The sequence below is a fragment of the Barbus barbus genome, assembly GCF_936440315.1.
Source record: "Barbus barbus genome assembly, chromosome: 8".
In the NCBI taxonomy this organism is placed as follows: Eukaryota; Metazoa; Chordata; class Actinopteri; order Cypriniformes; family Cyprinidae; genus Barbus; species Barbus barbus.
The window spans coordinates 16,530,781-16,810,350 of NC_136736.1; the positions used below are offsets into that span (position 1 = coordinate 16,530,781).

Below are 279,570 nucleotides of genomic sequence, written 5' to 3' on the forward strand. Positions count from 1 at the left end.
GCTTGTGTTGCTTTATGTGTTTTAATTAGCAAGACATCTCTGTGTGACTTTAGAGATTCTGCGATTTTTAGTTTCCTGTTTTGTGAAGTGTACTCTATTATTGTGTATTGATATTTCTCAAATTAGCTTTTACACTAAAAAAGAAAACATTTAAAATTAACTAGTGTAATTATTTTTATTACAGTCTATGAAAAACATATAGACAATAATCTATGAATAGTATTCCAAAAGGGGCACTTACTAGTAGTTTCCCCTAAGAATTGCACACCTGGGCCATTGTTACCAGTCACTCTGTGCATCTCGGCTCTTAAGTAATTTGAATTTAACTTTACAAGAATTAATTTAGCGGTAGTGAATTTACTCTATAAACACACAAGAAAATAATGACCAAAGGAAAGTGTTGAATGCAAAGGTGTATACAAGGATAGTCAGAAAATAAGGTCCTGACAAAGGCGAAACAGCACATAATCCCTATTAGCCATTACACTCAAACACTGAAGACAACAACCACACAGAAGGAGAAATGTAGAGTAAGCCCTTAACTCCTTCTCCACACACTACTATTTGCTAAGCCCTTTACACAATAGATAGTTATTTTTGACAGGGAAATGATGGTAAAATTACAGTGTAATTGTGTGTGAGTATGATGGAACAGCACATTCTGTTCAGCTATTTCCATTCGCATATGAACTATTGTAGTTAACCTTAGTTAAACCAGCTTCACATACAAGCGTGTTAAATGAATGCATTCAAATTGTCATGCAATGAGCAAAGATACAAACATTGTTGATGCTAAGAATTACATGAGGACCACATGCTAAAAAAAAAAATGTTTTCACAGAACATCTAAGATGCAATTAACGCAGAAAGGCTGAAGGGTTTAGCACGTTATTAAATGAATAAAGTGCATAATAAAGTAGTGTCATATATGAAAATACTTAGCATCCTCCTCCTTTCCAGTTGTGTGCCAACGCCCTGTTCATTTGATTATTTTGACCTGTTGTAGACAATATTTGTATGTAAATGAGTACCGACACAATCGAGTCTTAACACTCTGGAATCTATTCACTCTCAGAAAAGAAAAAAAGGTTCCAAAAGCTTCCAAAGACTGAACCCCTTCAAAAGGTACACCTTTGTACCTTAATTATCCCTAATAGGTTCATATCAGTATCTTAAAGGTACATATTAGCATTTAGTACCTTTTGAAAGGGTACAGTGACAGCTTATGTTATTATCTACTTACAGTATGTTTTTTTTTTTCCTGTGAGTGCACATCAGTAGTAAGTCGTGTACATGATATGGAGATGAAGATCTTGGAATAAACAGAACTATCTCATGGTAGTTAACACAAACTGTATACAGTTCATACAGTTAGGGGAATAATCATAATTTTCTAATATAATACAAGGTGGGTGTTTCTGTTTCTTAGAAGGCAGAGAAGAAAAACAACATTTACTAATTAGATGGGATGCCAATTGCTGCTTTGATTTTGAGGCTTTGAGTACATTTAATTTAAAAACATTTTATTTAGGATGAAAATGTATGCATTTGAAAAAGAGATGTGAATCTGTAGCCTGTATCCTGTTTGAATGGTGCTGATGACTTGTGTGGTGTGACACTCATTTTCAAAATACACAAAATACTGGCACGCAACATATAAAGAGAGAAACTGACAGGACCATGGACACTCAATTCACTTTCCAGGTTGCTCTGAAACCACTGAACAGAAGTCAAAACCATCTTGAAGTGAAAATAACAGCTGAAACTAAAAGGGAAAAGTTAGATAATCTCCTAGTGCAAAGTGAAATGACATTTTGTGTGTGTGTGTGTGTGTGTGTGTGTGTGTCACAATGTGTGTTCCAGAAGAGAGTGAGAAGTCTCTGTGGGGGCATGTTCTGACTCTTCATATTATGCTTATCTTTTGTCCTGTGTCCTGTTCGCTGTTTTCCCCAAACCCCACAAGGTGCTGATGACAAGTGTGGTTAAGTGTTCTCTGGTTGAGACTGTTAGCCTCACTTAGAGCCGATACACTCAACTTCTCTCTAAGTGCCGGGCTTCTTTACTGACAAGCCCGAAGCAAGATGTGTTGGAGCATGCGGATATGCTAGAGTTGTCCAGCCCAGCATCGTCCAATCACTCTTCTCTCGGGGCGTTGTCGTCCAGTGAAAAGATAGCAGTCAGGCAGGTTGAGTTCTGATTGGCTGTCATGGTAGCCACAGTGTGGAGAAGAACTAGGACCAGCAAGCAAAGTTTCAGCCGGCCCGGACCGAGCCGTGGAGCCCCCGTGGAGGTCACGGATGTGTGCTGGCAGGAAGGGTGAGTTCTTTTTAAAGTGCCGCGGGAGCGGTTGTTGGATTTCTTGTCCCACCGCACATCACAGCACTCTGGCTCCTGTTTGATGTCTGGTTTGAACCCTGGGGTGTATGCAAAAACACACATCAGTGTTAAAATTTTGTTTCAAAATATAAAATAAATTGGACATACATATTTTTGTTAGCTGGGGTTGCCCTAAAATTATTACTTTAAACACTAAGGTATTTGTATAAACTGAATATTCATAAAATCTTATGATTAACAATTCTATCTTGCATTAAAAAGTCTTTGGATTAAAAGGTCTGTCCATTAAAATGCATGTTAAAGGCATTTTGTTGTTTCATCTTGTTTTAAAAGGTTTGTGAAAGGTTTTAAAGGTGCTAACTACTTCATCATACGCTAAAAAATTAAAGTAGGTTTTTAAAGCAGTTTGAAGACTTGTAACGTGTTTGTGCGTGCTTTGAAAAGAATTTGGCTGTTTCATCATGAATTAAAGAAAAGTATAAGGCTGCAGTGTTAAATACAAAGATGCTTCTGTGTGTTAATATTGTTGGCTCCTATATGATGAATAGCTTTTCCTCATTTAAAACAATCTGCTAAATTATGTAAATAATGTTGATTATTAATATTATTATTATAACTAAACTATTCATTGATTACAGAATTATATTATCATTGAATTATATTATTATTGATGAGTATAAGAGATTAGTGTGATGTACGTGAAGATTGTTATGCGGCATACAGAAATGAGATATATGCAATATTGCGTGAGAATTTAGTGATATTGTGTGTATGTTGCTTATAAGGCCATATATAATTTTTACATACATGCATTCTCTAGTTGAAGATATAGCATACTGTATGTTAATAATATATTTAATTAATGTTTATATGTAGCAACCATATATGTCAACAATATCAATGTGTATTGATGGGTTTTAGGATGGTTATATATCTACATGACATATATGTCCATAAATGTAGTACACATACCGTACATCGACATATATATTTGATTTGGCAAGATATATATGTTACTATATAAATTTGTCCCATTTTTTTAATGCCTTGCATATCTGTTTTTATGTTTTATATAGAACAATTTCATACATGGAAATTGAATGTATATAATGTAGCTCATTTCAAAGGGAAGAAAGCAGTGGATGTGTTGCTCAGTTTCTCATGTTACATTAAATGACTACTAAATTATTGTTTAAAGAGTTTTGTTTTGTTTTGAGCAGAGGTCTGACAGTTTCAGTAATTGTCCAACAGATGACACTAAAAATCTGTATGATAATCCAAATAGTTTCATTTCAGTATTTCCAATGTATTTACATGAGAAATGAACGAGCTCTGCTCTATGAAACAATAACATGATTTTTAAATGATTATCATTATTTAAATCAAACTTGGTTTCCTGCTGATCTTGCTGCTTTGGATCTTTTTGATGTGCTTAATGTGTTACTTTTTTGCTGTATTGATGCTATTAATTAAGACTTGTCTCCTACTACTGAACATAAGATTTGATAAAAAGCTACCTATGAGTAGACTGTACTTTGTTTTTACTTTAAAGACTTTATTGTAATGATTAAATGCAGATACAAGATTTTGATAATTTTAATGGTTACATTTTGACTGTTCATTGCTTTATTACTAGCATTAGAATTCTGCTTGACACAAAACATGATATTATCAGCACTTCAGTGATGATTAACATATATTTATGGTGCATAATGCACAATAGATCTCACAAAGTACAATTCGGTTCTGACTATACGGAGTTCGCAAATATTTGTATACCAACCTGCACATATAAAACTGGGAGTTCCACCATGTATAAGGTCATCATTGTCAGGCAATATGAATGGACACCTCTGCTGGACCTCAAGACAGTACTGTTCACAGGGAATCTTATGACTGCAGCCTGACTGAGGACTCTGGAAATACTGAGCGCAGAGCCAGGGCTTGTAGACAGTCTGCAGAGAGAGCAAGAAAGAAAGAAACACATAAACAGAATGAATGAACGCAAACCATTAAACTTTCAAACACCTGTTGGTCGGATTTCACACATTTTTAAGTTGGAAATGCTTTTCACCATACTCTTATGAATCTCTCATGAAGTCATTAGGGAAAATTAGGGCAAACGTTAAGATTTTCAGTGAATAACAACCTAAATTTTGGTCTTCTCCTCATACAAAGCTATCATGTTCCTTCAAAAGACTTAAAATAGATGTAAAATAGAGTTTTACGATACTGCCATGGTTCTTTTTGAAGCTTGAAAACCTCAGTCCCCACTGAAAGGGCATTGAAAAGAGCACTAAACTCTTGAGTTACTGACTTCACCGTCACTACAATGCCATAGCAAGCATCACTTTTTTTCATATACCATTCAGTGACAAGTTGTAGCAAAGGATTTAAACCAATATCACCATCAATCAATTGTGCAGTACTCAAAGTGACCAGCAGATGAGAGAGTTGCACAGCTCTCCACTTCGGACCAGTTTGCTAGATTCGTTTATTTGTCTCACAACAGCTCAGTTGCCTGCGCCGCCTCAGTGACATACACAGAGGCCCAACCAGGTCACGCAGACCTCATAAAAACACTGCTGCTTTATGATGTACCTTTGATCGTCTAACCAAATACGCCTACTGCAACATCACTGTGACAAAATGATAGTTTCACGCTATATAATGAAGTGAGTTAGTAGCAGAGAAGCGCAGTGGGCAGTGCAAGGGGTGGGCAGAGGACTCCACGGTGCTATAAGAATAGACTTTGCTCATTTATTTTGCCCTACATAGCACACAGCACAGCCTGCTGTTGAGGAAAGGGAAGATGCCAGAGCATCCACGTGTGTGTGTGTGTGTGTGTGTGTGTGTTTGTGTGTGTGTGTGTGTGTGTGTGTGTGTGTGTGTGTGTGACTGTGTGTGTGTGTGTGTGACTGTGTGTGTGTGTGTGTGTGTGTGTGTGTGTGTGTGTGTGTGTGTGTGTGTGTGTGTGTGTGTGTGTGTGTTGAAAAAGAGAACAGGAGGCATAGAAAACCAGGTCGTCATTAGAACTGTCTGGCTGTCAGAGAATCCAGTACTGCAGTCTGATTTGTGAAGGCTGGTTTCTAAGAGGATTCTATCTTCTTCTCTCTCTCTTCTTAAAACGTCTTTAAAAACAAGACATCTTTAACAGAATAACAGGAAATGACACGCAATTGGGGGCTGCTGACCCCCATCTCACCCATCGCATACCAGATGGAAGCGAAACATTTTTTTTTTGGTTTACTGTAAATCTAGAGCTGTCACATCATAAATTTGCACTTATTGTACGTGTTTAGGAAGAAAGCTTCCTGTGACATGGGTGTAACTCAACGTATGAACCAAAGATAAAAAATACATTAAAAAGGTCAAATAAATTCAGGAAAAATAGACTTTCACATCTTCTGAAGCCATATGATAGCTTTTTGTAAGGACCATACAAACTTTAAGTCATTATTCACTGAAGGTCATGCAGTCCAGTGAGCTACAGAACAACCAGATCATTGATGCAATGCTATGGTTGCAAGTTACGTCATTACCAGCATAGTTCAACGATTCAGTGCTTCCTGAAACCATAGTTCAAACGAACGTTCGCAATCAGCGTCACAAACTTACGTGGTTTGAACTACAGCTCTCGACCTGTGGTTAGAAGCATAGTTTCTTGTTAGTAAGATATATGGGTTTAAAGGGGTCATCGGATGCAAAATTCCCTTTTCAAGTTGTTTGAACATAAATGTGTGTTGGAAGTGTGTGTACACAACCATCCTATAATGATAAAAATCCACCCAGTGTTTTTTTTTTTTAAATCCTTGTTTTAAAATCCCCTTTCTAAAATCAGGCTGTTCTGAGATTCCTGTCAGAATGACGTAGTTCTGTACAGACCACTCCCATGATAGTTGATTGACAAGGTCGTCTTATCTTAGACCCGCCCTGAGTGAGCTGAGAGCTGTCCGCCATTGTGTCGACTCCGGTGCAGGGGAAGACAAGAATGTCTCCGATTAAGCGATTGAAGTGTTTAGTTGTTGGATATAAGAATGAATATAAGAATGAATAATGTAATAATGAATGTAAGAATGAAACCTGAGATTTCTTTCTCTCCATTGAAAGTCCATTCCACCAAAATCTTCAAGTTTCAAAACATTCATAAGAGCATCCAAACAAATCAAGCTGCTTAATAAGTCTTCTGAAAAGATACTGAATATTTTGCCCTGAATAATGACACTGTTGGCTTCTGCTTACAGCCGAACTGAACTCTTTTCATAATTTATGAACATTGGAACATTGACCGAGTTATTATTTATCAGTTATAATAATTGAATTGAAAAAATGTAACTAAAATGACACTATCATCTTCTAAAGACATGAATTATAGTTGAATTGAGTTTCATGACTGATAAACTTTGACAATGACTGAGCTAAAGTGAATCAACATTGAAATGTATTGATTTGAATGACACTACTGTCTTCTGTAGAGATGATTATAGCTGAACTAAACTCATTTCATATTAGATTAAATTGACAAAGTTATTGAACTGATCTGAGTCAACGCCGATCTGAATTGAGCTGAATAATGACACTACTGCTTTACATATGAAACTGAATCGATGAATTCTGCAACATTGACACTGTTATTAAGAAGTTGTTGTATAAAGTGATATATAAATGTGATTTTACTTGACTTGATGTAATCGCTTTATATGATGAACAGATTTAATTAAGACTTTTATTCACATATTAACACTGATCAACACACATACAGTTCATCAAATGTGTAAAAAGAAGTTAAAACCTAATGGAAGCTGAATTAAAATTTTTGCATATAGAATCAGAAAATAACTATTTGCTATGTAAAGATACAGTGTAGTAATGGAATCCTTAGCATCTGAGATTTTATGTTCTGTTTTTTTTTTTTTTTTTTTTTGTCAGTCAGGCCTGCTGGGGCGTCTTTGGTATTTTCCGTGAGACTGCAAGAGTGACAAGTCACATCTACCGCTCTGTAAAAACAAGATGGTGGAGTTTTCTGCTGAAGGCCAACTTCTACATGCCATGTTTCTTTATTAGACTAATTTTAATTTATATATTTAATTTATAATACTCGCCTCATCTCTTGTCATTAGTTACAAAAGACAAATATATCTAGTTTCATCAGAATCTTGTTTTCTTGATGTTTTGAACAAGGGAATGCGTGGACGTATGGAGGGTGGAGGAACTGCAGTCACTCACAGCCTTGTTTTTATTGCTGACAGAAATTAAATATGCCACTTTCCCCTGACTAGGGTCTACTGCATGGTCAAGAGCAACAATTAAATTATTTAAATTAAAAACCATCAACACAACATTTTTACAACCGTGAAAGTTCTAAGGCTATGAAAACAAAAATGTGAATCCTCCCACATCACATTCAATGGTAACAGGAGGTCAAAAATCGTGCAATACCTTCAGGCACTTAGATGGTAAAATATGAGTATCCACCGCAATGCCTCAAGGGATTTCTTATGACCATATGGCCATGAGCCAAGGTTAAGGGTTATGCAGTCGTTATCAGTGAAGTCATGGTCATGCAAATGAACAGCATCAGTGAAGGATTAGAAGAGAAAAATTAACGCCATGAAAAAGGAAGTTGTTGGTTTTTTTCATCAAGGAATTGTGGCTCTGTGAAGCTTAACAAGCATGACTGAATTGCACATTTGACCCCTATAAAAGAAACAGAAAAAGGTACTATTATGTATGAATAAGCAGCACACTACCTGTAAAATACTTGGTGTACTGTATATGACATTGACCTTGTAGACATTGCAAGTATTGACTAACAGAAAGAAATTAATTCTAATATGCAAACAAAATTTGATGTGCAGTGCATTTAGAACTGAGCATTAGCTGTCAAAACTGTATTTTCAATATTTTAATTAAATTATCCAGTTTTCAAGTAATCTCCAAAAATTCTAGTACAGTGGAAAAAAAATCCTCATCAATTTCCTTCAAAAAATGAAGAGGTAAAAAAAGAGCATATGTTGTTTACAAAGCGTGAACACTAAAAATGCAATCAGATGTCAGTCGATAGGAAGACAGTATCCAAAATAAGCTCTTGTTCTTTGTTACTGCAAACACAAACAGAGAACTTTCTTTAAATGTGTTATTTTTATGCTTTTTACAAATAAGGATCTCCCCAAAAGGAGGTTTTGGGAGAATAAGTTTTGGGAGTACAAATTTGTCCTCAAAATATAGGCACGCGCACACACACACACACACACACACATACACACATACACATATGCACAAACACTCTTTACTCTCGGAAATAACACTTTACAAAAATGTTTAATTTATCTAAATCCCTTCATTTAGTAACGTGATGTGTGTGTGTGTTGTGCAAGCGTACATGTGGGTCTGTCTCTGCACACTCACATGTCCAATCAAACTTCATTAACCATGAGTTTCTCATTAATGATTCAAATCTAATTAAAGTGCTTCCGAGGATCATTATAATGCATCAATGTTAACTAATTACATGAAAAAAAGACTTGCCACATTATTACAGAACACGATTAGATTAAGAAACCTGGAGTTTGTGCAATACTGGGTGTGATTCTGAGCCAATGAGTGTGTAAGTTAACATCCAGAGATAGTCATGTGTGTCAAATCAGCAGCAGTTGGACTTAAAGGTCACGTTAAAGTAGTTTTTCCTATTCCGATTATGTAAATGTAACATGTAAAATTCAGAGTAGGGCAACAAAAATAACAAAGTCAGTTAATTATTACTTTGGCTAATCAGATTTTCCACATCCTGTCCAGTGCTGTCCTTTAATTTGAGTGATGGCAGCTACTGTGCTTGATATGGTGCAAGAGATACAGGGAACTTTGTAAAAAGTACCATCTGCCCTGTCATTGAAATTGAATATTCATATTGTTTTGATATTGATATTGTAAAGATACTCTACTTGTCTAAAACTCTTACTGATGATGTGATTTTGTTGCTGTCATACTGTCAGCCAGTCACTGCTTTGCTGACCATGGTTGTAAGTATCGATACATCTGCCTTTTCCAATGAGAATTCACAGTAATCTCAGACAACATCATTTTGATGCTTTAATCAAATTCGCAAATGCATTTGAAGAGCCAAATTTGCCAGAGTTGAATTATGATTAGAAGATCTAAGGTTTGTCACATCATATCAGATGTATTATTGTGGACAAAGAATGGGGCCCTGGAGGACCCCCAGCTCTGCATATTTTGTATGACTTCCTTATTTAATACACCTGATTCAAATCATAGCAGAGAGTGGTACTGAACTGAGTCTGTCAGATAAGACAGACAAAATGTGCTGTGCTGTGGGTCCCCAGGTGATATGCAATACACAGTGAGCAAAAATATAAAGTGTACATGCTTTGTCACGGTTTATATTTTTGTTTGTTTGTTTTAACTTAGAAAGCATTGACTTTGTATTAAGATTGCGTCATATAATATTTCTATTCATTTTTGCAATAATATATAAACTTAACTATACAACAATGGAATTACATAAAAAATACATGATTGTTAGGGCGCGATATCCTCGTAGGCAGCGTGCCAACATGCTGCGCTCTTGGCGTCCCGAGTTCGAGTCCCGGCTCGCAAACCTTTCCCGATCCTGTTCCCCCTCTCTCTCCCACTACAATAAATCAAACCAAAAATACCAAAAATAAATAAATCTTTTAAAAAACTCATGATTGTAAATTAAATATCATTTACAGAGAATGTTGACTTACTACGGAGCACTTTAAGGGACATGGCGGTGGGAAAAATTCGGGGTGAGTGGAAAAACATTTGGGGTGGGAGAAAAAAATATTTTTTAAATGTTTTGCGTTCTCGCACAAAACTTTTGCGTTCCCTTGCAAAATGTTTGCATTCTCTCACAAAGATATTTACGTTCAACCAACCAGTTGAGTTCGGACAACCGCTTCCTGTTTACTTCACAGCTTGCAGTGGTTACAGCTCGTATGTTCACAATGGAGCGATTCATAATAAAGTTTTTATTTTGAACTTGGACTCAAGTATAAATAAATACAGTCAGTGGTTAGTTCAAGGCACGGTTTTGGGACACTCTAAAATGCTTAATATGGCTTAATGTATTAAAACAGTGACATAAATGGTAATAAAATTATTAGGCTAATATTAATAACCTTATTAATAATATTAAAATAAAGTAGAATAGTCCAGAGTATGAATGCAACGGATTTGGTATTTTTAAATCACCGTTTTCATTCATTAGCCTACCTTCAGCTTTTTATGGAGGAGAAAAAGCTTACGTGCAGGGTGTTGCGTTCATATTCTGGGCTATTCTGCTTAGTAATATTATTAATAAGGTTATTAATATTAGCCCAACAATTTTATCAGCTTTTATTATTATCGAATTTGGTCCTCCAATGTCACTGTTTTAAAACATTAAGCCACTTTAAGTATTTTAGAATGTCCCAAAACCGTGCCTTCAACTAAGCACTGATGTATTTCTTTATTTGAGTCCAAGTTCAAAATAATACTTTATGAACCACTCCATTGTGAATATACGGAGCTGTGTGAACCACTGCAAGCTGTAAAGTAAACAGGAAGAGTTTGTCCAAACTCAACTGGTTTTGCAAGAGTACGCAAAAGTTTTGCGAAAGGAACTCAAATATCTTTGCGACGGAACGCAAAGTTTCTCGAGAGAACGCACCCCGAATTTTTTCCACCCACCACAAATTTTTCCCACCACCATGTCTCTTAAAGGGCTCCGTAGACTTACAGCCCCCAGTAAGCAATATAAAGGTTACAATGAGGAACAATATAAAGGTTACAAAGGTTTCTTTCAAATTTTTACATCATGGCCCTATGTAGGTCCTCATACCCAGGTCAAAAGCCCCTGCTTGCTCTATAAAATATTTGAAATTGATGACAGCATTATTTAATCACTTGCTTGCCGTTAAAGGCTCTGTTGTCAGTGCTATGCTGTTTTACGCAATACACATCCCTGCAAGACAACATTAAAACCAAAGTAGTTGTACTGCTGAAAAACCTCTTGAACAACACCAGCACTGTCAAATCACCTGACATAGCAAACTGACCACATGAAACTACAGACAGGTGACAAAATAAGAGAAACACATATATCTTAGGGCGGGTACCTTTATGCCACAAGAACAGCTTCACTGTGCCTTGGCATTGATCTACAGGACTCTGGAATTCTGGTGGAGTTGGAACACCAATCTTCTAAAAGATAGACCTATATATTCCCTTATTTGGTGTTTTATGTTTTATGTCACCATGCACAACACAAAGACCTGACTAATCACTAATTCATTGGCAAAGTCTGTATTAATTATTATCAATATGCTATCAAAATATTGCTGTGTGTTTTGGCAATCCTGATTATTCCAACATGGCAACATAGGCTCACCCTGATGTAAATTTGCCATTATCTGTTTACTGGCTAAGAACTGCACTTAATAGTACTGAATGTCCACTTGTAGTATACTTAAATATATTTATATATATATATATATATATATATATATATATATATATATATATATATATATATATATATATATATATATATACTGTACTTGTGTAAGTTGCAGATAATGTAATATTAATAAAATATAAGGCTACTTAAGTGTACTTAAGGTTTGAAAAATGTCAAATTAAAAGGTACATCTAAGGTACATTTTAAATCTTTGTTTTACAATCTTTTTCATGCTTTTAAGTACACTTATTTGTGTTGTGTGGACTAAGACACTAAAGCACATGTAAAGTACTTGATTATTATTTTAAATGTAGTGTGTTATTCAATGTTATATTTAAAGTTAATGTTTTAAATATACTAAACTGCAAGTTTGTCATTACAAATTTGTAATTATAAATATATTTAAACACATGACGTAAAATAAATTACATTAAAATATATTTTAGTTTACCATAAATGATTGTCAGTAATTTTGGAAGAACACTTTAACCATATTTCAAAGACAACAGAAATAATTATAAAATAACCTATAAAGATGTACTAATTACAAGCATAAAAAAAGCACTCTTAAGTTTAACTTATTGCATTAAAATACTAATTGAAACTTAAAACATTTTCTTTTAATTGTAATTAAAAAGCAATTCATGGTTACACTTTATTTTGACAGTCCACTTTAGACATTCTACTAACTATAAGTAACTTTGTAACTTCATGTCAATTAACTCTCAGAGTAGACTGTTTTTTTAGGTTTAAGGGTAGTAGAATAAGTTGACATATAATTGCAAAGTTTCTATACTCAGTATGTTGTATGTTGTGGACCCATCAAAATAAAGTGTTAGAATTTATTAAGCAGACAGTCTACTAATACTCTAATGACTGCTAGTTGACATGTAGTTGCAAAGTTACTTACTGTTAGTAGAATGTCCAAAATGGACTATCGAAATAAAGTATTACCCAATGAATTGTCCAAAAACCTTACATTCAAATTGCAGTTAGGTAGACTTTTTAAAAATATATTTCTGTAATAAATAGTCTTAAGAAAGGGAAGAGCAGACAAGTGTATAGTGTGTATAATGTAACCTGTTTGAACACAGTCATTATATTATATTGTAATTCTGTTTGGTGCAGAAATTAAATGCTTCACCTTTAACATAATTATCGAACAGCATGCATGAATGCATAATATAATTCAGAGCTACATTATAAACTGTAAAATGAAATTAGATGCCCCTCGCCATGAGCTAATGTTTACAGCTGTATGAGCCATTAAGACTTAGTTGTTTTTACTGTCAAAGGAACATAATAGCACTGTTGTTCACCTTGTTTGTGCCTTTTATATAGCTAATTGTATTTATAGTTTTTGGTCGCTGGCATGACATGACTAACAACCCCTGACATGGCCCTGCTGGTTTAGATCCACTAATCAGGATGATGTTTTTTTTCTGCCCCCTTGAAGCCAGATGAAACAACATGTTGATGACATTTGTTGTGTGTCCTTGGCTCTCCAGATGTGAGCAGTGCTAGCAGCAGACATCTGCACTGCTGACTCACGCTGCAGCCCCGGGTGCTGTCAAAAAATTGGCTGGCAATAACACACACCTTCCTCTCTCTGAATATTTAGAGCTCCGAGTCTAAGCTTCTTTCTGTTTTCTCAAAATAGTGACTTTGAGTTCATTTGTGTCCTACACTTGCATACTGTAGGCTCAAGGGTTGCCAAAATGTCACCAGCATCACTTTTCTCTGAAGGCCCGATAAACACTGCCACCCTCCCACAGTTTCGACAGAGACTGTTTGCAAATCAAACAAACAAGCAAGTTGTGAAATTTCCCTCCTCTCAACCTGTCAGTCTTGGAATTGCGCATTTATTTTCAACCCAAAAATGTGAAGATAAAGGTTAAAGACTAGATTCAAAGAACTGTTAAATGGTAGCGAGCTTCAAAGAGCGTCTGCGTTGTTTAAGAGAGAATTCCTTCAATTAGCCCTTAATAAATACCAAAGATCAAAGCCCTATATTTTCCCCTTGTTTCAACTTTGAAGCGTTAGCAATGAAGAATGTATCTTTCTCTAAACGTTTTCAGAATATTGAACAGTTTGCTAATGCCTCAGTTATGTGAATTGTAATTACATTTTGACACTTTACATAAAGCTGACAAATATTGTTCAAGGGCACAACAGCAGTGTAGGTAGAACTTTAAAATGGATTTGTGAATTTCAAAAGCATCCACTTCCATGATCGCAGCTGCTTCTCTGAGCTTTGATCATGGAGCTTCTTTCAATTTAGGCTGTTCAGACTAGTGCTGCATCAAGTCAACACACCTCAAATAAGCAAAGTATAGTGTTTCAGTATTTATCAGAGATGTATTTTGTCTCAAGCACTGTAAATGTGTTCCCACAGATCCCAGCTGAGTTGCTTCTCGAGGAAAACAAAATGTTCGAGAGGTGGCATTCACATGGTGTTTTCCTCATGAATTTCAATTAGGCAGTAGTGTACAGGACAGCAGGCATTACCCAAATACTGCCTTAATGCTCTGTCTTATGTCTCTCAGTCTACCACATGGATGACCCTGCTGGCTGTAATTGGTTTGGATAACAATGCTGCTTGAAATTTTTCCATTTCACTGTTTGACTTACACCCACAAAACCCTCAAGGATGAAAATGAACAAAAGCCCAAAGCTGAGCGACTAACAGTTAAAGTCAAGCTGAAATCATCACAGGACCTTCTGGAGACTTTCACACTTTTGAAATGTAATTGGTAAGACATCTACTAATCCAACAATATATTACTGATTGATTTACATGTTGCTTGCAAAAAGTAGTTTTTTTGGAACCAGATGGTGCAGAATCTAACTTGACAGAGATAACCAGCCAAATCTTGACACAATAGCTATAATACAATATGGCTATGGCAGCTGATGATGCAATTTTTTTAGGTTTAATATACCACAGATTTTTGGTTTATTCAAATAATACAGATACTATGACATATGACCAATATTGCCCAATATATCAAGAGTGATATTGTCATTTTATGTTACCAAAAAACGATATATATAATTTTCACATATGTTACATTCTCTGGGCAGATATACATTTATAATCTATATAAAATCCTCATAGTAAAACTAATATATAAACATATATTAATAAAATTGTTGTGATTTTTTCATATATGGTATTGTATGTCACAACCGTATAATATCATACAACATATATACAAAAATCTGTATGTTTATACATTTTTTTAAATGTATGTCTATCTTTTATACTTATATAATATCCACATGTATTGCATGTTTATGATTTATGTGTCAGCAGATAGACACAGGAGGTGTCTCTCTGACAGTATGTATGTACAGTACATGAAATATATCCAAAAGTATCACATACATAAACATATTTGTATGGTCTAGATATTTATGTTAATATATGAAATTGTTCTAGTTTCTAAAAGGGTTCGTATATGTTTTTACCTCTTGACCATATATTTCATATATGGAAATTTAATATATGTATCACATTTGCGTATGGCCACGAGACATATGTTCTTTGTCATAAAAGTAACACATTATATGACACATAATGCCATGATTCACAGTCAGACTGAAGTGGCTGTAAGAAGATAATCACATGAAAAGACATAGTAGAAGATTGATGCTTGCCAAATGAATCTGTAAAATGAGATAACATGCTGTCTTATAGTGGAGCTTAATGTCCCAATTTGTAGCTCCAGTCATTTTTCTGTAAACAACCGCTCCATTTCGATATTTAATTGGTGCCAATTATTTGCCTGCTTATTTATTAATCTGGAAGCTGCTTATGTGTTTCGGCTGTGGGCCGAGATTCACAACTGGAGTGGAGAAATATGAGCCATCTGCCAAAGAGCATCTCTTTTTCCAGCACACACATACATACACACAAAGACATTCATAAACCCAAAAATAAATGATGGATTACATTATGCATTGGCCACTTTGATTCATCAAATGTGTGTTGGAAAAAAGCAATAAGCGTTTATGAGAGAAGGAACAGGACATATATAGACAAACCAAAAGATTATTAACTTCCTTTTGAAGTTTTCTTTTAAAAGTACATTGCCATCTCTTGAGTGTAAGGTCTTTAATGTATTCTATTTTATGTAATGCTTTTACCACACTACATTCAGTTAATAAATTCAGTACTTGAGTAATCCTGAAATATTCATTTTATTAGAGGAGCTCAAGGTGTATTACAAGGAAATGTTTCAGAACCAGTGAACAGTTTTTAAAAAGCCATTTCTGAGGGCATCATATACAACCTAATTATACGCCCACAATAAAGGGTAAACAAATATTTACAAACCCGATTCCAAAAAAGTTGGGACACTGTACAAATTACGAATAAAAAAGGAATGCAATAATTTGCAATAAATGCAAAAACTTATATTTTATTCACAATAGAATATAGATAACATATCAAATGTTGAAAGTGAGACATTTTGAAATGTCATGGCAAATATTGGCTCATTTTGGATTTCATGAGAGCTACACATTCCAAAAAAGGCTCAGGAATACTTCCAGAAAACATTGTCGGTGAACACAATTCACCGTGCCATTCGCCGTTGCCGGCTAAAACTCTATAGGTGAAAAAAGAAGCCATATCTAAACATGATCCAGAAGCGCAGGCGTTTTCTCTGGGCCAAGGCTTATTTAAAATGAACTGTGGCAAAGTGGAAAACTGTTCTGTGGTCAGACGAATCGAAATTTCTTTTTGGAAAATTGGGACGCCATGTCATCTGGACTAAAGAGGACAAGGACAACACAAGTTGTTATCAGCGCTCAGTTCAGAAGCCTGCATCTCTGATGGTATGGGGTTGCATGAGTGCGTGTGGCATGGGCAGCTTACACATCTGGAAAGGCACCATCAATGCTGAAAGGTATATCCAAGTTCTAGAACAACATATGCTCCCATCCAGACGTTGTCTCTTTCAGGGAAGACCTTGCATTTTCCAACATGACAATGCCAGACCACATACTGCATCAATTACAGCATCATGGCTGCGTAGAAGGAGGATCCGGGTACTGAAATGGCCAGCCTGCAGTCCAGATCTTTCACCCATAGAAAACATTTGGCGCATCATAAAGAGGAAGATGCGACAAAGAAGACCTAAGACAGTTGAGCAACTAGAAGCCTGTATTAGACAAGAATGGGACAACATTCCTATTCCTAAACTTGAGCAACTTGTCTCCTCAGTCCCCAGATGTTTGCAGACTGTTATAAAAAGAAGAGGGGATGCAACACAGTGGTAAACATGGCCTTGTCCCAACTTTTTTGAGATGTGTTGATGCCATGAAATTTAAAATAAACTTATTTTTCCCTTAAAATGATAAATTTTCTCAGTTTAAACATTTGATATGTCATATATGTTGTATTCTGAATAAAATAGTGAAATTTTAAACTTCCATTGCATTCTGTTTTTATTCACAATTTGTACAGTGTCCCAACTTTTTTGGAATCGGGTTTGTATGTGGCTTTGTAACTGTCACTTAGGGTTTATTTGTAAATATGGTGCAGGGTCAGATTCTTATGCACTGTCTTCATCATAATTGGTTCTTTTCTGCTGGTTTGCCACATCAGTTTAATGAATGAACCTTTTTTTTTTTTACTGGGATGAATTTGGTCAGTTATTCATTAAAACACAAAGAGAACAAAAACTACCTTTAAACCTTTATAAGACACCCACATTTGACTAGCTTACAAATGTATTAAAAAAAAAAAAAAAAAACTAAACTGCAACATTCGAAACCATCCCCTGACCGATCGGCCACAGATGACTCCTGTTCTGACAGAACTGCATCTTCATTTCACAGCCTGGCGTGACGGCTGTGTGCGTGTGGATTGCCTCATCACTATGGTTTCAGCCAATTGAGGACGCAGTGATGCACACACCTCACACTAATGACATCAGCAGCTCATTAAAGAAGAATTAGCCACATTCCACGAGCGGACAGGCACACATCCATGGAAAAACAAAGTATTCTATTGAGCACAACATAAACTCATAGGAACTATGCACACTCACATACTCTAAAACATACATGATGGCACACAAGTGTTTCTTAATCTTGTGCTTTTTCTCTTTTGTTTTATCTTCTGTCCTGTTGCTTTTGAGTTCCTGTTCTTCACATTTGCATTTAGATTGAAAAGCAGAGCCGATGACTCCCCCACTCTCTCGTGAGTATGTAAGTGTGTGAGTGTTACACTCCTTGGGTCACATGTGTTGTTTTCTTGAAAGCAGTCTTCTAGGAATAAGGAGTTGGGTGTGCATCTTGAAACTTGCTGCCACCCTCCCACCGCTGTCTCATTCTTTTTCACCCATCCAGGGGGACCAGAAGTGTGCATGCTGTTTGCCAAGAGGGAAGAAAGAAGATTGTTGTGCATAGACTTTTCTGCTTTTCCTGACAAGCTTCGACATGTGTATTAGTGTTGTGTTAATTGACCAACAGTACTGAATAATGAAAGAATGACAGAATTTCGCCGAAAATGCCTGTATGAAAGTTACTGTGTACCTCCCTGCAATTAAGCAATACCATTCTTGTTGTTCCACACACACAAATTAAATATATATAGCTAACATACATAACACTAAACATCAAAATTAATCATATTAACATATGTATTATCTACTGTATGCTTTTATCAATATTTAAATATTTATCAATATTATCGACTTACAGGTAATATCGCTTTTATATATAGGCCAATATATGTCATGTACTACATTTATATTACATGTGTCATTTAACATTTCCGCATGGGAAATGGTCACTAGTGGCTTTCCTACTGAAATTCAAAGGCTTTTAATGATATAATTTAAGAGATGTGGTTCAGTGGGGGATTTATGAATAGGCTGACTCATGTTGCTAAACGTGGCTGTAATGATGGCAAATCTGGAGTGGAGCATACCATACTCATTTAGTTTTAATTTTATTATGTTCTTCATCGCTGCAGTCTACTAAATACTGAAGTGGTCTTAGAGAAAGTGCTCACAAATCATATTTCTCAACGTCAGTCATTACATCATTAAAAGTGCACAGGATGGAAAGTTGCTACTAGTTACAAGAGTTAAGAGAGTAACTATGCCATTAGTTTGAGTGAAAATTGCTAAAATTATCCATAATGATTTTTTTTCACTTAAAAACAGAGGTGCATACAATCAATGAGGCCTACAATAAATCAGTTCCAAAAAGAAATACTAAAGCTGTTGTGATTGAAAGAAAACATAGTATGAAAAAAATTCTATGGAAATCAGAGGTACAGTCTGATTCTGCTTTAGCCTAGATTTAAACTGCTGATTTTGTCTGGCCAGAGGAGAATGACACTATTTCGACAAACTATTTCCCTGTCTAAATACTGTAAAGCTGATATAAAGCCACCCAGCTTTATATCAAGCCGATATAAAGCTGCTTTGACAATTTTCATTGTTAAAAGCGCTATACAAATAATATTGACTTGACCATCATTCTTTAAAATGTCGTCTTTTGTGTTCAACAGAAGGAAGAAATTAGTTTTTTTTAAAAAGTTGTTTTTTTAACTACTATTACTTCATAAAATAAATAAAAACACACAGGGTCTTTTACAGCTTTATAAATGCAATTACATTTAGATTTGCAAAGTTCATAAATATCTTGAGGCCCTTAAATGTAAATTGTAAAAACTGAGGCAGTTGAGTGCAGTTGTAACGGGGTGAACAAGATGTGCGGATCCATTTGCAAGCTTTTATTATTATTCATAGTTAAAGTTCATAGTCAAATAACAGACAGGGTCAAAACACCAGCAAACGGGTATGGCACGGACAAGAGTAATCCTAGGGCACGCGTGGGTCCTCGAACGGTGAACAATATCCAGAGGGCTTAAGAAGAGGAGTAGTCCGATAACCTGAGCAATAATCCAAATGAGGTAAACGCAGAGTACGAACTGGTGAGACAAGGGTAAATCCACAATACAAGGGCGGGAAACAGGAAACGAGACTATAAAGAAAATAAACTAAACTTAGACTTAGAACACAGAACGGCCCGGTAAGGCAGCTAACACTTGGGGAGTGCTATACGCAGAACAATACATGGCGATCTGAGAAAAGAAGTCCATGGTGTATAAAGGGTGTGTGATTGTGAGATGGTTCTCAGGTATGAGCGTGTGATTGAGATAGCTGTGTGTACTTGTGTGCAATGAATGCTGGGAAATGCAGTCCAGGATAATATATGAAGGTCTGTGTGGTGTGAGAGCCAATATGATGGAGAGGCGACCTCTTGTGGCAGTTGGACAAAAGACCACGAACCGGATTCGTGACAGAGCAGGCAGGGCAGAAGACCACCACGGCGGAGAAGACCACCAGACCTGAGCAGACGAAGCAGAAGACCACCACGGCGGAGCAGAAGACCATCAGACTGGAGCAGAGGGAACTGTAAACCAAGGCCAGGACTGGGACCTAGGAAACACTGAGACACAGGAAACAGACAGAGAATTTTGGGCCCCAAGAGCCAAGGCAGGAAACACAAAAAGTTCATCAATAGTTTGATGACAGTTCACAATCAGGGTCATTGACAGAAACTGAACTTGATGACAGTTCATAAATAGTCTCTGGGCTCATGACAGGCGGGTTTAAGGGTTCAAAGTTGGGTTTCTGGTTTGTGACAGACAGGGCAACAAACTCGGTATTGGCCTCCTTGAGAGTAGTTGGACAGACAAACAGTTCAATATTAGACTCATGGACTGGAACAGGACATACAGATAATTCAGGATTAAACACACTTGGGGGTGGTGGTCTGCAGACAGGTCAAAACCGGGTGCATGGACTGAAACTGGACTGGTAGACAAGTGACATTAAACAGGTAGACAATTTACACTCAGACTCATAAATTCAAATTGGACAGACAGAGAGCTCAGAATCAAACTCATTGACAGAAACTGCATAGACAGACTGTTCACTAGGGGTATCTTTGGCAATGACAGAGTTAACAGGGCATACAGAAAGTTTATTTAAAGTTTCCATGGACGTGACAGGCAAGACAGACAGCTCGAACTCAGACACATTAGATGAGACTAAATGGATGGACAGTTCAAAATCAGCGACCATGGCTGATTCAGCACAGGAAGGGAGTTCAGAGATGGACTCCTCGGCCGGTTCAGAACAGGGCAAAAGTTCATATGTGGCCTCTGTAGCCACGACAGGACAGGACAAGGATTCACAGATGGCCTCCTTAGCCATGACAGAACAGGACGAGAGTTCAGGGACAGCCCTTTTGGCTGCGACAGGACAGGCAAAGAGTTCACAGACGGCCTCCATAGCCGCGACAGGACAGAACAAGGATTCGCAGACGGCCTCCATAGCCGTGACAGGACGAGGATTCGCAGATGGCATCCATAGCCGTGACAGGGCAAGACGAGGAATCACAGACGGCCTCCATAGCCGTGACAGGGCAGGACAAGTATTCACAGATGGCCTCCATAGCAGTGACAGGGCAGGACGAAAGTTCAGGGACAGCCCTTCTGGCTGCGACAGGACAGACAAAGAGTTCGTGAATGGATACCACCGACACCTCCGAAGGTTCTGCAGCGGTTGCCGCCACCTCTGGAGGTTCTACAGTGGTAACAGTCTCTTTGACCGCGACATGACAGGCTGAGAGTACATTGCTGGGCGCCACCACCATAAAAGGAGCTTAAGCGAGCACTGCCGCTTCGGGAGGTTCTGCAGCATGTGCCGCCACCTCTGGAGAAGCTGCAGCGGGTGCCATCGCCTGGGGCAGTTCTGAAGTGGTGTACGCAGCCCAAACGCAACAAAGCGATCCCCATCATGGGAAGCGCTTCGGACAGGGGAATTAGTGCAGGAACAGGAGGGTTAAAGTGAGCTTGTTTGGGTATACCAGCTGCACGTGCAGACACCAATGGTGCAGCCCTCACACTGGATACTAGACTAGGATACTGAAGATCTGACCTTGAATATCTAGGTGTGGCAGGACTCTGGTTGATCAGCTGTGATGTGACCTGGTTCTGGATGATCACCGGTGACGTGAAGAGACTCTGGATGGTCAGCGGTGACGTGACTACACTCACAACGATCAATGGTGACTTGACTTGGCTCATGACTGGCAGCAATGGCATGACGGGGTGTTGTTGTGTCCGCCATTTTGCGATCAGGTTCCGCTCTTGCCGCCATTTTGTGAACGCACTCTGGTGCAGCCACCATTTCAGTCAAAGAAGCGGTGTCGCGTTCCTCCTCCACGACACCCACAGTGAATGGAGAGCCAACACACAACAAAGCATAGTCCATAAACTGACAGAGTAATGAACGCGGACCCTCGCGTCTAAGCTTAGACCGAAGGGGTTAATTTACGCCATCACAGATTTACGCCATCACAGAAAATCTCTATCAAAATAATGTCTGGTAAATCTGAATAGTGAGCAATGGCTAAAAATTCTCGAATATGGCTTTCGAACGATCGTGTGCCTTGCTTAATAGCAAATAATATACGTGTTGTGTCCATACCTGGCCAATGTTCCTCTGAACAGCTGCTGGATCCTTGTGTGGCCGTGTATTCTGTAACGGGGGGAACGAGACGTGAGACGTGCGGATCCATTTGCAAGCTTTTATTAATAAACAGTCAAATAACAGACAGGGTCAAAACACCAGCAAACGGGTATGGCACGGGCAAGACACAAGAGTAATCCTAGGGCATTAATCGTGGGTCCTCAATCGGTGAACAATATCCAGAGGGCTTGAGAAGAGGGGTAGTCCGATAACCTGAGCAATAATCCAAATGAGGTAAACACAGAGTCTGAAACGGTGAGACAAGGGTAAATCCACGATACAAGGGCCGGAAACAGGAAACGAGACTATAAACAAAATAAACTAAACCTAGACTTATAACGGCTCGGTAAGGCAGCTAACACTTGGAGAGTGCTAAACGCAGAATCAGACTCAGAGCTACACATAAACACAGAATGGCCCAGTAAGGCAGCTAACACTTAGGGAGTGCTATACGCAGAACAATACATGGCAATCTGTGAAAAGAAGTCCATGGTGTATAAAGGGTGTGTGATTGTGAGATGGTTCTCAGGTGTGAGCGTGTGTTTGAGACAGCTGTGTGTACTTGTGTGCAATGAATGCTGGGAAATGCAGTCCAGGGTAATATATAACAGTCTGTGTGGTGTGAGAGCCAATATGATGGAGAGGCGACCTCTTGTGGCAGTTGGACAAAAAACCACGAACCGGATTCATGACAGCAGTGTAGATCCAGTCTAAATCTAAATCAAATTTTTTTGTTTGCTTGTTTGTTTGTTTGTCCAACATATGACCAACTAATGAACAACATGTCATTTCAAAGGATAATACAACAGAGAATTTGTCAACTTAAAATTTCAGTGGTAGCAAATGAGATCACAAAATAAATCATTATCCCTCACAGCTCCTGCCAGCAAGATGACCAGATTTCTGAAATGGAAACTGGGGAAATGTCCTAGTTCAGTCGTCAAAATACCAGTGAAATGTCACTTAATCTTCAAATGAAAAAACACAGACAATACATTTTTCTTACAATTATTATTACCCTATTATATATTAAAGTTAATAACATATTATGATGCATTTCAAAAAAATTAAACCAAAAAACTATGAAAAAAGGTAAATACTAACTACAAACAGCAAACAGATAAAAGCATTTTTAAAAGCATGGAATTTTCAAATGGTATTTTACATTTGTGCTTTTATGAATAAATCTTTACCATCCTTAATTAGACTAATTATTTAGAATTTTAGGTCAATTTTGAGCACAAAGTATGTGCTTACTCCAAATATAATTGTGTATATACAGTATAAGTGTAATTGTTTAGTTGATTACTTTTTATTATGCATAGATAACGGGGTGTAATTTCACCCAGGTTATATACAGTCATGGCCAAAAATATGTAAATATCATCAAAGAAGGCTGTGAAAATTAATCTGCATTGTTAATCCTTTTGATCTTTTATTAAAAAAATTCACAAAAATCTAACCTTTCATTGGATAATAAGAATTTAAAATGGGGGAAATATCATTATGAAGTAAATGTTCCCTTCCAGGAACTTCGAGCTACGTCCGAAGACGCTATGGGAACGCCATCAGCGTAACCGGCGCTCTGAATATTGTATACAACCAGTCTAATGAATGGGCGAGGCGTCACGGGCGGGGTGACGTCACGACCAGGTATATAAGCACGTGCGGCGGAGCCGGCTTCAGCTTTTTGTCATTCAGCAAGCGCTCTGTGTGTTGTCAGTCTGATTCTTTGTCTTATGAGTCTTATTTGGTGTTGTCTGTCTCAGAAACATGCCTAAGCTAAGGCAAAGACTAGGGTCAATCCTAGATCGCGTTTCAGGTTGTGTGTTAGTCCCTGCCCTCGTTACATCACGAGTGGGGACACACACAACCTGTGCGTGGTCTGTTTGGGTGCGGAGCATGCGGCATCAGCTCTCGAGGGAGCTGCTGCCGAGGCAGAGCGGCGGCTGCACGCGTGGGGCTCGCGGGCTGATCTGGCTGGCGAGAGTCAGACGGGCATGTCCCTATCTCCTCCCGTATCCGCCAGATCTGGTGCCCCGTCTCTCGGTGCGGAAGCGGTTCTCTTTCCCCAGAGACGAGGGCTCGACGCTTCATCTCTCTTCCTCCGAGGAGGTTGATGAGACGAGCGTTGACGAGGTTTCGCCACCTCCGTCGCTCCAATGTAATAGCGAACTCTCCAAGCGCGCTGTCGGTCCCGCTTTGCAAATCAGAGCGGTGGCTGGGCTCGCACGGCTCGCATATGGATCATCAGATCCAGCGCGCGCTCTCTGTGCTTGGAAGCGGTTCTCTTCCCCCAGAGAGAGGGCGCAACGCCCCGCCTATCTTCCTCCGAGGAGGTGGATGAGGAAGGCATCGATGAGCTTTGTAAGCTCCAGTGTTTTGTACAGACACAAATAAAGCCGGTCCCGCTCTGCTGAGGCAGAGCGGCAGCTGCGCTCATGGGGCTCGTAGAAGAAAAGGCTGATCTGGCTGGCGGGCATATAGAAGAGAAGAGAAAAGAAACTATCTTCTCCCGTATCCACCAGATCTGGCGCCCCGTCTCGCGGTTCGGAAGCGGTACTCTTCCCCCCGAGACGAGGGCTTGACGCTGCGTCCTCCGAGGAAGTTGATGTGACGAGCGTTGACGAGGTTTCGCCGCCTCTCTCGCCCCAGTGTGAGGAGCCACAAGAGCCTTCAGTTTCCCCCGATCTCCACCGAGGTGTTGAGATCGCGGGTGGAATCTTTGAGGGCAGATGGTATGCGCGAAATTCAGGTGGCTGCTGGGCGGGCGCAGCCTCCTCCGCATACCAGCTCTTCGCGCAACAGGTCCTGACGGGCGAGCCCCAGGACCGCGGAGGGCGACCCCTACTGGGGTGAAGCGGCTTACACCGCGGCACACGTGACCGTTTCCCCTCAGGTGCTCTCCAGGGATTTGTCTGTCAACCCTGCAGTTCCAGGGCACAGCAGGTCCCAGCGAGTGTTGCTCTCAGGTTCTTCCGCCTGTGATTTCAGCGGGCCTGAGAAACTCGCCTCAGCCGCCAGATTACGCGTCTCCTGTCGGTGCGCCGCAGCGAGACAGCGGTCTGGCCGCTTCTCTGACACCAGAGGTCAGTCTCGAGAGACTGATTCCCTTAGTAGCTCGTTGGACAGCGAGCTGCCGAATGTGTCTCTCTGGTTCGTTCAGATGTCCTGACGGGCGAGCCCCAGGACTACGGAGGGTGACCCCTACTGGGGTGGAGCGGCTTACACCGCGGCTCACGGTGACCGTCTCCCCTCGGTGCCCTCCGGGGATTTGTCTGCCAACCCTGCAGTTCCAGGGCACAGCAGGTCCCAGCGAGCGTTATTCTCAGGTTCTACCGCATGTGACTTCAGCGGGCCTGAGAGACTCGCCTCAGCCGCCAGATTACGCGTCTCCTGTCGGTGCGCCGCAGCAAGACAGCGGTCTGGCCGCTTCTCTAACACCAGAGGTCAGTCTCGAGAGACTGATTCCCTTAGTAGATCGGTTGGCAGCCTGGCAACGGCTGCCGAACGTGTCTCTCTGGGTCCTGCGGACGGTAGAGGCTGGCTATTCCATCCAGTTCGATGGGCCACCCCCATGGTTTAACGGGGTCTGTGTGACTACGGTCCGCCCCGAGCAGGCTCTGGTCCTGGAACAGGAAGTCAACACTTTGCTGAAAAAGGAAGCCATAGAGTTGGTTCCACCTCACGAAGTGTACACCGGCTTCTACAGCCGATACTTCATTGTTCCGAAGAGGGACGGAGGGCTGAGGCCCATACTGGACTTGCGTCTCTTGAACCTCTCAGTCAGATCGCTGAAGTTCAAGATGCTGACGGTCAAGCAGATCGTATCTCAAATCAGGTCCGAGGACTGGTTTGTCACGATAGACCTCAAAGACGCCTATTTCCATGTGTCCATCCTTCCCTCTCACAGGAAGTTCCTGAGGTTCGCTTTCGGGGGCAAAGCGTACCAATATCGGGTTCTTCCCTTCGGCCTAGCACTCTCACCCCACACTTTCACCAAGTGTGTAGATGCGGTCCTGGTCCCGTTGCGACTGCAAGGCATCCGCATACTAAATTATATCGACGATTGGTTGATCCTTGCTCAATCAGAGCAGTTGGCAGCTCGGCATCGAGATGTCGTTCTTGCCCACATGAAAGATTTGGGGTTAAGACTAAACGCCAAAAAGAGTGTGCTTTCTCCAGATCAGAGAACCACTTATGTAGGCGTGGTGTGGGATTCGACCACGATGCAGGCTCGTTTGACCCCTGCTCGGATCGAGTCGATCCTCACGGCAGTCAGGAGAGTGCGAGAAGGCCAGCCATTCACTGTCAAGCAGTTTCAGAGGCTGCTTGGGCTCATGGCAGCTGCGTCCAGCATGATTCCTTCTGGCCTGCCGTACATGAGGCCCTTACAGTGGTGGCTCAAGACCAGGGGGGGTCTCCCTGAGGGGAAACTCGCTCCGCGCTGTCAAGGTGTCACGGCGCTGCATCCGTGCCTTAGACATGTGGACGAAACCCTGGTTCTTGTCCCAGGGCCCGGTGCTGGGAGCTCCTTGTCGCCGCGTCTCGCTAGCGACGGATGCTTCCCTCACCGGTTGGGGTGTGGTCATGAGTGGCCACCCTGCCCGCGGTCTGTGGAGTGGTCGCCACCTGACGTGGCATATCAACCGGCTAGAGATCCTAGCTGTGTTCCGTGCTCTCAAGCACTTCCTCCCAGACCTGAGAGATCGCCACGTGCTGGTCCGCACCGACAGCACGGAAGTGGTCTCTTACATCAACCACCAAGGAGGTCTGCGGTCGCGCCCCTTGTACAAGCTGGCACACCAGATCCTTGTGTGGTCCCAGGGCAAGCTCCTATCATTGAGAGCTCTGCACATTCCTGGGTATCTCAACGTCGGAGCAGACGTCCTGTCGAGACAGGGGCCGAGGCCCGGGGAATGGATGCTTCACCCCCCAGGTGGTGAAGCAGATTTGGAAGGTTTTTGGCCAAGCACAGGTGGACCTCTGTGCGACTCGAGAGTCGGCGCAATGTCCCCTTTGGTTCTCTAGCTCCTCCAGCGCCTCTGGGACTGGATGCTATGGTACAGACCTGGCCGAGGCTTCGTGTGTACGCCTTCCCCCCGATCGCTCTGCTCCCGGGAGTTTTGGCGAGAGTGCGCTGGGACGCGGTAAGCCTACTGTTAATAGCGCCGTTCTGGCCGGGCCGAGTATGGTTCTCGGATCTGATTTCCCTCCTCGACGGCACCCCGTGGCCGGTACCGATCAGGAGCGATCTCCTCTCACAGGCCGGGGGCACCCTTGTGCACCCCCGCCCGGAGTGCTGGAGGCTGTGGGTGTGGCCCCTGAGGGGGCACAACTCATAGCTTCCGGTCTGTCAACCGGGGTTGTCGAGACCATCCTCCAATCCAGAGCTCCCTCTACGAGGAAACTGTACGCCTTGAAGTGGAAACTCTTCACTTCATGGTGCGGGGACCGCCAGCTCGACCCAGTCAACTGCCCGATCCGCGCAGTTCTGGAGTTCCTGCAGGCCCGCTTCTCCGCAGGGTTAACCCACTCCACTATTAAGGTCTACGTGGCAGCTATCTCGTCGTACCACGCCCTTATCGGTGGCCAGTGGTTACACGTTTCCTCCGCGGTGCGCTGAGGCTGAGGCCGCCTGTACGACCCCATGTCCCCACGTGGGACCTAGCTGTGGTACTAGAGGCTCTGGGCAGAGCACCCTTCGAGCCTCTCGGGGAGATAACTGATAGACTCCTCACGATCAAGACCGTCTTTCTGCTGGCTATCACCTCTCTGAGGAGGGTGAGTGACCTCCAGGCCCTATCTGTGGCCCCTTCGCATATCGACTTTGCGCCCGGTTCGGCGAAAGTCTTCCTCTACCCCCGTGTGGGGTACATACCGAAGGTTCTGACGGTCGTACCACAGCCGGTCGTACTCCAGGCCTTCTGTCCTCCTCCCTTCAGGGAGCCCGACCAGGAAAGGCACAACTGTGTGTGTCCAGTGCGAGCACTGGACGCATACATCCACAGAGCTGCCCTGTGGAGAAAGAAGGACCAATTGCTCGTGTGCTTTGGTCCGCCTAAGAGGGGTCTTCCAGCTTCGAAGCCCACTCTTAGCAGGTGGATAGTGGATGCCATCAATCTGGCGTACGAGACCTCTGACCTTCCCCCGCCGTTGGGAGTCAGAGCACACTCGACCCGAGGTGTGGAGGCCTCTTCCCATAGCGTCTTCGGACGTAGCTCTCGTTCCCTTCAGGGAACCTGGGTTACATACGTAACCTGGTACGTTTTTCTCTAATACACATTGGCCACAATTAACGGCACCCTTTTATTCAATACTTTTTGAAACCTCCATTTGCCAGTTTAACAGCTCTAAATGTTCTCCTATAATGCCTGATGAGGTTAGAGAACACCTGACAAGAGATCAGAGACCATTCCTTCATCCAGAATCACTCCAGACCCTTTAGATTCCCAGCTCCATGTTTGTTGTTGTTTTCAGGTTTGTGTTTGGATTATTGTACGGTTGGAAGATCCAAACATGACCCATTATAAGATTTCTAATAGAATCAGTCACTTATTGATTTTTTATCTGTTGGTATTTGATAGAATGATGCCATGTGTCTGAACAAGATGTCCAGGACCTCCAGCAGAAATATAGGCCCACAACATCACAAATACAGCAGTATATTTCATTATACACATGGGGTACTTTTTATCCCTGTGTTCACCAAACCCATCTTGAGTGTTTGCTGCTAAAAAGCTAATTTTTTTAGTTTCATCTGACCATAGAAGCCAGTCCCATTTGAAGTTCCAGTCGTGTCTGATAACTGAATATGCTGGAGTTTGTTTTTGGATGAGCTAGGAGAATTTTTCTTGAAATCCTCCCGAACAACATGTAGGTGCTGTTTGACAAATTTTTTTTAAGGTTTTCTGACCCCGAGACTCAACTATTTTCTGCAATTCTCCAGCTGTGTATGGAATTATTTTTGTGTTAATAAAAATGAACATAACTTTATAAAAATGAACATAACTTTATAAAAACAAACGTAACTTTTCCAGAAACTATCAAAAATATGCCATTACAAAAGAAGAAAAACACAATGAAAATGAAAACAATTAACTTAGCACAAATGTAACATGCTCTTCAAATAGGCTTAATTCTTTGTTAATGATTTTCATAGATTTGTTTTCGCAAATCGTGGATTCTGAATGCGTTGCTACAGATTTTCGTTTGCTGTTTTGGCACAAACCTCTCGTGGGGGCGGGCTTAACAGCGATCCACTCTGATTGGCTAGTGAGCTTTTGATGGACAGCTGCTCTCTGACCTGGAAACACGGAGCGGCATCATCGTCCTCCTCAGCTTCTTAAGTGGGACAAGCTGAGGAGGACGATGATGCCGCTCCGTGTCTCTCCTGAGAGCTCATCTTAATAATAATATAAACCAAGCACGACCAAAGTCTCTTTAAGACAAGTCCTGTCACTCGGCGGCCATCTTTGAAACGCCTCTCAGGCATCCAAGTGCAGCTCCTATCTCTTTGTATGGGGAACCATCAAAACGGTTCACTAAGCTTACGATTAAATTTAATATCTGAAATCACCAATGAAATCGGACAACAACTGTGTCATAAATGTTGTTTCTTTTGCTCAAATAGCGTTATAAAAAGCTTATTTCTCAGGCTAGATCAGCCAGTGCGCATGCGCGGTCCTGAGCGCACGTCTCAGAGCGCTGACTGTTTCTATAGCAACCGGGACTTCTAACGGCAGCTGCAGTGACGCGCTAACTTTACTGATTAACGATTGGTTCTTTCATTCAGAAGGCGGGGCGTTGCATTTTTCCCCATTCAAAACAATACGAGTGACATGTCTTAGGTATTCTATAGGCTGTGTCCAAATTCAGGGTCTGCATCCTTCGGAGTACTCATTTGAAGGATGTTACGTCACAGCGCCGCGACGAAGGCTGTCCAAATTCGTAGGATCCTTCAAATGCGGCCCACAAATACGTCCTCCTTTTCCCCGAATTGGAAGGATGGGTGTGGTGGATCCTTTCCCGTCCTACCTATCCCATAATTCTTTTCGGCAGAGCGTAATGGCGGACGAAGCGAGCGGTAGCGGAGTGGGAGAGGAGTTTCTCTGACAAAACAAGCTAAAGTTTATGCTTCGGCTCAATGAATTTGTAGGAGAAATTAGTAGAATACTTAAAAACAAATAAAAATAGGCTATAATGGCTTACCTGGATGTGACTGTCTTGTAGTCTGATATAAAAAACTCTCCGACAACGAGCAAAGAAAGTATTTAATTTATTTAATTGCTTTATTTCTTCCAAAAGAATTAAAATGAGGAGAATAACTCTTTGTTTGTCCATTTTCCCGCTTCTTGCTTGGCGCTGTCACGGTTGCTAGGCGACAGGATAAGGGAGGGAACTGAAAGAAGGGTAGGCTGTCCAAATTCACAAACACCGACTTCCGGGTTTTGCGGACGTCGGAGGATCCCTCCTCCTTCAACCGGGTAGGAAGGATCCTAAGGAGGATGCAGACCCTGAATTTGGACACAGTCATAGTCTTTGGCACAACGTATTGCACACAAATCACCGCGGCAGCTTTCCAATATGCGCGCCACTGACGTCTGTACTTCCAGGTCAGAGAGCAGCTGTCCATCAAAAGCTCACTAGCCAATCAGAGTGGATCGCTGTTAAGCCCGCCCCCACGAGAGGTTTGTGCCAAAACAGCAAACGAAAATTTGCGAAGCGTAAGCGAAATCTGTAGCAACTTATTCAGAATCCACGATTTGAGAAAACGAATCTATGAAAATCATTAACAAAGAATTAAGCCTATTTGAAGAGCATGTTACATTTGTGCGAGTTAATTGTTTTCATTTTCATTGTGTTTTTCTTCTTTTGTAATGGCATATTTTTGATCGTTTCTGGAAAAGTTACGTTTGTTTTTATAAAGTTATGTTCATTTTTATAAAGTTATGTTCATTTTTATTGACACAAAAATAATTCCATAGCTGTGGTCCTTGGAGAGTCTTTAGATACTCAAACTCTCCTTTTCACTGTGTATTAGGACAATATAGACACATGTCCTCTTCCAGGCAGTTTCCTATTATACAATGAAAGGTTAGATTTTTGCTATTTTTTTTAAATAAAGGATCAAAAGGATTGACAATGCAGATTAATTTTCACAGCCTTCTTTGATCATATTTACCAAGGGTGCCGATATTTTTGGCCATGACTGTAGATAGGATGTATGTGTGAAGTACTCCGTTGTGACGACAGAACTTTTGAAAACATCTAAAGTCCTATGTATGTGACTAACGATACTGGTATTTCGTTTTATAATTGATTATAATAGTACCATTCACTGTCTTTAGCACGCAAGGGAAAGAAAGATATACAGTGCCAGAATCACTGAATCTTTTTTCTATTTTTACAGTTTATACTTTAAGTGTAAATACACTGCTAACCATTTTAGTGTACATCCATTTTAAAAGAGCTATATGCAGAATTCAGAAACTCTTGTTATCAGCAACACCAGCAATTTTTTTGTTTATGCTTGCACACACGTAACGTACAAGAGACTGATTCAGTGCCCCGATTTACTCACAGTGAAGTTCTTTTTTGTTCTTTGCTTAGAAGAAAAAAGAAGTTGAAAATGTCATTGCAGTAATATACTGTTAAATAACATCCAAACATCACCCATGCTGCTAAGAGTGGCATTTAGATGAATATGTAAATATGTGCTGCATACTTTCCTCTCAATAACAAAATAAACATACATGAAAAATAACAGTGGTGTGAAAACAACAGTTAAGAAAGCATCTGATCATAGTGATGGGGATATGTTTGCACCAGGCCTGCAATCTACCGCCATCATGTCGACAGATGAGGTAATAAAAAAAATTATAATTTGACTATAAAGAATATCTGAGACTACAGACTATGTAGATCTGGCTATTGCATGAACCATGACATTACAGTACAGAATAGCTTTTTGGTCTTAACCCAAACATTGTATAAGAATTTGTTTCGTGTGTCAGAAAGAAAGAGAGGCTCTTTGGAGTGTGCATAAATGACACATCCTTTTGATTTCCCCCAGTAAAACCGTCCCAAGTCCTTCATATAAAAATCAATACATGACATTTTTTCCATATACTGTAGCCCCTTTAACTGGCATTAATGCTAATTTATTGTTTTCCTGAGGTTAGAGCACAATACTGTGTGTACAGTGTGTCTTCGCTGGTGTTAGCTATAGTGTCAGTGTGAATTTTCTTCCTCAGCACCTGATAGCTGCAGCTTGGGCATCTCCTCCAGTCTTGGCTGATTTCAAGGACCCGTTAATTAAATCTCCGTCCTGCAGGAGTGTATCCTCAGTGATGGCAGGTTTATACCCCAATGTGGAACAGACAGGGAGGAATACAGAGAAATGCTAGAAAATGGAGAACCTGGGAGACAGCCAAACAAGGCCGACTCCTGCTGCTGGATCTATAACGGTAATTTAGAAAGAACAATCCTGTCTCCTTGAGCCACCCTAGGCACACATACCCTTAGTGACAGATCTGAATGTAAGCAAACACACATACACATGTTGTGAGGAAAGAAATATTAGACCACATACAAATACTCTGAAGATTTCAGAGGACACTTAGAGAGGGACTATGCCAAAAGACAGAGGGATTTATTGTTGTGAGTGAGTGATCTCTTAACACACTAATATACCCAAGCACCATTAAAGTGAAAATTCTGTCACCACTTTTATGTTGCAAAACTCAAAAGAAGATATTCTGAGGAATCTTCACGCTGATTATTTCCACACAACAAAAAATCGTAGATGTTGCAAAAATGGCAACAATGACTGTATGATTTTGAGATCCATCTTTTCACATTGAGGACAACTGAGGGACTCATATGCAACTAATACTGAAGGTTCAAATGCTCACTGATGCTCCAGAAGGGGGAAAAAACATGCATTAAGAGTCGGGGGGTGAAAACTTTTGAACAGAATGAAGATGTGTACATTTTTCTTACTTTGCCTAAATATCATATTTTTTCATTTAAAAAATACAATACAAACAAGGGACTCATGAACAACTTTCACTAAACAAAAAAACAGCTGTGGATCATTCAGGTAAGAACGTCTCGGTTATGTACGTAACCCTCGTTCCCTGATGGAGGGAACGGAGACGTTATGTCGTGAGGGACATTAGGGGATTTACTTGGAAGCCCCAATCATCTCTGACTTAAGAGAAAACGCCAATGAATATTGGCTAGTGGATTTTGCATACCTGAGCCACTCCCCGTGCATACGGGTATAAAAGGGCGACAGGTGCATCCACTCATCAGGTTTTCCGCTGAGGAGCCGAGAACTTGTCCCTGGCAACCAGCGATGGTTCAAGATTGTGGCATGGGGACATAACGTCTCCGTTCCCTCCATCAGGGAACGAGGGTTACGTACGTAACCGAGACGTTCCCTATCTGTCGGTCACTACGAGTTATGTCGTAACGACATTAGGGGTCTATGGAAAGCGCCACAACCTGAACCCCGTCACGACCTTGTGGCATGCAGATGTTGACAAGCTAGCGCGTGACAGACAAATACCATGCGAAGGTCTCAACCTTCCCACCGCCCCAGCGCAAATTCGCTAACCTTGGCGCCCGCAGGGACCACTGAGTACATTGCTGCTGGAGATAGCCGAGCCGCTGTTCCTTTCCCCAAGAAATTGGAAGGGATTTCGACCTTCTATGAAAGACCGCTTCAAGTCTTTCCTATTTGTTGTTACAGCTTGGCAGTAATGACAGGGAAGCGAGCCTTCCGGAGAAGGGCGCTATGGAGGCCACATCCTGCCCGAAGGGAGGTAACATGTGGAGACACTGGTATGGACTGGCCCAGGCCTGGGGCTGTACTACATACGCCTGGACCCTGGGGCAGATCCTACCTGGGAGTAGGGAGGAGGGCTGCCAGCAGGGTCTGACAGAGCTCTGTCAAAGGGAAGACACGGGTTTACCGTGAGGGAAACCGTACCGTGGATGAATACACGTGTGGGATCACCCGAAGGGAATCAGGGCACACGGGCACCTAGCCGAGTACAGGGGCTGACCGGAGACCCGGGCAAGCTAACACCGGTACTGGGCCTGGCGTCAGACTGCTCCGCCCGGTCTGACTGCCAGGGGTGCTGGAGGACTCCCCCGGGGTTCGCCGTCCGGGGAACTAAACTGGAGGAGAGAAACAGGTGCTCATATCCCCGGGTAAGGGGGAATGGCGCAGCAAGCGTGACACCGGCCAACTCTTCCCGCCACTTACCTGTTACCCAACACACGGGAAGAGACTGGCTCAATGCGGAGACTGTAAAATCTCGCGAAGGTGTTCGGTGTCGCCCAGCCCGCAGCTCTACAGATGTCTGCCAAAGAGGCGCCGTGCGCCAACACATAGGAGGAGGCAACACTCCGTGTGGAGTGAGCCCTCACCCCAAGGGGGCACGGCTCGCCTTGGGATTGGTACGCCAAGGCGATGGCATCCACTATCCAGTGGGCCAACCTCTGCTTGGAGACAGCCTTCCCTTTCTGCTGACCTCCGTGGCAGACAAAGAGCTGCTCAGAGCTTCTGAAGCTCCGGGTGCGGTCCACGTATATGCGCAGCGCTCTTACGGGACACAGCAACACCAAGGCTGGGTCTGCCTCCTCCGAGGGCAGTGCTTGCAGGTTCACCACCTGATCGCGGAAGGGCGTGGTGGGAACCTTAGGCACGTATCCAGGCCGGGGTCTCAGGACAACGTGAGAGTAGGCCGGCCCAAACACAAGGCACTCTTCGCTTACCGAAAATGTTTGGAGGTCCCCGACCCTCTTGATGGAAGTGAGCGCAGTCAGGAGCGCTGTCTCCGACAGGAATTTCAGCTCGACTGAGTCCAGTGGCTCAAAGGGACCCCTCTGAAGTCCAGCCAGGACGATAGAGAGGTCCCAGGAGGGCATCAGGGGTGACCTAGGGGGATTCAACCTCCTGGCACCCCTCAGGAACCTCACGATGAGATCATGCTTTCCTAGGGACTGGCCGCCCACTGCATCGTGATGGGCTGCGATAGCAGCCACACACACTTTCAAGGTGGAGGGTGACAGCCTACGCTCCCACCTTTCTTGCAGGAAAGAAAGCACTACTCCAATCGTGCATCTTCGGGGGTCTTCCCGGCGAGAAGAACACCAGTTCGCGAACAGACTCCACTTCAGTGCATAGGCTTGCCTTGTTGAAGGAGCTCTAGCCTGAGTGATGGTGTCTACCATGCCTGTGGTAGACCACTTAAGTTTGCCGCGTCCCGTCTAGGAGCCACACATGGAGGTTCCACAGATCTGGACGCGGGTGCCATATGGTGCCGAGCCCCTGAGAGAGGAGTTCCTTCCTCAGAGGGATACGCCAGGGAGGGGCTGTCACGAGGAGAATGAGTTCGGGAAACCAGGTCCGGGTGGGCCAATATGGCGCAACCAGCAGGACCTGCTCCTCGTCCTCCCTGACCTTGCACAGTGTCTGTGCGAGCAGGCTCACTGGGGGAAATGCATACTTGCGCAGAGCCCGAGGCCAGCCGTGTGCCAGTGCGTCCGTGCCGAGGGGGCCTCGGCCAGGGAGAAGTACAGCTGGCAGTGGGAGGACTCACGGGAAGCAAACAGGTCTACCTGGGCTTCCCTGAATCGACTCCAAATCAGCCGGATCGTCTCGGGATGGAGTCGCCATTCTCCAGGGAACGTGAGCTGTCGTGAGAGCGCGTCGGCTGCACGATTGAGCTCCCCCGGGATGTGAACGACACGCAGCGATTTGAGCTGTGACTGACTCCAGAGGAGGAGATGGCAGGCGAGCTGTGACATGCAGCGTGATCGTAGACCTCCCTGACGGTTGATGTACGAAACAGCCGCAGTGTTGTCCGTACGGACCAACACGTGCTGGCCCAACAGCAGTGGCCGGAACTGCTTTAGGGCCAGATGCACTGCCAGCAGCTCTAGGCAGTTGATGTGCCAAAGCAGTCGAGGCCCTGTCCAGAGCCCCGAAGCTGCCTGCCCGTTGCATGTAGCGCCCCAGCCCGTGCTGGAGGCATCTGTTGTGACGACAACATGCCGGGACACTTGTCCTAAGGGCACCCCGGCCCGTAGAAATGCAAGTTCCGACCAGGGGCTGAAAGAGCGGCGACACGATTGCGTGATGGTCACACGACGTGTCCCGCGGCGCCATGCCCATCTCGGGACTCGTGAGTGTAGCCAGTGCTGAAGTGGTCTCATATGAAGCAACCCGAGCGGCGTGACTGCGGCTACGGATGCCATATGCCCCAGGAGCTGCTGAAACTGTTTCAGCGGAACCACTGTCCTGCCTCTGAAGGAACTCAGGCAGTTCAGCACTGATTGGGCGCGCTCGTCCGTGAGACGTGCCGTCATACTCACGGAGTCTAACTCCACACCGAGAAAAGAGATTCTCTGCACAGGGGAGAGCTTGCTCTTTTCCCAGTTGACCCGAAGCCCCAACAGGTCCCTGTGACCACACAACTGTTCTCGCGACCGGGCCAGGATGAGCCAATCGTCGAGATCGGATCCTGACGCCCACTTCCCGTAACGGGGCAAGGGCGCCCTCCGCCACCTTCGTGAAGGCACGGGGGGACAGGGAGAGCCCGAAGGGGAGGACCCTGTACTGCCATGCCCGCCCCTCGAACGCAAACCGTAGGAACGGCCTGTGTCGAGGGAGAATCGAGCCATGAAAGTAAGCGTCCTTCAGGTCGATCGCTGCAAACCAATCCTCGGACAGCACGCTTTTGACGATGCGCTTCTGCGTCAACATCTTGAACGGGAGCTTGTGTAGGGCCCGATTCAAGACTCGCAGATCCAGGATTGGCCGAAGGCCACCGCCTTTCTTGGGCACGATGAAGTAGGGGCTGTAAACCCCTGCCTCATCTCGGCTGGAGGGACCGGCTCGATTGCGCCCCTTGCCAGAAGGGCAGCAATCTCCTCGCGCAAGACAGGTGCATCTCGGACTGCCACCGAAGTCTCGAAGATGCCACTGAACCTGGGAGGCCGCCTGGCGAACTGAATCGCATAGCCGAGTCGAACAGTGCGAATGAGCCAGCGAGACGGGCTGGGAAGCGCAAGCCACGCCCCCAGATACCGTGCAAGTGGCACCAAAGGCACAATCGACGTGCCCGCAGTGGTGCAGCGAGGGGGAGTAAGGCTGGATGGAACAGAAGGCGGTGCGTTCTGACTCATCCCCACAAAACTCCCTAAGTCCCCGGGGGGACTGGCTAGAGGTGCACGGGGAGGCACCGCGTCCCCAGACCGCACTCTCTTGGCCACTGGCAAGATTGGTCGCGGGCGAGAGTGAGGAGGCAGCGCGTTGCACACTGTCAGCCCGCAGACCTGAGAACCCGGAGGGAAGGGAAATTGCTCTTTTATTGAAAATGTGGGTACCAGAATGAAATGATTCTCCCCCAGCCCTCCTTCGGGGGAAGGAGCGCCATCTCCTGAGATAGAGCAGCTTTCCACATCTCCGGGTTGCCCGTGTCAGGGCCGTTTTATCGCCTCCTTGGACAATATCGGGCCAGCTGGAACACGGGGGGGCGCCCCGTTCCTGCAAGAGGCTCGACGCCCCAGCACAAGGCGGAGCAGCTCAGGGGAACACAGGAGGGCGCCCACGGCGGCCAGCAGACTGGGGCTGCCCTGCGGCGGAGCGATGCATCATGCCAGGGCAAGATGTGCTGGACGCCTCAGTCTGCTGCAGTACTGCCGAGAACTGCTGGCACAGCTCCTGACAGTGTCGCCGAACAGTCCGGCCTGTGAGACGAGAGCATCGAGAAAGTGCACTTTGTCGATTTTGTTCCTCTCACCAGGCTGAACCCTGCGGCACTCTTGGACCACCTTGGACCTTCCCGAGGGACTGCGCCGTGACTTCCGTTGCCCATAGGGCAAGGCCAGTCGCTGAGCGCAGCTCCTGCGTCAACCTCGGGTTGGTACTACCCTCGTGCATTTAATGCCTTGGCTTGTGTACTCGCAGGATAGCCGTGGCATGCAGGGCAGAGGCTGCCTGGCCCGCAGCACTGTAAGCCTTGGCAGCAAGCCAAGGCTTACAGTGAACTTACAGGCTTTGGCCGGGAGACACGGACGATTCCTCCAAGTGGTGGCGTTTCGCGGGCACCAGTGCACTGCGAGCGCTCTCTCCACCTGGGGAATGTCAGTGTCACCCTTAGCCGCCCCGCCATCGAGGGTAGCGAGGACGGAGGAGGCAGACGCGTCGCTTCTGGCCGTAAAAAGGGCCGTCCACGACTTCATCAGCTCCTCGTGCACTTCCGGGAAGAAAGGAGCCAAGGCAGGGTGTGGTCGCGAGCCACAGCCCATGCCGAAGAGGCAATCACCTCACCGCGAGGGACTGGGAGGTGTGCACGCCTCCAGCCTGATCTTGCGGCGGCCCGGGAAAGCACGGCCGTCAACTCTGGGTCCGATTCGGCGGTGGCCGCGAACCCCGAGGGGGCAGCTGCGACGAACCTTCATCCTCAGAGGACGATTGCCCATCCCCCGATGCCGCGATCAACATCTAATCCTCTATCGGCGCACCGAGTGAAAATGCTGGGTACGCCGTAAGACGGCACAGCAGATTCATCGGGGAGCCGTACAGAGCAGCTGCTTCAGGAGGAGTGAAAGGTCCGTGGGGACTGGCCCGGCGGAAGGCTCTCACTGTAATCCTCAGATCGCCTAGAGCACTAGCCGATGGTTCTCTGCTCGGCAGAGAAGCCAGCGCGGGTAGTGACAGAGGGAGCCCCTCCCATCCCCGTGAGGAGAGAGAGGCGCGATCGCAGCGCTGCTATGGTTACACACTCAGTGAACGCGTAAACCATCCACGAACGCAGCTTCAGCGTGCTAGAGCCCCAGACACTGAAGACAACGATCGTGGCTGTTGACGGAGGACAGGAAATGACGGCAACCAAGAGGACACGGCCGGAACAGCGTCTTTAAAAAGACGTGAACCGACCATGATTTAGGAAATCTGCTCTTTTAGTTGAAGTGCCCAGGGGAATCGCTGCAGACAGGACACCGCTGGTCGCACCGTGACGCCAACCAGAACAGCTTCCAGACAGATGATGATTGGCTTTGTGGAGATCAGCACGTTCATCCACTCGGCTCCGAAGCAAAAATCTGATGAGTGGATGCACCTGTCGCCCTTTTATACCCGTATGTACGGGGAGTGGCTCAGGTATGCAAAATCCACTAGCCAATATTCATTGGCGTTTTCTCTTAAGTCAGAGATGATTGGGGCTTCCAAGTAAATCCCCTAATGTCGTCACGACATAACTCGTAGTGACCGACAGATGGGGAACACAGTATTATGAATCAACTTTTGAACAGGGTCATTTTTATAAATTCAATTATTATTTTCTCTTGTGGACTATATGTAATCATCATCTATATATTAGTGGTGTAACAGTACACATATACATTTTCAGAAATTAAAATATCGTTATTATAATATTGGTATGGTGCAGCCAATTCTGGTCAATACTGTATGAGGCTCTACCTTGCTTTTCCGTTCTTCTAAAAATGGTCTGTTGACTTCTTGGTTCCTCTCTCAGAAATTTGCAATGGGGTCAGATTGATTAGCTGGCCCAGTGTGTTGTGATTCGCTAACCATCTAGTGCACGTTGTCCGGAAACGTCATGCCTCTTACCATAACGGGTAGTTGCATGTGCTCCCAGTGTATTGTAAACAATGGCGTCTATATTGCCTTATCAATTTGAGCCTGAGTCAGACCCAGAGAAAATTACTGAAGTGGATCGAGCAGAAAATATGCAAGTACAAGTTTGATGGATAAGTATGAATTAGCATTTTGCTAATGGCTCGTTTGCACCAAGCGGTACGGTTCAGCACAGTACAGTACAGTACGCAATTATAACCGTTTCCATTGTCAGAAGTTGTGAATGGTACCAAAATAGCGAACTGTACCACTTTTTGGGGTAGTCGTGGCCTAATGGATAGAGAGTTGGACTTGTAATCTGAAGGTCATGGGTTCGAGTCTCAGGTCCGGCAGGAATTGTAGGTGGGGGAGTGAATAACCAGCACTCTCTTCCACCCTCAATACCACGACTGAGGTGAGACTAGAGGTGGGTAGAGTACCCAAAAAATGTACTCAAGTAAAAGTAAAAGTACTTGTAGAAATATTTACTCAAGTAAAAGTAAAAGTAATAGTCTGAATAGTTACTTGAGTAAGAGTAAAAAGGTATTGGATAAAAAAACTACTCAAGTAGTTAGTTACTCGCTACCTTGCATCATATACTGAATATAGTCTATTTTTTTTTTCCACAATATTTTTATTTTATTTTCATTTTTTAAACACTTTGAAACACAGCTTTTTACAATCGTACACATTTTTCCAAGTTCCATACATCCGTAAGATTGCTGCATTTACTTTACAAAGGTAAATCAACATAACAAACAAAAACAAAAAGAAAAAACACAACACTGAACAAGAATGCGCCTCTTGTTTTAGCCCATGGTAATCTACTCAAAATTGACTTTTATAATCATACTGAATACAAAATGAAGCAAATATTTGTTGAACAATTTATCTATCTACAAGGTCGGAACTGCAAAGATTAGTCATCCACTTCTTCCTCTGTCAAATCCAAATCTTTAATATAAGTAATGAAAGGACTCCATATGTTTTCAAATACATACTGTTTAGCCTTTAATATGTAGGTTATCTTTATATAGTCTATTTTTATTTAGATGTATAGATATTTAGATAAAATGTATATATACACACACACACACACACACAACTGCCATTCAAAAGATGTATTTTTAATGTGATTTATTTCAGTGATGCAAATTAATTTTTATCAGCCTTTAAGCCAGTCTTTAGTGTGACATAATCCTTCAGAAATCATTCCAATATCTTGATTTATTATCAATGCTGTTCTTTTCAGCTTTCTATTCATAAAAGAATTGTGAACAAAATGTCACAGGTTCCAAAAAAGCAGCAAAACCCTGTTGAAAAAACCAGCATATGCTGGTATAGGTATGTTTTGAAGCATGGGATGCTGGTTTGGGCTGGTTTAAGCTGGTCCTAAAATGGTCTGACCAGCTTAAGACCAGCACATGACCAGCTAAGGACCAGCAAAGACCAGCATAAACCAGCATCACAGCTTCAAAACATACCAAACTAGCATGCTGTTTTTTTTCAACAACACTGATAATAAATCAATATATTAGAATGATTGCTGAAGGATCATATGACTCTGAAAACTGGAGTAACAGCTGATTCAGATTTGCATCACTGAATTAAATTATATTTTAAAGTATATTAATTAATTATTAATTATGTATTTTGTATGTATATAACCTCTGACGTGGAGAAGAGAGAAATCTCCTCACATGACCGCTACAGAACATCTGAACATAACGAAATAAATGCATATGACGGATCTTCTTCCGTCTGTTCCGCAAAATGTAAACAAATGTAGCTTAAATTATTTCTGCAAGCGTAAATATTGTGAAAATATCAACATTAATTGTGTCTAAGCAAAGGCATTCCTCCTGGAACTAACGCGGGTTTGGCGGGTGTTCATTTCATACTCTGTGACAGCTTATTTAATGAATTAATTCTAGATTGTATTTAATGTATAAGGTACATTTACAAAAAACTGGTAATGTCATAGTGGTTCGTGTACTGTAAACGAATCTATACCTGTGGAACCGACAGCACACGCGGTGTTCATCTAATGAAGATCTTCATAGATAGCAAACCATAGCCTTTGCAGATTTGCTTTCAACTGACTGTAGATCCAAAGCCACGTCTTCAACGCTCTTAATGTTCATAAACTTTCTGTTATCTGAGTGAGAACCGCTTCAGCGTGCGGCAGGGAACAAATTGATTCATGAACCGATTCACAGGTTTGCCAACTGGTTTGATCGAGCCTTCGAACAGAATTGACTCAAAAGAATGAATCATTCGCGAACGGACATCGCTCGTTGCCCAGAGAAAGGTACACGGCGCGTTTGGAATAAATTGAAGCATTTTTATCTTTATTATTTCGTATTGCATTAAGATAAAGTAACGAGAGGAGCGTCGCCCACAGTAACTAAGTAAAAGTACCGTTTTTTCACAAAAAATGTACTTGAGTAAGAGTAAAAGTACCCAATTTTAAATATACTCTAAAAGTATTAGTTACTCAAAAAATTTACTCAAGTAAATGTAACGAAGTAAATGTAACTCGTTACTACCCACCTCTGGGTGAGACCCTTGAGCAAGGCACCGAACCCCCAACTGCTCCCCGGGCGCCGCAGCAATGGCTGCCCACTGCTCCGGGTGTATGTTCACTACTGTGTGTACACTTGTATGGGTTAAATGCAGAGCACAAATTCCGAGTATGGGTCACCCTTCAAATTGTCCCAAAAACCTTCAAATTGGTTGTTATTAAGCCTCTCATTTAAAAAACACAACTTGACCCCAAAGAATTAATTAATTACAGACCAATCTCGAATCTCCCTTTTCTGTCAAAGATATTAGAAAAGGTAGTATCATCACAACTATGTTCCTTCTTAGAGAAAAATTATATGTGAGGATTTCCAGTCAGGTTTTAGACCATATCATAGTACTGAGACTGCTCTCATTAGAGTTACAAACGACCTGCTTTTATCATCTGATGGTGGTTGTATCTCTCTATTGGATCTGGACACTAGCACCGTGTTTGACACTATCGACCACAAGATTCTTTTAAATAGACTAGACTAATGTTGGCATTAGAGGAAGTGCACTGGCATGGTTCTAATCATACTTATCTGACTGCCATCAATTCGTGGCAGTAAATGAAGAGGTATCATACCAATCAGTATGGTGCAGTATGGAGTACCTCAAGGCTCAGTATTTGGCCCCTTACTTTTCATGCTTTACATGTTAGCCTTGGGAGATATCATTAGGAAACTTGGTGTTAGCTTTCACTGTTATTCTGATGATACCCAGCTCTATATTTCTTCGCGACCTGATGAAACGTACCAATTTGCAAAACTAACGGACTCTATAGTTGATATCAAAAACTGGATGACTAGCAATTTCTTACTGCTAAATTCTGAAAAAACATAGGTGTTAATTATTGGACCAAAAAGTTTTGCATGTAATAATCTAGATCACTGTTTTATACTTGATGGCTGCTCTGTAAATTCTTTGACGTCAACTAGGAACCTAGGCGTACTTTTTGATAGCAATCTTTCCTTCGAAAAACATGTTTCTAACATTTGTAAAACTGCATTTTTTCATCTTAGAAATATGTCTAAATTACGACCTTTGCTCTCAATGTCAAATGCAGAAACATTAATTCATGCATTCATGACCTCGAGGCTAGATTATTGTAATGCTTTATTGGTTACTCTGCACGTTTAATAAACAAACTCCAGCTGGTTCAAAATGCAGCAGGAACAATCTACCTAACACTGTTCGGGAAGCAGACACACTCTGTCAGTTTAAATCTAGATTAAAAACCCATCTTTTTAACCTGGCTTGAGCCCCAGAGACTGATCCCCTGTCTAAAGCCACCCAGCTTTATATCAAGCCGATGTAAAGCTGCTTTGACACAATTTGCATTGTTAAAAGCGCTATAAAAATAATATTGACTTGACATCTAACAAAAAGAGGCAGAGGTGTGCTTATTGTCACGCTTTATAGTCGATCACTACTTTCCAGCATACACCACGCCTATCAAGTAAGGGTACTGTTGGCAGTGGAAACACAAGCTGGATCAGGGTGTTCCGTCCCGAATTGTACCATACTGTACCGTACCGACCCGTACCGCTCGGTCGAAATGAGCCATAAATGGCTAGTGGAGCCAAACAGTGTTGCCCTTTGTTTACATCCTTGCAACAACATAAAATGGCCCCACCCCCTCTATTGTGGGCTCTCGGGGGCAGGGTTTATGTAAATTTCAATGTTTGTGATGTCACTAACCCAGGAAGTAGTTTATTATCTTTATCAGCCATTTGTTGTAGTCCTTACAAAGTGAATTCTGTAAAAGACAGTTGCTCCCTTTGCATTGAACTTTGAGCGTCGTAAATTTGCAGATGTTGTTTATGTACAAACAGCCACATTACAGACTAAGTAAAGTTAAAAAAGTTCAATTGTAATCTATGACCCCTTTAAAGTGACTTTCAAACTATACATTTTACCATTGTATGTATTGTTTGTGTGTTCCATGGAAACCACTGCAAGTTGAGCAACAGGAACATACTGTAACAACACGGAACATACAGATGTGCTCTAAGATGTGTCTTTAAAGTTTGACACAAGCCATTTGTCATAAGCTGCCCTCTCAAATCTCTATTATCAATACTATAAATCTCAAATACTTTCACAAATCCGTCAACCTTTTCGTAGAAGCACACATTGTAACCATTTGCTAACTTCTAACAAAACTTAAAAACATTAAACTGTCTACATGGTGATTCAGACTACAGAATACCAAGGGGTCCAAATTTGTCAGTTTATTTTTAAACTGTTTTCGATTCTTCTCATTATATTCCAATATTTCACAAAGGATGTCCTCATACACAATCCAGAAAATGCACTGACCACAGAAACACCCCTGAGTCATCATCATTACTTAAAGACAAACTAAAGAAGTCTAAATAATTACACTCTAAAAAAACAATAAAAATAAATGGTTGAGAATGAAAATCTAGGGATGCATTCAGATTAAGTTCTCTTAACTATTATCCTAATAATTGTATGAAATAACACTACTTTATCAATTTGAATTGCTTTATCACTAAATGCAAAATGCCTTCATTCATTTGATAAAATCAAGACAACAAATTTCTTGTTCAGCAAATTTTCATTTTGTGACACAATAAACAAATTTATTGTTAGTTTTTTTAGCTGTATATATAGTCACAGATAAGACACAGATTATATAAAATTAACTGTTTTTATCATTACTTAATTTTTATAAACCTATAAGAGCTGTGTTTATGATGTTTGAGTTTGGGGACACATGAAGTGCGAAATGGGTGTTTGCAAAGATTGTTTTATTTTTGTAGTTCCATTAGGTGACACTAACAGAAACTGCACACTCCATATTTAATTAATTCTGCATTGCATGCTGGGAACTCACAAATGCTTAACATGTCAGCAGTATTAAATTCTTTGCTCAGACAACTTTAATTATACTGGGACAAAATTTAGGGGAACTGGTCTGTTAAGGCTTTTTATGTAGGAAAAAATCTTAGCATTTGCCTAGGAAAGAGTCAAACGATTTTGTAAAGCGGAACATATGTAGTGGATTTTTTACAGTGTAATGTTAAAAGTTCTGAATATATTACTAAGGAAATATTCACAGGTTATTAGCATTTACATGCAGCTTCTATTTTGAGAGGGAGAGACGTTCTTTCTGTGAAGTGCTCCAGACCCAGCTGTGTGTGTGGGTGTGTGTGTGTGAGAGCACTGGAGAGAGAGAGGAGATGATGTGTTAGAGCTGGATTGAGTTATGGGATGGGGTGGCAGGAAACAGGCCGTCGTGTTAGATTAGATAAGTCTCTTTTTACACACACAGAGCCTGCTCTGTCTCTGGCTACTATAGCAAGCGAATTATTAGAGCTATAAAGAAGGAACTTCTGGAGTCCAGGACCAAAGAATGGCCTCGTATGAAGAGCTACAGTATTCCGTGCCAGAAGGTCTGGTTGGAGAGATACTGTACATTAACTGAAAAGATACAGTGATGTATATTACAGAAAGATATCACAGTGTGTTTTAACAGGAATCATATATTGTGGGAAACACTGAATCAGTTCAATGTATCTGCCACTGCCATTTTATTCTCATGCAAATTAATACTTACATAACAATGCAAGCCTAATGTGACAACTTTAAAATGTTCATCCAATCACCAGGTTTAATAATGCCACTGCCTGTCAGAGTGACTGTAAACATGCACTTCAAAAGAAACACTAACTTGGCCCTATAGTAACTTGATTTTCTAAGGATTTATTTTAATTGTGCACTAAAAACTGATGTAATAAATTTTAAGGGAACTGAATTATTAATTGATTCTATAAGGACAAATCAGTCTGACTAATCAGACTATTTCAACTATTTAGCATTTATTATTTAATACTTTTAAATTTATTAAATAATAGTTCATAAATTGATCAAGGACATGACTTTAGTTTACACCATAATATTTTTTACTTCAAGTACATTTTTGCACTCCAAGCTTTTTGTGTGAGCAGAACTCTGTGAGTGGGCAGTGACTTTGCACTGACAGACAAACAGTCATGTGAATGGCCATAGAGGAGCCCAATCTGATGTGATAATTTTACATTTTATTTTGCTTTTATTTGACTGGACAGTATAGTGACAGGAAGCGAAGTGGGGGAGGGGGTGGTCAGGAAAGGTCTGCGAAACGGGATTCGAACACGGGACACCCTAGGCGTAATAAAGCTATTTGACGCACTGTCCCCGAGGCTAACAGCGCTGCCTAAGTTTTTATGAGTTAAATACCGCCCGCCCCCCCATACCACCACCACCACCACCACCACGACCACGAAAATTCAAAACATTAAACATGATATATCAAAATTTTCAGCTATAGCAAAACATAACTTATTTTGCTCTGTTGCATACAAAAAAACTTTGATCTGTTATTAAAATACAGTTTAATTTTATATCTGACTTTGTGTTTGTTTTTAGATGGCTTATCAAAGCTACTTGAGTTATCCAGCCAAAGGCAGTAAGTGTTTTTTCAATAAACACAATAAATTGACAATAAATTGAATCCAATCCAATCCAATGTACTGTATATATAATAGTAAAAGGCCTGTGGTGAATGGATTTTGCAAATCCCTTTTGTTTTATCTTCATATTGGTTATTAAAACAGCATACATTTGATTTTGGACTTTATTTGCTCCAGAATACTGTGTATGGCGAATGGGAGAATAATTATTTAGTTTTTAAAAAGTGGTATATTTTCATAGAATATACAGTACCAGTTTATGGCAAACAGGCCAATTTAACAGAGCTAAGATACATGTTCAGTGTATATTTTAAGTGGGATAACTATTTAATTTAAAAATACTAAAAACACATTAAATTAAATTTATATTTGTTTTACATATTAAAAAATTAGAAATAAATAATTTTATGAATTATATTTTATGAATTATATATAAAAAACTATTTTAACTTTAAAAATAATCTAAAATAAACAGATTTATACTTTAGATGGCAACTTGTGTAATCCTATATTTCATTTCCTGTTCTATTACTAATAACAGAAAAGCAAATGCTATAATTCTTTCTTCTACTTTCTATGTTTAGTAGTTTTGTCCAATAAACTGTTAATCAGAGAAAGTCAACTAATGAAGACAGAAGATGGGATCTTTGGCAATATATTGTATAGGTCGACCACTACTGCCAACTTGAAAATGTACAATGAAATGCACATTACTTTTTTTAAATTCATAGTCACAACATCAGCTCCCGAAGCAGTTTAAGTTATTTTGAGATCTTTGATTGTTTAGACCTTTGCTAGGAAGGAAATTTGGAGACAGGACTTCTTGGAACCTTAATTAAATAACCTGAGGCTAAAACAAAAACTACTTCCAAATCCTCCGCAACTTCACTGTTTATCGCCATGTGAGCACATGTAGATATACCTCAATAAACAATAAGAAAATGAGATCACAGAGAGGGGGTCGGTCCCAAACATCCCCAATACCTTTTCACATATGCCACCTCATTTTCTGATTCAGTGATCTCTAAAGTCAACACTGATTATGCCTTTTGGAGGGCAACAACCCCAGATAAATCAAAGAATACACAAAGACAGAGTCAGGCACACACACAAACGCGTTCACTAATTACAAAGAAGAGGAGAGCAGGGGTGCTGCAAATCGTTTCTTCACCCCCTGAGTCACTGCTACCCCTAATAAAGTGACACACACACACACAGCACTGTAGCATGTCTGGGCCAAGTCAGACAAAATACTACTTGAGAAATGTGTGACAAACTTTCCTGCAAACAACGATTCACCTCTAACAGGATGTGACATTCTACAGAGTGGTTTCTTCTCAGCGCCTGAGCACAGGCTGATGTGGGCTGCAAAGGTCATTTTATCAAGTTGTTATTCATCTTGTAATATTTAATAAAAGTTTTAGTAAAAATACTGCATTTAGACATAGAGGTCACTTAATTGTTGATATGTGGTCTTGCATGCATTGGTGCATGAAAGGAATGATTCCTAGAGAGAAGAACAAACAACTGGCTTTGAGAAATTCCCAGAGGCTTCATTTTAGGAATCAAAAATTCAAAATGGAAAAATTGGTTTCCTTTCAATTCATGAGCTGAATTGAATTAGACAACCCAGAAGGATGAATCCAAAATTGAACTGACAGGCAGATAAATTTACTAAACTGTAATGTGAAGATTTGAACCCAATGGACAAATGAAAATACATAGCAAATTAAACATGGTCATTTTAATATTCACTTTAATGTTTATGAGCAAGAATGTATTTATTTTTTCTTCTGTAACAGTTATGTCATAATTATTCAACCCCATTCAACGCTGCTGCTTTTAAGTAACTTACTTGTATGGTATGGTATGGTATGGTATGGTATGGTATGGTATGGTATGGTATGGTGTGGTATGGTATGGTATGGTACAAAATTGTGTTAAAACACAATTAGGCCTTTGGAAACTCTATAACAAAACTAAAGATGAGTAGCAAATATGGACAAGTCAAAAGAGCTCTCACAAAGGCTTTATAAAACAAATTGTTGTATTATATTAGAAAGTCTATGGCTACAAGGAGATGGAGTGATGTGACCGACCTGGAACTTTTTTGACCCATGGATCAGTGATATGTCTGGTGCAAAAAAAGGTTATGAGCAGAATAACACCATCTCTACAGTCAAACATGGAGGTAGACTTGGAGTTGGAACAAGAATTGGAAATCTTGACTGTATGATGGACATTATGGTTTCTTTGAAGTATCAGGCAATTTTGGCAAAGATTATGATGCCTTCGCTTCAGAGACTAAAGCTGGATGATCAATGGAATTTCCTGAAGGACAGCCAACCCAAAGTATACATTCAAATCTACTTAACCCTTTGATGCAAACGCTATGAAAACCCCTTCTAATGCACAACATGGGTCTAAAATGACCCATATTCAGTTCCTATGTTATTCCGTGCTTCGCTGGACATTTTGTGTTTTATCTTTTGAAAACAGTTTATTTCAGCATTTGAGTTCAGTTTATTTGACACAAAAAAAGTAGTAATTCACTGTTACAACCTTCATTGTCAAGGATAACACAATAAAGTTACAGTAACTTATTTCCATTGTGGTCCTTGCTTTAAAAAAAGAGAAGAAAATCCTAGTCAAAAAACCCGCTCACTCCCATAACATAACAAACAGATCAACAATTCCTTGAAAAAATTTAAGACATCCTATCTCTTCCTATACCCTTATTCTGAAACCCTCACAATTTGTTAATACCTTAATATCTAACGGCAGCATATTCCATTCCGCTGCCCCTGAATATTTAAATGATCTTTGACCATACAGTGTCAATTTAATATTCCCTGATCTATAAATTCCATGATCCCTGAATATTCAAAATATCTTTTTACAATAACCACAAATTAATATTAAGTTTTTTAATATTTTGGTTTTGTGTTACTGCATCAAGTTTACTCGGTAGTCAGGGAGAGGAAGTCCAAGGCTTATAAAGAGTGTGAGATAGTGTGTGATAATTTTCAGGTGTGAGCGTGATTAGTGGAATCAGCTGTGTGTGTCGTCAGTGCAATGGATGATGGGAAATGCAGTCCAGTGTGATGTGTGGTGTGAGAGTCAATATGATGGCAGAAGAGAAGGGAAGAGGCGACCTCTTTTGGCAGTCGGACGGAAGGCCACGAACCGGATTCGTGACAGAGCCAAACTCAGAACAAACCAGGACGGTAGTGGAGCGGAGGCGGAACAGGGGGAGGGAAGGAGGGCCAAGTCCGTGAGGAAGTGAAGAGACCCAGAACTGAGGCAAAGCCGGCAGAGCAGGGCACCAAGGCGGAGCCGACAGGACTAGAGCCCACCAGGGTGGAGCAGACGGAGCAGAAGGCCTCAGTAGCTGAGTAGACGGAGCAGGCGCCCACTAGGGCGGAGCAGAAAACCGCCACGGTGGAGAAGAGACCCATAGCAGAGACTGGGACCTAGGGGACACTGAGACACAAGAGACAGGCAGAGCATATATGGCCTCAAGGACCGAGGTAGGGAACACAATGAGTTCTTTGATGGTTTCCCTGGTGATCACAGAGCAGGCAAACAGTTCATAAATGGCCTCTGTAGCCACAACAAGACAGGACGAGAATTCAGGGACAGCCTTTTTGGCTGCAACAGGACAGGCAAAGAGTTCACAGACGGCCTCCATAGCCGTGACAGGGCAGGACAAGGATTCACAGACGGCCTCCGTAGCCGTGACAGGGCAGGACAAGGATTCGCAGACGGCCTCCATAGCCGTGACAGGGCAGGACGAGGATTCGCAGACGGCCTCCATAGCCGTGACAGGGCAGGACGAGGATTCGCAGACGGCCTCCATAGCCGTGACAGGGCAGGACGAGGATTCGCAGACGGCCTCCATAGCCGTGACAGGGCAGGACGAGGATTCATAGAAGGGTACCACTGACACCTCTGGAGGTTCTGCAGCAGACGCCGCCACCTCTGGAGGTTCTACAGTGGTAACATCCGGAAACAGGTAGAGTTCAGTAACAGGACAGGTACAGTGCTCATCAACGGCTCCTTTGACCGTGACATGACAGGCTGAGAGCAGTGGTGTAGTGGAGGGTATACGCAGGTATACGGCGTATACCCACTTCTTAATCAGTTGGCTTTGCGTATACCCACTTCTAAATCCCTTCTGATGCGCAACATTCAGTATAGTGTCCTGACTCCTGCATTAACCAAAATCATGACAGTCCACCACATGAATAGCTAATCCAGTCGCATGTGAATAAATGCTAATATTCTCTAAAAACGCCTAGTAAAGACGGTCAGGACCGTGGCACCGCGGTTTGCTTTGAAATATGGTTGCGCCCGCCCCCCGCACACGCTCCCGAGAGAATGCCGACAGAGACAGAAATGCTGCCTGTTCATGCGCGAGAGGTCCGCAGAGTGGTAAAATAATAATTAATTATTGACTAATTTGAATCAGTATATTATAACGAAAACAATATCTTAAAATGAAAAGAAGGTTTTAACGATCAGAAATTTCTTAAACTGATGATCTCCTGTTAACGTTTCAGTCAAGGATCCAGTATACGAATGCATTCAAACAGTAAGTTCAAAACAGCTCTAATACAGAGAAATCTACTGAAAGCCTAAAACAACGCGCCAGGTGAGGCTCGCGCAGCCGGTAGGAGAGAATATTGTTGAGAAATCAAAACAAATTAATATAACTGCACAAAGATGAAACATACTGCGGTAAAAAGACAGGTTTTTTTTTTATGTATAACATATGATGCCTAGTTAAGCAACACGAGAGTTAATTTTTCCCCCTGAAAACCAATACAATTGCAAATTTGGCATTGATTTTATGCAAGAGTTCAAATGAGTAGTTAACGTTAAGTGCTGTATAATTTAGACCAGGGTTCCTCAAGTCTTACCCTGGAGGTCCAATCTGCTGCAGAGTTTAGCTCCAACCCTGATCAAACTCACCTACCTGCAGGGCCTGTTCTAGACATTAGGAGGCCCTAGGCAAAATTCATGTTGGAGGCCCCCCACCCCCAATAAAAAGCACTTGAAACAAATGTGATTCCTAACCTTTTTATTTATACTACATTTCATTTTAAATTTGTATATTTTTACTTAGTAACAAAGTTTGAACACATTACTATTTTTAATGTTTTTGAAAGTCACTTATGATCATCAAGTCTTCATTTATTTGATCAGAAATACAGAAAGAACGATAATATTGTGAAACTTTAAATAATGGTGTTCTATTTTTGCCATTCTTTCAAATATTTATTTCTATGAGTCATAGCTGAATTTTCAGCATCATTTGTGGCCTAATGTTTAGAGAGCCTGACTCGTAACCAAAAGCTTGCGAGTTTGAGTCTTAGGTCCGGCAGGGATTGTAGGTGGGGGGAGTGAATGACCAGTGCTCTCTCCACCGTCAATACCACGACTGAGGTGCCCTTGAGCAAGTCACCGAACCCCCAACTGCTCCCCGGGCACCACAGCATAAATGGCTGCCCACTGCTCCGGGTGTGTGTTCACGGTGTGTGTGTGTTCACTGCTGTGTGTGTGTGCACTTAGGATGGGTTAAATGCAGTGCACAAATTCCGAGTATGGGTAACCGTACTTGACCACACATCACTTTCACTTTTTCACTTTCATTTTAACACATCCTTATGAATTTCTTTGAAAAAAAAAAAAAGAAGAAAATACTGACCCATTGAATTCCAAACTTTTGAATGGTATTGTTACAACAGATTTCTATTTTAAATAAATGCTCTTATTTGTTTTTACTTTTCTATTGCACAATATTTTATTTCTTTTTGTGCTGTATTTTTTTATCAAATAGGCTTGATGAGCATAAGCTTATTTCAAAATCATGATAAACTGTAATGTGTCCAAACTTTTGACCAGTAGCCTACTGTATGTACATATTAATCAAACTTTATCTAAGGTAATCTTTTTTTGTTTGTTTGTTGAGGATGTTATTATAGCCATGATAAAATTATGATTATTTTGCAGTAAGTTTTTCTGTAATTTATTCACAGTTCCTGAATACCACTTCAGTAAATGAACATCAGTGCTTTTTTTTTTTTTTTTACTTGCTGGGTATGGACAGGGTTTCTCCCTCCCATAATATTTAACCAATATTAACTATGATATTGTCATATTATTAATATTAATATGATTTTAGCCTATCTATTGCATTGCCACCTTAAATAGCCTATACATCAGCACAATTTAGAAGTTTCACACATCTGAGGTACTTTTTTGAAACATTAAAAAATGGTCTAGTGTGTTTGCTTTTTGAATTTGAATTAGTGCTGTCAAATAATTAATCGAGATTAATCGCATTCAAAATAAAAGTTTTTGTTTACATAATATATGTGTGTGTACTGTGTATATTTATAGTGTATATATAAATGCAAGCAATTATGCGATTAATCGTTTAACAGCACTAATTTGAATACAAAGTTCTTTGTTTTAACTTTTGTAGCTATTTTGCTAGTCAGTCACTCCCAACACGATGTCATTTACTTGCACAAATTCAAAGCTTTGTGTTTGGTAGCATCAGTGCAGCGGTGCTCACGCTCTTTTAAACTCGAAATAAATTGGTGAATGATCGGTCCAGAAAGACTGAGGCCCTAGGCAATCGCCTGCTCTGCCTATAGCTAGCACCGGCCCTGACTACCTGTGATTTTCTAATGATCTTGAAGACTCTGATTCGCATGCTCAGGTGTGTTTGATAAGGGTTAGAGCTAAACTCTGCAGGAATGGTCCAGATTTGAGGATCCCTGATTTAGACAGTCAATGTTGACCATTTCTACTCGATTTGGTTAGCCTAACAAAAAAAAAAAAATAGTTCCAAACAAAGATCACAGCAGAACAGTCGCGCACCTCAGAGCAACACACTTGACTGAATTAATAATTTGAGTAATTGATTCAATAAACCATTCATAGAGGCGCTTGCTTCATTCTTGAATGAATTAGTCATCTGATCAAATCATTTGAATAAATAACTCAATGGCTCACTTGCTGCCACCTACTGGCGGTTTACTTTCATATTTAAAAGTAGCTTACTGTATTTTCCCCAACATATTTGTATATTAAAAATAATAATTTTAAAACACAGTATTATTTATGCAGTTGTAATTTTGGAAAAAGAATTCATGTTACATTTCAGTATCATTAAACTGTGTAAATGCAAATAAATGCTATTGACTTCTGCTTCTTCCATTTTATTCATGTCGTATTATATTAACTGGATTTTTTTATGAAACAAAGGTTGATAACACATTTAATAAGGTTAAGAAAAAAAAAACTGCCCTTTATATAAAACCTTTATATATGTTGCTGATGTTGCACAGAAGTTGTTAATGGCCGGTAACTTAAAAATGTATTTGCAAAATTGTATGGTGAGTGAAAAAGTTAATTTCAAACCCTGTTGCAGACCCCTGGTATAGTAGCATGTACAGGCAAGTCAAGGCAACAGGTTTAGTTGGCGTTTTCTTGGGGGATGGGAGAGTATACCCACTTCTTCAGGCACCACTACACCACTGGCTGAGAATACATTGCTGGGCGCCAACCACCATAATAGAAGCTGAAGCGAGCACCTAGGGCTAGCGAGAGTCGACGATCGGCAAACAATATCCAACAGGGTGAGGCAGAGAGATAATCCAGGTATACCAGCAGTAGTCCAAGAGAGGTGCAAACAGAGTCCAAATGGAAGGCCATGAACCGGATTCGTGACACAAAGTAACCTTAGCCTAACATTCAAATATTATATCCAGTTATCTTCCACAGTATATCAAATATTTTCTGTGGTAATAAATTATAAAATAAGATTAAATGCATCAATTATACAAAAGCAACCATGTTGAGTTGTGAAATGTGGGGCAGGTGAATTGTTTTCTGCAATAAATATGTTCCTACTTGCAAAAAAAAAATAGCAAATAATCAAAGGTTTCTATATGGGTCATTTTTGACCCATGTGTGTAAAATTGATGTAGAAATACAAAGAAGGTGTTTTTTAATAAAGTGAAGAAAGGAAAAATAAACATAATGATTTGTGGAAATAAAAAAACAAGATATTTAATGAATACCTGGAATAATAAATGATAAAATGCATTTCTTTTAAAGATTCGGCAAAGAAACACTCAGCCATGACTGAAATAAAATAGGAAATGAATACGGGTCATTTTAGACCCATGTTCTGCATTAGAAGGGTAGTAAAAAAAAAAAAATTATTCAAAAAGTAAGAAAAATAACAATATGTGATGATCAAAAACAAGTTAATTGAGGAATTCCTGGAATTCTGAATGATGAAATTAATTTCTTGCAAATATATAGAAAAGATAAACTCAGTCGGGTCACTTTAGAGTCAAGTTGTGCATCGTGCAAGGATTGGTCATATAATGATCTTGAGTGGCCTGTTCAATCTTCAGATTAAAATCTCATTGAAAATATTTGGTGGAATTTGAAGAAAGCAGTGACAATGTGAAAACCAAAAATTATCAATGATCTGGAAGCTTTTCCAAGTGAGGAATTTTTGTAACCTTTTTGGAACCTTTGGAACCCAAAGGTTGTGGTTGTGTGTATGGTCACTACTCACTGTGGTGTGTACTCACTAATTAAAAGTATGGTTCCCCACTTGGCCACACGTCACATTATTCAGTCACTAAAAAAATTGCACATAATTTTACTTGTGGGTGTAGAATAATTTTGTACATGAATGTTTAAAGCCAATTAGATTTTTTTAATCAACTTTACACTCTCAGAATCACTCAAATGTGTCTTAATAATCTTTCTAAATAGTTTACTTATGATATCCACATTATCATCTCATAGTAATTGAACTAATTATTAAATTAACTGTTAATAAATTAGTAATAAATTAACAATTCAACACAATTTTTACTAATATAACATTCCATTAAGGAACTTTAAATTTATTTTTAATATTGAAATAATACTGAATAATATAATTTACAAATCAGACATTTATTCTGTATTTCTTAATCACATCACTTTTAAACAGTTTCTTAAATTGACTAATTCTTATGCACTTTTTTTTTATCTCCTTCAAATTCTATATTTTTGCCCCATTTAAATGTTTGTTCTGAACTTTGCTTTGCTAGTTAAAAATAGAAAGATATACATTTCTTTTCATTTTTTATTGATTTTAATTTGACTAAAATTCAAATTGCATCCTGTTTGCTAAATTCAATTCAAATTCTGGAACTGAATTGGAAATTAAAACACATTCTCGATTCAATATTGAATGACACATAAGCCTGGAGTCATCCTGCATGTGTGCATTACACATGCAGGATGGTACTGAATAGCACATACTGTTCTAGAATCATCCAGTAAGCAGGTGTGACACTCCTGCACAAAGACATACAGTCAGACAGACAAACAGAGAGGATATCTCCATCTGAACAAACACATCAGCGACTCTTTCTCGTTGCCACATCAAAGGGGGCTCATTGCCGTACACTGACAACCCTGAGATCTAAGCCTATTTCCACAGATCCACTTCTTCAAAAGCAGCTCCTTCTCAATTCTGTTTTACACGTTTATTTGACTGACTTTTTCTCCCCTCCCGTCATTTTTCAGCCTGTCAAGCAAAAGCAGAGACAAAATCAGACCACAGTCCCTGAGGAAACTAGCATAAAAGGTGGAAAAAAGCAAAAGAAGAGAATAATTTCAGATATAGTGGCAGACAGAGAAAGAATGCATAATATATGTGTAATTAAAATAAAGAATTGAGGAGTATATCTACAGTCTGGTTTTCTCTGCAGCAGTGGTTTCTTAAGCAAAGGGCTGTGTAATAAATGTGCCATTTAATAATTCATTAAAGCTGCAGCATAACAAATGGTTGAAAGGAACTGCTGGGCTCCTGTGTTTAGGAGTGTTGCTTAATAAAAGATGGCAAAAACATATGTTGAACACTTTATGTGTCGATGAACCATGAATACTCTGAGGGAAGTGACATGAGATTCATTTAACCGACAGAGCAAGGCTCTATTGTGCCAACACATCAGAGTTCTCTTGTAAAAGATTGGGCCTGAAATGCACCTCCCTCTTCATTTAATGCCCTTGTGTTTTGGTTGTGAGGGTTCAAAAAAAGAACTCTGCCACTATTAAAAGATGGTGAGTCATGATAGTGAGATATCAGCTGTATTCAATTATGGATCGTTTCACACACATGCACACAGCACAAAGACAGATAGGAGAGTGCCTCATCCGCTTCACATCATATTCCCAGTGTAAGCTTCTGGACTACTGAATTCCACATCTTATAATGCACATTATTTATTTAAGTCATATCACACAAGAGAAGCTGTTCAAATCTCTAATCGAAAGCTGTGATGATATTCAGACAGTCAGCATGATTTTAAATGTGACATTGCTTTTAAACTGTACAATAGTTCAAAAAAGTTTACTGAGAAGCTTACATTTCAGAAACAATATTGCAACTATTTTTGTCCCCAAAGCAAAAATACAAATAAATTCAAAGTAGGATCAACCCTCACGAACCTCAGTGCAACACACAACAGTGGTATTTCTGAATGAATGAGGCTGAATCTAAAACTGCATCAACTCGCATACTACTTTACTATTTCTGCCCTGGCATTATTATTAATTACTATTTCTGCCCTGCAAGTAGTATTATAAATTCCAAAAGTGTCATTAAAATATTAAGATATAAACTCAAGTAAATGTTTTATGTCCAAGGGGTTCAGCAAACAAAAAGGTTTGGGAACCTCTGGCCTAGACAATCAAATTTGAAACTAACTGTTGTACAAAATGTAATATGTAAATGTAAATGCATGGATTGGAATTTTTCTGGAAAAGAGCCAAACACCTAAACAAACAAATAGCTTGTCGTGTGGCTAATTTTGACTGTCTGCACTTTACATACTGAAATGTAAGTGTGATATCCCCATATATGTTACCTATAAAGGCCCGTTCACACCAAGGACAATGACAATAAAGATAACAATAAGATATAGTTCTAAAAATCTTTCTCACTCAGTATAAAAGAATAGCAGAGTCCACACCACAGCTATAACGATAAAGGCACAGAGAAACGATATCGTTGGAATCACTTCCAGAATGATTTTTTTCCAGCTGATGAAAGATAAAATCATTGACACAAAATAAGAATCAATCCTACTATCATAAGCTCGAGAATTTAAAGCAGCAGACAAGCGTGCGCTTAGAATAAACAGACAATATCGTTCACTGGAGTGGATGCTAATTTCGTTATCTTTATAGTTATCATTCTTGGTGTGAACGGGGCTTGAGACCATATGTAATTTTCATATACCTACATTGTCTGGGTAAATGAAGACATGAGTTTATAACATATAAAATCCTCATAGTAAAATCTGTATATGCGACCATATATGTCAGAATATATATTATTTATATATGCAACTTTATTAAAACAGAATACAGAATATCTGTATGTTTTTATATTTTATATGTTGTACATTACATATATGTACGAAAATGTATCACACATACATAAATATACATTTTGTATGGACTAGATATATATCTTAATATATAAAATTTTTCCAGTTTCATATATGCTTTTATGTCAAATGACCATGTTATATTTAATATATGTACATATATTGCATTTGCGTATGGGCTATGCTACAACAATTTTACTGCACACATAAGATAGCTCAACCAATAATGAATTAACAATGTTTATAGAAATGGGGGGAACACATGCTCACCTTAGGTGGCCAAAAAAGCTGTAAGAATGTTGGAGAGTGCTGCTTAGGTGAGTGGAGATAGACATATATTCTGTGCAGGAGGACTTTAATTTCACAAGTCAGTTGTTGACATATCATATTGTTATTAATACCAGCCGAGCATGGGGATGCACTGGCTTTTGTGCACTGTTCAAACCTCTGTACTTCATATGTAAATATGCCAGAGAGGATTGTGGGGGATTATGAAAATAGGAATCCTGAAACCCCTCATTGTCACAACCACATAATAACACTGGAGTATCAAAACATGGATACTCTTATGATACATTAGAGCAGTGTTTCACAACCACTGTGCCGTGGCACACTAGTGTTAAATCAGTGCTATTGGTCATTGTTATGTCGGTTTGTGGGTTTTACAAATATTTAACCAATGAAAAGCATTCAAAAGAGCTTGTGACTAAACCTCGTAGTGCCATTGGATCCTCAAATTGTCAGTCAAACCTCATAACTCCAACCCACCACCATTCAGAATGAAATGCTGCAAAGCACAGTTTGAAGACAGATGTCTACTTCTTTGCATAAAGAAAGAATTGATGTTTGAATAAGTATAGCGGTTTCTTTACTCAAGAAAGGCTGTTTATAAAGGCTAATGTTTTTGTGTGTTTAAAGAGCAGAGAAGAGTCTTAGCATTTGCTGTCTAGTTGTAGCCAATACATTTTCATACGTTTTAAATATCATAGCTGTTCGTCTTTTATATCGTCTTTTATATTTTATACTTTATAACCTGCAAACTGATTAAAGCGTGGTGCTATTCATTTACTGCCTCAGAAGCAGCCGTTCTAATGATGGACAAAACACAGATCTCTTGTCACTCGCTCGTCAACCTCATTAACTCCATTTGAGTATGATTTGCAGAAATTAAGTGCAATTGTCTGATCATATATAAAGCCAAAATACAAACTCTGATGACGCAATGTTGGGGGAAAAAATAAAAAATAAGTTTCCCCTTTCTATCTTTTTTGTGTGTGTGTGTGTGAAATACTTAGTGGTGTGCCGTGGGACTTTTTACATATCAAAACTATGACGTGGCAGAAAAAAGGTTGGGAAACACTGCATTAGAATGCCTTATACAAATACAAGGGCTGCAGTTACTGTGGTGTAGCACTGGCTTCCAGCTACAGCTTGTCTGGCCATGCAAAAAAAATCCTCTATTCAGATACGAAGGAATAATCAGCTTCATGCATATTAATTAGGTGATGTAACATTCACCCAGTAGTTCTTGCTGAAAGGCATGTAAGTGGGTACTATCCATTGTTGATTATTGCTTATGAGTGATCAAGCCTGGACAAAATTGTCTCCTGAAAATTCTCTCAAAAAAAACTATTCTTATAATTAGGACTGGGCTATAAACAATACAATATTGAGATTGCAATATAATTAATGTAAATAATGATGACAAGCTCTTGACATTTTTTCTCTACATGGATTAATCTATAACAGCCCATCACACGGCAGAAATAAACACCACAACAGCCAGTCAGTGCATGTCACTAACAGGTCTGCATGTTCTGCGTGTCTCAGTGTGAAAGAGTTGCATACAGTAGTTTTGTCTACTACACAACTCAAACACACGTGACATTCATTGTATTTTCAGTGTCTACCGTCTCACACTATGGAGGACATGAACACATGAACTTCATCTCCAGAGCTGTTCTGAGAGTCACTATATATTAAAAATATTTATTTTTTCATCCATGTTTTAATTTACACAGTTGTTTTGCAGCATTATTGTTGTAAATGAAATGTTAGGTTTTCAGTTATTTGCTTTTTAAAATATTGGGTTAACTGTTAAAGTTATTTAAATTTATTTAATTAGACAGAATTTGATGATAAATCTGTATTAAACCATAAAGCAAGAAATCCAGAATTTAGGATAAAATAAAATGTAATTTATGCATTTTAATTATTATCTTTAATTAAAAGATAGCTACTCTGTAGAGCTTAATTGGGAGCAAACAAGTTAATTATTCTCATGGTCTAGCAAACTTGTTAAGCATTTTCTTCTCCATTAAATTAATACTGTGATATGGTATGATATGGAAAAAAATATTGTGATAATATTTTTGGCCATATTACCCAACCCTACTTGTAATTCTTTTTATCTGAAGTGTATGTGTATGTTAAGTGTATAATGACATGTAGTTTTTAGTGTAGGTTGATAATTTGATGAATATGGTCAATAAGGTCCAGGTACACTTTAGTTAAAAAAACGAAATGCTCTTTTGCTGTTAAATAATGACAATAAAGAACATGTAAGCCCTATTAAGACATCACGTAGTTATGAAATAGGTCACAATGTACAATAAGGTTCACAAATGTGCATAATACATACTTGTTTAAAGATAAATTATGTTAAGAAAGAGTCCACAAACATTAGTAACACACTGGTTAATGTTCAGATGTTCCCACTTTACATTGAGCTTAACAAAAACTTATAAAAATGCTGTATTACTATTATGTAATATAAATAACATCTATACATGAATTTGTACATCAATTAAAACTTTACCTTTTATCGCTGTTTTCATACAGCCTCGTCTCAGGTGGAAAACAACATCCTGAATATACTGCATTCATCATAATATTATTTAAAACAGCATCTCTGCCAAGTTCAACAATATTCAATCTAATTCTAGCTCTAAAATGCACTCAAAGACAGGTTTATATACCACAAGATATCACAATATTACTTTAAAACACCATACTACAAGGTGATTTACAGTGTTGGGGAAAGTTTTTTTGTTTTAAGTAACTATAGTTAGCAATTTCTAGCAATTAATGTTATTATAATTACATTACTTAGTTACTTTTTATGGAAAGTAATGCATTACGCTACTTTTGGGTTACTTTTTAAATATGGGCAGGGCTTGATTGTTTGTTTTTAATATAAAAAAAGTTCTTCATTTACAAATGTAAAAGCCCTTTCACAACAAAAGTGAAATGAATACGCCTCAGGCTGAAGGAAATGTAAATGTATGTCTTTACAGTAGAGGGCGCAGCTTAAACAAATTGCATGAAGAATATGACGCAGGAGAAGAAAGTTCAACATTATACAGCAATTAAACATAAATGTGTCATTTTTGCTTAGTATGGTTGAATTGAATCATAAAAGTCAGTAGCAAAGACACTGGTTAATAAAATGGGATTTAAGACATAAATGGTATTTGTCTTATTTAACAGATTTAATTATTGCAGGTTTGTATAATATTCTGAGTTTGCATTTGACTTTTTATTCATTTTGAAGAAAACTGAATCTCTTTTTGTGCAGGTGAGATGAGTAAATGCAGGTTTACCTTCAATCTAGAACAACAGTATAACATTATATTCACAGCGCACACAACGCCTCTGCACTTACTCCCAATTTCTCTCAACATACAGACAGGAGAGCTCTCAGTCAGTACACGGGGAACAAAGTAACTGGCGTTACTTATTTGAAAAAAGTAAAAACAAATAAAAAAACAATGCGTTAGTTATTTACTAGTTGCTTAAAAGTATCTGATTACATAACTCATGTTACTTGTAATGCGTTACCCCCAACACTGGTGATTTTGTCTTCAAAGATAATTTTATAAACCTAAAATATGAAGTCATGAGGAAGCCAACAGCTTTGAAGGACAAATTATTTTTAAAAAAATGTACAGAGAGAGCATGGGACAGGAGGCACAACAAATATTACTCTGATAAGTCTTCTGATAAGATCGCTTCTTAACATAGATTAAAGCTTTACAGAAAAGAGAAAAAACAAAAGGGGTCATATTCACATATTTTGGAAGTGTAGGAGCCTGCCAGCATCAAAGGGCATTACCACCCCAATGCCAGGTGCTTGTGTTTCCATCATTGTCCAAAACACTCTGTTACAATTGTGTTACCTGGGCATTGAACAATACTTCGTTTAAAGCAAACGTAACACTTTGCTTTTAATGAGCTCAAAATCAGGATCAGACAACAACATTCTTTTTTCTTCTTCTTCCAAATGGCTTCTAGCAAGCTCAAGTGTCTTCATTCTGGCTACTCTCTATCTGAGAAGTGAAGAGATTTCTGATCAGCTTCTGCCATTTCAGAAAATAATTTCTGCAAATGGATTCTCTCTCTCCTCTCTCTCTCTTGTCCCTCTTCTCAATTGCCCTCTTAGTTTTGATAGGACAGCATTATAGTTGCCCAGGTTTTGCAATGTTTTTCTAATTGTATTTCAATGGATTCATTGTGTTGAAAGATTTTATGAAATCCACAGGTTCATCTCCTTGAAAGTCTACAAAAGTAGGACTTATATGAGCTATTCTAAGTCTATGATATTTATCGTGTAATTAAGCAACCTCACTGATGGATTTCAGATAAACACAGGTGTATTATTTTAACACACTTAATTAGATTTTATAGTATAATTCAATATATCGCATGCAAATAAGTTAAAACTGTTTTAGTTATTTTTTTCTGACAATATTTTCTTACATAAAACAACATCAAATAAAGATAATTAATTCTGACTTTGACTGGTTTACTGCAGGGCTTTTCACACTGTGCTTAACCCCGTCATCATTGTTCTAAACCCTGCTTTTAACATTTACATTTATTCATTTAGCTGACGCTTTTATCCAAAGCGACTTACAATTGCTATATATGTCAGAGGTCGCACGCCTCTGGAGCAACTAGGGGTTAAGTGTCTTGCTCAGGGACACATTGGTGTCTCACAGTGGATTCGAACCCAGGTCTCTCACACCAAAGGCATGTGTCTTATCCACTGCGCCATCACCACCCCTAGTAGTTTTAACCCAGTAGTAATGTAGAAGCAGGGTTAGCACCACTTTTTCCCTCTAGTTTGAAATAGTGTTCCAGAACAGGGTTAGCACCGCTTTTGCATTATTAACCCTGTATTAAAATGCCAAACTTGTACAGTGTGAAATGATGCAGTGCTAGAATGTTACAGTTAGATGCTTAGTAACCAGCAACCAGTTGTGTGCCTCACATTCACTTGCTTTGGACAGTTATAGAAACACTGTGTATTGTATAAACAGTCTTTTCACCATTTGAGGGGAAAACTGTCAAATGGTGAGAAAATGGTTAGTATACTGAAGTGGAAGAATGTAAACACATTGCATGCTGCGTTCATCCAATCAATTACACTAACACTACAAATATGCAAATAAGAAAGTTAACTTGGAGGTTAGGAATGTACATTGTGAAACATCAGTTTATGAATACCCAGGATATATTGCTAACCCAGGCTGTCTAAAAGGCTATCAGGGCTCAGTAAGCATAAAGACCACCATTCTAGATAAAACATGATATATAAAATAAATTACTCCAGAGCACACCACAGACACCAGCAGATGGGAGAACGGATGAGAAGGAAGTAGAACATGAGGTGATGTGATACAACAAGCTCCACCATGGGTTATCATGATAGCAGAGGTTGCTGACATTGGGAAATTCTATACTACCCAGTGGTTGTAGATGGCAGGACTGAGTGAAACCACAGAAGCACTAATCTGGCAGCAGGGACGTAACAATTGCAGGCTACCACTTTTTGCATTGTGCTTCAAATGGAAAACTCAGAAACTTTTTGACATGGTAGAATGTATTGTTAGTAACTTTAAACACTGCAACAATCACAGTGATGTTACACCCAAACTATAAGAATATATTTATCAGATAACAGAAAAAACAACACAGACCTACAGTATATCCAGTGCAGTCATGGGAATTGCTCAAATATTGTGCTTAATCCTAAAAATCCCAGGTTCACTTTCTTGTCTTTGTTTACCATTCTCACTGACTGAACACAGACCTCTGTTGTTCCAGAGAGGCTGTTAGTGATTTGCTCTCAGGAGTAGTGACAATAGATATCTGATTTAACATGGTGTAGAGGCCCATTTACTTTGTCCAGGAGGCTTCATTAAGGCATTGACGCAAATGTCCAGGAAATTAAGCAATAGGGCAATAAGTGTGTGCGTGTGTACAGATGTGTGGCTACAGTAATTGTAGTCCAGTGCCAGAAAGTAACTTGACAATGAGAGCTGAAATGTGTAATTATTTTTCTCAGCCTGATGCTTCCTCAGTTAATAACAAATTTGGCAGCATCATGACACCAGAAATATCCCCCATTTTGTGAGATACTTGTAAGATAATGCAAATTACAGACCAATGCAGCCCCAAGAGACTGAGTAGACTGAGAGAGGCTGTGTGCAATGTGCAAACATCAATTCTTGTACTGCATTTAATCTGCATCACATCATCATTCACCTGATTCAGTTTCACCCAAACCACAAACATTAGCTCAAATCAATTAAAAAGCAGCTTCTCGCAGCCTCTTTATGGGTGCATGGAGCCAAACAGAAAATGTTACACTTTGTTTCTCTCTGCCTAAAAGGAACACTTCACCCCAAAATATATTTTTTTAAAATAATTTGCTCACCCTCCTGTCGTTGCAAACCTGAATAAGTTGCTTTCTTCTGTTGAACACAAAAGATATTTTGAAGAATGCTAGTAACTAAGCAGTTGCTGCTAGTCATAGACTTCCACAGTATGGAAAAAACACTACAGAAAAAAAAAATCTTCATTTCATTTTTTGGTAAACTATTCCTTTAAGATGAGTTAGACTTCATGTGGTGCTGCACAGACCAATGTGACTTGAAGCAATGCATGCCTGTTAGAAACTTTGTTGACTTGATATACCACCAACACTATGTCACTGTGATGATGCAACATGACCAGCATCAAGTTTCAAGATGGAATTCTTCCCGTTTGAAACTGCAGAAGTATAAATAAAATATGATAGATAGTCAGGGAAGTTGATTAAGAATGACAATATCATATGAAATCAAAGCATATTAATTATTTTAGGTTTTTTTTTTTCCCTATACACCTCCATTCCATTTTTATTATATGGAAATGAAGGAACGATACATTCTTGATGTCACAGAACTTTTTAAGGACCAGTTCTCATTATTAACTAGTTGCTTGCATGCATATTACTAGCATATTGGCTGTTTATTAATACTCATAAAGGACATATTAATGCCCATACCTAAACTTAACTACCTTACTAACTATTAATAAGCAGCAAATTAGGAGTTTGTTCAGGGGAAAGTCTAGTTAATAGTAAATATGTGTTCCCTAATCTAAAGTGTTAACAACTTTTTTATTAATAATGTTTCTTTTTATGCAGACTGCCACACAAAGTGTGAAGGAAAAAGATGGTAACACTTTATTTGAAGGTTGTTACAAGTTACATGTACTTACTATTATAATAACAATAAATTATGCATAATTACATGCAAGTAACCCTATACCAAACCCTAATCCTATAGTAAGTACATGTAGTTAATTAATATACTCAATACTTAAATGTATAATTACACTGTAACAAGGACACCTTAAAATAAAGTTTAACCAAAAAGACATACAGTATAGTTCATGAAGAGATCTTGTGAACCTGACATTTACACAAAGAGAGCTTTTCTTTTTTAATTCTCCAAATCAATATCTGGCACTCTGTGAACAGCAATGCAACTGATAACCTCTTTTCACTCAATATCTACTGGCATACAAGGAAAAAGAGTGGATACTTTATCTGTATGTATGTACTAGTATTTTCATTAACGTTTTGTTGTGGAATGTTTTATGTACATATCCTGGGAAAATATTTGCTTAACTAACATGCTTAAGATCAATTTAATTCTGAAGATCTTTAAACTAACGAGTGTTCAGAACAGCTACATATATACAACTAAACCACTAAATCAGTGAACTTTAGGTCATTATACAAATAGAACAAATGAATGCATGTTGGAATATAAGTTTTAAAATGAAATGCTGAGATTGTGAAATCTTCCAGAAGTTTTCCAAACTCTGAACGATAAACTAATAACTTTGGACAAATAAATAAACAAATAAAGCAAGCTCACTTCACTTGAACGTTGTGCTGTGCTCAGCTATTTTCTCTCTGTGTTTTTTCTTTCATGGAAGAAAAAAACAAGAGGTAATTTAGAACTTGCTGTTTCAAGAATGGTTGATGATTCGACTTGTAAGATCATAAGGCAGAGCTCACATTTAACTTGACCACAACAGAGAGTAGCATTGATGCCCTCAGGCTAGCTGGTGGCTGTACTTATTGAATGCTTTGGGAAGCAGCCAGTCATGGATTAGCTGATCGACCATGCCAGGTTTCAGCAACCAATAATTCACAGTAGGAAGAAAAGGGCTAAGCACTAGAATATGCCCATATGCCAGTGTTTCCCATTGACCCAGAGGGGGGTACGCAGCACTGTTTTGCTGTGGCATACGCTCCACTGAGGGGGTGCCAGGCACTGATGGTAGGCTGCCAGCATATTATAAGCTCCACTCATATGGACCTGCAGAGCTGGACTGTTATAGAGGGGAAGGCTTCTGTGCCAGCTGTCAATGGCTGCTACTGTTGATTTACTACTGTAGGTTTTTCATGAGTAAGAATTATCTGGGGCTCATTAAACACACACACAGGAAATGATAACTCCTACGTAAAGCTAGATGCTCAGGCAACTATAAGTTTAATTTCTTCCAGCCTCACTAAAGCAGCTCATTGTTTTTAATAAGTTTTATTATCTTTCTTAATCATATAGTTACAGTATACAGTCTGGTTAGAGACACAATAGTTACAAGGATGATTAAATACTGTACAAAGCAGCTGTTCCTTTTCTGCTCTCATGCTATTGAGACCACAGACAAACACTGACATCTGTTAAATATAACAGCAGACTGATTAAATTAAATCTGTGGGTTTTGTATGACAGATTTCAATCCTTTAGGTATATGATGACATTGACATTTTCATTCTAAGAAAGAGGGCATTGTGTGAATCACCGACTTGTTAATGGCTTTCTAACATGATCTAAACGCACACTTCTAGCTATATAAATAACACACTTTTCCAAAGCCTCCTAGTGTGTGTCACCCTGGCACCAGCTACATGCAAACTAAAATTACAGTACATTAGTAATAAAATTACTGATGTACTGTATGTAGAGCAGTGCCAGAGATTTCAATGTCTCATTAACTACTTGTACTGTACATGCCAGGTTTCAACCAGAAGGTATCAGAAACTGAAGCAAGTGCCTTGCTTGTTCCTATTAAGATGTTAAAGGTACCCCAGGCATCGCTATTGAAACAAACTTGGAACTAGGAACTAGGAACTCTTTTGTAATTACATGCAGGTATTTTTTTTTTAATGTTCATTTTAAAAACATGTATCTACACAATAATTGCATTGTACCAAATGTTTAATTTAAATGTAAGTACATAGTAGTTAAGGCCACCTAATATAAAGTGGGACGCAATTTGTTTTTAGTATAGAAAACAATTTTAAACACAGAATTTAACAAGCAGATACAAGTAAAGATGCAATAATTTAGTCAAAAATTGCAAATATGTTGAGGCCAAATGGCTGCTATGTGTGAGGAATAGACCCAGGAGGAATAGACCCAGAAATTTATAATTTACTCATCCTCAAGTTGTATGAATTGATTCTTCTTCACAGTTCCAGTTGCTGGTCCTCACTAACTTCCATAATATGGAGAGAAAAAACTTAGCAAGTAAAATTCTGAAGACAAGAGAAAAAGACAAGCAATTGAAAGAAACAGAGTTACTACTTTGTCAATATAGTCATGCCAAAAAGTAACATTTGCATCTTAATTCAACGAACAAGGCATTTGACCACGCTTCAGTTTTTGATGCCTTTGGAGTAAGAATGGGTTGCACATTTTAAAACACACATTTTTTAATTAAATATATAGGAATGCAAAGTCGGCATCACCAAAGCTCCTAAAAATATCAAAAGATGTTTATTATTAAAAAAACTACCACATAGCGTGTGACGTTTCGAGCACACAGGCTCTTCATCAGACAAATGAACAACACTGATATGCACATATGTTTGCTCTTTATTAAATATATATACATATATACATATATATATATATATATATATATCTACAAAGGATGGGCCGGTGCATCCTAACACAGGTACACATACTCATGCAGCCTCTTTACTCCCACTCTGTCTGAATGTATATATGATTAGTCTGTTTGAAGCAGTGGATAGGCTAATCACAACTGTAATCATTCAGATGTACTTATGAGAGTGTAATAACCCATAACAACTGCCCTCAACATCACCAGCAATATCCTGTAAACCTATTTAAGAGTCTGTACTGGGTATTACTCTGCTGTGCTGAGAGCAGAGCTTCTGTGAGCAAGAGTAATCAATTAATAAACAGAATATGAACCTTTTCTCATATGTCTATGTTGTATATTTTCTCATTGATCTCCGCAATACCAACCAGTATAGGCTCTAAACCGTCTATAGTATAATGAAATGAAAGAACAGAAGAATAGCAGAAAATATTATTTCTTAAGATTAGCTTTGTTATGAGATCCTGGTAGCTATTGCTATAAAAATCTGAATAATATTGGTGATCTTGATGAGACACATTGATCAATGGGAGTTTATACCAAGGAGGCCTGTAATATCTGATGGGTACTCAGTTCAAGATATCAGCTTAGCCATAATAGTAAAGTCACTAATCACTCTAGAGCCTCAGGAAAATAACATCCCAACAAGCTGACGGTGCTCATTGTTTGACGACACGGTTAGTACTGGCTAGTATTGGTATTATATAAATATAATACCATTTCATGCTCTCAAGAGTCATCCAAATGTCAAATAATGGCATAGAAGTTTATGAAGATAATTCCTTATCAGAACACACTTTTTGAATAAACATTTTTTATTAAATTTTAAATGACAATTAGTGGTGTACAGTCACAAGTGTAGAGAAGATGTAGTGAAGTTAAAGTATGGTTACATTAAGCCAGTGGTTGAAGTGTAAAAAAGAATCGACGGTACTCACCCCCCCCCCCCCCCCCTTCTTATTTATTTATATATTTATTTAATTTTATTTAATTTTATATATAATACCATCTCATAATCTAAAACACATTCAGCCAGTGTCCATTATAAAACACTCTTGCTTTAAAGCCAAATACACACTGAAAGAATAATTTACTGACATCACTGTTCTCTGCATTATTAGTGCTTACTGGATCCTTGGACTTTCCAGGAGTTTACAAGTGATGTGATCGCAAAAGCTGCTTTTTTCATTTTTAAGGAATTGTTTCAGTTATAATGTACTGATTCATATTAGTAATCAATAATTAATTATTATTCTACCTCCCATGACATGCTCTCGCACCGCACACATTGACAACCCCTGCGGTAGACTGACTCCTCTTGCATTCATTCACGTGATTTGTCGAGATGAGAGGTGACCCCTCATGGTAGTGTGATTTATATTGTGTCATTTCTAATCACCCAGACACTGACGCTTTGACTCTGAGTCCCAGCAACAGAAGTGCCGGTATAAACACGATAAAGTGCCGGTACACTAAAGACTAAAATATAGAAGTGCCGCTACTGCATAGCGCTGCATTAAGGGATCTTTCACAAAAATAAATATAAATAAATAAATAAAAATCAATGAATATAAAGTAAATAAAAATGAATATCAACTGTCCACGTTAATTTATACTGAAGTTGTAAGTACTGAGTTCTATGTTTTTCCATCTTTTGAATTTTACTGATTGCAAACAAAACATTTTCACATTAAGGCACCTGAAAATGCTGAAAAACACTTTCTGTACACACACTTCAAAAATCTACTACTGTATAATTCCACCTTTGTCATTGTCATGAATCTGGTCTATGAACTACCGTTAACTCACCACCAGAGGTCACTCGCTCACCACATGGACTCTTGCACCACACTAACTGTTGCACGCCATCTCAGACTACAAATCCCATCATCCATTGCACTGATGACACACAGCTGATTGCACTGATCACACAGCTGATTGCACTGATCACACACCCTACATAAACCATGGACTTCCTCTTCCTCTCGGCCAAGTATTGTATAGCGTATATCACTCTCCTAGCGATAGCTACTCTACGGAGCCCACTCAGTTATCATGGCCTTGCCTTGCCTTGCCTTGCCTTGCCTGGCCTTGACTTGCGCGTTTGATTCTTGCCTGTGTTTCCTGGATTTACCCTTTGCCTTGCCATTCGGACTCTGTTTTGCACCTCTCTTGGATTATTGCTCGTGTACCTGGATTATCTCTCTGCCTTGCCCTGTTGGATATTGTTCGACGATCGTCGACCCACGCTTGTCCTAGGATTACTCTTTGTCTTGCCTGTGATTTTCCTGTTTGCCATTACATGAACCTTGCTTGTTTTGTGACCTCACCTTTGAATAAAGCTTTGCAAATGGATCCGCATGTCTCACGTCTTGTTCGCCCCATTACAGACATACTGTTTTTAATGTACACTGAAATGGTAACATTTAAATTAACTGGTTTAAGTCAGAAATATTATTTAATATTGCAGAATCAACTTAAATACATAAATTTTAACACCAGAACTATACGAATTAGAGGGATAGTTCAAAATAAAAATTTGTCGTCATTTACTAATTTTCATGTTGTTCCAAACCTGTAGAAGAATGTTGGTATCCAAAACGTTTCTAGTCTCCATTAACTTTCCTAGTATTTTTTCACCTACGATGGAAGTCAATGGCTACCAGAAACCCACATTCTTCAAAATATCCTATTTTTTTTTTTTTTTTTGTTCAACAGAAGAAAGAAAGTCATGCAGGTTTGGAACAAATTGAGGGTGAATAAATGATGATGAGCAAATGACAGAATATTCATACTATGAAGCATTCATTTATTAGTCATTTAGTCATTTAGCAGGCACTTTTATCCAAAGCAATCAATTGTAGTATTAAAACAACTAAAACAGATCCAAAACTAGAAGCTAAAACTTTTTAAATGCTATATATATATATACATACACATTTAACAAAAGAAAAAAAGAAAAAAAGAAAAATGACAAATTCATACAACAAAATTTCAAAACTTAACATTTAAATGAAAACAAAACATAAAGCTAAAAACAATTCAAAATATTAAAGAACAAAAGGAATAAGAGTATAATAATGACCACCAAACAACAACTACATACTGTATGTGTATGTACAACCACACACACACATATATATATATATATATATATATATATATATATACACACACACATTTATATATACACATTTATCAATTCAATATATATGTATATACATATATTAATTCATTTCCATGTGTTGAAGTACTAAAATAACTCAAATAAAACTAAAACTTCAAAAAAACCTATATAGACATAATAAAAAAAAACTAATAAAAAGACACCAACTTTAACTAAAATTAAAATAGATAACAAATGTAAATCAAACTATATTAGTTTATCAGTAATCCTAAAAAAATAACACTGAGCCAAACACATGCTAAAAAACAACAACTTACACATAGTAAGAAATGGTTATAAAAACTGAAACAGAAGTGAAACAAGTTGTAGGAAAGAGGAGAAATAAAAAGTGATACTTAGATTATTGTACAGTAAATATGGACAGTAAACGAAAGAAGATGCATCCAATGTTCAACTATGCTAAAAATAAATCTATGATTGCAGGAAGTGACATGGAAGGGGTAGAATGAGCTATTCATAAAGCACTGTTGACTTGCAAAACACTCTACATATAGTAATTACATGAATTCCACTGAAAAGTAGCCTCAGAAAGACTAGAAATAAAGTAAAAATGTATTGAAAATGCTTCACCAAAAATATATAAGCTTCACATTTAAACATTCTGGCTATCTTGTCTGTTAGGATTCCATTGTAAGTACATTAATGCATTTTCTTTCCCTTTTGTTAACTGTAGCTTCCCTCATGTGAAGCAGAGAACCTCAGTCCCTGACATTTCACTTCCTAAAACTCCATCGTATTATTCTTAACTCTTAAAACATTTCACACATGATACACTGGAAACATAAGGTTGACTATTGATTAACTACTTGTTTAGCACAAGGTCAACAGATTCCCAGACTGCTTGATATCATCTTTATTACGGGTGTCTGTCAGTGAGGAGATCAATGGAGGGAGGAGCGTGAATCATGTTCTCTTCACCCAGTAGGCGCCATATATGCTGTTTTGTTCAAAGCATGTCTGCACCAAATAAAACACTTTCTAGGGAGCCAAGAGAGTGAAATACAGTTGGCTTTCACAACTCTAATGCTGTGACCACTGCCTCGTTCAACTAAAACAAGCAACTGTACTTGTAAGGGAATACCTATTCCTACCCTATAATACTGGTAAATTAGTGCTAGCTCAGACTCAGGCACCCCCATGCCACTTTCTGGTCAGATCATTAGGTCTGTGGTCCCCATCTAGCTGCTTGTAACACGTGTACTCGTTATTTTCTCTCTCATCTCTCCTTTGCACTCTTTAATCTGTCCATACAATAATAAGTTTTCCATTAACGCCCTTAAATAACCTCAAAGACATTGCATTGATCCGGGAACAAATTATCATACTGTATGTGTAGCATATGTAAAAAAAAAAAAAAAAAAAGGGATAAAAAAGGAAAAGATCTACACCTTTGTCTTCCACACCTTAGCCTCTAGACAGAACACGTGGTCTGGAAACCTATATTGAGCTCTCAATTAAATTGCAGTCACTGTAATAGTTAAGTAGACTTAAATATATCTCACCCCGTTTGTTTTAGCCCCAGATGAATGATCATGCGGTGAGGTTCTATGAGTCACCTCTTTAAACACTGTGTAGTGGATGGAAAGTGTAAAATCGATCATTATCCAAGAAACGGAAGCCCTGTTGGAGGTTGTCAAGCCCCCAAAGATTTGCAATACATAAAGGCTGCTGTTACAGCTAGTGGTAAAGTCTATGATATTCTACAAAACAGCATGACAATGTCATCTATTCAGGAAATTTACAGCACACTTGTTGATCATAGTTTTCACAACATTATAAACTATGGTTCTTATTCACTAAGACTGCATATGCACAAATTTGTGCATTAAATCTGTGTATAAAAGTTTTCATGAAAAAAAAACATTACTCACCAAAACTGTACTAAAATAGATTTTAAACTACAAATGAATGAATGAATGAACTGGTTTTGAGAACAACACACTTGGCATTGCTCGAGGATCTTGCTGTGTCTTTTAGGCAAGAGCATCATATGTTTTCTGAGAATGATGAAAGACTGCCAAGGAAAGGTTGTGTGCAAAGGCCCTTATATGGAGATGGTTTGGGCGTGGTTTATGCAAATGAATAACCTTGGGCACTCATCCACTCATTTAGAATACTCCACAATTATTACCATTAGAACAAGGTTAAGAAAAAATTAATTGGTGTATGCATGTGCTATGAGTTAGGCTGAATTTTTTTTGTGAGAATTTCTCCTGTGTGTGCAGTATGAATACAAAATAATCCATACGATTTTCATAAAAATCAAAAAAAGCATCATAAAAATCTAATAACCACCCCCCCCCCCCCCCCCCCCCTAATTTTCAATTAAAATAAAATCAATTTTATTGAAACATTACACAAAAAACTAAATCTAATCTGTTTTGGTTGAATATGATATTTTTGGTTAAAATTCTAATAGCTTGTAACATATAGAAGACTACTTAGGCTACATATCACTTTATCTCCCGATAAAGTCTTGGAATGATATTTCAATGCTTAGTTTTATGATCAAAACATAATACAATATACAATGCAGTACAATGATGAATGAGAGGTAAACAAATAAAAAAAAGCCTGCCTTCCTCAAAAAAATAAAGCATTCCTCAAAAGCCTGATATATTTGATACTCACATTTGAGTATCAAATGTGAGTATCAAATATATATATATATATAGGCCTATATATGTATGTATGTATGTATGTATGTATGTATGATAATCAAGTATAGGCCTAAATTACTCAATTCGGTCCAGTAAGCAAGAAACAGTCCAGTGAGCAATAAACATTCCTCAAATGCCTGATATATTTGATATCACATTTGAACATTAATTTAGTAAAACTTAAAAACTTAAAAAAATTACTTCAGTCCAGTAAGTGTGCATCTTGAAAAAATACTAATAACATCAAAGTTATTCTTATATTCAGCCAGTGTTGTTTTAGAAACCACTGACTTTAACTGTATGGACAAAACAGCTGAAACATTCTTCAAACCATCTTGTTTTGTGTTCTGCAGAAGACAAAAAGTCATACAGGTAAATAATGAAAGAATTTGTAGTCTATATATTTTCATTTCTTCTAAAGCAGATGGACGGCTGGAGGTCTGGGCTCTCTTAGGTACTTTACATTCTTTCCTTGGGAATTAAAGAAGGTGAATCTGTATGAAGTCTCCAAGACTCTTATTGCTGACTGACGTCAAACTCACGTTGACATTAATTAAGCTGCTGTACGATCTCCTTGGCAACCTATCCTCAAAGGGATTCTGACCCATACAGAGGTGTTATGACCTTCATCACCAAACCCAAGATATAAGTATGGGCTATAGTCAGTGTCACTTTATCAACAGAACATGGATTACTAGATTGGATATCTAAATGTCTATTAAAGAATTATACAAATGTAAAAAAAATCAAATAAAAATTCTCTATTGGTGGACATTTATAAAAGCATATGTGTGTTGGCGCATTATTTCAGAGCACCTTTTGCAGAGGCAGTGATGTAATGGAGATCTGGGACACTGACCTTGGTTGTGGTTGTGTCCCTCACTGGAAGCCTGCTGCAGCAGCCCACGGCAGGCTTTTATGAATAAGCAAACACACTCAGCATTCTAATGCTGCCATGGAGACCTGATCCTAGCCAGAGCTTCAACCTCTTGGCTCCACCCATCACTCTAATCCCATCCAATCCACTGCTTCATTTCAATGAACAAGAGTGGCAGGGGGTCTGAGCTCCAGCCTACCTCCAGCCTGAGTTGATCTGAATGACATCTCTATGAAATGCAAAGAGCTCAAATACTGTGTGTGACTGCTGCTTTTTACACAAAATAATAATAATAATAAAATGCCTTGATGGGGTAAATATAATTCATATAACTACATAACATATATCACTATTTTTGCTTAATTAAAAAAGGTTACCCAACCATCTGCAAACACCATGGTGAGGTGTATCTTTAGAATGGAGGATGACTCTCCAACCTGATAAGATAAATGCCAGCCATTAGAATGATTAAAAAAGAGCCCGATTATGCAAAGCTGGAAATTAATGGGCAGTTGCCGAATCCTGTGTCTCTGGCTATTTGTGTGGTTAGTTCAAAGATTGAAAACACATAATCACAATCTCTCTCTTCCTTTATTCTTTCTTTATCAAATGTGCAAGAAGATGTAGTAACATTTCTGTTTCTATTTATGACTGTGTTGTTTTACTCCCATCAATTCTGTTCATTCATAATCTGGTCCTAAAAACAAGAATCAAACTATTTTAAACACCAAACCATTTTTGCGGAGCACTGTCTTCTTTTTCTAGAATAAAAAGAGCAGGAAAGCGAACAAAAAACGTCCCTTCATGAACATGATAACAACGTAGGGGCTTCTGTTTTGTATAATTTGTATTTCAGATTTTCCAAACCCACTCCATGTGAAGCTCACAAGCAAATCCTGGATCCACTACAGTTTGTTGAGTCAAATGAGCAAAGCACCTCATTAAAGGAAAAGTTCAGCCTAAAAAAAAAATTGTCATCATTTCATTCTGTCAACATTCTTCAGCCTATCTTCCATGTTCCACAAAAGAAAGAAAACAAGATGAGAACTATAAGAGGGTGAGGAAATCATGACAGAATTCACATTTTGGGGGGAACTATTCCTTTAATTTAGGAGTACTGGATAGAGGATACAAAATGTAAAAATTTGTAAATCTATATGGGGAGATTATTCAATTATCAATAATTCAGATGTATTGCAATGCCGAGATAAAACAGAAGGAAAATCTGTGCAACAGACAGAATGGTGATGTTCCAAAAATGAGACAACTTTGAAAGAGATGAACAAGCAATTGTGTTAAACCCTTGCGGGGATCATACCCTGCAAAGAGTACGAACACTATCTATGCTCTTAGAGGAATGTAGGACTTGTCCTTATCTATTCTCAGTAAATAGGGTTTCATCCCAATAGCTATCAATTCCATACCACAAGCCTTTCTATATTGCCCATAAGAGTCACTCAGTGGAAGTCACAAAGGTCTACGCCAAGCATTCAGAACCTATATTAGAAGGTTTTCATCCACATTTCCAATTTAAATGTAATGAGGCTACAGCAAGAAACAGGAGGTTTCACTAATAGAATCTAATTATTTCGAATCACAGTGAGTGGAAAAGTCAGGGCAAGTAACAAAATGGACTTCGCGAAGTTATTCTGTAGCATTTTTAATGATTAATTAAATACTTGACATAAGAGAACACACTGTAGTGTAAAAAAGAACATCAAAGGCATTCCACCTTTGAAGAAAAGTACTGTCCACTTTTGGTCTCTGAGACACTAAATGTGGTCCATGTTATCATTGATGTGATTGTTTTGTCACAGAACAGCCAAGCTTTAACACCAGTTCAGCAGTGCAGAGCTCAATACAGTAGCTAAGAATAGCACACTATTGAGTAAAACCTTTTTAGTCTATTCCTCTAATCTCTACCCACTCCTTTCATTCATTTGTTTGTTACCTATTATAATGACTGGTTTATTCATAACAATTGAACTGAACCTTTAGCACATTTACACACAATACAAAACCATGCATGCAGACAAAAGTAACAGTGTCTTCCACACTCCGATGCAGTGCAAGGAAGGTGCCGAATTAAATCAACCTGAAGGCTGATCCGGCTGTCAGAGACGGCGTGTCACAGTGATTACCCATCCTCTCAGTCTCTCTCTGTCTTTCTTTCTGTCTCTATCTCTCGCTGCTTAATCACAGCTGGGACTGGTTATCCCTTGCAGCTGCTTGCCAGAGGCTCTGACTGACTCCTGCCACCTCCCTCTGCATTACGGCCTTCATTCACACTCACTGGTAGTTTATCAGGCTATAACGTGGTTCGACAGTTACGGTAACGCTTGAAAATGTCTGAGAGACAGAACAGTCCAAATATTCTACTACATGCATCCTTTCAATTTGAAAGCCATAAAAAGCACTGAATATAAAAGCACTGTAATGACACAATATCTTCAGCCGTATTGTGCCAGCAATGATGAGCACTTATGTTTTCCTGCACAGAAGAACTATGCTGCAAAACAGTATAGACTTATCCACAATAACACAAAAGACTAATTTGTGGTTACTGGACAGAATTTCCATCCTCAAACAATACTTTGCAAGCATTTAATAGAAATAATTGTTCTGTAGAGGCTGTTGCAGAGAGATTATTCATATGGGAGGTTTCTGAATAGTAATTCTGTGGCTGTCACAAAGGCACAGAAAACACCTCACACAGGTGGCAGTATGAATTGTCCTGAAAAGAAATGTAACTCATCAACAGGTTGAAATAAGCATACAGCCTCACTGTCAGCCTCTATGAAATTGTGTTGATACTAACTACATTATTACTATTATTTTAGACTACCAAAACAGCTTTTTTTCATGAAAGGCAACTTTAGAAAGGCAGACGTGGATTTTGGGAGTGCAGGTGTATCACAGATGCAAAGGCCCAATGTCGTAACTGTCACTGGAAATGATGCTGTAGAAAAATACAAATTTCTCATGGAATAATTGTGACCCTGGAGCACAAAACCAGTCAAAAGTAGCACGGGTATATTTGTAGCAATAGCCAACAATACACTGTATGGATCAAAATTATCAGTTTTTCTTTTATGCCAAAAATCATTAGGATATTAAGCAAAGATCATGTTTCATGAAGATATTTAGTAAATTTCCTTCCATAAATATATCAAAACATCATTTTTGATTAGTAATATGCATTGCTCAGAACTTCCTTTGGACAACTTTAAAGGCGATTTTCGCAGTATTTAGAATTTTTTGCACCCTCAGATTCAAGATATTCAAATAGTGCATCTCGACCCAATATTGTCCTATCCTAACAAATCATACATCAATGGTCATCTAAGTTTATTTATTCAGCTTTCAGATGATGTAAAAATATCAGTTTAAAAAAACTGACCCTTATGACTGGTTTTGTGGTCCAGGGTCACAATTAAACATGTCCCCTGCATCAAAAGGCCTGTCCCTTCGTTGTTGAATTAAGCATGTTTCAGCACCACGGACAGCGAGCAGCGATCGAGTCCTGTGCCAAATCAACCAGTGAATAAGCAAAACACGCCACCCACTTATTCACCAGCTTATCTGTGCCTCCTTCATTTAAACGACACCTTACAAGCTCTCGGTAAATGTTTGACCATTAATTACGCAAAGCAACACACACGCGTAAAGAACACGGTAAACTCGCTTCCTTATCAGCACACAGCAACTATACACAGTGTGCCATTGTCTTCGTCGCCCGGGAGCAATCCATTTAAGATGACAGCGGGAGCTCGAAAATTAACCTTAATGTCAAGTTTATGGCGATTAAGAGGGCACCCTGTTGAAGCGCGCGCAGAGTGCTGTGCAAACAAGACCAATGAGCGAGGGAAAATACTCTTGTGAGAGATTAGCTGAGAAAGCACCGCTGCCCTATTAGAGTTACTGAAATGTACTCAGTGTGGTGGACGTGAATGAACACCTGGCGGAGCAGCTCTACATTCAGTTCAGAGAGACGCACCTGCGCGCTATAGAGTGACGCACGCACGTTTTGTGCATTGACACAGTAACCTTGGATCAGCAGCAACATTTAATTTCCTCCGTAAGATCAGACCAGAACAACGGACTTTGCGTTGATCGGGCTAGGAATAATTTGAGACAGCAGGAAAGGAAAAGTTTACAAGCCTGTCTTATTTTTCACCCTCCAGCTGCCTCGGAAATGAGATGACTGCAAAGTTGGCACCACCAACAGATGCGAAATGCGGAAAAAACCGAATACAATATGAAATGCACTAAAACATCATCACCGCGTTACTGACCCCAGTTACCATGACGACTGAGTAAGAAGAGCCAACTCTATTCAGCGAAAACGAGAGATCCAGATCATAAAGCCCTACCTTGCATTCTTCCATGCACGTCCTTACTGAGTACACATCCCTCTCGTATTTGTCTGCCATCATCTCAAATTCCTCATATTTCTCCTGCGCGTGCAGGTCATAACGCTGGTACGCCTGAACGCACAGACTGCACCTGTTTAGGTCGCCGTCCACGATCACGTCAAGGCTGCAGTTCAAATTGTCCGGACTTAACGATCCGTCAAGCAAATCCATAAGAGAGTACGAGTTACAAAAGGAAAGGTACAAATCGCTTATGTTCCTCCACCGCGTCCCCTCCGTTTGCGAAAGGCCCCTGCACAAGTGGTCAGCGTCGACAAAAGTGAAGCAGTTTTCAGACAAACCATCCGGGTGGCAAGTTCCTAGTTGCCACAAAGGTTTGGTAGAATTGACTACAAAAATATCATCTTCATTTCTTGTGAGGCTGCTGTGTGTTGAAGGGAGGTCGGGTCTGTGGTTTGCGCTCATGTCCACTGAAGCTAACTTGTCTCGGGTCCTTGTCAGTTTGGCCTCGGCGCAGAACCACAGATGATCCGAGAGCAGCACGGTTAGAAATAAGAGGGACGCTAAGGACAATCGCCATCGCTGGGCCCTCTCGGAGTCGGTGAATGGCTTCTCGTTCTCGCGGGGAGCACACCAAATTTTTAAACCGTCATCTCGCTGCCGACACTTCCAAGCACCGCTGGTCATATTTTGGGAAAGCGCAGCTCTGGCTGACTCCACCGTGGGGGCTTTTCTGCCACAATAGTCATTGACGGGAGGTCTGCCTTGAGTTTTGCCCACTAAACGATGGCTGACGAGCGGTCGTGGCTCACCTCCGCGATTAACGATCAGTTGCTGTGTTCAGGGGGATTACTGCTTTCATTGTCGAGTCCCCTCTCCCCGCGCTTCTCCGGAGAAAAACCCAGCTATCTGTAGCAACATGTCTCTCCCTGCTCGTCTGTCATGGGTTCCGCTCTCCCCTTTTGTGCAGAGCCGCTACAGCGCGGAAAAGCCCGTGTCTGGCCGCTCGCTCTGGTGAAAAGCGCAAGGGCTCCTCGTTTCGAAACGCCGAATCTCGCCTCCTCGGTCCGACAAGGTGGGATCTTTTCTCGCGAAACGATCCACACTCATTTTGGCCAAACGTTAAGTTGCCGCCATGTTCGTTTTGAAAGAGTTCAGAGGAGGGTCATTTGCGTCAGCTCATGCAATGTGATTGATCCATCACAGCGACCCGGCCGATTTGCAAACTGTTCAGGCTGAGCTGATACACCGTAGCGAGAGATAACATGGTTACTGGTCAAGAAAATAAGCCCTCATAATCATCACGTTAGAATCTAAAATGCGTTTACATCAACAGGTTGAACAGCTGCACAAGAGCTTGTACACTGTCAATCTATTAATTATAGCTTGAAACCAAAATTAGAGGTCAGATAGCCTATATTTAATGCACTCTGTAAAGTGAGAATGTCAAGATGTTATAAAGCTTACCTTATAAAAATGACATTGGCATATAGCAGTCGGGTAAATTCAATCACTTTTTTGACTTCAACAGGCTAAAACCAGATGTTACCACATATAGTACATTTTAGGTTAACTGACAACACACTGCAAAAAGTGGTAACCTGCAATTATTATTTTAAATAGATATTTCTACATGATTTAACCCATATAAAGTAGTTTTGGTATAAATTGACATATTTAAGTTGATTCACTGATATTTATCACTGATAAATATTGTTTTAATTTAAATAAAACCTGTTAATTTATATTTTGTAATTAGTCAACTCTTGTAATGCATATTGAAACAATTTTTTTTTTAACTAATTGTTCAACACAATATGATCAATAATATTTTCTTAAAGGGTTAGTTCACCCAAAAATGAAAATGTTGACCCAAATGTTGATCCAAACCTGCATGACTTTTTTTATTTATGTGAAACACAAAAGATATCTGAAAAACGCATCAGTGCTACACTGTAAAAAAAAATCTGTCAAATTTATGGTAAAAAACTGGCAGCTGTGGTTGCCAGAATTCTACCGTAAAAAATATGGTAGCAACGTTTTAGGTTTTACGGTTTTAACTTAAATTTACAGTTAAATACCGTAATTTCTTTAACTGATATAATCTTAATATACCAACCTATTAAAGTACTGAAATCTGTTTTGTTCCTTTGAAATACACTGATAACCACCAAATGCAGGTGATGATGAGAAAGTCACATGATGAGCCAAAGCCCATCACAAGCAACTTTTAAACAATAGAATATATAGAAGGTGCACAGTGTCATTCACACAAGCACTAAACACCATCATGGTGAGACTGAAATATGCTATAAACATTAATTTAACAACATTAGATGTAACACACAACCCTAATAAACATAACTGATAAGAAAAAACTAAGAAGAAACATAGTTATTTCAAAGAAAAAACGTCAAATTCAAACAGAATTTGAAATGGAACGCAGGGAATTCTGGGAACGTCAGTTTACGGGTTTTCCCTGTAAATTTTACAGGAACTTTCCGTTAACCATGTAACAGGTTTTTACCGTAGCATTTTCACAGTTTTTTACCGTTAAAATCACGATAATTTTTTACAGTGTATATTTTTATGTATTTATTTTTGGTCCATACAATAAAAGTCCAAATGGTCTAATGTTGTTTGGACACAGTGACTGTTTTGTGTTCCACAGAAAGAAGAAAGCCATACAGGTTTTTAATGATGACACTTTGATGTGAACTATACCGTACCTTTAAATTCAGTTCAATTTGCAGCGTGCAAATAAATTTAAAAAGGAAAAAGGGAAAATACTTCTTGAAATCAAATTATGTGTTTGTTACAGTAACAGCCCCACAATGAACCTCTTGCAAGTGGAGTGTAAGTGCCTCCAAACAAATCAAAGTAATCATGCAATCCAAATTATAGGTTTACAAACCTTTAAAGCAAAAACAATGTAAGCAGTTTATGAAACAGTAAGATGATGTAACACACCATAGGTTTGTCAAACAAACACATTTTCCTATACCCCTTTTTCTTTTTATTTGAAGGTTAGTCTTTGTTTTTTATTTTTTGTCTCTCAGTGGACAGCCATATGGTAGTGTATGAGCCTGTCACATTTGCATAAACTGACAAACAAATACTCGCAGAGCATGTAATGACTTAAAGCTTGACACATTAGAGATGTCTAATCAACGGCATATGTGTTCATGCTTGCAAAATGCATTTTTCCCTTCATCTCCTGTATTCTCTCTAATCAGCAGCATGAGGTTTGATGCTGTGATGAGAAAGCTAATAGAAAATGGGTCACAAATGTGAAATGCATAGTATTAATAAATAAGAATATAGTGAACAATTTATTACATTCATACAAAAGATGTAAACAGGATGAAGCATATACAGTATGCTTAAAGTGAAGGGAAATAAACATGTGCCTAATGTGTTCTGACTTAACACAAATCTAAAAACAGCACGTGGCAATAATAATAATGATTTAAAAAATAGTAGGAATCTCTGTCCTTTCTATTTGCCTTACAATATTATTTTCAACAGTGGTTTGAATGTTTTCCAGAAGAATTTGATAACGGTTCCATGAAGAACCTTTAACATCCATGGAAACTTTCCATTGCACAGAAGGTTCTTTATAGTGGAAAAATGTTCTCCACACTAAGAAAAAAAATGAAAAGAACTGTTCACTGAAAGGTTATTTGAACCCAAAATGGTTCTTCTATAGCAAAATTTCAGAACCTTTGTTTTTAAGAGTGCAAAGAGGATGCACAGAGAAAACACTCCACCTTCTCCAAATGATTTTTGTGAACATAGTGGTTTTGTTTATTTGGCTCCACTATTATTTGTTATTTCTGGTCATTAACTATTATTAGTCAAGCTACAATTAAGACCTGAATTCCACTTTGAAGTAGCAATTAAGAGCATGTTCCTTTTCCTCATCAAGCTGTATTTATATGGCCACACGTCGGCAAATGCCTTAAACATGCATTAGCATGCGTCAAGTTTTGCCCTATTTACAACACCTATTGCAACATGCTACCGATTGCTAGGTTGCTGAATTTATATCACCTTTCAATTTTTCAACATCTTTCAATTAGGAATTATCCTTAAAGCCTGTATATTGCAATTAAGAAGACATTGGCATAAGCCTTTATAACTGCAACATGTTGTGTACTTGGAAAATTCATGCATAATTGGTGTAAGGATACAGTCAGGAGTGTGGGAAGCAAAGGTGCCATCTTTAAGCACACCTGAGGATGTTATCCGGGCACTAAATCCATAGACAGGGTCAGAGGCATTTCTTCTGTATCAACTGCAGGAAACCACAGATTCAAATTGAATTACTAGGTTTTCTGTCTTAAAGAAACCAAGCTGACTGATGGGGGATGCATCCCCATTCTCTATTCAAAGTTAGCATTACATTTGATCAAATGTTATTACTGGAAACCCCTCTGAGCATATTCAGTAATCAAAATCAATAGGATTGTGAAAAGTTGTGTTTTTCCACCATGATGTACTCTGAGGCTTTATTTACTGCAATCAGATACAGTAAACAAACCAGAAATGAGAGACTAAAGGAACGTCTCACCAAAAGAAGCTTTTAGATGAGATCTAAAAAAGTGGACTGAGCGGAACTGGTTGCATATATAAGGTGAGGGGGGAAAAACATGCGCCTATGTGTTTGACTTGGCACAATTTACTAAAATATGATGCATTAAACTGTAGTCAGATACATTAAAAAGACAATAAATAAGAGATTGAAGGAATGTCTCTCCAAAAGGAGCCTTTAGATGGCATCTATTTCATATACATTTTACATATGTACATGCATCTCTCTACATTACTTCGACATAGATCTTTAGGATAATGTGGGAAGAAAAAGGACACCACTGTGCCTCTAAGCGATACAGAACATACTGAACAAGGATTTCATATGAAGCCATTTAGATCAAAACATGTCCTTACAGAGGTGCAAGGTAAATCCTCTCTCCTCTCCACAGCCTTTTTCAAAATGTTTCATCACTTCAAAGCGAACATTCAGAAGCAGGTCAAAGACGACATATAATCCCTCAGTATGTGGATTTATCCTACCTTCTCCTGAGACAGGAAACAGACAGAGAAAAATATCTCTGATTGAATGCCTCTGAATATGAGTACTATAACACTGATTTAAAGGATGTTAGGCTGAGACCGGCAAACTCCATTCATACCACAGCGGGTGCCCATATGTAAGCTGAGATCATGGCATTAAAACGACAATAGTATTCAAGCTGAGCAAACACACAAAGCAAGGCTATAATTCACCAGGCTCTCAAATTATACAGTATGATCCATGTATAAGAATGCAATGTTATGCTGAATTTCCACCAGTCCTTTCTCGCCATTTAATACTTGTTTCCTGTTCTGTTTCCTTATTCATTATGAAGTCATCAGTATTAGACCAACAACAATAATTTATCATCATCATCATCATCGTTTCTTTCAATAATAACTGTCTTCATCTCAATAATAACCAATCATTACAGAGTTTTTTTCTGAAAAGACAAATGACTATACAGACATCAGGATAAAATGAAATTTATCAAGACAACTCTTGGCAGGAAGCTGAGGTGAATTAAGCCAGTTGGATATATACACGTTATGCAGTGGTCAAGCACATCAGATAATTCAGGAGAAATTAGAATGATGGATAATGAAGGTTGGCTAAAAAACAAAACAAAAAAAATAACGTTTTGTCACTCCATATATGATAAGCAGCGCTGACTCATGCCAATAACACTGTCCACCTTACATAACTGAAGACAAATTGCTTTTGACAGGATCTTCCTTAAACATCCTGGACCAGTGGCTCTAAACTAACATGTCACCAGAGGGAAGGCTCACTCATTTGCAAGGCAAATTCCCCATTTTTGAGTCAAGTTTTCTGGCTCTCAGTGGGGTGGGGTCGGGGGTATGTGTTTCTTTCAAATACATGCAGCCGTTTCCCACTGATTTATTTCCAGGAAGCCCCAGGGTAATGGATCCTCTCTTCTCTACCTATAGCGTAAACATCCAATTACTGCTGCTAACTGACTAAGACTTAACTGCTCAACGAAAGACTGGCCATCAGTAAGAAAATATGCTTCTCTGGAAGAACAGGATATGGATATGGATTGCTAATTAATCTTACCAAATAAATAATTTTCAATAAAATAATACTGCAAAGCCTGTATCCTAAACAATATCATGACCAACTTCAAAAAGCAGTCAAAGCTACTGCAGGCTAATATAAACTCATGATAATTCTCTGACCTTTTCCATACAGGAAGCTTTCAACAGTGGGTGCACCATCTAGCAGGCACTCTGGGACACATCTTCCGTCAGATTGAGATTCATATTACCTTCCAATGTTCTTGCTTTTCTTGTCCAAAACCTGTAACAAGTTTTTGTTTTTCTTCTTTTGTAGTGTGCTTCACTCTCCCTAGATCTGCATGGCAGGGTGATTTCCCACTCAGAGCTTATAATGTAGGTATGTGAAAGACAAAACACAAAGAGACAATGAAGAATTTGCACAAAAACTTTTCTTCCCTGGGTTTTCTTTTCAGGCTTTGTCTTTATTTGAAATCCCACACTCAGCCAGTGCGATTATTTATAATAGCAGTCAGTAACTTTTTAATCGATGAGGTAATTTCTCTTCTTGCCTTTTAGACTGTATATTCCAGTTCTTATTAAGCCATACAATAGCTTTGTGTGAAGAAGAGACTGATACTTCAGTCATTATTTTCTAAAAATATTGTTATGAGCTTGAGAAAACCAGTAAACTACTCACAAACTATTGAAAAGAGAAACTAGACATTATACTATGACAATTGTCTGATGATAATTTTCACTTAAAGGTCTGGTTCACTTAAAAGATGTTGTCTTAGGCTAAACAGACCAGGGATTTCCAGACAGACAGACTAATATATATATATATATATATATATATATATATATATATATATATATATATATATAAAACAAAGTTACAAAAGTTTTACCCGTCTGTGGAACAGTAAACAATTCCCCTCCCTAAAACACATTACACGCTATTGTCTATAGGACTATTTCTGTCATGGCTCTGCAGCATAAATTTCCAAACCAAAGCACCTTCCCACACTAAATGTGGATTTCATAACTCAATGCAATTACATTATGCTCTCATTTTCAATGAGGGATGGATTTGTCACTCACACACCTTCACAAACTCACACCAGTTACCTAGTGTAATATCCATTTTACCCAAATGCAAATCTATCTTTACAATACAGATGAATATGTTTGTGTGTGAAGCCTCAATCATTCTATTAGTGCTCTGGAAATTAGATCTCTGGAAGCATTACAGTAACTCCCATTCCAAACAATTAGAAAGCTACAGCTCTCACACAATAAATTCAGTGTGCTTGACAAGCTGTTCAAATGGAACTTCAAGCTAGTCAGACGCTCAATTCGTCTGACTGTAATGAGTCAGGTTAATGTACAAGAAAAACACTCTTGACAGCTTCAATTAAAATTCTTAATGCTTCTTTAAGAATCAAATTTAATTACACGTTATTTTGCATAAAATTTCCATCTTAAGTAACTAATAGTACAGTAACATCAACGTAATTAATAGGGCGACATTTAAAAGCTAAGATTCTTAACCATTAGGTTATAACCACCCCATTTAATACAGTACATCCTAAAATTTTCACATTTTCATTTAGAACAAAACACAGCGCAAGAAAACTATTTTTTTTTCTCCAAAAAGGTCAATTACAATTTTAAAAGTAAATTACACTCTTTTGCTGATAGCAAAGTTCTCCTTTCCAGTCCCATCATTTTATAGATTTTTTTTTAAATGGTTACCTTTAATGCAACAGTAAGGGTTATCCAGTGTAGTCTATTACAGCTAGTATAAAAACAACACAATCTTCCAATGTTATAGTTTGTGTAGTAGCCTTCATTGTTATATTAGGTACTCAGTCTCATCCTCTACATAGCCTGCTTTGATAGAATCGGTCACCCAAGATTCTCGAACAATTTTGAACTTCTTAGCATAAAGTCGTCTCAGCATCTTGAAGTCCAGAGTTCTTCTCTCACTTTCTACTATGACATGCGAGATTCCTTCCTTCAGTTTCTCCACTACTGTACCACCATGGAATCGGAATTCTAAGGCACGCGTGTCCAAACTTGTACCCCGTATTATGGTTTTTGGATCTCCCAAGTTAGCACACCGGTCAAAGTATGCAGTGCAAGGCCTAAAAATGCTAGTCGGCAAGTCATCCCAGGCATTCTCTGCTTCTATCTGTGGCACAGACGAACGTTCAACTTCTATGGGGCCAATCCTTTCAAAGACTTCCCTCAGCTGTTGTTCATCAGTGTCAACATAATAACTGTCTCCATACCGATCATACTCTTTAGCAAACTGGTCCCTAGTTGAAGGTGACATGTGGATCATGTGACGTGGTTGCCATGGTATAACCTGCTTATTTTCCAGACACTCCAGCAGCCAAGCAGCCCACACCACATCATGCTGGTCTGAGGAGATGAGGTTCTTTACTCTCATGTTCTGCACAGCTGCAATCACACAGTACGTGTCTTTCCCAGGGTTCTGCACAACAATGCCTCCACAGCGGGCCACAACTTTCTCAAGCTCTGCCTTGGAATGTTCATCATTGCCATTTATCACACAAAACTCCACATCTTCAAACATATCAGTCTCTTTGGTGACCGCTGATAAATCCTGAGATTTAAAGTGGTCAATGACTCCAATTGTCTTCTTGGGCTTGGATACGAACTTGTGCTTCTTCTTTTCAGGCTGGTCCTCTTGGATATGTAGATGTCTGGATGCCAGCTTTCCAGAAGCTCTGGAGCGGAACTGGCTCAGTTCAGCCAAGGTCATGCACTGATACCACTCTTTGTCTTCTCTGATTCTTTCTATTCTGGGGAAACGTAAAGTGCAGTTGGTCTTATACATTTCACTAGAGACGATCTCTACCGCTTTGACTTGTATGATCACAGAGTTGCGTGGTTCTATGTAAACCTCTGGTTTTTCTGTTCCACATAAGATGGCAGCTGGAGGATTATTTCTGTTGTAAACTTTCCAATGTTTGGCCAACTTCAGACCAAGATCGTACAGTTCTTTCATAGTGTAGCCTGAACCAATGCGGCAGAGTGTGTGGAAAACCGTGGGCTTCTGGACTCGGAACCTCTGCTACCGCACACAGAAAATGAGAGAGCATCCCGCTTCTCCTGCCTTTACCCCAGTAGCCTCCCACTATCAGCAGATCAAGCTCATCCATCAGACCATCCACATATTCAGGCTTAATTTTCACCCATCCTTCACCCCGTTTATCAGGTTTGTAGATGGACAAGGGATCCTTAACCATAATCCCCTCTTCCAGATTGTCAATGGCCTCATTGAGAAAATTCACCACTTCTTGCATGGTTTTGCCTTCAGATTTTGTGACCAACTGGATACGACCTTTGACTGGCGTAAAGATAGTCTCAATAATTTCGTAGCGCTTCTTGAGAGGTTCATTTGCAAACTTCTGACTGTTTACTAACAAGACATCAAATACGCAAAAGCAGGTTTGCAAATCAGAGTCATCCATCAGCCTTTTAATATCGAACTTACTGCCCTTCTGCATGAAGGTCTCAGTTGTTGGGTTATAAGCCATCATCTCTCCATCCAGTATGCAGTTTACCACATGAGGTTTGAAGACGTTGTGAATGTATGGTGTGAGGGAGCCCTCTAGTGGAGAGGCCCCAAACTGTTGCGTGTACTCATAAGAGTTCCTAGTATAGTATTTGTAAACATCTCCAGCTTTGTGCAGCTGAATGCGTTCACCATCAAGCTTTGTCTCAATATAGAATGTCCGGTTGCCCATTTGCTTTTCTATCTGTCTGATGTTGGCAACAGCAGCCAGCATTGGTTTAAAAGCTGAAAACAGTTCAATAGAGACCTCACTGAGGGACACAGATGGATCATGAAGTTGTCGGCAGACTTTATTCAGATCTGTGGTGACATTGTAAAGTTCTGGTGCATCTGGATGGAAAACCTGAAGTACTGTCTCCTTGCTAATGCCAAGTTTCATGTCCTTGAGGATCATTCTAATGAGCCACTTCTGTTCCACTGCTGAACTCTGGGTTATCAGATGCAAAAGGCTTTTCTTCACTTGATCCTTCTGTTTGCTGGCATTGTTGATAGCTACGGAATCCAAGAAGTCATTGACTTCTTTAATGCTTAAATTCCCCTGACTTGTACACCTTTTTTCAGGACAAAGTAGGCCGTAAGGGCAAAGTCGCCTGCTTCTCCTTGACTTGTGGTTGGAGCTCTGTAATTTAGAAGTTTGTTTGCGTCAGGTCCATTTTTAGGTAGTCCTAAAACTTCAATATATAGTTTGGCAAGCATGTTTTCTTTTATACCGTAAGCCATTCGTTCTCGCTCAAATTGAGGCACGATAAGACGCATGGCTGCATAAAATGAATCTGTGGTATTAGAACTGTCATTGTGAAGCGCTGCATGGAAGTTCCTCCAAGAATCAATAAAATCTTTTAGAAATTTGCCTTTGTCTGGTCGGAGTTTGGTCTTTTGGATGTTCTCCAGAACTGTGCAGAGGTCGATGAACGGAACTTGTGCAGCAACAGCCGTCTGTGGTGTGGCATCACTTTTTGAGGCACCTTCCATCATTGCAGAGGACACCTGAGGAAAAAAACATTGCAGAGTTTATCTAAAGAGTTTTGATTCATGTGCTTTTTACTAGAGCTAATAAATAATTCCTTATACAGTTGGGCAAAAAAGTATTTAGTCAGCCCCCAATTGTGCAAGTTCTCCCACTTAAAAAGATGAGAGAGGCCTGTAATTTTTATCATAGGTACACTTCAACTATGAGAGACAGAATGGGGGGAAAGAATCCAGGAAATCACACTGTCTGATTTTTAAAGAATTTATTTGCAAATTATGGTGGAAAATAAGTATTTGGTCAATAACAAAAGTTCATCTCAATACTTTGTTATATACCCTTTGTTGGCAATGACAGAGGTCAAACTGTTAAACAGAGCTTGACTAGATACCGGCTAAGACAGAGAATAAACATGCTTCACACAGGTTGCAGTGAGAACACGCAGTCAATTGTTTATTGGTACAGGTGTAGCTTAAATAGAACATCACATGGCATGGACACATGACAAACACACCTGAGAGGAATCCATAATAATTGGGAGCATACTCATTAACCAATCAATCAATTAACACCCCCACTTGCTCACACATTATCCACAATCATTCATATTCAGTCACAAAGAAAAACAAAACATCATGGAAACCAACTGAAGCTTGGCTATAACCCAAACAAGAACGTGGAAAAGGTAAGTAGCTTCACTTTTGTAGCTGGTTTAGTCATTAGGTCAGCAACCATCTGATCTGTTGGGCAATACTCCAAAAACACTTCACCATTGTTTACAGTTGATCTCACAAAATGGTATTTAATATCAATATGCTTACATCGCTGTCTGCTAACAGGATTCTTTGCCAATGCAATTGTACCTTGGTTGTCTTCATAAATCATAGGTACACCATACTGATAATCATCAAGATGTTCAAGCAATTGTCTCAAGTACAAACACTCTTGTATAGTGGCAGCTAATGCCATGTACTCAGCCTCACATGTTGATAATGCTACAGTTGGCTGCTTTTTGGTCTTCCAAGAAATCAGAGGACCATTCTTACATAGGCTAACACAATAACCAGATGTACTACGTCGGTCATTTGCATCACCTGCCCAATCTGCATCACTGTAAATCACCAACCTTAACCCTTCATCACATTTCCTGTAACAGAGCATCTTGTCATTTGTACCTTTCAGATATTTCAGTACATGCTTTACAGTTGTCCACTGCTCTTCTGTTGGCTCACTGAAATACTGGGACAGTTTGCTAACAACATAACTCAGATCAGGTCTAGTGCATGAGGTTAGGTAGATTAGGCTACCCACTGCCTCTCTGTATTTCCTGGGGTCACTCAGCTTTTCATCACCATCGATGTAATTCAACTTTGGTTCACAAGGTGTCGACCTGGGTTTACAATCTTGCATGTCAAACCTGTCCAGCAGTTTGCCAACATAACTCTGCTGTGACATAGTCACACCCCCATCATACTGGTCAAAAGTGATACCTAGAAAATTCTTCAGTCTTCCCAAATCTTTCATCTGGAATTTCCCAGTAAGCATCTCTTTGACCGTTTTTAAAACGCTCTCATCACTGGCAGCAATAACCAAGTCATCAACCCATATCAATATTATCACTTTCTCATGTTCTGTTTCTCTCTTGTAAACACAATGATCAGCTGGGTTTTGTACAAAGATGTTTTCACACAAATAGTCATGTAACATTTTGTTCCAGTTTCGACCTGATTCTTTTAGCCCATACAATGATTTCTCCAGTTTACATACCATTTTCTTATTTGTCTGAGATTTTACATCATACCCCTCTGGCTGTTCCATGTAAATTTCATAATCAATCGGTGCATGTAGGTAGGCAGTTTTAACATCCATCTGATGGAGGATCAGATTCTCCTGAGCAGCTTTCTGCATTAACACTCTCACACTGGTAAGGTCAGCAGTAGGAGAAAAAGTTTCTCCATAATCTACACCCATCTCCTGACTATACCCCCTAGCGACATAGCGGGCCTTATACTTGTCAGATCCATCAGTATTGATTTTGATAGCATACACCCATCTACCCCCCACTGCTTTCTTGCCTTCAGGTAGGGTGGTCAAAGTAAATGTGGTGTTATCCCTCAGTGATTTCATCTCCTCATCCATTGCATCTACCCACTCTTTTGAGTTGGATGAAGTCACAGCTTCTCTGAAAGTCTGAGGTACATTTGAAACCATCTTATAGCAATAATCAATGCTGATCTGCACCTGATCACTCTCTACACCATAGAAATCTGGCCTCCTTCTTTCTCTACCAGGGTATCTCCTCTCTCTACTCCGGGTATCTGGAGAATACGATTCTGGCTTGACCTCAGTTGACTGTAGACTTATCTGGCTTGGGCCTAGCCTAATCTCTGGAATGTCACACTGCTTGGGTTTGTCAGGGTCAGGTCTGGTTGTGCTAAACCGCACACCAACGTCATCGTCAGACAATTCATCAGTCTCCTGTCCCTCAATATCGGACATAAATCTCACCAGTCTGTGTTTCATCACCTTTCTACTGTCAGGATAGTAGACCATATAGGCTGGACTGTTCTTATCATACCCAACGAAGATGCCTTTGTCAGACCTTGAGTCTAGCTTCTTCCTGTTCTGTCTATAGGTATAACACACAGTACCAAACTTCTGCATCCTGGACATATTGGGTTTCCTTCCTGTTAGCATAAAGTAAGGTGTCTGTTTGGTGCGGTTGTTAAAACATCTATTCCTCACCACTGCTGCTGTCTGGACTGCATACGGCCATAGCTCCTGGGGTAACTGACTTTCTAAGAGCATACATCTAGCCATATCAAAAAGGGTTCTCCAGTTACGCTCAGCAGTGCCATTCTGGTGTGGTGAGTATGGTGCGGAGGTCTCATGTCTGATTTTGTTCCTGCGAAGTAATACTTGATAACCCTGTCCAGTAAACTCAGCACCATTATCAGACCTGATACATGTAACATTCCCATATGGAGCTGTGTCAGCTAGGAACCTCTCTGTGGCGTCCACTGTGTCACTTTTATGCTTCAAAAAGTACACAAACACTGCACTTGAGTGATCATCAGTAAAGGAAAGTGCGTACCTATACCCTTCTCTGGACTTTGGGTCAATGGGGCCTGCCAAGTCAGTGTGTATCAACTCTAGAGCCAACTTGGCTCTCACATCAGGCTTTCTATTCCTACTCTGAGTGAATTTACCTTGGACACACACATCACATTGCATAGACTTGGGTACTTTACCCTTGATCGACATACCATCCACAACATTCTCTAACTTCTGAACATCATTAAAATTGCAGTGTCCCAAAATCTCATGCCACTTCTGAATATCATGGCAACTCATACATTGATCATCACAGTCATTGTTCACTGGCACAGTAGGCAAATAGAACAGCCTGTTATGTTCATGAATAAGAAAACGTGTACCGTCTTTATACTGCAGGACGTCTTCACCCTCCTTGAAGATCACTGTTGCCCCGCTGGAAGTTGCAGCTCTCACGGAGAAGATGTCTTGGGGATAGGAGGGAATGTACAGCGCCTGCTTCAGTGTGGCACTGAGATGCCTCCCCCTGCTGTCGACCAGACACACCTCTGCTTCTCCTCTGCGCTCCGCGACCCCCTTGCACCTTGTGCCATCGGCCAGCTCCACGCAGTGCGTCTCGGCCTGGAATCGGTCGTCGAAGCTCTTGAACCTGGCCAGCTCGGTGATGATATGAGATGTCGCACCAGTGTCCACCATCAACCCCTTTCTGGTGACATCGCTCCCTGGTTGACGATCACTGGCCACCAACTTGAAAGCAAAAGTGTTGTCTGTCTCCTCGTACACCCCATGTGCGTCGTCCTGCTGTTGCGGTTTCCGTTCTCCTCGCCATGAGATACGCTTACCATGGCTGTACCACTGTTGATCACGCTGACACTGTCTTGCCTTGTGTCCTCTCTGGCCACAACGGAAACACTCCATGTCCCTGCTCTCAGTGCTCCGCACCCTTACGCCTGTCGGGGCACTGGCCTTCCTTGAATGTGCCCGGGCCCCCATGACATTGTCTTCGGCCACAGCTGTGCGCATACCTTCAGTGCTCTCGTAACTCCGCAATTTTGTCTTAAAATCCGCAAAAGAGAGAGTCTCATCCCTTTGAGTGACAAAAATGGAAACAGGCTTGAATGATTCTGGCAGCCCCTTCAGAACCATTGCAACTAATAATCCATCACTCAATACTTCTCCAGCATTCCTCAGCGCTGTGATTGAGGTCTCGGCACGTATGACATAGTCAGTCACACTCTCACCACTCAGCTTTTGCAGGGAAGTCAATTCTGTATAGAGACTCACAATGCGGGGCTTACCCTTTCCAGCATAATAGTCCCGCAAGATCTTGAGTGCTCCACGCCCATCATCCGCAGCCTCTCGCATGATCAGGGACAAACTTTTATCATCAAGGAATTGGATCAGTTCTGCATATGCTTCAGCATTCTTTGCTGTATCCTCAGCCAGTGCGTCTGCATCCGCACCCACAGCGGGCCCATTCAAAATTGTGTCCTTCAATTTCTGCAACCGCAGATGGCCCAAAAACTTTGTCTCCCACAGTTCATAATACTTTTCGTCTCCGTCGAACACAAGACGAGACCAACGTGAACTTATCCTTTCGCTCATAGTGCTGGCACTCCAAACCTTGAGACACGAATTCCAAACGTGCAAACAAACTGTCTTACTACTCACGCCGTATCTGCACAAACGTCAGCGCATCTGAATCAACACCTGGCAGACGTGAATCAACACCTGGCAGACGACTTAAACGAGTTCTTTTGTCGTTTTGAACGATCACCCCACACCCGCCCAGAACACCCCTCCACACAACCATTCACACCTCCAGCAACCCCTCTCTCCCCCACACCTACAATTCAAATCAGCGAAGACGATGTGTGCCAGGTCTTCAGGAAAAACAAAAGAAGGAAAGCACCTGGTCCAGATGGTGTGTCACCAGCCTGCCTAAAAATCTGTGCTGAGCAGCTGGCCCCCATCTTCACACAGATCTTCAATAGATCACTGGAGCTGTGTGAAGTCCCCTCATGCTTCAAACGCTCCACCATCATCCCCGTCCCAAAGAAACACAAAATTACTGGACTAAATGACTACAGACCTGTGGCACTAACGTCTGTAGCCATGAAATCATTCGAAAGACTGGTTCTGGCTCATCTGAAGGACATCACTGGACCCTTACTGGACCCCCTGCAGTTTGCCTACAGAGCAAACAGGTCTGTGGATGATGCAGTCAACATGGGACTGCACTTCATCCTGCAGCATCTGGACAGACCAGGGACTTATGTGAGGATCCTGTTTGTGGACTTCAGCTCTGCTTTTAACACCATTATCCCGGAAACCCTTCAAAATAAACTAACTCAGCTCTCCGTCCCCACCTCCGTCTGCCAGTGGATCAACAGCTTCCTGACAGACAGACAGCAGTTAGTAAAGCTTGGCAAATTCTCATCCAGCACTCGAACCATCAGCACTGGAGCTCCTCAGGGCTGCGTACTCTCCCCACTGCTCTTCTCCCTCTACACCAACGACTGCACATCTAAAGACCCCTCTGTCAAGCTCCTGAAGTTTGCAGACGACACCACACTGATCGGCCTCATCCAGGACGGTGACGAGTCTGCTTACAGACAGGAGGTTAAGGAGCTGGCTGTCTGGTGCAGTCTCAACAACCTGGAGCTTAACACGCTCAAAACTGTGGAGATGATCGTGGACTTCAGGAGAAACCCCCCTGCTCTCCCCCCACTTACCATCATGAACAGCACCGTGACTGCAGTGGAGTCATTCAGATTCTTGGGCACCACCATCTCTGAGGACCTAAAGTGGGATATTCACATTGACTCCATTGTCAGGAAGGCCCAGCAGAGGCTGTACTTTCTTCGCCAGCTGAGGAAGTTCAACCTGCCACAGGACTTACTGAAACAGTTCTACTCTGCCATCATTGAATCCATCCTCTGCACCTCAATAACTGTCTGGTTCAGCTCAGCTACCAAATCTGACCTCAGAAGACTACGGAGGGTAGTCCGGACTGCTGAGCGAATCATTGGTACAACCCTCCCCACTCTCCAAGAACTGTACTTATCCAGAGTGAGCAAAAGGGCTGGTAAAATCACTCTGGACCCCTCACATCCAGCACACAACCTCTTTGAACTGTTACCATCTGGTCGACGCTACAGAGCTCTGAGCACCAGAACGACCAGACACAGGAACAGTTTCTTCCCTCAGTCAATACATCTCATGAACACTCAATAAATAAACGTAGAACACACAACTAATACATTATCCATTCACCACACTCACTTATTTTATTTTCTCATTTCTAATTTGCACATACTTCACCTGTACATACATAGTCGCCTATATTATATATTATATATTGTGTATTTTTTATTTTTTTTGCTGCTTTGTACATTGGTTATTGGCTATTTCCTGTTATTTTGTTTCATTACCTGTGTCCTGTCCTGTTACTGTCTTTCTGTTGCACTGTGGAGCTTCTGTCACTACAACAAATTCCTTGTATGTGTAAACATACTTGGCCAATAAAGCTCATTCTGATTCTGATTCTCATTCTGATTCTGATTCTGATCTGGGCCCATAACCTGTTAAACAGAGCTTGACTAGATACCGGCTAAAACAGAGAATAAACATGCTTCACACAGGTTGCAGTGAGAACACGCAGTCAATTGTTTATTGGTACAGGTGTAGCTTAAATAGAACATCACATGGCATGGACACATGACAAACACACCTGAGAGGAATCCATAATAATTGGGAGCATACTCATTAACCAATCAATCAATATCCAGGAAATCACACTGTCTGATTTTTAAAGAATTTATTTGCAAATTATGGTGGAAAATAAGTATTTGGTCAATAACAAAAGTTCATCTCAATACTTTGTTATATACCCTTTGTTGGCAATGACAGAGGTCAAACGTTTTCTGTAAGTCTTCACAAGGTTTTCACACACTGTTGCTGGTATTTTGGCCCATTCCTCCATGCAGATCTCCTCTAGAGCAGTGATGTTTTGGGGCTGTCACTGGGCAACACGGACTTTCAACTCCCTCCAAAGATTTTCTATGGGGTTGAGATCTGGAGACTGGCTAGGCCACTCCAGGACCTTGAAATGCTTCTTACGAAGCCACTCCTTCGTTGCCCGGGCGGTGTGTTTGGGATCATTGTCATGCTGAAAGACCCAGCCAAATTTCATCTTCAATGCCCTTGCTGATGGAAGGAGGTTTTCACTCAAAATCTCACGATACATGGCCCCATTCATTCTTTTCTTAACACGAATCAGTCGTCCTGGTCCCTTTGCAGAAAAACAGCCCCAAAGCATGATGTTTCCACCCCCATGCTTCACAGTAGGTATGGTGTTCTTTGGATGCAACTCAGCATTCTTTCTCCTCCAAACACGACGAGTTGAGTTTTTACCAAAAAGTTATATTTTGGTTTCATCGGACCATATGACATTCTCCCAATCCTCTTCTGGATCATCCAAATGCTCTCTAGCAAACTTCAGACGGGCCCGGACATGTACTGGCTTAAGCAGGGGGACACGTCTGACACAGTGTGTTACTGATGGTAGCCTTTGTTACTTTGGTCCCAGCTCTCTGCAGGTCATTCACTAGGTCCCCCCGTGTGGTTCTGGGATTTTTGCTCACCGTTCTTGTGATCATTTTGACCCCACGGGGTGAGATCTTGCGTGGAGCCCCAGATCGAGAGAGATTATCAGTGGTCTTGTATGCTCCCACAGTTGATTTCTTCACACCAAGCTGCTTGCCTATTGCAGATTCAGTCTTCCCAGCCTGGTGCAGGTCTACAATTTTGTTTCTGGTGTCCTTCGCCAGCTCTTTGGTCTTGGCCATAGTGGCGTTTGGAGTGTGACTGTTTGAGGTTGTGGACAGGTGTCTTTTATACTGATAACGAGTTCAAACAGGTGTCATTAATACAGGTAACGAGTGGAGGACAGAGGAGCCTCTTAAAGAAGAAGTTACAGGTCTGTGAGAGCCAGAAATCTTGCTTGTTTGTAGGTGACAAATACTTATTTTACAGAGGAATTTACCAATTAATTCATTAAAAATCCTACAATATGATTTCCTGGATTCTTTCCCCCCATTCTGTCTCTCATAGTTGAAGTGTACCTATGATGAAAATTACAGGCCTCTCTCATCTTTTTAAGTGGGAGAACTTGCATAATTGGTGGCTGACTAAATACATTTTTGCCCGACTGTATATGGAAATGTAATATTTAACACATATGTTACCTACATGGAAATACATAATTTTCACAAAAGTACATTCTCCTTGATTTGATTATGTACATATGCTAATAATATCTATATGATGATTTTTATATGGTAATAGCAAGCCTATGTCAACAATATATAGTTATATACGCAACTTTATCAAAAGAATATATACACACAAAAATCAGTATGTTTATATGCTTTTGTAATGTTTTAAATACATTTCTAATTTTTATATTGACTTTAGGATGGATATACATGTACATGACAAATATGTCCAAAAATCTATTACACACACATAAACACATATATTGTATGAGCTAGTTATATATGCTAATATAAGAAACTGTCCCAATTTCTAATCAGAAATATATTGTGTCACTCTAACCTAAAAGCATAAGCAGACATTACACTCATACTGAGCATTTTGGTTTTTACACAAAGTATAACGAATCATTTTCTTTCTTAAATGGAATACTTTCACAACGAAAATAACAGCCTATTTTAAAACAAACGACAATAGATTTTAATAAATCATTAAAATAAACTCTATAAGTAAAAGTTGTGTAACTATCGCATTTGAATGTTTGATAAACATTCAAACGCGTCATTTTGGCAAATAAAAAATATTTCGATAGTAGACAACATAACAAAAATATTTACCTTTGAACGAGGACTGGAGTCAGTTCAAGTCAACTTCCGTGTTATTTACAGGAAGTTTATCAATATATATTATAAACAATTTCCGGATTCATCCGCAAATAATGTGACTTATTTAGCTTATTGTTCATGCTATGTTAATGCTTATAAATCTTATAAATTCCAGCTCCAACGACTGTCAGGAAGTCTTTTAGTGTAACTCAAGGCAGTTACTTCTTCTCCTGGTTTAATGGACGCAAAGAACTTTGCCGCCACCTACAGTACATTAACTAAACTGAACAAAAACAAAATGTTGTCTTTAACATCACACTGTTTTTCCTCACGGTAGGGTAGAGTGGGGGGAAACGCCCCTCTACTGTTTTCCCAAAATAACCACAAGATAAAGTCAAGATTAATTTTTATTGTAACTATGGACTGTTGACGAGTGATGTTTTCATCATGAAGCTTACACTGGTGATTTATCACCATCGGAGAGGAAACAGATTTCACAGTAAATTATCTAATTTTCAGCAGTAAGAAAAAAAGTGTTTTAAAGCTTGTTTTGTAGAACATCACAGTTATTTATGATATGAGAACAGTAGGGCATGTAGATAGAGAGTACTTGTTATTTAATAAAAATATAATTATATTTTCAGAATGACATAATTTAATTGGTTGAATAAAAATAAAACTAGATTATTAAATAAAACAGAGTTCCAGAGTACCCTGGTTCTGTACCCTGGCATCCACTTCCCACTGGTCCCCTACTCTCCTTTGTGCCATTAAACCACCGTTGTGCCTGGAGGAGATCTGGCTAAGGTGTGGAAGGCCATCTGTATCCTGAGCAACAATACTGCCATTGCAGAAGTGTGGGGCCGCCTGGATGTCCACTATGTAAAAGTAACCATGTATCACACTGTTGTTTCTCCCTGCTTCATACAACCTCTTTGTAAAACTTTTCTGAACCAATTCTGAAAACATGCTGCAATGTTGACTAATCAAGGTTTCTGCTTAACTTTTGTGTTAACTCCCATGTCCCGTAAGACCCTTGTAATGGACATTCTTGGATTCAGTCCGAGATATAGCCACAGAGTTTAAAGGGAAATCTTATCTTTAACCAAGCACATCTTTTAACTTGCATGCATGTAAACTCAAACTCTGGAAATTATACAACTACTTTGAATGCCTTTTGAATAAAAGATAAAAAATTGATTACCAAGTCTTGCACAGTAGTGCAAACTCTCAACTAAGCATGTACTAAAAAAAAAGACTTTCACAGACTCATGCCCTTCCCTTCCCCCACTCTGCATGTTTCTGATAAGAATAAACAATGGATTTCAACCTAAGAGACATAAGATAGCAAGATAAGAGATATAAGAACAAACAATCAGTTGACACAAATATATTTAGTAAACTGGCAATTATATTCAGTAGCTTGTTTTATGCAGACCTAAGAAACTAATACCATATTGCAACATTTTCACATTGCATTGAATTACGATTCTATGTTTAATGTCATATACTTTTGAAACAATAAATTAGATTTGTTTGTTTTTTTCAAGGAATTATGTTCTAATATGCGGCGAGTGTGTGTGTGTATGTGTGTGTGTGTGTGTGTTTTACAAATTTAATTCAGGCCAAATGTTAAACTGATTAATCTGAGCAGGAACAGAAGACAAACCCGAGAGTAAAACATCATCACAATTCTCTTGGAAATGTTAGGGTAAATATATGATAGTTGCAGATATAATGCAGCTGTTAAGATATTTATGGAATTACATATACTGTAAATATGACACAACACTGCTCATTAATCTTTTGTTATTCTCTCATATAAGCCAAAAGGAAATGCTGACAGTGTAAACAGCCTGTTCACGAATTAGGGTTGTTTTCTACAATTGTGTCTTCTGTATGTATAAATGATATTCATAAACCTTTATTAAATAAGTCACGAGTCATTAAAGATCATATATAAACTAATTTTTATAATGTAATCACAGTAAATTCATTCAAAATAAATTATTTTAAAAAATGCAAAAAAAAAAAATGCTTGGTACTCTAAACAATGTATATTTCTTATCTTTGATGCACATTTGTAAAAAAAAAAAAAAAAAAATCAATAGTCAACTATTTATAGAGTTCAGAAGCAAGTGATCAACATGCGGGCCAAAACACTGAATAACTTAAGTTCAAATACTTTGTGCTCTATTTGTGAAAACAAGATGATCTCAAACATAGGCAATAAACAGACACACTGACATATGAGTCAGAACAGAGATAACAATGTGCACTTGTTCACTGACAATGTACAATATTTACTGTGACAGTAAAGCGTTCTGAAACAGATCAAATAACAGTGTCCATAAATAAATGGATATTCATGCAAGATTCCAGATGCTCTTCAGCAAATATTTTCATGTGCAACAATGCCTTTTGCTCTTCATCCCCTCTTCATTATAGTCCTCCAAATATAATATCGGCGACTCACTTTGGGAGCGTTTTTGAATGATGGATGGCAACACCAGATCAAAGAGTGTCTCAAACATAACATCTACATTAAATCCAGTCTTAGCACTTGTCTCGAAGCACATCTTGTCCGCTGGTGGGCTGGCACCCTCTATTGCCTTATAGCGAATTACACGGTTGTACAGTGCTATGGCATCATCCTGACTCACCTGTTTGTGCAAGGGAAAGTCTGGAGGTTTGAGAAAGGATGGAAGGGGAAGCACACTACCCTCTTCTGCCCTGACTTCCTCCAGGGTCATAACATGGGCTTGAGGGTCAGTGAGGTCTGCTTTGTTGCCCACAATGGCAAATATACTGTCACTATTGGCTGAGTCAGTGAGAGAGAGGAAGCGATCTTCAAGCTCTACGAAGCTCTGCCAGTTTGTGACATCATACGTGAGAATGATGGCTGCAGCGCCGCGACAATACATGGAGCCCAGACCGTGGAACTGTTCACGACCTGATGAAATAAGAAATACAGATATTAAAAACTGGCAGCATTTCAAAAGTTTCAACTTTATGCTTTCGATAGAAGTCTCTTCTGCTCACCAAGGCTGAAATGATTTGATCAAAAATAGAATAAAAACATAATACTGCAAAATATTATTATATTCGATTTTATGTAATTTGTTCATGTGATGCAAAGCTGAATTTTCAGCAGCCACTGATTTAGTCTTCAGTGTCCTCCAGAAATTATTCTAATTTGCTGCTCAAGAAACATTTCTTATTATTTATGAATGCTGCAAGCAGTTGTGCTGCTTCATATTTTTGTGGAAAAGGTTTTTTTTCAGGATTGTATGATAAATAGCAAGTTTAAACATACAGCATTTGAAAAAGAAATCTTATAAATGTCTTTGCTGTCACTTTTGATTCATTCAATCCTTGCTGATAAACGTTTATAATTCGTTTACTTTTAAAACACAAAACCTTTGAATTTTATAGTGCATTATGGTTTCCACAAAAATTTGAAGCAACACAACTGTTTTCAACACTGATTATAATAAGAAATGTTTCCTAAGCAGCAAATCAGCATATTAGAATGATCTCTGAAGGATCATGCGAAACTGAAGCCTGGAATAATGCCTGCTGAAATTCAGCTTTGCATCACTGGAATAAATAACATTTTGCAATATATTCACATAAAAATATTTTTTTTTTTTTAGAATATTCCTGTTAGGTTTTTTCTATTTTATTTTAATTTTATATGTATTATTTATTTATTATTAATATTATCTTTTATTTTTGGAGAATAATAATTGTGTAGAGTGACTGTTCATAGTATGCTGCAAAGCTCTGGAAGAAAAAAACGCTGTAAAAGCAGAAAACAATGAAATTGAAGTTATTGAGTAATCCTGCCCTCCAATGACCTGTCAACTAGAGAACTGTTGTGTCAGGATCACTGAGTCAGGAAATTAAAATCAAGAACCTGATCAGTCCAATTTTTGACTCTTTAAAATTCTTATTTGTGTGACATGGAAAAAAATTACAGCATATGTGTGCCTCATAACACGAGAGTAGGTAAATAATGGCAACATTTTAATGTGTAACCTACTTCTTTAATGAAGTTAAACATCGAGGCCAATCTTTTAACAGTTAAATCAAATAATGTTCCCTTTTTTTAATGTTCCTTTGAACCCCATCTCAAGGTCATGATTTTTCTGAACATGTTTATGGGGTCACTGGAATTTTTTTGATGGCGTGGCAGTGCACATTCAGCTGGGAAATTTCTGTTCCTCATAGCTACATCTATGGCTTCAGAAAACCAATCACTTTCATTTTATGGAAAAGAGCAATGTGAAAATGTATCACAATTGTAATATTAACTCTTAATTATTGTGCTTCACAGAACAAAGAAAATCATTTGTGCTTGTTCATAAGGTTGAGTAAACGCTGACAGAACTTTCTGCCTTTAAATACTCTGGAATACTTTAGTTGCATTGTACCGTAAGTCCAGTACTGATGTCATTTTTGTTTCCACAAAGCATATGTGAATAATAATGGGTTGGCATATAAAATACATTTTACAGAATCTTATTTGACAATATAATTATTTATGTTACTTTATTTTATTGTTGTTATTAATAATAAGAATAAAGAAACAAATTACAAACAATATGACAAATTAAACAAAGACAAATAAAAAAAATAAAAATAAATACTGAATGACAATTTTTTTTTTTTTTTAGTGTTAAATAAATAAAAATAAAATAATAACATTGCCCACACAAATATAGTTAATTTTGGCAGATCATGCTCAATTAGATTTATTTAGATTAGTGATTTTCCGTGTCATTGGATCAGGGACATTCAGGAATTTACAAGACTAGGCTTGTCACTTGATTTCAACATGATTACATGTGGAAGAACTCTTGTCCCAGGCAAAATATCACAAACTAGTTCTGGGAAAAAAGAAAATTTATATATATATATATATATATATATATATATATATATATATATATATATATATATATATATATATATATATATATATATATATATATACACACACACACACACAGTATATATATACAGTATATATATATATATATATATATATATATATATATATATGCATCTGATTATATCCGTTGTATTGGTCAAAACTGCGAAATTTGGACGGACTTCCATCAATCTTACCCGCTGTATCCCAGATAGAGATGTTGTACGGACCCCACTGCTTCAAGAAGAACGCTCCGCCGATTGTGCTTAAAGTTTCCTTAAAGCTTCTCTCTGTGTATCTGTGGAGCAGGGACGTTTTCCCTACATTCATATCTCCCAGGATTACCATTTTAATATCAGGCTTTCTCATTTTCCCAGGAGCAGGCATGGGTTTAAGGTTGAAAACTCAGTTTTGTAGAAACACTTTAAGTAGCAGATCTCAGCAGGTCTTCTGGGCTGTGGCGAGTTGAAACGGACTTGTTCGAGCCCAAACATGAACATAAACGGTCCTTTTAAAAGAGCATCAGTGCTCTGCTCCCACTTAAATTTCACTTCTAGCAATGACGAAACAGGAAACTCAATGGCACAATACAAAAAAGTCCCGGTTTAAACTCCAAATGTCGTCACACAGAAGACCAAAGCAAGATTAGAATATTTTTTTTTTTAAATCACTTGTTTCTTATAAATTAATCTTTATTGTTCCCATCCTATTTATGTCTGTTTTATTTAGGAATGTTACATTACAACGTCTACTTACCAGACCTTTAATTTGCACCAATTCATAATGAATATTATGAAAGTTTTTGTTTTTATTTTTTATACGGACATATTTTATCTTTATTCTTCCCCATTTAAAGAGAAAAGTTATGACAGAGGTCTTCAGGGAGCCTCTTCATAATGTCTTCAGATATCAAAGGACAAATCTTCCCAGAAAAACCATAAAGCATGTTGTGAACAGAAACAAGTTTTCAACCAAATAAACATATAATATGTATAACTTTGCTCTAACTTGTAACATTGCTATGGTTAGCATACCATATTCCATTATGATCATCAGACAGTGGAGGTCAATCACGATCCTTGACTTGTGTAATTTCTCTAGTAGAATGGTTGAGAAATGTCCTTTAGTTTGTCCTAATGTCCTTTACTGAGACAAATATACAAAAGGTCATTAAACTAAGCGTTAAACTAAGAACAGAGTTGTTTTATTAACAATTACGAACATTATCATCAGACACAAGATGTGGTTATGATTACTAGAGGAGTTACAGCTTCAGTTGCATTATAGAACTAATCTTTAAACTGTCATTTCTTTGACGATAGGAAAAACTTTACCACTGAGATACAAACAGCTTGTGTTCTAATAGATCAAGTTTGGTCCCAATTCAGTAAGTGGTTAATTCTTCCTTGTCTCTCCTCTTGTTATTTCCCATGTGGAGTTTGTGCCTCTATCCTGAAACCAAAATCAAAATTTAGCAATGTAAACCACAGTGAGTCTTGCAGTGTGCTTTTTCAGAAGGCACTGGATGGTCCTACAAGAGTTCAAGGGATCAATGAAGAATATGCAAAGGAAAATGTGCATTATAAGGGTAGATAAATGTTTGGTGACTTAAGAAATTTCAGGAAGTCTAATTACTTTGTAATTATGCCTTTGGGTTTTTGAAAATCAAAAAGGTATTTGTACAGTGTACCATGCTTAAATAATAACCATGCATTTTCCTTTGAACACTCTTCTGCACTTAGTCTAAATAGGATGAAATCTTACCTTAATGTGGACTCCAAGGGGTGCTAGATTATTCCTTAAGGCATCACAGGCCTTCAGCAAGGGCACTCTGTCTGGCTGTGGATGCCTTTTCTGAATTTCAGAGCCAGTGTGGGGATCTTGATCTTCCACAGAAAGAGCAAATTCACGAACCTTAATCCGAAAATGCACCAATTCCTCTACCACATTATTTAAAACTCCAGAGGAATCATGGACTTCCTAAGGGACACAGAGTACAAAGGATTTAAAGTGTTGCAGTGATTTAATTTTATGAAGAAACAGGATGTCAATGCCTACAAGGAAGAACATTTTTTGGTCATTTTGTTCTTGATATTTACACATATACCAGGTTACTCAATACTCAATAAAAACATACTGCAAGTTTCAAAACTAAAACTAACTCCCAAGTTTAAAATATGAATTATTTTTATACCCCTTATATCAATGAGTCTCATATTTACATCATGTTTTTACTGTAAATTATGATGGAAAGTATTTATGAGATTACATAAATCGTGTTGAAATTAGGAGATCACTGCATCGTTTGCCCAGTAGACATGACTGTGTTGGGCCAAAAGAAGCGCATGCTTGACTTGTGACAAACAATGAGGTCTGTGATCACGCAATGGTTGAGCTTCGTTTACCATATTTGATGTGCTCTACTATTTCCTGTAGCTCAAATAGTAGAGCATGGCGCTAGCAACGCCAAGGTCATGGGTTCAATTCCCAGGAAAAGCAAGAGCTGATTAAATGTAAAAACTGTAACTTGAATGCAATGTAAGTCACTTTGGATAAAAGCGTCTGCTAAATGCATAAATGTAATGCTCTATGTATGTGCATTGATCAATGGTTATGTGTGAATAAAAGCCTGTATTTAAATCTGTTCATATAAATTATATAAAGCGATTGTGTCACTCCATAAGCCTTGATCCAATTCCATTCCTTTTATGATTTCTTTATGTAATTTTTGAAGTTTAAAATTTTTGTTGCACAGACTTTCAATATATGTGCAAAATAATAAGAGAATATTAAATGATAACTTTAAATCTTGGTGCCATTTTTGCACCAAGTGCCCATTAATTTCTGACACTGATGTATTTCCTATATCTGAACATTACAGAAATTATTATTGGCTTTGTAAGGCTGGTGCCAATATGTCTGATCGACCCCTCGATGAAACAAAAGGCCCTCCTGAAAATTAACACTTGAACTATCTCCTGCATATGTAAAAGGAACTTCAGAGACGCAGCACACAGTGCAGCTCACACTTCACACACACTATCTCCCCTTCACCCCCCTCCTCCTCCTCACCTAAAATACACTGAAAACCTATGCAATGTTATGTATGTACAAGAAGTAACTATGCATGTTTGATATAATTTAAAGTGTCTCCGTGCGCCTGGTAAAATGGTCTCATTCTCCCAACCATAATGAAAAGCTAAAAGAAGTTACAAAATATGAGAAAAGTGATGGGTCTCTTAAAAGGTGTTTCCCTCCCCCAGATCCTCCATTCAGACTATACCTCCTGTATGTAAAACAAGAACCCATTCAAGTACAAATTCTGATCTCACAGTGTGAATCCCTCAACAGGGAACCAAAATGTAATTATAATGACAGACGCCACCATTTGGTAAGAATATTGAGTTCAGAAAAGTGGAGAAAAGTTTGGGGAGTCTGTAGGTTGACTTCCCACACAAACGCTGTGTGTAGTTTTGTTGAAAGGTAATAATTTCTACAAATTCCTCTATTTCTGAATTGTTGTTATGACATGTTCAACTGATGATTTTATTCTTATGAATTGGATTTTGAATTATTGCTTCATTACCTGGTCAATAAATTGTAAACGTTTGATTGTATTCTGACCGACTCTGAGATTTGTTTTCCGAAGTAGATTATCGGATTCGTATATTTCCACAAGTTTGTGTCAGAGATTAGTGACGACTAATACCCGATATCTAAATTCAAGCGTGCTTAGATGAGGAGACGAGTAAGTTTCGGTCTAAAATCAGCAGATGCTGTTTGATCAGCCTAGATCTGAATGCATCGATGACCTCTGTTCTAATTTAATGTTACTTTAGATAAGTTTACGTGGAACAAGCCACGAGCTTGGCCAAAACAAAGCCATTTTGAAGAAAGGTAAAGTTGATCGACTAACGTCTTTAAATGGTGATCAAAAAGAAGACTCTACTAAAGTAAACGATTGAATTAAGTTCCTGAGGGGCATCCAAGGGGGCTATATATTACATATCTTTGATTGGGCATGTGGGAATACAGCAAATCTCAGATATTTAGCCAAATACCTCTGTTTTGGGTCATCGGAACTGACGAAATTGTGCCGGAGACCTGGTGAGGAACTCGAAGCGATATAGTTTCCTGATCTAAGCGGGTAAAATATAATCAGAGTTTAACAGAATAATCAAATATTCGTTCACTTTAATGATGCACAAATATCATTAAAATCTTTTTCATTAATGGAGTCAGATGTAACGACGAGTTATTACATGTGAGAAAATATTGCATTTAATCTTGTGTTGCGAAAAGGAAAGACAAGCAATACGCAGAGAAACCTTCCTCGTATTATTGGGAACCCCCATTGTACCAATAGACAAGCTTTACAGCTTGACACCGATAGCCTTGTGGGCAGCGCGCAGACATACAGCGTTGTTACACTACGGGTGTCTCGAGTTCGAATCCCGGCTCGAGGACCTTTCCCGATCCTGGCCCTCTATTTCTCTCCCACTTCGCTTCCTGTCAGCTCTGATCTCTCCAAAATTTGGCAAAAATGCCCAAAAATGTATCTTTAAAAATAAAAAAGAAGTTATAATTGAAAGCCAAAATATCCTATTGAATATAAATGGTTTAATTTATATCCTTCCTTCCATCTATTCATCAATCCTTAAAGCTGCTTTGTGAAATTCCTGTGCCACAGAGTGGAATTGCTAATAAATGACCATTTTAAAATGAGTTGAGAATATTTTCCTCATGCACCACTGTTTGGTCAAGCAGGCAGTCCTGCTTCTACATCATTGAACATAAAGTTACATTAGGATTAGGTGAAGTATTTTAACATAAAAAAATACATACATTAGTTTTAATGTTTGATCTTTTACCTTTCTGTCCAATAGATCAATTCCAAAAACACCCATGATTTCCCTGACATAGGACAGCATGGCTCCAAATACAGCAGGACTCCTCGGCCCATCAACCTTCAAACACATTTTTTTTTCATCTCTGACTAATAAATCTTAATATAAAACATCTAATTAAAGATGTACAATTTAAAATTTACAATTTTGTATAATGACAAAGAATTTGAGGCCTCAGTGACCTACCCTATGATGTTACCTTAGTAGCAGGCTGAAGCTGACAGTTGCCATGGTGAATGAGGCTCATAATGGCATCCACAGCTTTTGGGGTGTCAAAATCATCAGTGAGTGCTTTCCGAACGCTGGACTGTGTAGCTGACAACCTTGACCAAACAAAGACAGAGGAGACAAAATTAGACATTTTCATCATCAGCTCGTCTAGGCTATATTCACAGTCAAATGTTTGGGAATTATAAACTTATTTATTATGAGGTGTGATTCTATAATTGTTCTGTTCATCTGTTCTATTCTCACTATAGCTGTGAATAACACCCGAACCATATTAACAGTGTATGAAGAAACTATAAAAGATGGCGTCATCCATAACAGTGGAAAGTTTTATCCCATCTGGCACAAGGTTTCCAGGTCAAAGTGAGGGATGTATTTATCTGTAAAACCAGTTTTGACTGCTTTTTTATTTTTCAGTAAGTGTAAGGCACATGCAGACCACAAAAATTTAAATCCTTTGCATGACACACAGCTCATATATCAGTCTCTGCACGCTATCTTATTCATGTCATTCTGCTGTTCAAAATGTATATTAGACCATGAATGTGATCTGTCTTTACCTCTCCCAGAGAATTCCCTCCTCTATAGGCTGGCACTGTAAGTGGCCCTGCATGTAGGCCTGTGCATTGTGGCAGAAGGCAGAGACGGTGGACAAGGTACAGCGGGCTTCATTCATGCTTGCATCACTATAGTCGATTGCTGGAAGGTTTAAAAGACCCACAGTAAATGTAAGATATCTTCCCGTTTTTGCTGTAAAACTACAGGATGATTACTTTCAGAAGTCCCTTTCAGCACGTAACACATACCTGATCTGTATCTGGTCAGAAGGCAAAAAAGTCTAAACTCATTTGCAGTGTAAGATTTCAGAAAATCCTAGATTATGAAGAGAGTTAGATTTAAAATACACTGTAATATATTAATAATATAAGACATAATTTTACACATATATATATATATATATCAGTATAACTTGTTACCTTTATAGTTATATAATTCTTCAATGATTTTGACATCTTCTCTACGCTTCCTTTCAAATGAAGGTGCCCTTAACAACAAAGTTTTTATAAAAATTTTCAGCAGCAAAGTCAGCAACAATAAAACTAAATTTTCACAGAATCTATGTTACAGTATGCAACCTATAATTGTACAACTAATACTACTTAAACCAGAAGACTAAGGGCATTACCAGAGTGCAGGAAGTAGTTTCCCCATTGCTCACACTGATGATACGCCTCAGACTGGGCAATCTCATTCTCATGATGTGGGAAGGCAAGGTCGATTCCTCCAGAGTGGATGTCCAACTGACTTCCAAACACTGAACTGCAGATAAGAGCAAACGAGTGTTTATGGATGTTACCATTTCATTATATGATTCTGTTTCATATTTTATTTGATGGGGTAAGATTTTATAATACATTCCAATGTGGTATGATAAATGTACATTCCTGTTGCCTTTAATAAATGGGAAATACTGCTACATCTGCCATCCATCCCTAGACATCCATTCCTCACCCATAAATGGGCTTGTCACTTATTTTTCTTTTATACCTACATTTGTAAAACATTTGCATGGCTCCTCCGCAATAAAACTCAAGCGCTCAGATAACCATTTATTCATAGTGGAGGAGTTCTGTGATCCTACGAAACCTGGAAACGCATGTCTCATGTGGTCATTCACACTTTCAACACGATGACAAATTTAATTATAGGAAAATAATATAATATTTATTATGTATTCATTTTAATATCCAATTTAAAAAAGGAAAACTGATTGTTTAAATGGTTCTCTTACGTTTTAACTATCAAAATTATGCATGTTATTAAAAAGAGGTGACAATTTGCAAAAATAACCTATTATTTACATAAGGCAAACATTTAACTATTTAACCAACTAGTAAACCGATTAGTCCTAATTTATATAAATAATATAAAACATGTCTGCTGCCACAAAGGCCGATTTCAAAGGTTCACATGAATATACATGGATATGTGAATACATAAATCACTCTTCTTGTAAACAACTTTCAGCATTTCAGTAATAAAAGTCTCCAATACTGACAATGCATGCACCACAAAGCGCAACAATTATTGGCATGGCAGTGATCAAAAAGGTTTCACAAAACCACTTTTGGACTGAGCCAGAGGTGTATAGACCCTTTTAGGGCCGACGTCACAGTTACGTCACAGCGCTAGCTGGAGGCAAAACAAAGGGAGAAATGAAGGCAATGGTTCAAACCAGCGCAGATTCGACTACACAAGGGGAATCTTTCTGCCTCCAGCTAAGCTCCGCCCACAGAAAAACATCACAATGTTTACTAACAGAAAAAGGGTCTATAAAGCAATTAAACTACAATAAATTACCTCACCATCTTTGGTGTCAAAAAACAGTAAGTCTTGCGGGGAAAAATAAATACCCAGACATTCTGGATTTGGACAGCAATAAAATCAACTAGCCCCTCTAAATGTTGAAATTACATAGACATACACATAAATAATTACCATCCAAACAGGGCTTAAAGACCTACAGTGGTGTGAAATGTAATTAATTCCTGTGAAGCAAAGCAGTATTTTCAGAGTCACATGATCCTTTAGAAATCATTATAATATGCTGATTTTTAATCAATGTTGGAAACAGTTGTACTGCTTTATTTTATTTTATTTTTTATACTGTATTTTTTGGGACCTGTGATATTTTTAAAAAATAAAAAGTTAAAAAAAGAATTTAGTCAAAATAGAGATTTTGTGTTACAATATAAACTATTCAAAAGTTTGGGGTCAGAAATTTTTTTCTTTCTTTTTTTTTAAAGATACTTTAAAAAACGTTTAGAGAAAGTTAAATAAACTTTATTCAGCAAGGATGTGTTAAATGGATAAAATTGATGGTAAAGACTTCTATTGTTAGAAAATATTTCTATTTTGAATAAATGCTGTTCTTTTAAACTTTTTATTAATCAAAGAATCAAAGAAAAAAGTATCAGGTTCCAAATAAATATGAAGCAGCACAACAGTTTCAACACTGATAATAAATCAGCATATTAGAATGATTTCTGAAGGATCATGGGACACTGAAGACTGGAGTAATGATGCTGAAAATTCAACTTTGATCACAGGAATAAATGCTATTTTAAAGTATAGGTATTAAAATAGGAATAATATAATAATACAATAATATTTCACTATATCAGTGTTTTTTCTGTATTTTTTAAATGAATACAGCCTTGATGAGCAAGAGACTCAAAGTCAAAGACTCAAAAACAAGGTCAATTATTTATCAGGTTTATAATATAGCCCTAACATAATATATTATCAAAACAAACTATTTAAACCAGAGGTCTTCAACCCTGTTCCTGGGGACCCACTATCCTGAAGATTTTAGCTACAACCCTAATCAAACACACCTGAAGCAGCCAATCAAGCTCCTCAAGACTGCTTGAAAATTGCAGGCAGGTGTGCTGAAGCCGGTTGGAAATAAACTTTCCAGGAGAATGGGTCCCCAGGAGCAGGGTTGAAGACCTCTGATTTAAACTGATAGAATAGAATAGAATAGAATAGAAACTGAAGCAAAACCTAAGCTGAGATCTGTAAGTTAAATATAAAAAAGCGTGAACATATGAATTCTTCTATAGCTGTCTAAACATCGATATGAAGTACAGTTTGTACAATACTCTTGTGTGTGACCGTACAATGTTTCAGAGTTTTGTTACCGTTCTTTGCCCATCCTCTGCTATTTCCAGCACTTAATCAAGCCACTCTTCTTTAATACATGAGGATGCTTTATTTCACATGTCATTGCGTTTGCGTTGTCTCTCGTGTTGAGCGCACCGCAACCATTGAAGTGTTCCGTTTCTACAGCGACTCATTTGGTGCATATCGTTCTCTTTCTATGAAACCGGTAAACCGCATTCACTGGCTCTAACTCTGTCGTGACATCAGCTCTATAGCGTTGCTATTCTTTCCCTTTTACTGGCGGCATTCAATCAAATGGCTTCCCAACTCATTTTTGTGTGCGCGAGGCACATTATTTCTATGGTTTCAATAATAATAAACATACATTTGCATAAAGCATCCATATTTGTCCATGCCCATGTTGATTAGAGTAATAAAAACTTGAAAAGTATTCATTTAAGGTACATTTAGAACAGATAAAAATGTGTGATTAAGTTGCGATTAATCACGATTTAAAAAAATCGATTGACAGCCCTAGTTTCTGTATGAACAGAGGATACATTTCTTGAAGCTACTGCCTTAAACTATGCATATAGAGTAAATGTACCATTGACATCCATTCAAAATCAGACACAACATCAAAGCAATGCAAAACAAATGCCAACATACAGTGATATTTGGTTTGACAGAGCAAATACCTAGCAATCGTAGAACATTCAATGTGCCACCCAGGTCTTCCTTGTCCCCAAGGTGATTCCCAATGAGGTTCATGTGGTTTGGATGCTTTCCACAGAGCAAAATCCCTTGGATCTCTTTTATCCTGAGCCCCTAAAATACAAGAAACTGTTTATTACTCAACATTATTTAGGTTAGCTTCTAATACATTTTAATTATGAAAAATGGACTTCTCTTAACTACAGACATGGCATATACAGTATGAAGAGTAATATGATTTTAGTTCATTATTCAAGTTAGCCCAATAACAATTTTGCAGTGGAAAAATTTGTGATTAAAGACTACAGGTCCTTTTCAAAAAATTAGCATATTGTGATAAAGTTCATTATTTTCTGTAATGTACTGATAAACATTAGACTTTCATATATTTTAGATTCATTACACACAACTGAAGTAGTTCAAGCCTTTTATTGTTTTAATATTGATGATTTTGGCATACAGCTCATGAAAACCCAAAATTCCTATCTCAAAAAATTTGCATATTTCATCCGACCAATAAAAGAAAAGTGTTTTTAATACAAAAAAAGTAAACCTTCAAATAATTATGTTCAGTTATGCACTCAATACTTGGTCGGGAATCCTTTTGCAGAAATGACTGCTTCAATGCGGCGTGGCATGGAGGCAATCAGCCTGTGGCACTGCTGAGGTGTTATGGAGGCCCAGGATGCTTCGATAGCGGCCTTAAGCTCATCCAGAGTGTTGGGTCTTGCGTCTCTCAACTTTCTCTTCACAATATCCCACAGATTCTCTATGGGGTTCAGGTCAGGAGAGTTGGCAGGCCAATTGAGCACAGTAATACCATGGTCAGTAAACCATTTACCAGTGCTTTTGGCACTGTGAGCAGGTGCCAGGTCGTGCTGAAAAATGAAATCATCTCCATAAAGCTTTTCAGCAGATGGAAGCATGAAGTGCTCCAAAATCTCCTGATAGCTAGCTGCATTGACCCTGCCCTTGATAAAACACAGTGGACCAACACCACCATCACTGACTGTGGGTACTTGACACTGGACTTCAGGCATTTTGGTATTTCCCTCCCCAGTCTTCCTCCAGACTCTGGCACCTTGATTTCCGAATGACATGCAAAATTTGCTTTCATCCGCTGAGCAACAGTCCAGTGCTGCTTCTCTGTAGCCCAGGTCAGGCGCTTCTGCCGCTGTTTCTGGTTCAAAAGTGGCTTGACCTGGGGAATGCGGCACCTGTAGCCCATTTCCTGCACACGCCTGTACACGGTGGCTCTGGATGTTTCTACTCCAGACTCAGTCCACTGCTTCCACAGGTCCCCCAAGGTCTGGAATCGGTCCTTCTCCACAATCTTCCTCAGGGTCCGGTCACCTCTACTCGTTGTGCTGCGTTTTCTGCCACACTTTTTCCTTCCCACAGACTTCCCACTGAGGTGCCTTGATACAGCACTCTGGGAACAGCCTATTCGTTCAGAAATTTCTTTCTGTGTTTTACCCTCTTGCTTGAGGGTGTCAATGATGGCCTTCTGGACAGCAGTCAGGTCGGCAGTCTTACCCATGATTGCGGTTTTGAGTAATGAACCAGGCTGGGAGTTTTTAAAAGCCTCAGGAATCTTTTGCAGGTGTTTAGAGTTAATTAGTTGATTCAGATGATTAGGTTAATAGCTCGTTTAGAGAACCTTTTCATGATATGCTAATTTTTTGAGATAGGAATTTTGGGTTTTCATGAGCTGTATGCCAAAATCATCAATATTAAAACAATAAAAGGCTTGAACTACTTCAGTTGTGTTGTAATGAATCTAAAATATATGAAAGTCTAATGTTTATCAGTACATTACAGAAAATAATGAACTTTATCACAATATGCTAATTTTTTGAAAAGGACCTGTATTTACATTTACAATAATTTTGTTATTGATGATGAAGACCTCCAAAAAAAAAAGAAATATCATAAACATACCCAGCTCCCCAACAATCCCTCCAAGTTTCACAAGCTTGCCATAGCGGTTACCAATTGACTGGGTGTCGAAGTAGACGTTCCCTGGATCAACAAATAATACTGGATATTCAGTTTCATCTTCTATTCACTGTTGGGGGGGGGGGGGGGGGGATTAAACAAGAAAGCCTTGACCTGTAAGTGGCAACAAAATAGAGAGTGGCACCTTGACTTGTGACATAGGCATGTCCGTTTCCAATAATACGCTCTATAAAAGCTACAATCTGGGGTATGTTGTCTGTCACTCTCACGTATACAGCTGGAGGAAGAACCTGGACAAATGAACAATGATCATTCAAATAAATTATTTAGACAAGATAATCCCCAATCAACCAAAAGTGGTGATTTACCCGCAGTGCTTCCATGTCCCTCTTAAACTCTTCCTCATGCATTCTTGCTAGGACAGTGGGCGAGATGTTCTGCTGCAAAATACATCAAATACAACTTTTTACATGTCTTAAAATTGCTAAATATTTACAGCCTTCCACATAAATGACTAATCTTGTGTATACTGAAACAGAAGTTAAACAATATATTATCAGTTAACACTTACCTCAAGGCTTCTTTGTATTATTTTATCATCAATGTCAGTGATGACCATGACATGGATGACATTAATTTCAAAAATTCTGGATAAGATCCTTTGCAGAATGTCAAATCTGACATATGAGCTGCATGCAAGGAAGAAAAACAGATGGAATGAATGAAGTAAAAACGTAATATAATCTAATTTCAGGTACTTATTTGCAGGTACTATTTTTGGAATCCGATTGCATGATTAAGATTACATGTAATCAGTTACTAGAACAAAAAAAATTACTAAACCACCTAAAATTAAAAAGGAAAATTATACTAAAATAACACTACAACAAACTGTGCTTTTTTCAATGTTCCGCATCTAGTTATCAAGCAGAAAAACTTACCACGCATGACCGAGATGGGCATGGTCATAAACAGTAGGTCCACAGCTATACCTGCAAGTGACAGAAGAACGTGTAATGTGCATGTAAGAAAATCTCAGTTTCACCTTATGGTCCACTTTGTGCCTTACCAGGTAGCAATTCTTTCTTGTGCCAAAACCAGAGGTTCTTTCTGCTTGGTGAGACTGTTGTAAGTCTTCAGACCGGTGTCAAACCCCGCAGGTTTGATCCACTTTCTCTCCGCTCGGCTGCATATATTATGACTGGACAACAATGCCGTTTTTGTAACACCATTATGAACCGAATGCCTGATTCTAAAGCCAGAATTAAGCAGTCTTACATTTGCAATCAATGCTAAAGGAAGCCTCATTTTCATCGTACTGTATTTGGTGGTTATAATAGTAATAAAGATGTTGCATAACCTTGACGATCAATATCTACACATTTTAGCGTGTTTTCCGATTTGGATTGATGACATGTGTAGATTTAGCCATCTGTTCATAGTCTAAACGTCCTCGATGTGTCTACACGATCTGTTTCTTTTCAGTGTCATCACATGGAAAGTTCAGCTACTGGTAAGAGTCCATAACTCTCAACACACCACCAAACTGACACAGATCTTTCTCTGCTGTTTTGCAGTGGGTTCTTCTTCTACTATTACTTGTTTAATGGCAGCCTACTCTTTAGTAGCACTGTCGCCACCTATCGTACTGTTCGCCGCTCAGTAAGGTGAATGAGATACATGTATTCATAGAAGATATACATGTGCTCAAAAGTTTATTTGCACAATTTTTAGTCTTGTCAGATTTCCTTTCTAACTCTGCTGTGCCATTCGCTACTGCATAGATACATTTGCCTGTTTGTTCTACACTTGCTTCTATGTTTCACTCAACAAGATGCTTCGGAAAATGTTTTGGGAAAAGTTTGGTGCGAATTCTACCTTTTAGATTTCATGAGCCTGCTGTTATATAGGAAAAATCCTCCATACGCCGTGCTTTGCTCTCCTTCGCAACCACAACACTTCAGCTCAGTTCCTTCTTGACATTTCCCATACTCATGCTCTCCTCCACATCTTGAACATCACCTTCTCCCTCACAAACAGCAACAGTGTGTCCTATGTGCTGACAATAACAACACAAGGGTGGGGGTGCATATTCTCATACCAAGAAATTTATGAAATATAACCTCACCTTTAAAGGTAGATTACTGTCTTCAAAATGTATCTACACAAAAAACATTATGACTATCCTGTCTTCGGTTTTTAGCTGGAGCATCTTCCAACCTCCAAACAAGTTTCCTTTTATTTCCTCCATAGATAGGCTTACGTTTAAGATACCTTATTTCACACTTTTTCAGACTTAATAAATGGCTCTTAGAACCTTTGCTTTTTGTTCTCATCATAACCCTTAAAACTCTTCCATTACCTAGATAGGCTGCCCCTGTTGTGCCAAATTCTGACCCCCGCCAGATTACTGCCTAGTATTGGTAGGTTTAGGGTTAGGTGTTGGGGAGGGGTTAGGATCAGGTAGCGATTTCAACGAGGGAGGGGGGGTAATAATTTGTCAGGTGTCGAAAATGGGCACAACAGCGGCCCTTTGCGTAAATATAAATATAAATAAAAAATAAATTGTAGTAAATGTAAGTCCATCGGCACAGACGAATGTCTCTATATGTAACGTCACAGAAAATTCCCATGATGCAAAGGGTATTACAGTTATTTACTGTAAAGGGAATTTTCAGTATTACACTGGGTGATATACAGTACATAACTGTAGAAATTACAGAAATGTCTAACAGTGTAGGAGTGCAACAATAGAAAATGTTTGCTAAATAATAGATTGCACTTGATTGCACGCAGCCCACTTGATTAAAAAATTCTAATAATGCGTGCTCCGGCTCAGTGGTGCAGCGGCTCAAAAGTGCTGGTCAATATCAAAATGTTTGAATTAGCCAATCAAAGTGTAGAAGAAAGCGGGATTTACTGTTCAGACGCTGAGCTGCACGCAACTTGAATGCAAGCTGAAGTAAGATGTAAGCAGCTAAACTTGACGAGACAATTCAGCAATATTTGCCAACTGTTTACGATTAAAAAAAATAATAATGTTAAGCGACAGACATTAATTTTCAGGAATGCAAACTACTACTGGCCTTTTCAAATTTCTCAAATTTTAAGGACATTACGGTATTCGTCACAATGTAGCCTACATTTTTTTTTCTTCAATGTAGCCTACATAACAATAGCAGTTTTCAGAAGACATGAGATAAGAGTTAATGTCTTATATAGGCTTTCTTTCATGATTTCACGTGACTAAGAAAATGTTAAAAAATCTATAGAAATCATTCTCAATCTTACTCTAGATTCGAACATTGTAAATCTGAAGACTTTTGCTTTCGAGTGCTGTGCATAGGAAAGTGATTTATATTATAGGCCTTATAAAAAACATAATTTGCTTATTAATTCACATGTATTCTTTTATATACATACTGGTGGTTAAAAGTTTTAAATAATTAAGGCTTTTATTTATTTATTTGAAAGAAGATTTAATTTATTTGATCAAAAATACAGTAAAAACAATAAAATTATGAAATATTACACTTAAAATGGTTTTCTATTTAGGATCTTTTAAAATGTAATTTATTTCTGTAATCAAAGCTGAATTTTCAACATCATTACTCCAGTCTTCAGTGTCCCTTCTGAAATCAGTTTAATGCTGCTTAATTATCAGTTATTATTTGTGATCAATTATTAATAATGGTTTTTATTATTGGTATAATGGTTCTCAGTTAAAGAACATAATTTATTTGAAATATAAGTACTTCGTAATAAGTGTAAATATCTTTACTGTCACTTAAATCAATTTAATGCAACCTTGTTGAAGAAAAATATAAATTTATATTTTTTAATCTTTCCCAAGACTGAATGGTATCACATTTTCCAAAAAATATAATAATCAGAAATGTTTCTTGAGCAGCAAATCAGTATATTAAAATGATTTCTGAAGTATCATGAGACACTGAAGACTGGAGTAATGATCCTGAAAATTCAGCTTTGATCTCAGGAATAAAATACATTTTACTATTTGCATAGAAGATGGCTATTTTTAAATTGTAACATTATACATTTCACAATAATGTTTACTGTATTTTTCATCATCAAAATAATTATACTCTTTTCCACATTTGGAGCTTTATGATAGATGTCAAGCTCCTGCAAAAGGACAAATAGGCCTGTATATGACCAATAGAAAGGCACCATAAAAAGTCCACATTCTGCACTATTCAGTGCCCCCCTGTCAACAAGCTTGGCCCTCCCTTTGGCCGCCCTAAATTTGGAATCATATCACAGCAAACAATTTTGGGTGAAATGCGCTGTTTGTCCTGTAAACTATAAATATATAAAAAGTAAAACATCACCAACTGCTAAATTCAAATCTGCGTCGCTGGCTGGCACAGAGCCAGAGACATACACATTTTTAAAGCACTGTGCATTATAACCAATCACATACGATTCTGTTGAGCATATAATTGCAAGGACCAGTCAAAAGCGTTCAGATGAGTCATTGCTGAAACAGGCTTGCTGCGTCCCAATTCGCATACTATCCATCCTAAATAGTATTCAAAAATAGAATTAGTATGTCCCAAATCATAGTAGGCTATGTTTAAAAAAGTATGCCAAAGATTTCCGGATGGTCTACTACTTCCGGTTAGTATTCGAAGTGCAGATCGATTTTTTTTTTTTTTATTGCTTAAACATACAAACACACCAATTAACAACAGTCAGAAAATTCTTAATACAATTCAAAAAAGTCCAAATAGCAGCGTAACAAAAAATACAGATAAACAAAATAAACATAACAGGAAAAACTAAAAATAAATAAATAAATACAGAAAAATAAATAATACAGTAATACAATGCAAGGGGCTTAATCATCAAAAAACACCTTCAAAAGGCCACATAGTTTAAGGGCTTTTTCAGAACGCATGATCTTCAAGGATTTGAAGAAGATTATTAAATCTTGCTGGAAAAGTAATAAAGTGGGAGGGTTATTAAAGAATCTACATTTATGAATGAAATAATTGGCCAAAATCAAAATATTATTAACCAAAAATTCAACATCACAATTTCGACAAAAGGACAAATATTTCACAGTTTTAAAATCAAAGTCAGGTATTACATACTTCAAGCTTAACCAAGCATAGAGATCGTCCCATAATTTTTTTGAAAATTTGCATAAATAAAACAAATGTTCCAATGACTCTATGTCTGCTTCACAAAAAGTGCATTCATTACAATCCAAATTAAATCTGTGTCTGAGGAACTCATTACAAGGCTAGATATCGTTAATAATTTTAAACTGAACTTCTTTTGCCTTTGGTAGAAGTGGAAAAGAGAGAAATCTTGTTCTAATTCGAACTACTTTATCTTCAGGATAATCAAAAACAAGAGGTCTCTTCTTTACTTTTGAAGGGAAAATCTGTGTATTTACTAATGTTCTTAAAACCTTATTATTACATCTCTGATCAGTAAAATTAAAACCAGAAATGAATAGATTACCTAATCTTGGTATCACAGATGAATAACACAATGCGCCTTTAATCAGATCGATGCACACTCTAATACGGAAAATATATACCACAACACATTGTGGACGAGGATTATATTAGAACTACAAACACGCATAAAAAGTGTTAAAAACTACAAACATGGCGGATATGCGCGACCGACGGACAGGTAGAGAAGGGGATTTGAATGATAAATAATGTCTAACCTGATTCAAAATATTAATTTAATGTTATCCAAGTTATATTTCATCTGCAGCAACACTATGAACTTTTATAATGATACGTTTGGTCATTAACTTTTAAATGCATCATTATGCAAACACATGAGAAGAGTTCTCGGCATGAAAGACCCCCGATGTGCCTCTTAATTTCTCTCCAGTACGGTAGGAAATCAAATTAAACGAAAAATGGATGATGTTAACTGTGACAAGATGATTGACAGGGCAGTTTAAACAGTTACAGGATGCACGTAACTAAAACAGAGAGTCCGTTAAAGAAGCAGCTACGATGAAGCTGTATGTCCCAAAGCGTGCCTACTATTCTGCTACATACTCAAAAGTATCTACTTTTTATTCACAAAAAGAGTACATACTTTTAGGGCATAGTATAAGTAGGCGAATTGGGGCTAGTTTTATCACCGCGCGCTGACTGACTAACGTTAATTCTTTCATCAGAAAAATCAAAGTGAAGATGTACGAATGTAAGTAAGATATTAATTTCACAGTGTAAACATCTTTAGAGATTATTATGACAGTTTTGAAAGTGCTTGAACTCGCTGGACTGAAGTGAAAATGTTCTTTGCTCTTTTTTCTACAGTTAACTTAGTGTTTTTATTAAGTTCACATTAAATACAAAGTCAGTCGTATTAAAAATATTTTATGGCATGACACCCATGTCTGGTACTTAAGAAAAAAAGACGGGCTTTTATGCGTAGTTAATTACAGTATTGGGCTACTTTCCCTGTCGCCCATTATAGACCAAATAACATAATCTATAAAGGTGCTAAATGCATTTACTTGCACATATTTGAGAATCGAGATATTTCATAATATATTTTAGGGATATATCGAATAAAAATAGATTAATTAATTAAAATAAAACCAAAAAAAAAAAAAAAAAAGACACCATTACAAAATTAGTAATGGTTGTACTGTTATAATGGGACTTGTATTGGTTTTAATGGAAACTGCAATGGACCCTGTTTGTCTCTACTGGTAATTGGTTGCCTTCTATTGGTGGCTTGATAAAACCAATAAATCCTAATGTAATATGTCCCAAAACACACTACAGAAAAAAAAATTTTAATGGTTAAAAGTTTATGGTTTGTAATGGTATTTGTAGTGGGAACCATTACATTTTTCTGTGATGGTTTTTTTTTTTTTTTTTTTTCAGTAGGACACACCAGTTATACAGTGGTATTGTGGCTGCTGTGTGTCACATGACAAGCATGAGAGCCCCCCCCCCACTCGTGCCCCTTCAAAAATAATGAGTGCATGATGTCCCTGACACTACAATACAAAATTATTTGTCAAAAACATGATGAAATATTTAATTTAGTTGAAATTGTTATAGATTACTTTTACAGATTGCAGTGATACATGACATGATGAAAAATGACTGAATGAATAATACTTAAGGTTAAGATGAATTTAACCTTAAGGTTACTGTGGTCTAGAACCGCCCCTGCCTGGAGGGCCGGAGCCCTGCAGAGTTTTGTTCCAACCCTGCTCCAACACGCAAACCATGTAGTTTTCAAATAAGCCTGAAGGACTTGATTAGCTGGATCATGTGTGTTTTATTAGGGTTGGAGCTAAACACTGCAGGGCTCCAGCCCTCCAGGAACCCCCCTTCAAAGCTTGCCCTTGAGGACCACTGTCCTGTGGAATTTAGCCCCAATCAGCTAATCAAGGTCAAGCTTACTAAAAACTTCCAGGCAGGTGTTTTGGAGCTGGTTGGAGCTCTCCAGGACCGGAGTTTGAAACATGACAGGGATGCTCACTTTTCTTTTGGAATTCACCCATAACATGACACCACCCTGAAAAACTATAACAGTTACTGCAGTGTATCAGCCACCGATCCAAATAACAAATTCGGTAATACAAATTTAGTAACTTTATTATTGTAGCCTAAATGCTTTTTAGTGATGAGACTGTATTTTTAAGTGGGAGGAGTTTATATAATAAATACGCTCCACCCCGCAAACATGTCATCGGCAAGATAGGCTGCTACACAACATGCCACTCGCTGTTCACAATTTACCGCATAATGTAACAAAATCAGTTTCGTAAAAGGGCACAGACAATATCTTTGATAGGTGCTCTCATGTTCGTTTCTCTCTTCCTTGGAGCTGCTTACAACCAGAATGTTTTGCCCTTTCGGCCGTTTCCAGTGGATCCAGAAATCCACTCTGTATACAGGTTGACACTATAAACCTGAGTGGAACAACTGTGAAAAGCACAGTATGAATAGAAAAAACAAAAAACAAGTCCCACCAACCCATACACAGTAGGCTATGTGTACATCGGAGTCCTTTTGCTATGTTGACGCATGCGCATCTGATTTACTCTCCAAAGTGTTTGAAACACGGATCCCCGCTGGACTCAAGTATTGCGACACTGGAATATTGTCATAAAATGGACAACACTATAAATCTTATGGATATAGTAATTTTCATTTATTGTGCACGTTGATTTGAACTATGTTTGTTTATGGCCTACAGTTTCCCAAAGATTATTCTGACAGTAGATGCATCTTCTTCCTACAAATCTAACAGCAACTAAAATGCTGAATACTACCAGCTGGGACCCACTACACATCGCTAACTATGTTGGAGAATACTTGGACTTGATTGAGTCTTTACCATTTGACCTGCAAAGAAATGTGTCTCTTATGAGAGAAATTGACTCCAAATACCAAGGTAACGTTTCCCTTTTTCTCAATCGCCTGTTTGTGTTCATATTCCACATGAAATTAAGTTATCGCTTTAGATAGGTCTAAACAATAGCTTTGATTAGTAGACATCTTAGTCAGTGATTCGTTTTCATACTGTGCTTTTTTGCCATTATGATTTTAGAAGTAGCCTACTATATATTTGATATATCCTAACAAAAGACTCGTTCGTGGTAAATCGCAACAATTTCGGAAATGGCTTCATTTGTGTCTACTTTGCGTCTCTCGGGTTGGTCAGATCTTGAATTACAGAAATATGTCAGATTCGCAGCTAATTCTAGCTGGTGTCATCAAATAACAGCAAATAGCCTAAATGTAAATCCCGACAGTTAAACCCACTCTGCGATTAAAAATAAATTAAAGGCAAAATCATTTAACAGAAAATCAGTTTTTGATTCCAGTTGTTGTTCACTTATTTCCTACTTGCTGTCTACTATTAAGTCAAGTGGTCTTGTTTGAAAAAATTATCTTGGGTAAAAATATTGGCATTCATCATATGCGGGTTCATTCTTCTTTCTTACTTGCTGGATATATTTGGTGCATGTCCGTTTATTTATTTTGTTGTTGTAGTCAGTCAGATGAAGTAGGCCATGCAAGCTTATTGGATTTAGTAGGATAGAAATGAGCGTGCAATGTAGGCTACACAACTGCTTTGTTATATAACGGTAGCACATATGCTCCACCTTAGTTGGTTTTGTGTGGGAAACATTTCTGGCTTGAAAGCGCTGCAGTTGGTGGGAAGAAGCTGTCAATTCATATTAATTCCGCCCATTTAGGTCGAATTCGGGCGAGTTTTTTAGTGTGATTTGGGTTTTGAATATTACATGGGCAGATCTTGACTTGCTATTTTTAAATATGGATTGGTGTTTACCAGCTCTTGGAGCCAAATTTCATATCCTACTCAAAGTTAAACTTCAAGGTTAAGTACATTTAAATATACTTTGTCAAGTACATTTGAAGCTGTGCAGTAGGCCTATTGCATTAATAGTTCTCCCAAAAATGTAAATTCTGTACTTACCCATGTTGATTCAAACCCATAATAGCCTACTTTGGTTAATTTTCAAAACACATACGATATTTTAATGAAACCTGGGAGATTTCTGACCATCCATTAAAAGTACAGGTAATCACAACCTATAAGATCCAAAAAGGACATTAAGGCACTGTAAAATAAATCCTTATGAATCAGGCAGTTTAATCCAAATCTTTTGAATAGATATCATTGCTTTATATGATGAACAGATTTAAATTAGGCTTTTATTCACATGGATTAATTTTATGGGACCTTTAATGACGTTTTGGAGGGACGGAAACCTCTCAGGTTTCATTAAATGTATCTTAATTTGTGTTTGATAAATTTTTGTCATTTCAGTTGGAATCTAATCTAATTCACTGCTTTGACCAACAGAAAGCTTGCTTGAATATAAAGTAGCTTATATGCATTGCTTCATAGTACATATCTACTCTGTTGTCAATGGAGGTTTTTTCTTTGCCTGTGTGTAACCGGTTCTACTTCGCCTCGATCCGAGCGGGATTCGAACCGCGGTCTCCGGCGCTCTAACAAGGAGGCTAAAGGCCACGGCCTCTAGTGTCAGTCGCCAGAGCGCCTCTTTTTGAGATCAGGGGAGTGAGGTTTACATACGTCCTACGTCTGTTACATGTGCAATTTTGTTAATGTGACCACACGTATCAGAAGTCAGAATATTAAATTATATTCACAATAAATATAATTTTTTTTGTGTAATTTCAGAACTCCTCAAAGAGTTAGACGAGGCATATGAGAAATACTGCCATGAAGAGGACCCCATCCAGCAAAGGCGCTTGCTACACTGTATCCAAAGAGTCCTTATCCGAAGTCAGGAACTGGGTGATGAGAAGATCCAACTTGCTAGTCAGATGGTGGAGATGGTGGAGAATCGTAGCCGGCAAGTGGACAGTCTTGCTGAGCTTCTAGAAACCCGACATGAACCCCAAGAAAGCATGACAGCTACTACCATATCTACTGTTATTCCCAGCAAGAGAAGAGAGGAGGAGAAACGAAAAGAGGAATCCCTTGGTTCAATAGAAGGACTTTCTGGAGCAAACAAGCGCTCCAGACGTCAGAAAAACAGTAATATTGACACTCAGGAGAACATCTCTACAGTTCACCATGATGAAGGGACCAGCAGCATTGTCAGGGAGAAGCGGAATAAAACCTCAAAGAAAAAGAAGAGGTCTAAAGCCAAAGCTGACAGAGAGCCTTCACCTACAGATCTACCTATTGATCCGAATGAGCCTACTTACTGCCTGTGTGAGCAGGTGTCATTTGGGGAGATGATTGGGTGTGATAATGATGAATGTCCAATTGAATGGTTTCATTTCTCATGTGTTGGGCTTAATCACAAACCCAAAGGGAAGTGGTATTGTCCAAAATGTAGGGGAGGCACAGAGAAAACCATGGACAAAGCCTTGGAAAAAGCAAAAAAGGAGAGGGCATATAACAGGTAGCCCATATTGGCTGACCTCAAACAACTGATCATATGGATTTATGCTTTGTTTCATGTCTCATCTGGGGCCTGTACCATGATGGTAGATGAACAAATTCAGAGTTATAGGATAAGTTTTGAGTTGACAAATCCAAACCACTCCAATCTGGCTTTGTCGGTACCATGAAGCTGATCATCAACTTTCTCTGTCAACTCAGGCTTAATCCTGAGTTAATGGAGCGCATGCACATGAATGTGTGACATCAGCGGCGAACAGCCAATCACACCACAGCGCAAGTGTGATTTACTTCTCGCGAGAGCCAGCGAGATTCAGAACTATTTTGTTAAACTTTAAGAGATTAAAGAATATGAGGAATTTAAACGCATTTCCACTGAAGTACTTGTCCATGAAAGAGGACAAATAAAGGAAATTATCTTGCTCTATAAGTGCAGTCACAAGTTAAACTTGTGAAGTTAGTTTATATAGTTGATAATATATAGTGATAGAGACTCAAACATGTAAGGTCACATTTTAAAGCATTATCTATTGATTCTACCACTTATTTATATTACATATGATCTGTATATATTAATATTTATTTAAAATGAATGCTTTATAATAATTGTTAAACTAAAGGTGCTTGTGTGTAATGGAGTAATAATAATATAAATCTTATAATAATTATATAAATCATACGTAAATTGTAATTATCAGTGAAGCCAGACAATTTTGTTGTATCTTTTTTACGGTACTTCATAGTGACCTTTAATTTGTAGAAAGAGAAACTGGGGGAGTGACTTTTTTTGTGTCATACATGTGTCACTTTGCTCACATCTGATTGGTCCAATTTCAGTTTGCAATCTCTAACTCAGAACATAACCTGCCCCAGAGCAGGTTAGCTGTTCAGTGTAAGTTACTATGGCAATGAACGCAGCTAAAAGCCAAGCCACTTTCATGGTATCTAAAACCCAGGATTGGTGCAAACTAAACTGAAACTTACCTGGCTAGCCAGCTAATCCGGCTTCATGGTACAGGCCCCTGGAGACTCCTTTCAGATAATCACTTATGAAGAACCATCTAAAGGCTTGAACTCAGCTGCTCTCTGAGAGGCAGATTTTTTTTATTGTTTTGTTTAAATGGATATTTCATATGAAACATAACTGAATCTTTAGTTGTGTGATATGTTGTATTGTTTATGTGAATGAGCTTTCATTGTCAATCATGCATGTAGCTGGTGTATGAGTGTATCTTATAAAAACCTTAATATAAATGTTTGAAAAATGTACTGCTCTTCAGACATTTAACAAAATGTTTTTTCTTCTGTGGTTAAAATTACCATTCTTGTTTTGATAAAAAAATTAAATAATTATTGACTACATTAAAACAAATAAAGACGACAGACTAATCATACTCAGATCCTGTACACGAAATTCAAAGTGTATTATTATAATATAGTCCACGAGGCAATCAATAACACATGGAATAGGAGAAAAAAAAAAAAAAAAAAAAAAAACACTTTCAGGCATGTAACAGAACACACACAAAAAAACAGCGTAACAGGATCATCAGTTGCAATTGGGACATGGATAGTTCAAGGCTGGCAGGCTGGCACCTTGTCCATTCAGTTTGTTTTTTGTTGAAAAAAAAAAAATGGCCTTTGGATATATCATCATATAGTCCAGGTTTTTGGGCTGACACCATGTCTGTCACTTTTTGAACAGAAAATAACCAGGTGATATTGGCTGAGCACGAGTTTTCCCAGGGAAAAAGGATGGATTTTGATTAAAGTGCATTAAAACGGTGTGAGAGTGGTGTGTGAGACAGAAGGGGGGGGGAAAAAAGAGAAAAAACTTCCTCACAATTCACTCAACTACACTATAAATCACACAAAGTTCTGTGGTCTACAGTGTATGGTCAGCTGTCCCTCCAGCTCTGCTCGACAATAGCGGACACACGCTTCTCATACTCCCGTTTGTTCTCCTGGTAAAGTTGAGCTGCTTGGCTGTTAGCTGGACTGTTAGGGTTCGGTTCATCAAGCAAAGACTGGGGGGAAACCAACAGGAAAACAAGCTGGTCAAGCTGTGTTCTGATTTACTTTTATACTTATAATGGTAAAAGGCAATATTTTACCTGGATTGAGGTAAGAATTGATGACACATCATAAGTTGGACTCCAACGATTTTGTAGGATGTCAAGACATATGCTTCCATCTGCATATACTATAATATCATTGGAAGAGAAAGGTGTTGTTAATGGAATAGTTCACCCAAAAATGAACATTTGCTTAATATACTTTGTTTCTTAATAGGAACACATTTGGAGAAATTTAGTTTGACATCACTTGGATCCTCTGCAGTGAATGGATGCCATCAGAATGAGAGTCAAAACAGTTCATAGAAATATAATCCACATGACGCCAGTCTATCAGTTAATGGCTTATGAAGCGAACAGCTGCATGCAAGTGTTAACTTCAAACCACTACCTCCGACTAAAATACAAGTCCATCATTCATATTAATGTTTCCTCTAGTGAAAAATTCCATCCCCTGTTGTCCTTTCATGTCAAAATCCATCAACATGTTTATATAGAACTTATTTTGTCTTGTAAACTGTACTTGATCTGTGCATATTTCTGTCCTGATTCAGAGAAGGTAACTTTTTCACTGGAGGAAGCCATATAACAATAAAGGACTTATATTTTGGCCAGAAGCAAAGGTTTGAAGGTAAACCAACTTTATGATGGATTTGTTTCTTACAAACTCAAACTATTCACGTCAAAAGAAAAGACATTAATTTATGGACTGCACACGTGGATTATTTTTGGTTTTTATCAGCTTGTCTGAACTGTCATTCTGACTGCATCCATTCACTGCAGGGGATCCACTGGTTAGCAAGTGATGCACAATTTCTCCATATCTGTTCCTAGAAGAGACAATTTCATCTAAATCTTGGATGGTTCGAGGGTGAGTACATTTTCAGCAAATATGAATTTTGGAGAGAACTATTCCCTTAAGTCATGTCAAGAATGCCATATGCAATAAAATGCCATATTAATGACTGTGAATGACAAATAATGACAAACAAAAAACTAAATCTTACCATTAGGATGAAACATTTTTGAGATGAATCTGACTGTGGGTGGTTTATTTGGGTATTCTTCTGTGAATTCTACAGTCAGTTTGAATGTACCTATAACAAAAACAGGCTTAAAGCATGAATACAAAATACATGTCTTAAATTACTAGAACTTATGGACCTCAAGAAGTAATGTTTATATTTACCATCTTCAAAGGGAGTTCCTTCTGGCCTGTGAAAACAAGAATGAAAAGTGGTCAGATTTGGATAACCACAATGATGCCACCACGTCACCTTTTGCTTTTAGTTTCAGTGCTTGAAAACACAGGTAGACTAGTCAAGACAAGAACCAAAGGACGGTTTTATGCCATATGAAGTGTTGACAAAATGCTCGGGTTTCAGAATAAAGAAACATGAACCTGGAAAGATGCTAAACTTGGTTTAGTCCACAGCACAAGAAGTACTTACCCAAATATCACTGCATTCCATACCATGATATTGTTTTCTGACGGAGCTCCGCTAACACCAGCTGGAGGATCCTCTTGAAGCCTGTGTTTGTTTCACAGCAAATAAGGGAGGCAGATTAGATTTAGAAAGGTCCAAATAAACGAAACAAATAACTTTCCTTTTAAAATACATTTAACAGACCAGCAGTTTTACTAAAATGAAAACTAGCCGATACGACAAAGCTTTTTTTTACATTTCCTGTAATCAAAATAGTTCCCTTCTAAATGTTTCTTCACATTCAGGTCTTTTTAAGGTACATCCGGGCTCAGTAAACAACAGCTCCTCGTATATATTTTTTCATGATTCACCTTTTAAAATCCCTCATGAGTCGCCTTCGTGCTGGAGTAGACATAGCTAAAACTGTACAAGTGTTAGATATAAATTTCTGTAATATAATTTACAATAATATGTGCCTTTTCCCTTCGCTCGAAATGTCCTCGACTCGAAACTTGCTTTTCGGCTCTGCTTGGAGGATTTCAACACGGAATACAGACGATACCACTGTCATACGCGCGGGGGTGGAATATTATTAAGCATATTTGGAACTAAGTTAATAATGTAGATTGCCATTAAAAATGACTTGTACCATTTAAATGATCTACAAATGTAACATTTGTGATTTTATTCAATATATGTATGCTGTTGTATTTAGTATATCATAGAAGTTAAATGGGTTAAAAATGCTGTACCCACCCCCTTTTCGAGGCATTAAATCGAAGATCCGTGTGTTACAGACGGAGCGCTAATGACGTTTTAGGCCTCGCAGTAAAGGTCGACGCAAAAGACAGGTGACACCCGTGTGTCCAAACACGTGAGACAGGAAACCGAGGTGGGCGTATCAGCCTCCTATGGGAACAGTTTGCTTATCAAATTTCATCTTTTGTTGTGCACCACGACCTGTCTTTATTTCAGACATGGCATGATGGATTTTAAAACAAAGTAACTTTTAAAATTCATGTATGTACCATGCACATATAGGCTATGTAGCCTATATATATAATTGAGTAACATGTATAGTAATTGAGGAATAAGGTTCTAATTTTGATAATGTCAGTGATGAAAAGTGCACTGAGGACGATGTAAGAAAAAAAGAGAAATTTACACTTTTACTTTCAAAATGAACAGACATTAATACTTAAAAATTCAGCTACACTGTATAGGAGAACTGTCTTCAGGTGGCAATGAAAGGAGCTTCTTTTGAGTTTGATTTTTTTTATTAGAACACAGGGTACAAAGATGAAGGAATGTTACACATCTTAAGCTTTCTTTTTCAAAAAACAAAACAAGCAAAAAAACTTTTACAGTCAGCATGTCAGCTTTGCTTCTCAGGAAAAACTCACAAGAATACAACAAAATCATACAGACTCCTTTTTCAAAGAGCTAGTATTCATTGGCACAAAACTACAAACTCACAAATAATTTACATAAAAATCAACTCCTCATACAACTTAACGTTCTAACATTGCATTAAAGACGAAAAAGAAATGCCTCAGATAACTAGGCTGAGTTCAAACATGTACGTATAATAAAATAAAGTCATTAACTCAGATACAAAATGCAATAATTTTTCCCCTTTGGTAGAAAGATTGTCCCCTTTTATCAAAAACATATTTCCAAAATCCAAACACAAAACAGCCTGCATTAAGGTGCAAGATAACCCCTCAGTTTAAGGCGGATAGTGCTGCTATCAATGTGACCACTTGTAATCAAATGGACGAAGCTCATTTTAACTTTATGATCCATGGAATAGCTGCACAGCACTGAGAACCTCTTGGTCGTAGTGCTGCTCTACCTTCACGATCATGCTGTGCTCCTGACAGCTGCTAGCATCTTCCAGGTCCTCTGCCGTATCTCCGAAGCCATGGTAGTGTCCATAGCGCAGATGCTCACCGGAGTCAGGCAGGAACGCACCCCATGCAGGCCGGTGAGATACACAGCTGCTTGGGCTGCCACTGAGGTGCAGTGAGCCGCACATGTCCATTCGGGACTCAGCTGGAATGGTCTCAACCCCATTGAATTGGGACTGATAGCACTGCCCATTTGTGGTGAAGCTGCTGACAGTGAAACTGTTCTGCTGCCCATGACCATTCCTCAAACCTGTGGCTATGGCTTCATCTGTCATTTAAAACAAGACATGCGTCAGAAAGTAATGAGCAAAGGATCTTGATTACACAAGAATTTGGGCAAGACCAGAGAAACAAAACATTTGTACCCAGTACATTCTTGCCGATTGATAAACTGCATTTCATTTTCAGTATGAGAACTTTTTTGCTCATACGTCAAGTGTACAGTATATCATCTTATTTTTAATGAACTATTACTGCATTTCAACACACAGAGTGTACTCTTCCAAATGATCATAAGGGAGAGAGTTTAAACACCTAACTGCAAAAGTCAGCAATAAGTTTTTTTTTTTTTAGAAGCCATAACTACCATCAAATAAAAGTCAAATAGCCTAAAAGATGCTTCAGTGTTTCAAATAAACAAGATTACACATGAAATCTTTAAATATCTTTAAAATAGTTTATATTAAAAGTATAGAAGCACAATTACTTCGTAAAATGTTAACCAATGCATTCATTAATTTGTAAATAGGACATCTTCATGAAATGTCCTAAAATCAGTTAATGCTTTCATTGTGAAATATATTGCTGGAGGATTCAAAAAATATAACTATTACATACAAGCCAACTGTATATTAAGCTAACAGTAAGCTACTTTTACAAAACTGATTCAGAATAACCATACACAGATTATATGGCAAAAACAAACAAACAAACAAACAACCTAGCAAATCCTGTACATGTATTTCTGTATCATTTTAGCTGGTGTGTCTTTGCAAGGAGTGGAAAAGTCTGTTATTAAGTCAAATATGAGCATACTTTGAAAATAAATGTCAGCTTCTGAAAAAATGGACATCTCACCCCAAATATTATTAGATTGCAGAAATTTCAACAGCCTGAAAAAATCCAATAAAAATATACTAGCCAAATAATTTGCATTGACAGCTTGTTGATAAACCTGGGGAAACTTGTGGATAATGTGGTCTCATAAATAAGCGTAAGAATTTGTCCATAGCCAGGGGCCAGGAACAGAAGTCATAGATGTGGGCTCCAACATGTTTTGGGTGGGAGAGGGGTTCCTCAAAGAAACACTGTCCTCATGATGTTCAAGGTCAATAGACATTGGTGGAGAAGGTCCAGTCCCACCTGATTGGTTTTCAGCAGTTGATTCCACATTCATACTCTCAAGCTCCTCTCCAATTCCATTGTTTGCCTTCACTGAAAAATTCATGCCTGAATGGAAAACAAGCAATATAGTCAGAAAAAAAAAAAAAATTCCCCTTGATTTAGTGTTGGTTTTGTGCACAAACACATGTGATTAAATGCACTACAAAAAAGACTTACTCTCAGTTCTTGCTTTTTTCATTTGGTTTGGCTCTGTGCAATCAAGTAATCTTTTTCTATTGGCTATCCCATTCAGAAGACTGCGGCCCTGGATGTGCGAGTGGTCAGTCCCATTATGGGCAAATCCATTTATGTGATTTAGCTGGTTGTGTGCATTAGAGAGGAGCTGAGCACAATCATGGAAGCCTTGAGCATGAGCCAGATCTGCTGCAGTCAACCCATTTGCATTCCTCAAGCTGCACATTGGGTAAAAAACAAACAAAAGATTAGTAGGGTCTGGAACGATCTAATTATCGGTTATACTAATGTTACCTATGTTTTTAAATTTCAAAGACTTTCCCTTTTATTCTACAAGCTAGTTTTACGAAAGGCCCCCCCAAAAAATATTTTTTGGACACACTGCAACAGGAAATAGTAAAGTTCTGAAACTTTTTTTTTCTTACAGATCATTTTTGTGAAAAAAAATTAAACTATACAAGTTTAACACTATTTATCCAATATGATGCTTTTTTGAAGAACTGTCATGTTAAAGGACTGAAGGCAAGGCAGTTGATCTTTATTTCATGTAGAAGATAAAACCAGAAAAGCATAGTTCATTAGGGAAAAAAAGTTCAGCGCATATTTATTTCCAAATGCAGTGTGTGCACTTAAATCAGAATTCAGACATGAACCAACATGCTAAATGGATAAAAGATATTTGGACTAGATCATATTACATTCTACATATAGTTTTAATGTCAAATGTTTGCCATTTTGTCAGATGGACATAAGATTACATTTTGTCTGCATGACACTGATATTCAAATATATAGATTCAAAGATTCTAGCCTTTGAATAGTGCCTTAAGAATTATGATCCTATGGATTCCTTTTTGGTCCTGAACATGTTTTAATTAGCATATGAAAAACCACCCCCAAATCTAACAAACTTCTGACCATTTCTGTTTTTTTGCAATGTCTGCACAATATAATGAGAAGGAATAACATTTGGGTCAGTGGTTGGTTCATTTATGAATTCGGTTTTATCTATCTCTCCCTTTGCATTTATAAAATAGTTTTACATGGAAAACAAGGAAAACATGAAAAGTAAATAAACAATAAAAAATATAAAAGACAAATTCAGCTTTTCAAAAAAACAAAAATTAAATATGATTGGCCTGCATTAACGCCATTCCTTCCTAAACATCCCTTTTCTAGCTGATAAAATATTAAATGCTTCCAAGAATTTTTACTGAATATTTTAATCTTCTGGAAACATGCAATGAAAACATCAGACAATGCCAGACAATTCTTAAGGCAAGGAATTCACTGCACTGTAGTTAAGGAGTTAAGAATAACCATTTCTATGCCCTAAGTAGATATGTCAAAAGTACTGGTACTTCAGTACCAAACTTGCTACACTAGACCGACAGAAAGCCTTTTTCAAATGTTTCCATGCGGATATTTGTGCATGTTCACTCTAAAAAGCATTCATGTCTGATCTTCATTGTGTTACTTGTTTTAAAGCCATGTTTACTTAATAAAATGAATGCTCAAAGGCCACATGGATGTATTATACATGTAGTATAATTGTAAATAATGGATTACAGTTACGTCTGGTCCTTGAATCTGATTGGCTGAGAGGTCTTTCCATCTACTAGTATCAGCATGGGAACAGTTTCACCATTCGTTGTTGCTTTAGGGCTGCACGAAATATTGCATGTGATTGTCATGCGCATCTCGTCAGTAAAGCCGGTTCCGTGATTAGTAATAAATCTCCGTCACTTGTTTTCAAATGGAGCGGCATTTAATACACAGAGCCTTAGTTCACTGACAAGCTACGTAATTCACGCTCAGAATCACAGATAAATCGCCTGCAATATTGAACGTGATGTTGCTGTAGTTCACTGACAAGCTACGCAATGTGTATTTAATGCCGCTCCATTTGAAAACAGGTGACGGAGATTTATTAATAATCACGGAACCGGCTTTACTGACGAGATGCGCATGACAATTGCATGCAATATTTCGTGCAGCCCTACTATGCTTACACCATTTTTCCCAACGAGTGTCATGGGAGGAGCAAATCCACTATAATTTTACAAACAATACTGTTGTTGTGTGACAGAATGTAGTTTAAGAGCAGGCAAGAGTGTAGGTGTGTGTGAATGTAGGTTTTTTCGATAATGATAATGAAACAATATTTAGCTTAGTGTTTTTGTGCTTGTACTGTCTTGGCTGGTTTAAACCTGTCATGGACAAATAAATGACACTTCAGCCGCCAGTAGATGCAGCAAGGCTGTGCCTTAATGAGTGATTCATTGAATAATTCGCTCAAACCATTCATTCAAAATGGCTGATTAATTTAGAAACAAAGCTAGTGATTGGCTTTACAAATGAGTCACAAAATCAGTGACTCAAACGATTACCTCAAAAACAGGTTTATTCAGGAACGAATTCTTATTTCTTAACTATATCATATCTTGTAAATATAACAAAGCAAAAATACATATTTTTTCTTTCATATAGTCGCATTCTAACTGCAATTTAATAGGCTTCATCATGCAGTGAATGCTTCTGGACTCTCAACTGGTATTACAGCACGAAAAGACACATTGCTACAATTAATTGTCTGGCATTGAAAATAAAGAGGTCCTACACCGTTTTCTTTAGGAAGCATTTAACTTTTTAATACATGAATTTCTTTATAATCCTAACACAGTTTACTACTTTTGCAAGTGTACTCTTATTGAAGTTGATTATTGTAGGATCAGCGTTTATTATTGAGCCTCCCCTTATTCTTGAGTTAGTTGAGGACAAATAAGTAAACAAATCTTGCAGGATAAGTAACAAGACAGTGCTGACTAGACAAAGCATGCAGGTCTAAATGCTATCATGACTGTTCTCCTAGAATCAAAACCAATCACCACAAGAAATACCTCGACAGATTGCCAGTGTGTAGATACTGAAGGAAGCGATAGTGTGAACACTCAATGTAAAGGTGTTCGCTGAAGAACGTGTGGCAGCAGTTTTTGGAATGCTTCCCCCCCTTTTCTGGGCTTTACTTGAGAAAATCAAGTCATGTTCAAATTCAACCGCTGCAAAACATTGAGATGTGTAGGGATTTTCCTTCTCTGTAATGGTTCACAATGGATCTTCAATATTATTTTTTATAAACATGCTATTTTAATCAGAAAGGTCACAGATGATTTCAAACAAATGATCAAGTACACATCTAAGATGTATAAAAACAAGCAGACATTCATGAATCTTATCTATAGAAAAGTTGACACATCCTTGCTTTTAAGTATCCTTGTGTTCTGGGGACCTATTCCCTGACCAGCTTTCTTAAAAACAGATTATGTGCAGATCTGACTAAAAATAAATTCCACTTCCTAATAACGCTTGCATTTTCTGACAGTTAAGAGCTCATTAAAAAGATGGGCACATACAATTTAAAGGCTAAGGCTGTCAAAGATGGAAATAATCAGTTTTTAAAATAAGTTAAGGAATTCACTTCATCTTTCTGGCTTACTGAACTTTGTGTTCGGAAGGTTTATTATAAACCATATGCTAAAAATCATTTCATACTAAAACTGTTTTAGTAATGACTGCAACAGCATTCCTGAAAAAATTTCAGCCTATTGCAACCAATCTTTTTAAGTCAAGCAGAACAGAATGAAAGAATTTTAATGTCAACTTGGAAAAATGTAGTTATTCTTGGCTAATTACAGTATAATGGTGTTTAACAAATTTGATCTCTAGAGACTTGTTTAATACATTGACAGCCCTAGCGTAGCGAGAACACATTTTGATTTAACAGCTTGAAAGTTTTTGTTTGGTGAAACGTGTCTGTGACTTGCTAGCTGATGTTTCAACAAAATGAAGCACTGCTGTAATGCTACATATTGAGAGTATGGACATGACTACGGAAAAAAAATTAGTCTTACAAGCTTTATTGATGTTATTATTACAATTTACACAATATAGGTCTCATTTAGTGTTTCTATTGAGAGTCTAGTAAGTTTTGAGGAACTGGGTCTTTAAAGTATATAACCAAACAAAGAAATCCATGTCAGTCTGAATGTTGTATTTGACAGACAAAAATCGGCAGATAAATCATTAACTTTTGTATTACTAATAAATGTGTCTACAAACTGACAGATATTTTAAGAATGTTTGATTTTATGTTTTTCAGATGTTTTGGAGAAAACACTTAAGATGAATAATCTGTAACTCAGCTTTACAATTTCATGACGTAAATTTAAATGATTATGTGCACTTATAAAAAGCAGTGCTTCAATTTTGCCACAAACTACATTTTAATGGTTTAATTTTATGGTTGGCCTTTATGAGAAAACTTTCCAATGTGTGCCAAACCATTTTCACACCAACTTGCCATGTATATCTAACCCCGATCCACCTAAATTTGGGAAAAGAGAAATCACCATAACACTCTGGTCTGGTCTAGAAATACTTCAAATACTGCAAACATGTTTGTACTCTATGTTTGAGAAAATGATTTCAATATAAACGAGATGCAAATTAAAGAACTTTTCACAACAGAGATATTTTCCTAGATATTTTATGTTTTCCAGATTGTTAATGCAAGTTGGTGATCTTTGCTGTGGCATGTGCTAGTTTATACTGACTGATACGGCTATGAACAGTATAACAGTTTGGGTGTGGCATTACCGGATTAAAAAAATAAAAATAAAAAATTGTAGGACTTATTTAGCTGGTGCTAGTTGATGATACAAAAACACAATTAAGTTTCAGTTTTCAGCTAATTTGGAAACAGAATGGTCATTCCATGTCAAATCAACTAAATTTCACCAAGTTCCCCGGCTCAAATTGTTTTATTTTGGTAATATTTTTTATGAATAAAGACAAACAAATAGTGATGAAAGCCAAAATATTAAATGTTGTGGATGTACATTTACTTGGCAATCCACAATTTTGTAGAGGGGGGCCAAAATGACAATTTTGAAGCCAAATTACAGTGGGTAAAAATGACAACATTGTTGGTACTGGTAAACTGGTAGGTGTTAATTGCTGTTGATCTGCACGCCTATAACTTAGTAAAAGTATTAAAAGGTATTTTAATATCCTTTTAGATTTTGGTTCTAAAACAATTGTTTTGGTACGCTACTTTTTAAGGGCCTAAAATTCTTTCTCCAAAGTTAGCATGCATGTAACTCAAGAAGTATTAAAAACATCTCAAATTCTGATTCTTACATTTATTTTGGAATCTTCATTTTCAAGGCCCTATATGGCTCAATCCCATGGATATGGGAATACTAATGTGGCTCCATGTCCAAATTGTTGAATTTGATCCATTTTCAATTGTCGAAATCCAATTGTGGGTCACTTTGCATACTGTTACTTATTGCATTTAAAGAGGAATGTCTGAAGAATAAATACATGTATATAAAATGTATCTGGTTTAAAATCTAGTTGTAGCTTGAATAGGGATGCTCATCCACAGATTTGTATCCACAGCGTGTTTTTGCAGCACTTAACAATATAGCCAATCACAGACATATCTGTTGATTTCAGTAAAACAGTGGCTAATCAAAGGCAGTGTTCCGTTCAGTTCTGCTGAGTTTTACACTTTTGCGAACTCTCATTAAAACAAGTGTAGACATGATTCAAGTAAGAGATTAATTTCGCAGTGTAAAGGTTATTTTATTACTTCTAATTAAATTTGTGAGATCTCGATGAACTACAGTAAGATGAGTGACAGCTTTCCAGTGATTGTAAGGGCAGCGCCCATTGCGCACTTTCTAGGCTATAATCCATTCAGAATTTTAACACATTCACTCATTCTGATAACCATTTATCCAATATTGCCACTTGCCATTGTGTTGCGTATTCTACATCAGCTATCTTAGTGAAGGTGAAGCAGGTGCTTGCTCAGTGAAATATGTCTGTATAGCCACGCTGCACGTCGACACGCGCCTGTGAGTAAACAAATAACTTATGTATAACATTATTATTTCTTTCACCATGCAGCAAACGTTAAAAAAAACTATTAAACCATTTAACTGTTAGTATTAATCGGTTAAAATTCTTACTGTTGTTTAACGGTTAAATGGTCAATATGAGCATCCCTAAGTTTGAATAAAATATATTTTTACCCACTGTTAAATTGGCCCTAATCTCAGTTGAAAACTGTCATTTTGTCCCCTCTCTACCAAACTCAAATACACAACCTTGACATTTAATATTTTAGATTTCTTCTTCATTTATGCATTTCTTTCACCAGTAAAAAAAATCAATCATATTTTTTCTAAGACAGGATGTTGAGTTGACACAGAATGACCAAAAAGGCATTTATTCAAGACAAACGAATAAACAATATGTCATTAAACACACAAAAACACAAGGCAACATGCTTTTAAGGTTACATACAAACTACTTAAAACAAATGCACAATTACTCAACCATCCACCCATCTTGGTACTCACATGAGTACCAGCATTCTCTAAAATAAGATTTTTTAATAGAAAAGATTTTAAATAGAAAAGACTTTTACTTCAAGAAACGTCTCGTACTCGATTTTACGTCTCATTTACTTGATTTAAAGCAAAATGTAATTTAATTTCTAAGAGGTCTTTAGTAATCCAGCACAGAAAATTGGAGGATCTGCATCTTGCATCTCAACATACTGGCTAGTCAAGACGAGTGATTTCATTTGACAGAAAAAAAAAAAAAAAAAACATTACTGGATGCAGGGCCCTGGGCCAGCACGAAAGACACTCAGGACAGGTGACTGATAAAATTTTGTGACGATCCATGAGTTGCATATCATTTGCATTTGTTTTTAAGCCTTGCCAATTTTTTACATTCAAGCGATTTTAAACCATTTTAGCACAAGATTACACTGAATGATGTACTCGTGCACAGTTTTCTGCACACACCCGGGGCACAGAGACAGAGAGCTGCAATCGTGTAAAAACCTATTTGTGTTAGGGCTGTCAAAATGGCTGAAAAACTAAATTCGAATTTTGTTCTTAAATATTATAAATATTCAAATTATATTCATATTTAAAAGGCATAATTTCAGTTAGGGGAAAAAAGCTTTTGGCTTCTCTCCTAAAGCCACAAGAGGGCGCATCGAGCAAAATATTACTAATGCATGTTTCTTCAAAGCAATAAAATAACTAGGGCTACATATAAATCGCATGTGGTGATCATACACATCATGTCAGTAAAGCCGGTTCTGTGATTAGTAGTAAATCTCCATCATGTGCTTTCAGATGGAGCGGCATTTAATACACAGAGCCATAGTTCACAGACAAGCTAAGTAATATCGCATTCATAATCGAATGTGATTTATCTGCGATTATGAATGCGATATTACTTAGCTTGTCTGTGAACTATGGCTCTGTGTATTAAATGCCGCTCCATCTGAAAGCACATGATGGAGATTTACTACTAATCACAGAACCGGCTTCACTAACATGTGTATGATCACCACATGCGATTTATCATGTAGCCCTAAAAATAACACGACTATCTATGAAAAAAAGTGCATTGTGTTTAAATTAATGTTTAGAAACCATATATAATTAATTAATTGGCTTAAACAATTAGAAACAAAACAGCATCACATATGTATGTGTAGTTTAATACAAAGGACCGAAAACCAATCAAAAAGAGTTCTTTTTCATTTAAAAACATGAGATGTAGTGGGATGGGGGAAAAATGGCCATAAAGTCTCGAGACATGTTTTTTAAAAGTTGAACTGACATTAAATTTACATGACTTTCTAAACAAACACGCCCCCCCTCCCACCCCTATTACTCTAGTCACACCGAATTTCTTTAAAGTGCCCCTATTATGACATTTTTAAGGTTGCTAATATTGTTTTATGAGTCTCCTAAAACAGGTTTACATGTATCCAAGGTCAAAAAAACACTTTAGTTTTCTCAAAAAATAGCTTTAATTTGACCTCATTTACTTTCTAAATGATTCCTAAACAACTCGTGCAAAGCAGTTCAAAGAATCAAGTCTCTCTAAACCCCTCCTTTCCATGAGCCCTCGTTGCTGTGATTGGTCAGATGGCGCAGTCCTTTCGTGATTGGTCTACCGCGGACATTATGCAAATGTATTACTTTGTGACATACAGCCATAACAGAATAAGATTCGAATTCCTAACGATACCTTTATAAATCGTGCACTTTCGGCTTCAAAAGAAAAAGCCGAAGAAAGTTTATGTTCACATACTGCTACATGAAAAGGCATAATAGGGGCACTTTAACATTAACATACACAAATATTCATTGAAACTACAGACGCTACTTAAAAGGAACTAATGATTTTTCTTTTGCTCTTTTTGATTAACATTATTAACATAAGAAATGCACAATCCGTTATACTGATGTACATTTGATATTTTCTTTACAGTAATTATGTTCACCTAAGACATAACCGACTGTGCTTACGAGGATGCTCAAGACAGCCATTGGTGTGCACCTGCTGTCTGAGACGGCTTTCTGTTGGTGCGCTTCAGATGTGTGCACTGCACGCACAGAGACGATCAATCACAGCACGTAAATACCGCATTGAGATGTTTTTCTCTTAAATGGCTCAACATTACTTTAATGTTAAAAATGACAAGACTTAAAACACGTGAGAATATGCGTGACTGATACTCCTAGTCCTAACTGTCGACTGATTAGCAGTGGGACTAATCAGACTGCCCCCTAGTGGATGGCTAAAGACTTGCTAGCTCATATTCATAAATAGGCTACTCGAGGGTATGCCTCTGAATTAACAGATGCTGGGGCGCGCCCCACAGGTTGAAAACCCCAGCTCCAGAAAATGCGGTAAATATGCATTCTGTGTTGATGTTCTCTTTTTCCGCACTATTTTGAAAGCTATGAAAAACATTAAAATGCGACGACACTTACATCGTCATCGCATCTTGTGCACCACTGATAAGGCAGCCTGATGCACACCTAAAAGCCCTGGGATATTTTATTTCTTATATAGAATACTTTCAAATTGCAATTCACGTTCTATGTCAAAATTTTTAAGAGACCTCAGATCTGCTGGGGTGGGGGGGGGGAGGAAATGTGCATTTGTTTTGTTTGAATTTCATCTTAACCTCAAATGGAACCACTAAACACAAAATTCACCTTTAAGCTAAATGATGACAACAGGTTTAGATAAACACGTTCATAAGATGAAGAAAAACTCCACTAAAAGCTCTGCTAGCCTACACAGAGCAGGACATTTAAAGTGATAGTTCTCCCCAAAATAAATTTTTTTCACCCTCTTTACATTTGTACATTATGTACATTTGTATAAACATTAACGTTTATATTGCGAATAAACGCATACATTTAAGTCTTTGTATACTAAATCTGTATTTTTTTTTATAATTGAATAAAATCCTAAAATTAAACCTCTCCATTCATATGGATTACATATTTTTGATTTGTCAAAGACTACGCAACCAAAACCTTTAAATGGATGGACAAAAAATGCTAAAAGAATATTCATCTTAATATCCATATCTTCATTTGTACTTCAAAGACGAACAGAAGTCTAGAACGTTAACGACTTAAGGATGGAGGATCTCTTTAACTTAGTTAATTAAATTTAAGTAATTGTACACAATTTGCAGTTGTTATTAGAACTGAAATGGGTTTTGAAACTTTTTTTAACATTTATTCTGCAAGTATTAAAATTATTATTAGTATAGTGCCTATACTACAGGGGTGACAGAATTACCAACTGCATGTAAAAATTCTGGCATTAATATTTGCATTTACATTCTTCAGACCATAGCATTAAGTCAAATTAATTTTCAGGACTAAATTAACAACACATTTTCCAAGGACTTAGAGCTATTTTGAGACACAACAGATCTGAACGTAAACTATGCATCAAGGCTTTCTAGTTGTATTCCATCTGGTTTCATGAGATTGTCAAAATCAAAATGAAGGCTTTATGGCAGAGCTTTTTTAATTGTGGAGATTCTCTTTCAAACTGTGATGTCACAAAGTCACATAATAATGCATTTTGAAAAAACAACAAAAACAGTAAGACAGTGACTTACTCCGGTTTGGCTCCCTGGATCAACAAGACATTAATGCACTCCATGTTACCGGCCCGTGCTGCTTTGTGAATGGGTGCTTCACCCACATAATCCTGAAACCATATAGAAAAATGCACATTTTAAGAGGCTTTCACAACATCACTAACAGTTCTTCACACTAAAAACGCAACAGGCAGGCTGACAACATTCTAGACATCAATTCTTTAATTTATCAAAATTTTTAACAACCATCAGCATGTGCAAATCTATAAAAGCTATGTCTGCATCTCTGGTTGGTATCAATCTGAAGTAAGGAATCTAAACAAACACTCCTCTTGCGAGTCATAAAGACTATGAACTCTTCACCCTAACACAACAGCTCCCCCTAAAGGGTGTAAACTGAAGCACAGAGGATAATTTGCCATTAAATAACCCAGATAATACCACAAAAAGAAAGTCAAACCACACAATTACTGCAGAGGCAGTAATACAACAGGGATCTCCTCTCATTCACTTCCTCTCAAAACCGAAGCAATAATACAGAATGGACTTGCTTATGAGCATTATTCCCCTCAGTGTCTGTGCATGTTTGTGTCTGAGTGAACATATTTGATGTTGGTCATTTTTAAATCAACAAAAATTCAAGTAATTGCAAGTCAAGCAACCTGATTAGGGATGCCTGACTGATTGGCTGCTTACTGAAATGGGCCGATGAGAATAATGACTTTCTACAGAGTACTCTCAACTTGGCTGATCACATTATGCACATATACACTAGATGTCTTCTTGACATCTTAGGGGAAGTCGTGGCCTAATGGTTAGAGAGTCGGACTCGTAATCCAAAGGTTGCGGGTTCGAGTCTCGGGCCGGCAGGGATTGTAGGTGGGGGGAGTGAATGTCCAGCGCTCTCTCCACCCTCAATATCACAACTGAGTTGCCCTTGAGCAAGGTACCGAATCCCCAACTGCTCCCCGGGCGCCGCAGCATAAATGGCTGCCCACTGCTCCGGGTGTGTGTTCACAGTGTGTGTGTGTGTTCACTGCTGTGTGTGCGCACGTTGGATGGGTTAAATGCAGAGCACGAATTCCGAGTATGGGTCACCATACTTGGCAGTGTCACTTCACTTCATTATGTTGATGTACAACATCCAACCCTACACTTTAAGACTTCAGAATCACTTTCAGCAAGAAGTTTGGAGAAATAATGATTTTTTTTTTTAAATTTACCTTGGGAAACATGGACAATGGGTGTAAGACAACAGTTCATAAAAGGAACATTCTGATGGGTTTGGGAAAGCTTAATTTGATGGCAATGGCATCTCCATCAGGCAAAAGTAAAATAACAGTAACAAAATGGGGTATATTTCAAGTATATTTTTTAAATATATCCTGCGCAAAATAAGAGTAGCACCTGTTCAGTCCGCACATATTAATTCAATAGTGTGTGTGTATATATATATATATATATATATATATATATATATATATATATATTAGTGCTGTCAATCGATAAAAAAATTTTTAACCAATTAATCGCACAATTTTCGCGATTAATCCCACCTAACATTAAAGTTTTTAAATATACTTTTATAGTGCAATAATTTCACATTCAATCTTCAAATTAATGTAAAAACAACTAAGACATTTTTAAATACTTGAATAATGGCATCTTTTTTTATGACTGAAGGCCAGCACCACTCTGATGTCTCTGGAATAGTTTTTTTTCTCCCAGTAGCTATTTAATCATTGATTAGCCATTCAACATTACAAAGCTTTCAATTTTAACATTAATAGGCTTAAAAAAAAGAACTTCTCATTTAAGTGAACTTAAAACAATCTTCACCCATTATAAATAAAATATCTAAACCCATTATAATAAAATGTCATATTTACCTGTGCCCTTCAGCAGAAATATACAGAAATTGAAATTATCAAACACATTCTAAATTAAATATAGATGAATCCTTAAAGCTATAAAAGTTATTTTTTCCTCTTATTTTTTCTTTGTCCTTTGATAATAGACATCACAGCAGCTGGATATTAGGTTACTTTGGCTGTTATTTCTTTAAGAGCTGCCGCTGCTGAACGTGTTGCGGTTCTGTTTTTTCTCAACCCTTTAGCTTTGCTGACACACTTCAGGTCTTAAAGTCTCTAATGAGCTGACGAGTTAAATCCAGGGTTCCCACTCTGAGCCAGATGTCAAATTCCCTGACTGTCACTGAATAAAAAGATGAATTTCCATGACCTATAATGAACGGAAAAACAGGCCGCTGTTGTGCGGAGCACTTTTTTTTGCTTTTACCTGTTAAATGCACTTTGATATTTTTTATATATATATATTTTTTTACTTTGAAGTGGTCATTTTGTAGCCAAAGCTCCTAAAAATGTACATTTTCTAGCATATTTGCCTTAGTAAACCGGTACAGCCTGGTGACTGCATTTGACTTAAGTGAGTGCCAGTTGACGAGCAGGAAGGGAATAAAATGGCGCTGAAAAAAATAGCCCAGGGCTCAATGCTAAGGATTTTTTCAGTGGTTCAAATTATTACTTGCCCCGTTTATATTTTCACTAGCCTTGCCACAAATAAATATATAAATAAAACCGTTGCTGTTATCAATTTTGTTTCATCTATGCCACTTTGTATTCTAATAAACTTATGACACCAATAGTTTAGATACCAATAAAATTTTACAAATCTTGATTTCTGTGAAAAATGGCACATATGGTCACCCTAATTTTGAGATGGTCCTCACTGCAGAACAAAGATCCAGAGGGCGGGGATGGATCCACATCTAGGGGATGGAGATGGTAGATTTAGGGGTGGAGATGGGTAGGTTTAGGGATCAGGGGGTGGAGACGGGTGGTATATGTAAGGTGGGAGGAGTTGGATCTAGATCCAACCACACCCCCTGGATCTTGTGTTGAGGACCATCTCAAAATTAGGGTGACCATATGTGCACTTTTTCCCGGACGCGTCCTGGCCAGGATTTCTATATTGCTTTAATTCAAAGTACCTCGAGAGCATTTTAAAAACATAAGGTCATACACTGATCGGTCTGCACACGCAAAAAAAAGCAAATCCTAGATATTTTAGGCAATATAGAAATTAAGGCTTTAATAGTCTTTTTGGTAACTTCATGACTTAACTGACCACCACATTGCATGCACAGTTCATTTCGCGCTTTGATATGAAAGGATACAGGCTACAGCGCGCGCCGGTATCTTTGTGCGTGCAATTAAAGATCACGCGCTGCGAGCACAGTACCAGTTTGACTAGCGCCGGGCGCTGAAGTGAAGTGGAGCACGCATCTGAAACGTCTCCCGTTTGATGTGGTCGTAAAGACGTTCTGCGACTGAATAAATGCACTTCATGTTAAGAGAAAAAGTGACAGAAGCAGCAGTTGTGAGTAGGGCGGCCAACCTAGCCCCGCCCCTAAGTTAATTGCGTTAAATATTTTTAACGCGTTAAACTGAAAAAATTAATCGCATGCGTTAACGCGCTAATTTTGACAACTAATATATATCACACACACATGTAATTTTTTATATTTTATTATGCTTTTTAAAAATGATTGCAGTTTCTCAAAGTGAAGAGTAAAACTGTACAAAGCATTATAAGAGTTAGTTTTGGTCCTCAAGTACAACTGGTCAAGCAAGAGAGCTGAGATTTAGCCCAACAGTATAGGACTTTTCATTCTGTCACTTTAATTGTCTTCTTGTCTTCATCTTTTATTAAGGTTTAAATATCCTCCAATGCCCTTTGGGCTAAATCAGACTACAGTGCTCAACCCTTGAGGACAGACGTCACCATTGAAAGATCTGTCCATCACAGACAGGATCATCCCTGGCAATAGGATCAGCTTGGCAGAGATTTGTGCACCAGGACATTGGAGAGAGGATAGAGAATTGAAGGAAGTGGAAGCAGGGATGATAAGTTAGGGTAAATGATAAGACTTTGACTCACTTCCTGAAAGATAAATTGCATTAAAGGGCTCATAGATTAATTACCTGACTCAAGAAGAAGACAGTAACATATGCCATGCCATGGTGAAATAAAAGGCCTTTAATGCTGAATATTTCACTTCATTATTGAGTGTCTGTGCTTTTGCAAAAATTCAGAGTCACAAGGCTGATATCACCCCAATAAATAATACATTCTCAACTCAATGTCATTATAAAGCCTACTGTATCCTTTGATGCACAGACCTATAATTAACCAACATGATCAAAACTTTGCTGAAAAACCTGTTGCACATAATCTGCTACATGACGTGTCATCTGATTGATACGTTTATTCTTTTTTAGCAAGTAGAAGGCCTGTAGTGTAATTGTACAAACATCTACCTTCAGGTTGTGGTTCATGTGTCTTTCTGCTGTGAAATCATTACAGATTTTTATAAAGTAAACTTTTTTATATTGTTATTAATATTTCAAGGTGAACACTTACTAGACTGAAACCACATTTTTTTAATATATGTTTATCCATCAGGCTCTTGAGGAGAGTTTTTGTCATTCTGTCGATCATCATTGTATTGCACTGCATTATATGCTTTATAGACTTTTGATCATAAAACTAAGAATTTAATATCTTAAGACATATTGGTGATACAAAGAGTCAGCTGATATTTATATTATTTTATGCAAGTAGTCTGCTATACTGTTATCAAGATCTCATTGATTTACATTACAAGCTATCAGAATTTAATAAATTATCATCAGCATCTGCAGCAAATTTCTTATTTTTCTCATTTTGGGCCTCTGAAAAACATTGAGCTGTTTTTGAATGTTAATTGAGCACATTTTCTCTACCTCATATTGTGTGTCATAAAAGCCTGATATGACTAATATGATACTTAACAAAAAACACATGAAAACTGTTGTTGATTTTTTTCTAAAGGTTCAGTTCCATTTAAGAAATTCAATTTTTCTGACTATTAATTCATGTCAGGCTTTAGAGGATTAATTAAATCATAAGTCATCACAAATCCTATAACATTATGAAGTACTGTATGTGGACCCACCTGTCTGTTTATTTCAGCCCCTGTATGTAAGAGCCACAGCAGGCATTCTGGATGTCCTCCAAATGCAGCAATGTGAGCCGGGGTCTGGGCAAACCGTGTGGTCAATGAATTCACTTCACATCCCACCTGCACCAGCCTCATAACACACTCCAGCTGTTTTGTGACAAAGAGAAAAATAAAATCAACAAACTACTGACATGATTTTCCACCAGTGCCTGGTTTCTCCCCTACATAAATGTGAAATCATGTTCATCAAAACACACAACCATCAATTATTCCAGAAAAACTTAGGTGATAAGGAGTAAGTACTTCAGCTGAAGCTGTGGTTTACAACAGCAGACTTCACACACAGTGGTGAAATCGAATAGTTAGAGACAGACTACCAATCTCTCTGACTTGCTATTTGAGACTCATGTTCCCCGCTCTACTGTCAGGGACCAGCAGCTGTGTTGCATTTTCAATATGAAACACCATGGGGCAAATCATTACCCTGTGCTCCCTGACATTAAACAGACTCTGGAAAAATACACCAATTCTCTCAAACACTTTGGCTGTTTGACACTGCCTCATGGCCAAAACATTTCTGTAAAATGTACACAATCAGCAGATGTTAGGAGCAGAAACACATTGCGCTCGTTGTATGCGTTTACACACGGTTGCTTTTTTATCAGATTATAAAATGCGTAAAGGAGTCAAAAAATGACAGGAATGAAGTGTAGTGAAATGTAGAATGGTCAAGACAATGAAACATACAAATAAAACATAGAAATGTGCTAAAGCTGAGTAATTTGAACCAATGACAGATGTGTTCAAGTGTGGAAAACACAGGACCAGCTCTTTGCTCAGACAGTTTCTCTGGAAACATCCATTAGGAATAATGCTAAAAATAGTTGCAAGCCACTGAAGCTTTTCCATTTTCCATAGTGAATGCTGGAATTGAGACATAATGAGGTAATGTTTGAAATAAAATCAATAGTAACTGTTAACACAAGACACAAAAATTCAATTTTCATCATTGATTGGGCACAAAAGTACAAACTTTCTAACTTCAACAAAACTGTCAATAATCTTGTGTTAAATAAAATTACACAAACATGACCATCAAATGTGTATAATTTAACAAGCAGCATGACAGGCTGTCAACAGTGTGTTGTGCTGATAAACTCATTGAGGTTTACATTCATTTCTAAACTATCTAATGAAACGTTAGGCACAATATCAAGCATTTGTATAAAAGTCTTAGCTCATGTAACTTTCACAATTAACTTACAGGTTTCAAAACCGTTTTATAGAGTTTTTATTTGCCTTTTTCCCGGAAAGACGTTTTATCAGCTGTTCAATCCGTGTTTTAAACAATCCATTGAACACGATGTACTTCAGTCGCCCAAAACTCCTGTCAAAACTTAAATATGGTGCTACTCTGACAACAGACAGCAATGCAACACCAAAAGTTTTAACAAGAGGAAGGTTTTGAATTTAAATTCGCTGTTTTGGCGGGAGGTGTTTTATTGGTCTTCGCTCAGCCAATGAATGAATCGGTGCGTGCTGGCGCCTGATGTTGCAGCTTCGCTGGCTGCGGTCCATGCGACTTCATTTCCCAAGTAATATGATCCAGAAACACAGCAGCAATCAGTAACGTCCATACTCGGCTTAATTTCTTTTATCCAACTTAACTTCCAAGGTTTATCCGTTACTACATACACGTTAAACAATAAAGGTAGACTGACGCTGAAGTCCGCCTCACCTCAGACAGAAATCATAAGGCTTTCAGTGCAAACATGTATTAAGTGATTAATCTCTGCTCTTACCCAGCATGCGAGTTTGCACGCAGCTCCTGCGAACGACATGACCTGTTTTCTGCCGATGGCCTTATCGTCTGGGCGATATGGCAGCCCATTTCATATTGATGGGATATTTGAGTTTTCTTTGTATGTGCACACGCTGTAAGTTCAGTTCTTGATGACAGCACGCCTAACTAATGGTGTTACGCGCTCGTTATTCCCTAAACCAGGGCACATACACGCCTCCGGAAGAGAAAGAACTGAGGAATAAAACATACATCTATGCAAACAATGTACTTCTATTACCTTCCCGAAGTGTGCTGCCCAGTGAATAGGGGTCCAGCCGTAAAACGAGTCCTCGGCGGCCAGGTCCGCCTGATTAGAGGAGAGCTGGAGCAGAGAGCACAGCGCGCCGACGTCTCCATCCCTGCACGCGCGATGAAGCGGGTAACGTAGGCTCAGCACCTCGTCGTTGGAGAAACCGGGCTCCAGTCCTACAGACATGGTCCAACAGTTCTGCTGCGTCGCGGAAAACACCAATTATTTGGCTTATGAACGCCCCAGGGTGAGCAAGGCGGTGCGTGCTCAGATAACACCAACCACAAGCACAAAGAGTGAGTGAGACTGAACACTGATAGAGCGGCTCAGTCTCTCGAAGTGGAAATCCCGGACTGGACTCCATCTGAGGAAGTGGAGCAGGTTTAGCCCAGGCAACGCTATGATGACTTACGGAAAACCCGCCATGGATTTCACCAGACGGGATCAGAACTATCAGGCCAGCCCATGTTTTAAATCACATAATGAATCTATCTATCTATCTATCTATCTATCTATCTATCTATCTATCTATCTATCTATCTATCTATGCTTTCACCCAGTAGAATTCTTGTAGAATTAATTTCAGAGCGAATTCTGCATATGAACAGATGTTTTTAGAGTCAGTCTTTATCTTTTATCTTTCCTTTTTAAAAAGAACATGATTGTTTTCAGTGTTGATTTGGGGGATGGGTGACAAGTAGATGACTTGTTATGCGCTAACAGTGGAGGGCGCTAAAGACGTCGTTTATAAACATTATAATAGGTCAGAGGCCGTCCGTATAACGTTATCAAATTTGCACTTTTCGAAATGAAAGCAACTAATACAGCAAAAGTTTCGCCTGTGTCATCTGCAGGAGAGGTAACTTTACTAATTTCGCGGGTTTCAAGTTTGTTGTTGAGAAGCTGAAGTTGATGAAAGAGTTTGTGCAAGTGTTTAGCTAGCTAATAAGCTAATTAATGATTTGTTTGATATTTATTTACTTCTGTAAACATAAAGAGACTTTCCAAATAGATGTTGTCGTCACAAAAGCGTTTTAATAGCTTTCAATTCAGTTTTAAAGTATGATTCAAAACGATCGCAAGCGCCAGAAATTACCACAAGATGTCACTGTTCAATAATACACGATTCATTTCAGAAGAAGTTTGGTACTCTGCTTTATAGTCATACCGACACTGTAACCAATGTTTACCTCTAACAGTAAACAAAAACGGTCCTGTGTGTTTAAAGGATGTAGGATCAGACTGCTTTGTTCGAGTCAGAAAGCGAGACTTGGAGAAACTGGAGGCAGAAGTCAGGACACTACGAGAGCTTATGCCAAAAGTAATCAATAGTGACTTTATTGATACTATCCATAAAGGACGCTCTCAGGACGCATGTAAGCAAACACTCTTTCAGTAGCAGTGGTCAGTTATGCTACACATGAATATTATGGACTAATATGCACATGCTAGACACATATATAGTAAATTACCCTATGCAATGGAGATTGTTGTTCCAACAACAGGGTTGAGCAAAATTCAGAATTGAAACTTTAATTCTTAAGCTGAAATGTGAATTAAATTGGCCACACCTCACAAGAAGTTGAATTTTAATAACAAGAAGATAAATTTATTGAATTGCAGTTCTAAAGAAACCAACCCAGGTAATGTATCCTAAAAAATAAAGCGTTCTTCCACTCTTTATCTTTATCTCTTCCAAACTTTATCTAGTGCAAATTACACCTATGTGAATTTCTTTGAATTTCATTCAATTCTGCTTTAAATTCAGTTTTTTAAATTAAACATCCCGTTTCCTAGATTAATTCAAATTTAGTGCTAATTCAGAAAATGCAGTTTAACTCTGAATGGTGCACAACCTTGTTTTACAGCATTTATAACAATACTAAATGTTAATTCTGACAGTTGTTTTAATAAAAGTTTATTTATTGTTATATAGTTAAAGAGCGCCGTGACCGTGAGCAGCAGCAACAGAGAGAGGATTGTCTGCACATACGCTCCAGACTAGACGTTGCTCTGAGCGAGTGTCAGAGAGAGAGACAGGTACTAAAATAGAGAGGAGAGAATAAGAAACTGAAGGACCCACACTGAAAATATAGGAAAGCATTTGCACAAATAGTTTTGCATTAATATACTGTATGTCCATGTATTAGTGAGGTGGTTCTCAACCAGAGGGCTGGGACCTACTAGGAGGCCTCACCACAAAAATTCTAAATTGATTCTAAATTTTTCTAGTTGTCATGCTCTTTTTTTCTTTTTTCTTTTACTATTTGTGAGTAAAAAAAATTATAAAAAGCTAAATAAAGTAATTTAAATTAATTGATAATAAAAAGTGTTACCCAAAGATGAAAATGTAATTTATTTATTCATTATCCTGGGGGACCTTTGAATATTATTCTTGACAATGTGGTGTCTTGGGGTCAGAAAGGTTGAGAACCACTTGTGTGTTGGTATGAGAGAGAGGGAGAAATCTCTTCCCCAGATAGGCACGTTATGGCTGTCTATCATTCTGTCTATATTCATGTGTATATGTACGTTATGTATCTCCTCACATACATTTGTAGGAAAAGTTGGTTTTAAGGCAGCAGTTATGGGAGTGCAGAGAGGAGCTGCAGCAGCAGAAAGCATTTTGTACTGAGCTGGGCACTGCATCTTGCACCCTGCTCTGGAGTGCATCCCAAAGGGAGGAAGCAATCAGAGACATACTGGCTGCTGTGAGTTTGCACCATTTTGGGAGCGGACACTGTTAAGGGCTGACTTCCAGTTAGATTAAGTGAGCCGGGTTGTTTTGTAAGTGGGACGACATGAATTTGCTTTACCTCAAGCATGTAAGAAAACTTCATACACTTGTGCATCCACAGGGTAAACTGGAGCCCTTCCTGAGCATTGCAGGTCAAACCTTGGAGACTTTCATGAAGTTTCTGAATGACGAGGCAAAGCCACAACAGAGTTACAACTCAAAAGAGCATAATTTAGTTCTAGCTCTGGCTGGCGTTGTTACCAGTAAGAGCACTGAGTTAGTTTTTACTATTAGTTCAATGTAACGGTCATAACTTATTTAACTTAATCATCATTTCATCTGTTCATTGGTTTTAGATATAGCTGCTGTGTCTTGTGGAAGGGACTTCTTATCCTCTTCTGCCCACATCCTGTTGGATACTTTGTTGCAGCTGCTGTATCTAATGAAACCAGGAGTGTTTCCAAAACTCAAAGTGTATGTCACAACTTTAAAATACACATCCAAATATGACTATTTATGTATTTGCATACACACACACACACAAAATGTTTAACATATATATGTAAACATTTTTGAAAATAATGATCACACATGTGCATATTATCATATGAAGTAAAAAAAAAACTATTAGAAACTAAAATAATGTCATATATTAACATATATATCTAGCACATACAAATATGTGTAATACATTTTTGGATATAAATGTCTTATAGATGTATATCCATGCTGTTGATATAAGTAAATATAAGTAAATGTTGATATAAGTAAATCTAAAAGTATGTAAAATGTAAAAAATGTATTACAAAACATATACAGTATCTCACAGAAGTGAGTACACCCCTCACATTTTTGTAAATATTTTATTATATGTTTTCATGTGACAACACTGAAGAAATTACACTTTGCTACAATGTAAAGTAGTGAGTGTACAGCTTGTATAACAGTGTAAATTTGCTGTCCCCTCATAATAACTCAACACACAGACATTAATGTCTAAACCACTGGCCACAAAAGTGAGTACACCCCTAAGTGAAAATGTCCAAATTGGGCCCAATTAGCCATTTTCTCTCCCCGGTGTCATGTGACTCGTTAGTGTTACAAGGTCTCAGGTGTGAATGGGGAGCAGGTGTGTTAAATTTGGTGTTATCGCTCTCACTCTCTCATACTGGTCACTGGAAGTTCAACATGGCACCTCATGGCAAAGAACTCTGAGGATCTGAAAAAAAGAATTGTTGCTCTACATAAAGATGGCGTAGGATATAAGAAGATTGCCAAGACCCTGAAACTGAGCTGCAGCACGGTGGCCAAGACCATACCGCGGTTCAACAGGACAGGTTCCACTCAGAACAGGCCTCGCCATGGTCGACCAAAGAAGTTGAGTGCACGTGCTCAGCTTCATATCCAGAGGTTGTGTTTGGGAAATAGACGTATGAGTGCTGCCAGCATTGCTGCAGACGTTGAAGGGGTGGGGGGTCAGCCTGTCAGTGCTCAGACCAAATGCCGCACACTGCATCAAATTGGTCTGCATGGCTGTCGTCCCAGAAGGAAAACTCTTCAAAAGATGATGCACAAGAAAGCCCGCAAACAGTTTGCTGAAGACAAGCAGACTAAGGACATGGATTACTGGAACCATGTCCTGTGGTCTGATGAGACCAAGATAAACTTATTTGGTTCAGATGGTGTCAAGTGTGTGTGGCGACAACCAGGTGAGGAGTACAGAGACAAGTGTTTCTTGCCTACAGTCAAGCATGGTGGTGGGAGTGTCATGGTCTGGGGCTGCATGAGTGCTGCCGGCACTGGGGAGCTACAGTTCTTTGAGGGAACCATGAATGCCAACATGTACTGTGACATACTGAAGCAGAGACTGGGCCGCAGGGCAGTATTCCAACATGGTAACGACCCCAAACACACCTCCAAGACGACCACTGCCTTGCTAAAGAAGCTGAAGGTAAAGGTGATGGACTGGCCAAGCATGTCTCCAGACCTAAACCCTATTGAGCATCTGTGGGGCATCCTCAAATTGAAGGTGGAGGAGCGCAAGGTCTCTAACATCCACCAGCTTCGTCATGGAGGAGTGGAAGAGGACTCCAGTGGCAACCTGTGAAGCTCTGGTGAACTCCATGCCCAAGAGGGTTAAGGCAGTGCTGGAAAATAATGGTGGCCACACAAAATATTGACACTTTGGGCCCAATTTGGACATTTTCACTTAGGGGTGTACTCACTTTTGTGGCCAGTGGTTTAGACATTAATGTCTGTGTGTTGAGTTATTATGAGGGGACAGCAAATTTACACTGTTATACAAGATGTACACTCACTACTTTACATTGTAGCAAAGTGTCATTTCTTCAGTGTTGTCACATGAAAAGATATAATAAAATATTTACAAAAATGTGAGGGGTGTACTCACTTCTGTGAGATACTGTAAATATGTTGTTGAAAAAAGCCATCATATACAGTGCACAGCATAAATGATTACACCTCCCCTTAAACTTAACAAATTCAGCAATTACTCTTTACTTCGATGACATGTTAGGGTTCTTTGGAGATATAATGTTCCAACAAGCCTGGATATAATGTTCCAACAAGCCTGCTTGATCAATTACCAAAGAAGAATGTCAAAATTATTCAGCAAAATAAGATTTTCTTATCAAAGTGATAAAATGTTGTGTTGCAAAAATGAGTACACCCTTCTGAAAGTTACAAAAAAAAAAGTGTATAGGTTTAAGGCTATTTTTGATCAACAAGTAAGTATATTGAACCAAAATTTTAAAAAGTAATTTCCTGACAATTAAAAGTGTTATATAGTCCACTGAGTCATACTCAGACTTAATGCTGGCAGCAGTGGAACCACTTGGAAGAGAACTGCCAGGTGACTTATTTCTTAGCATAAAAGATGGTACAAGAGGAATACCAAATTATTGTTTTAAGTGTGAAAATATAACAGAAGTAGCACCGACATTCAAAAACAATGGACTTGTGACAAGGCTCCTGAAATAATCAGGCCTTCACTTTAAGTTTTCATTTAGTGATGAGTGAAGTTTTGCTAAAAATAGGGCAGGAGAAATAACATGCAAGTGTCCCAGAGCCGGCAAAAGCTATGAAACAAGTTACACTTTATCTCACAGAGTATGACGCAGCCTGCAGAAGTGACATGCATGTTTGTTGTCACCACTAGAATTACCTACTGTAGCCAAAGCAAAATAAACTCATTTAACCTCTTCCAAGACCCATATTTACAAAATAGAGATTTCTGGGAATCCATACTCTGGTCTCAAGAGACCAAGCCAATCATTTAGGATCCAAATGCATCCAAAATGTTCTGGTGTTACTCCCCATTAAAGACCAGAGCATTTAAGGAGGTCGTCCTCCAGGGGTTAAACCGGACAGATGTGAAAATGTGTCATGAACTTGTACACTCAGTGCCAAGAAGGGTCAGAGCAGTATACTTAAAGTTCGGACAAACTAAGTACTAGAATATTATACATTTGCTGAATTAAATCTTGGGTATTCTCATTTCTGCAATGCTTCATTTAAACAAAATTGGCTAATTTACTTATCTTACAGAAAATATTGGCATATATTTTGTTGTTTTTATTAAGTATATGTTTAATACATTTCAATTTTGACATCTTTCCATGAATTATATTAGTGATCATTAAGAAAATACATCTTTTATATTTATTCAGAGGGGGTATACTCATTTCTGCTGTGCACTGTATATAAATACCGGTATGTGTATATATATATATATATATATATATATATATATATATATATATATATATTACTATGGGTATTGTATATATGTAATAATAAACCATTAAACATGAGAGTGTACATATGGAAATTATAGATTGCTTTATATGTAACATGGCAATACTGCTCTTGCTTTATAGGGCAATATATTACATTTTATATGGGCAAGATGTGAACTCACATGTCTTTAGGGTGTAATGAATACCTTACTACCTTTTATTTAATGGTTACACCACATGACAATTTTAGAGTCGTGAATAAATATGTTTTGAACTAGATTTTTGAAAAGGTTTTTTTCTTTATTGTGGACAGTAACATGATTTTTAATATGCAATAAGTACAGTATGTGACTGTTTATTTTTGTGTGCAGATTGATGTTAATGGCTCTATATAACATCACCATCAGTGTGAATGGACTGAAGCTCATAAGTGAGAGCCTTGGACTTCTACCTCTTCTGTGCACCCTTCTGGAAGGTGCGTATGTGTAAGTTTGTGTGTGAAGATTGAAGATCTTTGCACACTGAGTCCGAAATTCTTGTCCGAAATTTTTGCACATTAAAAAATAAATACGACCTTATGTTGTGTCAATCGTGTTTACACACTGCTTCTGACACTTTCGTCCATCATAAACAATAATGAGACCAGGTTCGATTTTCTGTGTTTTGGCATCCGTAGCAAGCATTTTGATAGGAAAGGATGACGAATATGAAAAAAACAAAAAACACACAACAATTTCGGACTCAGTGTGCAAGGACCTTTAGAGTTCATTTGATCTCAGTTAAATGCCTTCTCAGCGCTGTTAACAGTGTATTATATTGGGCTCTCTAACCCCCTGACATGCATAGAAACACTCACTCTCTCTCCCACAGACCCTGACCCAGAAGTGTGTCTGCAGTCATTGAGGCTCCTTCAATCCTTACTGCTGGAGAGAGAGGTCATGTCACACATGACAACTGATTTTCTGAGCTCTTTCCCACTCAGTCGTATCCACCATCTAGCTTCAAGCCGCCACCCCGCTCTCAAGCAAACAGCTCAGGAGACACTGGAAGATTTGGCTAGCTTTACCAACTCCCAGACTAAAGACTCAGAGAAGGAGCAGTGAAGCCCAGGCCTTCATACTCACTTAAAAAAGTAGGTCTAGGTCCAGCAAACTGCATACTAATTCTGAGACTTGGCCATGTTCAAACCTAGAGATTTCGAAGAATTAGTTTTCATTCCACAGTTTGTTAGTTTAGTCATCTTGTACTGTGTTAGGCCCTGGAAGTGTTAAGAAGTGCCTTCTACAGAACATTCTAAGCTTTATTTGTGATGTAGATGCTGAACACCTCTATTGATAGATGTGCATGTCTTGTATAAAATGCCAGAAAAGCCGTAACGCATGCTTTCATACTCAGTGTGCCCTTTATATCACTTTAATGCTCTGAATGAAATTAGCATCAAATCGATGTGTGCTGCCCTTTCTAGCACACCCACAACATCCACTGTCTCTGTAGTCCAGCCTACGTGGAGTTCTAAACTTAAACATTGGAATGATAAATCATCCCTTTACAAGAAGCCTTACTTAGGATCATTGTTTGGACACAACACAGCAATCAGCATGCATGGATCAAATGTTACAAAAACAACTAAAGTGTGGCCCTTTGGGAGTCAGTAGCAATAATATTAGACATGATGGTGTCTAGTGTATCTAAAGTTAAATGCAGTTAAATGATCTTTTAATTGATGTTTTCTTTTTAAACTGTGACAAATAGAATGTTCTTAAAAATGTTTGATTGTTTTCGTTTTCATTGATTGCTTTGATTGTGGTCTTTCTCCATTTTATTTTACACTGTTAATTTCTTTATATGTATATCTATATTATTGAGCAAAGATCTGTTCAGGTTAAACAAATTAAAGGTGTTAGACGGTTTTTTTTTTACTCTGATGATTTGTCACACAAGAAGTTCTGTTCTGTAAAAGTGCTTGACACCAATTTGTAAGATGTTCATATGTCATGAACCTACAGTGTGTGTTGCTTTTTATAAATTACATAATCCTGTTTTGTATATAATTTTTTGGGACAAATCATTAAGGCTGACTGGCTGTTTTTGTGAAAAAGATGTTAATGGGAAGAGGAAATGAGGTCATTTGATGAGATGAAAGCTGATGTCAAGAGTTAATCAGACTAAAACATGGGGGAGCATTCGATGGGGGAGATTGTAGAAGAAGAGATCAGTTTAATTGATTGCTATAATGAGAGTACATAGTCCTAGTCCTCATGCCAGTTCAAATTTTACATTCTCTCTGTGAATGCATGCACAGGATGTCTCGATTTTTTTAAGCAGAGGGAATCAAGTCATTCAAGAAATGCTGAAGAAATAGGGATATGTTTAAAGGATAAACAGATGACTATAACCACCAACGTCTCTTGTTTTCGGTATTGTCTGAAGTCAATTTAAGTCAAGTGGAAGTCCATTAGCAGTCTTTTCCTTAAAATATATGGTTGTACAGTTATCGATAGACTGCTTTAGTGGAATAGATGAGACTGACTAAATCGTGAGATAAAAGAGATAAACGCCTTTGTCAGTGAAAGCTTGATGAGAAAGCCCCTTTCATTGATGCATGTTTTCTGCATTTATTTTCCAAATTCATAACGCTTTCTTTAGATATTTTATTCCAGGTTCATTAAGCACAAAGCAAATTAGACAGGTTTTTATGAATCTCTATTGATTATTAATTACAGACATCAGATGGTTAGAGAGTCAGACTCGTAATCAAAAGGTTGCGGGTTTGAGTCTCGGGCCGGCAGGGATTGTAGGTGGGGGGAGTGGATGTCCAGCGCTCTCTCCACCCTCAATACCACGACTGAGGTGCCCTTGAGCAAGGCACCGAACCCCCAACTGCTCCCCGGGCGCCGCAGCATAAATGGCTGCCCACTGCTCCGGGTGTGTGTTCACGGTGTGTGTGTGTTCACTGCTGTGTGTGTGCACGTTGGATGGGTTAAATGCAGAGCACGAATTCCGAGTATGGGTCACCATACTTGATATGTCACTTCACTTCACATATATGATACATTGTCATATGAGGTAAAAAAATACATGAAACCTATTAGAAATGGGAACAATTTAATTGTCTATTCACAGAAGAGTCTAAAGTCATTTTAATGTTTAAAGAATTTCAATGTTTAAATGTTTTTCAGTGTTCAAACCTTTTAAAAAACGTTTTTATTCAAAAATGAATGCTGTTAATAATGTGTACACAAACATATGAACTTATTAAAGTCCATTAAACAAAGAACATTTCTACCAAACAATTTAAACTTTTCTTAAACTAAACACTGCCCAAATACTTAAAATGAAGAATGATTGTTTTGAAGTCACTATTTACTGTGCTGACTTGTGCACACGCTTCTATATATATACTTGCATTTAATAAATGCATTATAAATGTAAAACCACACATGGCTAGACAGTAACATAGTTTACCAACTTTTTTTTCTTTCTTTCTTTTTTAATCTGCATTTGTTTTGCTTCTTAGTGATTAAACCCTAATATAACAAGAATCAGATGTCTTTGTTGGTATTGTTATTTTTACCGTAAGCAGGAATGTAGGAGCAGAGGGATGTGGAACAGATAACAAGTGATAATGAGAGAGGTGAAAGAGGGTGTCCAAGAGGGAATTCTTAAACTGGTGTCCAGAAACACAACCTGACTGATTCACTGGCCTGAGGGACACCCAGCACGTTTCTTTTTGCATCCAAGTTTTTCTGCCCCACATCCATTCACAAGCAACAGTCCACCCAAAACCCAAGCTCATAAGACAGAAAGATGACCTGAATGCACTAAAACTGAATAAATGTTTAAATGATTCAGTGCATGCTTGGACAGTATAATTTGCCTTCTCCCTAATCTGCCCTACTTCACTGAGAGAATCAGATTTACTCTGCTCTGCTGCCGCCTACATCTGTATCGTGATGCCTACAGCATTTTAGTGCTATAATGTACTAAAGAAGATCTTTGGAAACGCTCCCCTAGGAAGGGCACTACTTTTATACCGTTAATCCCAGGTTATTGGGTTAACACCCATCAGAGAGTAGCTAAATGTCTGGGAACTTGTGGTCCTGCGTGTGCTGTGTTAAATTGCTGGGCAACATGACATTTCGTTTCAGCAGCTCTGACGCAAAAGTGACGTTAATAAAGTAGCCTAATAATAATTTTGTTATGGTATGTTGGCAGGAGGCGTGGATTTGACTCTGAGGGGAATTTGCTGGAAACGTGGAGCGGGTTGATGGAGAGATGACAGCCCAGCGCGAGACGACTGACTGCTCATGCATGAGAGGAACAAGAAAATAATTTGGGTTATTGACCTCATAAACAGGATTATTAGCTTAATTTGAAGGATTCCTGATCATTTTCAGCATATGAAGAGAACTTTATAAAAATGGATTAAGTTCGGCGCTCTAAAAGGTAATTTACAACCAAAACGTTTTTTCTTTCTAGCTATGAATATTTAGGCTATGTATTTAACAATTTGGTTAATATTAAGGAGGAAGCATGAACATTAGGCTACGTTTGAATGTTCTGAAACAGCTACCATTTAAAAACGTTAGAAAAATGTCTAAAACTAAGACGCTTTAGAAGAAGTTCCATGAACGATGTAATTTATAACCTAAATAACGTTTTTGTGCTGAAGTTTTGAGAACATTATTAAAGATAAATGGACGGAGGACCGTTTTGTTCGTAACTTTGAGAGAACCTTGCCAGAACGGTTCAGAGAACTGATAATCTGAAGTTGTTACTTCAAATAGATTATTCAACATGATTTAACCCATATAAAATAAATTTGGTGGTATGTAGGCTATATTAAAGCTTGTATTTGCATATTGTTATCACCACTTGAGCTCCTAAAGGTAGCATCTGCTCCTCAATGAGGGCGACATTGAAGGATGTGGATGACCCTTGATACAGCAGCAGGTAATGGATGATGCCAGATGAACTGGCTCTGCAGAAGTCTTTAAAGCCCCACTTATCTGGTTTATTGCCAATTTATAAGCGGAAGGTGCCAGCTCTTGTGCCTTTATATATCCTATCATGACCTCATCCACGCTGTGCTTAAGTGGATGGTATCAGGAGACACTGCTTGCGAAGCATCTCAAAGAGAGGACGGATTTTGTAAAATCGATCTGGATTCTCACTGCACTGCTGATTGTCACTGAAATAACGAATATAATATGTCTTCCTTGGCAATGGCATGATATCATCACACTGAAGCGTGACTCAAGGTGCCAGTAATCCTCCAGCTATGAAAATTTGAAAACACCCATAAAGAGTAGCATGGAAAGAAAATCTTCAATCTCTTCTGGGCTGGTCTTGATTGGATCCCCCAGCATCTGGGCAGAGTACAGGTTGGTGAAGAGCATTTTGAAGTATTGGAAGGGTAACTGTACAACCACAGGGGGTTCAAATCTGGATTCTGTGACCTGGAATTTCTCAATGTCTTCATGCTTCCAGATTCATCTTGTGCCATTGTGTGGGCCTGAGGGGGAACTTGAGCCATGGGTATCCTCTGGCTCCTTCAAGGAGTTTTTAGAGTGTGTTTTCCTTTTCTTCTTTTCTTACATGGAAGCTTTGTAGAGGATGTGCTTGTTGAGGGAGCATCATCTTCATCCAGGGACTCAAAAGAACTGTCACCAGCTACTTCTTCTCGGACGGGGTGATAAGCAGGATCCTCTATTGGGTCATCAACATCACTGAGATCAGCATCAGAGTCTTGGTGTTTTCTGGTACAAGGGCCTGAAGAGTGCGCGTTCTTGTACCATAGAAACTGTTGACATCCATCTAGTAATTGTAAAAAATAAAAAAAAAATAACAATCTCTTACAATTTTAGTAATGTTAGTACACCAGCATTTGTCATTTAAGAAGTAATTGCCTCTGATAATTATGATTTCCACACATTAATTCTATGAATTCATTATATTTACTTGAATTCATTATATTTACTTCAAAAAATATTCAAAAGTGGCAAAAAAAAAACATACTTAAGAAATTATCTCAGTATATTCATGAAAAATAACAATACCTGTGTCATATTCATAGCTATGAATTATCAGAAGTTTATTTTTCTCCGCAAATAGTCCATTCTGACTGCAGAAATTGATGATCTGAAAACATAAGCTTAGCTTTTCTACGTTTACCATAAAGTGACAAATCAACCTTTTGGTTGAGCACATTTTTGAAAAATTATTAAAAACATACTAAAGTTTTTCATGGCACCAAGTTACATAATTTTGTAAAGTTAGGGCTCTTAAAGTGTAATATGTCAAAAAATATGCTTACCTTGCAAAATTTCACCAAGAACAGTTAACATGGCAGGAGTGATTTCTTTGTTTCTGACATCCATGTTAGAAGAAGTGTTGTGACAAGTGCTGTTGATTGACTTTGTGACATCTAGTGGATTGTTTGGTAATCAGCTTGAGTTAAGTTAGGTACTCCTCTCAATAAAATATAGTGACTCAAAATGTGCTCAACCATTTGGTCGAGCAGGCTGTTAAAGGGTTAATGCATTTTGGATGATTTAGCGATATTAGATCAAATTTTTACTTAGAACCGGTTAATTTAGATGTTAGCCTACCAGTTTTAGTTTTTCAATTTTTTCCCCAGTATACCTGTTGTTAATGACACACTTTTATTTGACATTTAAACACCTTTTATTTCAGTATAGCCAATGCGTGCATTATACACGTATGAAATATTATTTTTATTTTTTATTTAATTCATTATTTGACAGGGACAATAGACAGTCAGAAAACTGCCCCAGAATTAGTTAAATTTCATCTGCTGTCCCTGGGCAAGAAAATACAAAAACAATTATGTGACAAAAACATCAGTATAATACCATTTACAGTAAAATCTCTCCACAATTTAACAGATAAAAAAATATAATCCCCCACATAGAAACTACAATCCAAATTTCTACAAAATATCCTCTATAAATACTACAAAGCATCAGCCTACAAACGATTATAAAAATTTTACAACTCACCAAAGTTTCATTCAAAATACAGAAATACTCAATGGTCACACACCTGACTCGTCTTTAACCATATTTTCAAATGTAACTTAAATTGTGCTAAAGTAGAACACTGTCTTATAGTAATTGGTAAATTATTCCAGTTATTAACAGCCCTTACAGAGAAAGCTGAACGACCAGAATCAGTAGCTCTAAAATTCACTGCACAATCACCTCTAGACGAAGCTCTAATTTGTCTTATATTTTTAGTACGAGAGAAAACTAATTCCTTCAAGGGCGAAGGTGCAAGATTGTTAACAATTTTGTACATTAAACAACAATTATAAAACACATTAAAATTGTCAAAAGTAAAAAAAAATTTACTTAATAAGAATCAAACAGTGATGATACCTGTAAGGTTTCTTATCGAATACTTTTAGAGCATGTTTATACGAAGTATATAAAGGTCTAAAAGTAGATTTTCCTGCTTGCGACTATGAGGTAATACATAAAGAGAAATGAGAAAAGACCAAAGAATTCAAAAAGACTCTTGAAGCTTCTATTGAAAGTTGACTGTTGATTGTATAAATTTAAAATTTCTAAGTTGAGGTGTCACTGCACAAACTATTTTTCGAACATGCTTTTCAAATGTTAAATGAGAATCTAAAATAACTCCAAGATACTTCAAATCTGGTACAATTTGTAATTTTTCACCATTAACTAATATATCTTGTTGGACCTCCTCCTTCTTTTTAATTTTAAAATACATACATGCACTTTTACGAACATGTAAACCAATCTAAAATTTTTGTCATTGCGATAGATAATTTTTGTGCCACATTTTCTTTTGTTTTGTCATGTACATAAATCACAGTGTCATCTGCGTACATTTGAATATGCACATCAGGACAAACATCTGAAAGATCATTCAAATACAAACTAAAGAGTAATGGCCCTAGGATTGACCCCTGAGGAACCCCTGTGGGACAATCTCGTAAAGAAGATATGTATGCATTAATCCGGGTACACTGTTTCCTTGATGTAAGATAAGACTCAATCCATTTTATTGTATCTTCTGAAAAATTTAAATGTGATAATTTAGATAATAAAATATTGTGATTTAGTGTATCGAATTCCTTTTGTAAATCAAGGAACACAACACACACAACCCAACCCTTATCTAATTTTGACCGAATTTGCTCAATAAAATAACATACAGCAGTTTCTGTCGAATGTTGTTTACGAAACCCAAATTGCATAGGACACAATAAATTATGTATATCTACGAAATTCACAATTTGATCAGTTACTACTTTTTGTACTATTTTAGACACTACTGATAGAATTGAAATCGGCCTATAATTTACCACATTAGTTGGATCACCTGTCTTAAAAACTGGGGTAATTAACCCCGTTTTCCAACAACTTGGGAATGTAGATTGCCTAATTGATAAATTCACAAAATGAGTAATTGGTGCTAAAAAGATATCACTATTATTATTATTTTTTTAAATTACAGGCTAAACCATCTATATCTTTGGCATTGGAATTTTTTTAATAATCTGAATTATACTCTCTGTAACTGTTGTCAAATGAAATGCAGATTTTACTAAATTCACTGATTTAATTTCTTTATGTCTTATTCCAAATTTATAAAATAATAATTTGTAAAATAACTGAAGTGTCAGTGATATAACGGCTGATATAATCTGATGATATAAAGTGATATAATCTGATCTTGTTGTTTTAGGCCTATTTTGTCACAATGGTGATTTTGTCAGAGGAAAAAGTGGTGAACCACTCCGGCAGACCACTGCAAGTAGGTTTCTACGAGATCATCAAGACATTAGGCAAAGGAAACTTTGCTGTAGTCAAACTAGCTAGACATAAAGTCACCAAAACAGAGGTATGTTGTGGTTTTTGTTTTTCTTTATAAAGTCTTTTACTCTGCATTGTACATTTACAATAATTAGAACAAATATGCCTATAGCTAGACTACATGTAATACGAGTTACTGCTCATTTATTTCATGTTAAATTACCTTTTTATTTATTTTCACTTCTTTTTATTACACATACACCTATTTAAGTAATTTAACTTCTTCCTTTAATAAACAAATCTATTATCTGGTTGTGCTTTAACAGGTTGCCATAAAAATCATTGATAAAACTCGATGTATGGATGAATCTGACCTGAAGAAGATTAATCGAGAGGTTCAGATCATGAAGCTTTTGAAGCACCCACACATAATCAAGCTCTACCAGGTGTGTGTGGGCTTGTGTTGTTCAGTCATTATGATTTATTGCTATCCGTGTATAATATATTCAGGCACACAAAGTGTTGATAGACCTTGGTCAATAACACCTTTATTGATCCATGTTCATTTGAAATTAGAGTTTAATATGTCTTATATTTTCACTAATTCCCTTATTAAACTGATAGCTTATCTGTATTAGCTTTGATTTTTCACCTCACTTAACTAGTTTAAGCCAGCAGTACGCCAGTTTACCGTGAGCTTACTTTCTCCTAATGCACTATGACTTTCCCATGGTTGCTGCTTCCTCCCTACACTGGTCTCTTAGGAGTATGTGGAAGAGGGAAAATAATGACCTCACAATGGAAAGGTCACAATACAACTGCTTTCTCAATTATTTAATATTTGAGTTCCAAATTAATTTAGATGCATATTTTTGAGTTTACATATGTTACTTTTTATGGGCATTTTGACTTTTTAATGGTGAGTACAGAAAAGAGCAGACATTAGAAAGGAGATGGGATCAGAAGATGATGCTGGATTCCAACCTGTGTTCTCTTGAGAAACAGCTCCTTTGTGTCAAGCATGTGCACGACTTATTCTGCCACGACTCCAAAAAGGACTGCTTATTACGTCTGAAAAATTCATGCTTTTACTTTTTGGGAATTGTAGGTTATGGAGACCAAAGACATGCTGTATATTGTGACAGAGTATGCCAAAAATGGAGAGATGTTTGGTAAGCCTAAAGATAATCTTTTAACCTACAAATCTGTATTTTGTATAACTTTTCTGCCATTGCTAAATGCTGGTAACTAATACTGCTGTTTTCTTTCTCTTTCAAAGATTATCTTACTTCAGTTGGTCATTTAAGTGAGGCAGAAGCTCGTTGTAAATTCTGGCAAATCCTTGATGCTGTAGAATATTGTCACAAGCATCACATTGTACACAGAGACCTGAAAACAGAAAATTTACTCCTAGACAGTAACATGAATATAAAACTGGCAGGTAAGAAAGATCATGTACTTCTATTTTTATTGCATCACTTTTTTAATTAAACCATTATTTTAGTAAAGTAAATCATTATAATTGTTATACAAAAGTAGATTTTTTTTTATAATTGTTATATAAATGTTAATTGTAGTAATAATTTATATAATTGTAATAATAATAAAATATGACAAAAGTGGTAGATTTCTCCTGTGATCCATTTTTTGTCAACATTGTTATTAGACAAATTAAACTAGGGTGTGAAAAGTGCTGTTAGAAACCTTGTTTTTGCTAAAAGTGTCCATTGTTAATAATATCTCATGGCTGATATACGGTATCTCTCCATTTTTCTTCAGACTTTGGTTTTGGGAACTTCTATATTCCTGGTAAATCTTTGTCTACCTGGTGTGGGAGTCCTCCCTATGCCGCCCCAGAGGTCTTTGAGGGGAAGGAATATGAGGGACCATCCTTGGATATCTGGGTAGGTCTAGGTTCTTCAGCTTGAGTATATTCTCTGACCTTTCACTAATAGTCTAATATAAATAAATTCAATTTCCTTTTTGTCATTAAAGAAGTTTCTGAAATGTGAATGTCTCCCTGCTGCCTCTTAGAGTCTGGGAGTACTGCTGTATGTATTGGTTTGTGGCACACTACCTTTTGATGGCACTACTCTCCCTGCCTTAAGGAGAAGAGTCACTGATGGACGATTCAGAGTGCCATTCTTCATGTCACAAGGTATGTTCCTCCTATATAGAGAGTGGCCCTGAAACTGTGAAACTGAAAAGAAAAGGTTCACTCTTAAAAATAAAGTGGTGCCATAGAAGAACCTTTTTGTCTAAATGGTTCCATAAAGAACCTTTAACATCTGAAGAACCTTTCTGTTTCACGAAAGGTTCTTTGTGGTGAAAGAAGGTTCTTCAGATTATAAAAAGGTAAGGAGGAGATGGTTCTTTATGGAACCAAAAATGGTTCTTCTATGGCATCGCATGAAGAACCTTTTGAAGCACCTTTATTTTTAAGAGTGTAACCTAATAATGGTAACATCTAAATTAATTGGTTTTAAGTAAAAATATAATTTAGTATCACTTAATCAAACTAAGTACATTATACCAAGAAAACTTTTTTTTATGAGTTAAATCAAGAAGAAATAGCTCTTTAAAGTGCAGGTTCAAAGCTATTTCTTCTTGATTTAACCATAAAAATTATGTTGGTATAAATTAATGTACTTAGGTTGATATTTAGTCCCACATAATTCACAATTTGATGGCTATTAACTGTGTATTAATTTTTATTGTTTTTTTATTCATTTAAAATCTTGCCATTCTGGTATGTTTAGTTGGAGATACTTAATATTCAACAACATTATTGAACAGATTATACTGAATGAAAACTGATCTGAGCTGCATGATGGCATCACTGTTTTCTACAGGGCTGCTTTACAGCTGATTTGAACTCATTTCATAGTTGATGATCTTTATACAGTCATTGAGCTGAATTGAATCAACACTAAGCTGACCTCAATTCTGTCATCATTTACTCACCTTCATGCTGTTCCAAACCTATATGAGTTTCTTTCTTCTGTTGAACACAAAAGTATTTTTTCCACACTATGGAAGTCAAAGAAGAGAGAAACTCATACAGGGTTGGAACAACTTAAGGGTGAGTAAATGATGACAGACTTTTCATTTTTGGGTGAACTATTCTTTTAGCTGACACTTAATCACACGATGTGGTGATCTTGTCTTATTTAACCCTTGCCATTTACCTCATTCCACAGACTGTGAAAGCCTCATACGGAGAATGTTGGCTGTTGACCCTGCCAAGAGATTCAGTTTGGCACAAATCAAGCAGCATCGCTGGATTCAGGCTGATCATTCGGCTCTATCTCAGTCCCTTTCTTCCTCTTCCTGCCTTGAGGCTCAGGAAACTTACAATGAAGCAGTTCTGAGAATTATGCAGACAGTGGGCATTGACAGGAAGAGAACCATAGAGGTGAGGAGCCCAGAGATCAAGCTCTGTGTGGGAAAATGTAGTCATCATTTAATCACCCTAAAGTTGATCCAAACCTGTATGACTTTGTGTTCATCTGTGGAACAACAGAGAAGATATTTTGATGAATGTTGATAACCAAACATGACCGTTGACTTCCATTATATAAATAAAAAACACTTCCCAAAATATCTTTTATGTTCCACAGAGGAAAGTCACACAGATTTAGAATGACATTATAGTGAATAAATGATGACAGAATTGACTAAATGTCTAAATGACAGCTCAGACTTATTTACAAATGCTGATAATGAGCTGAGGAATATCCCATTTTAGAATTAATAAAATAATGGTAATGGGAGGTTGCGGTTGGTTTCAAGTAAATGCTCAAAATCCATTATTTGGGTAACACTTTACAATAATTCACTAACACTTTAATACACTTTAATACATTAACAAACATTAACTAATGGAACCTTATTGTACAATGTTACAGTTATTTGTTATTAAAGCATATACGTTCACAAAAACACTTAAATTAAACAGAGCAAGCAGGTGCATTGTTTGGCATGGCAGCCAATACAATAATTAATAACTGTTTCCTTACCTAAATCCTGCATTTGGACCAGGCTTGGTTGCAGAATCACACCACTCTTTGCTTCTGAAATTGTTATCTTGATCTATATAGTGTGCTTAGCTATCTCTGTGTCGTATGTGGCTGCTTGTCAAGCATGAAAAACAAGTTTTATTTAAATTCTGAATATATTATTGTATACAGCATGCAAAGAGCGCTCCCTTTAAATTTATTAAAAACTAACTCATTCATCATGATCTTACAAAGTTCCGTTTTAACCACTGATGTGTGACCACACAATGAAACTTATTTTTTAATGAAGTTATGAGCATGATAGAACTAGACGCTGGACAAAAAGCGGTGAGTGCTTGGATTCCAACCTAAACAACTCTGATTGGCCATTGTGTTGTAGAAATCAACAAAGATGTCTTTAATTGGCTACTTTGCCTACTCTGCGAAAATGCATTGTAAAATCATTTGACTCTTTCCAAAGCAGAAGAAACCCTGGATTGTTTGCCAATTCAATTTCGTTATGCTATTATTACGAAGAAAACAGATCCTAGACCAGGAGTTATGGGCAGCTTTTCCATCTAAAAGCAATCAGTTAGACTATTTTACACTATGAGTTAGACTTAGAGTTAGGGGGGGGGGGGGGGCACAGGAATGTCTGTGTGTGTGTGTGGGGGGGGGGGGGGGGGGGGGTATATGACACACATAAGAACCTAAACAGACCTAAACAGGCCTGGCGCCCCCACTCTGGCGCCAGGCCTGTTTAGGTGTTACTATTTTTCAATGTAGGGGAGGAGATGCTAACTAAGTGTGTTTTCATGCATTTTAAATTGACTGTTGACTAAAAACTTGCATCTTTATTCAGTCTCTTCAGAACAGTAGCTTCAACCACTTTTCTGCTATCTACTGCCTGCTGTTAGAAAGAGTGATGAAGCATCAAGCACTGCAGCAAAGCAAACTGGGAAGTGAGTGGCTGAAAAAAACATGTAACTCTCCTCAGGGGACAGTGCTGCCTCTGGAGGATCTCAGCACACTGGAATACACATGCTCTGCTTCTGCTGCCTGTCAGCTGGAGACTACAGCATATAAAGAGTCACAGGTGGGGCATTTGAAAAAGGAGGAGAAAGAGGATCAAGCCCTGGACAGTCCTTCTGTGGAGTCCAGAAAATCACAGAGACACACTTCCCCTGATGCCTCTGCATCCCAGAAATTTTCCTGTTTACCAAGTATGTTTGAAGCAATCTCTAAAGAAATTACATTCATTATGATTAGTCCATACACTGAAGTATTGTGGACACCCAAAGACCTCCATCATCACAATATATACTTGTTTAGATTTTAATTTAATGCACACTGCAAAAAATGGTAACCTGCAATGGTTACCTTAACGATACATTTTTACCTGATTTAACCCATAAAAATAGTTTTGGAGGTATAAATGAATGTATTTAGGTTCAGTGATTACTGATATTTTTTACTTCAATAAAACCAGTTCATTTCAATGTTACAATTTCTAGGTTGCTATTTTTTTTATCTGTATTGCTGATTAAAATGCTTAATTCCTTAAAAATATAACTGATCCCAAACTTTTGAACAGAAGTTTATGTTAATAATATAAGCAACGCAATTTACAATAATAATTAAAACGGCTATCAAAATTCATGCAATGCCCACAACACCACCATTCTTACAGCCCCTTACAGCAGAGGAAAACTAAATGAAAGACTGCAAAAAGTGGCAACCCGCCACTTCCATTACCAAAGAGCTCATTCTATGTGAATTAACCCACATAAAGTAGTTTCCATGGTATAAATTAATGTATTTAGGTTCAGCGAGCTCTGTACACAAATAACTGTTTAACAGTGCCAGAAACTTTAAAGTTAAAATTAAAAGTTATAAAAACTCTTCTATCCCTTATTTATAGCTGGCCGTGATGGAGAACACCACCTGCATAGTGGCCCTGAGGTAGCTTGAGTCTGAGACCCATGCTCTAGATTAGTCTTCTGTCAGTCCTGTGTCTTGTTTCCCCCTCCTCTCGTGTCTATATTTGGCCTTCCTGTTCCTGTTTCTGAAATGTGAATGTCTCCCTGCTGCCTCTTAGAGTCTGGGAGTACTGCTGTATGTATTGGTTTGTGGCACACTACCTTTTGATGGCACTACTCTCCCTGCCTTAAGGAGAAGAGTCACTGATGGACGATTCAGAGTGCCATTCTTCATGTCACAAGGTATGTTCCTCCTATATAGAGAGTGGCCCTGAAACTGTGAAACTGAAAAGAAAAGGTTCACTCTTAAAAATAAAGTGGTGCCATAGAAGAACCTTTTTGTCTAAATGGTTCCATAAAGAACCTTTAACATCTGAAGAACCTTTCTGTTTCACGAAAGGTTCTTTGTGGTGAAAGAAGGTTCTTCAGATTATAAAAAGGTAAGGAGGAGATGGTTCTTTATGGAACCAAAAATGGTTCTTCTATGGCATCGCATGAAGAACCTTTTGAAGCACCTTTATTTTTAAGAGTGTAACCTAATAATGGTAACATCTAAATTAATTGGTTTTAAGTAAAAATATAATTTAGTATCACTTAATCAAACTAAGTACATTATACCAAGAAAACTTTTTTTTATGAGTTAAATCAAGAAGAAATAGCTCTTTAAAGTGCAGGTTCAAAGCTATTTCTTCTTGATTTAACCATAAAAATTATGTTGGTATAAATTAATGTACTTAGGTTGATATTTAGTCCCACATAATTCACAATTTGATGGCTATTAACTGTGTATTAATTTTTATTGTTTTTTTATTCATTTAAAATCTTGCCATTCTGGTATGTTTAGTTGGAGATACTTAATATTCAACAACATTATTGAACAGATTATACTGAATGAAAACTGATCTGAGCTGCATGATGGCATCACTGTTTTCTACAGGGCTGCTTTACAGCTGATTTGAACTCATTTCATAGTTGATGATCTTTATACAGTCATTGAGCTGAATTGAATCAACACTAAGCTGACCTCAATTCTGTCATCATTTACTCACCTTCATGCTGTTCCAAACCTATATGAGTTTCTTTCTTCTGTTGAACACAAAAGTATTTTTTCCACACTATGGAAGTCAAAGAAGAGAGAAACTCATACAGGGTTGGAACAACTTAAGGGTGAGTAAATGATGACAGACTTTTCATTTTTGGGTGAACTATTCTTTTAGCTGACACTTAATCACACGATGTGGTGATCTTGTCTTATTTAACCCTTGCCATTTACCTCATTCCACAGACTGTGAAAGCCTCATACGGAGAATGTTGGCTGTTGACCCTGCCAAGAGATTCAGTTTGGCACAAATCAAGCAGCATCGCTGGATTCAGGCTGATCATTCGGCTCTATCTCAGTCCCTTTCTTCCTCTTCCTGCCTTGAGGCTCAGGAAACTTACAATGAAGCAGTTCTGAGAATTATGCAGACAGTGGGCATTGACAGGAAGAGAACCATAGAGGTGAGGAGCCCAGAGATCAAGCTCTGTGTGGGAAAATGTAGTCATCATTTAATCACCCTAAAGTTGATCCAAACCTGTATGACTTTGTGTTCATCTGTGGAACAACAGAGAAGATATTTTGATGAATGTTGATAACCAAACATGACCGTTGACTTCCATTATATAAATAAAAAACACTTCCCAAAATATCTTTTATGTTCCACAGAGGAAAGTCACACAGATTTAGAATGACATTATAGTGAATAAATGATGACAGAATTGACTAAATGTCTAAATGACAGCTCAGACTTATTTACAAATGCTGATAATGAGCTGAGGAATATCCCATTTTAGAATTAATAAAATAATGGTAATGGGAGGTTGCGGTTGGTTTCAAGTAAATGCTCAAAATCCATTATTTGGGTAACACTTTACAATAATTCACTAACACTTTAATACACTTTAATACATTAACAAACATTAACTAATGGAACCTTATTGTACAATGTTACAGTTATTTGTTATTAAAGCATATACGTTCACAAAAACACTTAAATTAAACAGAGCAAGCAGGTGCATTGTTTGGCATGGCAGCCAATACAATAATTAATAACTGTTTCCTTACCTAAATCCTGCATTTGGACCAGGCTTGGTTGCAGAATCACACCACTCTTTGCTTCTGAAATTGTTATCTTGATCTATATAGTGTGCTTAGCTATCTCTGTGTCGTATGTGGCTGCTTGTCAAGCATGAAAAACAAGTTTTATTTAAATTCTGAATATATTATTGTATACAGCATGCAAAGAGCGCTCCCTTTAAATTTATTAAAAACTAACTCATTCATCATGATCTTACAAAGTTCCGTTTTAACCACTGATGTGTGACCACACAATGAAACTTATTTTTTAATGAAGTTATGAGCATGATAGAACTAGACGCTGGACAAAAAGCGGTGAGTGCTTGGATTCCAACCTAAACAACTCTGATTGGCCATTGTGTTGTAGAAATCAACAAAGATGTCTTTAATTGGCTACTTTGCCTACTCTGCGAAAATGCATTGTAAAATCATTTGACTCTTTCCAAAGCAGAAGAAACCCTGGATTGTTTGCCAATTCAATTTCGTTATGCTATTATTACGAAGAAAACAGATCCTAGACCAGGAGTTATGGGCAGCTTTTCCATCTAAAAGCAATCAGTTAGACTATTTTACACTATGAGTTAGACTTAGAGTTAGGGGGGGGGGGGGGGGCACAGGAATGTCTGTGTGTGTGTGTGGGGGGGGGGGGGGGGGGGGGGGGGGGGTATATGACACACATAAGAACCTAAACAGACCTAAACAGGCCTGGCGCCCCCACTCTGGCGCCAGGCCTGTTTAGGTGTTACTATTTTTCAATGTAGGGGAGGAGATGCTAACTAAGTGTGTTTTCATGCATTTTAAATTGACTGTTGACTAAAAACTTGCATCTTTATTCAGTCTCTTCAGAACAGTAGCTTCAACCACTTTTCTGCTATCTACTGCCTGCTGTTAGAAAGAGTGATGAAGCATCAAGCACTGCAGCAAAGCAAACTGGGAAGTGAGTGGCTGAAAAAAACATGTAACTCTCCTCAGGGGACAGTGCTGCCTCTGGAGGATCTCAGCACACTGGAATACACATGCTCTGCTTCTGCTGCCTGTCAGCTGGAGACTACAGCATATAAAGAGTCACAGGTGGGGCATTTGAAAAAGGAGGAGAAAGAGGATCAAGCCCTGGACAGTCCTTCTGTGGAGTCCAGAAAATCACAGAGACACACTTCCCCTGATGCCTCTGCATCCCAGAAATTTTCCTGTTTACCAAGTATGTTTGAAGCAATCTCTAAAGAAATTACATTCATTATGATTAGTCCATACACTGAAGTATTGTGGACACCCAAAGACCTCCATCATCACAATATATACTTGTTTAGATTTTAATTTAATGCACACTGCAAAAAATGGTAACCTGCAATGGTTACCTTAACGATACATTTTTACCTGATTTAACCCATAAAAATAGTTTTGGAGGTATAAATGAATGTATTTAGGTTCAGTGATTACTGATATTTTTTACTTCAATAAAACCAGTTCATTTCAATGTTACAATTTCTAGGTTGCTATTTTTTTTATCTGTATTGCTGATTAAAATGCTTAATTCCTTAAAAATATAACTGATCCCAAACTTTTGAACAGAAGTTTATGTTAATAATATAAGCAACGCAATTTACAATAATAATTAAAACGGCTATCAAAATTCATGCAATGCCCACAACACCACCATTCTTACAGCCCCTTACAGCAGAGGAAAACTAAATGAAAGACTGCAAAAAGTGGCAACCCGCCACTTCCATTACCAAAGAGCTCATTCTATGTGAATTAACCCACATAAAGTAGTTTCCATGGTATAAATTAATGTATTTAGGTTCAGCGAGCTCTGTACACAAATAACTGTTTAACAGTGCCAGAAACTTTAAAGTTAAAATTAAAAGTTATAAAAACTCTTCTATCCCTTATTTATAGCTGGCCGTGATGGAGAACACCACCTGCATAGTGGCCCTGAGGTAGCTTGAGTCTGAGACCCATGCTCTAGATTAGTCTTCTGTCAGTCCTGTGTCTTGTTTCCCCCTCCTCTCGTGTCTATATTTGGCCTTCCTGTTCCTGTCCTCGTTCCTTGTCATCAGTAGTTAAGTAGTCCCTAGCCCTGTTTAATTTCTCCGCACCTGTTTCGGTTCTTCCTCTGTGATTTCCTTGTGTTCTTAAGCCCTGTGTTTCCCTGCCCCTGTGTCCGGTATTATCGTCATCTCGACTCGTCATCTCCATGTCTCCTGTGATCCCAGTGTTATCAATAAAGTTCGGAAGTTTGTGAAGTTCCTCGCCTCCGCGTTTCCCTGCTCCAGAGTGGGCTCTGATATCTTCACTGCAAATTCCATTAATTATAAATTATTGTGATAAAGTATAACTTTTGTCATATATGAAGGCTAATTGAACTTTCTATTTGGAATATTTCTATTGATTTTATTATTAATTATTGCATTAATTATTAAATATTATAATTATTAATATTAATTATTGCATCCCATAAATTACATTGATATTAAAGTGATGCAGATTGTAGAAATTTACCATTACAACGCTCACCGTATTTGTAAGAAACAAATCCATAATTAAGACTTTTTAACTTTTGCCACCTTCTAAATTATAAAATGATGTTTTTTATCAGCTGTTTGGACTCTCATTCTGACAGCACCCGTTCACTGAAGAGCATCCATTGGTGCACAAGTGTTGTAATACTAAATTTCTCCAAATCTGTTTCCATGAAGAAACAAACTCATGTACATGCACATCTTGGATGTGAGGGTGAGTAAATATAATCAAATATTAATTTTTGGGTGAACTTTTATTTTAATATTCTCTGTTTCTTGCTTCAGGTATTGTCATAGATCATGTTGATGGCTCCACCTCAGACTGCTGCCTCCTGTCCTCTCCTTATGTTTCTACTAGTTCTTTCACCTCCGTCTCCAACCCGTTAGAGATTAACACTGACACCAGTGGCCACATGACTCAGGGATTACATCCATATTCACTAGGAAATCCTGGCACTCGTTCATCCACTTTTGGGCACCAGAGTTATCTTCCTCTGCCCAGCTTTCAGGAGGGAAGGAGATCCTCAGATTCCTCACTTATACAAGGTCAGGGAAACAGCTCACAGCACAAATTCTATCACTGAACAGGTCTAGTTGATTAAACAACTTTGCCTCTTTTTTCAGGTGTAAAGCCTTTTCCAACTCATTTGAGAAAGAATGTTCATATTAAGGGCCAGTTGAGTTGGAATGAACTTAAGGAGTCTGTGCATCGCACGTGCATCCTAGATAACAATCCACAAAGTAATAGTACATCGATGGTTTTGACAAACCCTCCATGCTTCCCAGTGGTGCACCACAATGGCATCTTGAAGAGTTCTTTAAGAAATGAAAGGTAAAAATTATTCAGTGAATAATGATTTACCCTCGTGAATAAGAAGTTAAGAAGTGCACATAATTGTATTTTCTGGAGACTTGTAGTGTATTACAAATATTAGAAGTACATTTTTAAAAACTTATTGCATTTAATGTAATATTAATTAAATAAAAGGCCATTTAAGTGTACGTAAAGAGAGACCTTTTAATGCCTGTTTCTTAACAAACTTAAGTGCACTTTTTAGCCCAAAAGGGAACTATGTACTCATTATTTATGCTCAAACCCAAAAAATGTTTTGGATCAAGTAACTGGTTCGGGGGATTCCTTCAGAATCAGTTTTAGACTTCCCGCCAGCACTCGTCTAGCGAATGTTTATTAGGAATGTCTGTAACAGAATGTTACTCTCTTAGCCATAAATAATAATAGCATAATACACATCCAACACACTTTCAACAGCATGTTGATGTGATCGTCATGATTAGGGACTCCAGTTATGAGCAAAACTACAGGACGCAAGCAGAGTAAAGGGTAAAGGCAGTATGTTATATTCAGCAGATCTACAGCCTGAAAGAAACATCAGTTTCTTAATTCAAACACACCTTTGTAAAAGAATCAGAATCAGAATGAGCTTTATTCGCCAAGTGTGCAATTAGTTGTGGTTTCCAGGAGCTCCAGGTATATACATACAACATTTAAATACATTTTGAATAAAATTAAGAAAGGAAAAAAATTTGAAAACAATAAAGTAATATACATCAAGATCAGTAGGTTTATGTACAGATGTTAAACGTTAACTGGTGTATTTAATGCCCTCTGTTCAGATAACTGATTTTAATGAATACAAACTATATTTTGATGTAATTGTTATAGTTTTTTTTTTTTTTTTTGTAGGTTGGTTCCCTTCTCATTCCATCAAAGGCAGCAGCAGTTTCTCTCAGTGCAGCCTGCTCATTCCCCTGATCACGTGAAGAGGTCTGCAGGTCTGGAATCACAGAGCTTCTCTAGTCCAGGTCAGCATGAGAGGAATCCCATCAGTCACTCATCCTTCTCCCAGAATCCTTGGCTCCCACCACAGTCAGCTCTTCAGGACTCTCTATCTTCTCTCTCCTGTTCTTCCTCCATTGTGGCATCAGCCACACAGCTTCTTGAATCTCAACAGCAGATCAGTCCACAATCTCAGTCTCGGCCTCAGGCTGGGCTTCACATTGACACCGTATTACCCTCAGTTAAGTGATAAGGATTTGATCCGTTGTTAATAATACACAGATTAATGTTTGTGTAGTGTGCACTTAGTAGTGCTTGAGAGTTTAAGTGTGAGTGACTGAAACTGACTGATATATAAATAGTCTCGAGATCTGGTTCAGCTAGATGTGTGATTGTATAGAAGTGAATAGTTTTACAGAGACATCATAACGCTTGGTCTTTTTTGTCATGATTGTAGTTATTTAGGTCTAGATATTCTCCATCAAGTGGTGTATATAAATATATTATTATTATACATCAATTAAACAGTTTACTATGACTCATGTAGATGATGCTTTTGTATCATAATTTATTAGTAACATTATTTGTATCATTAATAATAGAAGATTACTTAAGTTGTTATTCCTACTCAGATTTCAGTTCCAGTTATAAATAAATCTATTTTTTTTTATTTAAAATAGTAGAATACTAATTCATGCTTAGAACTATTGTGTTCATTTAGGCATCTTTTGCTTGCACTTTTTACAGTGTACTTAAAATGAAAGTAATGGGTAATATAAGGTAACTACATGAGTTAAGGTTTGGTTTAGGGGTAGGTTCATTGTTAATACCTAGTTATTACCCAGTTATTGTAATCACTATAATCTATGTGGCTTAATTTTACCCTGCAAAAGTTACTTTTAAGAGACATTTGTACATGATTTAACTAATAAATTAGTTTTTCTGGTATAAATTATGTATTTAGGCTGATGCAGCGATATGTTACCATTTTGTTCTGTGTATGATGTATGTTGTGACTTGTATAACATAGCAAAAATACAACAAACAAGGTTTTCTTAATGGTTAATGTTACAACTTTATTTATTTTTTAATTACTTTTTAGTAGACCCCTGAGGAGTCAGTAATGAGTAGAACAGGGCTAAAACCTACAAGACAGGAAAGAATCAATGACAAGAGAAATCTAGAAAAGAGGTCATGACACAGGCAAGGGAGAAGGACAAGGTCTTACAGGTGATGGAATCTCCCTTGGATCAGAAATCTTCAAACAGATCAAGTTTTAACCAAGCTCTCCAACCTTTCTAGGAGCATTTAGTTCTCCAACTCATCCTATACAATAAATGATTATACTTTTAAATAATGATTATCTATATCACCAGGATGGTCAAAAATCAGAGCAATGATTATTTGCGATTTATCATATGACTAGAGAGGAACGCAGAGGCTTGATTAAGAAATAAGATCCCCAGCCAATCAACCTGATCCATTTCCTGTGTGTCATGTAAAATGAAAACAATCATAGTGGATTATGGAGATTATTAGCTAGTGTAGTCTAATGAAAAAAAGCGGAAGTGGGAGGAAGGGCTTGTTTAATGATAAACAAATAGAGGATTTGCTTAAATCCACCTTTAGATGCCCTCTGAAATAAAAGCCCCCTGTGAGCCCCACTCACACCTCCATATCGCCACCTGGCTGTGGGGAGTGACCCGTCTAGGAGGAGGAGCCTGAGTTGGTCTTGTCCTCCCGGGTAACAGGGATGGTGCGATCTCCACGGCCAGACTCTATGCCACCAGTCTTGGGTCCACAAAGAGTAAGCAGGCCATCAGCAGTCAGTGTGCAGATGATAGCAGACTGGTCCACGTTAGAAGGCAGGCGGTAGCGGCGGCGGAACTCACGGGAGATGTAGCCATGATCATCCTGAGGAGCCAAACAACAAAAACAGAACAAAATGTAAGAAAAAGGCTACACACATATTCATAAACCCATCGTGTACACAGACTAGCTCTTCGCCCTTATTACTTGAGATGACCTGAGCAAACACTCTTCGCTCATAGTTGCCATGAAGATGTGCCTGTTCAGTTGTTGGAAAACTCTATTCAGTGTGGCATGAAGGTTTTGAAATATGTCCAGTAAAGTTTAAAATAGGCCAAATTATTGTAATGAAGAATAAATGTGTAAAAATAGGAATTACTGTAAGAATAAGAACCAAAGTAAAAGCCCTATTTTAGCAAAGATCCACTTCCAAGTACTATTTTTAAAGGCTTTATATATACATGTATATAAAATTGATGTTTAATTAATATAAATTATATTTATATATAATTAATGTAAAAGTAATTCACCAAGATGTAGATACCAATTTTCATGTTGGCAACATTTAGGTAACAGTAAGGTTCCATTAGTTAATTAACATATTTGTTACCGTATTAATCTTTAATATTATTTAATAAAAATAGAACTGTTCATTGTTGGCTCATGTCAGCTTAAGTCCATTAAATAATATTAACAGATACGACTTTTGATTTTAATGACATATTACCTGAAATGAACATTATCTAAGATTAATAAATGCATTAGAAGTTTATACTTAGTTCATGTTAACTAATGCAGTTAATGTTAGCTAATGGAATCTTATTGTAAAGTGACTTAGCAAACTGTTTATTTCTGAAGTAAACCTTTTTCATTTATTAGTATTTTTTACTAAATCTGTCTTGAGTCTGGCAAATCTGAATCTGTATACTGACCTTTAGATTTAGGTTAGATTTACTTCTAGGGGTCTTATTACTGTAAGAAGAAGAACCGGAATAGAAACCTCATTTTATTAATTCAAGTACTATTTTAAAGGCTTTTTAAATAAGCATTTATTCTATTATAGCTTTTTAAATAAAAAAGCTGTTGACAGAACTACAGCTTTAGGGTCAAGGCATTTTAAAACAATCTACCAGTAAAGCCCTGGAAAGATTACCCACAAGCCCTTTACTGGGGTTTAGGACTCCAAATGGGGCGGCAGGCTATGATGCAAAAGTGACGTCAATCTGACACAAACATTCTGAGAGATCTGCTCACTTTTTTTCCCTCATCTGTGCACAGGCTACTGAAACGTGAATAAATCCATAGTATTGACATAGGAACTATGGGCATGGGAGGATGGGGATAAAAATAGAAAAGGAACTGAATAGAAAACACAACTGGGAGAAAAAGAGAGTGAAGTAAACATGAATAGCTGATGAACTATAAAATTATCTAATAAAAACTGAAATAAACCAAAAAGATTTTTTTCATACATTTCTTTCACATATAAAAATACTACTTTCTCCCAGTAGGATTTAAATGAAAGTATTTATTTATTCTTTTCAAAATAAGCGTATTTATTTGTTATGGTTGCTTAACAACTGGTACTGAGTCATTTCTGAACGCCTGTTTGTGAAAGTTCAAGGTCTTATTTTTTGTTGTGATGATTTGTCACATTGTACTAAAGGAAATGACTGAATAAAAGCTTAATCGTTAATTATATTTTCCCACAATCTGTAGAATTTATCATAGGCTACTGCATTTTTATACACTTTATAATCCTTTGAGACGCACATACACAGGCACTTACACTAGTATTACTGTTACATACTGAACACTGTGAAGCAAAACAAGCTAAATCACTGTAAATAAAGCATTATTCACAAACAAGAGTCAGATTAATTAATGATTCACAACTGTACTGTTCAAATACCAGCTTCCTTCCATTAACAGAAAAATCAGCACAGCAACTGATGAGAACATTTGGATAATTCGATTTCATTGTAAGTTCCTTATTGAACACATTCCCTGTCATGTCCGAATGAGCCGTGACCTCACCTGTCTTTCTCCATGCTTGCCCTGGATCTCCACATAGTCCTCTGTCACCTTCACACTGAGCTCATCAGGAGAGAAGTGTTTCACATCCAGGTACACTGTGAATTTGTCTCTGTCAGACCTCACCTGCACAAATGATCAAGTACAGTGGATTTACATCAATGTGGTGTTGTTTGCAGATAAGAATACATAAAGATTAAAAAAAATTTAAGAGAAAACTAATGCCATAAATTCAAGAAAAACTTTTCATTCAGCAAACTGCAGTAGAGATGAATCATAAATGACATGTTTCACTTGTAGTTTCATTTGGAGTGACACTGTTGTGCATTGCAGAGATGGATGCATTTATCTTCAGGTAATATGAAAGAAAATCTTGTCATTATTTAGCTTGCCACAATATTAAATGAATAGTATGTCATTTAATTCCTTTCCGTTAACAGAAAAGGTACTGGTAATTTTCTCAATTTTTCAACTTTTTTTTCTCTTTTATAGAGTGCTGCATTCACCAGTTCTGTCACAGTTATGCATTATTTTCAGTTTGCTCTTTTTTTTAATGCTCTTATTTGTAATTTAATTTTTGGAGTTTGTAAGGAATAACTCTAGAGATGAATTCTCTGGAAACCTTGCTGCTTTAAATGTTTCACCTCCACAATATAACTCATTTTGAGGTGATACTAATAATGTATTTGCTGTTTGTCACAAAGACGACCTTATGCATTGATTTAGTGATAGTCAACACCCTGTATTGGGCTTCAGCTGCAACAGTGGCATTTTAAGATTCTAAATCTCAATCTTATCAATTCACAGTGAAGCGGTTCATTACCTCAGAGATGCCTGAGTTGGAGGAGTCCAGGAAGTTGCGGAAGAGTGAGTGTCGATAGTAAGGGCTGGCAGTTGATGCAGCGAAGGGAAAGAGGTCATAGTCGAACAGGCCTTCTCCAAACAACTGGTCGAAGAGGCGTGTGGGGTAGCCCAGGGTGCGTCTAAACCAGGGGTGTTGGATGGCAATATCCATAATGTCAGCCTTGGCAATTCACAGCTTGGATGAGCTAAACGTAGACTGGCAAATTTCAACCTGAATGCACCTAATGTTGAGGAAATTTTTCAAGGAGAAGATGTGGACTGAAGGCAGGTATGAGGAGGCTGATAGAGGCTGGTACAATAGACAAAGCTCCCCAATGATGTGTTCCGTTCCCAGTGAAGGCAAGCTGCTGGTTATATACCTGCGCTGCAGAAAGAGAGGCTTACAAGTGGATCTCTCTGGAATGGCATTATCTCATGGTGGGAACAGTGCAGTCAGCAGAATCGATGGGGTGCACATTGACCTGAGAATTACAGTCTAGCACTGAATGGCTCCCGGTAGTTCCCTGCTGGCCAGTTATCACCGGAAAATAAGTGACTGCCAAAACAAACCAGACATACAGATGAAGTGGGGTGGCTGCAGAGCATTACTAATGGTGTGTTATGGCCTCTTGTTTGACCAGAAATTTCTTAGTTCTGACTACTTAGTACAGACACAGGCATATTTTCTCCTCAAAACTGAAGCTTTACTAACATAGTCTGCAAAATTCTATGGAAGCTGACCCTAACATTTCAGTATGTTACTATGGAATACAAATCATGGACCACATAAAGAGAGGGATTAGTCTAGGGAATGTAGCATATAAGTGAAATTCCCATGCGCTCACATTACTTTAAAAAAAAATATATAAATTATTTTTTAAAAATGAAAAAAATAGACATTTGCTAAAATATATTTAAGAATATAGTTACATAAATATATTTTCTACAAATAAATTTTTTGTACATATTTGAAAATATATTTGAAAAGCATTTAAAAATATATTTTGCTCTCCATATTGTTGTTGCTCTGTTTATTTTAAACATAAAATTATACTGATGATTTTAATTCTTTGTGTGTCATCATTAATGTGTTATATTGTATCCCTTACAATGTACATTTTAGTTTTTGACAATTCATAGCAGATTTGTATTTTGTGCCACATGATTGTTCTGGTTCCTTTTCAAAACATCATATCATACAGCACACTTACTGCCTTGTTATCATTAAATGTGCTACTGTATCCCTGACAATTAATTTCAAAGTCAGTTTTACATTAGTAATGAGGTATGTAATGTTACATCCCAGGACTTGTATAAGTGGGAGTGTCCCTTTTTGTGTATGTGTTCTGTTTGTTTTGCTCTTTCTCTCTCTCTCTCTCTCTCTCTCTCTCTCTCTCTCTCTCTCTCTCTCTCTCTCTCTCTCTTTCTCTCTCTCTCTCTCTCTTTCTCAGGTTGATAAGGATTAACAGGTGGAGTTCAGTTCGTAGATGACTTTGTTGATGACTGCACTCTCCTGATTGGTCCATCAGACTAAATGTTTGGGAGATAAAAGGCAGAGCTGAGATGTCTGGAGTGTGGAGGCTTGGAGCAAGAGTACCTTATGCTGATGGTTTCGTTTGTGTTTGTGGTTAATGTGTTGTTGACAAAAGTATTGAAAGCTTTTTAATCCTCTTGTGGGAGGTTTCATTTAGCCCAAACATGTGAGTTTTGTACTTTTTTTTGTAGGTAAGACCTCTGTTATTGAGGGTTCTGATGTAAAGTCACTCCCTGTTTCTGAGACCAAACCGGTTGAGCTTCTGTTGGTGATTAAATTGAAAGAATTAGACCTACTTGTTAAAAAGCAGGAATATGATAATCAGATGTTGAATTAGAGATTGATCGTGAACGAGAGCATAGGTCGGCTGCTCCTCAGTTCTTGTCTGATAATGCTCCGGTGACCCCTTCTCTTTTGCCTGGGAGGTCTCGGCAACATCCCTATCTACTCCAGCTGATTTAACTCCTGGTGATGGAGCAAGGAACGCTGTTTTTGATGTTAGTAGGTATATCAAAATTTTGTGAAGCGGAAGTAGATTACTATTTACGTTTGAATGGGTAGCTGTAAAACTTCAGTGGCCAAAAGATATGTGGGCTTTACTCCTACAATGTAATTTGGAGGGTAAAGCCCAAGAAGTTTGCTCCTCTTTGCCTATTGAACAGTCATTAGATTATGAAACTGTTAAAACTGCTGTGCTTAGAGCTTATAAATTGGTGCCTGAGGTGTACCGGCAGAGGTTTTGGGACTATGTGAAAGTAGCCAAACAAACATTTGTAGAATTTGCAGAGAGAAAGGTCATCTCTTTTTGATAAATGGTGTTGTTCTAGTAAGGTGTCCACATTTGAGCAACTTTGAGAGTTAGTTTTGGTAGAGGATTTTAAAAGTTGTTTGCCAGAGAATATTGTTGTGCACTTAAATGAGAAAAAGGTGGCTAAGCTGTCTGATGCTGCTATTATCACCGATGAATTTGTGCTAACGCACCGAAGTGTTTTTCCTTCTGTTTGCCAGGGTAGAAATCGATCTCCCGTTGATGATACTGTTAAGGATTTGGTCCGGGTAGGTCAGTTAAAATCAGAGCGTCTGCGCAAGCCTGATTTAAAACGTATGGGAGAGAGGCGTGTATGTTTTTACTACCTTGACCCGGGCCATTTAATTTCGGAGTGCAGGTCTTGGAAGCAGAACAATTCATCCTCGAAAGCTAAGTGTTGCTTTTGTCAGGACTTCTGAGGATAATGACAGGTTGAACTCCGCTTCTGTGTACCAGCCTTTTCTCATGTCTGGCTTTGTGTCTCTATCTGCTGACTCTGAGTTAAGACCAATTACAATTCTCAGGGACACAGGTGCCGCTCAGTCCATTATTTTGGACAGTGTGCTGCCATTTTCTGCTGTAACGTATACTGGTTCCGATGTTTTAGTACGTGGCCTTGAACTTGGTGGTTAAGTTACCACACCTGAGACAACTGAACCTCCAAGAAAGTTTGATGTTGCAAGTTTGTTTCCCTCTGTTTTTCCTGCTTGTGTAGTGACTCGTGCACAGAGTCGGAAATTTGAAGATGTTGTTAACCTGTCTGAATCATTTATGAATTCCTCTCCAGAATTGGTGGAATGCAAGTTATTTGTTACTCCGAGTAATTCCATGTCAGAGTCTGATGAACTGAATCGAACCAGTGAACTTTGTCCTCTAAAAGTTGGTAGAGAACAGTTAGCAGCTGCCCAAAAATTAGATCAGAGTTTGAGGAACTGTGTTGATGCAACAGTTGATCTGGTCGAATATCCTAAACCTAGGGTTGCTTTTCTTTTGGGACGATGGTATTTTGATGCGTCGGTGGAAGTCTAGTATTTCCAGTGATGAGGCTAGTTAAGTTAGGATATTAAGGACCATTAACAGGAGGATATTAAGTTAATTGGAGAACATTCCACTTTATTCTCTGATGTGCCGCAACCAACCACCATGTTAACTCATGATATTGATGTGGGGACTGCTGTAGCCATTAAGCAACAACCTTATAGGGTCAATCCCAAGAAGAGAGAGGTTATGTGGATGGAGGTGGAGTATCTGCTGCAGCATGGCTTGGCGGAACCTAGCAAGAGTCCTTGGAGTTCCCCTTGCTTGTTGGTGCCAAAGTCAGATTCTTTGCGGTTTTGTACGGATTACCGGAAGGTAAACAACGTCACTAAGCCTGAATCTTTTCCCCTACCAAGGTTGGAGGATTGTGTTGATCGAGTGGGTTTGTCGCAGTTTGTCACAAAGTTGGATCTTCTCAAAGGCTACTGGCAAGTACCCTTGACTGCTCGGGCATCAGAGATTTCTGCATTTGTGACTCCTAATAACTTCCTGCAATATGAGGTCATGGCCTTTGGGATACGAGATGCACCAGCCACGTTCCAGAGGCTTATGCAGGAAGTACTGTCAGGAGTTACTGATTGTGAGGCTTACTTGGATGATATTATCTATTCATCTATATGGAGAGATCATGTTGAAAAACTGAACTGTGTTTGCTAGGTTGGCTGTTGCCAATTTAACTCTAAACCAGGCCAAGTGTGATTTTTGCCAAGGCCGTTGTTACCTATTTGGGCAAAAAGGTTGGCCAGGGTCAGGCACGTCCTGTTGAGGAGAAAATAACTGCTGTTGCTGAATTCCCCATTCCCACGACCAAAAGGGAGCTGTGTAGATTCCTGGGGATGACCGGCTACTACAGAGGTTTTTGTAAAAACTTTGCCTCCGTATTCTCCCCACTTACAGACCTTCTCAGTACCTCTAAGAAGTTTGTTTGGACTCCAGAGTGTGCATATGCTTTTAATGCTGCCAAAGATATTTTATGTAATGCACCAGTGTTGTCCGCTCCAAATTTTGCCCTCCCGTTTAAATTACAAGTGGATGCAAGGTCTGTTGGAGCTGGAGCAGTGCTGTTACAGGAGGACCATGATGGCATTGACCATCCTGTGGGTTATTACTCTAAGAAGTTTTCAAAGTACCAGCAGAGGTATAGCACTATCGAAAAGGAGGCGTTGGCACTGTTATTAGCGTTGCAGCACTTTTGAAGTGTACTTGGGAGGTGACTGTAATCCAATTATTGTTTACACTGACCATAACCATCTTGTTTTTCTGTCAAGAATGGCTAATTCAAACCAGAGACTGATGCGGTGGTCCCTGATGGTCCAAGAAAACAATCTTGATATTCGCCATAAAAAAGGCTCCGAGAATGTTGTGGCCAATGCCCTGTCTAGGGTCCATTCAGTGGAAAGCTAAATGTATTCTGGAGGTGTTATTGTATACAAACTTTTTTTTTTTTTGGTTTGTAAACTGGTGGTGGGGGTGTTACATCCCAGGACTTGTATAAGTGGGAGTGTCCCTTTTTGTGTATGTGCTCTGTTTGTTTTTCTCTCTATCTCTATCTCTATCTCTATCTCTCGCTGGTTGATAAGGATGGAGTGGATACAGGTGGAGTTCAATTAGTAGATGACTGCACTCTCCTGATTGGTCCATCAGACGAAATGTTTGGGAGATAAAAGGCAGAGCTGAGATGTGTGGAGGCTTGGAGCAAGAGTCCCTTATGCTGACTTTTTCTTTTGTGTTTGTGGTTAATCTGTTGTTGACAAGTGTTGAAAGCTTTTTAATCCTCTTGTGGGAGGTTTCATTTAGCCCAAACGTGTTTTTTTTTTATTTAATTTTTTTATTAAGACTTAAGTTTTTTTTTTTTCTTTGAGGGAAGCTGTAGGGAGGTGGTTGCCATTTTATTTTGTCTATACTTTTTCTTCTGTTTAAGGATAGTAAGGAAGGTAGGGTAGGATTTTGTACTTTTATTTGTTAGATTAGGTAAATTTGCTTTTGAGAGTTGGTATGTTCTGTTTGCTATGTTGGCCTTGACCCCTCCTGAAGTTCTGTTTGCTTCCTTGTGTTCAATAAATCTTATATTGTTTTGTATCGATTATGGTGTTGCGTGTGAGTCAGTAGAAGTCAAAATCTCCCTCCATTCCGCCACCATTTTCTTTATTACTCCTTCCCATCCCTAGACGTGGGATGGTATGTAATAGTAATGTGCATAAGCAAATAAATAAACTTGAGCTGTTATCTTCCTTATATTTCTATACGTTATATAAATATTAATATAGTCATATTCCTGTTACTCTACTGTAATTTTAGAATGCAATTCTAATATTTTTTTAAATAATGGATACTTTTGATCTCCATCCACATTCTACTGTAAGGTTGGAAATGTATTGTCTTCACCTTGAAATACATTTTGAAATATGTTTTGGTTGAAGATTGATATGAAGGTTGAAATTAAATCTATATTGGATTTAAAAATATATTTTATTAAGCTTCACACTTCACAGTTAACATATATAGGCTATTCAACAGAACTGGTTCAATGTCAGAGTTGGAAACATCTTGAATTTTTTTATTTTTCCACAAATTTTGTATGAAAATTGTATAGTATCGGTGATACCCATTTCTATTTATTGTGCAGTTGATTCTCATATTCTATTTTTAGAGAGTTACTTTATATACTTTATTTTTTGACAAAACATCCCATGTTTCAGTCGTGACAGTACATTTTCAGTAGTGACAGTAATATTTTTATAGTGACTACATTTTAACTTGCACACTAAAACCCTACTAAAACATTAAAATATAAAAAATTGCCTAGCTGTTGTAAAATTGTTTATTTCCCGCAAATAAAGAATTATGTATTCCCTTTTGTCACTACCGAAACAATAATGACATGTTTTGGTTGTGACTGTTTCGGTAACAGTCAAATAAATTGTTCCTCAAAAGGCTGATGGATCATATTTGATACATTTGAACATGATTCTTCTACTTCTAAAAAAAAATATATGTATGGATAATCATGTAAACAAAAAGTTGCTTCAGTCTAGGAAATGTTCATCTTTAAATAATACAGTATCAACATTATTCTTATGTTTACTTTGTAAAAATCAGTAAAGATTTCACAGCAAAAAGACACGTGAACCATGACCTGAAGATGGATGTCTGTACAACGATACTAAAAGGCTGTATACTTGCTAAAAAAAAACATATAAGACACCAGAAAGCATTTGCTGGATTGTGTGCAACAAATTTTTTTCAGCAAAGTTTTGATCATGTTAATCATTTAGAAGGCTTATTTGTCATATCAGATATGATACAGTAGACTTTATAGGGGCAAACCTTCAGAACCATGAGCAAATAAAATGAAATATTCAAAGATGAATATTGCACAAATTCTCACTGGCAAAACAGAGCATATGTGTATATTAAGCTTTGAAAGTTGATCAGTAATTTGATCTGAGAATGAATAACCATAGGAAGTATTCATATAGACTTTATATGATTTTGAAACTTGAAATGTTTAGACCCCTTTGACTTTCATTGTATGGACAATGAAAAGTAATAGTTTAATGGCAGTAATAGTTCTGTAGCATATCTGTCATGATACGTGCAGTGCAAATGAAGCGAGAACTCAAGTGCAGGGAAATGGTGGTTTTAATTATAAAAACAAACAAAACAGAAACATAAATTACCCCGAGGGGAAAAACAGACTGACAGAGCAATGCAAAAACGAGGACTAGAAAACAGACATGACTTACTGCACCAAGAACATATGACAACGTGGCCGAACAGGACTGCAAACACCAGGATCATTTAAAGGAGACAAACGAGGAGGCACCAGGTGTACACGCTGAGACAATTAGGGAATAACAAGGAGGGCGGGGTCAAACAATCAGCCGGGGGAACACATGGAACAATCACAACACAAACCCATGTGCTCAGACAAGACAGTGACATCTGGTGGCCAACCAGGGCACACCCACAGGATACGTGACACTACCCCCCAACAAAGGAGCAGCTCCCAGATGCTCCACCTGCAACACTAAGAACACACAAAAACCTGAAAAATGAAAATACAAAATGTCAAGAAGGGAGGTGGGCAAGAGACAGATCAGGGGGAGGGATGGTGGGCCAGGCCCGTGCAGAGGCAGGGGGCCCGCAGACCAAGGCCGAGCAGGAGACCAGGACGGATCCGGAGGGACGGACCAGGGGGTTTCCGGCCCAACAGGAACCCCAGCGCACTGCCAGGGTGGGGCCGGAGGGACAAGCCAGGCAGTGAGTTTACGAACGGCCTCTGTGGCCGTGACAGGGCAGACAGTCAGTTCAGAAAAGGCCTCTGTGGCCGTGACAGGGCAGGCAGTGAGTTCAGGAACGGCCTCTGGCAGGGTAAGGAGCTCGAGTGGAGCCGGCAGGGCGAGAAGTTCGGATAGAACCGGCAAGGCGAGGAGCTCGGGTGGCGCCGGCAGGGCACGGAGTCTGGGTGGCGCCGGCAGGGCAAGGCGCTTGGGTGGCGCCGGCAGGGCGAGGCGCTTGGGTGGCGCCGACAGGGCGAGGAGCACGGGTGGCGCCGGCAGGGCAAGGCGCTTGGGTGGCGCCGGCAGGCCAAGGAGTCTGGGTGGCGCCGGCAGGGCGAGGCGCTTGGGTGGCGCCGGTAGGGCGAGGCGCTTGGGTGGCGCCGGCAGGGCGAGGAGCACGGGTGGCGCCGGCAGGGCGAGGAGCACGGGTGGCGCCGGCAGGGCGAGGAGCACGGGTGGCTCTGGCACGACCTCCTGGCCAGCAGTGAGCTCCTGGGTAGTCTCCTGGCCTTGTGGGACGGAGAAGGCCTTCCTCCGCCTCTTCCTCCGTCTCCGGGAGCGGGGCGCCGCTGCGGCATCCTCGGCCACCACTAGGGGATTGAGAGCGGGCACCGCCGCCTCGGGAGCGCTGTGAGCGGGCACCGCCGCCTCGGGAGCGCTGTGAGCGGGCACCGCCGCCTCGGGAGCGCTGTGAGCGGGCACGGCCGCCTCGGGAGCGCTGTGAGTGGGCCCCGCCGCCTCGGGAGCGCTGTGAGCGGGCACGGCCGCCTCGGGAGCGCTGTGAGCGGGCACCGCCGCCTCGGGAGCGCTGTGAGCGGGCACCGCCGCCTCGGGAGCGCTGTGAGCGGGCACGGCCGCCTCGGGAGCGCTGTGAGTGGGCCCCGCCGCCTCGGGAGCGCTGTGAGCGGGCACGGCTGCCTCGGGAGCGCTGTGAGCGGGCACCGCCGCCTCGGGAGCGCTGTGAGCGGGCACCGCCGCTTGGAGAAGCGTCAAAAACTCCACCAATTCCCCAAAAGTCAAGTGGTCTAGCTCCCTCATCCACTCCTCATCGAGGGGCTCATCAAGGGCAAGGTTAAAGAAGTCCTTGAGAGCCACCTCGTTGTATCCCAAACCCTCTGCTGCCTCACAAAACGTCCAGGCAAACATCCTGACGTCAGTGCCCCTCTGACGGAGAGAGTGCAGCGTCCTGACCTGGAGGATCCGTAAAAAAGTGGGGTTCCTCACGTTAGGGGCTGGAGGATGGGAAGAATCCATTCCCCGCTGAGTTCTCTGATGTCGGCCACGTTCTGTCATGATACGTGCAGTGCAAATGAAGCGAGAACTCAAGTGCAGGGAAATGGTGGTTTTAATTATAAAAACAAACAAAACAGAAACATAAATTACCCCGAGGGGAAAAACAGACTGACAGAGCAATGCAAAAACGAGGACTAGAAAACAGACATGACTTACTGCACCAAGAACATATGACAACGTGGCCGAACAGGACTGCAAACACCAGGATCATTTAAAGGAGACAAACGAGGAGGCACCAGGTGTACACGCTGAGACAATTAGGGAATAACAAGGAGGGCGGGGTCAAACAATCAGCCGGGGGAACACATGGAACAATCACAACACAAACCCATGTGCTCAGACAAGACAGTGACATCTGGTGGCCAACCAGGGCACACCCACAGGATACGTGACAATATCCTCCTGAGACCCCCCCCCCCCCACACACACACACACACACAAAAAAACTTTGTGATTGAGCAATGTCATTACATTGTTTAAAGCGTGAGAAAAAAATGGAAAAATACAATTTTTGAAAAATTATATTTTATTCATATTTTATTATTTGTCCTCTGTAAAACAAAAAACATAAAATGGCATGAATAGACAGAAAAAAGGCAAATACAATGGGATTTTTTTTTTAAACACCAATCAATTTTTAGGTTTCAGGATTTTTTTATACTAAACGTTGTTTAAGGATGATTCTCAACTATGTTAGAAAATATATAACTCAGAAGACAAGAAAATACTGTTGCGCTCAGATGAAGGCTAATGGTAAGTCCAGGTGCGTGGAAACCAATAAAGTATAGAAGAGACTGTAGATGGTTCGCACTCTCAAAAACTAGACAAAGTCTTTTACAAAAAGAATCAAATATTTTAATAGAGCAAGAGCAGACGTTTCAGCCATCCAGCTATTCTCAATGCTCATAATGAATCAACACCAGACATGCAGTCAATTAGTACTCAGTAGGTAATCAGGGAACAAGTAACATGTGCAATGGGAGGAGCTTCAGCCCAGACCCAGAGAGCAGGTAGAAACACAATCCCTTTTATAGAAAAGTTAACAATGTTAATCTCTTAAAAAGGAAATATTTACAGAAAACATGAATAGTTTATCTCTTCATTCATCCCTTTCGGGAAAAGACTGTTGAGTTCAAAAATCCAAAAAGATTCTCTCTGTAGCAGTTTTTTATCTAAATCACCACCTCTCCTTTTTCAGAAAATATATAACAAAATGATTTTATATATAAAAAAATATGCAATATGTGTGTAAAAATGTCCATAAACTGGTTTTCCCATTAAACACAGTGTATCAATACGCTGCATCTAATTTGCATATTAATGTGTTGTTGTTGGGACAGCATGTTGAAAAAAGAATTATCATAATGGGAGTAATAATTGGCCAGATTTTCATAATATCTAATATTTCATAAGAAATTTATATATAATTTACTTTCCTATTCAATTGTTATGTCTCCCAAAATGCATAATAAGCATGCTTTTAGTCCTGGTGTCCTCTACAGTGGACATGTATGAAATGATGTCCTGTTTCATAACAGGAAGTCATATTTGAATTTGAAAACCCATAACATTTTCCTGAGATGTTGCTTTATGACAAACAATTTGAAAATTATTCAGAATTAAATGACAATTACAAAATATAATATTTCCATAAGGATGCCAAATTTTTCACTAAATTAAATTTAGCCATCTTTAAAGACCTAGGAGAGGGTGTGGTCATGGTGAAACATCCAAACATTAAGTATCTCTAAAAAGCCCTGAATGTGCTCTGTACAGGACATCCAGACTTAAAACTGTGACGTGAGGTCTCAGAGAAATTCACTTAAATAAAATATCCACTACAGAGGCAAAAACTCCATAGCTGGGTCTCAGGAGGAAGTGCACTGACACACATACACATGTACAGTGAGATGGCTAAGCAGAGTACTTAACTCATCTACTATCAGTCTGACCAATGTAGCTCTGAAGCCATAACGCCGATGGCAGACATAATGACTTCCCCTCTGGTCCGTGTGGCAGCATTAGGGTAATCCTGGGGGCTTCACCTGGCACGCTGGTGAGGCTTAACTCTAAACCACCAGCAAGGCCCTTTTTCCATACCACAGACTCAACAACCTTGGCAAACAGACCCCAGCCGAGCCACTGGCGTGAGGATGGGTGACCAGGCCACCGGATGGGTGGTTTAATCTTTGACCAGGGTTCAGCTCAGTCAGCAGCTTTTGTTGGAAGCTTTTTCTCAGTGGACTGCAGCATGAACGCAACTATTACAAGAGCATAAGGAAAGAAAGGATATTTTGTGTACATCAGTGTCTTGCATGTAGGTATCAGTATTGTCAAAAACTCTGTCTAAGTGCTGTTAATGTCCACCCTTCCATTGTTCATTTACTGCGACAAATTCAATTAGGAAAGGATTTTTAAAATAGTATTTAATTTATTCTTTGTAATATACCACTGTACCAACTTTTTTGTACAATGCAATACAAAGGCTAGAGTAAAGAAAGAAAATTTAGAAACAACATTCAACAATCATGCTGGTAAACTAGTTTTTATGAACTACACCAACATCTACTCTACCCTGAACAATTTGGTTTAACACTTTGTGCCAAAGCCACTTGCCTTCAGTGGGGTTGTTAATGCAACATCACATTGATTAACCTGGCCCTCACTGATAAAAGTGACACAAATGAAGTGATTCAAATTAAATGTTATAAATGTTTATGACAAAACCTGGGCCCATATTCATGAAAGAGCTGCTCCTAATAACAAAATTCTAAGAAAATTCTCAGAAATATAGATGTTTCCTCTTACGATCCTAGTGAAGAAAAAAGTAATTCAGAAAGCATCTTAACCGAAAGCATCTTGCATTCGATGATGACACACACAAACCAGGATGAAGACGAGGGAGCTGACTTTGAGAGAAAAGCAAGCAATTTGGATGCTAAAAGAAAAGAGGAAGTCAGTTAGAGCACTAGCAAAAACAAAGGGCATGGAGAAATCAAGAGTTTGGAAACCACCAACGACACCAGCAACCAACAACTACCTGATCGGCTGAGAAAACAACAGTAGTTGATGACAGACAAATCATAAAAGCTATGAAAATGAACCCTAAAAGACGTGTCTGTAAAATCACCAACAACTTCCAGAAAGCTGGGGTGATGCTCTGACAATCTACTGTCCTCAGGAGACTTTGACACAGAATTACAGATGCTACACAGCAAGATGCAAACCTCTGACCAGCACCAAAAATAGAAAGGTAAGACTAGAGTTTGCAAAAAAGCACAAAGGTGAGCCAGAAGAGTTTGGGGACTGTGTTTATGGACCGATGAGACAAAGATGAACCTTTATCTAAGTGATGGGAAAGCAAAAAAGGGAACTGCAATGATCCCAAGCATACAGCCTCATCTGTAAAGCATGGCGGAGGTGGTGTTATGGCATGGGCATGCATGGCTGCCTCTGGAACAGGCCCTCTCAACTTTACTGATGACTTAATGTATGATGACAGTAGCAGAATGAATTTGGAAGGGTACAAAACCATCTTGCCTACCAATATTCAAGAAAATGCCACCAGATTCATTGGGAAGTGCTTCATATTGCATCAGGACAATGACCCAAAACACCCTGCCAGTTCAGTCAATGAATTTATAAGGGCAAAGAAATGGAAAGTCTTAGATTGCCCAAGTCCATCTCCAGATTTAAATCCGATTGAACATGAATTTCACTAGCTGAAGAGGAGAGTATAGGCAGAAACTCCCCAAAACAAACAATTGGGATTGGCTGCATTAAAGGCTGGGAAAAGCATTTCAAAGGATGAGGCCAAGAGTCTGGTGATGTCTATGGGTCACAGACTCACTGCTGTGATTGTGAGCAAGGGATCTGCAACTAAATAATAGCTTTTAATCTTTTATATCTGCCTTATGTTCAACTGTCCCAATACTTATGCTCACATCAATGAGTGGGATGAACTCTAAAAGTGCTGTTCTTTGTATTTGGTAAAACATGTATGTGTTGAAACGGCTAATAATAAAATGTGACATTCTGTAGTTTTGTCTCATATTCATCTTTTAATCATATTTGCAAATGTCTTGACTCTGCAGCCAACAGAGCAATTTTGTCTTTACTGTTCCAATAGTTATGAAGGGCACGGTACAATGTGTGTGTGTGTGAGAGAGAGTACAGTAAAACAGGAAAAAATACAGCTGTAATTTAAAAATGAAGGCTTATAATAGACCCTACTCTTAAAAGCACTCTGTTATTTCCTTCTTGGACAACCAACCAATCAGTCTTCAAAAGATTGTGACCGTTTCTCAAACGGAAGGCTGCATCCTCCGGAGGTCGCATTTGCAGGCTGCATACGTCATCAAGCCTGGTTTATTTCAGTTAACTGAGCATTATATTCGCGAGTCATAAGCATATTACAATTTATGCTTAACTAAGAATAATGGTCAAATTTATAACTGTTACCCCCGGTTTCACAGACAAGGTATAAGGCTAGTCCCAGACTAAAATGCATGTATGAGCTGTCTCAACTGAAAATATCTTGCTCTGACATATCTTAAAATATGTCAGTGGCATTGTTCTGTCTCAAGATGAACACCTGTAAAGTTTTCTTCTAAGACATTTTTATAAAAGCTGCTTAAATATCTTAATTTACCTAAGGTTTAGTCCTGGCTTAAGCTATGCCCCGTCTGTGAAACCGGTCCTTAATGTTCTAAAATGAGATGATCTTTATGATGTATGCAGCCTACAAATGCGACCTCCGAGGGATGCAGCCTTCACTTTGAGAAACGGCCTGTGTCATAGCTAGCAACGGGGTCAGCCCCGCCTCCTAAGATAAAAGTTTTTGTCTTTTCCTCGCTCAGAGTTGCTCTCAGATTGGTCCTGAATCACTTTTAAGCTAAGACTCCTAGTTAGAAATTTTTAAGATAAATTATGAGCTCTCTGAGAGGATTTTCAGAATCTTTAAGAATACAGGCCCTGGTCTTTGAGGGCCACTTTTAAGCAAAGTTTAGTTCTAGCCCCAATAAAACACACTTAAACAAGGTCTTTAAGAAAGAACACAAGAAACTTCCAAGCAGTTGTACTGGAACTAAGCTCTCCTGGAAAGTGGCCCTCCAGGAGAAGGATTGCTTTATAACTTGTAACAACTTTTACCTCAGTGGAAAATTTGCCATCAGAGGTTTTTCCAGGGTGCCTTCAATTTGTTCCTGCAGAATTGCATGTGGTGACATATATGTTAAAATATTTCTCACATTAAGCAACCAAAATGAAACAATCACGTTTTCTTTTTTTGTCACAGATGCAGCTTTAGCACATAATACAGCGAGACTCTTTGTCAGCACTATTTGTTAAAAATATGCAAGAAAACAAACCACAATAATTGTCACATTGACTAAAACAAATAGTTTTGGAATAATACAATGAAAAATACACTTCCATGGCCAGTAACAACTATTTATATCCAGTGATGTAAATTCTTGGTAAAAACATAATTTTAGACCCTGTTTTGCCTTTAAACGTTATTTGTTACCATTTAATAATTGTTAACAACATTTGTAAACGTTTACATAATTATTGGCTAAGAAACAGATAAGCAAGAAACATAATATTAAGAAGCAATGCCCCCCAACCCTACCGCCCAAATTTAGGTGTAATAACCATATGACATCTATATCACTAACATTATGATTCTTTGTAGTGCATTGCATTCAGCTTGAGGCAGGAAGTGCTCTAATGTCTTCAGTATTCATCTGTTGATTCTGACATAGATCTCTCTCTTTTCTCTCGAGCTGTCACAAAATTGAGGAGATCGATGGCTGTCACCACCCCAAATACCATTTGCTTTTGAGTGGAAGATCCATCTGTCAGATCTGGAAAAAAACAGCAGAAATTCAGGCAAACATCTCATCATCCTCTCAGTAATAAGAGTGTATGGGATCAGGAGGAAAAGGCCTCATAGATACAAAGATTAAAAAACTGCCTCTGGCTGCACTTGAAAGGGGTCACATCAGGATTAATCAATAATTAAGCAGTATAGTGGAAACATATCTTCACAAGTCAAAACTATTTTTGTGCAGCATATACCAAAAACTTCAGAAGCTTCAGAAAAAAAAACACATCAACATTTCTGAAAACTTGGCTTGCCAGTCATTTGTAATATGGAAGAAGCATAATGGATATAATCGTTTTTAAAAAGCAAATTGTGAAGAAAAAAAAACAGCAGTTAAAAATGTGTCTTTTTTTTTCCTTTAGTTTTCCTAAATCTGAATTTACCTTGCAAACATAGCTAATGCGCTTTTGTAAAACAATTGAGAGCATATTATCCACACAAGGACTTCAATATGTCAGAATAAACACTCACACTGTATCTGCTCATGGACTACCAGGGCAAAATGATCTGTTTCCAAGATCCGAGACAGCTTTCCCAGATTATCAGTTAGACGAATCTAAAACAAGCAAAAATGGATGAAGTAATGTCAGATGGAGTGAGTGAGCTCAAACTATCCTTTCTAAAAGAATGGCGCTCACCTGCTTGAACTGTTTGTAGAGCACTTTGCTGACAGGGTCAGAGGGCTTGACCTTTCCTGCAAGCACAGAGGCAAGCATGTTTCCCAGGGTCACCATTCCCAGAATCAATCTGCAGAGAGCAAGCCAAACACAACTGCATTCCACTCCTCACTTTTAATCATCTTCAATTACAATGATAATATAGATTTAATACAATAAGTACTGATGACAATTACGGTGAGGTTGTCACCATTTTAATGTTGATTCAAATGTACATTGTTGCATGTATTGCTCACCCAGATTCATCTACGACAGGTGCCTGGTCAAAGCCCTTTTCTTTCAAGATTTTGGTGGTTTTTTGGCATGTGACTGTGGGCAGCACAGTTAGTGGAGCAGAAAGGTTTAGACTCTGTAATTTCAGATTCCACCACCTGGAAGATATTGAATGAAGGGTGAATAAAAAAATAAATGATGATGAACGAAAACGAGATGATGACAAGGTTCTAAATACTTAGACATTGTATCAATGTTCATAAATGGAGTATATATTTAATATAAGGAAAATGGGGCTAGCTTTCACACCGAGAATTTGTCATATTCACAGTATGTGTGAAAAGTTCAAATGTATTTTGAGCTTTTTTATAAAGTGTTTTCTATAGAGTTTAAAAACATTTTAACTGAAATTATTTTTTAGAAAAGATAATTATTTTTCTTTTTTTTTCTCCAAACTAAAACATTATATTAAAAAATATAGGCCTATATTATAATAATAAATAAATAAAAATAAAACCTCAGAAATGGGTCAACTTCTCTTACTTAAGCCTGGTAAAGACCCCCATTTATGTGGCTCCTATAGGCCGATCTCATTACTCAATTCAGACTATAAGATTTTTGCCAAAATTATTGCTTTAAGATTAGAAAAAGTTATCTCACAGTTGGTGCACATGGATCAAACAGGATTTATTCAAAATCGATCTCTTTTTGACAATGTTCGGAGACTTTTGAATGTAATTTTCCCTGCCTCTCAGGTTGACTTTCCTGTTATTGCTATCTCTTTAGATGCCGAAAAGGCTTTCGATCGTGTTGAATGGCCCTATTTATTTACAGTCCTTCAAAAGATGAATTTTGGTCCTAAATTTCTTAACATGGTCAAAATGCTATATAACCACCCAACAGCAGTCATTCGGACCAATAATGAGATTTCGGCTCAGTTTTCTTTGGAGCGGGGCACAAGGCAGGCTTGTCCACTGTTTCCCCTTTTATTTTCTCTTGTAATCGAGCCTTTAGCTATTGCAATTCGCTCACATGACATCATTAGTGGTTTTACAGCCCTTCAATCTGAGCATGTAATCTCATTATATGCAGACAATATTATGTTGTATCTGACAAATGATTCTTCTATACCAGCTTTGTCAGCGTTATTACAAGAGTACGGAATCATATCTGGTTATAAAATGAATGTGAATAAGAGTGTATCTGTGCCTCTTAATACAGCTGCTACCCAATTGTCCCTTAACAATTTTCCTTTTGTCTGGAATACAGATAAATTCATGTATTTGGGATTACAAATACCCAGAGATCTGTCCCAATTATACAACTTAAATTATGCCCCCCTGCTTAAAAGAGTAGAAAAGGACTTAGATAGATGGAAATCTCTTCCTATTTCATTAATTGGCCGGGTAAATTCTATAAAAATGAATGTGCTGCCAAAATTGTTATATTTGTTTCAGGCGCTCCCTCCTGTGTTACCAAAGTCTTTCTTTAAAGATCTTCACAGAAGTATTTCTAGGTTCTTATGGAAAGGGAAAGTTCCGCGGGTAAAATTGAGTTCACTGTGTATGCCTTTTCAGAATGGTGGACTCAAATTGCCTGATTTTTATTTATATTATTGTGCAGCTCAGCTGCGCATAGTCTGGATTTGGCAATCAAAATCTGTTTCCCCCCCTGCATGGCAGCAATTAGAAAAGGTCCAGGTACAGGGTATAACTCTTGCTGCAATACCTTTTATTTCTATAAACTGTTTAAAGAAATTGACCCCTAATCCACTAATCGTTGGTACCGCTAAAATTGTTACAGACCTCAGAAAAAAGATGAACTGCAAGCAGACTCTCTTCGGATCCACTGTTTTTTATTACAATCTTTTTCTACCCCCTGCTCTTAAAGATTGCATAGCCAAACAGTGATACGATCGAGGCATTCAAACCTTTGACAAACTTTATGAGGAGGACACGCTCATGTCTTTCGAGAAGCTATAACAGAAATGTATCCTTCCCTCTAAATTTTTCTTTAAATACCTACAAGTTAGACATTACATTCAGACCCAGCAAGGTGGCCGTTTATCCAAGCTCCCTTTTTCACCTCTTGAGGCTATCTTGTCTGAGAAAAAAGGTCCTAAGTGTCTTATTTCATTTTTCTATGGCAAGTTGTTGCAGTTGATGGCTGGTAATATCTGTGATGTCAAATCTAAGTGGGAAAAAGACTTGGAGTGCTCATTCATTGATGATGAATGGGAAACAATATGTAAGGATGCTCAGACACTCTCTATCAATACTCGTCATAAACTGATTCAATTTAATGTGATACATAGAGTTTATTATACCCCAGTTAGACTGCACTCCTTTAAAAGCTCCTATTCAGAGCTTTGTCCTAGATGTAAAGCGGATAGAGGGACTCTCCTACATATGTTGTGGTCTTGTCCTGACTTGGAAGTATATTGGAAAGAGGACTTAGAGATCATTGCCACAGTTGCTGGCACTAATGTGCCTAGAGAGCCTAGACTTACTCTTTTAGGGTACATCCCATTACTCGATCAACAAGGGCTTAATTTGAGATTTGTTAGGCTTGCCCTCTTAGCGGCCATAAAATGTATAACTTTGAGATGGAAAGATTCCAAACCACCTTCTACTTCTATGTGGATCAAAGAAGTATCATCTTATATACCTTTGGAAAAAATTTCATTTAGTTTGAAAAAAAGGCAAGATTTGTTTGTCAAATTCTGGGGAAGTTTCCTTTCTTATTTGGGCATAACAGGACAGAATGACTAGATACCATCTAATTATCTCTGTTTTCTTGTTTGATTTTATTTATGGTTTATTTGTGGCACTATGGGATGGAGGTCTGGGGTATGTTATAGGGTAGTCTATATGGGAATTATATATTTGGATTATTCTGTATCTTGTATGTCGTGTTTAACATAATAAAAATATATAAATGGGTCAACTATAAAATGAAGACAAAATTTGTTCAAAATACAAGAGTATTTTTCATATTTGCGGGTCATGATTTAAAAAGTATTTAAAATGTTTAACATGAATTAGTTTCCACATTTGCCATCGTTTGATATTTTTGTAGAATACATCTTAAATGTCGTGCTGTTGCATAAATTATTTTGCAGTTACTGTTTAAATTGTGCTGGATAGCTTATAAAATGACAGATTGCATTGTGGCAACTTACCCCATACACTCCGAAAAATTTCAAAAGGGTTTTTTCAGTGTTGCCATAAAAAAAAAAAAAAAAAAATTATATTAAAAATTATATATATTGGAACCTTTTAGAGATCAGTTAAAAAAGTTCTTAAAATAGTTTTATAATACAAAGAGCCTTTTCCACTATAAAGAACCTTTTGTGCAATGGAAAGATTCTACACTCTTAAAAGTAAAGGTGCTTCACGATGCCATAGAAGAACCGTTTTTGTCTAAATGGTTCCATAAAGAACCTTTCTCTTTCACAAAAGGTTATTTGTGGCGAAAGAAGGTTCTTCAGATTATAAAAAGGTAAGAAAGGATTTGTCTGAATGGTTCTTTGTGGAAGCAAAAATTGTTCTTCTATGGCATTGCTGTGAAAAACCTTTTAAGCACCTTTATTTTTAAGAGTGTATGGATGTTAAAGGTTCTTCATCGAACCATCAATGCCAATATCAAACCTTTACAGTGTACAGTGTGACAACATGTCCTGTTATTATGTTCTTATGTCATCTTTAGTTATATACCTACATTAGATAAATTACATAAATGACATAAATTTACTTCTAAAAATAAATATACCCTAAAAATGCCAAATAAATAAATTACCAATAAAATGCGACAAATAGCCCCAGTCTCACGTATACACACTAAATCTTAAGTGACAAAATGATATTCTGCTCACCAGGGTTTATTCACCATGATGTCTTCCACCCTCAGAAAGCCCTTCTGGAACATCCACTTATCACTCAAGAACTTGGACCTTTAGAGTAAATTTGAAACACAAAATGATGATTAACATCCATTGCTTCAGACTGAGCCAAGCTTAGTTGCTAGTTGTCTTTGTGGAAAAAAGCCAAACAAGGGCGAGGAAATATTTTACATTTATAAATTTGGCAGATGCTTTCAACTAAAGCGGCTTACAGTGCATTTAAGAAATAAATGTAATTATTTTGTGTTCCTTGGAAAAACTGAAGCTCAATAAGCTTGCAGCCAATTCTTGTGCATCTCTCTGATTTTCCTTACATGTAGTTGCGAATGGAGTCTGGCAGAATCACAACACAGCGCTGTCCCTCCTTCAGCTCTTTGGCAAACTTTACTGCAGCCGCCATGACAGTGCCTGAGCTTCCACCTGACAACAGAGAACATAAACAATGCGGTATATACAAACACAAATATACTACAATCATGACATTACTTTTCATAGACATTAAGCCCCAATTTAAGATGCTGTAAAATGTAAAATGTGTGACGTTAGGGTGCATGTTATGAAAGGATAATGTGCTTACCACATAATAGCCCTTCATCTCTTATAAGCATTCGAGCAATGGCAAATGATTCCTCATCGTTGGATTTGTACCATTTGTCAACCAACTGAAATAAAAACACAATATGTGTGATATGTACATGAACTGCCTGCTGTCTCTCAACAGTAGAACACTGTGAGCCAAAACTATAAATCTACTGCCATCTTCTGGTAAAGAACACAATAGTAATACCAGTGAGTAGACTATTGCAACAAACAAGTGGGTATCAAAAAGCAGGACTCTTCCTTTCAGGAGTCAAATTACTCAGATGAATTTGAGAGTATAATATTTGCACTTTTACTGCAAACAACGTCAACACAAAAAACAAAACCAAACCAACCAAACCCAAATACTCTTAATAGTATACATTTATTTTAGAATAGAAAAATATACTTTCAACATTTTTAGCCTTCTTTATCACATTTGATACACACATTGGCATTTCTAAGTCCTTGAAATGATCAACATGAAAAACCTCTTGCGCACATCTACTACATGCTTTTAGTCATCTGATTGCTAGATTATACTTTTTAGCAAGTAAAAGGCCTTTTAGTAAAATGTGAGAATAACTTTGATATTGTTAATAAAATTTCAGGATGAACACTTACTGGACTGAAGCAACTTGGGTTTACTTGATTATCCATATATCATTTTTAGAAAAGTAATGTTCAAATGTGTCAGCTGAAAAGCCCTGTCATATACAATTCATAAAGGACTTTAGACTTATATTCAAACCTACACACTTATGTAGAGTCACTCACAGATCTATCCAGGACGGTGGGTATGAAGTCATATCCGATGCCCTCCACCTCATACTGGGTTTTATCAGTCCGGTTCAGCTCTTCAGGCTCAGCGAGGATCGAGCCCTCTGGGTCCACTCCAACAATCTACCAAAACACAAACACACTTCTGATCAGTCAAGATGGGAGTCAAGTGATGCCTGGCTACTTAATTTCTGAGTGACTTATAAAACTGCAATTTACAGTCATGGCCAAAAATATCGGCACCCTTGGTAAATATGATCAAAGAAGGCTGTGAAAATGTATCTGCATTGTTAATCCTTTTGATCTTTTATTTTAAAAATTCACAAAAATCTAACCTTTCATTGGATAATAAGAATTTAAAATTGGGGGGATTATCATTATTAAAAATAAATGTTTTTCTCAAATACACGTTGGACACAATTATTGGCACCCCTAGAAATTCTTATAAGTAAAAATAAGTAAAAAATGTATATTCCCATTCATATTCACAATTTTGAGCACTCCAGGGTGATTATGAACATGAAATTATACAGCCATGGCCTTCTGTGAAACAGAAATATATTCTGATGTGCAGCAAAAGATAATTGAGCTTCACAAATTAGTGAAGTGGCTTTAAGAAAAGAGCTAGAACAGTGAAAATTCCCATTTCCACCATCAGGGCAATAATAAGAATTTCCAATAAACATAAAATTTTACGAAACTGCCTGGAAGAGGACATGTGTCTATATCGTCCTAATGCACGGTGAGAAGGAGAGTTTGAGTGGCTAAAGACTCTCCAAGGACCACAGCTGGAGAATTGGCTTCTATGGTCAGATGAAACTAAAAATGTGCTTTTTAGCAGCAAACACTCAAGATGGGTTTGGTGAACAGGGATACTGCTGTATTTTTGATGTTGTGGGCCTATATTTCTGCTGGAGGTCCTGTTTAGACACATGACATCAGGGATTCTATCAAATAAAAAAAATCAATAAGTGACTGACTCTGTTAGAAATCTTATAATGGGCCATGTTTGGATCTTCCAACCGTAAAATAATCCAAACACAAACCTGAAAACAACACAAAAATGGGTCACTGAGCACAAAACCAAGCTTCTGCTATGGCCATTCCAGTCCTCTGACCTGAACCCTGTAGAAAATGAGTGTAAAATATTTTAAAAGGTTTGCTGCATGATTAAAATAAGCCACATGTATATAAACGACAAACCACAAAAAGTTTCTGTATTCGCGATGTATTTGAATGCCAAAATATTATTTACCTTTTATGTAGCTCCTTCACCCGCGTTCTAATATCCACATAAAACATTTTGCATAACTTCACGGCGGTACGGTGATAACGCTTAACGGCACAGATTTTACTACATATTTAAACTGATCAGTGTTTTTTTGTTTGTTTTTCCCCCACATATTTGACTGATTGTTTTTTATAATGATAATGAACAGGCTGCATTGTCAAGGTAGATGGCTTTACTGTGTGCGCGCATGCGGCGCTGGAGCAATCACTTGATTTAATTTTTTTTCCCCTTCCAACAATGGAAGCAACTAGGCTACTCCTTTTAGTCATGAAGATAATCGGAATGGTAAAAGGTTTGCTTTTATTTGTGTACATTCACAATAAAAACAAATCTTTGCGCTTTTGTAAAATAAACCTAAAAAAATAGGATGCCGCTTTCTGACGTCATGGTTTCCTTTCGCGAAGCACAAAAATTAACCGAAACTCTGCATAGGCTACTTGTTGCACAGTTTTTCTTTCGTTCTCTTAAATTATTATTTAAGTGAAAATATATTTCTCGTATAGGCCTATTTATTCGTTGCTTTTTGCGCATGTAAAATTAATCCCCGGAAAACAAATGTTAGTATTTTTAATGGGTCACAGACACTTATTCTTTCTAATTTAATTCAGTTCTAATTTTAAAATAATCTTGTCGGTTAACGGTTAATAATCGGTTAACGAGCGTCTGTTGTCGGTTAGGAAAAACAACCGAAATGAGCATCCCTAATTTGGCCATGACGGTATATGATTTTATCTCAATTTAACATTATGTGGTTTACTCTTCCAGTTATTTTCTTTCTGGCTGACATTTGAAGTGGTAGCTACTGTTTGTTACAAAACAGGCACATTTCACAAAATTGCTGTGCATCAGATCTCAGGGACAATCAGTGTCTACCTTAATATTTGGGCATTTCTCCTTCAGTTTGCGAGCAACGCCGGTTATAGTGCCACCTGTGCCGGCTCCTGCCACCAGCATATCCACTTTACCTGTGGTGAGTTAAGAGTCAAAAGAATAGTTCACACAAAAATGAAAATGTACTAAAAATCTCTTCACCCTCAAGCCATCCAAGATGTAGATGAATTTGGTTCTTCATGGGAACAGATTTGAAGAAATTTAGGATGACTTGCTCACCAGTGGATCCTCTGCAATGAATGAGTAACATATTTACAACATTTGTAAATGTAAAAAAAAAAGTGCATTGGTTAATATTTTAATCAGTTTAAACCACCAGTTTAATGACATTTGTAAGCATTCAAATGCTCATTAATAAGCTGTTTATCATATGCGTGATCACATATGAATTGAAAGCTTATTTCAATTTAAATTTTATATGAATTAAGGATTTGCTGAACATTGTGAAATGATACTACACTTGTAGCTTAATGAATATATATGAACTAATCTGTTAAACATTATATAATGATCTGATATTATATAACTGATCTGTTAGACATTATATTATGTTTGTTAATGATTATTCATTTATTATAAAGTATTACCCAAATCATCATTAAGATTTGCTTTTAACATTTAACATTGCTTTTGCCTAGATAGAGACCTCTATGCATAATATGGCTTTCTCCAGTGAAAACTTTGTCTCAAGAAATCAGAAGAGCACGGATCAAGCACCGTTTCTAGTGAAAATAGCCCAAAACAGTTTTAAAGGATCTATTGGTGAGCATGTGATGTAATGCTAAATTTCTCCCAATCTGTTCCCTTGAAGAAAAACTCTATCTTAGATAGCCTGAGGGTGAGTGCATGTGGGTCAACTATTCCTTTAATGTTACTGACAACAAAAAGCCTTGAAGCTGGTGCGAGAGGAAGCTATGCTTTAATGATAAAAATCAGAAAAAGATAGGAGAACAAAGACAGCGAGAAAGTGAGAGAAACAACACAATTACTACCATCACACTGCTCCAGAATCTCCTCAGCAGTGGTGTCATAATGAGCCAGGGGGTTGCTGGGATTGCGATACTGGTCCAGGATGTGTGAGTTAGAAATCTCATTCTTCAAGCGCCAAGCCACACCCACATGGGACTCAGGGGAGTCAAACCGTGCACTGGTGGGAGTTCGGACAATCTCAGCACCCAAAGCTCTCAAGACATCAACCTATGAAGAGACTACTGTTTAACCTTCTTGATGGGTTAACAAATCCCATTTGATCTAACTGGAAAGAATCTTACCTTTTCCATGCTCATTTTCTCAGGCATAACAATTATGCAACGATAACCCTTCACTGCTGCAGCCAATGCAAGACCAATACCTGCATAGAGTGCACATAACTTAACCCTTTAGACCTCAAATTTTTTCCACTGGGCAAAAATTATTTTACCCACTTATTTGCTTTTCTCCATTGCAAAATTGACCACTACAATGCACTTTTCTAACCATATTTATGAACTGGATTTTAAACATATGCAGTATGTGAACTAGTGTTGAAGATTTTGAGAAGAACACACATACTGTAGCAACAAACAATGAAATAAGAATGTAGAAAACAGAAAAGATGAAGTCTCAACAAAATCAGAGTCAACAAAAGAGTCCTGTGTGATTACCTGTATTTCCAGAGGTGGGCTCTATAATGGTGTCTCCAGGTTTGAGGATGCCTTCCCTTTCTGCGTCTTCCACCATACGCAGACTGATACGGTCCTTCACACTACCACCAGCATTAAAGAACTCACACTTGGCCACTGCAAACACACCAACAAACAAAACTAAATGACTGTAAAGTAACTTTAAGTTATTTATATAAATGCCTTTCATCCATTTCATAGATTTAAATATAACATTAAAGCCACAAAGAAGGTCAAAACTCTTTCAAAGGACTCAAGGTCAATACTTGCTTTATCTTTCAGTTTTCTTTTTGTCTTTCAAGGAGGTTTCTTGTAGCGCACTTTCAGTGGTAAAAGATATTGACTTTTAAAGTAACTGATTTAGAATTGTTCAAAAGTAGAAATGTGAACGAATCGCTTACAAAGTTCACACTTTAGTCCAAACGTCTTAGAGATCTTGTTTATGCGGACCAGTGGTGTGTCTCCAATCCTGTCCAGGATGTTGGGCAGAATCTTCTCAGCTTTTGTCCTGCAATGGTTAAAGAAAGAAAAAATAAACACTCATAAAGGGATATTGCAGGGAAAGAAGCTATAGTTACAATTATAGTTAAAGTTAAAAAGGTCATTTTGTGACAGTGTTAATTAAAAATAATATAAAAATAATATATAGGAATTGATTGGATCATTTGATGTTCATTGTCATGTGAGTGACACCTTTTGTCCTGCACTCTCAGCAGTGAACACATTATCAGATAAAAGAACATGTTCCAAGACGAAAGGGAAGTTATTTTGCTTAAAGATTACAAGGGCACATTCATTTTTTACATAATAATATGAACATATTATATAATATGCACACTACAATATTCCAAAAATTATCTCCAAAAATATTAATAATATTCATGTTCTCATAAAAATAAGAATTGTCTTTTTATTTCCTGGTGACTTTACAATCTAGAAACTGTGAATATAAAGGACCAGACTCTGTCACTAAACAAAATAATAAAATAATTTTCTAAAACCCCACAATGTTTAAAATAAAAATAATGAAAGTCATGTGCACTTATGAATACATACACAAAAATGCATCTGCTTAACTGCGTGAACATTCTAAAACCTAAAAAGGAAATGTTCCTTTTGTTAAATTAATGTTATATATCTTCTATATTTATTTTTTTCCGTAACAAATATATTGTTGATTGAACAGAGCAAAGTCCATTACAGCTAATCAATGATTGTGAAACATGTTTATCTTGCTGATAAGTTTCCAAATACGGAAATATTCCGGAGAAAGACACAGAAATGCTTTTTTGGTAGGCTCAGCTCTCTACGCATGTGTCCCTGTAACTTGATTTAAAGTATCTTGTGATTTTAGTTCAGAATTGAAAAGTGAGAGATCATTAAGCATTATCACCTGGGGAAGTATTTGTGAGGGGAATTTTCAAGAGACATTCCTGGTTTCCAGGTACATCTGCTTGGCAGGTCAGGACGAATCCATTTTGGATCAGTGGCCCCAGATTCTCTATTCAACTGCAGGGGTCTGTCTACATTATCTGAAACCAACTTCTCAACACCATTCCTGCCAGTGGTCTTCTTGCCAGAAAAAGGGCAGGCAGGACTGTCGTTCTCTTTGTTGGATGGAACTGAAGGCATGATTCCTCTATAGTTCTCTGTAAAGTGTGAGAATTTATTCACAACACATTTTAGATTGTAGATTAGAGGCTAAATTCTGTAAACAACTTTGATGTTTGCTTGAGAAAGCCTGAATAGCCCGAGTCAAAAGAGCCAAATCACATGTCTGTTCTGCACATTCTAAAACTGGCACTACCACAAACTAAATAAATAAATACATGTTTTGTTATTTCATCCATGTTATTCTGTTTTCTAATAAATAGCCTAAGCTTATTATGACACCACAATTCTAGATACAAGTTAAATGTTTTCTTTTGAGTCAGGAACGAATAAGCAAATTAAAAGCAATGGCATGAAAAAAATCAGGTTTGTAGGTGTTCAGAATCAGATACAGAAACTGAAAAATTAGAAACACTGCATTGTTTTTGTTTTTTATTAACATTTAAGGCAGACAGCAGTTGGTAAATTAGACTGCGGTCACTTTAAGACACAATGCATGAATCCAAAATTATTATAGGGCTACACATCCAATTTCTTTCTCAATGGTTGTGTCTTCACTTGAGACAAAACCAAATGTTTTCAAGTATACTTGTACAGATAGGTATTTTGACACAATTGTGTCCGTTCAAGCGCAAGAAGACATGAAATATAACTCAATTCAGGGCTCGCACATTATAGGATTAGGTCAGATGTCCACAGACTATGAAGCTGGAATACTTCCAGGCTGCTGTCTTTATACTTTATACTTGTTCCAACTATGGCTAAAAGATCAAAGCCCATAATGATAAAGTGTAAAATCCACAGAATTAACAAGAAAGCAATAGATTGCTGCAGTGAAGATATACTTTTAGGGCAAACCAAAATTGGCTTTTGGATTATTGCAGAAAATAAGTTCTGTGACTAACAACAGTTTCTGTTTCTTACACATTTTTGCATTTATCAAGATAATCTTCACAAATGAACACAACTTTTATCTATTTTGAAAACTAAATACAAACAAAAATGCTAAACGTAGGCTATAGTCACATGACTTCGACGTCACCACCATTAAATTCGCCAGCTCTTTCAGTCTTTATTCAAAAACATTTTCCCTGAATGTCTGAGTTAGTATAGATTTGATTATTAACACAATTAGACTGTAACATTGACTAGTGAGTAGATAAGATGGACTCACATTTAATGTTTAATTGTTTAATTATTGTTCCATTTAGATTTTAGCAACTGCCTTTTTAAGACAAGTTAAAAAAAAAAAAAAAAATCACAAGGATGCATTACTTATGTAATGGTGTAGAATAAAATGAATTCTGAATTCATGACAATGGAAGCCAAAGTGCTAAACATGCTTGTTCACAGGTCTGCAGCACTCTTACATCACTTCAACATCACCACAATGACATAGGAAGCCATCAGGCTAATTCCGGAGAATGAGAACCATTAATATATAACCTAAGCAGCCAAGCATAAAATACACCAGCTGTTAAAACTATATGAGCCTCAACAACATAACAAGCATGCTTGACTGCTTTAATGTGAAATGACCACAATACAATTCAAGTTCAGATGGTCTTTGTGTATCTAGAAATAACATGATTGAGATTGATATTTGATCAGTTCTAGGCACTTAAGCTTCACTTCTTGCATTTTCATTGCATTAAATATCAAAATATTACCTGAAAGCAAATGATACCAGATAGATATATAGTCAGACAGACAGATAAATATTACAAAATTCTACTGTATGAGTGGTGACTCTTTAGGACCAGGGTTGCCAGATCCGTAGTAGCCCCACTTTTGACAGTATCAAATATAAATGTCTTCAGTCTTCTGTCAGTCTAAACAAGCAAGCTGTATAATGTTTTAATGGAAATATGACTCTGATGAGGTTGATTACAATATTCACGTGACTGTAAATTCCAAATATTGGGGACTGAAGTGACTTTGATACACACCTGGTAATCCAGTCTAGGACGCAAGTGTCAGGCTGTCAGAAGTATGGGGAAGCTTAAAGTGGATGCACTCTCAGAAACTCTTTTAACTAAACACTTTCATTCACAACCCATCCAGGCAGAGTTTCCTGTAAAACACTTATAGGACTTACAGAACCATTCATTAAATATCAGAAACATACTTTAGATAATCTGTACGAGCACGAGGCAACCATCATGTACCTGCAAATCACAAACCTCGTGCTCTTAAAGTTTTTGTTATTGTGATTATGTCAGTCAGTCAACAAACTGTCTCTTTTTGTGAATTCGATTTTAATTAATGCAGTTAATTTCATGGTTATTGATGGAAATGACGTTTAGTTTTAAATAGAGAAGAGAAATCTTCACAGTTGTGAATAAATCTTTCTCTCTTCTGCTAGGTGCATTAAAGGATTTTGATTATTACATACTAATAAAAAGAAGACGTTTTGCAAATAAACATTTCAACATATGCAAAGCAGCTAAATGTTTTCTATTATATATATATATATATATATATATATATATATATATATATATATATATATATATATTTCTGTCTCAAATATATTGCTGATCACATACTGCAACGTCCATTACAGATATTCACCGATTATAAAACACATTTACCTTGATGATAAGCGCCGACCGTCCACTTTAACAGCTGCGCATACAGAAGTACCTGCGTCACGTCATTTATTTTAACGGGGTTCATCATTTATTTGGGAATAAGTACGCAATCTGATTGGCTGGAACGAGGGCGTCTGTAGCTCGCCCTCCTATCAGAAGTTGGGAAATGTCCAAAAAAAAATTATTATTGTAAAAACATGTGTGAAACATTTGGCCTACAACTCAAAATAGCTGAAATGTAAGAGATATTTAATGGCTAATTTCGAGCCACTGTCACAATGGATAAATAAGGTGTATGGAAAAATCAGATTTTATGATTTTTGAGATAGTACTTAAAGATTTAAGTTTTTATTGTATTATCTTTAACAGTACGACTGCAAGATTTCCTCATAACATCCCTACTCATACTACGAAGGCAAACATAATTCATTTTCTTTTTGTAGTGATATAAAACTTTGTCTGCCTCCAAACTGATACCACTGTTCAATGAGCAATACATAACCAATGAATAGAAATGCTGTGCCACCCCTACAACACTCGCAGAAAGCCAGCAGGACTGATTCATCAAGATTTTAATAACGCCAGACATAAACCTGTGGCACAGACAATTTATAAAAATGCAATTTTATTGAGAAATAAAATTCTTTCAAATGTACACAAAAAAAATTAACAAAAAGTGACAAACCAAAGGTTTTAAAGCAAGTAACGATGGCATTTGATGTCTCACACAAATGCTGGTCATTGGTTGATGACACTAAGCAACAAAACATAGGCAGCAAAACTTTGTCATTGCTCAAAATCTTCCAGAACGTTCACAAACTCTTGATCTTCTCCTCTCGCGTTCACGACCTCCACGGCTGCGGTCACGAGAGCGACTTTCACGAGATCTTGACCGAGAACAATGTCTAATGGAAAGATCATTTCCATTACAACAAAAAAAAGTCAACTTTAACAAAAGGCATAAGACTGGCCTTTGATGAAGGTTTTCGGTACCTTTTTCTACAACGTCCATAAAGCTCTCTCCTCCGCTCTCGAGAAATGGGTTTCAAGTGCATGAAATTACAGAAACGGCCTCTAGTGCACTCCCTGTAGTGAGACGAGATGGTAAGATGAAAAAAAATAAAAAAATAAAAGTGGCGTCACAGCTTTTCTGAAGATGGTCAGATCACTTTAGAGACATATACAGGTGCTGGTCATAAAATTAGAATATCATGAAAAAGTTGATTTATTTCAGTAATACCATTCAAAAAGTGAAACTTGTATATTAGATTCATTCATTACACACAGACTGATATATTTCAAATGTTTATTTCCTTTCATTTTGATGATTATAACTGACAACTAATGAAAACCCCAAATTCAGTATCTCAGAAAATTAGAATATCAATTAAGACCAATGCAAAAAAAATGATTTTTAGAAATGTTGGCCAACTGAAAAGTATGAACATGAAAAGTATGAGCATGTACAGCACTCAATATTTAGTCGGGGCTCCTTTGGCCTGGATTACTGCAGCAATGCGGCGTGGCATGGAGTCGATCAGTCTGTGGCACTGCTCGGGTGTTATGAGAGCCCATGTTGCTCTGATAGTGGCCTTCAGCTCTTTTGAATTGTTGGGTCTGGCATATTGCATCTTCCTCTTCACAATACCCCATAGGTTTTCTGTGGGGTTAAGGTCAGGCGAGTTTGCTGGCCAGTCAAGGTCCTTAAGGTGGTCCTTAAAGGACCTTACCGTGGTCCTTAAACCAGGAACTGGTAGCTTTGGCAGGGTGTGCAGGTGCCAAGTCCTGTTGGAAAATGAAATCTGCATCTCCATAAAGTTGGTCAGCAGCAGGAAGCGTGAAGTGCTCTAAAACTTCCTGGTAGACGGCTGTGTTGACCTTGGACCTCAGAAAACACAATGGACCAACACCAGCAGATGACATGGCACCCCAGACCATCAATGACTGTGGAAACTTTACACTGGACCTCAAGCAACGTGGATTATGTGCCTCTCCTCTCTTCCTCCAGACTCTGGGACCTTGATTTCCAAAGGAAATGCATAATTTACTTTCATCAAAGAACATAACTTTGGACCACTCAGCAGCAGTCCAGTCAAGACGCTTCTGACGCTGTCTCTTGTTCAAGAGTGACTTGACACAAGGAATGCGACAGCTGAAACCCATGTCTTGCATACGTCTGTGCGTGGTGGTTCTTGAAGCATTGACTCCAGCTGCAGTCCACTCTTTGTGAATCTCCCCACATTTTTGGATGTTTTTTTTTCACAATCCTCACCAGGGTGCGGTTATCCCTATTGCTTGTACACTTTTTTCTACCACATCTTGTCCTTCCCTTCGCCTTTCTATTAATGTGCTTGGACACAGAGCTCTGTGAACAGCCAGCCTCTTTAGCAATGACCTTTTGTGTCTTGCCCTCCTTGTGCAAGGTGTCAATGGTCGTCTTTTGGACAACTGTCAAGTCAGCAGTCTTCCCCATGATTGTGTAGCCTACAGAACTAGACTGAGAGACCATTTAAAGGCTTTTGCAGGTGTTTTGAGTTCATTAGCTGATTAGAGTGTGGCATCAGGTGTCTTCAATATTGAACATTTTCACAATATTCAAATTTTCTGAGATACTGAATTTGGGACTTTCATTAGTTGTCAGTTATAATCGTCAAAATTAAAGGAAATAAACATTTGAAATATATCAGTCTGTGTGTAATGAATGAATCTAATATACAAGTTTCACTTTTTGAATGGTATTACTGAAATAAATCAACTTTTTCATGATATTCTAATTTTATGACCAGCACCTGTATATATATAAAACATTTTAACACAACCCCTCTCCCGTTTTGTATATGAGAACTTTAGACACAATGTCTTGAACAGTTTCCAATCAGTCATTTCCTTAAAAAGTGACATTATATGTCGTGGGGAAGTCGTGGCCTAATGGTCAGAGAGTTGGACTGGTAATCCAAAGGTTGCGGGTTCGAGTCTCCGGCCGGCAGGAATTGTAGGTGGGGGGAGTGAATGTCCAGCGCTCTCTCCACCCTCAATACCACGACTGAGGTGCCCTTGAGCAAGGCACCGAACCCCCAACTGCTCCCCGGGCGCTGCAGCATAAAATGGCTGCCCACTGCTCCGGGTGTGTGTTCACGGTGTGTGTGTGTTCACTGCTGTGTGTGTGCACGTTGGATGGGTTAAATGCAGAGCACGAATTCCGAGTATGGGTCACCATACTTGGCTGAATGTCACTTCACTTCACTATATTTTTAAAATGTCATTGTTTTTCAATGAAATAACTGGGTAAGTGTGAGACACTGACCCCATTTCATACTGCCTACAGCAGGCTTCTCTGAAGTCTGTAACTGGTGAGAGCTCTGCATGTATGGGTTGGCCATTAAACCAGCGATTATTTAAGTCCAATACAGCCTTCTCAGCATCCTCTTCCCTCCGAAACTGTTCAGACAATAAAACAAAGTAAACGGTTACACATTTCCAAGTATAATTCTAATGCAGGCTGTTATAGCTACATTGTTTGAAATAGTTCATTTCATAAACCTGTCTGTTCAATCAAGCAAATGTCACAAACACACTCAAATTTTACAGTACCTTCACATAAACATTTCCGACCAAATGATCACCAAGGTTATCGCACACATTCATCTCCTCGACCTCTCCATACTTCTCCATTTCTGTGAAGACTTCCTGTTGAAAACACAATCAATCAGCATTGCAAAATATCGAAATAAATACTTTAAGGAATAGTGCAAAAAAATAAATAACTAAAAAATTGTGGCATCATTTACTGACCCTCATGTTGTTTCAAACCTGTATGACTTTTTTTGTCCATACAGTGAAAGCCAATGTGGTCCAATGTTGTTTGAACCCAAACAGTCAAAGTATCTTCTGTGTTCAAGAAAAGAAATAAAAAGGTCATAAAGGTTTAGAACAATATATGGGTGAGTAAATGAAGAATTCTTTATTCTTTTTTTTATGTTTTACTCATACAGTGGGGCAAATAAGTATTTGATACACTGCAGATTTTTCAAGTTTTCCCACTTACAAAGAATGGAGAGATCTGTAATTTTCATCTAAAGTACACCTCAACTGTGAGAGACAATATTAAATAAATTCAGAAAATCACATTGTATGATTTTTGAATAATTTCCATTTTATTGCATGAAATAAGTATTTGATACAATAGAAAAATATAACTTAATATTTGGCACAGAAATCTTTGTTTACAATTACAGAGGTCAGACGTTTCCTGTAGTTCTTGACCAGGTTTGCACACACTGCAGCAGGGATTTTGGCCCACTCCTCCATAGGTCTTCTCCAGATCTTTCAGGTTTTGGGGCTGTCGCTGGGCAACACTGAGTTTCAGCTCCCTCCATAGATTTTCTATTGGGTTCAGGTCTGGAGACTGGCTAGGCCACTCCAGGACCTTGAAATGCTTCTTACGGAGCCACTCCTTAGTTGCCCTTGCTGTGTGTTTGGGGTCATTGTCATGCTGGAAGACCCAGCCACGACCCATCTTCAATGCTCTTACTGAGGGAAGGAGGTTGTTGCCCAAAATCTCACGATACATGGCCCCATCCATCCTCCCCTCAATACGGTGCAGTCGTCCTGTCCCCTTTGCAGAAAAGCACCCCCAAAGCATGATGTTTCCACCCCCATGCTACTAATGGTAACCGTTGAGACTGTGGTCCCAGTTCTCTTCAGGTCATTGACCAGGTCCTCCCGTGTATTTCTAGGCCGATCCCTCACCTTTCTCAGGATCATTGATACTCCACGAGGCGAGATCTTGCATGGAGCCCCAGTCCAAGGGAGATTGACAGTCATCTTGAATTTCATCCATTTTCTAATAATTGGGCCAACAGTTGTTGCCTTCTCACCAAGCTGTTTGCTTATTGTCCTGTTGCCCATCCCAGCCTTGTGCAGGTCTACAATTTTGTCCCTAGTGTCCTTAGACAGCTCTTTGGTCTTTCCCATACTGGAGAGGTTGGAGTCTGATTGATTGAGTGTGTGAACAGGTGTCTTTTATACAGGTAACGAGTTCAAACAGGTGCAATTAACACAGGTAATGTGTGGAGGATAGGAGAGCTTCTTAAAAGACAAACTAACAGGTCTGTGTGAGCCAGAATTCTTGCTGGTTGGTAGGTGATCAAATACTTATTTCATGCAATAAAATGGAAATTAATTATTCAAAAATCATACAATGTGATTTTCTGGATTTTTTTTATTTTATATTCTGTCTCTCACAGTTGAGGTGTACCTACGATGAAAATAACAGATCTCTCCATTCTTTGTAAGTGGGAAAACTTGAAAAAAAAAAATCAGCAGTGTATCAAATACTTATTTGCCCCACTGTACATAACATTTCACTCTTTTGTCCCATCATCTTTGGGTGAACCATTGCATTCATTTAACTACTGATTCTAATTAAGCATTATACAATGTAATATAATCACAAAATAAGCAAGGTGAGATCAATAAAGAAATATTTTATGTGACAAATGTTTGAAAAAATGAGGAAGAGTTACTATTAAATGTCTATGCACCATTCAGGCTTCCACAACTAAAAACCTTGGGTTGCCAGGATTTCTCCCTCACCCAACCAGCTTTTAATGGTTTCATCTGTATGTAAATATTAGCTTTGTTCTTCTAGGAACATCACTTTAAGTAGATGTTAGATGTGCACATTTGAGCCATTTAGCATGGTAAAGAATACAGAAAGACATAGAAACCCTGAAACGGAATTCTGACCCTTGGGATACCAAGTCATTTCTGAATCGGGTCCACAAAAACACAACAAAAGTCATCCTTGATGAGAACTCACCTCCAAACATTCGTCATAATGTTCCTGCATTTTCACATCACTAACAGCACCTGGCAACATTTTTTAAAATATAAATATAGAACACAGAAAGGTGTATTCGAGTACAATATTTTGATATATAGCCCCCATAGCATGCAAATAAGAAATAAAGTTTTAGATTAACTGGCCCATCATAAAACTACTGAATAGTGTTAAAACACAAACCAACAGGATATATTTAAATATCAAATCTGAGGATCAACAGATAATGTGTTTAAACTGAGAATTAAGAAAGGAAAATATTTCAGGCCAATCTGGCAGACACACAGTAAGCCTTTGTATTGATTAGACTGTATCATAATATGGGTCAAAGACAAATCTGTTGCCCTGATAAAACAATATTACATGCCATTATAGGTCTCATTGTTATTTGTTACCCATAAAATTCCCTAACAAATATTTTTAGGAGTGATGCATACTTGGGGATAAAGTGTCTGCATAACATAAATCCTGAATTAAATAGACCTTCATTATACTTATAAACATATGGCCAAGGTTCAATCACTGCAGTGTTTGTGAAAAGTTGTATTTTAAAAAACTATGGGATCTAATCATTTAACATTGTTATGGATTCTCTTGATATGTGCCAGTCGTAAAGAAACGTTCAATGCCGCAGACTCCTGCAAGCAAGTGGGGGGCAACTTACAGTGTAAACCATCAGCAGACTGGCAGAGTTTTGAGTGTTACGGTATATGTTCATGAGGACAATGGTCTGAAATACAAAATGTGCATCTTTGTAAAAGAAACTCTAAGACTGTTTAGCATCCAGGTCTACAGACCACATGAAATATCAACATTATAAATTAGGCAATACTTTGAAAACAAGTGAATTGGGGAGAGTGGGGTCAGCAGGAGAGGTCAGAGATCCATCCAAGATGACAACTGCTACGTAAAGGTCTTAGGGTTTTGATGAAGCAGAAAAGTATCTTCTGTAAATAATAATGTAAATATGTACATCTCAGTTAACATTTATTCTTGAAACAAGGGCTCTAATTAAACTTATGCGGATAATTCAATATTTGAAACTGATGTTGTCATGTCCAAATCAAAAACAAGATATCTGCTTTCGTCAAAGTACGGAGTCCTTTACTGGACAGAAATAAAGGTGGGCGTCACTGGAGTCTGCACTCAAACTTACCTTAAAAGTAAACAATAAAATTATCTTCGAATCAACACAAACCCAGCACCTCTTATTCCCCTTTTCCATTAATATGGTGCCATAGCATGCAAATAAGAAATAAAGTTTTAGATTAACTGGCCCATCATAAAACTACTGGAGAGTGTTAAAACACAAACAAACAGGATATATTTAAATATCAAATCTGAGGATCAACAGATCATGCGTTTAAACTGAGAATTTCATGCAAACTGGGAGCTTGTCACAAACTGAATGGTGAAGTAACAGGTTATGCAGGAGATGAAACCAGCATTCAGCATTTCTTTACTTTCTTTTACAAGCTCTCCATTTTCCTTGTGTCTCAGTAGTCTCAGGGGGAAGTCGTGGCCTAATGGTTAGAGAGTCGGACTCGTAATCGAAAGGTTGCGAGTTCGAGTCCCCGGCCCGCAGGAATTGTAGGTGGGGGAAGTGAATGTCCAGTGCTCTCTCCACCCTCAATACCACGACTGAGGTGCACCGAACCCCCAATTGCTCCCCGGGCGCTGCAGCATGGCTGCCCACTGCTCCGGGTGTGTGTTCACGGTGTGTGTGTGTGTGTGTGTGTGTGTGTGCATTTGTTCACTACTCACTGCTGTGTGTGTGCACTTGGATGGGTTAAACGCAGAGCACCAATTTCGAGTATGGGTCACCATACTTGACAATACGTCACGACTTTACTTTACTTTACTTAAGAAGAATATATTGCAAGTAGAGCACACATGGCCTGCGCAAATCAATGCTGAATGCTTTTCCTATTAGTCATTTGTAAATGTATTTATTGCAAGAAATGAGAAACTGCTCCTTGCTGCAAGCATCAATGAAGTAGCTAGCCAAACCTGATGTTGTTCAGGAAATTTTACCTAACTACAAAATATTGTGATGTAACTGGTTCTTGGGGCCTCATTTATAAAACACAGGTACAATCACATTTGATCCAACTTCTAAAACATAAAGAGATTAATTCATTTTAAGATGAAGTGTGATTTATAATGTGGGATGAATTAGGGAATTCCTTTTGTGCTATAGACATTGTATAAATCATTTGAAGGAACAATTCAGAAATGGCTGTACGTTCACATTTAGGAATATTCTATGCACATCTTTATAAATGGGGCCCTGGTTCCAGATCAGAAAACGTTTACGGATGTTGCAGAACCAGTTTTTCCAGACCAGAACTGTTTTTTCTTTGATGGAACAGTATAAAATCTCTCGAGAATGTACGGTGTGAAACAATTCAAGAATCATGTCGTTGGAAAAGGGGTATCGAACAATTGCCTGGACAATCTCACATTATAAAAGCAAATCCATCACTTTTACTGTTTATTAGAAACAGCAAGTTTTCAGTTACTTTTTACTTGATGCGTGTAATTTACTGAAGTACAGTAAGGGTCCAGAGTATCAGTGCTGAGGCTGCCTCTCCATCAATTATCTGGGACAGAAATGGGATTTCTTGCTCACGTGCTAGCATTATCTCAAGGAAAAGTGGGACTGTGCACTGTTTTGGGGGTTACGGTAGATGTTTTGTATCAAGATGGTCTGCAAAGGGAGAAATCAAAATATGTAGATAAATAAATACCAATTGTCTACACAAAAAAGAGATGCAAATGATGCTGAGGAAAATGTTTTTGTACATCCAAAAGACTAAAACCTGGAGGGACCACTATTCACCAAAAAAAAAGTCCTAACTGGTAAATAGCTGACCATTTGATTTTCTTAAGCACATCTCAGAAAGTAATGGATTATCCAACACTCATAGATCTGGGGCTTGCACCATGATGGTAGCTGAACAAACTCTGGATCACAGAATTAGTTTTGAGTTGACAAAACCAAACAATACACTCAGGCTTTATTGGTAACATGATGCTGATCATCAACTGTCTCTGTCAACTCAGGTTTTGATCCTGAGTTCATGGAGCATGTGCACATGAAAGTGTGACAGCAGTAACAAACAGCCAATCACATGCAGTTCAAGAAGAAAAGAGCTGTCCATGAAAGAAGATAATTAAAACAAAACATCAAGCTACTGTATATCAGTGCAAGTGAAAGTTGTGAAGTTAGTTGATAATATTTTTTATATATATTATAGACAGATGGGTGAGGTGAGGTTACATCTTGTTTATCAATTAATTCTAAAGTGTATTTATATTATATATTAGTTGTATATTTATATTAATCTAAACTACATGCTTGATTATTAAGCTTAAAAATGTGCAATGGACAAAATACATAAAATAATTACAATAATCAATCATCGCAAAAAGCCGGACAATTTTGTCTTTATAAATTTGCTATAGTGACTGTCAATTAGGAAGAAGAGAAACTGGGGCACTGACTTTGTGTCAGAGATGTGTCACTTTGTTCACAGATGATTGGTCCAGTTTTGATTTGAATCTCTTATCCAGAATATAGCCAGCCTGCGGGTTAGCCATTGAAAGTACTATGGCGAAGAACACTGTTAAAGGCCAAGCCACTTTTATGGTGTGAACCATAGACTGTAAAAAAGGTGCAAACTAAACTGGCTTCATGGTATAGGCCCCAGATCTCAGGTGCTTTAAGACAAAATAGTCCTAAACACTACTGAAACTATGGATTGACTATGACTGAAAGTCAAAGTAAAATTTGTTATTTGACAAAACTTCCATTAAAGTGCAGCATTATAGAATAACACATACATGTAAAAGTGAATATGAAAATATTTCATAACTTTTCAATAAATGTGTGGCAAGATATGACAATACGAGCAATTGTCAATTCAATTATGTATTCAAATGTAAGATATATATTCAACTATATACTTTTCACACTAAAAACTCTACATAGTGTGACACGTGTCCCGGGCACCTATCAGCGTCGCCCTGGAAACGGAGGAGATTCACCTGCTCCCAATCACCGCGGGCTGATCGGTCCCAGCTGACACAGCTTAGAAGAGGGCTACAAAAGCCGCGATACAAGACATTCGGGTGAGCAACGACTCTTCAAGGAAGCCAACTAATGTTGTGTTTTTCGTTCCTACAGACAGCAGTTGACAGATCAGCCCGCCACCCGAGCACAGGACACAGAGCACCCTGCACTCAGCCGGCCGGCAACCAGGATCACCTTGCACTGAAGACGGACACGAGACACGTTGGGACTTTCACACACTTTTTGTTTAATAAATACACCCTGCGGGGACTTTGTTGCACTTCAACCTGTCGTGTGATTCTTCAGCCCGCTACACTGGTGGAGAATGTGGGCAGATTGCTGAAGAATCGCCGACCACCACACAAACCCCGTAACCACAATTTTCTTTTTTCCCTTCTGTTTTGGGTTTCTCGTCAGGCGGCGACTCCTCCCCAGCCATGGAAGAGCTCTTGAAACACCTGACCGAGGTGAGCATCAGGCAGCAGCAGATTGTGGAACATATAGCTGCTCGACAAGGGGAAACCGAGCGCGAAATCGCCGCGCTCCGCACCGCTGCTGCCCAGCGGGTTCCGCTACCAGACCCCCGAGCCCAAGCCACCCTGCCGAAGATGACCGTCCACGACGATGTAGAGAAATATCTACAAATGTTCGAGAGCATTGCCACGCGGGAAGTCTGGCCGCGAGAGGAGTGGGCGCGGATACTGGCGCCGCTGTTAACCGGCGAGCCGCATCAGGCATACTTTTCGATGCCCACGCACCTAGTGGACTCCTATGATGAGCTCCGAAAAGAAGTCTTGGCCCGTGTCGGCCTGTCCTCCATTTCTGCGGCACAATTGTTTCGGACATGGGAATACAACAGCCGGATGCCAGCCCGCACCCAAGCCGCCGAACTCTCTCGCCTCGCGCACCACTGGTTACTCGGCGGGGACCCCAGCGCCGCCCAAGTGGCGGAACGAGTCGTCGTGGACCGGTTTCTCCACGCCCTTCCTCGAGCCCTTCGGCAGGCAGTCGGTATGCGGAACCCGCAGACCATTGGAGAGCTGGTCGAGGCCATCGAGCTGGGGCCACCGAACCACCACACTCGCCCCATCGTGCCTGGCTGGCAGGCTGCGCCGTGCACCAAGAACCACCACGGGAGGCGCCACAAGTCGAGGTAACCGTGAATGGTCGACCGTATTGGGCCCTACTGGACTCCGGCAGTGCGGTGAGCATGGTCCAGGCCTCCTTGTTTCCCCCACGGGTGGGAGCCAAAGCCCGCCTGCCCATCACATGTGTGCACGGCAACACACGAGACGTGCCAACCCGCCAAGTCACCATTGCTGCAAGCCCGGGCTCTTGGTCCGTCGAAGTGGGTGTGGTGGAGGACCTGCCCGTACCCGTGCTACTGGGGAGGGACTGGCCGGGGTTCGAACAGCTACTCGCCGCGACTACTCAGCCTACCAGCCTCGCCGGGAACCGCCGGAGGAAAAAGTCCAGCAGAGGTCCCCGACGACGCCCCGTCCTCCTCGCGTCGGACAGTGCCTGGGATGGTGATGCTTCCCAAACTTCTAACCTTTTCTTTGATGTTTTCGAGCAGGTTAGGGGAGGGGGAGCTTTCGCAAAAGAGCAGCTCGAGGACGATCGGCTGAAGCACTGCTGGAAGCAGGTGAGAGTGGTCGAAGGGACGGAGGTTCAACCGCCACCTCACCCGACCCCTCACTTCATAGTCCAAAATGGCCTGTTATACTGTGTCGCACAGCGGAGAGGGGAGGAAGTAAAGCTGCTGGTAGTGCCCCGCACTAAGACTGAAACTGTTATGGAGCTGGCCCATTCCCACCCAATGGCCGGCCACCTCGGAGCGCAAAACACTACCCAGCGGATTAGAGACCGGTTCCACTGGCCCGGACCACCTAGAGCTAGGCTTCGGAGCGTGCTTCTCGAGCTGCGACGGGCTGGGCTCACCGCCAACCCCAGGAAATGCCATCTGGCCCTTCCAGAAGCCAAATATCTCGGCTTCCAAGACTCAGGTACGGGCCTTTTTGGGGTTGGCGGGATATTACCGATGCTTTATTCCCAACTTCTCCTCCTTAGCAGCACCCCTGACAGACCTGACCAAGAAGGGACAGCCAGAGAAGGTGAAGTGGGGACCCAACGAGGAGGACGCTTTCCAACGGGTGAAGACAGCGCTCACCTCGGAGCCGGTGCTGCGCGCTCCCGACTTTAACTGTCCCTTCTTGTTACAGACGGACGCATCCAACACCGGGCTCGGAGCCGTACTGTCGCAGGTGCAGGACGGTGAGGAACACCCGGTGATTTACATCAGCCGAAAGCTGTCCCCAACTGAACAACGGTACGCAGCGGTGGAGAAGGAGGCGTTGGCCGTCAAGTGGGCAGTCCTGGAGCTGAAGTACTATCTCTTAGGCCGGAAGTTCACCCTTATCACCGACCATGCCCCGTTACAGTGGATGGCCCGGGCTAAAGATACAAACGCTCGGGTGACACGGTGGTTCCTGGCACTCCAGGACTTCCACTTTGACGGGCAGCTTTCGCAGGTCTGTCAGGGTTTTCCCCTCCTCCAGCCCCTACCTCCCCCCTCGCTTGGGGGACCAGGGCGACGCTTGGGGGGGGTGACACGTGTCCCGGGCACCTATCAGCATCGCCCTGGAAACGGAGGAGATTCATCTGCTCCCAATCACCGCGGGCTGATCGGTCCCAGCTGACACGGCTTAGAAGAGGGCTACAAAAGCCGCGATACAAGACATTCGGGTGAGCAACGACTCAAGGAAGCCAACTAATGTTGTGCTTTTCGTTCCTACAGACAGCAGTTGACCGATCAGCCCGCCACCCGAGCACAGGACACAGAGCACCCTGCACTCAGCCGGCCGGCAACCAGGATCCCCTTGCACTGAAGACGGACACGAGACACGTTGGGACTTTCACACACTTTTTGTTTAATAAATACACCCTCCGGGGACTTTGTTGCACTTCAACCTGTCGTGTGATTCTTCAGCCCGCTACACTAGCAAACATATTAAGTCGGTTTCACTTTAAACATCAATAAACCAATTTTAATGTGGAAATGAAAACATACTGGTGAAGTTTGAGATGTAAACATACATTTACGTTTATTGTGCAATCTAGAACACCGATCTCCATGACGACAAGCTCCAATTTTGAAATAAAAGGAGCAGTTGACCCTAGAAATAACAAACAGGACGCAGACTGATATGAAAACTATGACACGCCATTGACATTAATGTGACAAGATCATACAAAGTGTCCATTCTAACTTTCTAAACGGACAAAGCCAGAATATTTTAATCCCAAATACTGAAAAACTAGAGAAATCAATCCTTCTTTTTTTTATTCATGTTGTCAGTAACGTTACATCAGATATATTTATTAGGCAGCAGTGTCTGATTTCACAGCATGAGCAACGCGGAAGCATCGCATCTCACACAAAAACATTGTTTTGCGTTCGGATGTAAAAGCTCAGCAGACAAACAGGTGTGTTAGCCTACAAATCAGTTAATATTGCACCGTTCAAACTAAATGTATTAAACCCTTAACTGTCACCGTCCCGTATACGGGACACCTAACTTTACTTCAATATATTACCATTAAATCCTAATCTAATCGTGACAAACTATATATCATTGGAAAGGTCCAAGACTCATTTATATATATATCTATGTACAGAAGTGGGTTGACACACCCATATTATCCATGATGGAGCAAGACGTGGCGGCAGATTTGGAGGATGGAGAAACAACTAACGTTAATTACCCATGGCCTTATTTGTCCAAGTTCATGTCTCTCAAAGAAACGACAAGTAAAGGTTACACTTTTTGTAACAGTCTGAGATATTTGAGTGTTGTGTAATAAAACCATAATTAAACAGAATTGTATTGCATTGTTTTAAACACTAAATATTTTACTTAAAACATTCCTCAGACACTTATTCAGTTATTTATAATATACGTTGTTCAAAAAAATAAAAAGTAGTTTCAATGTAGCTAGCTACTTTTTGATAGTAACTTGTAGTGTAGCTAACTACTTTTCCAAAAGGGTAGCTTGACTGTAGTTTAACTACTTTAACGTACGAGTAGCTTGTAGCTTGTCAAACTACAGTTTCAGAGTAGCTTCCCCAACACTGGTAATCATCATATATTATATATCATTTGAAAGCTTAAAATCTCAAAATTCATCCTGTGAAAACCGTTTTGAAATCGTATATTGCGTCACCATAGAAATGGTACTTTAAAATCTTTTAGCGGGCTCCTCCCCCTTAGTGGGAAGTGTCATATTCTAAATGTATTACGGTCTTATAGAATCAAAACGTTTTATAATCTTGACAAAATACATATCATCGGAAAGGTCTGAGTCTCAGGATTCCATATTTGGTGGTTATAGGAGTAAGAGTGAGAGAGAAATTGATCCATTTGTTACAGAAAAGTGCATAAAAAAACTTCAATGGGGTTTGAATGGCACCCGGTGGCTGTTTGTGGTATAACGCCTAAACAAAATTGCATAGTAACCTCAATTTTTTTTATATCAACTTCAAATTTGGAACACAACATATTTAGACATATGGCTTTAATTTTATGCCAAATTTGGATTAAAATATATTTTGTAAAATATTTATTTTATATAATATATAATAATAATAATAGTATTGTACATGTTATTTACAGTAAATTTAAACTTTTATCACTTTTTTTTACTTTCGTTTTTTGAAATTATTTCACTTCTGCAATAATCTGCTGATTGTCTTCTTTAAAAGGAGACCAATCTTAGGTCTGTATTCAAAAGCATTCATGAATTATTACAATTTAACTTTAAATAGTACACTTTCAAAAAGGGGGGGGGGGGTGACAGTTAAGGGGTTAATATAGCTTACTTGTCTTTTTCTGTACCAAATATGGACACAAGATACTCCGCCATCTTGAACGGATGCGAATCTGCGATCTACGTCAGCACGAGCGCGCGCACGTACGCACGCTTCCATCTGCAGGCTAGATGTCGCAGGAGAGAACGATTATTGTTCAGCATTTCTCAGCGTAGAGATATATCTATGTTTCTCAGTAACCGCTCATCTGCCGCAGTCGTCAAATTACCAATATCATTTTTCTTCCAACACCTACTGGACTGGTCGTGTGATAAGATAGCAAAGCCACCGCTTTACACGCGGAGACTTCAATCTTGCTCAACAATGCCTAACACGATGAGATCCTAACAGGAGACTAGTGCTAGACTAGTCATTTACGACATTATCTGGCAAAGACTTGTATTGAACAATAAATGCATGAACAACATAACAAAAACAGTTGTTAACAAAGACTAAAATAATACACCGTCTATGGGGACTAAACAAAATTTCACAAAGACATCTAAGGAATTACATGCCTGTACAATCTGAACAGTTTTCTGTTTACTCCAGCTGTGGTAAAACCGACAAATTCAGAGCCATTAAATGATTGGCTTACAAGGAGCACGTGGTCGAGTCATTGAACGACAGATTGCCATCTCCTCCTTAAAACAGCTCTGATTCTACTGACTCTCGTGGCAGAGGAAGGCATGAGTGGTGAGAAGTGCAACTAAACAATGCTAGTTTAAGTTTAATGTCTAATACGTTTAATTATCGGAGTCTTGATAGTACGCTTGTGTTGATTAAAGAGCACTCACGAAGTTTATCTGTATTATGGCAAAATCATTCGCCTCCATTGTCCACTGCTCTACATACATAAATGTTTACTGGTGGCTGAAATAAAGCTATTACCTTTCTTTCTAACAGGTACAGAAATAGATTCCATTAACTAGTCGCCTCTTCATAATGGTAAGTCTTACACTTCTGTGTAACTGATTGATCAATATTAATACAGCCAATGAAGGCTCTATGACTGATTATATGCATTATGAAACAGAGTGATCATTTTAAGCACTTTTTACTGATTAGTCAGCATCAAAAGCGTTTGTTGTGTTCCAGGCCAGTCAGGGTGCTGGAGAGGTGTGGTACGCCCATCCGGTTTACGCCCGGTATTGGCAGCACTACCAGCAGGCCATGAACTGGCACCAGAGGCATAAGCGGGCACACAGAAAAGCTTTGGAGGCTGGCTTCTTCCAGGCACTGTATTCCATGTACCCCTCTGCCAGCCAGCGATACTCAGATTGGCATGCAGACGAGAGCTGGAGGAACGCTCACAGAGACAGAATGACAGGTAGAGAAGAAGGGGAGAATGAGGCCACTGATTCAGACAGTGAGATGGAGGAGAGTTCGGATGAGAGCCAGATTGAGTGTGACGTCAGTAACATGGACATCTCAGAAGAGCTGCGACAATACTTTGCCCAGACAGAGCAACACAGGCAGGAACTCAGTAAGTGTTTAACAACACGTGGACATTTTTCTTAAAACTGACCTTTCAGCTGTAAGAACTTGCACTTTTTTGGGTTTCACTCCATATTAGGACCACCATGTAGTTTATATTATTGTTCTTATTATTATTATTATTATTATTATTATTATTATAGAGATACTTTTAGTTTTTCTGTTGCTGAAACAATTTTTGGACTAACTTAGTTTAATTAGTTTTTTTAAATTCTGGAACATAGTGATTGTATGGGTCCTCTTTTGAGCTACTTATTATCATAATAATAATTCAGAAATGTTTATATGCCGCCTATCAGGACCTCATGGTCCTTTTACAAAGGAAAAGGGAAACAACAAATTAATAGGATGTAAGTCTAAACCCAGGACAGCAGACAAAAACATACATAATCCAAAGCAAACAAACAAAAAATAGATATTACATAATAGAAAACCTAAAACGAAAGCAGATATAAAGTGAGAACTGGCAACCAGAAATATCAGGAAGAATGTATGCAACCCAAAATCTTCTCTTCCCCAATTTGATATGCTTAGGTGATTCTTTTATGTGGGGAAATGTTGGATGAGAGCTTGAAAGGAGCAGTGGTGCTGTGCCAAACTCATTATCCCAGAATGTCCCCACTGCAGTCATGCAGTCTCTTCACACTGGCCATCTGTTTTACAGACTAAGCCTGCTTAAAGGAGAGGTGCACTCTAATAATTCACTCCAATCATTTTGGGATTACTCATTCATTGTTGAATACTGACCTGATAGTATGAGGTCTCATTTTTAAAGTACTGGCTTGGTTGACAACAGTGTAGTACAGTGATTCATGATGGTACAGGAATATTTTCTGATATGATCACTGATGGCAAGGACAAGGCTATCTTAAATAATAATAATAATACAAATTAAGCATGTAGAGCAGGGGATCTCAACTCTGGCCATCAAGATCCACTTTTCCCGTTCAGCTCCAAACATAATCAAAAACACCTGATTAATGAATCAAATAATGCTTATTTGTGCATAATGTAAACCATTGGGAGACGGTTGTCAGTACCTGTACTGCATTAATACAAAGTCAGTTAATATAAAGATTTTTTTTATATAAAGTATTATTCAAATTATAATTTGACCATTGGGTGGAAAGATTTATGATGGTTCCATGTGCACTCACCATTTTCAGTTTTATATCTCTTACAGCAAAATTTGGTTTTACCAATGTTAACAAACTTCAGTCAATAGAGCAGTTTGGCTCCTACCTCAATAAAATTCACCTACCAGTAACTTTCTAGTTACCCTGAAGACCTTGATTAGTTTGTTCAGGTGTGTTTGATCAGGGTTGGAGCTAAACTCTGTAGGAAAGCCAGAGGTGAGAACCCTGCTCTAGAGCACATTTAATAGTGTGTATATATAAATATGTAACTTTGCTAAAGGTTTATACGTTTATTGTCAGTTTCTAATGGAAGAGTTTGAATCTCAGTCCTAAACTTTCTTTAGGTTGTAGTCAAGTATGTATAGTGCACATGCAACATTTCAGGTTTGAGACTTCTTTTTAATTATTTTTTTCCAGTGGTGAGGAAGTGCATGTTACATTTATGATTATATAAACATAATAGCTTATGCTTGTCAAACACTGGTTATGAAGCAGGGGGCTGGGGACCACTAGGAGCTTTGGCAAACTTTAAATTGGGACCTATTAAGAGTTAAAATTATTTATTACATAGCAGTAACTTATGAATGCAGACGAGCTGAGGAACTGTCACAGAGACAGAACAACGGGTAGAGAAGAAAGAGAGAAAGAGGCCGAATGAATGAATGGTCAAGCAACCAACTTTAACATTTTTGGACCAAGTGAGATGGACTGATTCCAACATGTGTGACATGGCGTCAATCTGGAAAATAATAAACTAAAGGTAGAAAATAAACCTGCAAACTAAACTACATTAAAGTTTTGCTTACAAATAAGCATAGTTTGTGCCAGCAACAATTATTGGCACAAAAACATTAATATTTAGAAACCAAAATTGTTTATGGTAGTGTTTAGACTTGTTTGGTTGCACTTGATGTCCTATATAAAGTCTTTAAAGCAAATGAGTTAAATGACTTTTACCTCTGGTTTAATGCACAGGAGTGTTCACTGGAATGTAGAGAAGCTTTGGAGTCATTAATAATAGAGGACACATCTGATAGGGTCATTGTTGACCAACAGAAAGTTTGTTTAATCTTCAGTAGACTGTGTACCAAAAAGTCCACCGGTCCTGATGGTATCTCTGCTTTGTTAAAATCTTGTGCAGAGGAACTTGCTGTGGCATGGTGTCCTATCTTTCAGCAATCTGTGGACTCTCATATTATACTTGATCTCTGGAAAAAAATCTATTTTTCCATTACCAAAGAAACCACGTTTGAGTGAAAAAAATGGTTTTAGGCCAGTAGCTTTGACATCCTGTGTAATGAGAAATTGAGAAATGCATGGTGTCTGTTTTAAAGACAGAAGTTAACTCTATTCTTGACCCGTTACAATTTGCATATAGGCAGGGCCATAATACAGAAGATGCTGTTAATACTGTAGCTTATTTTATTACTAAACATAAGGAAAATTCAAAAGCTTACGCACGGCTGTTATTTGTTGATTTTACTTCTGCTTTTAATACCGTTAAGCCTCACCTTTTAATTGAGAAATTGAAGACATTGAATGTGAATCCATTTTTAATAAGGTGGTATTTTTCATTTTTGCCTAATCGGACACAACAGGTTAGATTTAATACTTTATCAGAGTTGAAAGGTATTAGCACAGGTGTTCCACAGGGATGTGTTAGTTCTCCTATCTTTTTTTTACATTGTATACCAACGAGTGTTCAAGTTGTGATTCTACTAACTTTTATAGTGAAATTCTCAGATGACACAGCTATACTTAGTCTTCTGTATGAGAATACTGATTTGTCAGTTTATTTCTCAGAGGTATCAAGGTTTGTAGAGTGGTGTGATTTTAAACAATCTTATTTTAAACACAAAGACTATCTTTGACCCAAGATCAATAGGTGATCACACACCAGTGTTTATACATGAAACATCAGTTAAGCAAGTATGTTCCTACAAGTACCTTGGTATCCATATGGATCATAAACTCAGCTGGGGGATTTATGTGGATGCAATTTGTTCTTGTGTGCAGCAACGAGTGTATTTTCTGTGTAGACTTAGGATTTTTGGAGTGGAGCAGAAAATCATGCATTTATTCTATCAGGCACTTACAGAGTAGAATTATATATGGCATTACCGTATGGTTTGGTAACCTCACAATTCAGGTAAAGTTTATAGTAGATTTCCAATGTGTAGGTATAACCAAGTCTTTTATACCCATGTCAGTTAAAATGTTAAATAATGAATGATAGTCTTTTCAGGGTTAGTATAGGAATTGTGCATATTGTGTGTACATTATTTATGGATCCAGTGGTCTTGTCAATGTAAACACCTTGAGTCCAACACACATTTCTCCTTTGGGGACAAAGTGTATTTAACTTCATATAAAATCTACATCCTTAAGTGAAAACTGTGGTCATCCACTAGTATAGGAGACATGAAAAATGTGCAATATATTTGAGTTACAATGTATTGCTTGTTGTCATGGTGGTAGCATTAACTAATGTAAGGAAAATGTAATGTTTTTCTCATTAAGGTGCTCGAACACCAAAATACCAATCTCGATCTTTTTATCTCAAAAAATATTACTTGAAAAGCCACTTATTTTGATCTTAAACCCTTAAGTGATGTTTCTAGTAATGACATTACTCATTTCTTTGCTATGTAGAGAAACAACAGCAGATGGAGGCAGAGCAGCAGGACTTGTATGTTCTAGCTGACCAAGACTTGCACAGAGTTTCCTGGCGCAGCAGCCTGCCTCCTTCAGAGCGTCCAGGAGAAAGGAGGACTGCAGAGATGATGAAGCTGTATGGTAAAGATGCAGCAAAGATTCAGGGGATGGAAACAGCCATGCAGCTCACCTTTGACCGCAACTGTGACAAAAAACAGCCCAAGTACTGGCCTGTTATACCACTAAACCTGTAGGATGATCAGACCCCATCATTAGTATGCCAGGCACAACAGTGCTGACAGTGCTGAAGCGATGCATCAAATCAGCGACTGTGAGGACCTTTCGCATATTTAGAACAAACACTTGTTAGGTCCTTATAGACCGATAAAGCATTTAGAGAGTACTTTTAATAAATGTTCAGTATGATCAGTAAAAACTTTGAAATTGAGTTGGAGTTCTGCAATTCCCAATTTACACATTTTCTTTTGCGACATCTGTATGTAGTGGCATCTACGCTGTTCTATCTTTAAAGTTTCTCATTAAGTGTTGCTTAGATTTCAGTGTCGTTCTTTTCATGTAGTCATTTCTCCCTTACTAGGTCATTGCCTCTCCCACAGTCTTCGGTTAATGTGTTTTGTCTATCTCTTCTTTTTGCTTCTCACATGAGCACATGAGACGGTGTTTGCCGGCTTATTCTCTGGTGCAGTTTTTACATTGAAATTTCTCCTTTTTTAATGCAAAGAAGTCATTGTTTAATTAATGTGGTTTGGTTAATTAATAAATGTTTTGCATTGAAATGTGTATGGGTGTGGCAGATGGTATGATGTTTTTAGTGCTTTATGCTTTAGAGATGATAGTCTTATCTGATCAAAGTTTTTCAATGAGAAAAAATAAGTCTTTGCCTATATATTCTTGTTTTTAACATCCATCTCTTTAGATACAAGTAGAAAGATCACTGTTTTAATGGTGTGTTCTGTGACCGTTGATGTTGAAAGGCAAGTCTCTGATTTTGATGCTCATAGGTGCAAACTCCTCACCTTTCAGTGAAAACTCACTTTTTTTGAGATCAAAATATGTCATCTATGAGATTTGCTTCGATCCAGTGAGAAAGTGTTTTTATGATGGGGTCTTACAAGGGTACCGTACTGGGGCTGGTTGCATAAGCGGTTTAGATTAGTCTTAAAAAGTCAGTCTTTTTTTTTTGTTTTTTAATTCAGTTATGAAAAGGTAGATTGGTCTTATTTGTATTGGAACGTAAGACTGATTACCCCTTGGCAACTGGTAGTTGGTCAAACTAGTTAAGACACAGTCTTAAGTTTATGCAAGCAACTGGCCCCTGGTTGTTTCAATAAGTTTTGTATAGTATTTTCTTTACTCTTTATTTCACAAAATATGTCTAAAAAGGGTAATATTTTATGTATTTGAGGTCTGACATTTGGGAACGGTGAAGAGCGAGGGGAAAACATTTAGCATTTTAGGTCAGCATTGCCGTCTAATGAGCAAATATTGTCTTAAATAGCTTGTATTGCACTCCATCTTCGTAACATGGGATCTTGATTTTTGGAAAATGTTCCAACAAGAAGTTAAAAATGTTTTTATTTTTGTTTTTTTAGTGAAAAATTATAATTTTGGACAAATAAGGCAGTAACATGTAAAAAAAAAAAAAAAAAAAAACCTTATAGTAACTACAAATGAGCATGTAGCTAAAGCAAATATCTTTCAAATAATAGCATCTCTGGATGCTATAAACATCACGTCAGTGCGTTACTGCATGTTGATAAAGTGCAAAAAGTGGTTACTTCCAAAATTTATTAAAACATTTGAAGGAACAGTTCACCCCAAAATTAAAACTCACTGAAAGAAGCAATATTAAGTGTGAATGCCTTAATGATGGATTTTTTTTTTTTTTTACAAACTCACTTCACAAGAGATTAATTGATGGACTGGAGTCATGTGGATTATTGAGATGTTTTTATCGGCTGTTTGGGCACCTATTCACTGCAGAGGATACGTTGGTGAGCAAGTGATGTAATTCTAAGTTTCGCCAAATCTGTCCCCATAAAGAAACAAACTCCGTTATTTCTTGGATGGCCTGTGGTTGCGTACAATTTTAGCTAAATTTAATTTTTGGGTGAACTATTCATTGAATTAAAATGCACAGAGGTTGAGCTCATTTTGTCAAGATGAACTTGCATTAAATGTACTTTATGTAATGCTAATCATTAGTCAAGAACTATGGTGCAATCTATCACCTAGAAACTGTCTCTTACTGTCTTTTTCTTAAATAGCCAATGGCAAACTGTGACACTGCAGATAAGCCATTAAAATACGAGACCCCCAAATGTAGCGTTGCAACATTGTCAACATTTTCTCCACAGGCATCAGGATCTGAGAAATCTGGAGCTTCTCTGTTTGCCCAGTTAGTGAGGCCATACTGGAATAATGCCAAATGGCCAAAACTGAATAGAGTTCCCTGCCTGCCTTCTGGTTGCCATGGTGGTTTTCTTTGAGCATCCAGCAATTTATATTCAGTTGTACTCTCTGGGCTATCCACGAGTTCAGTATCAAAGTTTACATGAAATACTAAAACATTGTGTCGTTTTGGTGTGTAACCTATATAATGTTCATTTTCTTTTGTAATAAATAAACAGAACACAACATTTTCCATTACCATGAGCTAGTAGCCTATGACACTGTTTTATCGTCCTTGGTTTATGGTTTAGCCTATAAGTTTCTAATAACTACTTGGTACTATACAAGCTCCGCTCTCTCCCATCATTGCGCTTATGGAGGAAAGAGTGGCCCCGTCTGGGGACCCCAAACAGTGACGTCACCGCAGCGATGGTCCCGAGCTGGAGCAACACATTTGATCAATTGAGAGAAACTCTTTCCACTCCAAACACCCGCCGAAAACAGAGAGCGCAACATGGGTGAGTGCATGCTGGTCAGTGCATCCTCAATGGCGCGTTTGCTTCATAGTTTCTTCAATAAGAGTTTACTGTAGTATAACGTTTCTTTCTCTTCTTCTCGTTTTGAGACGCGTTTTAGTCATACTCTAGCTGCGAATCATTTGTAACATTTGATAGCGTTAAAATGCAGTTTGTTTTGTTGTTGCGTGCAACTGTTTCAAAAATTATTTTTTTCTTCATTTGTTTAACGCGTATTTAAAAGCCACTTTTGCAGACTTCTTAAAAACGGTCTTGCATTAAAAGGCAACAGATATTTGTTAGCCCGTTGTATGGGCTATTAGATATATGTTTACCGTTTAGTTTGCTGTTAGTAGGCTATCAAGTATTTTATATTTCTCCATATTTGAATAGCCTAATTATTTAGGTGTTTTTATTTCTGAGTTTTGTTTTAGTTGAGGTAGGCAGTAATAAATAGACAAAGAGAATCATTAGAAAAACAATGTTTATCTCATTTTAGTCTTTTCAAATTCTGCTTTGTGTATTGTTGGATGCATCAGTCAGTTGGAGGGCTATTAATGAGTTTTGCTATGAATCTGTGGGTTTGTTTATCCTGTACTTATCCAGCATGCAAAGTAGAGCTAATTCATGGGAAAGAATTTGTTCTTTCATTTGTCCCAGCTGTGTCCTTGGAATGGTTAGTTATAAAGCACATTCTTTGCCAGCTGTCTGCATCTACCAAGACTGCCACTTAAGTGGCACATCTCTGCTCTGTGAATTCCCCTCAAGAGAGTGATGTTAGTTTTGCATTCCTTGATGGAAGAATGTCATCCCTTAGAGGACCAGGACTAAAGAAAGTGCTTATTGTATGAGTCAGAGCCCAAAGTGACTCCCATTCTCTCTCTCTCTCTCTCTCTCTCTCTCTCTCTCTCTTTTGTCCTAGTCCATGTCTCATAGAATCTGCTTTTTCTACTCATGATAGTTTTCTACAATTTGTTGAACAATTCAGAAAGAGATTCAGTTACAATCTTAAGTGACACACAGACTTATTCTCAAGGCCCTTGTGGGCCAGGTTTTTTAATGTATAAATTGACCAAACTGGATTATAGCCTGGGATTCTCTTTAAAAGTTAATTTAGACTTTAGACTGTTTATATGGCATTGTTAGTATTCGCTAAAACAAGGTTTCCTCTATCAGTTTGTTTTCATAGCAAGTTTAAACCTTTTCTTCAGAAAGCCACTTCATTCTGACACTGAAGGAGTCTGTGATTGGTCTATAACTCACATATGATTTTTATGTGCTTTTATATTATAATTCTAGGTTCATATACGCAACCAAATATGATTTTTAAAGTCTAAGTTAAAGTTTAAGTGAGGAATTTGTTTGTGCTTTTAGGCTGCAATAAATGGAAGAAACAAAGAAACAACCTTTCTTGTACTATATACAGCTGTCCAAAGTTTTAGTCTGTAAACAACATCAGACTTGTTATTATTCAGACTGTTATTCACACCAAGGAAGATTATCATCCACTTGTGTGAATGCCAATTTAGTCGTTCTTGGTGAACAAGCCTTTACATTGAGAACTGCTTAGATTCAAAGAGTATTTGCACTTGTACCAATTGTAGTCAGTGAGAGTAATGCCACTTTTCATTTAGCTACTTTGCAGCATTAGTTTCCAAGCAACAGCATCCCTCTGTACATAATCCTACTCGCATAATTCCACCTCAGACCTCACAACCTGTGCCATGCCATCACGGCGGAGCTCATGGCTGGATTCTGTATGAATGAAATCTTGTTTATCCAGTCTGAAACACCTCTGTGTCCATTATGTTAAAGCACTACGTCAGCCATAACTACAGATCTGTGCCTTCGAGCCATGGCAAAGTCTCATTTTGCACAGCATAATAGAAAAGGTCACTGTAGTGTAGATAACACCACAGTCTTCAATAATAAACTTCATTTTAAACAGAAATTCAAATCACTTATCCAATGACATTTCGAGTTATCAATGGGAATAAGTGACTTTATTTGCTGGAGATGCCCTTTTTCACTAATCTGAGAATTTTGTCAGGTCTAAGCTTTATCCGATAGATTCAGGTAGTTTAAAGTGACACAAAAATGAACTCTTGGGGACTGATGTATTAAAAAAGGCAATGAAAAATGCTCTCACACAGTGGAATAAAAAGTAAACTTGCCATTAAAAAGCACAACCAGGACCATGCATACTTATGCTTATACTCATGCTTATAATAAAAATACCAACTTGATGTATTGAAGCATTCGAATCTGAGGTAATTATCATCCAGGAATTGTTATATAAAAAATTATACACATTTTACTGAATTTAAAAGACATTAAAAAATACATAGGCAATCATCATCCAGACATTTGTACCACACTATTTTTAAATCACAATAAGGAACTGCATCAAGATATAATAATTCTGCTTGAAATCAGAGACGGTATAATTGAACTTAAAGCCATACTTTATACTTCTCAACATTTTAGTAAAATGACTACTGATTCAATTTTGAAACTATTAAAATCGCATTAGATATTTTTCGATTATTTTTCACTTAAGACAACGGATCATATCCTCATTTATGCTTTTTGAGAATTGGCAACTCTCGCTTACAACAAAAGCATTATCTAAATCCCATAATTACTTCTGAACACTCAGGCATGTGATCGAGCATCAGACTTTAATATTTTAATTAATACCATTAGAGAAACGTTACCTCTCGCTTAGAAGAAAACCGACCAACGTTTAAATATTTAAATAGAACAATACAAACCATATTTAAATCTCTTAATTGGCTGTCTCCGAATATGTGCATTAAATATGTGCTAGACCACACTATATAAGTATAATATAGCTAGATCTAATCTAAATCACTCTTTATCAAATCATCCAACACTAAAGCTTTCTCCATTTTAAAGCACTAAGGCATTACAGACATAACTGACTTTCTGTGAAGCTGCTTTGAAACCATGTGTATTGTCAGAAGCTGTATACAAATATGACTTGATTGTTATGCAGCCATTGTTTGAAAAATCATTGTGAGAATTTTCTGAGCACTTTTCCCATTCATCTTCTCCTAACACTAGACAAATGTCACATTCTGTTTTAGTTCTGCTCTTGTGATTGGTTCATGTTCTTTTACTCTCTTGATTTTCCTTTGCTCATTTCTTTCCATGGATACGTATTAGTTTCACCTGTGTCTAGTGTAGTTGTTGTGTATTTATTTGCCCTCAGTTTGATCACTTCTTTGTTTGGTATTGTTTTTACTACCCTGTGTAAATCTGTTGAATTTCTTGGCTGCATAAAAAGCCGCATCTCTTCTTCCTTATTCGACCTGCCATGACAGTAAGTCATTTTTGGGGGCACGCTATTGTCACATGGCATAAGAACCAAATGACAACACATCAGTTTCATTATATGGAAAAAAATGTGCTGTTTGTGTTCCATGGGAAAAAGTAGGGTTTCAAATGACATAGGGGTGAGTAAATAATGACAGGTTTTCATAATGACAATTATAATTCATAACTTATGACTATTGTTGTGTAACAACTGGTAGCCTCAAATTTAGTTTCCATGACTGTAATGGTTACATATGCCTGGCATGCACCTCTATGGAACGAAACCAAGCATATGCAACATATTAACCAATTCTATTTATATTTGAAAGCAATGTTTTTACTGTCTTAAGTTGTGATTAAAATTATGCATTGCTTCGTTTTACTTTGGAAATGAACAGCTTGCCCACTGCTGTGATGTCATCCTATGACCCCGCCCTTGAGAATCTGGGCCAAAAGGATTATGGGTTTGCAAAGAGGGATTTAAACCTAACAACACAGATCATTTAGAGGGGGTGAGAAAGATATTATTTCTTGGCCTATTTTAGGTGAACTGATAACTGATGGTTTTCATGAGATAATACATCATTCTTGATGCACTGTCATGATTTTTTCCATTCTCACTGTGCAGTTCTCAGAGCAGGAGATTTGGCCTGTTTAAAGGACATTAGATCAAGAGTCATTTGTTTAGTTTTGTGGGGTGTGTTTGAAACTATTGTACCTGCAGTTTCAGTTTGAAGTATTTTGCCAGCATCAAAGGTTAATACCAACTTTGTTGTAAAGTCCTGGAGATAGCTATATGTAGTTTTCAGCAACAGTCATTGTTAATTCTTTGTCTGTTTTGTGATTTGGCTAGTCCTATTAGTATCATATAATTCAGTTAAAGGGATAGTTCACACAATGAAAATCTATCATGTACTAAGTTGTTCCAAACCTGTATGAGTTTCTTTCTTCTGTTGAGCACAAAAGATATTTTGAAGAATGTTGTTAACCAAACAGTTGACAGTAGTGATTGACTTCCTAAAATACGATGGAAGTCAATAGCTACTGTCATTTGTTTGGTTACCAACATTTAAACTATCTTCTTTAAAATATCATCTGTTGATTTGGTTTGGAACAATTTGAGGGTGAGTTAATGATGACAGAATTATTTTTGGGTAAACTACCCCATTACGTTTTGTTTTTTTTAAATAGCTAGATCAAAATGGACCAAAGAAATAGTTTTCTACATGCAGGTGTAACAGAACATAGTTCCCCAGTTCATGTACCTCGTGCCTAGGTCTCTTTTGTCTCTGTCTCACTACTCTGTTTAGACACAGCCACAGCTGAAGACACAAGCCTGTAAAGTTGCACATAATCATGGATGCTTCTGAGGAGTAAAACCCACCCAAGCTGTCAGCCTATTTAGTCAGTTTGAAACACTTGGATTAGATTAAGGCATCAGCTACACAAACTCTATTTCTTGTATTTGCATTTGTTTTGTGCATGCATCTTTGTATATGTTAGTGATAGTTTTTTTTGTTTGTTTTATTTAGGGAAAGATAATTACATATTTTAATTATGCGCCACACATAGTTTGGAATAATACTTTAAAATATGAAGAAAACTGTGTAATTGTGAAATATAATTGAAATAGAAAAGTTATTTTAAATTGTAATGTTTGATGCAAAGCGGAATGATCAGCCGTTTCAGTGTCACATGATCCTTCAGAAATCATTTTAATGTGCTGTGCTCAAAAATAATTTCTTATTGTCAATATAGAAAACAGTTGTGCTGCATATTTTTGTGGAAAACATGACAGAATACCACTAAAATGTTAACTCAGCAAGAACACATTAACTGGGTTAAAAGTGACAGACATTTTATAATGTTACAAAAGATTTCTGTCTCAAACAAATGTGGTTCTGAACTTTTTATCAAATAATCATGGAAAAATGTATCATAGTCTCCACAAAAATATTAAGTAGCAAAAACAGTTTTCAAAATAAGAATCATTTTTAATCATTAATAATCAAGTTCCATATCTGTGCGCGTGTATGTGTTAGGGATGCACCATTTTGGAATTTAAGGGTTGATGCTAATCAATAATTCTGAGCTTACTGTGGCCGATACAGATAACTGATATTTTGCTTGACTGTACCATTTTGAAATGGAGCTGCAATCCAACAAATGTAAAACTACTGATGATATTATGATCGTTTAATGAGAAATAAATGGTATTAAACCAGGTACTACGGTATATATGGAATACTGTATGTAGATACCCAAATGTTGGTTCCTAGCAGTTCTGAATGATTAAAACCTCTCCTAACATTCTTACTTTTGTCTCTCAGCAGTGCTAACATGTTGCTATAGAGACACTGTCATGAGTTCTGTTGGCATTAAACAGCAGTACTCTGTGCCACAGGACTAAAGTACTTATTTAAATTGGCCAAGTGGGTTGCATAAAAATCTGGGGTTAGTTAGGGGCAGTTATTGTAAACACAAATTACAGGCGCACATGAGCCGTGTCTTTCTTTTGTTGTTCTGTTGAAATGTTCATTGATTCTTTGATGTTGATTTCATAGTAAATAGAGTATTTACTTCTCAACCTATTGGTTAAGTAAGTCAGTGTTTCTGTATGTCGGGGCTGCTCAAACACATAGAGCAATGGTGTAACTGTCACAGTTTAGAATCATACATTTTGGAGAAACCCTACCTATGGATTACTTACAGTTGTTCTGCTTAATAAACTGGAGTAGGAGACAGTATTTTAACATCAAATGAAACACTTCACCCTTAACTTGCATCTCTCTCTTCCTAAACTTTGACATCTGAGGCATCACTCTGGTCTCACTGAAGACCTCTCTCCTAAGTGGAACAGGATTAGGCCCTGTCTGTCAACTAATTGCTTTTTTGTTTACAGGACTTCAAAAGGAAACCTTTCAGTGTGCTGTAACCCCTATTTCCACATTAACTCTCTAGTCAGGGCACATAAAAGAACAGTAATGGGCTCATTACTGGAGAGATGTGTCCACTGGGTTGTTCTGTCTCAAATTAACTGGACTAGACCAACCATATGTCTGGATTTCCAAATAGATTTCCAATTTTTTTTATATACTTAGAATAGAATGTAGCTATATGTGAAGAGGCAGAATAAAGGCTCATTCACACCAAGCACAATAACTGAAGCGATAACTGATCTAATTCATCATCATCTAGTAACAACAACATATAGGCCTAACAAAAATGACGAGGAATGATACAGTTGGAATCACTTTCAGAGCGTTCTTTTTTTTCTGCTGATGAACCATAAAAATATTGAGAGCCAATCAGAATTCATCCTACTTTAAAGAGCTTGAGCATTTAAAGTGTCAGACAACATATTTATTAAACAGAATAATAAACAGAATGTTATTGTGCATTGGTGTGGACGCTGTATAGTATACGTGTGGACGCCTGGATCACTTTTTCTGATTTTGAAGAAAATCTGCAGACTGAGATCATGAGACTTGAGTTCATTCCATATGTTGTGCTATTTAGCTCACGTGACATTGTATTTCTTTTCCTCTCTCATCAGTGAGAGCTGTTTTGTAGACCTTTTGAATGTGCGTTTGTCGAACAGCGCCACCTATCATATGGGAGTGAATTTTGTCTTAATATAGCCAAAGAAATATTTTTGCAAATTTTGGTATAAATAAACCTCTCTCATGCACTGTGTAGACTGCATTTTGTCAGTGTGAACAGGCCTTTAACTAAACACAAATGTGATGCAAACAAGATTCTGATTAGATAATTCCTATCGACCTATTCAGAATGGTGATGAACATTATTTTATTTTTATTTTTTTTTGGTGGTCTGGCAATGAAAACGCAATAACCAGATGCACTAACAAGCGTTTCATGTGGGTTAGTGTTTTTGGAAACAGCATTAAAGATGGATGTGGATTCTGATTTTTTATTATTTTTCTCATAAATAAATCAAACAGCACATATTGGGGTTATTAATGAAATTAGAGTCTTGAACTTTCTTCTCTTACATTCTTTGTATTCTGATACTTGAATGGCAGACCATCTTAAAGGTGCATTTGGGTTGTGCCGTTGTTCCAGTGCAAATCCGCTTTTAGTGTGAATAGACCATTCATCTGGTATTCATTTAGATTTTTTTAATTGTTTCCTTTTGACTTTGGCTTTTACACAAACGGGCTGCTTATTTGACAGCTTGAAAGACATCTCCACCAATTGTAATAAAATTTTATTATGGGTAAAAAAGTAAATTTCTAAAAAGAAATATTTCTTTGTTCAACGGGAATACATAAAATCTCTTTACTCAGACCATGTGCTAAACACTAATAAAAAAAAATAAAAAAAAACATAAATCAGATTAAGAATTTTATGTTTACCATGTCATAATGTTATTTTTGGTGCTTTCTGCTGTTATCCTGTAGTTTCTTTTTTGTCTATTTTTTACTTATTTTTATTATTAATATTATTTTTAACTTTTTCCATTGTGGTCATTAAAACAACATGAACATTGTTAGTAGTTACCCACTACATTTTCTTTTCTTATGAGCAATCACTATATTATGTTTTCTTTTACCCACAGCTGGTTCTGCTGTTATGAATAATTAACATAGTCTAAAACTCAGATTAGTCCTGAACATTGAAGGCTTTTCAGTGGTTGACAGTTTGTTGGCATTATGAAGTTCTGCAACATTTTTTGCAGCCAACGTTCATCCGTTATTTTCTCTATTGTCAGTTAAATGGCTCTTAATCTGAGCTTCTGTAGAGACCTCAAATGTAGCTATTGTCCCTGTTAATAAACAGCGAACAGAGTAATTAGACTGCATAGCCATGAGGGATTGTGTAGTTATTTTGAGGGAGAGTGGGCTGTTGTGCTCTGAGGGTGCACAGAGAACAATTCCACTTTTATAGACAAATAGATAAAACATAGGCCTACTTCCCTTCTCGACCAAGAGCCTCCATTTTACATTGACCTGAGAAAGAAAAAAACTTCAAGGCTTAAAAAGCTCCAAGGCTTTGCAGTAAAAACTTGGCAGGACTACAATTCCTATAAAAAAGTATTCACCCCTTGCAAAAGTGTGTGTGGTTTCTTCCAACAATAAAACACAACTGATTTAGTTTGGCTTTTTTGACAATGAGCAACAAATGTGTTCTTTCATGTCAAAAAGAAAACAAAATTTCTACAAATTTTACCTCTCCTTTTTCCAAGGCTTGCAAATTTGACACCTTGGCCAATATCTTATGATTTCGTGCTTATTAAAAAAGGTTGGGGACAAGTTGTGTTGTGGTGGTTACACCTATTAAATAAAGAATAATCATTAGCTTTCTAATAATAGCTTGATAGCTTTGCGTGTTTGTATGTGCTGTGTAGATTTATTTATTTTTTTATGATGAGAAGATAAACTGTGCCAGACACCATTTCTCATCTACCAGACAAACACTTAATCTGTGACAGTGACCTACAAATTTAGAGATTATTGTAGTATGTCAGAGCAAAATGGTCCCTGAGCCCTGCCTAATGACAAGTTCCAATGTGTCCCATTGGATCCTATATGCCCCCCCCCCCCCCCCCCCACACCCCCAAATAGTCTTAAATGTGACTTGTAATGACAAATAGTGGCAAAAACAAAGAAAAGATGCACCTCCTGAATTTTTCATTTGGTGCCTACCTGGAACTAGTTCATGTTTGGGCACATATCTTTCAAATAAATGTAAACACACACAAATTCTCCTCCTGATTTGTTCTTATTACACCTCAGTTCATTACTATATATACTGTGAGAGGCGTTGATAAAGATCTTCTAATCTCTCCTCTTCCACCAAGACAAGGTTGTTTCAGTTTAGCAACCTTCCAGGTTAAAGTCAAATATAGGCTCATCTAATTTGTTGACACAAACCGTGTATTTCATCTTAAATTGCTTGTAAAATGTGACACTTTAAAGGAGGTAAGAACTCTAAATTACACCCAGACGTTTGAGGTTGTTTACAGCACATCCAATCCCACTCGCATTCCTTTACTTGCTGTGTTTTTGATGCCTGAGAAGGGGAGGTGTTTCAATGAGGTGGACAGTAATCTCTTTACGCCTTTCTCAGATCACTTTTGTATTTCCATGCACTGTATAAAGCGTTAACCTGCAAGTGTTACTTAAAGATATATTTTGTACATAATATAACCCATATCAAGTCGTTTTGTTGGTATAAATTAGCGATATTAAATAATATTTTTGACTTAAATAGAACCACTTAATTTATATGTTGCCATTTTTCAGGGTGATAAAACATTATTGTGGTTCCACAATAAAAACTAATTATGATTACCTGAAGAATAAATATTTAACAAACACAAAATGGTGTAAAATCTTTGGTGATGTAAAGATCCATCACTATAGAGACTTAGGTCTACTTACAGTATATCACAGAAGTTTATTATATCGCTGAAGCAACCTAAATGCATTATACAAACACAACTACATGTTATGGGTTAAAGGTTGCAATATCTGTAGGGTAACAAATGCAGGTCAATCACTCTTTACAGCGTACAATAGGACAGGTTGACCATGCATCCTCTTTTTCCTGGGTTTTGGTTTTGTTTTCATTCTTGCTGAAGGTAATGACTGAAAAGTAGTGCCAATAGCATGTAGGCATGTGTGAAAAGGTGGGATTGACATATATAGGGAAACAATAGGAGATAGAAAAATCAAAGCTAAAACCCAGACAGGTATAGCTATGCTATTAGTCATGTCCATGTTATTAGTATTAGACGTGTCCAAGTACATGTATATTCATATATAAACTATGGGGTGCCATCTATTTCAGGATCAGGATTTAATGTGACTCTCCTCTTGAGTGTCTGCTTTTTAACAGGGGGACTGTTGAAATATGACCTCATATACCCTCTAGGTTTTAAGGCTCCTTAAATGGTAATGATAGAGATGGTATTTATGTGCTCTCTCTTTCCAGGACAGTTGTACTTTACCATTAGCTGAATGCAGCAGAAGGTCATGTGCATGAGAATTAATAAGAGGATTCCAGACAGATGGTATTTCTTTGTTTGACCATTGTTTTATTATTATTAAAAAAAAAACAGGGGGCGCCCACCATTTAAATGTGGATATTTATAATAAAAATAATAGTTGAAATATCTTTGTGTCTTTGGGTCTCATTTAGCACACATCACTTTTAACTCGTATCTGACCCCTGTCCTAATATGTACAGTTTATTCTTTCTGTCCACCCATCAATTCGGGGAGGGAGGGGGACAGAGAGAGGGAGGGGGACGGAGGGAGAGAGCATGGGTGACTGTTTACAGCTGGGACTATCTGTTTATGTCAACCTGACTGGAGTGGAGTGGCTTTTTTTCCTCTCCTCACGGATTCTCTCTCCTCCGCGTATCTGCTTGTAGTCTTCCTTTACGCGAGATCTTCTTCGGCTGAGCTCGTATCGTTTATGAATCAATTAACTGCGCGAAATCTGTTCTGACCAAACATTTACACATTTGAGGTGGACTGTAAAATATACTCTTATATTGGAGCGAGAGAGACCAGGCAAAGGGAAGTGTATCCAACATGGATGGGGTGAAACCAGAAACGACGGCTGAGGAGAATCAGGATGAAAGGGAAGAAAGCAAAGGTTTGTAACTGTGCATTCGTTTTGTTTTGTGTTTTGACTCGGATTTATTCTGCTCGTGCTAGATGTTTAGAGAGCGGCTTAACCTATTTGCGAAGGCTTGCTTTGCGCGCCGTTCATTAGCGAATCAATCGAGTATTTTATTTATTGAGGGTCCTCGTGTCATTACCTTAACATTAAAATTCTTCTACGTCGTTTATTCGATTAGGGAAAGCGCATTTTATGCTACCCTTGGAGCGCTGTTTGTCAAATCTCTCCTCTGCGTCTTTGGAGAATCGTTTCCATTTGAATAAGCGCAGCTCCTGTTACCTTTAGGGATTTACTCTACCAATAAAAAAACACATTTCTTTTGTCTGATACGTCAACAATAAATACTATATGGTATATCGTATCAGCATCACTATGTTGTTAAGTATATTCTATATGTTGTTTGTCTTGGTGTCGATAGTATTTTTGATGACGGTGTCGCATTGTATTGAAGGTGTTGTTTACATTGTTGTAGTGTTCGCTGCTAAAACTAATGGAAGAATTGTTCTGCTTGTGATAGATTTGATATATAAATTTGATGAATTAATTTGCTGTTCAACGTCGCGCTATGTAAACATTTTTGACAAAAATCCTTGAATTGTTTTGCTGCGTTTGCAAAATAAATGTATCAGATATGGAAGCCGAATGCATGCTTTGAATATGTAAAGCACCTGAAGAAAACATGCCCTCAAAGCGCCATTTACCAGGGCGCTCTACATAAATCTCGCGCCTGTCTGTAAATACAGGTTAGCCTATTTGTGATTTGAGTGCAGTGATGATTATGGTTCAGGATTATCTGAACAAGGTCTTCTGTAATAATAAAACCCACCATGACATAATTAGCGCTGGAGGACTCCCCACCTGACTTTTTATTCATGCTTCTGGACTATTTGTGTAATAGGCTACTTTTGTGTTGACTGAGCCTGAGGTATGGACTGAGGCTCCTTCACTCCACCCCACTGGTGCATTTGCTTCATCATATAGGCTACTGTATGCTGTGAACCATTGGAGATGTAGCCCATCCTTGTTAATATTCACAGCTCATAAAATCATGACTATAATGACATTCAAGCTGATAATTCCATATGGCTTTATTCTTTCCTCTGTGTTCTTATCCGTCTTCCATGTAAAATTTTGAACAATTTTGCCACCAGCATAATTAGATTAATACATTATGGTGAGAGAGAGACCTAATGGTACCATATGTGGCACAACTAAAATATGCAGAGATAGACTTTATGAAAAATTGCATTTACAAGAACTGTTGGTCTCTGTCAGGTCAGCTTGCTGTAGATGCTTTCTCTGTTGCCATTCTTTGAGCTTTGGAGGCACATTATTTTTTCACTTAAAGGATAAATTTCTATTGTTACAATGTCGGTAGTGTATGTAAATGAGCAGTATGTTTTGCATTTTTGTATTCTCTCACCCGCAGACATTCAGAATAGCAAAAGGGCAATGCCATAATCAAAGTGCATTATGGGTGTTTTTCATGCTTCTGCGAAGACAGCCAATTTTATTAAAAGCTCATCTTCTCAGCTGTGAAGTTCCCCTATGAGGCAACAGTTACATTGAAACAGGTGCTTTGATGCTTTGTTCAATAATAAGGTACAGAAAACCTGGATAGGCTGATTGATTTTGGAGTTAACATGAAATCAAAATGGACTTGAATTGATTAATTTTCTTAATGCATGTTACTGGCTTTATTGTGAATAATTCATCCATGCATATATATGGACTTCTCCCTGCTGGCATATGCAAAGCCTCACTGCAGTTGAACCAATCGCATTCAAATCTGCCTCCATTCCAGTACGCAACACCCTCTTTTTACAGTCCAATCAACAACCAATGGATAAAATCAAGTCCCGTCCTACTTTTTTTTCCTTTTCAGCAAGCCATTTTACTCAGAAATGTGTACGGAAGTGAAGTCAGTTTAAATTGTTATGTTGACTTTAATGCCTTAAATGAGTTTGTTTCATAATTTGTAAACACATAAATACCTGGCATCACAGCACAGTGCACTGTGCAACAGTTCTTACTATTTCTGAAATTTCTGTGAAATAAATAAGGCAGTAAAACATACTGATACATATTTCATGATTGCTGGATCATTCAGAATAGCAAAATAGACTGGATGGTTACAAAAATTCTTCAGAGACCAGATAAACAAGTGTTTTCAAACCTCATTTGCTGCAGGCATATGCTTCTGGACTATTTGTGTAATATTTTTATGTTGACTGAGTTATGGAATTGATAACTGTGCTACTGTGCAATAAAGTCCACAAGCATCAATGCAACAAGGAGGATGCTCCTTTACTCCTCCCACTGGTGCATATTCATCATATATGCCACTGGACCACTGGAGATGTAGCCCATCTTTGTTAATATTCACTGCTCATAAAATCATGACTATAATGACATTCAAGCTGATAATTCCATATGGCTTTATTCTTTCCACACATTTTATCCTCTCTTCCTTGTTAAATCTTGAACAATCATCACCAGCATGATTAAATTAATACATTATGGAGAGAACACAGAAATACTTGGCATTGCACTTGCACTGTGCAAAAGTTCCAACATTTTCTGAAATTTCTGTAAAATAAATAAGGCAGTAAAACATACTGTTACATATTTCATAATTGCTAGATAATTCAGAAACTGCACAATATACTGGATGGTTACAAAAATTGTTCAGAGACCAGATTAAAAAAGTGTTGCTGCATGCTCATATGCTTGTCTTTTTGTTAATACAGCATTTTTTTTCCATCATTCGTTATTTTGTACACCTTGTTCATGGCCCTTCAAATCTTTCTGAGTATTAATTACCATTTTACCAATTCATTGTACTTTCTAATCTTTCTGATGTGCCATACAATTGCTCTTGATTAATAGCTTGCTGGGGTACTTGTTTATGCTTCCCACGCCAATGATGGGAGAATTGATAGAGTATAGAGTCTTTCTCTCTCTCCTTGTCACTCTTTCTTTTTCTCTCTCACATGCACAGAAAGGAAGGAGGGCAGAAGAGGCGGCATGCACATGCTTCTCTTTTTACATAACTCCTGCACTTTCCACATCAAAAGGATTACATCATTCTTGGGACATGAAAGGGGAGGGATATGTAGTAGTACTAAAGGTGGGAAAGATAAAAATGAAAACGTAAATGATCTCTCATCACCGTAAGATTCATTGTATCTTTAACATCTGATTTTGCAATCAGGAAATATGTAGGATGGGTAGCAAAAAAGAATTGTCTCACAGGAAATAACGGTTATTTTATAAAAAAAATTTGTCTTCTGTACAATAATGGAAAACTTTTTGTGGTCTGCTTTATCTTTAGACCAATATTGCCACTGTTGACATTAAGGGTACACTTGTGGATGTTCAGAAACAACTAATGATTACCGTGGTTGGACCATGTCAGGATACATTTAAACTTGCACAGCTTAGATAACTTCTCTGTAGTAAAGATGAAAGAATTGATGCACAGACATGCAGATAAAGGCATTTTTCTCAGATTTATTTTCTCAATTCTCAATTTATTTTCTTGGCAGATTCATTTGGTGTTAGTGTTCAATATAGCAGTGTGGGGGAGGTTACTCAGAATAATTCACTACAGATTACTTTCAAGTAATTTTCTAAAACCTATTAATTCTTCCTATACATACATTGAGCGTGATTTTAACAGTAAAAATGCTACAGTAAAAACCTGTTAATTGGTTAACAGTAAGTTTTCCTACTGTATAGGGTGAATATCTGTAATTGCAGTTAATGTAATTTTACAGTAAAATACTGTGTTTGGAAGTGAAGAAATACAAGTCATAATGTAATTTACAGTGAAAAAAAGGTAAATTGACATTCCCAGAATTCCCTGCATGACACTTCACATTTGATGTTCAATGATGAACTTTGGTTCATCATATGACTTTCTCATCACCACCTGTTAAGGTACAAAACAGATATTTAAATTTCAATAGTAAATTAGTAAATGAACATTATGTCAGCTACTGAAATATGTTTTTTTTTTTTTTACTTTGACTTGAAAACCTAAAATGTTGCTACCATATTTTTTTTATGGTAAAGTTCTGGCAACCACAGCTGCCGGTATTTTACTGTAAATGTCACAGATTTATTTATTTATTTATTTATTATTTACAGTGTACTAATAGATACAAATGGCAATAATAAGTAATCGTGTAAACATAGCTGCAAATACCTTTTCATAAGTAAAATGAAAATAAATTACATTTTAAGAATATTTATATTTGATGGTTAGTGCTTGTTCATATACTGATCAGATCGGTATAGATTTTCTTTGTATTTTTATTGTCAGTGTTTTTAACATCTCTCTTCTGCACTATAATAAAAAGTGGTAACCTGCAATTGTTACTTTAAAGAGCTATTTCTGATTTGATTACTGATATAAATTCATGTATTTAGGTTAATTCAGAGATGTTAAGTAATAGGTTTTGACTTAAATAAAACCAGTTAACATAGTTGTTACCATTTTTAGGTTACCGTTTTTCAGTGTGGATGAGGGCTGTGTATGTTTGCGCTGCCTGTAGTCTATACACTGTGCTTTTCATTACCCAGTATCAGTTTCCCTGATCTCTGTTCCATACTACTTCCCACTTTCATTCTCTCTCTCTCTCTCTCTCTCTCTCTCTCTCTCTCTCTATCTATCTATCTATCTATCTATCTATCTATCTATCTATCTATCTATCTATCTATCTATCTATCTATCTATCTATCTATCTATCTATCTATCTATCTATCATCTATCTATCTCGCTATCTCTCCCTCAATCTCTTCCCATTTAAATTCCCCCCTTCCTCTATCTACCACAACAGTATAATGCGTTTTAGAGTACTATATACGGTTACATTCACTCACCATTCGGTTTTAAACAAGAGTGACAGCCACATTTTATAATTCTACATGATTTAACAAATATAAACTACTTTTGGAGGAATAAATTTATGTATTTAGGTTGATTGAGTGGTTAGGTTGAAATATTAAATAGTATTTGACTTAAAGGGGTCATCGGATGCTCATTTTCCACAAGTTGATATGATTCTTTAGGGCAGGGGTGTCAAACTCAGTTCCTGGAGGGCCACAGCCCTGCACAGTTTAGATTCAACCTTAATTAAACACACCTGATCCAGCTAATCAAGTCATTTAAGCTTATTTGGAAACTACATGGTATGTGTGTTGGGGTAGGGTTGGAACTATTGATGGGTTCCAGGCAGGTTTTTGAAGTCACAACTTCAAACCACGACTCACGACTTTGTAGCGTTCCAGGCAAGTCATGCCAAACTGCCTGAGCGCAAGGAATTGTAGTAGCTAGATGTAAACAAACCAGCATGGCGGACCGTACGGGGCTTATGCCCCGTTATTTGTATATCCGTAGGGGCTGCCATTGTTGTTTCGCGGGCTATGTGACGTCAGAGCGTGGAACTGGGAGTACATCGATCTAGTACGAGTTCACGGGTGGGAAGTCACAGGTTTGACTGCCGTTCCAGTGCACTTTCACAGGTAGAAGGTTGGAAAAACACGGGTTACGGGTTGCCTGGAACACAGCATAAACTCTGCAGGGCTGCAGCTCTGCAAGAACCGAGTTTGACACCCCTTCTTTAGGGTCTTAATGAAAAGTCTATAACATACTTTGGTTATAATTTCTCAATGGTAGTGTAAAACAACACCCTTTTTACCTGGTCAAAAACTGCTCTGCCCTTTAAATGCTAATGAGATCTGCTCACTCCACCCCTCTCTTCTGTGGGGTGACGTGCAGTAGCGCAGTTCTTTAAGAGACCGTAAACTTTAGCCGCATTCATCGTGAAACTTGCTTACTAGCACATTATTAGGAAAAGCGATTTGCAAAGATTCATAAAAAAAAAAACCTTATACTCACTTCTTCTGTTGGTGAGGCTGGATTCTTGTGAACATAGACGCATCAGGGCTCGCAAAATTTCAAAATCCCAGGTAGACCTTCGGGCAGGTACTCTTCAGATTTTGGTAGCCCAAAAATTAATTTGACTAGCCCAAATAAAAAAAAGTTTTAGAAATCAATTTAAGGCAATTTATGACTTTTTAAGAGCTGCACAAGTAAAATGAACCATATGAGTGGGGTTGGACAATATCTATGGTAACATATTAAGCCATGAAATGATCTGATTTACAGTTCAGATACAGGTTTTCACAAAAACAAAAATCTTATAAAATGGTATTTCAGCCTTTAAATCATTTTTATGAAAAGGGATAACATATGAGTTATTGTATTAATTTAAAACATAGATATTACTGTCTAAATTGTTTAGATTTTTAGAAGGCACATTAACTTCTTTCACATTTACACCTCTATGTGTTTGCTGCGTAAAAACATGGGTCGATATGTACAATTGGGCATTGATCTAAACATACGATTTTTGGAAATGCAAATTCATTATCTGCCACAAGGTGGTGCTTTAAGATCGGCTGGAATAAAGCGGTTCCCCCAGTAACAGCTGTACACAAAGCAGCACCGGGCTCATAAATGCTGTTTTATCAGGCATTACAGGCAAGATTAAATGAAAATGCCAACGATAAGTTTCTGAGGACAGTCGGTTCCCTTCAGAGAAGCATTCACATAAAGACATCCGTGCCGTGTTTTGACTTTAAAACGTGTAGTGCTCATATTTATTCAATGACATAATTGCCTTTTGAAGTTTAATCCAGCCATATCGCGATTCTTGACTTTCCACCCCTAACTGTAAGACCTCTTAAAATTATAATTAAGACTTCTCTTATACAAATTAACGTATTTATTTTTAAGGCCTTAAAAACTCTTTGATTTAGTTGTATCAAATTGAAGGACCTGTGGGAGCCCTGTATTTAAGATAGCCCGTCTGGCAGGGTAGTGATACATTTTGGTAGCCCGACTGGGAAACAAAATAGCCCCGGGACGTCGGGCTAGCGATTTTGCAAGCCCTGTGCATTTAAGTAGATCAGGGGGCACATTGTCTTCTAAAACAAACGTAATCCACTGTGTCTTCAGCGGCTTCAGGTGTGGGGAGTAAATGACGACTGCTATGTTCATTATTACATTCAACAACAAAACACCTCAATCGCTTAGGAGCCATTCTTGTCTACTCCTGCGGTGAAACAATTGGCGGACTGTGTACAGCTCACTCAGGGCGGGCCTAAGGTAAAACACTAGTGTCAATCAGCAGTCTGTGTGATGTCACACATCCAAGAATCTGAGAACGGCTTGATTTGAGAAAGGGGTTATCATTTATCAAGATTTAAAAAAAAAAAAAAACACTGCACTGCAAAAAATTATTTTCTTACTTTGATTTTTTTGGCTTGTTTTCAGCCAAAATATCTAAAAATTCTTAAATCAAGGAGGATTTTCTAGACAAATAAAAATTATTGTCTAGTTTTCAGAAAAAACAAGTCAAATTTAAGTGAATTTTTGCTTAGAACAAGCAAAATAATCTGCCAATGGGTTAAGAAAAATAATCTAATTTCAAACAGAAAACATGATTATTTTGCTTACCCCAATGGCAGGTTATTTTGCTTGTTTAAAGCAAAAACTCACTTAATTTTGACGTTTATTCTGAAAACAAGACAATAATTTTTACTTATCTAGAAAATCATTCTTGATTTAAGAATTTCTAGATATTTTGACTGGAAACAAGACAAAAAAATCTAAGAAAAGCATATTTTGCAGTGTGCGTGGATTTTTATCATTATAGGGTGGTTGTGTACACAAACTGCCAAGACACATTTCAGTTCAAACAACATGTAAAAGTGAATTTTGCATCCGATGACCCCTTTAAAACAATGTTTTCCCCAGTGTATGTACAGTGCCTTGCGAAAGTATTCATACCCCTTCATTTTTTTCACGTTTTGTTGTTAACTGCTTTAAGTTAGTTGTTTTTCTACATATATTGACAAAGCAAAAACAGAATTGTCACAACTTTGTAAATTAATTACAAATAAAAAAAAGTTAAATAAGTACATTGCATAAGTATTCATACCCTTAACTAAATATTTAGCTGAAGCACCTTTACAGCCTCAAGTCTTTTTTGTTTGATGCGACAAGCTTTGCTCATCAGCATTTGGCAAGTATCTACCATTCTTCTCCTCACCTCTTCACCTCTCAAGCTCTGTCAGGTTGGATGGGGGCAGACGCACATTTTCAGGTTTCTCCAGACATATTTGATTGGGTTCAAGCTCAGGCTCTGTCTGGGCCACTCAAGGACATTCACAAAGTTGTCTATAAGCCACTCTTGCTGTGTGTTTAGGTCCATTGTCCTGTTGGAAGGTAAACCTTCTGCCCGTCTGAGGTTCTGAATGCTCTGGACTGGGTTTTCATTAAGGCTATCTCTATATTTTGGTGCACTGAGCTTTTCTTCTACTCTGACGAGTCCCTCAGTCCCTGCTGCTGAAAAACAGCCCCATAGCATGAGGTTGCTACCAGCACACTTTACTTTTGGGATGTTACTCTGCAGGTGATGAGCAGTGCCTGCTTTCCTTCAAACATGATGCTTGGAATTGAGGTTCATCAGTCCAGATAATATTATTTCTCACAGTCTGAGTGTCCTTTAGGTGCTTTTTTGCAAATTCTAAGTGTGTTTTCATGAGAGGATTGAGTCTTGCCACACTGCCATAAAGCCCATATCGGTGGAGTTTTGCAGTGATGTTTGTCCTTCTGTAGATTTCTCCTATCTCCAAATATGATCATGTAGCTCAACTAGAGTGACCATCAGGTTCTTCGTCACCACTCTAACCAAAGCCCTTCTCCATCAATTGCTCAGTTTGGCCAGGAGGAAAGCTCTAGGAAGAGTCCTGGTTGTTTCAAACTTCCATTAAGGGTAACAGAGACTACATGCTTCTGTGATTCTTCAATGAAGCAGAATTTTTTTCTAAACTCTTACCCAGATGTGTGGCTTGATGCAAACCTTTTTCTGAGCTCTACAGACTGTTCTTATGACCCCAGGGCTTGGTTTTTGCTCTGATATGCATTATCAGCTGTTGGACCTTTCATTAAGACGTGTGTGCCTTTCCAAATCATACCCATTCAATTGAATTTGCCACAGGATACCTTCACTCAAAGTCTAGTAACAGCAATATGAATGCTCCTGAGCAAAATTCCAACTGTTCCAGATAAGGGTATGAGTACTTATGCAATGGAATCATTTAAGTTTTTAATTTTTTATAAATTTGCAAACATGTTAAAAACCTTTTCTTTTTTTTTTTTGCTTTACCATTATAGTGTATGGAGTGTAAATTGATTTGGAAAAAAGTAATTTAAAGCAGTTTAACATAAGGAAGCAACATAAAACGTGAAAAAAATTAAGGGGTATGAATACTTTCGCAAGGCACTGTATGTGCGTGTGTGTACAAAATAATACTGTAAGTTTGCCTGTCCTGTCATAGTGTGATAATCATAATCTTGTATGTGGTACATTGTTTCATCTGGGGTTCCAGGTACTTCTGGTAGTTCACACAGACAGAGCAGTATTTTATTTGAAGGCTTCAGATTCAGCCTCTGTCTCTGACCTGAGCTTATACCATTATTTATGTATTCTACATGCTGTGTCAGACTTTGAATTCAAACCAGAGCTGTTTTGGGTTTGCACCCAGATTGAACCCATGTATTAAATAACATCAATTTTGATGCTTCGGTTTCATGTAAATCTGTATATTTAATAATACTTTAATCACTGTCACTGTGGTTGCATGCGGTATTCAGAGCTATAGAAAGGGACTTGATGCTTCTGTGCTGTTGAATGAACAGGACAATTTGTGACCAACACTTAATACGGTTCTCAGTCCCAAATGCTGATATGCACAGCCTAGCCTTTCCTCAAGACTGCCAAGTACTGTGAGCATGTGAGAGTAATCACAGAGAGGAAAGACAACCTCATGTGCCTTTCATTTGGAACAGCTCACTCAGGGCATGCTGACAGCCTCCATCTGCCGCCTCAAACTCACATGGCTGTTTAGCCACTTTTTTGTATGTGTTAAAGAGTGTGGGCGAGTGCTTCCATAAGTGTGCTTATGCATTCATGTTTTTGTGTTTACATGTACCTGTGTATGAATATTGGCCTGTGCTTGTGTAAATTTGTAGTGTGTATAGGTATGAACAGCAATAACAGGCAGGTTGGCACAGCATGTCCTGTTCCTGCATGATGCCATTCATCCTCCTGTATATGGATCCTCTCCATTCAGCCCACTGGTGCGCAATCTGCTGTTCTCTGATCCCTTTTTTATCATCTCTCTACCAAAGAGAAAAAACATATGTATTCATAGTGATGCCTTATTTATAATTTATGCATTAAGCTTTTGTCCAGTTATAGCCACAATGACCGACTGCAAAAAGTGGTAACCTGCAGTTGTGACTTTAAATAGATATTTCTAATTTATTTAGATGTTATTATTTTTTGGTTACCATTTTTTTTCTATGAAATAAAGATGTATTATTCTGCAGATAATGAAGACTTTCAAATATGGAAACAACAATGTTTAAAAAAATTCAATTTTTTAGTGACAGGATGACAAAACAACAACAAAATGTGTGCTGAACTGTTAAGATTGTTTTGAAATGATCAGGGAATTTTTAGTCTGTTAAAAATAATAGGCCTATTCAACTACTATTTCCTATTAGGATCGTTTAGAAAGGTGCAGAGCAGCAGCTGCTATATCAGTCAGTACACAGTTTGATGATCACGTTATTCTTATACACTGAAATAAATTGTAACCTAAAAATGTTAACATCTAAATTAACAGGTTTTAAGCCAACAATCATTAAGTACAAACTTCACTTAGGGGGAGTCATGGCCTAATTGTTAGAGAGTCGGACTCGTAATCCAAAGGTTGCGGGTTCGAGTCTCAGGCCGGCAGGGATTGTAGGTGGGGGGGAGTGAATGTCCAGTGCTCTCTCCACCCTCAATACCACGACTGAGGTGCCCTTGAGCAAGGCACTTAACCCCCAACTGCTCCCTGGGCACCGCAGCATAAATGGCTGCCCACTGCTCCTGTGTGTGTGTGTGTGTGTGTGTGTGTGTGTGTGTGTGTGTGTGTGTGTGTGTGTGTGTGTGTGTGTGTGTGTGTGTGTGTGTTCACTGCTGCTGGATGGGTTAAATGCAGAGCACGAATTCCGAGTATGGGTCACCATACTTGGCCATATGTCACTTCACTTTAACCAGCCTAAATACATTAATTAAATAATACCCTAACCTGTCCTGTTTAGTGCATCTGGCCTTTAAATTACTTTATATGGGTTAAAATATTTAGAAATATCTCTAATTACAGTAACAATTGGTCACCACTTTTTTCAGTATAGTTAGTTCTTTTGATGTTTAGGAATAATAGTATCTATTAGGGCTGTGCAATAAGGGCAAAAAAATGTGATCACCATTTTTTGATCAATATTGCGATTTTGATTTTAATCACAACTTAATATAATACAAAATATTTCTTTACACACAGACTTTACATTAAAAAATGCAATGTGACCACATTTCTGAAGTAGTCATGTAGTATTTCACTTGTTTTATGAACCCTTTTTTTTTTTTAGATAGAAGTAAAATTTCACAATTCTCAATTCTAATTTTGATACCACAGCAAAAACGTTCTAGCTAATAGAACTAATAGAAAGGTCATTAAACATCAAAGAGAAAACACTTGGGAATCAAATAAGAACAACATTACACAAATAATAAACAAATTACAGATAATAACAAATAAATACTACAGAACAAAGATAAAAATGAAATGAACAGTGCTGTAAGTTTTTCAGGTAGGTATAACAGTAGTATTCAGGTACAGAAATTGAATAATCAAATTTAAAACAACATTACTGTTATTCCTGCTTCGCGTCGCGCTGCTGATAAACCTGTTGGGCTTTATTCTGTGATACAACTGGCTGGATTATCCCTTACATGAATGTAAAAAGACATGAAAGAGAACTCAGTTTGGCATTAAAGAGGTGGCTGGAAGAGGGAGAAAACACAGAAATAGGGTACTCGCATGCTGTCTGAAGCATTTCCTGCATTTTCATTTTTGGGTGAGCTATCCCTTTAGCACCCAATAGACATCAGTATATAAACATGGCTGGTGCTGAAGAGCTGAAGTAAAAAGTTGATCAAATTCAGAATGAGTCATTTTTTGCAGATTAGTTTTCAATAAATGCTCTTTCTTGACTCAGGATTTTTTGAGTTATGAAAATTTCATTATGTTAGATAGTACATCGTGTTCTCTTATTGCTATCTTTTATCTTAAAAGATCAAGGACAGTTTGATTCCTCATGATAGCATCCCTGCTGTGTTTCAGTGTGAGTTCCACCTGTTCCATCTTTCAGCCTGGTGAAGGTGTGAAGAAGCATTTATTTATATATTTATTGACTGATTGATTGAACTGAGTAAATAATACAGTTACAAATTCCATAAAATTCCATACAATTAAAAAAAATAATGCTCACATCCAGTTATGACAGTACACCTAGTTATGGCCAAACATTTTACTATTTTAAATTAATTGCATGTAGTTAAATGTTTTAAAAGTGTATTGCATTAGCTCATTTTAATTAAGCAGCACAAACCTATATTTAAAGTAAATTCAAGTAATTTCCAAGTACATTTCAGCACAGGAATAGTAGGTCACAGTTCAGTTTGCCATGTATTTACATGCATAATAATGGGGTGATTCTAACTGAATACATGTAATTGGTGTGCCATTGTTTTAGGGTCTGCTTGTAATTACACAGTTCTTGTTATTAGTATTTTAAATAATTATAGTAACGTGTGTAACATGAACTGTAAAATAAAATATTACTGAACAGTGCATTTTTTGCTCACCCTCAGCAGGTTTTGATAGTGAAACATATCTTATATCAGTAGAAGGTCTCTGTTCTGAACATAAACAGTTGTGAGCACAAGTTAATGTTGCTCTGGAATAGACAAGTTGTTATATATTTCTTGTAAACGTTGCTTGCCCATATAATCGTACACTGTGAAAAGTGGTAACCTGCAGATGTTACTTTTAAGAGGTAGTTCTACATGATTTAACCATCAATTTATTTTTGTGGTTTAAATTAGAGATAGATTCAGAGATTTTAAATAATATTTCTGACTTATTAATTTGAGTGTTACTATTTTTAGGTTACCATTTATTTCAGTGTAGTAATGTGAGGGGTTCAGATTGAGTCCATGTCTTTAATTTTGTCTGATGTAAAGGACAGAATAGTGTATACATGTGTTGTCTAGGCCTATATGTTGTATGTTTTTGTGTGAATGTTTATAAATGTGCACATGAGCATTTGAGTTTGTTAGAAGGGCAGGGGTGAGGTCAAGGCAAATGCTATGCTTGATTTCCTCTCAACAGTCAGCTACACACAAAAATGCATGCAGAACTGGGTCTAAAACCCACAGCATCGAGCTTCGATCAGCACAGTGTTGGTGCTGAAAGGAGGGACAACTTTAAAAGCTGTCCACTTAATTACGGCCATTTACTCACACTAAACGCTGTCTCTCTCTCAGCAGGCTCTCACAGCGGTCAGACCTCACCTCCTCCACACTGATCAACGACACGCTTCTACTTACAAAAACCACTGCTTAAATATCAGAAGATATAGCCAAACTGATCTCAGATGAGGCACAAAAAAGCTTCATTTAAACTGCTTCCCACAAAATAAGTTGGTAAGAGTAAGTGTGTGAGAGATGCTGGGAAGCTCCTACTTCCAAATGCATTTGTTATTATGACATGTCACGCATGTTGGATGTAGGCAAAACTAAATATTGTGTAACCTTAAACCCAAAAACTACTTCTGAAATTTGTATTATTCATCATATAAGAAACACATGATGGATTAAGTTTACTTTTAAGTTACGTTAACTATTTAATTGTATAGCACTTCTCACACTATACTGTTTCAAAGCATGCAGCTTTACAGAAAGTTTATTTCAGATTTCTGGTTCAACATAATTACATTTGTAACGTAACTTGATTTGCAACTTTAGTAAACCAGTGGTTACTTCAAAGATTGGAAAACTCGCAATAAATGAATAGGAAGAAAGTTGTACAAAGGCTTGAAAGAAAACAAAGACAAAGCAGGTAAACTTACAAAATATATTGGTTACTCAAATCAAGAAAAAACTTTTGAACAGAATGTGTATATTTTTCTTGTTTTGCCTAAATATCATATTTTTTCATTTAGTACTGCCCTTCAGAAGCTACAGAAGATACTTACATGTTTTCCAGAAGACAAATTAATTTAAATTTACCTTGATCTTCAAATTCAAAAAAGTTTTCACGCCCCGGCTGATTTTGACAGGCTAAAGAAGGTGTTTTTTACACTACCATTGAGAAATTTTAAACAAAGTATTTGTGTTATAGACCCTAAAGAATCATATCAACTTGTGGAAAATGGGCATCCGATGACCCCTTTAAGAATAGAATTAGAATAGAGAGTGCTAGAGTTAGAGGGTCAAATACAGATGGAAGAGATGTGTTTTTAGCCGATTCTTGAAGATGGCTAAAGACTGAGCTGCTCGGTTTGAGTCGGGCAGGTTATTCCCACCAGGAGGGAACATTTCAATTTAAAAGTCAGAGAAAGTGATTTTGTGCCTCTTTGGGATGGCACAATAATGCGTCGTTCACTTGCAGAACGCAAGTTTCTAGAGGGCACATAAGTCTGAAGTAATGAATTTAGGTAAAGGGGTGCAGGGCCAGCGGTGGTTTTGTAGGCAAACATTAATGCCTTGAATTTAATGCAAGCAGCTATTGGTAGCCTGGTTTGTGCTGAATTACAGCACAGAAAGTTACAGTTACTTTCTAAATCATTCAGTACCCTTCTAACATCACAACATGGGTATCATCTTAAATTCTCAGTTGTAAAGAAAACTTTTTTGGACATTCATATGTTCAAAATTCGTAAATGAAACTTTTTTTAACTACACTGCAAAACGTTTTAACCTGCAGTTGTTACTTTGAAGTTGTTATTTCTACGTGGTTTAACCAATATAAAGTTGTTTTAGTGGTATAGATTAATGTTTTTAGGTTCATTTAGTAGTATTGCATAATATATTTGATTTAAAGCCAGTTTATTTAAATGGAACCATTTTTATGTTGCAATTTTCTACGCTTGAAATGTAAAATCTGGCAATATTTGTAACCTCTAGCTCAATGTTATTCAAGCAATAAAATTCTAGATCAGTTTGTTGGTGCTTTGTTAGATAAATAGCCAAAGCATAATTCAATCTAAAGCTCTTTAGTGATGTGAGTGAATATACAGGCGTACAGTATATTGTCTTTGCAGTTTGCACAGGACGAATATGGGACATTTTGCCAGTGGCAAACATTAAAGAGAAATGTATAATGAGCCATAAGGGCAGAGAGAGATGGCAGGGCTCCAACAGCTTGAACAGATCGGCTGTGTCTCTACCAAAACTGACATTGTGTCAGTGTTTTTCTCGCTTGAGAGAGAATTCTTCTCAGAATGCACAGAAAATTGGCCTACAAATTAATATGCCACTCCTAAAAAGGAATGGCCTATAGCAGAAATATGCACACGACCATTTAAATATTCACCAATCCTTAAATAAAGATGTTTGGATTCTTGTTCTACTTTTTTTCACACAATCTGTTGTTAATTAATATGCTTTTGGAGGTAAATGCTTACCCACAAAAGCTTAAATATTAAATTTACATTTGACTGGAAGATTTCAGTGCTGTTTGAAGTGCTATTGAATTTAGGAAAGTACTCTTTAAAACAGTTCAAAGCATTGGTTCTACCCGTGTGACTTTGTAGGGTAATGAATACAAATAGAATCTTTTAAAATATTCCACATTTAGCAGAAGAGGAGACGAAGGGAGAGGGGGTAACCCTGGTGAGGACTGTCCTATAGAGAAAATTGTCATCTCTCTCATATCATTCCAATGATTTTGATTTTTTATGATTTTGTATGTTTTTTCTTCTTCTGTGGAACACAAAAACTATACTTTAAAAAATATATTTTGTCCATAAACCGCAAAAAGTGGTGACCTGCAGTGGTTACTAGAGATATTTCTTTATGATTTAACCCATATAAAGTAGTTTTAAATAAATGAATGTATTTAAATTAACCCTACGCTACTAAATCATATATTTGACTTCAAACCATTCATTTAGATGTTACCATTTATTCAGTGTACAATGAAAGTCGGTGGGGTTTGAGTTTTAGACAAGTCACATTTATTTCTATAACACTTTATACAATACAGACTGTCCCAAAGCAGCTTCACAGTAATAAACAGAATCAATGATGCAAACTTCATCTAATGAGACAAACTTCAAATTCTGTTGTAAAGCAGCACTACAGAAGACAATAGTGTCACTATTCAGCTCAGTATTGATTGAGTTCGGTTAAATAACTGTGTAAAGTTTATCAGTGAGTTCACTTCAACTATGAAGCAGCTCTACAGAAGACAGTAGCGTCATTTTTTCAGTTCAGTGTTGCTTCGATTCCGTTCAATAACAGTGTCAATGTAGCAAAATTCAATTTTGAAACGAAGATGATCAGACTCTGCTGATTTTCATCATGTGGACAAAACATTAAATGCTTTGCAGATGTAAGAAAATGAGGATTGGAACAAAAAAGATTTTTGAATGAACTTTTGAATACATCTCGACAAATGTAAAGATTAATAATAGACCAAAGCTTGCAAAACCAATATCTCTGTCCTTCAAGTAATCACAGTTCAGGTCAGGTTTACACATGCACATACACACACTCTCTCCCCTGGGCTAGTGAATGAGTGGGAAGCATGTAGAAACCGTGGCATTGCAGAGACAGTCAGATGTGGGTGCACTCAACTGGGTCGTGGGCAGAACGCTACCATGGCAACCACTTTTCACCAGCCCCCAGGCCCAAAAAAATCTGCGTTCATTCTTTCTTTTCTGTCTTCCATCTCTCCGTCTCTCTCACTCTCTCTTTCATTTGAGAAAACCTTGCTAAACTCTCTGGCAGAGGATCTACTGTACTGTTGTGAAAAGAGGTTGTGAGGGGAACACTCACTCTGATTGCTTATCACTGCAGAACATCTCACAGAGGAGCAACAACCATTCAGAAGCCCTTTAGAAAGTTTGCGCCTACATAAACATGTTTTGCAGGGCAGAGGGCCTTTTGTTTTATTTGGAAGCAATATTTTGAAGCTTTATCTTTTATTGTAAATCTCATTGGCATTTTGGAAAAAGTGTGTAAAACGTTTTTTAGTAAGACTAAAAAAGGGGTTATTTTCCCTAATGCAGTATTTCATGTGTTTGATGTATTTGTGTGCTCAAAAAGAGCTAAGCCGTTTTGTAATAGTTTATTGATTTATTATTGGACCATATAAACAATCAAGGTTTGGCATTTTTTTACATTTAAAGCCTATCATGTAGAGTATCTCAGTTTTAACAGCTGTTGATGCCTTCTAGCTAGATGTATATAAATTAATTTAACAAATCACAGCTGCATCTGGCAGTGGCCACTGAGGTGGGGGTGGACGAAAGCAATTCCAAACCATTACCCATCTAGGTCTGTTCAACTCATAAAACTCCTGCCTGCCTTTCTCACTCTCCATCGAAACGCACTGATTCACTGACATCACATAATCTGACCCAATTTACCAAATGCAGCAATGCCACATGTTAAATGAACATTGGTGCTCACTTTTAGGTCGTTTAGTGTTAGATGTCAAGCAGAGAATAAAGCTGACCTGATCTAACCCAGGAACGGTTAGCTGTCAGAGCTTCAGATCGATCGGCCTCTTTACTGGTCTTCTTGTTAGCCCCAAGAGGATGATGGCTCTGTGTTTTACAAGATTTTGAACTTGGTATTTGGCATTTTTTTTACCACTGACAGCAATGTTTGATAGATTGAAGACATTGGTTGATTGGTATTGTGTGTCTTCACTGAAAAAAAGTTAAATGACAGTGTCATTTTGTTTAAAGTCTATTTTTATTGGTCAAATCAGTTTAAACCTGTTTTGTTCAGTTTGTCTAAAAGCAAATAACACCACTATAGGAAAAAAAAATGTTTAAATAGTATTTTGGCTTTATGATGTACAGAACAGACTGGAAAAAATGGTAATATCAATTAACTGGTTTTATTTAGGTCAAAAAATGATTAATGATTTAATATCAGAGAATCTCAGTTTATGGTGAAATTAAGTTGTAAAAAGGTGCAAATTTATTATATTGACCTACATTAAGTAACATTTTGGCTTATGTCTAAAGAAAATATTTTGATTACGTATGGTAGTTCTGTATAAAAAAAAATAAGCTTTTTACTTTCTATGAATGTTTGTGTCTTTGGGAAAATAAATATTATTGATTAATATAAAATCAAAATGTAAGGTTTGAACCAAACCATAAATATAATACGAGAAATAAATTATACAAATTTATAAATTTAGCTGTAACAAAAAGTATCCCTTTTTTTAATGTGGAGCTCATTCCTTAATACATCCCAGATCCTCCAGTTTAATAATGAAGGGATCTCAAATCCTCTTAGTAGTAAGTAGTAAAACAAAAAATATTGTAATAAAAAAATATTGTGCCAGAATTTGAGTGTTGTATGCAGTTGTAAAATGTATTTTGTCAGATGCTAAATAACTGAGGGAGACAGTTGAGTGTAGAGATGGAGAGAGATGACCTGTGTAATCTTTGCATTCTAAATTCAACACTAATGAATAGCTCATTGATTTCCTTTTATGGCTTCAAAGAGAGCTGCCCTGTTTTGCTTGTCTATGGCCCATTAAAGCTCTTAAATACTGTTGATAAATGAAGAACGGTTCAGGCACTGTCACGGATGCCAATTGGAGGTCCTCAACAGGCACCAGGAAGCTCTGATGGAGAGCACTTTTTATCCCAATAAATATTGAAGTCAAAACTTTTCATTTGGCCAAATGATGCTACCTCAACACTACAGGACTGCTTTCAGTGCACAGACTGGAACATGTTTAAAGAGGCAGCCACCTACAACAACCACACAGACCTGCATGAGTACACTGAAACTGTGACTGCTTACATCAAAAAGTGCACTGATGATGAGCAGAGGTTCGTGGGCTGCTAAAGACCAGAGATGAAGCATTCAGATCAGGACATAAAGCAGCCCTCAAAACAGCAAGAGCCAATCTGTCCTGTGGCATTAAAAATGCAAAATGGTCATATGCTCAAAAAATCAACAATCACTTCACAGACAGCAGAGACACACGGAGTCCGTGTCGGCCACAACACCTCGAGCACTACCACACTGAGCACAGGTGCCCCACAAGGCTGTGTGCTCAGCCCGCTGCTCTTCACACTGCTGACCCACGACTGCACTGCCAAGTTCAGCTCCAACCACATCATCAAGTTTGCTGATGACACAATAGTGGTAGGTCTCATCAGCAACAACGATGAAACGCACTACAGAGAGGAAGTGGCACAGCTGGCTGAATGGTGTGGCACTAACAATCTGTCCCTCAATGTGGAGAAGACAAAGGAGGTTGTGATGGACTTCAGAAGAAACTCCGTTGACCACCCCCCACTGACCATCGACAGCTCGACTGTGGAGAGAGTCAGCAGCACTAAATTCCTGGGGGTGCACATCACAGAGGATCTCACCTGGACCACCAACACCATGTCACTCTCCAAAAAGGCACAACAGTGCCTACACTTTCTCCGCCGGCTGAAAAGAGCAAGTCTCCCTCCACCCATCCTCACCACATTCTACAGAGGCACCATTGAGAGTGTGCTGACCAGCTGCATCACCTTCTGGTACGGGAACTGCAGTGCTGCTGACCGCAAGACCCTCCAGCGGACAGTGAACACAGCAGCAAAGATCATCGGTGCCCCTCTCCCCTCCATCCTGGACATTTTCCTTACACGATGCTCCAGCAAAACCAACAGCATCATGAAGGACTCCACCCATCCCTCCCACAGTCTCTTCCAGCTCCTACCATCAGGAAGACGGTACCGGAGCATCAGAGCCCGCTCCGCCAGACTGCTCAACAGCTTTTTCCCCCAGGCTGTGAGAGCCCTGAACTCAAACCACCCCGCCCCCCTCTGAAACCCCATGCAAACCCCTACCTCCTGAAACATGGTCCACCCCCCCCCCCCCCCCCCCCCCAAAAAAAACCTTACCACACCAAAGAAAAAAATTGAACTTTTTTGTGCAATTCGAAGTGTGCTACACACAGGTGAGTGGGCCTGTACAAACCACCTGTAGTAACACACTCTCCTCTATGTGCACTATGGACACTTTACACACACTGCTGTGTGTACACAATCCCACAAAAGACTCAGCAATATGTTTACATGCTCAGGCACTACAAATCATCCTGCACTGTTCCCCAACCAGCTGCTTCACTCAAAATGTTTCTCTTTGCACATGTACAGTATTTATGTGAAGCATTCGTATAGTTTGTATTTTTAATCTTTTATTTTTTAGTTTGTATAGGGTAAATATTTATGTGAAGCATTCGTATAGTTTGTATTTTTTATCTTTTATTTTTTTAGTTTGTATAGGGTAAATACTATATAGTATACTTACAGTTAAAATCTGTCAGTAGGTTAGTTGTGTATAGGTTTATAGTGTTTTTTACTTCATTGTTGTATGTCTGTATTTATGTAGCACCGTGGTCCTGCGAGACACGACATTTCGTTCCACTGTATGTCCCCACATGTAGCAGAATGACAATAAAGCTTGACTTGACTTGACTTGACTATTTGTAATTGTCCTCAGGTGTGTGTCAGCACCACTAAGCTTTACTGTAACCCGGCATGTATCTACAGTGTCAGGCAGCATCTCAGCACCTCTGGTTTAACCTCATTAGTTCATTAACATTAATGGGATAGATTTATTATGCAACACTGATGCAAAGCAGCTTCTCTCAGAGCTTCATCTCCTCTTTTAGAGCTCCCTGACAAATACATTTCCGATTTTCGGACCAACTTATTTCTGCTGGGCTTCCTGGTTTGAGTTGAGCTACATTTGATGACAATGTATCAAATTTATCAGATAACAATGTGTGTGTGTGTGTGTGTGTGTGTGTGTGTGTGTGTGTGTGTGCATTTGGTCTAACTTTAGTTTGGGGGCGGACCAATGCTCACTATTAACTAACTATTAACAATGTATTTTGCCTCAAATTCCTAATTTGCTGCTTATTAATAGTTAGTAAAGTTATTTAGGTATGGGATAGGATTAAGCTATATATGGTCATGTAGAATAAGAATAAGGCTTTATAAGTACTAATAAACAGCCAATATGTTAGTGATGTGCATGCAAATAAGCAACTAGTTAATAGTGGTCACTAAGCTAAAGTGTCACAATACTTTACTGAGGAATGTAATGTTTGAGAAAGGCATAAACACAGGGAGAGTGACATACATTTTTATAAAATTGGAGGGTAATTTTAGAATGTTAGTTTTACGCCAATTTTATAGAAATAATATTTTAGGGTGTACTGTAACACTCTAAAAACTTAAAGTAACAAATAATGACATTATATTTGAGATTGGTCAGTGATTCAGAAATTCAGTCTGATTATTTAATCTTTAAAAAAAGGAAAACAAAAGATATCCTAATGTAAACTATTTTGGAGGGATAAAGGGGAAATTTTGACAGTTAACATATTTCTAGAACATGTCCTTACTGGAATTATTCTGAATTTAGTCATAATAATGAATTTATTAATTGAACACACAACCTGAATTAATGTCTCTTCATTTAGACGGTCATGTGTAAAAGTCACTTCACATTGTCTTACTATCTCCCCAAGAGCAAGTAGCAGCATCATGCTTCAGTCATTTCTCACATTATTTTATGAAGAAAATTTCTTATGAGGTGTTAAGGAGACCAATTGCACAGGGTTGCCATGGAAACAGCAGTGGCACATGCAAGAGTGTGCAATTTTACGCTCTTCTTTTTTCCTCTTTGTGTGTGTGTGTTTGAAGCTATTTTTAACAAGCATTATATAAGCACTCTGTCACAAGCAGCATGTATCTGCTCTCGTCTGTTGTCTCTGTTCTTCAGGTTTGCTTGACCTACTGACCTGCCTGACTACTAGTTGAATTAAGCAGTTCACTCATGGAATGAGTTTGCATGAGCATTGAGAATAATAATGAATGTGGTTGGATGAAGAGTATTTCACGTGTCCAGATCTCTGGTTAATGCAAAAAAACTTGCATGTGTAACAGCCCATTCTCAGGAAGCAGTGCCATTTATGCCTAAAAATGTTAGGATTTTTTTTTTCTTTATTCTAATATTCTATTCATTTTGAAAAGGTAATTGTTGTACTTTTAAGAAATTGTCATTTTCTTCCTTTTGACAGAATTTTCATTATTGAACTATTCCTTTAAAGACTAGAAATGTGACAACATAATACTATTAAACAAAGTGATGGACAAAACTGCATTTTCAGGGAACAAAAATTAGCCTACATTGAAATTACATAGCAAAATCTTTTAATTCAATATTTTTAATGTTATAATAGTGATGAATGTAATGCCATATGTCACGCTATGTCAAATTAGTGGGAATTGCAATGAAATACTTTTTTTTAATTTATAAAATAAATGTATTTTACATGACACAAACAGAGATCAATATATATAAAGTTTCAGTATCTATTTTTTTTTTTACTTGATTACAAAATCAGCAGTACATTAAGTGAACACACATATGAAATGGGTGGCATCATTATAACAATAAAGCTGGAAATGATAGTTAAATATACCTGCCATGTTTTATTCCCAAGCTTAACTGCAGCAGCCATATGTTCTTTTACGACCACTCCTGATCTAACCAGTCACAGCACACATTAAATGAAATTTCACATTGCTGTCAGATAACTGCTGTAATCATCCTCTTCATGTTGAGATGCAATTTTACCTTTTTAAATGGCCTATTATGAACTGAGCAGCAGCTGTTGTAAGCAGAACAGATGCTTTTGTATATTCAGAGAAGTTCTGTTCACTGTAAAAATGAATTAGCATCACTAATGTGAGTGTGTGACAGGAGGGTCAGAGGGCCCACTGATGTCAGAAATAACCCTGCCGGTGTACTCTCCTATTAGCATGACTTTCTAAAGACCCCTATTCAGTCAAAACCCCTATTAACCCTTAATATATACAGTTTGAAAGCAGTAACAGCAAGGCAAAGCAAGGTATAAAATGTTTTTTCTGTTTTCTTACAGTATGTTCTCTTTACTTCATCTTGCAAACATTCATCTTGCTTGGATTACATAATCCTTGGAGTTAATTATGCTCTTAAATTGTGCAAAAAGCTTCACACACAAGAGCTGTAAACACTTGCAAAACATATATAAAATTGCCATGTTGTTGTTGTTTTATTTATTTTTAATATCTACCATGCTAATATTGTATATTAATCTGGTAAACATTCATGAAGTATTATATGTATTGTAAAAAAAAATTTATACAAATAAATGAATTATTTATTTATTACCTGATACCATCATTGTACCATGGTACTGCCACAGTGCTTTTTTATGGGTAATAAAATGTAGTTCCTCAGGCAGACACTCAACACTCTTTTTCTGTGTACCATAGATGTCTTAAGATCAGAAGTTGCAGTCTATCTATGATGCATTATTCATGCATGAGGGGGAGTTGGTGTTGTTTCGTATCTCTGGAAGAAGATAAATAGGCAGAGAACAAAATGAATCAGCAGTGACTTCGCGGCACACAGAATATTTCTCACTCTTCAGAAGGCATGAATAAAGAATACAATTTGGATGTTCACTTTTTAAAGTGAAGTGCTTAAGTGAGAACAGAACTACATTTTACCATGTATAGCCAAAATTATCATTCTAAATGTTGAATTTTGCGTTTTCAAACCGAGGACATTTTGTTTTTCAGAAAGCAGCAAGTACTAGTACCCTTATGCAAATGTAATTACTATATGTACATTATTTATTTTTCAGGTATGAAATATATTGTCATATGAAGTAAAAATATATATGAAAGCTATTAGAGATTGGAACAATTTCATATATCCCATACAAATATGTATGTTTTTGTATGTGTGATGCATTTTGGACATGTATAAATTTTTTTATACATCCATCCATAAATGTAAAACATAGACATTGTCAGGGTGTGCGGGCCCCGGTGCAGGTTATTGTTGTGGGCCCTGGTTGATTGTGTTCCATTGATTTCTGTGCTCTGTTACTCCATCTCTTCACAGCACTTCCTCTTTGACCTAGATAACTTATGATATGAGCTGTGTTGTTTCAAATGTAACTGCTTTCCAGGTCTTGGGAGAGTCTGAGGGAGTCATAGAAAAGAAGTTCTTTGTTCAATGATGAATATGCATAATAAGAAAAATGAACTGTGTATATGTCCAATAAACTTTGTAGATTCTGAGCACAGCCTTCTGTGTTCTTCCCATGCATTCTTTGGTGAGGGAGAACTGCTGGCAACTGACGGACAGATTTATCCATGTAATCTAACAGACATGTTAAAAAAAAAAAAAAAAAAAAAAAAAAAAAACCATATATAAACACATTTTTTGTATATTAATTTTAATACAGTTGCATTTATAAATTAAACATTGTTATATAGGAATGCTACATATAATACCATATAAAAAATCATATAGATATTATTGATATGTTCATATTACAAATTTTACTATTGGGAGTTTGAGTATGTTATTTATATAAATATTGCCTTATAGGTAACATGGCAAAATCACCCTTGATATAGCAATATATGTCATATATTACATTTACATATGGGTATTTTCCAGTTTCCATTCTGTTAGGTAAAATAATGATTGTTAACAGTGAACTTGATCATTGAGCATTCAAAAAAAAGAAATGTATTTTTTAGTTATCAGTCTCACCACATGTCATATGACGTGAGTGTGAAGATGGCTTGTCATGGATGGACAGCTGATTTCATCTGACATGATTATGTCGCAGTGAGGTGTCAAGACGCCAGACACATGAACCTCACTTCTCGGGGCGTCAAAGGCAGAGTTGATAAAGTGATAAAACATTATCTGTCTGAAGTTGTTTTTGTGGCCTTAATAACTCTAAAGAATAATACGTCTGACGCTCAATATGTTCAGTGTTCAAATACAATATTCAAAATGTATGTGTGGTTAATTATAACAACATAAAAAAATCAAAGTGACCGATACTACAAAGTAGCATCGAAATCGCGAAAACATGAAGTCTCTCTTTCTCCCCCTACAGGCTGCTTCGAGTGTTGCATCAAGTGTCTGGGCGGCGTCCCTTACGCCTCTTTGGTGGCCACCATCTTGTGCTTTTCGGGTGTTGCTCTGTTCTGCGGCTGTGGGCATGTGGCACTTACGGGCACTGTGACCATGGTGGAAAACCACTTCTCTCGTGTCACCTCTGACCATGCTACTCTCACTGACGTGTAAGTGTGTTCAAACAGCCATTAAAATGCACCAAATTCCATAAGTAATAACTTCCCAATGATAGTTGTTCATTTGTTTAGATTACTACTGTGAGTTGCTTGAGGTGTGATCATTATTTAAAGAGATGAAAGAGAAAAAAGCTAATTTTGAGTTTATCATTTTCTACCTGTTTGCATTCATGGCTATGACATGTTCAAGGGTGACTATGTGCTGAGTTATGACCTCTAGAATGCCAGCAAATAACTGGCAGTACTTTCTGTTCCATCATGTCATCTGTAGCTTTACTGGGAACAAATTACCTATTGCCTTTAATTTCCTGTGTACATCTTTACTGTCAGTGGCCCTGTGCCGTATACACAATACCACTGATAAAATCTGCCAAGAGTACATCTGCATCCCCCACATAAAAGTCAAATCAATCACTGCCACAATTGTTTACTGAGCAGGAACTCTGGGAAATGTGATCTTAAATAAGCTATGACTATACTTTGGTATCATTTAATCTAAACTGATATCTTTTCATGCATGTTAATTTGAAAGGAACAATGCCAGTCGAATAAGAAAATCTCTATAAATATTGGATAATGTTGAGGGATTTATGTCCACCCTAGATTTCTTACAATAACACATTCACTATAGTTAAATATTTCTTTTGTTATACAGGGTTCAGATTTTACAGTACATCATCTATGGAATGGCCTGTTTCTTCTTCCTGTATGGCATCATCCTGTTGGCTGAGGGCTTCTACACCACCAGTGCTGTCAAAGAGATGCACAGCGAGTTCAAGACCACTGTGTGTGGACGCTGCATCAGTGCCATGGTGAGGCCAGTGCACACAAACAAGCATGGACATACAAATAAAACCCAGTCTCACTGAAAAAAAAACATTCCTCAACCTTCGTTTCTGCAAAACTCAAAAAATGTACAGAGACCGACACATGCATTTCAATTCAAGTTATCAAGTTGGATAGAGGCAGTAAAACACCAAAAACTTTTATTCCTCTTCACACAAAGAATGGTTACGGGGCTGGTTATTGATTAATAAAGACTTATTTTCACACAGTTCTTTGCACAAGATTATGTTATTATGACCTCAGATACTTTTACCATAATGCACGATTTGTAAACTAACACATTTTGATATTTGCATCACACAACCAGCCTCATATGTTTGGCGCCGGTACAGCATTGTGCTTGTGATGTGTAGGGCTCAAGTACGAATCCTCTTCAAAGACCTGTAGAAGTCAGCTAAAATGGCATTATTGTTTCAGCAAATGTATTTTTATCTCACATTTGCTTTTGTTCACACAAATATGTTATGTTTACAGCAGGGTTTAGTGTAGGTTGTACATTCTTTTCTAATGCAATAGAACATTGACCCTTTAGGGCCACTCACTTTCCGAACTGTTGTGATACATAGAACAACCTATGTAATTAGCCTTTTGCAGATATATCGCCACAGGCACGTTTGAAAAATATGCTGACACATAATTATATAAACGTGCACGCTCATGAATGCATTTCCCCCCCCATCCATAAACATTAATGCTAGATTTGGCATATTCACACACATACACGCCCACTGTACCTAAGCCAACCCCAACCCTTTAGGATGGATTTGGCACGATCAGTGCTATATACCCCAGTTGCTTTAATCACAGCAAATGTCCAGTAGCATCCATCTTTAAAGCCTTTAGGCCATGTATGCATGTGTCATGCGTTAGTCTGGAAAGCATGCGTGTATGTTCACATGAGTGAGTGTGAAAACCATGTAGTAACACATCCAAGGTGATCCGGCGGTAAATAGGTCATGATTCTGGGTCACATTCATACAGTATTCACTGCAGGATTTAAAACCTATGAGATTATTCTAGTCATCATAATATTAGAAATGTGGATACTGAATGGATATGTGAGCATGAGAGGCTTACAACCTTCTCTCTTTTTTTAAAGTTTGTGTTCCTCACCTACATTTTGGGCTTGGGATGGCTGGGTATCTTTGGCTTCTCTGCTGTGCCGGTTTTCCTGTTTTATAACATGTGGACCACATGTGGAGCCATGAAGTCCCCTATTGCCAATCTCACCTCTGTGGACAACATCTGTGTCGATGTGCGGCAGTATGGTAAAAACCTTGATTGTCCTCAACTGCTAACTACTGTACACTTCCTTTAAAAAAATTACAATCAGATGTTTCCTTCTCTAGCATTTACTGAAACCCCTAGCAGTGGGAAAATGAATATATATATATATATATATATATATATATGTATATGTGTGTGTGTGTGTGTGAGCGTGTGTGTGTGTGATTTTAATTGATTTCATTTATAATATATTTAATATATATTTAATAATCTGTAATTATTCAAGTGTATTGCTTCATTAGTCCTTATAAACTTTTAGATTAATGTATGTGATTCATATAATCATTTTCAGGAATCATCCCATGGAACGCTACTCCTGGTAAAGCCTGTGGCTCCACGCTAAGCGACATCTGCAATACTAGTGAGGTAAAGTTACCTAATTTTCCCCTGAAGATCACCACATTTGCATTGACAGGAATATCTTTCCTTTTCATATTTACATGTTTACCTGTAAAGCGTAAAACATGAAATAATAGTTGGAGTTTTTTTTAATGGAAACTTTAGACAAAATCTAAAAAGATAGAGCTTGCATATGTGTTTATGTTGAGCTTTTATGGCTCATATGGTATGATACACTGAGAATATTGAGAGGGATGACCAAGCTAAAGCAAAAATATGCAATACTTTAATATAATTCTGATAGCTTGTAATGTAAATCAATTAGATCTTTATAACAGTATAGCAGACTACTTACATTAAATTATATAAATAACAGATAACACTCTATATGCTAAATTCAGTAATATGTCTTAGAAAAAGATATTTAAATTCTTAGTTGTTGTTTTTTTATAAAAACTCTGCGGTTTCAAAACATATAATGCATTGCAATGATGATCAAACATCCCTCAAAATCTTGATAGATCATATTTGATATATTTTAACATGATTTTTCCAAAATTATGCATGGATAATCAAGTAAACCTGAGTCGCTTTACTTCAGTAAATGGTTATTTTGAAATATTACTAACAATATCCAAGTAATTCTTAGGTTTACCTTATAAAAATCAGTAAAGATTTCACAGCAAAAAAAAAAAACTGTGAACCACGACAGCCCCATTATTAGTCAGACAACAGAAGGCAAGTAGCTTGTGTGCAACAGGTTTGACTGCAAATTTTGTTCATGTTGATTATTCAGAGTCCTTTGTGTATCAAATATGATAGAGCAGGCTTTGTAGGGTTACAGACAGACTTTTTTGTACCTTTTTAAGGAATGTTGGCTTGCATTTATCTTGACAAGATTTGTTTATCCTTTAAAATATATACTTTTTAAAGGAAACGTTTAATAGGTACATTTTATTTTGAATGGGGAATATAACATTTTTGTGAGGCAAGGTCTGTAGCTCTTTAGTTTAATGGATTTCCTAATCTCTTTTTATTGCAGTTCTATCTGTCCTACCATCTTTATATTGTTGCCTGTGCTGGAGCTGGAGCCACTGTGATCGCACTGGTAAGAGTTCATGATGTTCAATTGTTCATTTCATACTTAACTATTTCATATCTAGAATAAGTTTCTTTGATGTTAAAAACTATGTAAAATTGCTTAGGAAAGAATTGCTCTGTGAAGAGAAATATAGTGCTATATTCTTAAATTCAGAACAACTGATTGAACAACTTTCAGATTGAACAACTGTACTTTCAGTTTTCGAGGGATGTGGTGCAACTTCTATTGTAAAGTTGCTATTGTGCATCTAAAACAGTCTGGTCTCACCCACTGGTTTGTCTCTTTTCCACTCAGCTCATCTATGTGATGGCCACAACGTATAACTTTGCAGTGTTGAAGTTTAAGAGCTACGACCACAGTCACACCACTAAGTTTTGAGCTTTTTGTTTAAGGGCAACTGCAAAGTCTGTGAAAGTTTCTCTCAGAGTCAGACACAGAAAGATAGGGAGAGGGAGGACCTGAGGGAGTAAAAGAGGTCAGGAAAAAGGCAAAGGAGAGAAATAAATTGAGAACTGTTAGTTCATAGCATGGGCCTTAATGTATAGATAGTGTAGTGCATATTAATGGTAATGTCTAATGTTCAATTAATTTGCATCTTTATGTTTCTATACTAATTTGACAAGGTGTGATCTCTTCACAAAACAAGGACATACATCATACTCACTTAATGTTTTACATACATTTTTACCTAGGTACCAATTCATATAAAGTATAGCACCTATGACCAATCCAGAATAATGTATCTTATTTACAGTTTAAGAGAAAATGACTTTAGTAGTGAGAATACAACTCTCTGTTAGTCTGTTAGACAGGATTAAAACTAGAAAATAGTACTATTTGGTAATGATGTCTCTCCATTGGATCATATCCACCCTGAGGCACCCGTAGTCCTCCAGAACCCATCCAGATAGAAAAGGCAAGTGAAGTACAGCAGATGAGAAAGGCATGGTTACTGCTGTTATGAAGAGGTATTAAGAATGTTGTGTTTATGCTCATAAACATTTATTCTATGCTACATGTTCCTGTGAAGGGTGTGACTGTACTTTTTAACTCCATATGAGATGTTTTGCAGTCATGGAATTTACTCTAAAAATGCCATTTTCTTTCAGAGCCTTTGTTTTTAGTTTCCACCGACTGCTGCTTAGTTTAATATTATATTTAATATTGAATTCAGACAGCATATAGTTTTTGCCTTTTGTATTATTCTCAAAGCAGTATAGTTCCTGTTTTCAGAAATAATCAGAAATAAACAATTATTGTGGATAAGTTCATTTCTCTTTATTGAATAGTTTTAGGGGGTTTGTGTTTGTTTGTTTCACATTTCTTTAGATATCAGTAGTTCATCATCTTTTATTTACTAACTGCTAACTCATAAAATAACCAGATTTCACGTGATGCCTGATACACTGAAAAATGCCATTTATTTCAAGTGCGTTTTTGTATTGTTGTAATCGGAAATAATAGTTTCTGGTTTAAACCTGTTTTGTTCAGTTTATTTATATAGTGCTTTTAACAATACAGATTGTGTCAAAGCAGCTTTACGGTATTAAATATGAAAATAGTGTGTAATAATAGTAAACACTTAGCTTTCAGTTCAAGTCGTTCATCGTTGATTCAGTGATGTGATTGTTCAGCTCAATTCAGTTCAAATAGTATCTGTGCAATCAAGTTGATGATATTGCTGGAATCATGAAAGAAATAAATACAACCAAATAAAACTTGCATAGAGAAAAAATGAAAAACCGTATTTTTGCTGGACACCATAGTTATTTTAGTATCATTGAGGTTCTACATTTTTAAAATGTCTATATAGTTTCATTTTTATTTCAGTTTTTGGTTTAGCTATTTTATTACATCAAGATAAACTATATAAAAGTGAGGAATATTACCCAACTAGCTGAAGTAAAATATACATCAGATATTTTATGATTTTACTTTTAGTTTCCTATAATAACCCAGTGTGACACCAGAGTGTTGATGTATAGGACACATACTGACTAGCTTAATTTTTTTTAGCATATAATAGAAAATGTAATGCATATAAAAAACACAACAATAAATAATAATTATATTATACCTACATCTCGTATTATTTTGGCTTATATCTAAAGATATACAGTAAAATATATATAATATTAATCTAAAATGTAATAAATATAAATAAATATATATTTCCTTATTAAAAATATATATAAAGTTAGTCCATTTTTTTCAGTGTATTCCGATTCTGTGTGGTGCAGCTATAATAATTGACTGAGATTTATTTACTTAAATGATTCTTAGAGCAACTAATACTGTCTTAACTCATATAGCTGGCTTTGGCTAACTAACCCACTCATGACTAATCCTGCCCTCCACCTGTTTCTTCCTCTGTCTTTCTCCGTTTCTGTCACTCTTTCTCTTTTGTCTGTCTCCTCCCCTTCTCTACCGTCCACAGATCCACTACCTGATGATCCTGGCCGCAAACTGGGCCTATCTCAAGGGACTGTGTCAGCAGACTCATGCCTACCAGGACATCAAAACCAGAGATGATCAAGAGCTGCAGGATGTGCAGTCACGCTCCAAGGAGGGTCTAAACTCCTACTCATAAACAGTTCTCCCAACTCTTATCTACCCAACCTCTATCTAACCTGCTCTAGACCACACCAAAACACACACACACACACACAAACACACCTGCCACCCACTATACACAAACTAACACTGCTAAGCGCTGCGCTATCCTGACTATACATCATAACAGTGGTATAAGTTGGTTATAATCATGATTAAACATGTCAAGATATTGAACATCTGTAACAAATGATGAGTGGAATCATGCAGTTAATGGTGATATGATGTGTTTTGCTCATTTCCTTCATGGTGCAAAAGACCACTGGTATAAAGTGTATGTATTCTAGTACCGTACTGTCATTTTGCAAGCATTTTTGAATTGCTAGAAATTGTACGTACAGTGTAGAGTCATGGTTATAACTGGGTTATGTTTAGTTTTATGATGCATTGTCTTGGTGAAGCGCTGCTTACATGATAGACTGTCTGCACTAACTCCTCACAGACATTTTGCAGGAACTTCCTTTTTTTGGTGTTTTATACATATATAAATATATATATATATATAAATGTGTGAAAGTGAATGAATGTTGTTGTTTTTTTAATTATGGGTGACAGGTTGTGTATTGAAAATGTCTGTTTATTTAGAATCTTTCTCTGGTCTCTATGGCTATCTTAGATTTCTGAATTCACCTTTTTCCAACTCTCTTTCTTACTTGATTTTTTGGAAGGGGTGGGGAACATTACCGGTTCTTGACAAATTGCACTAATCTTGTAATAGAAAGCAGGTATATTAACACACACACACACACACACACACACACACACACACACACACACACATATATAGGCTATAAAGTAAAAAAAAAAAAAAAGCTGTCAATCTTGAGTATCATTATCAAGCACTCAACCTTCAAAATGATATTCTGAAAACTGCATCTGACTGATATAAATCTGACAGGCTAAAAAAATTAGATGTTTGTTTAATAATAATGATAATAAAAAATTCACTAATGCTAAATGATTTACTAATAATGTCTAACGGAAACTGCCCTCATCGGCTATACAGGTTACATACTTTCCTTCAGTTTTATTGATAAATCTAGGTATTTTTCATTCTTCTAGATTTGTTCTTATGGCAAGATGTTTACCATGAGTTTAATGAGATGATTGTGACTCCTCTGTGTGAGTTATTGCTATGTGGACGTGAAACTCTGAAAATGGTTTGAATTTACAGTCAAATAATGCAGCCTTTTTTTTGCAGTGTATCTTTTTCCTAATTGGTCTCTCTCTCTTTCTATTACTACTTTTACAATATAACTCTCTTTTTATTGATCAGTCTTTTAACTAAAATAATTCTTCTCTGTAATGTCTTTGTAAATATAAGCATGTTAGTATTGTCCACATGTACAGTCAGGTCCATAAATATTGGGACATCGACACAATTCTAACATTTTTGTCTCTATACACCACCACAATGGATTTCAAATGAAACGAACAAGATGTGCTTTAACTGCAGACTGTCAGTTTTAATTTGAGGGTATTTACATCCAAATCAAGTGAACGGTGTAGGAATTACAACAGTGTGCATATGTGCCTCCCACTTGTTAAGGGACCAAAAGTAAT

The 279,570-nt window shown here is 38.1% G+C and overlaps 11 protein-coding genes and 3 pseudogenes across 30 annotated transcripts; 5 read left to right on the top strand and 9 right to left on the bottom strand.

The window, feature by feature from the left end:
* Window positions 1–2,133: 2,133 nt before the first annotated feature.
* LOC306874250 (NALCN channel auxiliary factor 1-like) lies at window positions 2,134–80,606 on the bottom strand (annotated as a pseudogene). The gene is made up of 3 exons: window positions 79,920–80,606; window positions 4,117–4,292; window positions 2,134–2,414 (listed from the first exon to the last, which is right to left on the bottom strand). The product of its transcript is annotated as an NALCN channel auxiliary factor 1-like (transcript).
* Window positions 80,607–87,805: 7,199 nt separating this feature from the next.
* LOC306873594 (DNA ligase 4-like) lies at window positions 87,806–99,660 on the bottom strand (annotated as a pseudogene). Its single transcript, XR_013785839.1, has 2 exons — window positions 99,538–99,660; window positions 87,806–90,609 (listed from the first exon to the last, which is right to left on the bottom strand). The product of XR_013785839.1 is annotated as a DNA ligase 4-like (transcript).
* Window positions 99,661–101,424: 1,764 nt separating this feature from the next.
* LOC306874233 (ras-related protein Rab-20-like) lies at window positions 101,425–105,022 on the bottom strand. Its single transcript, XM_079424129.1, has 2 exons — window positions 104,659–105,022; window positions 101,425–102,478 (listed from the first exon to the last, which is right to left on the bottom strand). Exons 1-2 carry the CDS (start codon window positions 104,846–104,848, stop codon window positions 101,928–101,930), a joined length of 741 nt encoding a protein of 246 aa, XP_079280255.1. The 5' UTR covers window positions 104,849–105,022; the 3' UTR covers window positions 101,425–101,927.
* Window positions 105,023–105,161: 139 nt separating this feature from the next.
* On the bottom strand, window positions 105,162–117,541 carry LOC306874231 (putative cysteine--tRNA ligase, mitochondrial). Of its 3 annotated transcripts, none has more exons than XM_079424118.1 (16): window positions 117,296–117,510; window positions 117,005–117,136; window positions 116,877–116,927; window positions 116,507–116,624; window positions 116,304–116,375; window positions 116,120–116,225; window positions 115,918–115,998; window positions 113,961–114,090; window positions 110,783–110,916; window positions 110,574–110,641; window positions 110,403–110,469; window positions 110,157–110,295; window positions 109,568–109,691; window positions 109,333–109,428; window positions 106,226–106,441; window positions 105,247–105,913 (listed from the first exon to the last, which is right to left on the bottom strand). In XM_079424118.1, the coding sequence occupies exons 4-16, from the start codon at window positions 116,552–116,554 to the stop codon at window positions 105,857–105,859; spliced, it is 1,338 nt and encodes a 445-aa protein (XP_079280244.1). In that variant the 5' UTR covers window positions 116,555–116,624; window positions 116,877–116,927; window positions 117,005–117,136; window positions 117,296–117,510; the 3' UTR covers window positions 105,247–105,856. The 3 variants fall into 3 exon arrangements, with proteins under 3 accessions (XP_079280243.1, XP_079280244.1, XP_079280245.1); XM_079424119.1 differs by having other exon boundaries at window positions 117,214–117,488; XM_079424117.1 differs by having other exon boundaries at window positions 105,162–105,913; window positions 117,005–117,541.
* Window positions 117,542–124,217: 6,676 nt separating this feature from the next.
* Window positions 124,218–126,872, top strand: LOC306874216 (inhibitor of growth protein 1-like; the record flags this gene model as incomplete). The annotated part of the gene is made up of 2 exons (XM_079424089.1): window positions 124,218–124,353; window positions 126,136–126,872. The coding sequence occupies 2 exons, from the start codon at window positions 124,218–124,220 to the stop codon at window positions 126,870–126,872; spliced, it is 873 nt and encodes a 290-aa protein (XP_079280215.1).
* A 1,058-nt stretch (window positions 126,873–127,930) lies between these two features.
* On the bottom strand, window positions 127,931–131,164 carry LOC306874217 (ubiquitin-conjugating enzyme E2 A-like). The gene is made up of 6 exons (XM_079424090.1): window positions 130,741–131,164; window positions 130,394–130,474; window positions 130,132–130,157; window positions 129,950–130,039; window positions 128,982–129,070; window positions 127,931–128,894 (listed from the first exon to the last, which is right to left on the bottom strand). Exons 1-6 carry the CDS (start codon window positions 130,782–130,784, stop codon window positions 128,766–128,768), a joined length of 459 nt encoding a protein of 152 aa, XP_079280216.1. The 5' UTR covers window positions 130,785–131,164; the 3' UTR covers window positions 127,931–128,765.
* Window positions 131,165–131,649: 485 nt separating this feature from the next.
* LOC306874218 (ankyrin repeat domain-containing protein 10-like) lies at window positions 131,650–151,342 on the bottom strand. 3 transcript variants are annotated; one of them, XM_079424091.1, is made up of 7 exons: window positions 150,976–151,323; window positions 148,889–149,041; window positions 143,890–143,981; window positions 136,757–136,876; window positions 133,840–134,075; window positions 133,642–133,728; window positions 131,650–132,547 (listed from the first exon to the last, which is right to left on the bottom strand). In XM_079424091.1, the coding sequence occupies exons 1-7, from the start codon at window positions 151,171–151,173 to the stop codon at window positions 132,165–132,167; spliced, it is 1,269 nt and encodes a 422-aa protein (XP_079280217.1). In that variant the 5' UTR covers window positions 151,174–151,323; the 3' UTR covers window positions 131,650–132,164. The 3 variants fall into 3 exon arrangements, with proteins under 3 accessions (XP_079280217.1, XP_079280219.1, XP_079280218.1); XM_079424093.1 differs by lacking the exon at window positions 150,976–151,323 and adding an exon at window positions 150,159–150,331; XM_079424092.1 differs by lacking the exon at window positions 136,757–136,876 and having other exon boundaries at window positions 150,976–151,342.
* Window positions 151,103–162,188, top strand: LOC306874219 (heat shock factor 2-binding protein-like). Of its 9 annotated transcripts, none has more exons than XR_013784603.1 (9): window positions 151,474–151,846; window positions 152,216–152,363; window positions 152,924–153,027; window positions 153,549–153,698; window positions 153,846–153,987; window positions 154,081–154,198; window positions 157,854–157,957; window positions 158,353–158,704; window positions 158,758–159,879. XR_013784603.1 is itself a non-coding variant. In XM_079424097.1 (9 exons), exons 1-8 carry the CDS (start codon window positions 151,796–151,798, stop codon window positions 158,583–158,585), a joined length of 1,050 nt encoding a protein of 349 aa, XP_079280223.1. In that variant the 5' UTR covers window positions 151,706–151,795; the 3' UTR covers window positions 158,586–158,614; window positions 161,698–162,188. The 9 variants fall into 9 exon arrangements, 6 of the variants coding, with proteins under 6 accessions (XP_079280221.1, XP_079280222.1, XP_079280220.1 ...); XM_079424097.1 differs by lacking the exon at window positions 158,758–159,879 and adding an exon at window positions 161,698–162,188 and having other exon boundaries at window positions 151,706–151,846; window positions 158,353–158,614; XR_013784605.1 differs by having other exon boundaries at window positions 151,722–151,757; window positions 158,758–159,549.
* Window positions 162,189–166,236: 4,048 nt separating this feature from the next.
* LOC306873734 (serine/threonine-protein kinase SIK2-like) lies at window positions 166,237–179,648 on the top strand (the record flags this gene model as incomplete). The annotated part of the gene is made up of 11 exons (XM_079423220.1): window positions 166,237–166,377; window positions 166,616–166,735; window positions 167,398–167,461; window positions 167,569–167,730; window positions 168,069–168,193; window positions 168,324–168,447; window positions 169,490–169,704; window positions 175,220–175,580; window positions 177,187–177,447; window positions 177,526–177,733; window positions 178,607–179,648. 11 exons carry the CDS (start codon window positions 166,237–166,239, stop codon window positions 178,947–178,949), a joined length of 2,124 nt encoding a protein of 707 aa, XP_079279346.1. The 3' UTR covers window positions 178,950–179,648.
* A 175-nt stretch (window positions 179,649–179,823) lies between these two features.
* On the bottom strand, window positions 179,824–184,272 carry LOC306873513 (alpha-crystallin A chain). The gene is made up of 3 exons (XM_079422855.1): window positions 183,366–184,272; window positions 182,546–182,668; window positions 179,824–180,613 (listed from the first exon to the last, which is right to left on the bottom strand). The coding sequence occupies exons 1-3, from the start codon at window positions 183,555–183,557 to the stop codon at window positions 180,407–180,409; spliced, it is 522 nt and encodes a 173-aa protein (XP_079278981.1). The 5' UTR covers window positions 183,558–184,272; the 3' UTR covers window positions 179,824–180,406.
* Window positions 184,273–191,986: 7,714 nt separating this feature from the next.
* Window positions 191,987–212,506, bottom strand: LOC306873567 (cystathionine beta-synthase-like). 3 transcript variants are annotated; one of them, XM_079422963.1, is made up of 16 exons: window positions 212,427–212,506; window positions 211,782–211,906; window positions 209,615–209,870; window positions 208,623–208,729; window positions 208,204–208,338; window positions 207,832–207,911; window positions 207,553–207,757; window positions 206,543–206,634; window positions 204,376–204,501; window positions 203,597–203,681; window positions 203,334–203,439; window positions 202,993–203,070; window positions 199,142–199,276; window positions 198,867–198,975; window positions 198,700–198,784; window positions 191,987–198,208 (listed from the first exon to the last, which is right to left on the bottom strand). In XM_079422963.1, exons 3-16 carry the CDS (start codon window positions 209,851–209,853, stop codon window positions 198,078–198,080), a joined length of 1,713 nt encoding a protein of 570 aa, XP_079279089.1. In that variant the 5' UTR covers window positions 209,854–209,870; window positions 211,782–211,906; window positions 212,427–212,506; the 3' UTR covers window positions 191,987–198,077. The 3 variants fall into 3 exon arrangements, with proteins under 3 accessions (XP_079279089.1, XP_079279090.1, XP_079279088.1); XM_079422964.1 differs by lacking the exon at window positions 209,615–209,870; XM_079422962.1 differs by lacking the exon at window positions 212,427–212,506 and having other exon boundaries at window positions 211,782–212,267.
* Window positions 212,507–213,219: 713 nt separating this feature from the next.
* On the bottom strand, window positions 213,220–227,266 carry LOC306873929 (splicing factor U2AF 35 kDa subunit-like; annotated as a pseudogene). Its single transcript has 8 exons — window positions 227,223–227,266; window positions 225,414–225,519; window positions 218,933–218,998; window positions 218,248–218,297; window positions 216,018–216,113; window positions 215,727–215,864; window positions 213,420–213,508; window positions 213,220–213,331 (listed from the first exon to the last, which is right to left on the bottom strand). The product of its transcript is annotated as a splicing factor U2AF 35 kDa subunit-like (transcript).
* A 26-nt stretch (window positions 227,267–227,292) lies between these two features.
* On the top strand, window positions 227,293–233,046 carry LOC306874010 (gem-associated protein 8-like). Of its 2 annotated transcripts, none has more exons than XM_079423667.1 (4): window positions 227,293–227,906; window positions 228,117–228,158; window positions 228,309–228,696; window positions 232,496–233,046. In XM_079423667.1, the coding sequence occupies exons 2-4, from the start codon at window positions 228,156–228,158 to the stop codon at window positions 232,750–232,752; spliced, it is 648 nt and encodes a 215-aa protein (XP_079279793.1). In that variant the 5' UTR covers window positions 227,293–227,906; window positions 228,117–228,155; the 3' UTR covers window positions 232,753–233,046. The 2 variants fall into 2 exon arrangements, with proteins under 2 accessions (XP_079279793.1, XP_079279794.1); XM_079423668.1 differs by having other exon boundaries at window positions 227,795–227,906; window positions 228,292–228,696.
* A 12,976-nt stretch (window positions 233,047–246,022) lies between these two features.
* LOC306873573 (neuronal membrane glycoprotein M6-b-like) lies at window positions 246,023–278,804 on the top strand. 2 transcript variants are annotated; one of them, XM_079422971.1, is made up of 7 exons: window positions 246,023–246,391; window positions 271,625–271,811; window positions 272,476–272,632; window positions 273,766–273,934; window positions 274,246–274,319; window positions 275,335–275,400; window positions 275,689–276,658. In XM_079422971.1, exons 1-7 carry the CDS (start codon window positions 246,328–246,330, stop codon window positions 275,770–275,772), a joined length of 801 nt encoding a protein of 266 aa, XP_079279097.1. In that variant the 5' UTR covers window positions 246,023–246,327; the 3' UTR covers window positions 275,773–276,658. The 2 variants fall into 2 exon arrangements, with proteins under 2 accessions (XP_079279097.1, XP_079279096.1); XM_079422970.1 differs by lacking the exon at window positions 275,689–276,658 and adding an exon at window positions 277,832–278,804 and having other exon boundaries at window positions 246,044–246,391.
* The last annotated feature ends 766 nt before the right edge of the window (window positions 278,805–279,570 follow it).

Coding starts and splice junctions, on each gene's coding strand:
- LOC306874233 (XM_079424129.1), bottom strand. CDS start 104,848: ATGCCTGCTCCTGGGAAAATGAGAAAGCCTGATATTAAAATGGTAATC. Junction 102,479..104,658: donor CTCTATCTGGGATACAGCGG/GTAAGATTGATG, acceptor TTATTTCATCAG/GTCGTGAACAGTTCCACGGT.
- LOC306874231 (XM_079424117.1), bottom strand. CDS start 117,249: ATGAAAATGAGGCTTCCTTTAGCATTGATTGCAAATGTAAGACTGCTT. Junction 116,376..116,506: donor TAATACAAAGAAGCCTTGAG/GTAAGTGTTAAC, acceptor TGTATTTTGCAG/CAGAACATCTCGCCCACTGT. Junction 109,692..110,156: donor GAGGGAATTCTCTGGGAGAG/GTAAAGACAGAT, acceptor TGTTTGGTCAAG/GTTGTCAGCTACACAGTCCA.
- LOC306874217 (XM_079424090.1), bottom strand. CDS start 130,784: ATGTCTACTCCAGCACGAAGGCGACTCATGAGGGATTTTAAAAG. Junction 130,040..130,131: donor AGGAACTCCCTTTGAAGATG/GTAAATATAAAC, acceptor TTTTTGTTATAG/GTACATTCAAACTGACTGTA. Junction 128,895..128,981: donor CAATTCTTACCTCAATCCAG/GTAAAATATTGC, acceptor GTTTCCCCCCAG/TCTTTGCTTGATGAACCGAA.
- LOC306874218 (XM_079424091.1), bottom strand. CDS start 151,173: ATGTCTGTAGGACTGGAGCCCGGTTTCTCCAACGACGAGGTGCTGAGC. Junction 143,982..148,888: donor GGGCTGAAATAAACAGACAG/GTGGGTCCACAT, acceptor ATATGGTTTCAG/GATTATGTGGGTGAAGCACC. Junction 134,076..136,756: donor CACACTGGCAATCTGTCGAG/GTATTTCTTGTG, acceptor CCCAATGTGCAG/CTTGAGGAATGCAAATGGGT.
- LOC306874219 (XM_079424094.1), top strand. CDS start 151,689: ATGACTTGTTATGCGCTAACAGTGGAGGGCGCTAAAGACGTCGTTTAT. Junction 154,199..157,853: donor GTGTTTCCAAAACTCAAAGT/GTATGTCACAAC, acceptor TTTTGTGTGCAG/ATTGATGTTAATGGCTCTAT. Junction 157,958..158,352: donor TCTGTGCACCCTTCTGGAAG/GTGCGTATGTGT, acceptor TCTCTCCCACAG/ACCCTGACCCAGAAGTGTGT.
- LOC306873513 (XM_079422855.1), bottom strand. CDS start 183,557: ATGGATATTGCCATCCAACACCCCTGGTTTAGACGCACCCTGGGCTAC. Junction 182,669..183,365: donor CCAACTCAGGCATCTCTGAG/GTAATGAACCGC, acceptor TCATTTGTGCAG/GTGAGGTCTGACAGAGACAA. Junction 180,614..182,545: donor GCAAGCATGGAGAAAGACAG/GTGAGGTCACGG, acceptor TTGGCTCCTCAG/GATGATCATGGCTACATCTC.
- LOC306873567 (XM_079422963.1), bottom strand. CDS start 209,853: ATGCCTTCAGTTCCATCCAACAAAGAGAACGACAGTCCTGCCTGCCCT. Junction 207,912..208,203: donor GCCCACCTCTGGAAATACAG/GTAATCACACAG, acceptor CACTCTATGCAG/GTATTGGTCTTGCATTGGCT. Junction 198,785..198,866: donor TCTACAAACAGTTCAAGCAG/GTGAGCGCCATT, acceptor TGCTTGTTTTAG/ATTCGTCTAACTGATAATCT.
- LOC306874010 (XM_079423667.1), top strand. Junction 228,697..232,495: donor GCAACACAGGCAGGAACTCA/GTAAGTGTTTAA, acceptor TTTGCTATGTAG/AGAAACAACAGCAGATGGAG.
- LOC306873573 (XM_079422970.1), top strand. CDS start 246,328: ATGGATGGGGTGAAACCAGAAACGACGGCTGAGGAGAATCAGGATGAA. Junction 271,812..272,475: donor CATGCTACTCTCACTGACGT/GTAAGTGTGTTC, acceptor TTTGTTATACAG/GGTTCAGATTTTACAGTACA. Junction 273,935..274,245: donor TGTCGATGTGCGGCAGTATG/GTAAAAACCTTG, acceptor AATCATTTTCAG/GAATCATCCCATGGAACGCT.